Source organism: Artibeus jamaicensis, unplaced genomic scaffold (assembly GCF_021234435.1).
Source record: "Artibeus jamaicensis isolate MK-2021 breed Jamaican fruit bat unplaced genomic scaffold, CSHL_Jam_final contig_793, whole genome shotgun sequence".
NCBI lineage: Eukaryota > Metazoa > Chordata > Mammalia > Chiroptera > Phyllostomidae > Artibeus > Artibeus jamaicensis.
The window spans coordinates 4,241,931-4,472,663 of record NW_026521975.1 but is presented as its reverse complement, the minus strand read 5'-3'; the positions used below and the strand labels follow the sequence as shown (position 1 = coordinate 4,472,663).

The 230,733-nt window shown below is 41.9% G+C and overlaps 1 protein-coding gene across 1 annotated transcript; it reads right to left on the bottom strand.

Moving 5' to 3' along the window:
• Positions 1 to 4,752: 4,752 nt before the first annotated feature.
• Positions 4,753 to 192,950, bottom strand: FLT1 (fms related receptor tyrosine kinase 1). The gene is made up of 30 exons (XM_037166857.2): positions 192,347 to 192,950; positions 164,826 to 164,922; positions 164,220 to 164,446; positions 142,795 to 142,919; positions 137,813 to 137,975; positions 137,572 to 137,708; positions 134,892 to 135,069; positions 133,800 to 133,917; positions 131,591 to 131,760; positions 131,013 to 131,172; positions 111,742 to 111,856; positions 103,623 to 103,731; positions 97,146 to 97,454; positions 92,192 to 92,338; positions 59,343 to 59,474; positions 49,280 to 49,386; positions 45,034 to 45,166; positions 40,146 to 40,250; positions 36,579 to 36,692; positions 34,666 to 34,754; positions 31,000 to 31,156; positions 30,481 to 30,578; positions 29,681 to 29,803; positions 27,997 to 28,108; positions 26,326 to 26,425; positions 19,270 to 19,375; positions 18,872 to 19,014; positions 17,080 to 17,164; positions 14,572 to 14,666; positions 4,753 to 7,657 (listed from the first exon to the last, which is right to left on the bottom strand). Exons 1-30 carry the CDS (start codon positions 192,408 to 192,410, stop codon positions 7,459 to 7,461), a joined length of 4,017 nt encoding a protein of 1,338 aa, XP_037022752.2. The 5' UTR covers positions 192,411 to 192,950; the 3' UTR covers positions 4,753 to 7,458.
• Between the last annotated feature and the right edge of the window lie 37,783 nt (positions 192,951 to 230,733).

Here is a 230,733-nt window from a genome sequence, read left to right as displayed (position 1 = left end):
GAGATACAAAGACTTTATTGTTTTCATCTTCTGTGAAACCAGTGGTTTTTTTCCTTCCACCTTTAGCAAGTAGACGGTTAGGGACACATCCATAAAATATCCTTCTATGTAAATGCAGTGGGAGGAGAGGTGAGGAAAGAGAATCAAAAATTGCATGTCCTTAATGACTTCAAACAGTATGCATAGTGGTTAAGAAACAGGCTTGTGAGAACAAGATACCTGAGTTCAACTGTTGGCTGTATCACCTCGAGCTGTGTGCACTTGGCCACTTGCCCACTCAGTGCCCCAGTTTGGTGAGTTGAGATTCACTCATTCATGAAATATTTGTTGAGTGCTTATTATATGTCAGGCATTGTTCTAGAAACCCACCAAACAGCTTTGACTACTGCAGACAAAACTTGCTACTTTTGCAGAACTTTTACTCTAGCAGGAAGAAGACAAAATATATAGTACATTAAGAGGAACTAATGGTTACAGAAAGAAAAAGTAAAGGATGTGGACGGGGGTGCCTGATTTATAGCAAATATAAATATAGAAACCAAAGTTGAGTTTGAGTGTTAGATAAACAATTTTTTTTAGCATAATTATGTCTCGTATATTGCATGGGACATAGTTATGTTAAAAACTGGTCATCCTGTGTTTAATCTTGCAACTCCAGATGCAGGGAATGTGGTGGTGGTGATAGAATTTCAAGTGGGAGGGCTTATGTGGTAGGCTCACTGAGAAGGACTTGAAGCAGACGAGCCAGCAGTCATGCAGGTGTCAGAGGGGAGAGTCCCAGGTCCGGAGGTGCGCCAGGAGTATTTGAAGGGTGGCGGGGGAGTCCATGTGGCTGGAGTCCAGTGAGTCAGAAATGAAGACAGAGGTGATGCAGGTAGTGCCTTGTAGATGATTTTAAGACCATTTTGTCTTTTACTCCCAGGGAAAGGGGAGGCTGCAGGAGGATTTGGAGCAGAATAAATAGTGTGATAGATAGGACTTTGGCTTCTGGTTAGGAAGCTCTTGCGTTATTCCAAGTGGAAGATGGTGGGGATTTGGGTACGGCATCAGCAGCAGAAGTGATGTGAAGTGAGTGGATTCTGATTATATGTAGAGCCCACGGGATATCCTGATTTATTGGATGTGGAGGAAGAAAGGAAGAAGAAAGTCAAAATGACAAGATTTTGGTTCACAACTGACAGGATGGAGGATCGTACTGAGTTGATAGAGACGGTTGTAGAAACAAGGTTTATGGGGAGTGAAGAAAGACAATTAGGAGTCTGGTCTGGGGCCTGTTAAGTTTGAGATGTTTAGTACACATTTGTTCTGGTTTGGTAATAAGCAACTCCAAATTTAATGGCAAAAAACCAACCATTTTATTAAGTTTCAGGGATTCTGTGGGTCAGCAGGTTGGGCAGGGCACAGCTGGATGGCTTCTCTATTTTACTATGTTTGGGACCTCAGCTGGGAAATCATCTGATCTAGCACCTGAACTGAATTCCTTGAACGCCGGTCCAGCTGGGGGCTGTCAGTGGAAGCATCTACTGTGGCCTCTTCATGTGGCGTGGGCTCATCCACACCTGGGCACTGGGTCTTTCTACTGGGAGCTCTCAGAGGATGAGTATACCAAAAGACTGTGGAAAAGGCATGTTTTTTTTTTACCCTAACCCGAGGACATCCTTACTGATTTTAGAGAGAGAAGGGAGGGAGGGAAACATCAATTGCTTACCTGTATGCACCCCAAGCAGGACCAAACCTGCAACCTACATATGTTCCTTGAGCGGGAATTGAAACCACAAGCTTTTGGTTAATGACACTCCAACCAACTGAGCCATACCTTCCAGGGCACGTGATTTTTTTTTTTTTTTTTTTGACTAGGCTTCTGAGTCGTGTAGTGTCCCTTCTGCCACATTCTGTTGATTACAAGTGAGTCACAAAGCCAGGTCTGATTCTGGGGGAAAGGAGCTGAACAGAGAAGTGGCAAGCGCATGTTACTGAAGGTCATGTGTTGTTGCAGATCTTCGGGAAAACAGAGCCTGCCACAGCATCCAGAAGAGATGTCAGTTTAGCACTTGCACACACATGACTTTGGAGTTTAGAGCTGAGACCGAGCTCATGCATGTGATTTGTAAGTCACGGTCATGCTGGTGGAGGTGCTGGAAGGAGTTAGTGTAGACCAAGAAAAGGTCCATGGGCAGAGCTCTGGGGTAACTGGAGCAGTGTTCAAAGGTCAGAGAAGAGGAAACCAGTAAGAGACATCAGTGACCAGTGAGTTAGGCCAAACCCCACCCCCAAGGGAAAAAAAAGTGTGATGTCTTGGGAACAAAATAAAAAGGTGTCAGGTTGTTTATGGGTCAAGAAAGACTGGCTGAAAATGGGCTGTTAGGTTGAGCAATCTGGAGGCCACCAGTAACCTGGTGGAGCAGTTTCAGTGAGTGTAACAGCTAACACTGGTCTCAGGGAGGTTCAAAGTGCCTGGGGACAGGGAATAGAAAAAAAGGAGTATAACCAGTTTTTTCGAGGAGTATTGCTGTGAAAAGGAATAGAGAAATGAGGTGGCTGCTGGAAGGGAAAGCATAGATGTACAGTTTTTGTTCTGAAGATAAGGGATGATTCAGTGGAAAAGGGAAACATGGAGGGGGTAAGGGTGGTGAATTGCCGGGGCAGTGCCAGTGTATAGATGAGAGTAAGGGGCCAGGTGCCCCAGTAGGCGTTTTGCCTTGGCCATCCCAGTGGGAAGGCAGAGTAGAGTGTGAGCACAGATGCTGTACGAGGGTAGATGTGATGGTACGATTTGGAAGTTCTCCTTTGATTAGTTCAATTTTCCCATTGACATGAAGGCTTTGCTAACCCAAGGGGGACCCCAAAATGGATTTTATTTATAAAAAATTGTGTACTTATTTATTGTTACATGTTCAAACTTCGGTCACCCTCAAAGTACTCTCCATTTGATATAATTCACCTATCGAGACATTTTTTTGCACTGCTCAGAACAGTTTTTGAATGCATCGATTTTGATGCCTTTAAGTGCTTCTGCTGTTTTTTGTTTCACCTCTTCCACATCAGCAAAACATTTCCTTTTGAGGACTCTTTTCATCCGGGAAAACAAAGTTGCACGCGGTACAAGATCGGGTGAATAGAGAAAGGGTAGGGCACAGGGGTTGTGCTGTCTTTGGTCAAAAACTGCTGAGCACGCAGTATGATGTGGGCAGGTGCGCTTGTAAATCACCAATAAAATGGGCAAACGTGTTGAAAAAGTCTCCAAAAATAAAATTCACTGAAGCCAAATGCAGCCTCTCACAACAACACCAGCTGGTACATGGATACAGGTGGGTTCCCAGAGCACTCACCTAGTAGGAAAGCCTGTACTATCAAGGGGCCCACCTTCCAGAAGATAATTGTTTTTTTTATGGACCCCCCCCCCCATTCCCCGGCCCTTTATAGTACCTGTTACATTGGATGGCATTGAAAATTAAGGGTTTTTTTTCCCCTAAAGCACTTAGGATAGTTGCTGGCACATAAAGTTAATATTTTTTAGTCTGAGATTAAGCTCTACTCCTTTTAAAATGGGATTCTTAAGATAACCTTTAGTTGAAGAATAGCATACACAAATTTGCAAATAAGCATATAGCTCAATTATGACAAAGTAAACACACTCAGCTCAAGAAATAGAACGTTAGTGGCATCTGCTTGGTTTTTGGTTTGTTTTGCTTTTTTCTTTCGTAAATGTCTTCAGCTCAAAAAAATAGAAAGCTAGTCATCCTTGTGTTGGAACCCAAGATATTTTTTAAAAATTTCCTGGCCTGTGAAATCCCAAAGTCTGGTAACATATTTAACACCAGAGACTCCAGTAAACCTTACCAGGCCATCCATCTGCTGGAGAAAGTTTAAAAAAATCAATTCCCAAATGAACTGTTAAGTTTCCAGAGTCATGAGAAAATTTCTGAACTATGATATGAGACCCATTCCTTGAACATTCTTCAAATGACTTGCCTAGATGAGTGACTTTACTCTTAGGTTATGAAAGCCACTGATATTTTTAAAGACTTTGATTTTTGAGGATAAAATGCCTCTTGCCCTCTTTATTTAACCACATATTTACTTTATAGTTTTTACCTTTGTCCCAAAGAAAGCAGGTCTGTTTTCCCTTACAGCACCTCTCCAAAGCAGTCTCCTGTGTGTTAGGAAGGTGGCGGTTATGAGCAATCCCTAAGGCAGTGTATCAGTCACTTTTTTCAGTGTTGACAGCGATTGTCTGAATTATTTCTTGTACTAGATTTCACCCACAGAACAAAGTTGAGGAATACTTAGCTGGTGTACTTTCTTTGCCCCAAATACCATTATTTTGTTTGGTTTCCTGCACATGACCTCTAATACAATACACACCCGTGTGCAGGCATGCACATGTACACCCTGTAATTACGGTAATTGTTTATTGAACGTCTGGAAAAGCCTGCCTCTTTTTAAGTTGAGGGCACTTTCATCTGCAGGCAGCACTCAGCCTGTATATTTTAATTGCGGTCTTACTCATTCTAGTGTTTCCTGGGCAATCTGCCTGGTTCGATTTGATTTGATTGTTAAGAACAGCCGTTGTGCGGTGTTGAGAGAAGGCTCTTCACCCTGTGTTGTAGCAGTGCTCACGTTGCGTCTCTCCTGTGTGTTCGGTGATTGGTATTTAAGGAGGTCCTCCTGAACCTCAGTTCCCCGTCCCTGGGGAAACCTGTGGCTCCTGTTGTTCTCTTTTCTAAGCAAATCAGGAAGAAAATACACAGATGTTTTTGGGAGTTAACTTTATTATACGAAGATAGTATACAAAATACATTCATAGTGACTAGAGAGATAGGACCAAATCATGTATCTATCTGCAGCATAATTATTGGTTTGTATAAAAGTAACTTTAAAATTCCAGTTTCCTTAAATCCTTAAATAGTTATGCACAAAACACACACATACACACACACACATACATTTAATTACTACCATAGCAGTCAAAAAACGCGTTCATCCTTTAATCAACTAAAAGGGGCTGGCAAATATTTATTTTATGCTTGACATTCTTACAGGCTGGGGAACAAGGCAGAGCCAGAAGGAACATTTTCCGGGACTTGGACAAATATGTTTGTTACATGGGCTCCAACTAAGGTCTGAGCATCATTTCTTAGACTAACTAGGTCGGCACTTCCACGAGGTTTGCCCCCTTCCACCCGAGCCGCTACACACACGGTCACAAATCCTGCAAGAAGTGCTGCTGTGTCCTGTCAGTGCCGACCCTATCATAGTGACAAATGACTTTCGTAACGCCATCAGTTGGTTAGTGCTTTAGTTTCCAGTGCCATTTCAGTGAACTTGTCTGTGGCAAGCACTGTGCAGCTACAGACGGTACACACTACTGTGAGCTGCCATTTTCCTTCCTCTGTCCAGACTCCAGATGGGAACTGTTTTTGACGGATGGATTCGTAGGCTACAAACTCAAGTCTTTCAAGAAACTGAATTAACATATCATACATTGTCTTCTATTGGTAAGATGGTATTACTAAGGTCTCCGTGATTAAAAATGAGATTGAAATTAGGACCTCATATATAGCTAAGGTTTTTTTTTTGGTTTTCACTATCTGCTGGATCCTCATCTGATTTGAAAAAAGTAGAGAATTGATTGAGGTCTTTTATCTTCCCCATGTTTAACCTCCTTTCGGTTCCTTGGGATGCACCGGCACCAGTTGTCACAGGTGCTTTTGTGCAGGTGATGTGTGGACTCGGCTCTTGGTGGAGAGGGCAGCCCAGCCCACTGCTGTGCTGGCCGGAGGCTCCTGCGGCCAAGCTACCGTGGGAGCAGCCACTGTCTCACTGGGGATGTGACGAATGCTGTCTCTTCATACAAAGAAACTTGAGACCAGACTGACACAGGAAGGATTCTTCCACTACTTACATTTCGGGTTCCAGAGTTAAGTTACATGAATCAAGGGAACCACATCTTCTCTACTGGAAGCAGCACCTCACTGTTGCCTCTCCAACTCTGGCTGGCTCCAAACGCCCTGAATCCTGAGCATCAAACCGAACCTTCGAGAGGCCAGGGGCCTCAGACCATGGAAGAGTAGGCACCCAGTGTACCCTGCTCCCCACTGCCATCCTCCTCAGACCAAGGCGGGGTCCAAAGCAGATGAAGAGAGGCTTTTCTCCTATTGATGGCTGATTAATATCTTGAGTCCTGATTCTAGAAATATCTTACATAGCGCCTCTTTTCTCAAGGAGCATAAAGTGCTTAATAAACCTTGGTTAATGCTCTAACACATCTTCCCAGGAGAAAAACTGGACAGTGGAATCCCGTTAAATTTACAAACAAAAACAAAACCATGACTGACTTCTATCCCTCAGGTCCCAGTTGTTTCTGTGAGTTGGTTGGGTTGGTGGGGAGAGGGGCTTTCACTCTGCCTTGTCTTTTTCATTCCCTCCATCCTAGTTTTGATGAGAATGCCTTGTAGAGAATGCTTCTACAAGACTGCATTTCCATTCTCCTCAGCTTCCTTTTATAACTGACTGTAACAGGTTAATACAAAACACTGAGGTAAGTGCCTTGACTATACATTAAGACTCATGATAGACTCTGACATTATCCTTTAAAATAGGGCCTTCAGCCCTCCAACCGGAGACGTTCCCTAACAGAGAGAGATGTTCCTGTGAGGTTGCTACGAGCTGCATGCTACATGCCCTGAACTAACATGCCAACTGAGCTCAGTGTGTCTTCCTGGAGGGTAGTATGGGCTCAGCTCTGTACCACCTTCAGTGCTAGATACAAAAAATGTGCCATATACAGGAACGGACAAAGAACCAGTCCTCTAGCTGATGTTATAAAATTTGCTTTCTTGTCCCCCCAAATGTTTGCTCTTTCCCTGTCTCCCAGAATCAGGAAAGGCCCCCTGTTTCTGCAAACCCCAGGCTGGACTCTCACATGGGGCAGGTCGGGTCAGGGCTTTGGAAACCACTGGAGTGGCCTTGCAGGAAGCCCTCTCCTGCTCTTTCCATGTGGTCCAGCTCAAACTCTCCTTCCTCACACCCCGTCCTCTGTTTCTCCTTCTTTTCTCCCTTCCTCCTCCCCTTTGCACGGCAAGTCTGCTGAAGGGCCCCAGGGGCACTGCTCCGGCCAGCTTGGTTCCAGGGCTGCAGCAGCCGGCTGGCCTCCCGAGTCACCCATGCCTTCCTGCCCTGCGGGAGGAGCAGGGACTCCGCTTAAACAGTTTTTTCAAACACACTGAGTAATGTGAGGGTGTAGCAGTAGTGGCCTTCACTTGTCACCATTACTCTCTTTATCTGGGGTTATATGCTTGTTAGTCAGAAAAAAGCACTATTAAAAATCACAAAAAGTGTGTGGTCCCCGGGGAAAGGTAGAGGTGTACATGTATATACGTATAATACTGGCAAAAGCTTGTTTTCTCGGGGCATAAATATACATGTGGCTGTGGAAATCAGGCTGTGCGTCGCACTTCAGACAGGTGGGGTGGAGTACAGGACCACCGAGTTGTAGTCAGGGGGAGGGGAGCAGCACAAGACCTTGTCCAGCTCGGAGTCATCAGAGGTAAATCTGCGCAGGCCTTTGCCGATGCGCCCGCAGCCCGCATTGCAGACAGTAGGCCTGGTGAGGTCAGAAAGCCCGGACTCCTTACTCTTGCTGGTTACTCTCACGCTAAAGAAAAAAAGAAAACCATCAAATGTACAAATTCAGTTTCTTGAAATCACACTGAAGTCGTCTCTTAAGATGTGTCATTTGCTCAAATTGTCCTAGAATTGATGGCTATTGAATCCCATTTTAGGCTCGGGTCAGAGTCTCTGTTCTGGAGGGCACACCACTTCTCTACGACCAGCTGTGTGTCACCAGGCAGAAGGATGCGGTCTGCTGGCTGGGGGTTGCAATGTGTGATCAGATCATGCAAAACTATAAATCCAGCAGGAAAGTAACACCCAGGACTGTGGATAGCTCTCCTCCACTCTTGGTTCCATTAGCTTCTGTGGTAGGCTGAAAAATGCTCCCCAAAATACTGATGCCACATCCCTGGGATCTGATGTGACTAAGCTGCGAATCTTCAGAGGAGGGGCTTATCTTGGATTACCTAGGTGGGCCCTAGATACAATCACCTGCATCCTTATAAAAGAGGCAGGGAGGGAGATTTACAACCAGACTGGAGGAGGTGATGTGGGGGTGAAGGTGGAGCAGAGAAACACGGCCACAAGCCAAAGACTGCTGGGGGCCCCCAGGAGCTGGGGGAGGCAAGGAATGGATTCTCACCCAGAGCCTCCAATGCCTTGATCTGCAAGAGAACATATTTCTCACCTTCAGCCACCATGCTGGTGGTAATTTGTTACCGTAGTCTCAAGAAACTAATAGAGCTTCATACAAAAACATTAGTGCAGCTGCCTCCCTGCCACGTTTGCATTCTAGAAAACCGCGTGTCACTGACAAGGCTTGATGCTGACAGACTTGCTTCTGGGTTCTACATGTTACATCGGCTTAAGCAGATACGCAGGAAGAAAAGCTCTGCTTTCCTTCCGTGTTTGGTCAGCGGTTTTCTCTCTCAGCTGGGATGAGGACAGAGGACCTGTGCTCCTGCCACTCGGTTGGGCGAGCTCTGGACTAGCACACCCAGCGTTTGCCCTGTGTTCCATATTTTTAGTCTTAGAGTAGAGGATGCAGTTAATGGGGTTCCTTCCATTACGAAGATCTAGATAAACGTGGCCACACATTTGCTACTGTTCCAAAGTAGTAGACAACAGACCACGGCACCCTGTACTTCCCCCCACTCCTCGTGGCTGCCCCCAATCTGTGGTCCTCTGAGGATGCCAAGGCCACTCAACTCTGGTGCCATTACCGTGCTCAGGAGGAGCAAACAGATGCACAGAGGTTTGCCTGCACGTGCTCCTCTCCAACAGAGCTGTTGGCCCGTGAACTCTGCTGACTACGTCACTTGGAGGGAGGCCTTAGTTGCCCTCCTTTGATTTAGATCAGGACCGGCAAACACACCTGTTTGTTTGTGGGCCAACCCCCCCGTTTGGTTTTGCTTTTGTTTTAAATGACAGCTTTGTCGATATATGATTGACATACTATACAATCCCCTATTTAAAGTGTACAGTGGTTTCTAGTATATTCACAGATGGCACAACCGTAAGTACACTCAGTCTTAGAAGATTTTCATCATCCGCCCCAAACCCGTACAGACCCGGAGGTGCGCCCTCCCCCTGCAGCCCAGACCTCCACTGAGCTGCTTCCCATCTTGATAGAGTTGCCCCTCCTGGGCATTTCCTATGAACGGACTCATTCAATAGGTGGTATTCTATGACTGGCTTCTTTCACTTAACAATGTTTTCGGGGTTCATCTATGTTGTAGCATGTATCATTGCTTCATATTTTAAAACATTGTATTCTTTGTGCTATTACAGTTGTCTCAATCTTTCCCCTTTTGTCCCCCTCCATCCAGCACCCCCCACAGTACTTCATACTTTGTATTGTCAAATAATATTCTGCTGTGTGGACATGCTGCATTTCATTTGTTCATTCATGAGTTGATGGACATCCAGGTGGTTTCCACTTCTGGTTATTATGAGAAACACTGCTACAAACGCTTGTGTACATGGCTTTCATTTATCTTGGGTGGGGGAGTGGAATGGCCGGGTCACAGAGTGACTCTACTGAACATTTTGAGACTGCTTTCCGCAATGGCTGTACCATTTACATTCCCACCGACACTGCACAAGGGTTCCCATTTCTCCACATCCTCTCCAAGAGACTTTTTGACTCTAGCTGTCCTAGTGGTGTGAAGTGCTATCTCATCGAGGATTCGATTTGCATGCTCCTGATGACTACTGATGCTAAGCATCTTTCTTTTTCCCACTGAAGCTTTTACATATTTATTTTAAATTATAAATTCTGATTATGTTAATATATGGGACAGTTCTTTATCTGGTTCTTTTTTTAAAATATAGTTTATTGATGATGCTATTATAATTTCTCATTTCCCCCCTTCACTTCCCTCCACCCTGCACACCCTCTCCCATCCACATTCCTCCCTTTAGTTCGTGTTTATGTGTCATACTTATAACTTCTTTAGCTTCTACATTTCCTATACATTTCTTACCCTCCTGCTGTGTATTTTCTACCTACCATCTATGCTACTTATTCTCTGTACCTTCTCCCCTATTCTCCTCCTCGCACTCCTCTGTTGCTAACCCTTCATGTGATCTCCATTTCTGTGGTTCTGTTTCTATTCTAATTTGCATAGTTTGTTTTTGTTTTTGTTTTAGGTGTGGTTGTTAATAATTGTGAGTTTGCTGTCATTTTACTGTACATGTTTTTTATCTTCTTTTTCTTAGATAAGTCCCTTTAACATTTCATATAATAAGTTTAATGATGATGAACTCCTTTAACTTGACTTTATCTGAGAAGCACTATATCTACCCTTCCATTCTAAATGAGAGCTTTGCTGGATTGAGCAATCTTGGATGTCTTTGCCTTTCATAATTTGGAATATTTCTTTCCAGCCCCTTCTTGCCTGCAAGGTTTCTTTGGAGAAATCAGCTGACAGTCTGATGGGAACTCCTTTGTAGGTGACTGTCCCCTTATCTCTTGCTGCTTCTAGGATTCTCTCCTTCATTTTAATCTTGGGTAATGTAGTTATGATGTGCCTTGGTGTGTTCCTTCTTGGGTCCAATTTCTCTGGGAGTCTCTGAGCTTCCTGGATTTCCTGGAAGTCTATTGCCTTTGCCAGATTGGGGAAGTTCTCCTTCATTATTTTTCAAATAATTTTTCTAGTTGTTGCTCTGCTACAACTAGTTGTTGTTCTGCTTCTGGTACCCCTATAATTTGGATGTTGGAATGTTTAAAGATGTCCTGGAGGTTCCTAAGCTTCTCCTGACTTTTTTGAATTCTTGTTTCTTCATTCTTTTTTTTTAATTTTTTAAATTTATTTTTTATTGATTATGCCGTTACAGTTGTTCTATTCCCCCCTCATTCCCCTCCACCCTACCCCCCCGTCTCCATCATTACCCCCCTTTAGTTTATGACCATGTATCTCAAGTTCTTTGGATTCTATATTTCCCATACTATTCTTGCCCCCCCATCTATTTTCTATCTACTGTCTATGCTACTTATTTTCTGTCCCTTCTCCTCCCTTCTCCTCCTCCCACTCCCCTGTTACTAACCCTCCTTGAGATCTTCATTTCTATGTTTCCACTCCTGATCTAGCTGTCCTTTTAGTTTGCTTTTGTTTTAGGTGTGGTTCTTAATAACCGTGAGTTTGTTGTCCTTTCACTGTTCATGTTTTTTTTAACTTCTTTTTCTTAGATAAGTCCCTTTAACATTTCATATAATAAGGGCTTGGTGATGATGAACTCCTTGAATTTGATCTTATCTGAGAAGCACTTTATCTGTCCTTCCATTCTAAATGAAAGTTTTGCTGGATAGAGCAATCTTGGTTGTAGGTCTTTGGATTTCATGACTTGGAATACCTCTTTCCAGCCCCTTCTTGCCTGTAAGGTCTCTTTTGAGAAATCAGCTGACAGTCTGATGGGGACTCCTTTGTAGGTGACTGTCCCCTTAGCTCTTGCTGCTTCTAGGATTCTCTCCTTCATTTTAATCTTGGCTAATGTAATGATGATGTGCCTTGGTGTGTTTCTTCTTGGGTCCAACTTCTTTGGGACTCTCTGAGCTTCCTGGATTTCCTGGAAGTCTATTTCCTCTGCCAGATTGGGGAAATTCTCCTTTATTATTTGTTCAAATAAGTTTTCCACTGGTGGCTGTGCCTTTCCCCCTTCTGGTACCCCTATAATTCGGATGTTGGAGCGTTTAAAGATGTCCTGGAGGTTCCTAAGACTCTCCTCATTTTTTTGAATTCTTGCTTCTTCACTCTTTTCCCTTTGGCCATTATTTGCTTTCTTCTGGTCCACTCCATTGATTTGAGTCCCAGTTTCCTTTTCACCGCTATTGGTTTCCTGTGCAATTCCATTCATTTCAATTAGTTTCACCTTCATATGTTTGTCTAATTTGTGGCTATAATCAACCAGTTCTGTGAGGATCCTGATCACCAGTGTTTTAAACTGTGCGTCTGAGAGTTTTGCTATTTCTTCATCGCTTAGATTTATAGGTTCCGGGGCTTTGAGCTCTTCTTGAGCTTCTTGAGCTTTGGTCTGTTCGTGCCCTTTAAGTGTGAGGAATGGAGCCTTGGACTTCCAGGTTGCTGGGTTGTGACGCTGTATGTGGAGGGGGGGTCAGAGCGGGGAAATGGCGGCGCCCTCCGCCGTAGTTCGCCACTGGGGCTGCTGGCTCTTGCCCAATCGCCCACTCTTTCGGTTGTCTATCCACACACGAATGCGCGACCACAGTCAACCCGCAGCCCTGCTCCCTCGCTGTTTCCCCACGATTGCTTGCTGAGTTGCTCACCAGGTTCAACCCTGCGCCTGGATTCCATGCGCCTGAGTCCGTCTGACCGAGTTTTCCTGTGCAACCCCGCTCCGCCAGCTGCTGGTTTCGCCCTTCTTACCGGTCAGGCTGAAGAATTTGTTGTTATCAGACTTCTGAAAAGTTCAATTTTCTGTGTTCTGGCTGTGTTTTCTGTTGCTATTATTTAATTGTCTCTAAACTTGGTTGTGTGAGGAAGCACGGCGTCTCCACCTATGCCTCAATCTTGGCAAAAGTACTCTTCATTCTTTTCTGTTTGGTCATTTCTTTCTTCCTTCTGGTCCACTCCATTAATTTGAGTCCCAGTTTCCTTCCCATCTCTATTGGTTCCCTGTACATTTTCCTTTATTTCACTTAGCATAGCCTTCATTTTTTTATCTAATTTGCAGCCAAATTCAACCAAATCTGTGAGCATCCTGATCACCAGTGCTTTGAACTTTGCATCTGATAGGTTGGCTATCTCTTCGTCACTTAGTTGTATTTTTTCTGGAGCTTTGATCTGTTCTTTCATTTGGGCCATTATTTTTTCCTTGCTGTGCCGGTTATATAGTGAGGGGCAGAGCCTTAGGTGTTCACCAGGGTGGGGCAGCCCAGTCGCTGGGTTGTGACACTGTCTGTGGGGCAGGGGTCTGAGAGGGAACAGTGGTGCTTGCTCTGCTCTCTGCTGGATTTCAGTCACTTCCCCCACTTCCCACAAGCAAACTGGGCCCTTCTAGTGCTGATTCCAGTGTGGGTGGGTTTGTGTATGTTCTAGGACCCTGGGGGTCTCTCCAACGAACTCTCCTATGAGGCTGGAAGTTTCTCCCAGCACCTCAGCCTCCACAGGTGGTTTCAGTCAGAGGTTTGAGGCTTTATTTCCCTGTGCTGGAACACTGGGTTGCATGGTCTCACTCCCCAGTTGGTGGGACTGTCTGGTCTTCCAGCCACCTTGTGCATCATGCCCCTCCACAATCGCCACCTTACTGGGTCTGCCCACTGCTGCCTTGCACAGCGTGCATCCACCAGCCACTGCTTTGCTGTGAGCACTCTGCCCGGCCTTGTGACTCCACCCCTCCTACTGGTCTAGATGAATGTTTCTTTTTTAACTCCTTGGTTGTCGGATTTCCATACAGTTCAGTTTTCTGTCAGTAGTGGTTGTTTTTTTTATTTCTAAATTTTTGTTGTCCTTATTTTGGTTGTGTGAGGAGGCACAGTGTGTCTACCTATGCCTCCATCTTGGCTGGAAGTCCTGTATCTGCTAAGCATCTTTTCACGTGCTCATTGGCCAGTGTCTCCTGCCTGTTTTTGAAGGTTATCAGAATATAGCCACACCTCCTTGCTTATATATTGTCAGAGCTGCTTTTACACCAAGGGTGGCAGAGTGGAGTTTTTGTTTACTCTCTGGCCCTTGAGAAAGAGTCTGTTGACCCCTGACTTTGATGAAAGAGGAGCAGGTTCTGCCTGTGGGTGAGATGGGCAGGCCCTGAAACCAGGAAAGGATGGAATGCCTGACAGGCCCAGCCTTCCCTGCCCAGCACTCTTCCCAGGTAGAGGCCAGCACAGAGAAGCTGAAGTGGCCCGGGGCCAGTGGAGTACAAAGCAAGGGCTGACGTAATGCTGAGAGTATGTAAGGCCCCAGTATGTAAGGAGGAATGCCAGGGTCAAACAGGAAGCAAGTCCTTTTTTGAAGGGTTGGATTTTCAGGATGGCCTGTGTTAGGATTGGGAAACAGCATTGTGACCCTGCTTGTACAAATGCTCCTGGCCTTGGGTGTAACAATGGGTGTGAATTCTCTCCCTGCCCCATAGCATATCTGATGCTTGCTCTGTTCACAGTTGGACAGATTGGGCTCCTTTCACCTGAAGCACTGTGTTTTGTGTGTTTGGACTGCACTGTCTTTTGTGTGTTTGGACTGCCAGTCTTTGCTGGAAATGTCTGCATATTTTCTCTTCTTAAGCCACTGGTTTTCTTTCCAGAGCTTAGTGCTCATATGTCTGATTTTATGTGCTCCTTCTTGCCCTTCTGAGGGAAGAAAGCACACTTTTCTGTAGTGCCTGAATGCTATGGTTCAGGAGGACAAGTGGCTCTCAAATATCCCCATTAAACCATTTTCCCAGCAGCTTTCTTCACCACCCCCATCAACTGATCATAGGAAAGACACCCAGCTTCCTTACTCAGTCTTCAGCGAGGCCTTGGGTTTGCTCTCAGTCCAGGTGAAGCGTTTCAGCAAAGGGGAGTCCAGCAGAGTGCTGCCATGCACCTGGCAATCCTGGTAGGAAGAAGGACAGAGGTTCTGTAACACGGTGCAGCCAACGGGGCAGGGCAAATAGGGATTTGTAATGGGGTCCAGAACTCAAGGTGTCCGGGAAATATTAGAAACATAAATATATAGGATGTCCTCACCCCCACAGATCTGAACTGCGGGAAGGGACAAATGGAGCAGGGCCATTGGGCGCTGTTTTGCATACCAACAGTTTTGGAGATAACCTCTGGCATGGTCATTTAACATATCTATAATGTTTAACTGGTTTCATAGATATGTTAAACGGCTGTGGCCATGTTTTGGGCCAGGGAGATGGGAGTGACTTCAACCCATGATGCAACTGGGAGGCAACTCCCCCTGGTTAAAGCGCCTGTGTGAGAGCTTGGAGATGACACCTGTTGAGTGAGCATGTGTACTGTGTGGCTGTCACATTTAAAATGACTGAGTGAGTAGAGCAACAAGTCTGCATGAAATTTTGCATTAAGCTTGAACATTCCTCCATGGAAACTACTTGAATGATTCAGAAGGCCACCGGTATGGACAACTGGTGACTGGCAGCTTCATCATGACAACAGGCCCGCTCATGCATCACGTCTCTTGAAGAGTCTTTTGGCAAAACGTCAAATCACCCAGGTGACTCAGCCCCCTACAGTCCGGATTTGGTAAAATCACCTTTGAAAAGGAGGAGATTTCAGACCATTGATGAGATTCAGGAAAATATGCCAGGGCAGCTGCCAGTAACTGGAAGAACGGTGTGAGGTCCCAAGGTGCCTACTTTGAAGGGGACTGAGGTGTCATTGTCCTGTGTACAATGTTTCTTGTATCTTCTTCAATGAATGTCTCTATTTTTTATAGCGCGTGGCTGGATACTTTCTGGACAGACTCATATTAAAACTGATTCTGGTAGATGAACATCGACTGTAAGAATGCTGTTATTTGGTGACCATGATATGCAGAAATTCCAGGAGATTATAAAGACAGGTTATTTTTTTTCTTGAAGACCCTGGAACATTCAGGCCCTTCTTGGCCATGGTTTCCAACAATTGTATTTTCTCATTGGTTCATCTTTAGCATCGAGTGTATGCGGACTCGTTACTCTGTTAATACACCATTTCCAGTAAGTAGATTCCATACTTTCTCCTGCCACCCTCTGTACATGTTGCTGGGCTGTGTTCATGTCCTTGATGGTCAGCAAACAGGCCTGAGCCAGCACAGAAGCTGCTGCAGTTCCCACTGGATGAGGGCGGGGAGGGTAAGATGGAGAGAAACCCTCTGTGTTTGCTCAGCATCGTTTCCCTGCACCTAAGACCTATGTACTAAGCAGCAAAACGAGATTTCCAGCTACTTTACCTTGGTATCGTGGGCTTATTCATAATGTTTTTTAAATGTTTAAATCATCTTTTCCTCTTTACTTGGTGTGTTTGAAGCAGTTTTGCTATTTTTGTTTGTTTGTTGTTTATTGTTGTTCAAGTACAGTTGCCTCTATTTTCCCCTTGCCACTCCCTGCCACCCCAGCCGTCCCCACTTCCCTTCCCTGTCTTTGTTTGTCTGTTTATGGAGACTATGCTCTGTCTCAAGGCCACACTGTGGTCATTTCCTGCCTACTATAGCTGGTTTTCTAGGTCCTCTGTGGGGCATGGTCATCATGAGCACTTCTCAAACCTGAATGTGCGTGCCAGTCCCCTGGGGATCCAGTGACAGTGCAGAGGTGGGCTTGGTGGGTGTGGCTGGTCCTGAGAGCCAGCCGTGGTGGCCCACTTAGTGGCAGCAGTGTGTTCCCAGGGTCACGCCGTGAGGCTGAGGCTCTGTGACGCCACAGTGACGCGCTCGCCCAGCATTCCCTCTCCTCCCGTATCTCCTCAACCCCGGGCCCCAGAGCTTTAAAGAGACAAGCTGTTGAGCTCCCCCAGGTACCAGATGGCGTGGATTGCTCCTCCCAGTATCTGGCTGGCAACACAGCTGTTCAGCCTCTGGAACTTAAGTGGGAAGGAGAATAGGCCCAGATAGACTTTTTCCAGAGTCTTGGGTTATTCTTATGAGAAAGTTCTCATGAGGCCCGGCCACTCAGTGCTTCTGATTTTGAGTGCTTCTGTTCCTCTGAAAGTAGGGTTCCTTTGCTCGTAGCCAAGAAGCTTACAAACACACAATGAAGTTTCCTAAGGGACTTAATTATGATGAAGCAAAGACTTGGATCCTGGAACGAATTCTGGGTCATCTTCAAACTATGGCATTACCTGCTTTCAAATGAGCTCTGTGTGATTGTGTGGTTGTCAACCCCCCTGAAACTGCCATTTCAGCCACCACTCATTACTGGCCTGAATTGACGGAGAGCCACCAGACTACTGGAGTTCGTGTTCAGGTGGAGTCTGGCAAAAGGTTTTCCAGGGTGCATTTTGAGTAGGCTAATTCCATTACTTACATCAAGCATGGAGATGACTTTTGGTGAAAGCTCTTCAAATGTTTTGATTCTTTCCAGGCTTATGAGATTGAAAGCATTTACATATCTAATGAAGAAACAAAAAGAACAATCAAGATAGGGAAATGCATCCAGCTTTGATCAGTCGGGAGACCGTGGGCACCACATCCCAGCAAAGAGGAACCAAAATACCGGAAGAAGTCACCTAACTCCCAAGACTGAAGTTCCCCTCGAGGTCCTGACACTTCCTCCCAGTACTGGGTAGGCCTCTGGCCCCTCATGGAATCAGAAAATGGGGGGCCTAGAAGAGACCTGAGTTATTAATCTTATCACCTCACTTTAGAAAGGAGATGAAATAATGCCCAGAGAAGTGACGTGACTTTATCACGTAGCTGCCTACTTCTAAGAGAACATGAGGGAATAAATGAAATGAACTGTTAAGGTCAAACGGCTGATTTCACGGCAGAGTTGAGTACTAGAGCTAGTCTTGTATATTCTGTTCTGTTACAGATTGGCAGAAATGAGTAATATTTGTGTGATTCTCCCATAAATACCTCCTGGCCTTTTATTGGTGATCCATTAGGGAAGACGGTCAGCTATCTACCATATGGCTACGCATAAGAGAAATGGTCAGCCTGATAGCCTGTCTCCATGTGCAGCGCCCAGTTTCTCAGGTAAGCTCTTTATTGGGCCTAAGGCTGAGCAATATACCGCAAGGGCCCCAGTAACTTTGACGCTCCCTTCCCCCATCTCTGACTCAATCAGACCCTGCCAATTTATTTAATCCGAGCTAGTTTTCTCATCTTAAAAAAATAGACGACCCATCTGTCTCAGCTTCTTGGGCTGATTCTGAAATATGAGCAGTGCCTCTGACCTATTCCACATTATCACAAATCTAGGCTGGCCTCGGCTTCTCATCTGTCAGTCTTTGCAGACCATGCAGCTCTTCCCTGGTCCCCTGCCAAGTTTGGCTGAACTGAGAGCAGAGTCTCAGGATTTTGTCAGTTGCAGAGAAAGATGCTAGAAGGCCCACAGGATAGTCAAAGTCCTAAAAAGTGTTCTGATCGCATGGGAAGGGAAGGGAAGGGAATGTCAGGGGAGGGTTAGAAACTCTTGTGCCCTCTTCAAAGCACACACTTTTGGGAAGTTATTCTCCCTGGAGGCTTAATGTCCCCAGCTATATAACATAAATAAGAATATTTCCTCCACAGGATTATTTTGAGCATGGGAGGAGTTGCTGTATGCAAAAAGCCTGGCCCAGTGCCCGTCCGCACACAGCATGTGTCTGTGTGACCCTTCGTATACAGAATGTGCATGACACATGTATACCCATTAGTACAGAGTGTCATACATGTGCAACTTAGTGCTAAATGTGTGGGATACACATGAAAAAAGTCAATGTCATTGAAACAAAGATTGAGGAATTATTCTAGAATAAAAGACTAAAGAAACTGAAGAAAATAGGTGTAAAAGACATTTGGGGAAACCTGAATATTTAACAATATTAAAGTATTATCTGCTTCTTCGCTGTGATCGTTTTGGTGTGGTTACACAGGAGAATGTCCTTCTCACAAGATGTATGCCAGAGCAGTTAGGGACCAAGTGTCATGGTGGCTTAGGCCTCCTTTCAAATGCTTCAGCAAAAAGAAAAATACACACACAGAGACTGTGTATAAATACATTGATATAGACATAAACAAAAGAGGGCTGTTAACTATAGTTAAATTTAGGAGGTTCAAGGTTTTTTTGTATGTGCTTGAAAACATTACAAAGTTTGGGGGGGAAGAAATCTTACCTGACATTGTCAGAACTTCCTGAAGTAAGCCTTGGAACTGCAATGTCTTCCTTGAAGAAGTCCTCAGGAAAGGCAGGAGTAGAGTATGTGAACCCACTATTTCCTGTGAGTACGGCATTTAGCGGAATATAGTCTTTACCATCCTAAAATACCAAAGATTGAGCTCTAAGTGCAGAAATTTCTACTTCAACTTGTTTCTGTGAAACATTACGTCAGCTTTAACTATGTCATTTTCACAATCTTAGCTTGGTTTGGAAAGAAAATTCTGTGAAAGATAACTATGTGCGTGTACACACATCCACTTTTCTTTCAACTGCTGATCTCAGCTATGAAAACACCCCCTTTATTTACACTCAGAGGCGCCTGGCTGCGGATACTCTAGGTAAGTTTGCCTTTACCTGCTGTACATTTGCTTGAAGCAGATCGCCGAGTTTTTCCACAAGTTCTGCAAACCTCGGCCTTTCTCTGGGGTCCCTGTGCCAGCAGTCCAGCATGATCTGGTAGCTGTTGGGTGGGAGCAGCAGGGTCATTACATAGATCGCCCTCCATGTCACGTCAGCAAAGTGACAGGTATTGTCACGCATTTAGAGGCTTCGCTTGGCACATGGTATCTGCCTGTATTTGTAGATTTGCAAATGCAGCACCAGCACATAAGTGGCTGTCTGGGTCCGGTCCCGCCAGTAGTGGGAGATATGTCTACAAGGGCAGACTAATGAACCCCCCTCCAGAGCCCATCCCGGACCCCGAGTTATTTGGAAAGGAAAAACCACTTTTCACTTGCAGTCAGATCTGAAATGTAGCACTTCTCTCCTCACCGCCGAAAGACAATGTCCTTACAGATAAAAAGTTAACACAGACACAAATAGCAGTGGGTGCATAGTCTGAAGCACTGAGTACGTTCTTGGGCTGTAGCAGAGGTTGACAGGTGGCATTTCCAGATCCTCACAGTTCCACAGTTCCTGAGCTCAGCTGTGGAGACTGACGGGAAAGCCCCATGTACGGGACTCACACCACCTTGAGTGTCTGTGTTTCCCTGGGCTGTGTGCAAGGTTCTTGCATGTGGCCAATTTTCCCTCCAGCGTTTCAAAGCTGCCATTATAAATTGGCTTCCTACCACTTAAGGCAAAAAGTACAGGCTGGGCTTCTGGACCTGAAAATGTTTGTCTTAATATTACAGAAGCTGAATCTTGTACTAAGATTTCAATGCCAGCATGTTGCTTTGTGATTATTCTCCTTCAGCATCTAAGAAGTGGAGGTATTGGGCCCCTCTGCATCTGCAGGGAGTATAGACCTCTACCTGCCCCTCTCGACAAAACACACCACAGCAGTCTGCATGCACACTGGCTTAAGGCTTTATTCTCTTTGGGCTCTTTGCTCAGCTCAACAGAGGCTTATTGTTAGTAATCTCTTCTCTCAGTAGATATCTGGACTACAGAAGACTCTGACTGAGTAGGATCAAAATCTGAATGGGGAGACTTTTGGTCAAGAAGGAGGTGTAGGTAAACATGGCTCGCCTCCCTGCACAACCATCGCAAAAATTACAACCAGACTGCAAAACAAGTATCACGCAGAATCATCAGAAAATCGAGCTGTGTGGAAGTCTGACAATCAAGCAATTAAAGAAACTGCTTTCATCCAGATGGGTAGGAGGAGCGGAGAGGCAGAGAAGCAACGAGAGGCATGGAGGTGGGGAGGTGCAGAATGGGTGGTCCCACTCCCCCATGTGATAGATAAAAATCAGGAGGGACACCTCAGGAGCGAGGGGTCTCAGCCCCTCACCAGACCACACAGCCCAGAGTTCCAGTGCCAGGAATATAAGTCCCCCTAATTTCTGCCCGTAAAAACAGTGGAGTTGGGGTGGCAGAAGAAACTATGGGATTCCCAGGAGTCTCCTCTGAAAGGGCCGGCCATGCATGGACTTAGGACTTAAGTCCTAAGAATCAAATCAATGATTTGGAACATGACGGGGGAGAAAATTCAATCAGAATGGCAAGTAGAAAATAGAATTAAAAAAATAAGGATACATTAAGGAGCCTCTGGGACAGCTTCAAATATACCAACATTCAAATCAGGGATACCAGAAGGAGAAGAGAAAGAGCAAGAAATTGAAAAGCTACTTGAAAAAATAATGACAGGAAACTTCCCTGATTTAGTGAAGGAAATAGACATACAAGTCCAAGAAACACAGAGAATCTGAAACAAGATGGACCCAAAGAGGACACACCAAGACACACCATAATTAAAATGTCAAAGATTAAAGATGAAGAGAGAATCTTAAAAGCAGGAAAAAAAGCATACAGTTACCTACAAAGGAGTTCCCATAAGACTGTCAGCTGATTTCTCAAAAGAAACTTTGCAGGCAAGATAGGACTGACAAGAAGTATTCAAAGTGATGAAAACCTAGATTACTCCATCCAGCAAAACTATCATTTAGAATCAAAGGGCAGACAGTGTGCTTCCCAGACAAGATAAAGCTAAAGGAGTCCATCATCACCAAGCCCTTATTATATGAAATGTTAAAGGGAATTATTTAGGAAAAAGAAGATCAAAGCGATGAACAATTAAAATGGCAATAAATTCACAACTATCAACAATTGAATCTAAAAAACAAACTAAGCAAACAAGCAGAACAGAAACAGAATCATAGATATGGAGATCATTTGGAGGGTTGGGAGGGGCATCAGTTGGGAGGGGGAAGGGGAAGAGGGGGGGAAAGGTTCAGGGATTGAGAAGTACAAATAGGCAGGTACAGAATAAACAGGAGGTGTTAAGAACAGTATAGGAGATGGAGAAGCCAAAGAACTTATATGCATGACCCATGGACATGAACTATGTGGGTGAGACTGCCAGAGGGAGGGAATGGGGCGTACTGGGTGGAGGAGGGCAAAAGGGGAAAAATTGGGACAAATGTAATAGTATAGCCAATAAAATATATTTTTATTTTTATTATATTTTTATAAAATCTGAATGGGCTCAGAATTTGGAACTAGGTGGGGACCTTATGGCCATGCTCCTTTCCCAGCTCAGGGCCTGGCTCCAAGCTAAAGGAGGTCAGACTGTTCTCAGGGAGGGGAGGGCACCTGAGAAACCAGTGCCCTCTGACCTCTGCCGCTTCCCTGCTGCGTGATTTCAGGTTGTCTCCTAAGAATATCCCTATTAGGTTTCAAAGCATATGAAGTGGCTAGTAAAGACAGTAAGAATGTAGGAAGATTTTAAAAAGAGAGAAGGAGAATATCAGGGGGAAGGTAAAATAGAGATTAAAAGGGTGGAAATACAAAGTTAATATGCAAAGTTTATTTCATGATTCCCAGGCAGCCGGCAAAAAGAAGGCACAATCAATTACTTGACATACCTGAGCCACAAGCTCAAAACAAATCAGTTAGTTAACTTGGAAGAAGAGTGGCCATGTCCAGAACTGAAATCTGAAAGGAGGCCCTCCAGATGCCTTTCAACATCATTTCTATCTGGGTGATAATGATTTTTTTTTGGGGGGGGGGCAGTGATAATGATTTTGTGGGAGTGTCTCATACATAGTCTTTTAATGTGGCCAAAGCCTTCGTAGCAAAAAAACATCATTCGGTAAAAACAATTCTGACGACAGAACAGTGTGGTCCAGGTGATGTGTCCTAAGGTTCTCCCCTAAGGTTAACATGGGGATGAACTTGTAGGTGCCCAGGGGAGTGGTGCACCATGTGGCCCTCAGACATCCTTCCTGGGCACTAGTCTTGACAAGCGAGCTGTCCTAACAGTTTGGTCTTGAGGTTCTGCTTTCTGACAAGTACCCAGCAAGCAGATGTCTGAAGCCTTTGACTGGCAACAGGAGCTCATGAAGATCTCTTGTCTGCATCACAAATTCTCCTCCTCTTCTTGGAAGGTGATTCTAGTTCCCTCCCACCCCTGTGTTTCACCCTGTACCTATTCTGCCTCACTCCCAAGGAGTGTGGAGTGGGCCGACCAGTTCCGAGAGCTGTGAGGGGCGTCTGGTGAGTGTGACGTGTGGGCCGACATTGAGAACACTGCACTGGACTCAGTGATAGAGGAAACTGGGAACGAGGATGGGGACTCTAACTCTGGTCCTTGTTCTCTGGGAGACATAGGCCAGGGCTGCAGTACCTCCTGTCCCTAACAGTCCCTGGCCGGCAGTGCCTCGGAGTGAAGGCTTCAGGCACTTGTTCAGGCCACCTGGGCCAGCCTGCTCTGAACTAGCTAGCATAAGACAGACAGTCTGCACAATCCTATGTGAATCTCATTTTAAGGTAAGTTTACACATTTTACTAATGTTAAAATAGGTGCAAGAATGTATTTACCACAGAGGCAGGTGGTCACTAGAGAACTAAGTCAGATCCCTCACCCCAAGGTGCATGGGCTGTGGCAGATGCTGGCCTGTTCCCACCAGACCACATTGCAGCCTAACAGGCCACGGCTCCTGTATCTTTAGAAATAAACAGATTCTCTAAGGCCACTAGAAGAACATGAACCATAGAAGTCGATGACCTATAAAAGGAAGCCAAAGCAAGAAAGGTTTGAGCTAGGAAAACAAAAAGCGACCCTGAGGCAGGAGCACTGGTAAGAGGCCCCAGCTTATCTCAGGCAACACCATTTCACACCGCAAGCCACTGGGGGATGTGACTGTGAGCAGAGTCCTTCCGGTTTCCAGTGGTGAAACTAGCAAGACAGGCCACTGACAGCTATTGCTATTCTGCATTTTGATTCTTGGTTTCTGATTTCCAATTTCCATTTCTCCTGACTAAAATTTAATGCAAATTATCTTCGCAAACATCAAAGGAAAAGGAAAAAAAACCATTAACTCCTTATTCCCATATTGAAAGACAACTGATTAAACCGGCTCTGGGCAGAAAATCTACAGCTGAGCATTAAACAGTTTTACATCACTGAGTAAACAAGTTTAATACAGTAAAAGGACACCAGTTGCATCCAATTTAACAGTCCTCCCAAGAAGCGAGGAGCCTATGGGAAGAGCTGCCTGTGGGAGCTGTCGCCCGAGCTCCCCAGTGCACGCCACTTCAGGCCACTTCAGGCCACTTCAGGGCACAGATTCCTGGTTCTGAGAACTCTAATTCATCCTCACCCCTCAGCTTCCAAATGCTTGAGAATGGCTCAAAGTTTGAATTCTGGCCTTCTGAGCCAACATTTCAAAACAGCTGCTTCTTACTTTCTGTCATTTCTGAAACAAACCCCTAGAACTAAGAAACAATCCTTTCTGAGGGTTGTGTGGGGGCACCAAGGCGACCTTGGAGAGGTTTATGTGAAGACTTGAAGGTTTGGTGAAGTCCAAGGGAGCTGTTAGTTCAAAGTTGATATGACTCTGTAGCTCTCCAGTTATTGTGGACCAGGAGCTGGGTAAGAATTGGCAATACACCCTGCAGGTGTGTAGCATAGTCACGTGGACTTGGGACTCAGACTGGGTTTGCTGAACTTACTAGCGATGTGGCAAATCGCTTAGATGTTCTATGTTCCTTGGCCTTCTCATCTGTAAAATGGAGATAATAACAGAACCTGCTTTATAGGATTGTTACGAGCGTTAGGAAAATTGACATATGTTAAAAGTGCTAAAAACAGTGCCTGACACTTTATAAGCACTAAATAAGTATTAAGCATTGTTTAATAATGACTATAATTATTACTATTACTGTTAGTAATTAAGAACTCACTCATGATTTCCACACTATGTGAAAAGTTGAAGGAACTATTTAATTCTGAGCATGAGTGAACATATAAGAAAAACATCTTTTCTACGGCACATGGGGTGTATTCCTAATCTAACCGTCCTGGGGTGCAAGGAGACCAGCCCAAGGGACTGGCTTTGAAATTTGCCTCCACTCCTACTTGGCCGATGGTGGACAAACCACCTCTCTTCACAGAGGCTTAGTTTCATCACTTATCAAAGTCACGTTATATATCTGCCTGCCTGCTCCTCAAGGTTGCTGGGAGCGTTACAGGAGACGGTATGGAGGAAAACACTTAGGAAATGGAAAATGTAAAGTAATCTCATTTTAAACCAGATCTCCTAGTGTTTGCCTCTCTCCACCAAGTAAAAGGAAGCAAGTAATTAAAAACTCTTGATGCGCCCTGACTGGTGTGGCTCAGGGGATTGAGTGCCGGCCTGATAAGCAAGGGGTTCGCCAGTTCGATTCCCAGTCAGGGCACAGGCCTGGACTGCAGGCCAGATCTCCAGTAGGGGGCACACGAGAGGCAACTACACACGGATGTTTCTCTCCCTCTCTTTCTTCCTCCCTTCCTCTCTAAAAATAAATAAATAAAAGATCTCTCGATGCCTTCGAAACCACCACCATTACCACCCCACTGCTGCCCAAGGGCTGATGCTTTGTCCCCAGTTTGCCCCAAGTCCCCTGCATGTTCCCAATGAAGGACACCATCGCGGAAGACTGACAAGAACAGGTCTGCTCTGTCCCCTCTTTCCTCTCTGCACTAAGGCCGCTCCCCTAACTCAGCCTTCGCAGGCCTGAGTCCCCTGTCCTCACCCTGCAGCTGACCCAGCCCTGTCTCCAGGGAGGAAAGAGACCTCGACCTTGCTCGTCGGCCAAGCCCACACTTCCTTCGTTCTCTCTGACTCCTCCTCAAAGGCCACCCCAGGGCCTCTGACAGGACCCACTGTGTGGGTGGGGTGAGGAGGGCCGCCTGTCAGTTCAGGAAAGGTGGTGCCGCCCTGGGCAGGCCCGTGTCCTTGTCAGCAGCTCAGCAAAACTGCAAATGTCAGCACATTCCTGCTCAGGACTCAAAGTGCAAAGCATCTACAAAGCTACAGGAAAAAAGAGCATCCCAGGGAGGCAAGCGAGCACTGAACAATGGAGAAACCCTCACACAGAGCCCGGCATCTTCCCGGAACCCCAGGGCTGCACAGCAGGAAGCCCCGGCAGGCAGCAGCTCCGGATGGCTGCCCAGCCGATTCCTGCACTGGGTCTAAAGCAGTTTTATTGCACCAGCAGCCCCTGGGGAGCACGGTCACTAATTCCACGAGGAAGGTCCCCTCTTCCTTTCCTATACCTCTTCCACTGCATTCCAGACCAAACCCCCTCCCCTCACGGGTCTTTAGTGCGGACAGAGGACCCGGACTTGGTGGCTTCTAGCCCTTCATCCCTGTGGCTGCTTAGCACATTTATTTGGCTTCCACTTTGTGCTCCAGGACAAGGTCTTGCATTCAGTTCCTGAGTGGTCTGTTGGTTTTGCCTGGACTCAGAGACCAGCACTGAATTTCTGACTTCAGTTCCCAGCCAGAGGTCTTGAAAAGTCATGCCCAGGATCAAGAGAAGAAACAGATAAGGCTGGAGTGGACAACGTGCCTCACGTCTGGAAAATACGGCCCGCACAGCTGGGCCCGATCGAGGCTAAAACCCAACAGAACATCCCCTTTCTGAGGTGTCCTGTAGGGACAAGAGCTGTCAGGGTGGGAAAAGAGGAGACGGAGGGCTCACATTTCCGGGGTGGCGTACTCAGGAGCCCGCATCCTCATGCCCTCCTTCAGGCGACTGCAGAAGTCCTCATCCATTTGCACTCCTGGATATGGAGACCCACCTGCATGAGGCAATGGGGAAAGCACAGGGCACATGATGGCTTCCGAGTACAAAAGACCACGAGGGGTAATTCAGTGTCTGTTTCCTCCCTTTAAAGTGATGGTTTAGTAAGAAGTTCCAAGGGATTGCAATGGATCTCCAGACACAGCATAGTTCATACTGAGGCTCAGCAAATCCTCGCTAGCCACACACCTGTGGTTGGTTGGCCCCATAGTGCTGGCTGTCTAATGCCCCCAGGTCATTCCTGTGGCTACTCCTGTCTGTTTGGTCAGGAGAGAGGATGTCATCTAAAGGGTCCCTTCTCTCTCCCCATGAGGAAATCTAAAGAAATCCCACCTGGAGAGTCTCATTCCCTGGGTTAATGACCTTATTTTTAAAAGACAAAGGGACTTGGAATGGGTTAGTTGTGGATTACTCACACCTCAGTGAGAATGATTTTAATTCACTACTTTCTTGTAAACTTGGGATCTAGGAAGCCTAGCTGCTATGATGGCCCTAAGGAAAAGGGGGGGTCTTGAGCTCCAGGTGTAGGCTGAATGCAGGGGTTGCCTGTGGACAGGAGTGTGTGGACCAGAGCGTCCCAGAGGGGTCCAGACTTTGCTTTTTGCTCGTTTTACTGTTCAGGATGCCCGTGTAACCTTTCCTTTTAGGGACAGTCTTGGCTGCAGGTAGTGGTGAACCAGGCCTCCCGGTCTGCTCTGTTTCAGACCTCGGACCTCATCTATCTCAGCATGTGTTTGTCTGCGCTTTCTAGTGATCAAGTGCTGGTAGGAAGCAGCTGGGAGGCGTGCAGTGCTGGCGCTGTGTCACTTCGGGGCCATTGTGGCCGCCAAGCTGCTTTCAAAGACTGGAAGCAACAGGTGCCTGTCATCGAAAGCAGGGGAATGATTTTCACACATTACAGGAAACCAGGGATGTTACTGTGTGATTTTTATTTGCTCGGAAAGGCACATTTTTGGCAAAGTCCAAAAGACTCTTGGCCAGACCCCACACTTGGGAGGCTTCAGAGCGGCGGTGTGTGTCCGCGAGCAGATGTGGGCTGTGCGCACATCTCTGTGCTCCGGGCCTTGCACGCGGTTTCCAGCCACCCACAGTGAATGTTGCTGGAAGCATAATAAACACAAGCAGTATGCCTGTGCTTTCATCCCCCACAGACTGGTGTCCAGGACCGGCCAAGTTCATGCGAGTGGCACTAGAAAGGCCTCCTGTTCCTAACACTGTGGGACGTGTGTTTGTTGGGGCCTTTTCTAGAAAATTCTGAGAAGAGGCATGATGCAGAGAGTGGGGAGGGAAGGGCATTAGGATCTGGGTGTTTGAGGAGTTAGGAGCAGTGGGCAAAGGACAGAAAAAGGAGTAGCCAGACTGGCTGAATGTGTGCCTGACTTCAGATTTCATACTGTCTGACTGCGTTCGTGTACAGCAGTGTTACTGCACGGGAGACACATGCGTGCACCTTTCTGCACGGGCCCGTGCCTCTGAGGGAATTCGGTTCTTTCAGTTGCTGGCCGAAAGGTTCTACCCAGCAGACATTTGGTTTGGGTCTGTTTGATTTTTTCCTTCCCCCAACTTTACCTAAGGAGAAGATTTCCCACAGCAGTACTCCGTAAGACCACACGTCACTCTTGGTGCTGTAGATTTTGTCAAAGATGGATTCAGGAGCCATCCATTTCAGAGGAAGCCGAGTCTGGAAGAGGGCAAGGGGGCCTTGAGCAGAAGAACATGCAAACACAGCACATTCAACCCACGCGTCCCTAGGGTCACCTCCCAGATAACACTTGGCCCAGAAGTCATTTCCTACAGCAGTTGCAGTTTTCAAACACACAGAAAACTCTTGCAACGTGCAGGATTATACTAAAAGAGAGAGCTGTGTGCTATACCGATTCCTAGGAAGATGATACATGTTCCGTAAGCCCCTCCTATGTGTCCCACATGTCCTAGCTCTACGACTCTGTAAAAAGCATTTCCCCTGAAAATTTGCACTCCACAGCCACCTGGAAAAGAGTGCTCTGAATTAGAAGACATCCTGAAAATCCATAAATTCCAGGAATTTTTCTGAGGAAGGAGGATTTTGAAAGGCATTCTCATGCAAAAACACAGAATTTTAAAAGTCATTGCAGGGGGGAGTGGGCAAAGCACATTGGGAAGAAAGAAGGCGAGAGGCAGTGTTTAGGAGACCATGTGGCTGATTTTCAAGTGTGCAGACAAATTTTTGTTCTCTTCTGGGCAGCGGGAATCCCAGTGAGTTAGGCCTTGCCCCTCGGATGGACATTGACTGGACGTATGGGACAACGGAGAGACAGAGAACAGTGCAAGAGCAGGGTCAGGGAGAGAGAGGCTGAGAGAGATTCGGATGAACAGGAGAGACACATAGGCCGCTGCCACCTCTGCACACGAGGTCTCCCCAGGAAAGCATGTGGATTTATTTGTTCTTTTATAAAAAGAGACATGAAGCAGTGGTTCTCCAAGTAGAGCGTCCTGGGGGCCAACTGTGTCAGCAGCATCTGAATATTTTTAGAAAGGCAGATTCACAGGTCCCACCCAAGGCTTCCTAAATGAGAAGTCCTGGGGCTGGGGCCCAGCAAAAACGTAGTTCCATAGCCCCTCAGGGGGTCAGTGTGCTCACTGAAGTCTGAGAAGCACCACTGCAGAGTGACCGGCAGAGCCCAGACGCAGCCTTAAACTCTCCGGCACAGGCAAAGGAGAGAGGACACAGGAGGTCATTTACAAAAGTGAAACATAAACACTGTGTCCACAAACAAGCAGGGAAGCCAGTGTGAGCCAGCAGGGGGATGCTGGGGTGGAAGGCAGGGGCGGGGGCGGGATGGGACACATGGCTTCCTCCACAGCAAGATAATACCAGTACCTCCCCCACCCTTTCCTGAGGTGCATACACCTGCTGAATCAATCACCCGGGTTTATTTCAGGGAAAGAGTCCGACCTGTTCTTTCCAGTGGTTCCAAAAACTCCCACAGGAGTCAAAGGGAGGAGCCCAGGGCCCTGCTAAACACTTCTCAGGTTAGCATGCCTGGGCAGCACTGCCCGGAGGACAGGGGCCAAGCAGGGGTCAGGAGGAGCAGGACCGGAGATGGCGGTCTCTCCGGGACACGGCCCATCTGAACTGCTTGTCTCCCTGGGAAGCACACGATGGCTTTCAGGGACCACTGTCGAGGAAGTGTGAACACTTACCAAGGGCTTTGGTCAGTGGTTTAAAAACGATAGGGTATAAAAGAGTCAAATAAACATCAAACTGACTTACATCTCCTTTTCTCACATAATCGGGGTTCTTATAAATATCCCGGGCAAGGCCAAAATCACAAATCTTCACCACGTTGTTCTCAGATAAAAGAATATTTCGCGCTGCCAGGTCCCGATGAATGCACTATAATGAAGCAGTTGCATAATCAATTCGCTTCCTCAGGCTAACTAATTTCCTGCAGCCTCTCGGTGTCATTCTTCTTCTCCTTTTGAGGATCTGCGACATGCTGGAAGCAACCCCTAGGGGGCATGGTGTCACCCTAAGCATGGAGGGCCTCTTTACAAATAGTGGCCCCCCCGGAGACCTCAAGATCAAGGCAAGGCCTGAATCTGCTTTGCTACTGTTTAGCAGCACAGCATCTCGGTCAATGCAGTCGCAACCGCATTCTCCCAGTGAGCAAAGCGTCCCCCAACCTTTGAACCTGAGCTGCAGCCATCAGACAGTGATCCAGCCGCAGAGCCGGTCAGACTCAAGGGATCCTCCTGGGAAGTGGTGTGTGCCGAGACTCTGGCCTGTGTTGCAAAGATGCTGGAGGGCAATGTAGAGAACGGAGGCCAAGATTGTCTGGTGAGATTTTTCCCTGGAGTTAAGTTCTACCCCTTGGTATCTAAGACTCAATGTTCTCAGAATCCCTCACTCCTATCAGGACAAACTCAGGCATTTGTCATGCTGTCTACTTTTTAAGGACATAAGCATAAGCGAATACTAAGAGAAGTGAATTTATAGCAAATGCATGTTTGTCCATGTGAGTGTCCACGTATCCAGGCCTGGCAAGAACAACAGGGAAGCGCAAGACTGACCTTTCTTGAAGACAAAAACTCCATGCCTCTAGCCACTTGGAAACTGTAAGAAATCAGGTCTTCCATGGTTATAGGCTGCTTGTAGAAACCGTCGGAATCTGGAAGGCATTAAAACCGCAGCAGTCTGCAATGGTGCTTGCTATTCCGCCAAATCCCAGCTCATTGAAACAATGTTAGTAAAACATAAAACAAACCAACAAGTGGATCAGAGTTCATTTTCCAGAGCATTTGAGTTTCGGTACAAATAGAGATTTTTCCAGGCCTCCGGCCCATTTTACCAAAGCGTGGGGGTCTGTTAAGACAGAAAGGCTTGAGGGGAAACAATTTTACAGAGTTCCCTGTCCAAATTAGTAACTTTGTAAATAATCTTAATTCAAATCTTATCTCCTCAAGACATTACCCTGCAAGTCTCCCACGGATGTTTATTAAGGTGATAAATAAGAAAAAAATTTCAGAGATGCGCAGTATGTTGTAAAAATATCTCAGACTGTAGGACAGGAAGGAATTATTAATACCTACCCTCCTCTTCCTCAACATCACTTAGACTTTTATCCTCTTGAAACCCGGAGCTCGCGAAGCTCTCGCTGCTGGCAACACTATCTAGTCTCTGTTTCTTGCCTTGCTCCGAGTCTGGCTCCATTCTTTCTTTTTTGGGTTCCACGTGTAATGCTGCATCCTTTGCACAGAATGAGAAGGACACAGATGAGAGAGAGCTCCAGACTGAAATGGGGAAGACAGTCCGTCAGGGTGGCCACTGCCTGGGTTGGGAGAAGGTCACTCCGTACAAGGAGAGTAAGTAAGCAGCAGGGGCCCTGTGGCGACCAGGCACACGCCTGCTCCTGGGGCCGTGGAGTCTATGCTGCCCTTGACCGGGCTTCTAGACGGCATCTTAGGTAGGATTAAGGAGTAGTAATATCAGCTGGAACTCACTGAGAACTTACTCAGTGTGAGACAGAATATTAAGAATTTTAGGTATATGTTCTCACTTAATTTTTCCAACAATTCTGTGAGATAGTTCTTGCTTATACACAAAAAAATAGGTTCAGAGAAGTCAAGCAACCAAAGTCATATGCAGCTAGTAAATGGCAAAGCTTGAACTCAGGTTCAGCCATCTGTCGCCTGTACCCTTAACCACATTTCCCTACTACGCACCATCTTGTTAAAGATGATTTGGATGGTAGGAAAGGGTCCCCAGTGGATCTGGGGCTTTGCTTTGTAATCCCTGTGAGGAGGAATGGGAGAGGGCTGTCGTGACCAGTTTCTCTGCTTTCCTTAGGAAAGGAGGGCATATGAACTTCTTTCCCCGCCAATGAGAACAAAGATACAGTTTGATCCCAGCAGCGGTAGAAGAGGCCCTTCCTCCTGGACTGAGCATCCAAGCCCTGGTGTATGATCTGACTCTGCCATTCATCATGTGGTCTGGGGCAAATCACCTTACTTTTCTGGGTTTCATTTGCCTCATCTGAAAAGCCCTATCATGCCATTATGTTTTGACTCAGAAAAGGAGCTGTTGCTCTGGGTGTTTCTTTGGGACCAGAGAAGATTTTTACCACATTCAGTAATTCATCTAGCAACTGCGACAACAGAAATTTAGCACTCCCGGTGGCCTCGTGATGGGACCATGCACCTAAGCTCAGTTCTGCTAGTTGGCCAAACTGAAATAGGGGCCTAGCAGGACTGACTGGGGTTCCGCGGTGTGCCACGATCCCCCAGTGCCATGTGGCAGTGCCAGGTTCAGCAGGCTTCCCGTCCTTACTTGGCTTTTCCTGGAAATGTTACAAAGTAGGAGTAATCCCTCCACTAGAGGGCGCAGCGGGAGCAAGCAGAGGACAGAGGAGGGAGCTTCAGAACGGTGGCGATGGAGGGAGGGGGTGGGTATCGGGCGCCTTCCCCTGAACAGAGACCTTCAAGTGCTGAAGGAGGGGAGGCGGGTCTCGAGTGAACACCCACCGCCACCCCAGGTGACCCACTGAGAGCTGGTAAAGAACATAAGCCTTCTGTCCTGAGGCAGTTAGATTTGATTCCGCTCAGCTGGGGACTGGAATTTTATTTTTTATGAATCCCCCCTCAGGACAGAGGGCAGCGGAGGAAGAGCGCTGGGAAGGGTGTGGGGGAGGAGCGCGCTCAGCGGGCCCAGGCTGCGAGCACTCTCCTGGCCGCGTTCTCCTGCACTTTCCCAGGAGTCTCAGCCGGGGCCTGTCTCCAAGCCCATAACGCAAGTCCCTCGCCCTCTCCCTGACTCCCAGTCAATGGTATATTCAACTTTGCTTATTAGTAACCATTTCTGTTAAATAAAGGTTGATTTACTGAACTTTCGGGACTCTGTCAGAATACAGTGATTTTGTGGAAAATAAAATATCCCATTTCTATTTTGCCTTTTGGTTTTTCCTTCACCTTCTCTTTATATTCCTTTAGGTTCCAAATATGAAACACAGCCATGTGTTTTCCACGAAAACACTAGGCTCCACCAACAGGGTGGTGAATCATTAAATATAGCCAGAGAAGGAAGCAAACTCTTCAAAACAAAGGATGCATGAACCCAAACGTTCCATCCTGCCCTGATCCCTGGGGTATTCTGCTGGCTTAGTTCTTCCTGCAGCCAGTCCAGCATTTCAGGGACTGAGGGGAGTCTGCACTGCTCCTAGCCCAGGGCACCCCTTTCCCCTCCTTCCTATGTATTCCTTTCCTTGTGCACCATCATGCACAGAAGAGGCACTGGAAGGGGAGACAAGAGAGCCGGGTTCTTCCTCCTCGACTTCATCACTTGGTAGGTATCTGTTCCTAAGTCAATCACTTGACTTTTCTGGGCACATCTATAATGTAAGAGCGTGAACTAGCTGCTCACAAAGATCCCTTTCAGCTTTAACATTCTAATTATGAGAGGCCATGGTTTAAAACGTGAGAAAATATGTTTTTGCATATATGCTGCCAGTCAAGTAGAACACCCGAATCTCTGGCTGGAGCAGAGTTTGGGAGATGAGAGACTGGGCCAGTGGTTCTTGTGTGTACGCCACCTCACGCCTCTGGCCCGTGTGCCAGGGCCGGGCACCATTTACGGATGTTAGACACTTAATCTGTAATACAAATCATCCAGACCAGTGGCATTCAGTCGGACCCACCCAATCTTTCCAGCTCAGTGGGTCAGTGATGATGACGACGATAATTAACATTCACTGAGCACTTAACTGTATTCAATTCTCTCAATGATCCAATGAGCTGGGTTTTGTCATTAACTCCATTTAGTAAGCGAGAAACTGAAACTTAGAGAGACTGAGGAACTTGCTCAAGGTCCCAGATCTTAGGAATGGTAGAAAGAGGATTTAAACACAGACAGTCCGACTCTAGAGTCCGGGCACCCGGCCACCACACTACATGGACTCAGCACCTATATCGCTCATTATCAGTTCATAGCGTTGACCCAGGGTCTCCAGAGCAGAGGAGGGCGGACGTTGGTGGGGTGGGTCACGCAGGCGCACTGTTACCGCACTCTTTTCTTCTCCACTCAGCAATCTCTTTTAAACTTGGTTTGCCTTCAGGTACGGCCCCGAGTGCTTCTTTTATTACAGAGCTTTGTTTTAGTGGATGAGGCTGGTCGCGCGCGTGTGCGTGTGTGTGTGTGTGTGTGTGTGTGTGTGTGTGTGTGTGTGTAGGGGTGAGAAGGGCGGCAGGGGGTGGGGAAGCGGGAGAAAGGGGAGCAGGAAGAAAAGAACGTGTTTCCTCGGGACTCCCCGTTGGTCTATCGTAGACTGTCGAGTCACTCAGCTGATTGAGTCCTTAATTTCTCTAGTCTAATAAACTGAGACAATTATACTCATTGTCATCTTTTAAAAACCAAGGGACTGAGTGGTTTGTGTTTGCCTGTGTGTATCTGGGGAGGGAGAGGAAGAGGGAGAAGAAGAAGAGAGAGAAAGTTATCAAGATGACTTCATAGGTATTTAGCTAGATGGCTCATAAATTTTAACCCCAAATTACCACCGCACACTGGGACCAAATATTCTCTGCGCTGCCCACCAAAACGCTGTGATGTGTTAGGGTGGGAGGAATATTTGGAAAAGGAGGAAAAAACAGACACTGAATTTTAAATGTAGTCATTAATGGAAAAATACAGGCTTCTCTCGCTTTACGCTGTTACAACCTAAATGGAAAGTCATTGCTATTTGAACCTCCAACCTCTAAATTCCTTACCTTGTTGAGAAAGAATAAGTCTCGTTTGTTCTTGAGGTAGTTGGATAGATTTCCATACTTGCAATACTCAACAATCACCATCAGAGGGCCTGCAACCGAAACCACACAAGCTCAGCCACACCAACCCCGTCAACTGTTTGCCAGCCTTCAGTGGGCCTGAGAAACCTCAGACCAACCAACTTGCTTTTATATTAGTGGGGTCTAGAGATGCACTTGGGGTGGGAAATTTTTTTCACTTAAAAATTACCAAAAGGGTGAAAGGAGGGTGTAGGACGGAGGGAAATAAAGGGGAAGAAAAAAAAAGGGACAACTATAATAGCAGAATCAATAAAATATCGTTAAAAAAATGCAAAAGGAATAGGAGTCAATTGGGGGTTGAGGCCAGGGGAGAAACAGAAAAAAAAAAAAAAGAGGAAAAAGAAGGAACTTTGAGGAGGGAAGGTCCAAAACCAGGGCTCTACCTGTAATAGCCAGCTACCTCCTCTGCTTGTTTGCAGGACCCCAGCAGGTACAGGGGCCTCAGACACGGTCGCACCAACCCCAGGACTGTCAAGCAGCCCCTTCCTTCCCTTGTGAAAACAGGCCGGTGCTGCCTGCCCTGTCTGTCCCGCTGGCACAGCTGCCGGGGGTGTCTGCGCAGCCTCTGCCTTGGGGCTCGTAAGAAAGGCGGAAGCGGGGGCCGTCAAACGTTTTTGTAAAGGACCAGACAGTAAATATTTTAGGCTTTGTAGGCTATAAACCTCCTCAGTTCTGCCTCTGTAGTGTGAAAGCAGCCATAGCCAACAATACTACCAAATGAAAGACTGTGCTTCAATAAAATTTTACGAACACACGAACTTGAATTTCACATAATTCTCACATCACAAAATATTACTCTTTTGAGTTTTCTCCTCAACCATTTAAAACAGTCAAATTAAGCTCACAGGCTGGACCCACGGTTTGCCGACGACTCCTGGTTAAAAGAAAGCAAGAGAGTCACCAGGACTGTGCTGGTTTAAAAGTGCACGTGAGAAATCCTGATAGGACCTCCTCTTCCCTCCGGTTACAGAACCAGAAGTTGCTTCCACAGGTTGTACGTCTCCCACCACCTGGGAGAATTCTCCACATCTGGGCTGCCTGCCAGGGGTCCAGCAATCCTTGCCCTCAGGAGGGGCTTCCATCCTGAAGCAGGCTACCTGGAGCTCAGGGACACAGGTGGAGGCGAGTTCTCTGCTTAGCCCTGGTCGGCTTTGATGATGACTCTGAAGGAGGGTGACCAGAGCCAGGGTAAACGCAGAGAAAGAGCTTATAACTCGTCAATACTCCAGGATGACAGAGAAGCAGGTAGGCTGTGTTTGTGTCCCTGGGACTCTCTCTAGTTCTGGCCTCCCCAGTGCGTAGCTTCTCTCTCCACCCACTGCGATTCCAGCCGATAGGTCTTTCGCAGCTGTCCTTCATCTCTACTGCCTTTGTCGAGCTTGGAAAACATTTATATGCACAGGTACCCTACACCTTTCCTTCTGGCTGAAGCAGCGATCATAGCCCAGCAGTAGCCTTGCCATAAAGGAAGATAGAAAGGTGTTCAAGAACGTTCATTCCTTTAGGTGAAGTTTTAAGGAGTGCGAGACCTTCTACACATTGACTTTAGCTCTGGTCACTCTCCTTCAAAGTCACCATCAAGTTAAAAATGCCCTCCACTTGACCCTGAGCCTGTGGAAGGTGATCTACAAGACAGTCCTCTTCAGGACCTTTAAATTAACTGTACGGCGAAGACATTTCCATGAAGGGGCCCCCTTTTATAAGTGACAGGCTCTTTCCTCTGGACCTATTGAAAGGCCATTTTCCAGCAGGTGAGGCGGGACAGGGGTGGGCAGAGAGAGCTGCATGTTGGAGAACTCTATCTTAGCATGTGACTGGGGAGGTGGCGCATTTACCTCCTTGCTTGGTACAGGCTCCCAGCAGGTTGACTACATTCAGGTGGTGGCCAATGTGAGTCAGGATCTTGAGCTCAGTCATCAGAGCTTTGTACTCGCTGGCTGTGGCCCCCTCTGTGTGAGAAGCGAGGAAGAGTTAACAGGGCAGGACAAAGGGGCTCTTTCCGCAGGAGGCAGCATCCTGCCCTCGCGTTTGTCAGTGCTCTGGCTGTTGCTTCGTTAACTCCCCCACATTCCGCAGAAAGGCGAAGTCCCAGGACTGCTTTCCCTACTCCTACCCCCCTGAGCCAACATCCTTTGCTGCAGTAAGGCCCAGAGCAGTGGTGGGGTAGTCACTGCACATTTCCTCTTTGTGGACCCAGTCCTGCTCAGGAATGCGCTGACTCAGGGCAGGGAGCCTGCTGGGAGCGCCCTCCAGGCTACCCTCCTTCCGAACCTTCAGGGAAGGGGCGTGGCCACAGCTCACCTCCCGTTCTCAATTTTCCCTGGTTTGAGGAATTACAGAGAGAGTCCACAAGAACCTGCAACAGCAGGATGGCCATTTCTGCAAACACCTTTTCAATGTGTTTTCTCCCTCTCTATAACTGTTTCCGCTCCGGAGTCCACAGGGCTGTCTCCATAAGCATCTGACTTTAGTTTCATTCCAGAGGTAAAGAGCATCAGTTGAAGAATTAGCAGAGTCTAAAGTTTAAATTCTGTCTGTTTTTATTGGTTAATTTCTAAGGTGTTGAAATATTTTAAGTTATTTTTAGAAATAAAAAGTCATATAATCTTACTCTAAAATATTTCAATGGTATGATGTATATAGAGTAAAACATGAAAGCTGGTCCAGCCCATTTAACTTTTTAAAAGTAACCACTGTTCATCTTTTGGGATTTCAGACCTTTGTATGCTTTTATAAATCTATCTATCTATCTATTCATCTACCCAATCAAAGGTCTTTTTTATTTACATGAATGGGATTATATATATATTTAAATATGTATATTTAAAACTTGCCTTCCCTCCTTCTTAATATATCAGAGGTTCTTTCCACTTTTTAAAATTGGTTTATGACATTCCGAACATTTAGACTATCCACAGTTTGGGGTGGTTTTTTTTTTTTTTTTTGCTATTAGAAATAATGCTGCAATGGACAGACTGTGTGTAGTCTTCGCACATGCGTGCATTTCTGTAAGATGGAGCTGGAATAGGTCAAAGGGTATGCATTTGACACTGTGGTAGATACTGATGTGGTATTTCATGAACACAAATCATTTTTCATAATAATTAGATAAACTTTGGAAGCCTTCCAGTGAAGTTGGGATTGACTCACAGAAAATGCTCAACAAATATTTATTAGATAAATAAACAACGTGGTCACTCTTCTCATTTCAGACATGGGCACAATGCCCCACAAGGTTAAAAGTTTTGCTCAAGGACATTTTGAAAGAGCTTCTGACTTGTGGCCTTTGTTGGACATTCTGCCTTGTCAGTTTCTCCTAGACACAGATGGTCAACCAATTTAAAAATAAGAGAGCTGAATGAAAATAGTTTTTAGGAATTTTATATAGTGGATGATTGGGCAATCTTTTTCAACCAAAGCTGATGGCTTAAAAAAAGAAAAGCATTTATAAAGATATTACATGTACTGTTTCTGTATTATATAGAGTAGATTCTTTGGGCCTTTAAAAAAGAGTCTCACGTCAGAATTTCCCTCCTCAAACTCATCAGTCCCTCTGCCTAAAGGCGTTTATTTGTACCCCTTTAGCACAGCCTACCAACTCTCTCAGATTCAGAGGGTGGGAGTGAGCAGGGAAATGGGACCAGCCGAGGGAGCAGACGCTTCCAGATTAAGTTGCAGTGTATTTCAGGGTTGAATACTAGAATGCCTCCAGAACAGGTAGGATCATTTTCAGGGTTTTGGAGCAACAGGCATTTCCAGGAAGCACCGCTCTCAAAGCTGAAAGACTTGCACTAGAGCCCTTACTTTTACACTGGGGCACTGCGTGGCCTTGCAGAGACTATCTAACCTTCATCTGCAGACCAGGACAGTGATATCTACCTCACAAGGCTGTAGAGGGAAAATTAAGAAAATGGTGATTTCAAGTGGCTCACTCTAATATACTAAAGTACCTAGTCTGGTGGTTTCTCACATAGAAAACATGTTGATGCCTCTTCTCTTCAGAATCTGAGGTGGGGGTATATCGGGTGGGGTGCTGGAATGTAGGTGTTCTCACAGAAATCCTTCCATTGCCTGGGTTCTTCCTTAAACGAAAAGTCCTGACTTGTGGATGCAAAACCTCTTTCCTGGCTGCTTTCAGAGTAGAACTGTCAGGTTCTTTGTATAGTTGTTTTTTTTTTAATATTGATACTTTTTTTTACAGGATTCTATTTATTTATTTTTAGAGGGGAAGGGAAGGAGAGAGGGAGAGAAACACTAATGTATGGTTGCCTCTGGTGTGTCCCCCACGGGGAACTGGCCCGAAACCCAGGCACGTGCCCTGACTGGGAATAGAACTGTGGTTGTTTGGTTCACAGGCCTGCGCTCAATCCACTGAGCTACACCAGCCAGGGCTCTTTGTATAGTTTTAACAAAGCTTTCCTTCCAAAAGGACAGCCTTTTGAGGTGGAATGTGTATCATTACATGATACTGTGGTGGTGTTGGTGTCAGGGCAGGAAGAAGATGAAGAAGAGCCTCGAGGTGCCCCTAAGCAAATGGCCCTTTTCTCCTGGAGGCTTTTGCTGGGAACCTGCTTAGCTGATGGGTGCATGGCTTCCAGGGCCTTGGAATCCCCCGGAAATATCTTGGAGACTTTGGAAAGCTGAAAACTGCCCTTTGGGTTTCCAGTCCCATTTCTTTGGTTTGGGGACTTTAAAATGCACTGAAGTAACATGAAAATTCCGTCGTAAATAAGGAAGCGAATATTTTCTAATCTTCAAAGGACCCATGAGTCTTCGATTGGTTTGGTCTATACAATTTTCACTTTTGATATGCCTTGTGCTGGTGGTCATGTCTCTATGGATTTGGCTCTGCCTCCCAGCACTTCACAGAGTGGTGTATCTTTCAACACTAGAAAGATAATTAGTTTTTGTTGTTAATTTCTAAAGAGAAGATGTTTTATGATTGGGACTTGACAGTATAAAGTAGTTTAGGGTTTTGATCATTTCAGATGTTTTAGTTTCATCGTTTTACTTTATAATTAGGCTAAGCCATTGGGATTTATGATGGACAGTTAAGTTTCCCTTATAATGTCATAGTGGGTCATTTCAAAATTTTGAACCTGTGGTTACCATGGGCTTAAGTCCCTGATAGTCTAGAACCCGAGATATGTTAGAATAACTATCTTCAAGGTGACAGAAATCATTTTCCCATAGATCATACTGATTGTCTCATTAAAAAGGTTTATTTTAAACTCTCACTGGCCTAATCTTAGACTTCCGAAGTAAAGGGGGTCCCAGCAGTAGAAAAAAGTTATGTGGCCAGAGAAGAAGTAGCTTGGATCTGTTTCTAGGTTACATCCAACTTATCTCAACATGTAGGAGATGCAATGGGTCAGTTGAAAGCCAAACTGCAGTATCCTTACCTTTCAGCATTTTTACAGCCACAGTCCGGCATGTGGGTGATTTCTTGATGCCAAAGGCAGATGCTTGTACCACTTTTCCAAAAGCCCCTCTTCCAAGTGATTTTCCTACAAAAAAAGTAATACACTGATTTGTATGCCAAGAAAGCAGGGTAAGTTCAAGTCTTTTTTCAGGAAGGAAGTGCCATTTTTTCCTAAGTGTGTATGTGAGGCATGTAGTTTTGAATGGGATCTCCAATGAACTGACCCCAAAAGAGTCAAAGTAAAGGACACATTTCTGAAGTATCTTCTCTCGAACTCTTCACTGTGTATGTACGATGCCCTCATTCTTCACAGCTGTGCTGCACCCCTAGCAGGCCTTTGGTGCATGTGGACAGCCATTTCCCTTTCACAAAATCCTCCTGGAAGGGAGAGGCCTCCAAATCCTCGGGAGTCTCGTCCATTGCTTAATAACATTATTAACAAGAATATTTCCCTATGTTTAATACAGGCCCATTTTCTTGCCAGTTAAGGTCATTTCTTTTGATCTGTTTTCGGCAGAAAGTAAGAAATTGAGAATGTTAGTTATTGCTTTTGGTTATAATAATGCTTCATAAATTAAAAATAATAATAATAACCACGAACTCATTTCTCTGGCTTCCTTGCCAAGCAAAATAGTCTCAGTATTTCTGCCATGTCTTCACATGATGATTATAAATCTTCATGGTCTAGCACATCAGTCTATCAGCCAGTGGTACTAATTGTTTCAACTGCAGAGAGGTGGTTGCCATGCCGTAACAAAGCAAGGTTTCTTTCATGGTGCCCGTTATGTAACACTACAACTATTCGCAGGTTTCTTTCCTCATGCTTGCAGGAGACAACTTGACTGAGAGGAGCAATGATCATATCTGAATCTTCCCAGAACCTAGCCCAGTACCTGGTGCATGGAAGGGCCCATGAGACAGAGACCTTGAGAGTGATGCTCTGTGAGGAGGACATCTGCCGGGCAGCCTTGGCTGGTAGCTAAGGCTAAAGGAAGTCCCCTGGGACTTCCTTTGGGCTCACCAGGAAATAGGGAGCTAAGTAGAACCTAGAGCAATATTTCAAGCACAATATGGCAAAAGGAGTGAGCCAAGAAGTCACTCCTCTTGGTTTTTCTGAGGAAAAAAAGCCAACAAAATGCCTCTGGTCAAAAGTTAAGTCCCGGTGGTTATGGGTGTTGATTTAACACCACACCTGCTCTCCCAAGCAAGTCCTCTTTCTCAAACTGTTCTGGTAAGGCCTCAGTTAGTTAGCCGTCCTTCCTCTCTCCCTTCCTCTGTCCCTTCTGTCCTTCCTGGGCCCCTCATACTCCAATCCCTTCCCCCAACAGACACTGTTTTTTAAGATTTTTTAAGGTCTATAATGAAGCTTTTCTGCCGCTTCATCATGTTAGACTCTTTATACTTTTATTGCACAATGTCTCAGTAACAAAGATGCCTTTACCCTGCCTCTGCCTGGTGTCCCCACTACCAACCACCCTAGGCGTCCAGATAGGACATACGAAGAGCTACCAAGGCAATCATATGAGCCTCTTTTTAGCAGTCTCTGCATCTGCCTCACCGGGACACACCCTGCCTGAGGAAGGGTGGGATCACACGCTTTTCCTCTGGGCACACACACACCTGCAGTGACTGACAAAGATCACTGCTCTCAGAGCACACGCCATGGGCTGCGATGTAGTCAGTGCTTCCTTCTTCAGATAACATTGTCCGAGATACAGACCAACAGGGGGGACTATTAGTTTACACAGAAGAACCTCTAGATGTAGAGACCATGTACAGGCTGGGAAGAGCACTGACAGATCCCTTCTTCAGACTCATAAAAATGGCTGCATTTGGTCTCAGACTTATTCCTGTTTGGGGGGAGGGGGGTTAAAAAAATAACATTTTCTTTTTGAAGTGCCTCCTTCTACCATCTAATGGGAAAAGTGTTCTGAGTCTGAGAAATAGCAAGACAATCTCTGTTTCAGGGCTCCTCCCCATACGCCGCAAAGACCCTTGCCAGTTTGGGGCAGATGGAGTCCTTTTCTTTCCACACTCCAGCACCCATGCATTCCCTCTGTAGCCACAAGACCTTTGTTTTAACCAGTACTTGGGGACTTTGTTTCTGTCAGTGAGAATCAACTCATTTTCACTTGGCTTCCTTCAGTCTCTCCCTTTATTCTCTTGGAAGCCGACTGCTGCCTCCCAGAACAGCGTGAAGCTATTGTGGGCTCTGGAATCTGCTGGAATTCTTCGGCCCTGGAGTCCTTCCGCAGACCCACAGTTCCAGTTCCAATGGACTCAAACTACCTGATCCTCCTTTTCATTTAAAGTCTTCGTTGGTGTTACAGAAATGCCACTAACTAGTTTGGAAAAGGGCTAGGTCATTTTCATACAATGAAACAAGATTGGAATTTCTTCCAAGAATGACTGGCCAAGGGTCCCTGGGAAGGTCTGGGGACCCAGTGTGGCAGCATGAGGCCCGGCCCCTCTCTGGCATCCAGGGCCGGTCTTACAAGAGGCAGCATCGGCCCAGGCACCATCCACCTGCCAAATTCCAGACTCTCTGTGTTGTTTCCAGTATTTGCTAATTCTGACTTTATTTTCCAGTAGAATGGGGCAGTGTCAGACGTTTATAAATTTATAGGAAGGGAATTTTCTCTGAGGTTTAGTGAGGAATCACTAACAAAATAGATTTCTTTTGTTACTGGGCTTCTTCAGGAATTTCAATGGTAGCAACACCTTTGACTCAAGCTCCAACTGTATCTAGCTATCAGGTACTGTAAATTCCCACTTCTCTCCCCAGGGCTGACAGTAACCCACAGAGTGCAGACAGCTGAGATTAGAAGCAGCTTGGTCTGTGCATTTCTTTACATTTACAACCCCGCTGTACACTGTCCATCAAACCTGCCTTTTCTTCCCATCGGTCCAGACGTAATCTTGGTTACTTTTACTTGCCAGACTGCTTCAGATTTCTTTGTCATTTTTTGGCTTAAACCAAATAAATCTTGGGCCTCTTTGCTCCCAAGTTAGTTAGAGGAGAATTTCTCTGGTCCTTGCAGACACACTCTGCATTGAAAGACTGTTAGCCGACTTGCTCTACTCCTCTCACTCATCAAAGACACTCACATGCACATTAGCCAAATCATAGCTTCTGACAAGTCTGGGAAGAACCATGAGAAAGCTCTTCAACGAGGAGAATCTCCTAAAATGGGATTATCTAAAGCCACAGCGCCCAGGGGAATTCTGGTAGAAGGATTAGCAATCTTCCTGGATGTGTTCTGGATCACAGTGACGCTAGGCCAAGGCATGAAGGAATGAAGAAGTGGAATGGAAAGCTCACGTGTCCTGCACTGGAAGGAGCATATTTGATTGTGACTAATAACTCTGGAAAGCAACGTGGCCTGAGAATGGCTCATGGTTGTGGGAAAATTACCCCATGTTCTGTGCCAAGGTCACTGACGGGGCTTGGCTAGCTGCCATATAATTTAGACTTGCAGAAGGAACTCATCTAGTTGCCACCTGCCCTGAACTACTCTAAATTTGGTTGATTTCCTGTCAGCAGCCATTAATGTGTTTTGTCTGTCTCTCCAGCTTTTTTTTTTTTTTACTGATTTCTAATTTTCGTCTTCAAGCCAAACAGAACATACTCTTGGGGCCAAGTACTCTTTCTCACGTAGGAGGAAACCTAAGTGGAATTGTTTCAAGGCCCAAGAGAAGGAGAAGAGCTACTTCTTCCCGTCCCCTCACACCTCCACTTCCATGAAGTCTTTGTGTGGGAGGGAGAAAGGAAGGGGGCCATTGCCTCTGAATTTGGACCAGCAGGCCCTTTACACTGAGTGACAAGTTCTGGGGACACTGGATGTGTGATCTCTTTTCTTAGATCCAGCTGTTGATGACCCTGGCATGCATGGGAGGCAGTGGAAAACCTTCAGAGCCACAATCCAAATATTTTAAGCAAGAGTTATTGAGGGACCCATTGTTTTGTAACAGCCGTGCTGGGGATTGATTTGCTCAAGCTGGAGTAACTTAGGGGTAAACTGAGAGAAAGCAGATTTGCCTGGTGTTTACAGCATCTGTGTTACCTGGAATACAACAGTCTTTGCTTTTCAAAAGAGAAACTTGGCCCTGACCAGGTGGCTCAGTTGGTTGGGGTGTTGTCCTGGGCACCAAAATGTTTTGGGTTTGACCCCTGGTCAGGGCATGTGGGGAAGGCAACTGATTGATGTTTCTCTCCCTCAAATCAATAAAAATACATTCTCAGATGAGGATTCAAAAAAAAAAAAAAAGAGTGGCCTTGACACATATTCAAACTGAGGGATGGGAGGGTGGTTTTTATTTTTTTAAAGAAACTTAAATTATCTCCTAGGACTTGCACACTGTATAAGAGTGCAGGTTTGTGCAGAGCGGTTTTGGATCCACAGCCTTGAAGAGAGCCGACTCTTTCCCCTAGTGTTTGATTTTGTTGCTCCTCATCATCCCGAACAGCGTTCCAGGTCCTAAGTTTCCGACTCCTCAGAACTGTCATCATTTGAGAGTGTCTGTACTTGTTAGGCTCCCGATGGAACTAGCCTCCCCTCCTTTCCTTTCACTTGTCTACTTTTATGGTGATCTCCTTAGAAAGAAGAGATTCAAACACCTTTGTGTTTGCTGCTCGGAGAAGGTGCTTGGTAACGGCTGAAAGAGCGCGCAGGTGCTCCCTGTCCCCTGCCTGTCCTCTCATCATTCTCATGGAATCACGTGCCTCCGTGTCCATCTCCCCTGCTGGGTCGTGAACAGCCAGGGGGGAGAATCCCAAGTCTAGTCTACTTTTGCGTCCCTCAACGCAGCCTTTTGCATGTCGTAGGTGCTCAGGGTGGGTTTAGGAAACTGTTGAACAAATATATTACCCAGTTTAAGTCTCTCCCGGGCAAACTCCCACTTGCTGGCATCATACGGGAGCCGCTCACACTGCTCATCCAGGGGAACTTCGTCTGGGTCCATTATAATTGACAGGTAGTCCGTCTTTATTTCAGAAGAAGACTGAAAAATGAAAAGATCTCAAGGTCATCAACAAGGAAACAACTTTGAAATCCCCTGATATCCAATTTAAAACAATCCTTGGCAATATCTGTTGCTATTTTGGCTCATTATGTTAAAAGCACATGGTCGGGTACAGAAAGTACCCCTTGGCGTACATATGCACGTCACACCTGAGCAGGTGATGTCCATTAAACAGCCCTCACTGCCCCACCCTGTATTTCTGCAGCACCATCTCAGACAGAATGCACTCAGCTTCTCTAGCAGTCTTATTGCTTGTTCTCAAATAATTAGCATATGGTTAACATAGTCCTCTAATAAGTGCAAAGCATGTTATAAAATCATTCCAAACAATGACTAAAAGTGACTTTCCATGGCCATTCTGTGTAAGCAGGAATACACACACACACACACACACACACACACACACACACACACATCACAGCTGGGCTGACAGTGGGGTTCATGATTGTGGCTTCTCTACACTTGCAAGAAAGGCCAAAGGTGGCAAAGTAAGCCCAGGGTCCTTTCCTGGGACAGTCTAGGGGCAGATTTCAAATGAAGTGTTTATAAATATACTCATAAGGCCTGGCCCTTGGTTACTGTAGCTGCCTGTAAAGACTGTAAGGTCCATTAGTAAGATTAGACTAAGATTTAGCGTCAGTAAGAAATTGGAATTGATTATTTCAAATACCAAGGAGCAAAACTTATACACATCAACATTCATCCAAGTTCCTTTGACCATTGGTAGGACGTCAAGTGACCAAGGTGGACATCTGGCTTCACTCACTTGTTCTATCTTGGTAATGCAAATCAAGCCCAGAAAACACCCTTTATTTCAGATCATAAATAACTGGTTTTACATTCAGTGTCTTAGATTCATATCCATGGGTGTGTATTTCCTTTTAGTGAATTGTAGAATTGACTGCATTTCTGTGGGCAGTGCCAAAAGGAAGTATGATTGCCCATATAAGGTGGGTTTTGATAACTCTTTCCAGAGTTATCTAAACTCCATTTAAATGAGTTTCAGGGCCCTTCCTTTCAGGGTCTCTCTCTCTCAAGAGATGGGAGTTTGGTAGGGAAGACAACCTCTCCATACACACCATTTCCCTCCCGCCCACATTCTTCAGTCCTTACTCACCCTGTTCTGGGCTGTCACAGCTCACCTCATCCATCACTTGCAATCAGTCTCTTTCTCACAAAAATTATCACTAAGATGTGTGACAAATAGCTCAAGGCAGAAAGATTTGCCCGGCCTCCACAAAGAATGGATAAACAGAGAAAGATCTGGAGCACGTTTGTCACAAACTACATTTGCCACAAGGGTTTGACTGCAAGGGCCCAGCCTGTCAGACACAGTGCACGTCTGCAAGCTGGGAGAGGAGTTTAAGCCCCTGGGCCAGGGCATGGGGGTGACGGAACTTCTCAATGTCCAATATAGCCGGGGCCCTGAGAGGCAGTCTCCAGTCTCCTGAGAGCAGAGGGTTGCCGAGCCTGGCAAGGACATCTGGGACTCTGCAGGATGCGAGGGGAGGTTGGCAGTGGTGTGGACAGGGCCAGAGAGCAGGCAATGGAAGACAATCTCCACATGTGGCACCTTTGGAATTTTACCGTGTATCTCAATAAGGCAGATGAGAGGAAACGCCAAAAAAAAAGTCAGGGCTTTGAGGAGAGTTGGTAGTAGAATCTCAGTTGTCACATATTTACTCTTTTAATTGCCATTAACACTGAACAAACGCTAGGTGCTTGGCATGAAAATTGCTCATCTCAGCTTGTCAGTGCCCAGGCCTTGAGGCTGGCTGCCCGGGTTTGAATCACAGCTCAACTTCTGACCAGCACAGAACACGGGGCAAATTGCTTAACCTTTCTAAGCCCAGCACCTTATCTTTAAAGTAGTGATAAAGATGGTGCTTATCTCATAGGGTTGTTGTGAATATCAAATGAAATAATCCATGTAAAGCTGTTAAGCATCAATAAATGTTGGATTATAATTATAACACTGGCTCCTACAGGGTGGGGATGAAAAGATAAAGTAGTCTTTATCAGTGATGAATTTACCTTGTGCTTAGAGAAACCACCTGGAGATCGTTTTTGATGCCTTTTTCTTCTTTGCCTCCCACAACCAATCGCTTGTCAGATTTTAATAGGCATTCCAGCACTTGTTCTTACCCTTTCTTATTGACACCAAAATGACATAGAGTTTTAGAAATATAAGAGACCCATTCAGTTTAGTCCCAGGTTGCCTCTCCAGTTTTATTTCCCTCTGCTCCTATAGGCAGCCACCAGACTCCCTCCCTAACCTGGGGACTGGGGAGAAGGAGGGCTGTGTTTCTGCTTCTTTCCTTCCAGCGACAGCCTTCAAAGTCTGTCTCTAAACTGCTTTCTCTGAAGTTTTTTCTCCTGCTCTCCTACTTTGAACTCCTATAGTCTTTGTACCTCCTCTACAGATTTGGCAAGATTTTTTTGTTAGATATCTTCCCCTATATGGTGTATCTCCCCTTTCAAATGCTATTGTTTGACCAGTTTCCTTCTAAAGTAGTGTTCTGAATTGTCCTGTCTCAAAACCAGTCACTCCACGTAGCAAAAGCCTAATGTTACGTATTCGACGTAGAAGATGGCTGCTGGCCTTGCTTCTCATACTGACACTGTAAAGTTCTGAATATCCAGTCTAAGGTCAAACAACTAGGCCTCGATACTCAGCTCCAATTCTAATTAGCGGTGTGACTTCGGAGAAGTTGCTTTGATTCCCGGAGCCTCTGTGTCCCTCACTACAAAGTAGTAATAATAATATCTTTACCTCTGCATTATTTGAATGATTAACTGAGATACTACATAAAAAGCTTCCCACAGGCTTGGTACATTAATAAGGGCTGATAAATTTTTAGACATTGAGTAGGCCTCTTTGACATTCTTTAGGTTTTCTTAATTTTACCTCCTAAATATCTCCCAGCTCTAATCATTTAGACCAAGCTGCCACCATCTGCTACTCAGATGTAAAGTTTTCCACTAGGTGCCTCTCGATTCGCTCTCGCCCCTCTGGTCCATTCACCTCACAGCAGCCAAAGTCATTACTGCCGACACAAATTTCTCACACTTAGAATTACGTACCTTTGCTTCACAACCTTCCTCCCAACTCCTAGGCTTCCTATTATCTTCTAGAATACAGACTAGATTCCTTCCTATAGCCTAAAGCCCTGCCTGATCAAGCATGGCTTCTCTTGCCACACAAGAAGCCTCTCTTTGCCACACACTTCATGCCTTGTTTCCACCACTGTGACCACACTGGCCTCCTGTCAGCCACTCACTGTCATGGCGCCCCTCTGCCCTGCCCCTGCTTCATGCACACTCCTCTCTGTAACACTTTCCCTCCTTCTTTACCTGACCACCGCCCCTCCCCTCCACCCCAGGATATCTTCTAGTCAACCTCCTGTGGTTACACTTTGCATTTGTCTGTGTACTTGATTAAAGCCCCAGACTGTACACTGTAGCATTTTCTCTCCATTGTCATCAGAGAGCTTCACGGGGCCTGGCACTCTGCAGAGAGCAGGCTCACAGTTAATATTTGAGGCATCAGTGAGAGAATTAGCATTGACTCTTCCCCACTGAACTTCAGAGGAGCTCTCAAGTCGTGCTATAGGCCAAATTATAGAAATCTGATGTCTTGAATTCCAAACTGAACCTCACACTCCAAAGAATGGAATTTTATCACAGCAGTGCACATCTCTGTGTTTCTGTGCTATGAGGGACAAGTCAGAGTGGTGTCTTAGTTTAGTTTTCTTTTTTTTTGTTTCTCAGCAGGGAATAAGGTTAAAAAAATTAAGGCTTCATAGGTCTTATGCTAAATTTAACTTAAATACTTTACTACATATTTTTGTATCAAAAATATCCTTCCTGTCCCTAGGAAATATTCACCTGTCCATTGCTCTAGCATTTCCTTTTGAATACCCCACTTCATGGTTGGAAGACCTTTTTGTGATTCATTTTCCAGTGTTCGCCAGCTCGGAGGTAAAGGGAAGAAAAGGGTCTAACCTTTATTCAGTGCCTGTCCCAGACATCAGGTGAGCGTTTTAGAATATCATGTAAAAAGGAGCACAGAACTTATCTGAATGTCCTTACCCTCTTCAGTTTTCGGATAAAGAGAGTTAGTAGGAGCCAGAAGAGGGTTGCAGCCACACAGGTGCACGTCAGAGTGATTAGCTCCAGATTTGACTTGTCCGAGGTTCCTGGAAAGACAAAAACACCCACATGGTGCTAAACACCAACTCTCGAGCACAGAGCCTTCGTGACTTTATAAAAGAGTTCCATTGCCCCTGAAAGGTCCATCATGGTGGACACAGTCTGCTGGTGCAAGAATTAGTGTCTGGGATAGATCTTCTCTTTCTGATTCGGGCCAGGGTCCATGAATGATATTATCATAATAAACTCACAAATCAATTCAAAGTGTTTCCAGAAGTGTAGCTATTGAAATCATAAACTTCATAATCCCCAAAATAGCTAATTAAAAATCAGAGGAGAAATTAAAAATGAGGGAAAATTATGGCAGGAACAAAAGCCCATTAAAGTGCTAAATCTGGGTTATGTTAAATCTCCCTAATGGGCTGTAGAGGAAATTCTAAAGAAAAAGAAAAAATATTATATAAAAGAGTTCCCCCGGGACTCACAAAATTCTTCAAAGTAGTTTTAAAAATAAAACGAAAGCTCAAGGCCTATCCCAGTGACCCACTCACTGCTTTAGGAAGACCCGGGCCGGCTTGCTCACCTCCCCCGCCCACGGCTGGGGCTGTCTCTGACCTTCCCCGGAGTCCGCCTGCAGGGCCTGAGGTGAGAGGAAGTGACTGCCTGAGTGCGATTCTTCCCCATCACCTCATTTCCCAGAGTCACAGAGATAAAAAGCTGAGCATTGCTCCCTCATGACCACAAAAGAAAAGACCCGAGCTATTCACCAGAAGCCTCCAGAGAAGGAACTCTGGGATTTGTAAAGGAAGGCCCAGGGGCCAGAATAGTGGTTCCCTCCTTATTGCCGCCAGTGGACAATTTCCCAAGAATTTCTAAAGTAGTACCTGTATCCTTCAACTGCATTAAAAGGAGACAGAGGCTTAGTATAAAGTTAAGCCAAGGCTAAGTGAAACGTACTCTTTTTAGAAATGATGGTGTAGATGGTAGCATTTATTGAGCCACACCCTCCCATCACCCTGTGGAGTAGGTGGCAGTAACATCCCCATTTCCTAGATGAGTATGTCCTCTTATTGGCTCTTTGTTTCAGGCCAACAAGGTTCCAGGCTGGAGGACACAGGATGATAAAGAAGGGTAAGCCATCCCTTTCAAAGCACTCTCTCACAAAATGAACCCAGAGACTTAAGGCAAATGCAAAGGAATTAGATAGAAAGAGTATCTGAGGTTGAGGGAATCTAACACTGTTTGGAAGAGGTGACATCTGAAACGAACTTGATCTAAGGAGATCCAGACAGGAGAGGGCATTACAAGGCAGAGGGAACGGTCTGAGTTAGGACCCAGAATTCAGAAATGATGAGGACGGATGGCAGGATAAGGTAAGACCTAGGACAGGACCAGACCACAGGCGATCTGAGATCTGTGTGAAGGTTCTCTGCCCTGCATAATGGCAAATACACAAGCTAGTATTCCTTCTTCCCTCTTAGACATTCAGCCGCCGAGGACATCTGCTCTCTGTAGGCCGTGGTCCCTGCAGTGTATCCTTTAGTCTGCAGGGGAAACTGACATTTTCTCTCCATCCAGTCCATCACAAGGTTCGGCTCATGAAGTTATCACCTCCTGTTCTTCCTCACAATCACTGACTAAATCAAGGCTTCATGGGCTCTTACCTGGACACCTTCATCAGCTTCTTAATGACTTGACTCCCCCCAGTCTCTCCTCCACTCTGTAGCTAGGGTGATCTTCCCAAATCACCAATTTAATCCTGTTACTCCTCTATCTAAATTCCATCTTTGCCTACCCTGCCCTGCATCACTGTCAGGATAAAAAAAACCTTTCACTCCTATATGCCCAACCTATTCTATCACTTCAGCTTCATCACTTGCTATCCTTCCACTTGCTCTAATCTCATCAAAATACTTGTAGTTTTTAAAAATATGCCAGCCCTTCCGTGCTGCTATCCTTTGGCCTTTGCTGTTTCTCTACCAGACTGTAAGCTTCCCAGAAGCTGAGGCCTCATCTTATTCATCTTTATATCCCCACTCATCGGACTGGGTGAACTAGTGGATATATAATGTTTTGCTTTGTCTCCAAAGAGTTTCATGAAGCTTTCAAAGCATCCAGGGTCAAATTCTTATCCACCTGTGTTAATCCAGTAAATATAGGAAGGTGACCTATATTCCAGGTTCTGTTCTGGGTGCTGGTATACAGTGGTAAATGAAAGGGCATAGTCTGGAGCTCACAGTCTGGCACTCATATCTGAACTGATGACTATGTTCAGAGTTCAGGGTGAAGCAGCAGAAGCAGACTGTAGGAGCGTGGTCCTCTAGTTCACTGCTACCTCTCAGTATTAAGAATTGAGTTCCTGGCAAGCAGCAGGCATCTTGCAAATATTGGTTAAGTGAATAAATGAATTTGGCTCCCTTTGCTGCCTAGTCAGCTTCGGGTTAAGTTTTCCTGAGCTTCATGAGATTGATTGAGAACGGCCTCCTCAAAGTACTTTCAAAGTATGATCACCTTTTTTCTCAGTATTTTTCTTTCCATGGGGATATGGGAAGCTCAAGTTAATATAAGTTTGAATTTCAGCCCCAACAGTGAGAGGTCTGATGCCGCTTTGCTGTACACACATGCACACACACGCAGAGAAATGCACACACACTTCTTTGCGTAGGATGCAAGTAAGTTTTGTGGAATCTGATTGGGACCTGCTGAGGGCACAATGACCTTTGGCCTTTGGAGAGGCAGATAGCATCTTGAGTCTTGGCCTGTCTGCTTAAAACCTCTGCAGAAGCCTCCTGCATGCAGTGCCCTGAGAGAGGTTCCCTCCCATTGTGGGAACGTTCCTGCTGCATTCCACGGGGCAGGACGCTGACCCCCAGAGTAATTCCATAGTCCTTACTCAGACGAAATTCCGCATGTGTTTGTGTGCACTTACACATTTAAAGAATCAACTCATTAAAAACGTCTTCAAGAAGAACATTTATTAAAAGGGAAAGATCTATTTCATCTATTCCTGCTTACTGAACACTAAAATAAGAATTTTATAAGATGTAATATGTACACTCTTTCTCATTGGATAGCTCAGTCTCTGTCTTTATTTGGAAAGTAACCATCAGGATGACCTTAGGCTAGGTAGACTGGCTAAGATCAGCAACATCTCTTCCTATACAGCTCTTGGATGTTTGCTCAGAGGTCAAGCATCCACACACTAGCCTGACTAGCGCCAGCTTCAACTTGCTGGTGACAGCTGATGCGTTCAGCACATGAAATGGCCCAGCTGCACGTGGCAGGGGAAGGAGGCCAGCGGAAGCGTGGGTGGGATTTAACAGTGACGAGGAGGAGTTTGCTTAGGCTCTCAGCGACATCAGGCCTGTATGATATGTGGTCCTGGGTTGGTGTAATTTTTCTAAGGCTTATTAGAATATTAAAATTGGCCTTCATACTTTTTTTGAAGCTTTATAGGAATCTATGTACACCAATTTGGAACCGCTATTAAGGAGAAGTATGTATGGAGATACTGTATTAGGATTAAATTTGAAGTACATTTTCAAGAGTAATTTTATTTATTTTTATTTTTTAAAAAAGCTTTTATTTATTTGTTTTAGAGCAGAAGGGGGGAGAGTTAAGAGAGGGAGAGGAACAGCAATGTGTGGTTGCTTCTCATGCACCCCCTACTGGGGACTTGACCTGCAACCCAGGCATGTGCCCTCACTGGGAATCAAACCAGCAACCCTTTCGTTCGCAGGCCAGTGCTCAATCCACTGAGCCACAGCAGCCAGGGCTCAAGAGTAATTTTAAGTAAAGAGCAATATTTAAAATTGCTCTTATGTGCCATCGGTTCTATATCACACTTTTATTGAAGCAAGTTAAATCCTTAGGTCAAATAGGAATTTTGTGGTTTGGAACACCATTTTGGTGACTCACTGGTTAAGTCTGGAAAAACTATAGTATAAAGGTTTTATTGAAATGGGATTTGGGTATCATATTAAAAATGTTAATTAATATTTCAAAAGCTTCTATTGTATGCCAGATAGTGTTTTAAATGTGCTCATCCTTACCACAACCCTGTAAGCTGGAGTACCATTGCTAACATACATTTTGTAGATGAGCATACTGAAGCACCAGGAAGGTATTGTATTTTTCAGACTATAAGATGCACTTTTTTTCCTCCCTCTCACCCCCAAACTTGGGAGGAATAATGGTTGTTAATGCTCCCGTTGAGTTCTGTTTATATTTGCCTTGGTGAAATATTATGTTATTTATGTTGTTAAATATTTCACCACATTTTTTACTTCAATTTTTCCCTATTTTCCTCCTCTAAAACCTAGGTGCATCTTATGGTCCAAAAAAATATGGTAAGTAACTGGTCCAGGGGGTTACACAGCTCATGAGAGAGACACACCTCCCTCGCTGTGGAGTGGGTCCTCCCCCGGACTGGGCTCTCCTGCCTTAGGGCTGAGAAGCAATAGTACAGAAAGGTTAAACATGGATCCAGCTCTCAGCTCTGCCACTCCCCAGCTGAGGAACTCTAGACAAAGTTCTAAACCCCTCTGAGCCTCAGAGTCTCACTTGTAAATGGAAAAAATCCTCATTGGATTTCTGCAAAAGTTAAAGAGGCTAATGCATGTTATGTGCTTTAAAAAGTGCACTACACATTCCATAAACATAACATATTATAACTGAATTAATTCCATCGCCACTTTTTGCATTCTTGTTCAAGTCCAGCTTTATGTCATTGAGGATTTGTGCCCAAAGGCAGCCCTATCCTGTCCCCTGGCCCTCCTGTGTAAAATAGTGGGCAGCCAATTCAGCTTCTCTGCTTTAAGCACTAGCCTCTCCTTGGGAAACCCTTTTGAATTGCCAACACCCATGAGAGGAGTAATATCAGTCACCAACATCATCGCCCAGATTAGTTTATCACATCCTTCCTAGTGCCAGGAGAGCCATGGGGGTGGATTCGGGGGCACAATTCAGAAAGAAAGGGGCTGAAGCAGAGGACAGTCAGGAATTGGAGGAGAAATGAAAACTGAAAGCTGGCCGGGGTGAGATTAAAGAGTTTTGTTTTGATTTTTTTCTATTCTTTACTCTTGGAATTTTACGAAAGAACATAGTGTGTACTTTCTCCCGTAGGAGTCCTTTTCTGAAATGTGTTGATGTGTAGTCACTGTGGCACACAATTTATAAATCACCCCTTTAATGCCGTTTCAAGCAGGGAGACCTGCTGGGCCCTGAGGTAGTCACCCTTTTGTATCCATCAGTCGCCCTCAAAAAATGTTTAAAAGACTAGTTCTTCAAGTTGTTTTCTCCCATCTAATTATAAATGCTATTGAAATAGTATTGCAATAGCAAGGTCTAAATCTGTTACAGGAATGCATCTATACATATTGTGATTATTACTTCCCATAATAATTATAAAATAGAATTTTATCTTAAGTCCTTGGATGCAAATGGTCCACACTCTCATCGCAACAGTCCATTTAGCTCCATCGGCTATTTAATGCCGTGTTAAGTTCAGAAATTGTTTTGGTTAGTAACAGTTTTGCTGTTGTTGTTTTTAACATCAGAACCTCCCCTGTGAGCGCCCCATGTGTGCTCTCTCGTTCACTCTTGTCCTGGTGTGCGGTCCAAGCCAAACAAGAGTCGTGATTATTTAAAGAAGCTCCTTGGACTCCACAGTCCACTCATCCTTTTCAGATACAAAAATAACACATTGTTTTATCTCTGAGTATAAGAATCATGTTTCAAAGGAAATAAAAAGAGCAGACAGTTTCCTTCCTGGCTACTTCACGAACCTCTTTAAATCTGTTAAACATAACCACAGACACAACCTATTCTCCTGGTTTCATTTCCTAAACTCAACCTGACAAGACAGGTCAGTGGGAAGTGTCAATTTGCATATATTAGGAAATTAGTCTAAAGCCAGGGAACGTTTTGCAGCCACTGATGTGAGGAAAATAGTGCTTTAAGCTCTAGGGCAGGAATCTAATTTCAGTGATAAAGTTAGTAAGCAGGTACTGCATTCTATTGTTCTGAACAGTGTCCAAAGATTAAATTTTTATTCCGTGAACCCAAAGTATTTTAATTTAAGATGGCATCTAACTCATAAGAATCATATACTATCAACTTTTAAAAAGTTTTCCTACTGAAAATGATAGTTATCCTTAAATGGAGCTGAAATCTGCCTCCTTGAAACTTCACCACCATCTCCCTCCTTGGTTTCTCCTTCTCTGTGTCAAAGAACAAGTTAAATGTCTTCTCAGTCTGAAAGCTCCTTAAATATTTGAAGAAAACAATCAGCTTAAGTTGTCTCATTTTTAGAGAAAACATTCTTATTTCCTTGTACTGTTGTATCATTGTCGTATTAGGACTATAGTACCACTCATTTATGCTTCTGTTGTAGATGGATGTAATGTCTCGGGAGAGATGATTGCAGAGCAGGTCAACTGTCTTCTCAGCTAACTGCAACAGTTGAACAGAGAGTTTGGATATAGCCATCGCTCTCAAAGTTTAAAAAAATTACAAAAGAGAGCAAGTGAGAAGGCAGAAACACTATGAAAAGCAGATACGAGAACTGAAAACATGGTAGCTGGGCAGCAGCCAGTAAAAGGAAGGGCGTATGGAGCATCCATGGCTGTGCTGCAAACTTCATCATTTCTCCGAGTTGACCGTAGGAGTTGATGCGCATGAGGGAAAAAAGGTCATGGATCAAAAACACAGATTCCTCATGAAGTTCAATGCGAATGTTTAGAATTATTTAGACTCTATAATTACCAAAGAAGATATCAATGTAGAAAGTCCAAAGTTGCTTCATAGCTTGCTGCCTTCCTCCTGACTCATTCACCTTGCCGATCCAAGATCCTACAAGGCCGCCTAACAGATCAAGTCACCATGCCCTTTTTTGCCTCTATGAACATCTTGAGCCCTTATTACCAACATTAGGTAGTCTGTTTCATACAGACTAGTATTTCTACTTTACCTTTAAGAAGGAATCAAAGTGTTTATTGAACTGGTTCTAATTGTTTCACATGCATCTTACTCTCCTTCCAACTAGGTCTTCAAAGACCATTGAAGTTAGTTGATCATTGCTTATACTTCCACATCCTGCATAATCCTGGGCAAATGAATGTGTTGAGTTAACAACAAACTGAATTTGGCTTGTCTCTATTGCCCTAAACAATATATTGGTGTATTTCTTTTCTTTAGATATTCAGTGGTGGTTTTCTAAATAGGTAAATCCAACAAATATTTATCAAGTGCTCTGGGATAGCAAAGTGAATAATAGTCAATGATAAGCATTGCATTAAACATGCATGTCAAGTGCCATGGGAGCATGGAAGGGCAAAGGATGGTGCAGTGGGTAGTCAGGTGTAGAGAAAGTGAATTTTGAAGGGTGAGTGGGATTGTCTGGGGCAGGGGGAAGATGGGAAGGAAGCCTCTCAGACAAAAGAAAAATGGCGTGTAAAGGCAGAAGACTAGAAGGAGCACAGTGTGCGTGCTGAATCACAAGTAGTGTAGTCCAGCTGCAGTGCTGAGTGTGGGAGGGATATCGGATGAGGATGGAGAGGAGACTATGGAGGACCTGTGTGCCTGGATGAGGGGAACAGGTGTTTGGGAACACCTGCAAGTTTTGAAGCAGGGAAGTAACGTCATAGACTACTCATTCAAAATGATCACTCTAGATGTGGGAGTGCGTTGAGGGTAAGAGGGGTAGATAGGCTGTTTGGGAAGCTAAGAGATGATGTCAAGAGATGATAGGGGATCAGAATATCTGCAATGGCAGCTGATGTGGGCAATTCAAGTGACGATTATCCCCCCTTTTCTCAAGTTAAAATGATATGGGCTGATAGAAACTGTCAGGACTTACCAGTGACAGCAGTTATGCCTGTCTGACTTTTCAGGAAAGCATAACACTAGTGTGAAAAGGAATCAGTGCAGGAAATCTAAGAGCAGGTAGAAAGAAGACAAAATAATAGGGTAACTGAGTCTAAAAACTCAGTTTTATGCTAAGGCCCTGCAGACAATTTCCAAGACACCTCAGGAATGAGAAGAATAGAGGAAGGATGGAAACTGAGAGTTTCCAAAGACGTGAGCTCAAGTCTTAGCCTCACTACCTATTCTTTGTGCAGCTTTGGGAAAGTAACTTAACCTCTTTGAGTCTCCGTCTTCCTATCTGTAGACTGGAGATAATACGATAATACTTCTTTGGACTGAATAAATACTAGTCTCTTGCTGAGTGCTGGATATGGGTATGGGATACAACAATATGTGAGACACAGTTCATTATTCAGTAGGAAAGAAAAGCATATCAATAATTAAATAATCACAGAATGCAGAATAAAATGAGTCTGACTAAAGACCTAGGAACCATGGTGTGGGAGAGCAGAGAAGAGAATGAGCAGAGAACATCTCACTCAGCTGCTCATCCCGGAGGACGTTACCAGGTAGAATGCACATAACCATCCTGGAGGGTAAGGAAGATGTCCGTGAAACAGGGAGGGGCCTGTACAAAAAACTTTGTAGGCTGTGTTCATGGCCATTTTTTACCCACATTCAGACAGAAGTGGGTACAGATACCTGGGAAGGGACAGCAGCTATGTGGTGGGTTGGAGTGAGTCACAGCCCATTCACCATTCCTGGCTATAGGATTAAGTTAACCACGTCATTCCTGTATGGGTTTATAAGAACTGCTCCAAATATCTTGCAGGGTTGTTGTGAGGATACGGGGGAAAATGCCTTCTGGACTGAGCATTAGGAGTCTTCCTTGCTACCCCTCTCTCAGGTGCAGGTCCCTCTCTGCCCAATGCAACTCCTCTCTGAGAGTCACATCTGGGGTCCTTGTTAAGAGATAAATTAACAGTTCTTTGAAGAAGGAGGCATTAAAGAGAGATTCACACTTAATAAACCATTTTCTCCCTATATAGGCAGAAAAGTTGGAACAATACTTTCAAACAATGGTTATCTGGGAAACAAATAGGACCATCACTAAAAGTATTTGGGAATGCTACCTCAGCTTCTTCTGAAAGCCTAAATTTGTGGGAGAGTACTTTCAGATCTGTTAGGAGACCCTCTAAAACCATTTCCTTGTGAAAGTGTGGGGATGCTGTTCTCTTTTAAAGGAGTCTGAATTCTCAGAGTTACCACCTTGAAGCACTGGAAATTTCCCGGGCAGAGGAACGGGTGCATATTGCCTTCTCCTTACATAGTCCTAAGTCTACTAGGGAGTATTTGGAAATAGGCTACTGAAAAAATTCTGTCTTTTCATATACAACTTCAATGTGCCCTAGATACTGACATCTAAGAGCTGCCAATTTAATATTTTATGGTGATCTAACTGTTATGTTTTGGGTGATTCTTGGCACTGGAAAATTAAAACTGAGGTCTAAACTATTTTCTGAATGGAAGCCACATGGCAACAGCCCCGGGTGGGATGAGGCCCCTTTGGATTTTGCTGCTCAACAAACTATCTGAAGCCCACAAAGAAGAAGCACTTGGAATATTTTTTTAAAGGTGGTCTGTTTATTGTGTTGCTTCTCTCTGATAATATTTTGCCACCTACTTCATGTTAAAAACCATCTTGTGAAAAATTTGGAAGGTATGTCTAACTCATGGAAATTAGAAATGGGAAAAATGTGAACAATTTTCAGTGTGTTGTGTTTCTTTCCCCAGCTACAACCATCTTCCTTTTTGGATCTCTTTCTCACAGGTGTGGCTACTCAGTCATTCTCTGTGGGTCAATGTCATCACACTGGCAGCAGCTGGTTTTCTTCTGGGAGCTGCTCCCCTCATGGAGACTGTTCAGATGGGGGCTCTCTAGGCCGGCTGGTGTCTTCACCTTCTGTCTTGCCAAGTGGAGCCAGACGGGCTCTTCCCAGAGGGATGGGGGAAGGGCAGGAGGTCAGGGAAAGGCACAGACGGGAGGGGCAACAGGAGACTGGGAGGTGAAAAGTTAAACAAACAGGGAAATAGATGTCTGAACAGTTTCTGGTTGCTCTCTAAAGCGGCTGTTTACCTTGAACAGTGAGGTATGCTGAACTTTCCACGGACCCCCTCTGGTTGGTGGCTTTGCAGTGATAGAAGCCTTCATCCTCTTCTGTGACTCTTTCAATAAACAGCGTGCTGCTTCCTGGTCCTAAAATAATTCCTAAAGAGTGAGAGATGTTTAGATTAGTGGGCCGGGATGACAAACAAACAGTTCCTTTTGTAACACAACCCCCTTCCTATCATCATGCATTCAGACAAGGAAATCCAAGCTTGGGAGAACCTGGGGAAGGACTGCGTATTTGTTTTCTCTGATCCAGGCTCTCTAATAGCACCTTCACCACCCAGCAGCACTCTGACCCCCAGCTTGGGGGATGCATCTGACCAAGGCCTTTTGCTGTGTGGAAGAAATGAGATGCGGTGGCCATACCCAACTTTGAAGAGCAAATGTCAAGGAGGTAGCATATCTGATAATGATAACTACCATTCACTCAGTGTCTGCTACATTCTGGGCATTATGCGAGACACTGTCTTGGGTTTAGAACCATCTGTGAGGTATGGTCTCCATTTTATGAGCGTTGAAACTGAGGTTTGGTGAGTTAAGCAACTTGACCAAGAGCATGCAGCTGGACTGAAATCATATTTGTGGCATTTGAGTCAAAGGAAGTCAGGTTTCATTTGTCATGGGGGTAGAGAGCTTGGGCCATGTCTAATCTAGGCCTTACTGCTTCAAGCTTTGTCACTTTCAGCAAGTTACTTAGCCTTTCTAGATTTCAGTCACCTCAGTCTTAAGATGAATATGAAAGCAGTTCCTACTCGATAAATGGGAAAATGAAGGCAACTGTACGGCACATAGTAAGTAAATATAAGCTTAAGTATCACTACAGAGCATGGTGTTATGAAAGGAGCATTGGGAGTTTTCAGATCCTGGCTTGAGACCCAGTACTTTCAACACTAAGTGCTATCATCATGTATTTATTGAGTGCTTACTTTGTCATTAGCCCATGGTAGAAACTGGAGGTGGGGGGAGAGAAGAGAGAGAGGCAGCTCCAGCATTCCCCCTCTTAGTTCATGTTCATGGGATGTACATATAAGTTCTTTGGCTTCTCCATTTCCTATACTATTCTTAAACTCCCCCTGTCTGTTTTGTGCCTACCAATTATGCTTTTTATTTCCTGTAGCTTTTCCCCATTCTCACCCCACCCCCTCCCCAATGATAACCCTCTATGTGGTCTATATGTCTGTGATTCTGTTCTTATTCCAGTTGTTTGCTTAGTTTGTTTTTCTTTTATAGGTCCAGTTGCTGATAGTTGTGAGTTTGTTGTCATTCTACTGTTCATACTCTTGATCTTCTTTTTCTTAGATAAGTCCCTTTAACATTTCACATAATAAGGGTTTGGTGATGATGAAATCCTTTAATTTGACCTTATCTGGGAAGCACTTTATCAGTCCTTCCATTCTAAATGAAAGCTTTGCTGGATAGAGTCATCTTGGATGTAGGTCCTTGCCTTTCATAACTTGGAATACTTCTTTCCAGCCACTTCTTGCCTGTAAGGTCTCTTTTGAGAGGCTTAGGAACCTCTGGAATAACTTCAAACGTTCCAACATCCAAATCATAGGGGTACCAGAAGGAGAAGAGGAAGAGCAAGTAATTGTAAACTTATTTGAAAAAATAATGAAGGAAAACTTCCTCAGTCTGGCAAAGGAAATAGACGTATAAGTCCAGGAAGCTCAGAGAGTCCCAAAGAAGTTGGACCCAAAGAGGAATACACCAAAACACATCATAATTAAATTATGCAAGATTAAAGATAAGGAGAGAATCTTAAAAGCAGCAAGAGGAAAGAAGAGAGTTATCTACAAAGGAGTTACTATAAGACAGAGTGCATTTTTAACTGTGTTGTATTCCATTGTATAAGGAAGCCACAGAGTTGTTTTTTTTAATCCACTTCTTTACTGTAGGATAGATAGGTAGTTTTGACTGTGTTTGCTACTATAAAGAAGGCTACAATGCACATCTGACACAGCTGTGTGTACATAGTTGTATACATTTCCTGGGTATACAAGGTATACTCATTGCTGGGTTACAAGGTAATCCCAGTTTAAACTCTACCAAGTATTGCAAAATTGTTTTCCAAAAGATACCAGTTTATACTTTATACTTTAACCAGCAATGAGTAAGAGCTCATGTTTCCTCACATACTTACCAATACTTGACATTATCAGATTTTTTTAAAACACTAATATTTACATGAATAACATTTTTATAATTGTACAAATATATGTAAGTAAATTATAATGAATTTCTTTATAATTAACAATATATCTTGGAGCTGTCCCTTGTATGTTTATTTTTTATTTATTTCAATTGTATTTTTCAGTTACAGTTGACATTCAATATTATTTCCTATTAGTTTCAGGTGAATAGCATAGCGGTTAGACAGTTATATAATTTACAAAGAGATCCTCCCAATAATTCTAGTACACACAAGGCACTATGCATAGTTAATACAATATTATTGACTATATTATTTATGCTATACTTTACATCCCCATGATTATTTTGTAACTAACAGTTTGTACTTTTTAATCCCTTTACCTTTTTTACCCACTCCCCCAACCTTTCCCACCTAGCAACCCTCAGTTTGTTCTTGTATCCATGAGCCTATTTCTGTTTTGTTGGTTCATTTATTTTGTTCTTTAGATTTCACATATAAGTGAAATCAGTGATATTTGTCTGACTGAATTCACTTAGCATAATACCCTCTAGGTCCATCCATGTTGTTGCAAATGGTAAGGTTTTATTCATTTTTATGGCCAAGTAATATTCCATTGGATTTATGTACCACATCTCCTTTATTCATTCATCTATTGGTGGGCACTAGGGTTGCTTCCATATCTTGGCTATTGTAAACAACACTACAACAAACATAAATGTGCATATATCTTTTTGAATTAGTGGTTTGGGTTTCTTTGAATATATACCCAGGAGTGCGATTGCTGAGTCACAGATAGTTCTATTTTTAATTTTTTGAGAAACCTCCATACTGTTTTCCATAGTGGCTGCACCAGGTTACAATCCTACCAACAGCGGGAGTTCCCTTATTTCCACATTCTTGCCAACACTGGTTGTTTGTCGATTTATTGATGATAGCCATTCTGACAGGTGTGAGATGATATTTTATTATGGTTTTAATTTGCATTTCTCTTATGATTAGGGACATTGAGCATCTTTTCATATGTCTATTGGCCATCTGGATGTCCTTTTTGGAGATGTGTCTATTCAGGTCCTCTGCCCATATTTTAATTGAATTTTTTTGGTGTTGAGTTGTATGAGTTCTTTTGTTTCTTTTGAGATTTTATTTACTTATTTTTAGAGACGAGAAGGGAGAGAAACATCAACGTGTGGTGTCCTCTCGAGTGCCCCCTACTGGGGAACTGTCCCATAACCCAGGCATGTGCCCTGACTGGGAATTGAATTGGTGACCCTTTGGTTCCCAGGCCAGTGCTCAATCCACTGAGCCACAGCAGCCAGGGTGAGTTGTATGAGTTCTTTATAAATTTTGGATATTAACCCTCCACCAGATGTTTCATTGGCAATTATCTTCTGCCATTTAGTAGGCTGTCTTTTAATTTGTTGATGGTTTCCTTTGCTCTACAAAACCTTTTTAGTTTGATGTAGTCCCATTTGTTTATTTTCTTGTCTGAGGAAGTATATCAGAAGAAATATTACTAAGAGAAATGTCAGAGATTTTACTGTGTTTTCTTCTAGGAGTTTATGGTTTTGAGCCTTACACTTAAGTCTTAACCCATTTTGATTTATTCTTGTATATGGTGTAAGAAGGGATTGTAGTTTCTTTTTTTTTTTTGCATGTATTTTTCCAATTTTCCCAGGACCATTTGTTGAATAGAATGTCATTCTCCTATTGTAGATTCTTGCCTCCTTTACCATATATTAATTGACAATATAGACATTGATTTATTTCTGGCCTCTCTATTTTGTTCCATTGATCTATATGTCTTCTTTTGTGCAAATACCATGCTGTTTTGATTACCACGGCCTTGTAGTATAGTTTGATATCAAGTAGTGTGATACCTCCAACTTTGTTTTTCTTCCTCAAGATTGCTGTGGGTATTCAAGGTATTTTGTAGTGCCACATAAATTTTAGGGTTATTTGTCCTAACCCTGTGAAAATACCATTGACATTTTTTTAATTTAATTAATTTATTTATTTTAGGTTTTTATTTATTTATTTTTAGAAGGGGAGGGAAGGAGAGAGGGAGAGAAACAGCAATGTATGGTTGCCTCTCGAGTGCCCCCCACTGGGGAACTGTCCATAACCCAGGCATGTGCCCTGACTGGGAATGGAATTGTCATCCTTTGGTTCACAGGCCCATGCTCAATCCACTGAGCTACACCAGCCAGGGCCTACCATTGATATTTTGATAGGGATTACATTGGGTCTATAGATTGCATTGGGTAGTATGGACATTTTAATGATGTTAATTCTTCTTATCCGTGAGCATGGTATATGTTTCCATTTATTTGTATCTTCTTCAAGTTTTTTCTCCAGTGTCTTATACTTTTCCAAATACAGGTCTTTTACCTACTTTGTAAATATTTTCTAGGTATTTTTCTGATACAATTGTAAATGGGATTATTTTCTTAATTTTTCTTTCTGATAGTTTGGTATTCGTATGGCAATTCAAATGCCATCAATTTCTGAATATTAACTTTGTATCCTGCTAGTTTACATTTATCAGTTCCAGTAGTTTTTAAATGGACTCTTTAGGGTTTTCTGTATGCAGTATCATGTCATTTGCAAATAATGACAGTTTTATTTCTTCACTTGCAATTTGGATGTTTTATTTTTTTTCTTGTCTGATTTCTGTGGTAGGACTTCTAATACTGTTGAATAAAAGTGGTAAAAGTGGATAACCTTGTTATGTGTCTTTAAAAAAACACTCTTAGCTTTTTCCCATTGAGTATGTTAGTGTGGGTTTATCATATGTAGCTTTAATTATCTGAGGTACAATCCCTCTGTTCTCATTTTGTTGAGAATTTTTATCACAAATGGGTTTTTATCTATGATTAAAACTCATTTAAGATGAAGCCCATTAAAAACCCCATTTGACTGGGTTTTGATATAAATTGGTTTTTATTCTTCATTTTGTTTACATGGTGTATCACATTAAGTGCAATTGCTGAGTTGCAAATCATTGAGTGATTTGTAGACCTTGGACTTAACTCGCATTCCAGGAATACATCCCACTTGATCATGGTGCATGATCTTTTTAAGATATTGCTGCATCTGGTTTGCTAATATTTTGCTGAGGACCTTTACATCTATGTTCGCCTGGTATATTGGCCTATAATTTTCTTTTCTTTTCTTTTCTTCTTTCTTTTTTTTTAAAACTTTTTTATTGATTATGCCATTACATTTGTTCTATTCCCCCCCTCCATTCCCCTCCACCCTGCATACCCCTCCCCCACCATTTCCCCCTTTAGTTCATGAACACGTGTCTCAAATTCTTTAGATTCTGTATTTCCCCTACTATTCTTACCCTCCCCCCTATCTATTTTCTATCTACTATCTATGCTACTTATTTTCTGTACCTTCTCCCCCCTTCTCCTCCTCCCACTCCCCTGTTGCTAACCCTCCATGTGATCTTAATTTCTTTGGTTCTGCTCCTGATCTAGCTGTCCTCTTAGTTTGCTTTTGTTTTAGGTGTGGTTGTTACTAACTGTGAGTTTGCTGTCCTTTCACTGTTCATCTTTTTTATCTTCTTTTTCTTAGGTAAGTCCCTTTAACGTTTCATATAATAAGGGCTTGGTGATGATGAACTCCTTGAATTTGGTCTTATCTGAGAAGCACTTTATCTGTCCTTCCATTCTAAATGAAAACTTTGCTGGGTAGAGCAATCTTGGTTGTAGGTCTTTGGATTTCATGACTTGGAATACCTCTTTCCAGCCCCTTCTTGCCTGTAAGGTCTCTTTTGAGAAATCAGCTGACAGTGTGATGGGAACTCCTTTGTAGGTGACTGTCCCCTTAGCTCTTGCTGCTTCTAGGATTCTCTCCTTCATTTTAATCTTGGCTAATGTAATGATGATGCACCTTGGTGTGTTCCTTCTTGGGTCCAACTTCTTTGGGACTCTCTGAGCTTCCTGGATTTCCTGGAAGTCTATTTCCTTTGCCAGATTGGGGAAATTCTCCTTTATTATTTGTTCAAATAAGTTTTCCACTGGTGGCCATGCCTTTCCCCCTTCTGGTACCCCTATAATTCGGATGTTGGAATGTTTAAAGATGTCCTGGAGGTTCCTAAGCTTCTCCTCATTTTTCTGAATTCTTTTCCTTTCCAAAGGAAATGGAATTTCCTTTCCATTACTATTGGTTTCCTTTGTATTACCATTCATTTCAATTAGTTTAGCTTCCATATGTTTCTCTAATTTGTGACTAAAATCAACCAGTTCTGTAAGGATCCTGATAACCAGTGTTTTGAACTGTGCATCTGAAAGACTGGCTATTTCTTCATTGCTTAGATCTATCGGTTCTGGGGCTCTGAGTTGTCCTAGGGCCATTTTTGGTCTATTCGTGCCGTTAAGTAAGTAGAGCGAAGCCTTAGTTGTTTACCAGGACGGGGCGACCCAGGTGGATGGTTTGTGACGCTGTGTGTGGGGGCGTGGTCAGAGAGGGAGTGACTGCGGTCCTCTCCGCTAGCCCAGCCCATCCAGTCACACCACTTGCCCGGGGCCTGTTTATCCTATCGGAATTGTGCGAGCCTGCTGCCCCGCGCAGGCTTCCCTTCTCACTGGTTTATCCGCACGCAGATGCGCGACCGATGGACTGCAGACAGCCCGCCGCGCCTCTTCCCTGTGTGCTCCTGTAGCTAGCCCGTGATCAGCGCCTTCGGCTGCTTGCACACCGCGCACCACCCGGGGATTTTTTTCTTGCCAACCTGCTCCGCTGCTGGCTTCGCTTCTGTTACCGGTTTAGCTGAGCATTTAGTTGTCTTTGGACTCCGTATTGTCGATTTTCTGTGTGGCTTGGTTGTGTTTATTGTTGTTAAAAATAGTTGTCCTTAGATTTGGTTGTGCACAGAGGCAAGGTGGTTCCACCTACGTCTCCATCTTGGCAGAAGTCCTCTTTCTTTCTTTCTTTCTTTCTTTCTTTCTCTCTCTCTCTCTCTCTCTCTCTCTCCCTCCCTCCCTCCCTCTTTCTTTCTTTCCTTCCTTCCTTCCTTCCTTCCTTCCTTCCTTCCTTCCTTCCTTCCTTCCTTCCTTCCTTCCTTCCTTCCTTCCTTCCTTCCTTCCTTCCTTCTTTCTCCTTCTTTCTTTCTTTCTTTCTTTCTTTCTTTCTTTCTTTCTTTCTTTCTTTCTTTCTTTCTTTCTTTCTTTCTTTCTTTCTTTCTTTCTTTCTTTCTTTCTTTCTTTCTTTCTGTCTTTCTTTCTGTCTTTTTCTGGTTTTGGAATCAGGATAATGGTAGCCTCATAAAATGAGCTTGGGAACCTTATCTCCATTTGAATATTTTAGGATAGTTAGAGAAGGATAGGTGTTAATTCTTCTTTGAATGCTTGGTAAAATTCTCCTGTGAAGCCATTTGGCCCAGAATTTTTTTTTTGTTTGAAGTTGTTTTGATTACTGATTTGATTTTCTCTATAGTAATCCATCCAGATTTCCTGTTTCTTCTTGATTCAGTTTTAGAAGATTGTATGTTTAGAAGATTGTGTTTCTAGAAATTTATTAATTTCTTCCAGATTGTCTAATTTGCTGGCATATAATTGTTTGTAGCACTTAAAAAAATCCTTTGTATTTCTGTGGTTTTGGTTATTGTTGTTTTTCATTTCTGACTTTACTTATTTAGGTCCTCTCTCTTTTTTCTTGAGGAGTCCAGTTAAAGGAATATCAATCTTGTTTATCTTTTCAAAGAACCAGCTCTTAGCCCTGGTCAGTGTGGCTTAGTTGGTTGGAGTGTCATCCTGTAAACCAGAAGGTTGCTGGTTTGGTCCCCAGTCAGGGCATGTACAAGAGGCAACCAGTTGGTGTTTCTCTCTCATATTGGTGTTTCTCTCCTTCTCTCTCTCCTTCCCTTCACCTCTCTCTAAAATCAGTAAGCATGTCCTCAGGTGAAGGTAAAAAAAAATTAAATCAGCTTTTGGTTTCATTAACGTTTTGTATTTTTAGACTTTTTAAAAAATTTCTGCTCTGATCCTTATTATTTTCTTCTTTTTCCTTATTTTGGTATTTGTTCATTGTTTTTTTCCTAGTCTCTTCAGGTGTAAGGTTAGATTGTTTATTTGAGACTTTTCTTGTTTCTTGAGGTAGCCTTGTATTGCTATGAATTTTCCTCTTTGGACTGCTTTTGCTGTGTCACATAGATTTTTGGATCACTGTGTTTTAATTCGCATTTGATTTCTTCCTTGATTTCACTATGGGTTTATCAGTTTGGCTTGTAATTAATTTTTAGTTTTATATCACTGAAGTAAAAGAAGATGCTTGAGACAATTTCAATATTCTTAAATTTATTGAGACTTGTTTTGTGGCCTAACATGTGGTCTATCCCAGAAAAATATTCTATGTGCACTTGAAAAGAATATATATTCTAATGCTTTGGGGTGAAATGCTCTGAAAATATTAATTAATTCTGTCTGGTTTAATGTGCCATTTAAGGCTACTGTTTGTTAATTTTCTGTCTGAAAGATCAACCCATTGATGTCAAAGGAATGTTAAGAGTCCCCTACTATGACTATATTCTGTCAATCTTTCTTTTTATGTCCATCAATATTTGTTTTATATATTTAAGTGCTCAAATATTTACAATTGTTATATCCTCTTGTTGGATTGATCCATTTATCATTATGTAATGTCCTTCTTCATCTTTGTTTTAAAGTTTATTTTTGTTTGATGTAAGGATTGCTATCTCTGCTATTTTTTTATTTCCACTTGCATGAAATATGTTCTTCCATCTCCTTACTTTTAGTCTGTATGAGTATTTTAATCTGAAGTGGGTCTGTTGTAGACAGTATATGTATGGGTTTTGTTTTTTATCCATTCAGTTACCCTGCTCAGAGCATTTAATCCATTCACATTTAAAGTGATTATTGAAGGGGGGAGAATTTGATTCTCTCCCTCTCTCCTTCCCTTCCCCTCTAAAGAATTAATCTTATAGTGATTTTGTATGTATGTAGTTATTGCCATTTTATTATTCATATTTACATTTTTCCTTCTTCTTTTTTAAGAAGTCCCTTTAACATTTCTTATAATACTGGTTTGGTGATGATGAATTCCTTTAACGTCCTGCTGCTTAGGAAGCTTTATATCTCTCCTTCAAATTTAAATGAATAACCTTGGCACATAGAATAGTCTTGGCTGTAGGTCTTTGCTTTTCATTACTGAATATTTTGTGTCAGTCCCTTCTGACCTACAAAGTTTCTGTTGAAAACTTAGCTGACAGTCTTATGGGAGCTCTCTTATAGGTAACTGTTTTTTTCTTGCTGCTTTTAAGATTCTTTGTCCTTCACCTTTACAATTTTAATAATGATGTGTCTTTGTGTGGATCTCCTTGGGTTAATCTTGTTTGGGACTCTCTGTGCTTCTCAGACTTGTATATCTTTATCCCTTGCTAAGCAAAGGAAGTTTTCAGTCATTTTCTTTAAATTGGTTCTCAATCCCTTGCTCTCTCTTTTTTCTTTCTGGTACCCCTATGATATCAATGTTGTTACACTTGATGATATCCCAGAAGTCCCTTAGATTATCCTCACTTTTTTAATTCCTTTTTTCTTTTGGGTGTTCTGATTGGGTGTGTTCTGCTACTTTGTGCTCCAAATCACTGACTTGATCCTCTGCTTCATCTAATCTGCTATTGATTCTTTCTAGTGTATTCCTCATTTCAGCTATTTTATTCTTCATTTCTGACTTTTTTTCTTATGGTATATCTTTCTTATGTTTGCTATCTCTTTTTTGAAGTTTTCACTGATTTTATTTTTTCTTTTAGGTTCTTTGAGTATCCTTTTAAAGCAGTGTTTTGAACTCTGTCTGGTACATTACTTATTTCTATGTCACTTAGTTCTTTTTCTGGAGATTTCTCCTCTTCTTTTTTAAAAAAAAATTTAAAGATTTTATTTATTTATCTTTAGAAGAGACAGGAAGGAGAGAGGGAGATAAATATCAATGTATGGTTGCCTCTTGTGCATCCCCTGCTGGGAACTGGCCTGCAATCCAGGCATGTGTGCTGACTGGGAATCGAACCTCAATTCTTTGGTTCATAGGCTCACGCTCAATCCACTGAGCTACACCAGCCAGGGGTCTCCTGTTTTTTTCTATAGAACACGTGTCTTTATTTTCCCATTTTAGCTGCCTCCTTGTGTTTGTTTCTATATATTAAGTAGATATGTGATATCTCATAGTCTTGGCAGGGTAACCTTATATAGTAGGTGTCCTGTGGGCCCAGTGGCACAGTCTCCATGAGTACCTGAGCTGGGTGCTCCAGAAGGATCCTTTGTCTGTGATGTGTGTGTCCTCCTGTTGTAGTTGAGCTTGATCTCTGTTGGTACATCAGTTTATGGAATTAACCCTCAGGCTGGCTGATTGTGAGGATTGGCCATAACCATAATGTACAAGCTGAGGACTTAGGCTGACTCCACCAAGAAAGATTCACCCCAGCAGGGCCTGGTGCCTTCTGAGATCTCCCTTTGGCTGTGCTGTTTATAGAGCTAATTGGGTGGTGCTCTATTTTGGTCTGAAGCTGGCAACTGTGTACGGTGGTTCTAGGGACTCTTATGAGGGACTCTGGGGCAAGTCGATGTCAGATACTGCCTGTAACAGGCCTGGGACCAGCCATTAGTAGCTACGAACTGATCCATGGTTGGTAGCTGGGTCTGGATGTGTGTGGGAGGGGCCACACTGTGATCTGACACTGGCTGCCACCAGAACAGGGCCTGGGACAAGTCAGCAAAAGACACAAGGCACACTGAGACCTGCCACTGGCTGTTGACTGTCCATAAGGCTCTGTTGTTGAAAGACCCTAGGGCTGGATAAGGGAGGGTCTCAGGGAATCCCCAGGGTGGGGTGAGTGGTGTTCACCAGTAACAAAGTTCAGATTTGGCACTAGTGCTGAGCCTGAGGATAATCAGTAAAAGTCTCAGGGAACACCAAGACCAGCTGCCATGACCTAGGGCTCTCAGGGAGTCATCAGGGTAGAGGTAGTGGAGATCACTAGGTTAATGCAGATTCAGATTTGGTCATGTGGAGAGAGGGCTCAACACAGGGACAAAGACAGCTGTCCCTCCAGTCTTTGCCCCAACACCACACAACTCAGTTTTCCTGTTTGTCTCTGGGACCCCTCAAGCTGCTGTCATTTACATGATTTTTATCATATAAATAGCCAATTATCCCAGTATCATTTACTCAGTAATCTCCTCTGTTCCCATTGAGTTGTGGTGTCAGTTCTGTCAGGTGATAAGTTTCCATATATTTGTATGGTTCTATTTTTAGGTTCTCCATTTGTTCATCATGATCTATTTATTTATCTAACACAAGTTATGATTGCTTGGTAATACATTTTGATATTTGGTATGGCATGATCCCTTCTTCTTCAAAATTGTCTTTATCCTCTATCACTCCAATATGAATTTCAGGTTTTGCTTATTGAATTCTACAAAAAGCACTGTTCACATGTTGATGGCAGTTCCACTGAATTTATATAACAATTGGGGGAAATTGTTATATTTATTTCTAGGTTGAAACCAATGAAATTGCCAATATTTTGACCTAAAAATATTTCAACCTAAATAATTATTCTCATTCAAGAATATCAAATATCTTTAAGTTATTTAAGTCTTCATTTATATCATTAAAAGTTTTATGATTTTCTCTGTAAATATTGTGCTTTTCAGTTATATTTATTCCTAGGTATGTTACAATTTTTATTATGCAAAATTTTATTTTCTCTTTCCCCTTTGAGTGTCAGTCATCAGCTCTAACAAGTAGAATTCACTTAGAAATGTGATGCTCTGTTTTATGTTGCTGACATAATTTAATTGTAAGCCAGCTTGCTTCTAGAGGGATAGCTTAAGTAATTTCCAACCACTAAAGGCATAACAATTCCCATAGAAATTTACAATTTATTTTCCTTTACTATAAGAAGCTGTATCAAATTGTATGAACAGGACAGAGAGCAGGATTTGTAAATGTGGATGTCTTCAGGGGCCAGGCACATAACACAAATGAATAGGGGATGAGATCATGGGAGAGGAACTGTGTATGGAGCATAGAAGGCCTTTCTCCCATCTACAGGCAGAAGCATTAGCTCTAATCAATTGGAATTTAGAAAATTGGGTCCAGAATTATCTTCTGAGTTTTAAAGAGAAGACAGAAATCTGGATTTTTCACAATAAAGCTCATGATTTTTAAGTGTTGGCAATCAAATCAACTTATTTCAATTTGCTGTGAGGACCAGTATAACTTGTATGCTAGGTAGATTAGACACAACTTCGACCTAGAGGATGTACATGGGAAAACACTGCTACATTTTTATTAAGGAAAGACCTCTATGATCAGGCTGTGTGCCTAGCTTTCCAGTTTCTGTCCTGTTATATCCCTAAATGCATCCCTGGTGTGAATCATACTGATCTAGTGACAATTCCTGATAAGGTGCAGGAACGTTGCACATTACTACTTTCCTTAACTGGCCACTTGACTGGCATTTGCTTGTTATTAACATTTAGTACAAGGATTAGCTTCTCTGAGAAGCATTTTCTGATGCTCTTGGACCTGTACTTTATTACTCTTGAACCACCTTGTCTGTGCCTCTGCTCTGGCACTTTCCACTTTGTAGTGAATGTGCTGATTTTCTCACTTGCTCTTAGAAAGCAGTAACTGTGCCATCTGTACTCATTAATGAGTCCTCAGCGTCTAGAGCTATACCAATAGACAGCAGACACTCAGTAACTGTGCAAATGTCCAAATAAACCAAGACAATAGCAAAGGGAATTTAGGGGTGAGGAAAGGAGTGAGCATTGCAATGTTTTTGGTTATGAAGCTAAGGTAGCAGAAAATGCTGACTCCCTATTTAGTATTGACTTATGATTCGCTGAATGCCCAGCTCTCCTTAGTCTGTAAAATTGTATGTCAGTTAATATTTTTGTCTTACAATTGATTCAAAGAGCTCCAGTTTCTAGAGGTTAGAAATGCAGACTCAGGTAGTTCCATAGTTCTGCTAGAACATTAGCCCTAAAGGGTCAAGTAAAATTTTACACTGAGTTATTTTTTGCAGGAACTTGTGATGTACTCCAAGAAATCAGATGATGAAACTCAGTGTCAGGACTTGCACTATCTCTTGTGTTGGATGCTAATGGGGGTTGTGGAGCAGTTTGTGATGATGTTGGTCTACATATTTATCCATGGGATACAGTCTAAATTTTAAACACATGTCCACTTCCTCAGTTTTTAGTATTTTCAAGGGATTTTTCAATCTTGCCATTTATATATAAGCATTTTTTTTTGTCCAGGGAAGAGCATGGAATAGAACTTTAATTCAACTCACCACTGAGTAAATAAGACTGCAGATTTTGGATTCACACATTTGATGAAATAAGGGCACATTTGTTTGCTTTCTGTTTCTTACACAAAAATTTGACTTGTTGCTGTCCTAAATTGGCTAATAAACTGACCAGTGACTCCCATTTTGTTGTTCTACTGAGCATTTGTACTTCTGACTTCAAGAATATGTCCATCCAATGTTGCCAAATTGTCATAATCAAAACTCTCTTCATCTATCAGAGTCTGATTCAAATGACATCTCCTTCATGAAGCCTACCCTGAGCACCTCAATCAGAGGTGCTAATTTATATTCAGTAGCATTCATACCATTCATGTTGCATATTTATGAATCACCTTTGTACCTATTATGTGTAAGTTTCTCAAGGTAAGGACTAAGTTTGCTCTTTTTCATTTTCTCTAGAATATAACAAAATGTCTAGCTCATGGTAGGTAATTAATATATGTTTGTTATTTTAATGAAGTAAAAAGTAAATTTTGTTTGTTATTATTATGATAGGCTCTCCAACTAAATGATAAATATTCTGAAGTTGGCACATGATATACTTTCAATAAATGTAAACTGTTGTGATGGTGATGTGTACAGTTCCAGGTACATAGTACATAATCATACCTTTAGATTGCTGGCTCTTTTTTTTACAATTGGTTTAATTATTTTTTTCAGCAGGAGAAAAAAGAATAAAGCTACAAGATTCTTTTAGTATTTTTACAATGTGGACTTCCAGCCAAGATGGAGATATAGGTAGACATACTGTGCCTCCTCGCACAACCAAAAGAAGGACAACAACAAATTTAAAAACAAAACACAACCAGAACTGACAGAATATTGAACTGTATAGAAGTCTGACAACCAAGGAGTTAAAGAAAAAAACATTCATCCAGACTTGCAAGAGGGGCGGAGACAGGCAGTCAGATGGAGAGGACTCCTGGTTGCTGGACAACCGGGCGGTCCCACATTAGCATGTAGATAAACCAGAAGGAACCAGTGGGGAGCGAGACCGACTGCACAACCCAGGCTTCCAGTACCAGGAAATAAAGCCTCAAAGCCTCTGACTGAAAACACCTGTGGGAGTTGAGGTGGCAGCAGGAGAAACTCCCAGACTCAAAGAAGAGTTCATTGGAGGGACCCGCAGGGTCCTAGAATGTACACAAACTCACCCACTTGGGAATCAGCACCTGAAGGGCCCAATTTGATTGTGGGTAGCAGGGGAAGTCACTGAAAACTGGCAGAGAGTGGAGCAGGAGGCACTGCTTCCTCTCGGACCCCTCCCCTCCTCCATAGACAGCATCACAAAGCAGCAACGTGGGTTGCCCCACCCTGGTGAACACCTAAGGCTCCGTCCAGTACTACATAACAGTCACAGTGAAACAAACAAAAAAAGGCCCAAATGACAGAACAGATCAAAGCTCCAGAAAAAATACAACTAAGTGATGACAAGATAGCCAATGTATCAGACACACAGTTCAAAACAGTGGTAATCAGAATGCTCACAGAATTGGTTGACTATGGTTGAAAAATAGAAGAAAAAATGAAGGCTATAAAAAGTGAAATAAGGGAAAATGTACAGGGAACCAAAAGTGACAGGAAGGAAACTGGGACTCAAATCAATGGATTGGAGCAGAAGGGAGAAAAAAACATTCAACCAGAACAGAATGAGGAAATAAGAATTTCAAAAAGTGAGGAGAGATTTTTTTTATTGGGACTTCCGGCCAAGATGGAGGCATAGGTGGAAACACTGTACCTCCTCGCACAACCAAGTTTATGAACAACAAATATTTAAAAATCAGAACTCAAGCAAAACAGAGAGAAAATTAAACTGTACCAAACTCTGACAACCATGAACCATTCAGCCAGACTGGTAAGAGGGGTGGAGTCAGCGACTGGTGGAGAGGGGTTGCACGGGAAAAAGTGGCCAGACTGACCCAGGTGCACAGGCAGTGGTAAGCAGATCCCAGGCGTGGGGTGGCAACTGGTGGACTCAGTGAGGGTGCAAGGCAGCTGGCTGACTGTGGTCACACATTTGCGCGTAGATAAACCAGGCAAAGGAGCGAGCAGTGAGGCAGACCACGCAAACCAGGGCCCCAGCGCCAGGAAATAAAGCCTAAAAGAACCAATTGGAAAAACTTTCAGGGGGTGAGGTGCCGGGAGAGGCTCCCAGACTCACAGAGAGTTCGTTGGAGAGACCCACAGGGTTCTAGAGGGTGCACAGGCCCACACATCTGGAAACTAGCACCAGAAGGGCCCGATTTGCTTGTGCGAAGCAGCAAAGGGGACTGAAATCTAAGAGCAGAAAAAAAAATGCCATTGCTTCTCTCTGACCCCTCCCCCACATACAGTGTCACAACCCAGCGACCTGGGTTGCCCTACCCTGGTGAACACCTAAGGCTCTGCACCTCATATGAAACAAGCGCAAACACACCAAAACATTATGGCTCAAGAAGAACAGCTCAAGGCCTCAGAGCCAATGCTTCTAAGGGACCAAGAGATAGCCAACCTATTGGATGCACAGTCCAAAACATGTGATCAGGATGCTCACAAAACTGTTTGATTTCACAAATTAGATGAAAAACTAAGGCTTCACTAAGTGAAATGAAGCAAAATGCACAGGGAACCAATAGTGATGGGAAGGAAACTGGGACTCAAATCAATTGAGTAGACCAGAAGGGAGAAAAAAATGACCAAACAGAACAGAATAAAGAAACAAGAATTCAAAAAAAAATGAGGAGAGGCTTAGGAACCTTCAGAACATCTTTAAACATTCCAACATCCGAATTATAGGGGTACCAGAAGGGGAAGAGGAACAGCAACAAGAGAAAAATTTATTTGAACAAATAATAAAGGAGAACTTTCCCAATCTGGAAAAGGATACAGACTTCCAGAAAGTCTAGGAAGCTCAGAGAATCCCAAAGAAGTTGGACCCAAAGAGGAACACACCAAGGCACATCATAATTACATTAGCCAAGATTAAAATGAGGGAGAGAATCCTAGAAGCAGCAAGAGATAAGGGGACAGTCACCTACAAAGGACTTCCCATCACACTGTCAGCTGATTTCTCAAAAGAGACCTTATGGGCAAGAAGGGGCTGGAAAGAACTATTCCAAGTCATGAAATCCAAAGACCTACATCCAAGATTGCTCTATCCAGCAAAACTTTCATCTAGAATGGAAGGGCAGATAAAGTGCTTTTCAGAGAAGGTCAAGTTAAAGGAGTTCATCATCACCAAGCCCTTATTATATGAAATGTTAAAGGGACTTATCTAAGAAAAAGAAGATAAAAAATATGAACAGTGAAAGGACAGCAAACTCACAGTTAGTAACAACCACACCTAAAACAAAAGCAAACTAAGAGAACAGCTAGATCAGGAGCAGAACCAAAGAAATGAAGATCACATGGAGGGTTAGCAACAGGGGAGTGGGAGGAAGAGGGGGGAGAAGGTATAGAGACTAAGTAGCATAGACTGTAGGTAGGAAATAGACAGGGGGAGGGCAAGAATAGTATGGGAAATATAGAATCTAAAGAACTTGTGATACATGAACATGAACTAAAAGGGAGGAATGAGGGGAGTGGGTGTGCAGGGTGGAGGGGAATGAAGGGGGGGAAAATGGGACAACTATAATGGCATAATCAATAAAACATTTTTTAAAAAGTGAGGAGAGGCTTAGGAACCTCCAGGACATCTTTAAACATTCCAACATCCAAATCATAGGGGCGCCAGAAGTAGAAGAACAAGAGCAAGTAATTGAAACTTATTTGAACAAATAATGAAGGATAACTTCCCCAATCTGGTGAAGGAAATAGACTTTCAGGAAGTCCAGGAATCCCAGAGAGTCTGGGACAAGTTGGACCCAAGAAAGCACACACCGAGGCACATTATAATTACATTACCCAAGATTAAAGATAAAGAGAGAATCTTAAAAGCAGAAAAAGAAAAGGAGAGTTACCTACAAAGGAGTTCCCATTAGACTATCAGCTGATTTCTTAAAAGAAACCTTTCAGGCAAGAAGGGGCTGGAAAGAAGTATTTGAAGTCATGAAAAGCAAGGATTTACATCCGATATGTCTCTATCCAGCACAGCTATCATTTAGAATGGAAGGACAGATAAAGTGCTTCCCAGGTAAGGTCAAGTTAAAAGAGTTCATCATTACTAAGCCCTTATTATATGAAATGTTAAAGAGACTTACCTAAGAAAAAAAAGATAAAAAATATGAACAGTAAAATGACAACAAACTCACAGCTATTAACAACCAAAACAAATACAACAATAACAAACTAAGCAAACAACTAGAACAGGCAGAGAATCACAGAAATGGAAATCACATGGAGGGTTATCAGTGGGAGAGTTGGAGCGGGAGAGAGGGGGGAAAGGTACAGAGAATAAATAGCATAAATGGTAGGTAGAAAATAGACAGGGGGAGGTTAAGAATAGTATGGGAAATGGAGAAGCCAAAGAACTTATATGTACATCCCATGGACATGAACTAAAGGGGCAGAATGCAGGTGTGCAGGGTGGAGGGGAATAAAGGGGGTAAAATGGACAATTGTGATCGCATAATCAATAAAATATATTAAAATATTTCTACAATGTTAAAACTAAAACTGATGGTTGTTCTAGGCTATGTGTGTAAGTAAATCTAGAATGCAAAAGGGTTAAATAAGATTTTCTCTTTTAAAGATACAAAAATTTAAGCTTTTATTGTATTTATTTACTTCCCTTTTTAAAATTATGTTATTGAATATGCTATTTCAGTTGTCCTGATTTTTTACCCATGCTCCCCTCCATCCTGCATCCCCCACTCCCTCAGGAAATCCCCACACTATTGTTCACCTCTGTAGGTCATGTGTCTAAGTTCTTTGGCTACTCCCTTTCCTGTATGTACTTTACATCGCATGGTTAGTCTGCAACTACGTATTTATACTTCTTAATTCCCTCACCTCTTGCCTATTCTCCTACACCCCCTCTCCCATCTCTTTGTCTTTAGCCTTTGGCATTTTAACTATGATGTGTCTTGAAGTGGGCCTCCTTGTGTCCATCTTGTTTGGGATTCTCTTTGCTTCTTGGACTTGCACATTTATTTCCTTCACCAAATTAGGGAAGTTTTCTTTTATTATTTTTTCAAATAGATTTTCCAATTTCTTGCTCTTTCTTTTCTCCTTCTGACACCCCTATGAAGCAAATGTTGGATTGCTTAAAGTTGTCCCACAGCTTGCTTACACTATCCTCATTTTTTGTATTCTCTTTTCTTTTTGTTCTGCAGTTGTTTTTTGCTTCCTTATGTTCCCAATCATTGATTTGATTCTTGGCTTTGTCCACTCCACTGTTGTTCCCTGTAAATTGTTCTTGATTTCAGTTAGTGTATTTTTTGTTTTAGGCTGGATCTTCTTTATGCAGTTAAGATCCTTACTTAGTTCCTTGAACATCCTTATAAACAGTGTTTTGAACTCTGCATATGATAGATAAATTATCTCCATTTCATTTAGCTCTTCTTCTGGAGTTTTGATCTATCCTTTCATTTGGGCCATATTTCTTTGTCTCCCCATTTTTGAAGCCTTCCTGTGTTTGTTTCTATGTATTAGGTAGAGGTGCTTTGACTCTAATGTAGTAGGTGTCTTATAGGGCCCAGTGGCACAGCCTCCCCTATCACTCAAGCTGGGTGCTCAAGGTGTACCCTTCCTTTGGGTTGAGTACACTCTCTTCTTATAGTTGAGCCTTGGCTGCTGTTGGCAGGTCAATGGGAGGGATTTACCCAGGCCAGTCAGCTACAAGGTTTGACTGTGACCACCAAGCACCAACCTCCACCCTGCACGGAGGATCAGCTGTGCAGGGCAGGGTTGTTGTGTTCTGACGTGGTCTGTAGCTGTCCACTGGGTGTGCTGGCCTTGATGATTCCCCTATGGTGCAGGCCAAGATCAGCCCCTATCTGTGTTTAGACTGGGGCCACCCTGCCTGAGTTATAAAACAATCTGAGATGGCTGCTACTTGTGCTAGGCTTGGAGATTTCCAGGGGAAGCCAAGTTGCGCCTCTAGGCTGCTAGCCTGGGGCTCACTGAGGCCAGCTGCTGCTTGTTTGAGAAGATTTAGGAAGTCGTGAAGCAAGAGCCAAGACCAGATATTCATATGGAAAACCAGTTTGGGTGCAACCATAAGTTAGATGTGGTGGAGTCTTGGGGATCTCCAAGGCAGGTCAAACAGTGTTAGCCAGGTTGATGGAATCTTGGATATGGCACCAGTCTGCTGGCTCTGTGGGAGAAAAGCCCAAAAAATGGACAATGGCCTCTGCTTGCCTCAATGCCAAACACCTCAGCCTCTCTCTACATGCCACTGGTGCCCCTCAAGCCATCTGACCTCTCCTGTGCCAGAGCCCAGAGGGAGTGAGTCTGAGTAGGTGAGTACATGTATGGGTTCTTTAAGAGGAGCTGCTTGGGGGTCCAGAGGTTTCTTCCACTGACTCAATCTCTGCTGGTTTTTGCAGCCAGAAGTTGTGAGGACTTATCTTCCTTCCTGGGCTAGGGGGTCTGGTGTTGGCCTGGGACTCCTTGTTCTTGAGATACCCCTTCTGGATTTTTATTTACCACATGTGGATGTGGGGTTAGCCCATTCCTTGCCCATGCCCCTCCTACCAGTCTGGATGGATGTGGTTTCTTTAATTCCATAGTTGTCAGACTTCCATTCAACTTGATTTTGGTTGGTTCTGGAATGATGGTTGTTCTATATTTTAGTTGCAATTTTGTTGTGGTTGTGCGAAGAGGTGAGCCATGTCTGCTTACACTGCCATCTTGATCAGAAGTCTCTAAGCTTTCCTTACATTTAACAAACTTCATAGAACAGATACTGCAGGGGAATAAGCCCCTCCCCCACCAGCTCTACCTTCAGGAAGTGAACATGGGCAGCCAGCCCTGTGTTCAGTGTTCCCCAAAGAGTGTCCTTTCTATTGCTGCCTCCAAGCAGCAGCTGGTTGGTAGTTCTTAAAGGCACTGATTAGCTAAGAGCTGTATTTGACCTAAGGACCAAAAGAACCAAAACATAGTTTCAGGATGGCTAAAGGTAACTCAACAAAATTAGAGAGAGGATGTCTGATTGACTTCCCACAAAGAATACAAAGGCGATTTCATATATCCAGTCTTTGAAAGTTTGGAAAACTGTGTCTGGGGAAAAGAAATCCAAGTTTAGTAAACTATATAGGCTGACAGCATTGGGAAGTGAAGGATGATGGACACATTAAATGGCACTAAATTATAAATGACTCCAGTGTTTTCAAGTGGTTACCATGTGGCCTCTCTCTTGTCTATGGAGAATTTTACCCTAAGATCAAACCTCATGGCAAAGCCTTTGTAGATGTAAGGAAAAAAAAGTTGGTGAAGGGTGGAATAATCTGAGACATAGTGACAAGCAGCCTTATGATGTGTTAAGTAGGAAGAGAATTATGAGATGTTAAAAACATGTGGTCTAAAGGGAATCTGATGGGAATGTAATCCCTGATGAGACAACTTACTCTTTAGCCGTGGAAAAGACAGAGAAAAAAGAGGAGCTCTTAGATAAGAATAGGACTGATGACAGTGGTGAAAAAAATATATAATATTCTTCTCCATGTAATAAAGAAAAAGCCATAAACCAAGGTGCTTTCATTGAGGATAATGTCTAGCTCTTTGCTAATTTAACTTACAAAATTAGGTTATGATAATAGAAGAGTTTCCAAAAGCTTTCAAGAAGTTATAGACTGGTTGACTTGAAGGGGTTATAGTGGAAGTGAGCACCTTGAAACTGTGCCAAAAACACATGTATTTTTAAACATTTAAAAATGAAAAGCATTTTTGTGTCTATCCCCTGTGAACTTTGCTGTTGTTCTAATGAAGCACTTCAAAATAATTCAGGCATGTCAAATGGTCTTGAAAATGTGTCAAGCGGTGCTAACTCTATGATTATTAGCTATAAAGCCTTACTTATCAACTATGTATATCTACAAATTATGAAATGAGCACATGCACACATACATGCACTCATCCCTGCCGAGACAAGTTCTTGTGGTGTGTTCATATTTGCCACAGCTCCTCCAAGAGGTTAGATGCATTTATATAGCAGGATATAGCCATCCATCTAAATGGCCTTTCTGTATGTAGTGAAGCAGTGTTTTTATGACCATTTTAATAGTATTGCACTGCATATGAGGTTAAAGTTAATAAAGTCTTTCTCCATCAGAAGAAGAATAGCTAAATAAATGATGGGAATACATAGTATATTATAGTGCATAGCCGCTAAAGTGAATGAGCTAGAATAATATGTACTGACACAGGGAGAACTCCAAGACAAATTGTGATAAAAGCCAGTCATAAAACAAAACAGCATGGTCTCAGCTCCCATTTATCTTACAGATGCTGGCTTTCCCACTGAACCCTGCTATTGGCCCCTCACTATAATCCATGATCTTATTTTGTTCGTCATAGCAATTATTACAATCTCACTGTATGCTATATGCTTATAGTGTTGTTTGTTTACAAAATTTATTATCTGTAATTTTCCATTAGAATGTAAATTCAAGGTTCCTGCCTTGTCCCCAGCACCAGTGTATCTCTGACACAGAGCTGGCTCTCAGTGAATAGCTGTTGAAGCAATGAATGACCGAATCCTGTTTATTATTTGTCCCACTCTTGCCTCACATTTGAATATATGCACATATATATGTAAAAAACAGAACTGACAACATACACATTATACAGTTATTATGCGTTAATTCTTCATAAGGAAAATGTTAATAATTTTTTCTATTTTAGCCCTATGTAACCTTTTACCATAAAATATATTTATGTATTGCCTATTTAATCAAAATAAATATTGGTAGTTTTAAAAATGATATTGTAGGCATCTTTATCATCAGCTAAGAGCCATTGAACTGAAGTTTAAAAGCTATATAAATCCAAATACTTAAAACACTTGCAAAACTTTATAATACTGATTATAAAGGAACAATGAAATATTTTTGGAGCAAGAAAAACATTTGCACTTCACAAGAATTTACAAATTTAGATTAAAGCAATAAAAAAGCAAATCAAAACCCATTCCATCAATTGGCCTCTATAAAGTGTGTGCGTGTCAGGGGAAAGCATGGCATATAGTATATTTTTTTAAATTTTATTTCATTTGTCAGCAATGTTCAGTTTAATTATGACCAAGTTAAATGAGATGGCTCCATAAGCAAATATACAAATTCATTGTTTAAGACTCCTTAGCAGCAGAGGTTATGTGAAAATCAAGTTTATCACTTGGATGTGGGGTACAGCAGGAACAGACTTTCTTTAGCCATGAATATACTTTCTTTTTAAGTATATTTTATTGATTATGCTACAGTTTTCCCATTTATCCTCCTCTTTATCCCCCCTCTGCCCTGCACCCCTCAACCCTCCAGCATTACCCCCTTATTTCATGTCAATGGATTGATTGTACATGTATCTGTTTCCTATACCATTCTTAACCTCCCCCCATCTATTTTATATCTGCCACTTACGCTTCTTATTCCCTGTACCTTCCTCCTCCTTCCCGTTCCCCACCCTGCTGAAAACCCTCCATAGATCTCCATTTCTCTGGTTCTGTTCCTGTTCTAGTTGTTTGCTTCATTTTTGTTTTTGTTTTTTAGATTCAGTTGTTGGTAGTTGTGAGCTTGTTATCATTTTACTGTTCATAGCCTTTGATCTTAAATTTCTTAGATTGGTCCCTTTAACATTTCATATGATAAGGGCTTGGTGATGATGAACTCCTTTAACTTGACCTTATCTGGGAAGCACTTCATCTGCCCATCCATTCTAAATGAAAGCTTTGCTGGGTAGAATTATCTTAAATATAGGTCCTTGCCTTTGATTACTTGAAATACTTCTTTCCAGACCCTTCTTGCCTGTAAGGTTTCTTTTGAGAAATCAGCTGATAGCCTTATGGAAACTCCTTTGTGGGTAACTCTCACTTTTCCTCTTGCTGCTTTTAAGATTCTCTCTTTATCTTTAATCTTGGGTAACTTAATGATGATGTGCCTTGTCATGTTCCTCCTTGGGTCCAACTTGTTTGGGACTCTGTGGGCTTCTTGGACTTCCTGAAAGTCCATTTCTTCTGCCAGGTTGGGGAAGTTTTCTTTCATTATTTGTTCAAATAGGTTTTCAACTTCTTGCTCTTGTTCTTCACCTTCTGGCACCCCTAAGATTCTGATATTGGAATGTTTAAAGTTGTCCCAGAACTTTCTAAGCCTCTCCTCTTTTTTTTGAATTCTTGTTTCTTCATTCTGTTCTGGTTGGATGTTTATTTCTTTTCTTCCAAGTTGCTGATTTGAGTCCTGACTTCCTTAACTTTGCTGTTGGTTCCCTGTATATTTTGCTTTATTTCACTTTGGGTAGCCTTCATTTCTTCCTTCATTTTGGAACTGATCTCGACCAATTCTGTGAGCATCCTGATTATCAATCAGTGTTTTGAACTCTGCATCAGATGGGTTGGCTATCTTCGCATCACTTGGCTCTTTTTTTTGAGCTTTGATTTTCTTTCATTTGGGTCGTGTTTCTCTGTTTCAGTGCACCTGTTTTGTTATAATGGGGCAGGGCCTTAGGTATCGACCAGAGCTGAGCAACCCATGTTTCTGTGCTGTGCTACTATCTGTGGGGGAGGGATCAGAGAGGGAACAATACCACTCGCTTGCTCTGCTCCAGCCCCACCTTCCAATGAACTCTCTCCTGTGAGACAGGAAGTTTCTCCCTCCATTGCAACCCCTGCAGTAGTTTACAGCTAGCTTTGAGTCTTTATTTTCCCATTCAGCCAGCCCCACACTTCCACTGCCTTGCTGAGTGTCCTCTCCACTCAGCTGCCAGTCTCTGGTCTCCGGCCCTCCTACTGGTCTGGGTGAATGTTTCTTTAACTCCTTGGTTGTCAGAGTTCCATGCAGTTTGATTTTCTGGCACTTCTGGTTGTTTATTGTTTTTAGATTGGTTGTTATCTTTCTTCTGGTTGTGTGAAGAAGCAAAGCATTTGTCCCTATGCCTTCATCTTGGCCAGAACGCAGGAATAGATTTTATTGATTTGACTTTTTCAGCGATTCAGAGTCATGTGAGTGATAGGCTGAGTTCACTGAATAAATTATCTGAGAATATATTTGTGTACTTATTTTCCTTAATTGAATCAAGCATAGTGATGAGCCCAGCTGCATTGCTGTGTCACTTTCGGTTCTGGCTACACTGTTTCAAGTTTGTACTTGGGTACAGGAGGGGTTTCCATGGTTATTTGTAGACATGTGTAACAAAAAAACCTCATCTAATTTTTTTGCTAAGAGATAGAGAAGACTTATCTAAGGTACTGTGAGAGTTTTCCTTCTTTAGTCTCCCAGTTTTCAGTGTAGATTAGACATTGAGACTCCTCCTATTCTGAGAGCCCAAACAGAGACGTTAGTCTGGGGGTTAGTGACTTTGGATGGGGTATACTCCCTGAAATCTCTGGGTTGACTGCTGGGTGTCTCTTCTCCCTTGTCCCCCATCATATTTCTATGTTTCCTTATTTTGCTCTTCTTTGTTTTTTTTTGTTCCCCATTTCTTTTTCTCTGCTACTGGTCCTGCAAATATCAACTGCTCTTCAGACAAAACAAGCTCCTGATGTTGGCCATGTTACACTACAGTTACATGTGTTGCATAAGAGGCCACAGAAAGAATTAAAAGAGGAGGCTGATTCACAGTCAAAAGGGAGAAGCTTTAATGGGTATGAGGTTTCCATTTGAGATGATGAAAAAGTCCTGCAACTAGATAGTGGGGATGGTTACACAGCATTGTGGACATACTTCATGTTACTGAATCATACACTTCAAAGTGGTTAGAATGGTAAAATTTATGTTATGTGTATTTTGCCACAATAAGAAAAAAAGGGAGAGGCTTTTCCCAAAGTGATGGCCACATTTTTGGGTTCTCTCCCATTTTGAGTTCTCTCCTAAATTTTTCATTTGAAAATTCTAGGACTTTAAAAAAAGCACACAGTGGGGGTGGGGAGATCATGGAGACAACTGTACTTGAACAACAATTTAAAAATGTGGAAAAATATATAAAAAGCACACAGTCACTTAACCAGCTGGCAAGGTCCCTGCCATCGATGAGAATGAATTTGCGCCACCTAATGTGTGGTCCCTCGGGTGGGTCTTGCTGTGAGGCATTTCTGGGCTGAATGGGGATGAGAATGATATGCTGGAAAATGCATCCAAGAAATTGGGGGGGCAAAGCATTATGATATAATATAATGCTGTGTGTATGTATGTGCAAGACCTAAAAAAGCTGGAACGTGACAATAAAGAGGTAATTGGAGGGTGCTGAGATCAATTCTCTACAAATAACTTTTGATTTCCAATACAAAATGGGACTGTACTCTTGGGCTACTTTATTTCCTGGATGTAAATCGTAGAAATCTACAGCTGTTCCCATCAGTCTCCTTGAACTAGTCAGACATTAACAAGTCATTGTAGAATTTCTGGAAGTGAATAAAGTAATATTCTCCATTTTCACCATGTTAGGACTATGGTTCAAGTCAGAGTTCCTTTTTTGGGGGGTGGGTTGGGCTTGTAGCCAACCAACTCTATGTCTTCCCTGTTATTACCCTACTCCACTCCTTAGTTTTACTCCTTTCTCTTCACCTTCTAAATGGAAGCTTATCCGTAGGAAAGAATCAAACCTTGGTTCTGCAACATGTTCAGGATGTCCCTTATGCTTATATTTTTGTCAGAGGTACACCTGAACGTAAGAACTTGTTTGAAGATTTTGGCAGGGGAGAAGAGCTACTGGCATATCTGCTAGAGAAGCTGGGCCCTTCTTGGTCTGCGTACATGACACACTGAAGAGAAAGGAATGGTAGGAACGGCTGCTTAGCCAATCACATCAACAGACTGGCTGGCTCCGTGGGGGTCCATACATGGAGCAGCCAGCTCCCCTTCCATGCATGGCCCTCGTGGACCTGGGAATCTTGTACACATTTCTTTTCTGCAATATTTCTTAATTCACTATGCACAAGAAGGGTGGACTTCATGAGTAAGAAAAGGCAGTTACGACTCAAGTTTTACAAAAGATAATTGACATTTCCGAATTTTATTTTTACTAAGAAATCAAGCTGCTAATTCAAATAGCCTGAGGGTGACAGTGGGCCGTCCCCAGGTATTAATATTTCCATTCATCTCTTTCCTCTCCTTTTCCTTAAGCTCTCTCCTAGATCTGTGAAAAGCAGTTTAAACTTCAGATATAATTCTATTTTCCCAGGTACTATGATAGGTCACCTTGGTCTGAAAATGCATTTACAGGTGCAGATATTTGGTGTCAGTGATGTAGTGGTGACAGGAAGGCACTCCCTGTTAAGTCACTAAATAGTCCTGGAGACGGAGGTTCCCGGGTCACTAATGCATCATGAATATCATTCATCAGTGGGTTAGAATCTCCTCCAACTTCAGTCTATTTAAGACAGAACTTACTCTTTCTAAACTCTTTGTTGTTCCAATCTTACTGCTTTAATCTTAAAGTATTCTGAAAATATTTTGCTGTTATAGAAATTTAGTGTAAATAATAGTTGGATGATGGTTTTTTAGGTTCAGGCAGGCCTGACTAAAAACATCTCAGGTCAATATTGCCTTCTGTTTTCTTAAATATTTTCAGAGAACGAGAGTTTTTTACTTTGTTTAGCATTCTAATGACTTTGTCAAATACCCCAATTTTCTATGCACAGTTGTTTGTGTGATGATTTGTTCTCGTGTCGGTATAAAACCAGGCTAGATAGGCCTTTTGCCATATCTGTTTTGATCTTGAATCCTCACAGTGCCAATTCTGAAGGACGTTGCCAACAGCACTCTTTGTTTACACAATATGTCCTTTAAAAATACTTAGGGCCTCTTTGGAGGATCTGTGAAGTGTGAGGTAGAAAGGTAACTGTTGATCATTTTGAAGGAACTGCTGGTCCCTTGGCCAGGTGGCTGGAGAAGTAGTGAAGACACTCCAGGGAGTCAAGGTGATCTCTTTCCATTATCCCCAGTCTGGATGCAAACCATTTACACTTTTAGCCCAATAGGAATGAATGTTTCCTAAAAGAGCTTTGCTGTCTCTGTACCTCTAAGACTTGAACAGTACTCAAAGCAGCCACTGTCACACAGAATTTGTCTCCAATGAGAACTCTTGCATGGTGCTTTTTGGTATGGGTCCTTTCAAATTATGGTTTGTTTTTTTATTTGTGGTATGCCCAGTCCATTCTCTTTTCCAGGGTCTCTTCAAAGTAAATACGTCTCAAATTACCTCCCTCTTTCAACTCTTTGCACCCCATTAGTCCCTCCTAATAGTTACGATTCTTTCTTTGCTCAAGTCTAATGTGAATGTTCTGCGGCCCTCATTGCTTCTCACATATTTTCTCTTTATCTCTCATCCATTCTCTGCATTTTAATCGTTATTGAGCCATACTATTTTCTACTTGTTCCATTTATTAATTCATCTTATCTCATTTTTAGACCCATTAAATCTGGTTAATAGAAATGATGATAGTGAGTAAGTTAGGACACACATGGTTGCTGCTTGAAGAAGCTGTATTTATTTAAACACAGGAATATAATTACACTAGATATTTGGTTATTCCAATTTTAGTTTTCTTGTTTACTGCTGTATTCACCAAGCCAAGAATAGCACCAGACACAAAGGTGTGTCTTGCTAATGTTTGCTGAGTGAGTAAAAGTGTGTTGGGCTGATATGCAATGCATTCTAGAACTTTAAAAACTAAAGAGTAACTTGATTTGGGTTCAGAATAATTTTTAACTTTATATATGGCATGTCTGCTTTTTAAAAGTGTTTTAAATCTTTTTATTCTGCTTTAAAATTTTTAAATAAGTACATTAAAACATAAACTGTAGTCTTTAGGAAGCTTCCTCCTTAAGGGTTGGAAATGAGAAAATATTCGTTGTTTAAATACATGTTTGTTAATGGCCATGAGGTTATTTAAGACTAGTACCTCTTTGTTCTTTTGTGAGTAATGTGTACTGATGCATAGCCCCACCTTCTCAGGTGCAGAGCACAGGCCTGTGGTCACTTCTGGTCTGAGCTGTGGTCACGCCCCCACTCACTCCATGACCTGGGGCCAGCTAGCACTCCTCTCTGGCTCCACTTCCTCATCCTTTGATCTATGATCCAGGCATAACAATTTAGCAGATTTCACAGAATTGTTTTGAGGAACAGATAAGTTAATATTAATAAAGTGCTTAGAACAGCACAGGGTGCCTAACAAGTGCCTGCTAAAAGAGACTGAAATCAATCTAATAACATTACCTACCTCAGATGACAGCTGTGAAGGGTAAATGAGATATCTGTAAAACTCCTCATGAAGTGCCTTGGTACCTGGTGAATGCTCAGTCTTTATTATTTTTTTAATAAAGAAGACATATTAAGATTAGATCTATCTACAGAGGTTTTAAAAATAAGATACATAAAACAAGGGAACAAGTGAGTGATGTTCTCTGTGACGGGAACTGAAACTAAAGCCAGACATCAGAGAAAAGGAGTGTGAGAGAAGGACCCCTGCTGAGGGCAGCCCCTGGGGCCCAGAGGCTGAGGGGGAGAGGAAAGAGGAGACACTCTGGGAGTGCTAGGGGTGCTGGGGGTGCCGAGGGTGCTGGGGGTGAGTCATAATTAGTAGTGTGGGCCATGTCATGGAGGCCCTGGAAGGCCTGGGCTTGTGCTGGAGTTGGAGGCTGGTGGCAGGACACCCTCTCCATGGGGTGTCAGGTAGCATGGTCTCCAGGGTGCCTGGTTTCTTCTCACTTGGGTTGCCCTGGTGGAATCGCTTCATATCTCCTGCACACATGCTTTCCTGGGTCTGTGTGCTGAGGGTCCCTTTTGTTCTTGCTTGATACCCAAGACTTTAGTACTCAGCTTTCATAACACTTTCTTGAAATTTCGTTTCTTTTATAGAATGGCTGTGCCCCACTGAAAGGTTTTCCTGAAAGGAAATGCGCAGGGCGGGAAAATGTCCTAGTCCCCTAAGTCCTTGCAACAGGTATTTTGTGGCCACTTGTTCTAGTGAGCTCTCACATGCATCCTGCTTCCTCTCTCCTATTTTCTTTGGAATAGAGTAAGTCGTCATTTAACAAATAACAATGATAATGGGCCAGATCTTATCAGTGATCCAAGGTCACTAAAGTGCTGTCAGTGTATAAATTCTTCCTGACTTGCCAGTCTTCATGTAAAAGATGCCTCTCAAGTCTCTAAAGAATGTAATTTATCCTCAGGGCTTTTACTCTCAGTCCAGCTTTCCAGAGGCTTAGTATATTGTGAATCAGTTTTCAGTCAAAATCTCAATGTTTTTCCATTTTTGCTTTGAAACCACCGGTGAGCCAAAGAGTATCACTTTGGTTACCTGTAATCTCTACCCGGAGGTTTGTAAAAAGACATCGCTGTGAAAGAACTGGTATTTGGGAAGACATCTACATGCATGAGCATGAGGGCCATAGTCACAGAGCATGTTGCATTGGCTGCTGAATTCACTGCCTCAGATAGAAATTTTACATAAGAAATTTTATAAATACTATATGCATGTAAAAGAGCTTCTCCAGAAAATGAAGAAATTCTTTTCAAAAGGCTGTAGTAGTTTCAAGGAGTAAAAAAATGGAAGAGAGATAAAACTGACAACCTAAAAGAGTTGAACTCAATAAATCCTAAGGGTAGCATATTAGAATAATATTCGGAAAAGATTTTATATAACAATTTATAAGATTCTGTAGATACTCTTCTTTTGGCCTTCAGAAGATCAAAGAGAGCTGAGAGGAAGATACTTTTATTGGATTTAGAGTTGTCGGTCACTTGACCGGACAATTCTAATGAATTCTGATAACTCATTGGCCAATTTCTATCTAAATGAAGTGGGTCAGAAGGTCTTATTTACTAAGTCAGTCATGATTATGTGCCAACTTATAGTAACTCATTTAAACCTCACCACATGCCTGTGAAGTCAGTATTATCCCAATTTTATAAACAAGGAAACTGAGGCTCAGAGAGTAAGGGGTGAGGTGCCCAAATCCTCTGGCCAGTGAGGACAATGCTAGTACTCAGACTCTCCCTGACACCTCATAATCTTTCTCCATTTGTAGTAACTGCCTTGCAACATTCTCTTGCGTGTTTATCTTCTAGGCCCAGAATGATTCTGAGCTTTCAAGACTGGTTCGACTATAATTCTTTAATCTCAATCCAAAGTATGAAAAGTGAACTTAAGTAAAATTTACCTTTCAAAGAATGACTCAACATCTTACATTAACATTTCATAAAAAGTATTTTTGTGTCCAAGAAAGTTGAGGGAATACAGAACTTGAAATCATGGTGTACCTGGTTTCTTCAGTACAGGACTTTGGGTGCTTAATATACCGGTGTGAACTCTGAATCTCTAACAGGAGGACATTTTACTAGTAGGTATAGTTTCACAAGCTATTTATTCATTCTTTCATTTTGGTAGACTATGTCAGGGGATTAGTTTTCTATGAAACTACATGTCTTAATTATGTATAATTTTCAACAAGATTATGTATGTTAATTATGTATCATCACTTCACTTTTTTGGACCTAAATTTTCTATTTTATAAATGGGGCTAAAGATATTCCAAAGGTTCCTTTAGCTTTAAAAATTCTGTGGCATAGCCCCTGTCTCCCCACCAAGTTTAAGCATTTGTGCTAACAAGTGCATTTGCTAAGGATAGAAAAAGATTTTCTAAAGATCATTTATTCATAAAACATTTATTGATTGCCAAGCCCTGTGCCAGGTTCTGAGGATAAAAAAACAAATAAGACGCAAATAGGCCTACGCTCCACTGTCTGCCCTCAGGGTGAGGGTGTGAAGTGCCGATGCACAGATAGTAAGAGAGCATGCACAGGAAAGATGAACAACATAGTCAGAGGGCAATGTGAACTGATGATCATAAAACAACTCAGGAAGAGAGAATAGAAACATTCATAAATCATAAAGACTCCAGGAGGATGTGCCACCTCTTTGCAGGAGTTCAGCAAGGCTCTCTGGAGAGCGAACACCCAATCTGGGTCTAAGGAATGGGTAGGTGTTAGGGGAAGGGAAGGTAGACACTCAAGGCAGAAGTGCCATGGGAACAGCAAAGGCACAGGGGACTGGAGCAGCACACCATGTGCACAGTGTGCAGTGGTCTCTGAGAGTGCACAGAGAGCTCGGGGCGTTTGGCAATTGCTAGAATGTAAAGTGTAAGGAGAGTACAGAGTTGTAGGAGTAGGGAGGGCCAGTTGTTGAGGGCCTGCTCTATCAGATGGTTGAACTTGGTCCTGTGACAAAGAGCCAATGGAACACATGCAACAGGGGAGTGACATGTTCCCAGTTACATTTTGTACAGCTGTGTGGAAAATAGATACAAAGGGAGAAAAGAGAGCTGGGGAGACCAGTTAGGACATCACTGCAGATGTTCAGGGGACAGATAATGGGCACCTGAACCTAGAGAGTAACAGTAGGAAAGCAGAAGAAAGAATGGATTTGAGAATATTTAGTATTTAGTAAGTTTAACCCGCTCAGCTTGGTGATTAATTAGGGGAGTGGGCTGAAGGAGAGATTATTATACCACAACCCTTTCCATACATTAAATTGAAAGGGAGACTTTGTGTAGAGGACTCACATTTAGGGGCTGCTTCATATTGCCCATGATTTGATTTGGGTTGTTGGGTTATTGCAAATAAATGGCAATCTTATTTTTAATATAAATGCAATTATTAATCAAAATTATAAATAAGTTTATCTTAAACTTATTTAACCAGAGAATTACAAGGCAAGCAATAGATAGTGTTTATGCTTAGTAATTTTAGTCTAGCTGTTTTTAAATACATTTTCTGTTGAAGGAAAATAAACACATGATTATTAGTTTAGATTTACCAGTATTATAAAATATCAATTAAAATATTCCTTTTACCAAACCATTAAAACTGATACAGGTGAATATAAAAGGTTATAAATCTACTCTGAACTTCATCTATGCCAAGTGTTCAAAGCTCTGCTGTCCCACAAGCCAAGGAACTAATCCTGGCAACATTCTCCTTGTTGTCAAGGTGAACCGACACCTTTCCTGCATGGCTCTTACCATTTCTTTATGAGTGCACTGTTTAAAGCAGATGCTGTAGGGTTAGAAACATGGTCTGCATAAGACCTGGCCCAAATACTCCTCACTTGAAGTTGATGTAAGTATGAACCAGAGCCCAACTTTTTATAGCTTTATTAGCAAGTGATTCTAGATGTATTGGCTGGAGGGGTAGGAATGTTGAGGGAAGAAGGGGACAATGAGGAAGAGTAAACACAGAGAAAACATCTCTTACCAGGTTCTTGTTGTATTTGGCGGTTGTTTTTAAACCAGGTGATCTCAGGCTCAGGGACACCGTTGGCATGACAGTCTAGAGTAGTGGAGCTACTGACAGCCACCGTGTGGTCACTGAGGTTTCGCAGGAGGTGTGGTGCTTCCTGATCTAATGAATGAAGAAAGAGAATTGTTATTACTAGTCATTTCTTTTTTGTGTATGTATCTCGACATTTGGAACACAGAATCAGCAAAACTCAACTGTAAGGTTTTATTTGTATTTTCTTCCCTAAATGTCTCTTCTATGATTAACCTACTGGTTCTTCTTTATTAAGCTGGTACAATATATTGAAATTCATTAGAACTCAGAGTAAGATCAAGAACTAAATTCTTTGTTTTTAGATTTCAATATCAAGATTTTTTTGCCTGGCCAATTAGTTTTCCTTCCTTCCTTCCTTCCTTCCTTCCTTCCTTCCTTCCTTCCTTCCTTCCTTCCTTCCTTCCTTCCTTCCTTCCTTCCTTCCTTCCTTCCTTCCTTCCTTCCTTCCTTCCTTCCTCTTTCTTTCTTTCTTTCTTTCTTTCTCTTTCTTTCTTTCTTTCTTTCTTTCTTTCTTTCTTTCTTTCTTTCTTTCTTTCTTTCTTTCTCTCTTTCTCTCTCTCTCTCTCTCTCTCTTTCTTTTCTTAAGCTTTTCTAAAACCTAAGGATTTTGCATAATAGTTTAGGAACGAGAAAGGAAAAACAAAATTTTGAATACAGGTTTGTAATGACTTTTTACATAAAAATACAGCATGGTGGTGATGAGCTAATATAATTTTGTAGGCACTTGTATAGCTGTGTTTGTGAGGGCATGTCTGTGTTTCTCAGCTATCAGTAACCTGGGTTGTAAGGCAGCAGACCAAACAGCAGAATTTCTTGAACTTTGAAAGCTTTATTGATTATTTCCTTCCTCCATTCCCTTCCCAAATGCAAGCCAACAAAGGATTCATTCAAGAGGCAGAGGCACAGATTTGTGGGTTTTGCACTATATAATAGTACAATATTGTATTTTATATTATTTTCTCTTAAAACATACAAATATGATACAATACAATTTATTTTAATAAAATGCCAACCAATATAGTACAACAAAATGAACTTAATACATTAGGATGAAATACATTACAACAGTAAAACCCCACACAGGAACAGCAGTACCCCCGAGGCCCCAGTGAGTACAGTGTCTATTTAATGAAGTAGCCAGTCAGTCCTGCTGATGTGTGTACATTCTAGTGAAGCAGGTGCTCAAGCTTCCACTGTAAAAGGGTAAAAACAACTCCTGATGTCTTCCCCACCCGCCCAAATCACCCATTTCCCCCTTGGTAGCAAATTTCGGAACAGAAATCAAAAGAATTTTGGCATAACTTACACATTCTGCATCACTGGTTTCAATTACACAGTATGAGCTTTCTCTGACCATTTCTGATTTTCTCATCTTATTGTACTAAACTGTGAAAGCAGCTTAGGAGGGACTGCAATGCTATGAGAGATGATACATTGCCATGGCTTTGGCTCCATGTCCCTGCGGTTCTGCCGAGGCCCCAAACCTTTCTCTTATTCCTGTGGGGAAACTCTCAGGATTAGCATTCGTTGAAGCAATTTAGAAATCTCAGGTTAAAAGTGTATTATCATGTAACTTTTAAACATGTTGACATAGTATAAGATGGCAGGGTTACTATGTTAGAACAAACAGATTTCCAGTTAAGTTTTGATTTCCATAGTTTATCATTAGCCTTTTCTCATTTTATACAAGATGAAATATGAAGGGAAATAAGAATGCTGAAGGAAATGCTCTGATTTATAAATGCTTCCCCCATCCTTTCACCAGCGTCTGTGTGTCTTTCCTGGTCTCTCTTGCCCCAGACAGAACCATTTGAGCAGTTCTGTGTCTGTGTTCTGTGCAATCCGTCAAATAGCTTTACTAACTGAAAATGTAGCCATCTATCAAAATCTGGCCAGTTTGACAGTTTCACGTGAGAAAGACCCCAGACAGGTCAGTGAAACATGGAAGATGATGAAGAACAGTGTCATTTACTATCTAGTACCTTTTATGGTAGGAAGCCAACTGTGATGTATCTCATTAAAATTCAGACCCAGTTCACTAAGTTAGACTTTTAATAGTTTCTCTGAGCTCATTTGCTATTTCCCATGTACTAAAAAGCTCAAATAACCGACCACTGTCCAAAGGCCTTATAAAAAGAATATCTGAACATAGGGCCTGCAGCACCCAGATAACTTTCATAGCTACCAACTGTAACATCATCAACACAGGCAGGATTTGGCTTTCCCGGCAGGTGTACTAGAAAGCAATGCTTTATGTGGATGAGAAGCCTTGCTTTTAACAAAAATGTCATGAAGAACTCCCAAAGGCTGTATCTGCCCTACACAAACTTCAGATGAGAAACAAAAGAAAAGCTTCAGAACAAACATAGGACTTTCAATTAAACACAAAGTTTACATAAACATGTCTGAAACTTACAGTAGTATGATTTTTTTCTTTGTACCCATTTCTGAAAAAAACGTTCTCCTATAAGCAAATTCTCATTTTGGGCTAGTTTCTAAGTGACCAATCAATCAAGGGATCATTTTATCAATTTCTACTTTATGGTTATCTATTTTGACATTTTGAATAAGAAAGTTACATCCAACAGGTATTTTTAAAACTAAGTTATTAGATGAAAATAGGTAGCTGCTTCCCAAAAGTTAACAAAGTAGAGCTGATCCCTTCAAACTGAGAAAATCAGAACTAACAGAATATTCCTGCTGGTTATCAATAGCCAAAGAGAGCTTCCACCAGCTCTTCCATCTCATGCCATTGTGTCTGCGCCAGAGACGCCCCAGGCCCCACGAACACAGAGCGTCATTCGGCGGGGGATGGGGGCTGAGGAGCCAGCCTCTTGCCCTCCACTCCCTCAATCTTCTCCACAGTGGCTCTTTTTTCTCTCTCTTTTTCCTGTTACCACCCCTTCCTCCAAACTCAAAAGTGACTAATAAAAAAACTGTTTTTCTTTTTGAAACTCTCTGGAAGGATTAATTACACAATGAACAATTAATTACAGAATTCTTAAAGTCATCTCTTGGAAGTACTTAAAATCATGTCCTGTGAATACAAAGACCCTTCCCTTCCCCATGAAAATTGCGGTTGCAATTTTAAGGGGCAGGAAATGATGGACTCTGCATGTCCAATGCACCACACTTTCCAGAGCACTCACTCCCCCACAGTTCCATTTGCTCTAAAAATCAGGCTCACAAGGTCTGTGGGTCTAAGGTATTGTTTCCTGAAGAAACACACTGACTTATAATGAACAAAGACACCAGGCACAAGAGCCATAGGTAAAATCTCAACATACAATTGATTATTCTTTCCTTTGGGCTGACAACTTCCAGGTTACTGATTGTTTTCAGAGTATTCCGGGCTCCGTAAAACTGGCATTCTGGGGAAATGGTATTGTTTACTCTTTCACACTTGACAAAAGCAATTCCCACGTGAAAGACAAGTTTAGCCGTGGGACAGCGACTGCTACCTAAAGTCGGAAACACCCCAGGGAGTTCCCAAGCCTGAATGGCAGTCACACTGTCAGCTCCCACTGGCCACCGCATTCCCAGCCTTGGCTGTTCTGGTCATTATGGTTTGTTTTCCAATAGTTCATGCCAGTCACATATGATGATCAATCATAAATGAAAACAATAGAACAGTGAATATTAATCTAGTCAAAAAAAATCACTTTCCCCTCAAATGCAAGCTTAAAACAAGAGATTATAATCTCTCTTGATTTAAAAATAATGTGTATTTTTCAATGACTCTGAATTCTGCTTCTGTAGTTTTGCCATTTCTTAATCCCCATAAAAACCCTACTGATTTAGGTATGTGGGGAAGTAGACTTTTTTTAATGGGCAAATTTTAGATTTACATTTAAAAGACTGCATTAAACCTCTGGTCACAATGGTCTTTATTTGCTTAATAATGGACTGTGGTGCACCTTCCAATGCCATCAGTTAAACAGGACAAAGCTCTTTTAAAGAATAACCTGGAAACAAAAATAGTTAAAACAAACGTGTGATCCACTTTGTTTCAGGTGCTGTCAAGTAGCTGTTCAGTCCACTCAGAAGCAGAGAGGAGAAACTGGCCTCTGGACTGGTGGATCAGCTACCCAGAGTCGCACGAGATAGAAGTCGTCTTGACTGGGGTGAGTTTTCCGGATTCCTGCTGTTATAAACCTTCAATACCTCTGACTCATACCAACACTTGCACCCGTGGGACCCATTTTAGAAGCTCCAGTTTAAGATTAATGTGCTTAGTGTAAAAAAAAGCATTTTCAAATAAATAAGCATTATAATAACTTGGTATTTAGGTGCTATTTACAAATGAAGAATAGATAAAATAATACAAAATAAAACCAGGCAGAGGTCCGACAGAGTCTCAAATTCAACTGTACTCATTCTCAGCTGGAAAATTAAGTTATTCATGTCCGTCTTTGGCAGAAACCAGCATTTCAGTTCGTGCAGCTTTGAAACTCAAAAATACAAAGAGGCTGGCATCAAAGTGGAAGGAAGGGGTCAGTTCCCAGTTGTTGTTTACCAGGCAGGAGAACACAGCAAAGAGCAAAAGCACAGAGTGTGCCTGCGGGGATCCTCCAAATCCAAACGCGCACCAGGTCACTGGGTAGGCCCGAGGGAGGCCCCTCAGCCTGATGGGGAGCCCAGTGCAGGCCTTGGGGGCTCATTACTACTCCCATCATCTCCAAACTCATTTTGGGAGGAGCATCTCCTCTGAGCCAGAAAGTTAGCAACAGTGACAATAAATCAAGATGATATGAGACAACTGTTACTTTTGAATGAGTCCTTTAATGTTTTACATTACTTTGTGTGGTACAATCATTCCTCGTGCTTTTAAATTTGGAGATCCGAGAGAAAACAGCCTTTTTGTTGCAGTGCTCACCTCTAATTATAACTTCTTTCTTCTGAAGGACGTCTTCCCCTGTGTATATGTTCCTGGCTCTGCAGGCATAGGTGCCTGAGTCTTCCAGGGAAGCATTCTTGATGACGAGGTGAAGCGTCACGGAGTGCTCCTTGGTGATGCTCATTTTTTGCCTGCTAATACCATGGTGCGTGGTTCGGTTCTTAGCTGTCCGCAGCAGAATCCAAGTAACGTCTCTGTACAAGAACTTGCTAACTGTGCAAGACAGTTTCAGGTCCTCTCCTTCAGTAGGCATTTTTTCCAAGTTAACATGGAATCCATTTGGCACATCTATAAAATAAGAATAAAGAACTTTTGGTGCACAGAAAAGCCAGTGTATCACACAGAGGCAGCATCTCATCAGGAGATATTCAAAGATCTGAAGAATTGTGCCTACCGATCCTGTCAGCATCAGCATTAAAAGGATGATTATCTGTTTATTCTAGGGGCACTGATCAAATATAGCAGGTGGGAACCAACTGAGTTCAACCATCTGAAGTAGGAAACGCCCAACAGAATGCTTGGTAGGATGGGACATTTTCCCTCCTCGCCCAAATAGGCTCTTCAAAGTGCAATTATTTTTTACAGTTTGGGATAATAACCATGTTTTCCATTTCTGTATCATGAACAGAACTACTGGTAAATGGACAAAACAGTAAAGTAATAACAGCAATTTGTACTAAAAACCAAAGGTGCTTTTTCAGTCAGACTTATCAAAGTAAGCTGTGAAAAATGAGACTAGAAGTCCCAGGTACCTGGTAGAAGAAAGACCTAGTCATGCCAGTCAACACCACTTCAACCCTAAATGTTCCAGCGAAAGAACACTGCTGCCCCAAGTTTCCTATGATGGGGTCGCCAGCACCCTCCCCCTGCTGCCATCCACGACTCTGCCCGCTCTTTGCTGGCACAGTGGGCTCAGTGGCCGGGTAGAGCCAGCACACTTGCTCAGGTCCCCTCAATGGTGAGTGTTCCCCTCAGACATAAAAGAGCAAAAATTTCTCCTGAAGATGTAGACAATTAGTCTGAAAGTGTTGCCAGATAATTTTAAAACTCAAATTTGCTCTCAAAAGCTTACTAAGCATTTTCTGGAAGTATCTGTGTCATCTAAAGCCATTCTCTCCAGTGCCCATTTCTGGCTAACCTTCACGGCCATCATCTAAGTGCCCCTGGTGGCACCTCATGAGCTCTCCTCTCCAGAGTTCTCACCCTGGACCACCATTAGCTTTTGCACTGAGAGGTCCCCAGTCTCATTTTGGACCATTTCACTAGAGGATTTTAAAAGACCATTGGCTACTGGCCCTGAACTGATCTGCTCTCAAAACCCTTGCATTGCTTGTTACTAGTGGCGTATCTGTACTTGAGCAAAGAATTTGGGCCAACATTTTACAAAGTACTTTGAAGATGAAAAGCTCTATGTTATGCTATTATTATTATTATCCTTTGCACACAAAGCTATAAAGAAACCTTTAAACCTTAAAGAGACAATAGTCCAAAATTAGATATCATATCAACTCTTTCCTAAATCTCACTTTGCTTGTTTTTCTGATTTTTCTGGGCTTTGGCTTTATTATAAAGTGTCACGTCTGAAGAAATGCCAAGGCATTCATTTGAAGCCCGGGAGCGGGAGTAACAGGGGCTTATGAAGCTATCAGTGGTTGGAGAGAGAGGAGACCAGGGGAGGTTTTCCTGCTTTGAAAATTAAAATCTAAGAATGTGCCAGAAGATGCAGAGGCAGCTGACAGTCATTTCTAACATAACAATAAGGTGTCCTAAATAGCCCCTGTAATTCAGCAGCTTTCTATATTTGGGACATTTTCCAAGTATAAGAATCAAAACACCAGCCACCCGCGTTTACGCATACACTAGAGCAGAAGTCTCAAGCACCGAGTGCAATCAGATAATTTCTCTAAAGACCACAGACTCCATTTATGAGGTCACATCTGGTCCTGGAACCTAAGTGAGCCCAAGTAACACCACTGAGACCAAGTAGAGAGTTTCTATTTACTTCAGTGGTTTGAAACTTCCTGTGGAAATTAGCTCACAGGTTTCCTGATGGAAGATTTTGTTTATCTTTGCCAAGCACCACCAGGAATCTCAAAATAAAATGCATTTAGTGACATTGGGAAACCAGGGAGATAAGGCAGTGCTGTTCCTGTTTCACACTCAGTGATTGCTAACACACCCACAGTCATGCCGAGTGCCAGCAAAACGGCAAAAACACACACACGGGAAAAGAAAAGAACCCAATGGGCTCTGAGGTCCATTTCTCATGCAGGGGACACTGTCAGCGAAGCTACTTTGGTGTACGTTATCAGACCGCCTCTCAGAAGTGATTCTCTATACCTCAGTATCACCCCTTTGGTATTCTCTTTTGATCCCTGGAAGACGATAAATAAAATGTCCCAAAACTAATTAATGAATCCAGAGGGATTTTTCTCCTTAATCCATGTTGATTTTTTTTCTCTTTGCCTAAGTACAAAAACAGACCCAAGAAAGAATTGCCTTCTAACTCTCAGAGTAAAAGCAAGAAATCTTCCCACACTTAAGTGTCTGTTAAAGATTCAGCACAAGCAGCGTCAGCACCCGCTAACACTCGTCTAACAGGTGTCACACCTGTGGCGGCTCAGGAGGTGTCGAGGAGAAGAATTGATGCCTGCTCAGAAGAGACACTCAACCCAGGGTTAGGTGAAAGAGTCAACTATGCATGAAGTGGGTAGACATTTTGACCAGATTGGTCAAACATGTGAACTGGGTTCATGAAGGAGACAATTAAAAGGATGAAAGAAATCAAAAGGTGGGAAGGTGTCTCGAAGAAGGCTTCTCTTCTACTGAAGAACAGAAATAACATTCTCTAAAAAGAAAGCGAGTAGTTACGAGAAAGTTTTGCTTTTTCAAGTTGCTGCTACATGTATGTAATGGCCCAGTTCAGGGTCGAAGCAGTGGAGTGTTCTAATGGCTACAGGTGATCACTTTTCGTTGACTTAGAAGGCAACGCTAAGTTATCATTAGACAGGGTCTGGCACAAATAACATCCCTTTTTGTTACAAAATCTTTTATTACAAAATTATAAGCATGCAATTCTGTCACATAATAATATTACACTCAAGCACACCATGTGACATTTTAGGTGAAATGTTCAAATTGCTATCATCTTATGCACGACATTCACGTAGCCTAGCAACCACACTTGAGCAAGCCTTACTTCTGCCAGACCCTATATTTTAAGGAGAAACGTGATTGAAATGAGGCTCAGCAAAGAACCAAACCCAGATCTAGATTTAAAGCAGTTAAAGTTTAGACAGATTTTTGAAAGCATTATGTGCAGCAGGTCCAAGCACAGACACACAAAATAGACACGTAAGGTGCAACATTCCTAAGAGTATTTAGTCTCCTCTCTAGTGAGAGTAAATCTGGCAACAAAGATTTGAGTAAGAAAAAGATAATAATTAGTTTTAAAATAATGAATGTAAGCAAAATGAATCCACTCCCACCAATCAAGACTAGAACTTCTCATGACTGGTAGAGAGGAGTTCGGAAAATTCTATTTCAGGCAATATGAATTTGGTTGAATTTGTGGTTCATTTTAAGATTAAGATTCTTGACTTTCTGGAGGAAAAATGGTGACAGTTTCAAGAAGGTATGTTTGAATTGAATTCTCATCACTCCTTTCTGTGGACAAGCCTTGGCATCTAGAAAAGGTCTCAGTCACTCCACGGTTATTAACTGAATCAAATGGTGGGAGGTGAGAGGGAATTTCTTTCTGAATTCAGCTGATCACCTTGATCAGCTTCACCGGCTGGGACACTATCGGCAACAACACTGTGTGTGGGTCTATGATGCAGCAAGGAGGAACTTGGTGGGACAGGCAGGCGAGACGTGGGCGCTGCAGTTCATGCTGGGCATCCGCGCACTTTTCCTGGAGATGCTGAATAACAAGGAAATGAGCGCGCCGGTCCCTCCACAATGTGTACATCCTCTTCCAACATTGCTCCAGATTCAGGCAAGAGGGGTCCCTGTCCTAGGCCTTTGGGTGGCTCTGTCTGGCTGTACATTCTTCACAATTGAAAGAGTCCATGGGCCGAGTGAGCATGCCCACTCAGAGCCTGTGTTAGGCCCACTTCTAGATCCTTGTTGGGGGAGAAGATGCCCAGAATCCTATAATTCCCTATAAAGATGATCTCAAGTCTGTTTCCAGACTGTCCCAGGTCTCTTTCCTCTCCTCCAGATCTGTCCTCCTGAAGTCAGACTGCTTGTCACTGAGCACACTTCAAGGTCCCAGGGAAGCCTGTTCAGGAGAGGTGTGGAAGGAGTTTGCATTTGCGGGCTGGGGAGCCCGTATGCATGGGTGCATGGCCCCTCACCATGTGGGGCAGAGACAGGAGTGGAAAGAGAAGAAGGGAGTCAGGAGCAGCTCCGTTCTACACCGCTAGGTGCTGCCACACTCTGCTGCGGAACTCGGAGCAGTCCCAGAACTTAAAATTTAGACCTGATCTCTCAGGTCCTCAGTGATGGCAAGTGCATCCCCAGAGGCTGAAACATTTAACAGCTATGTGCTTGAACTAGAACCTGTATGTGTGTAGATGTATTTTTTGTGGTACTCTTGCCTTGACTCTGAAAATGCCAGGACAGCACTGTACTCTTTTTTCTACGTGTCCAGATTCTAATTCTGCTCAGCGGCACCTCCAATCCAGGACCGTCTCAAGTCCTGCCTCCTTCTCTGAGGCTTCAAGTTACACTGTACAACACAGAACCGAGAGCCCCGTGTGGCTAGTGAGCATTTACAGTGTAGACAGGGTGATGAAAGAACTGAGTTTTATTCAATTCTTTACTTCAGTTAATTTAAACTTTAAAAACTGAAGCAGTGCAATGTTTTTTAAAAAGTCAAGGACAGGTTGATAATATTTTGAATATATTGGTTTAATAAAATTAATTTCACTTCTTTCCTTTCACCGTTTAAAAATCTGGATACTAGAAAATTTTAAATGACATATGCAGCTTGTGTTTCTGTTGGACAGTGTTGGCTCAACACTGGCAAATCCATCTGTCACGTTACCTCTGCACATACCTTTTGATACTAGGATATATATAATTCAACATTTCTTCTTTGTTTCCTTGGCGTTGAAACTATCTTTCCTAGACAGACAGGGCACCACTGATATTTCTACAAGTGCTCTGTAAGAGTTAAACTGTGTTATCGAATAGCCAGTGCAATTAACTTGTACAAACTTGCCAATTGTTTGAAACAGGAGTTGCTTAGGCTTTTGATCTAAAAAGTGGCTAAATCACATGTATAGTGGCTATTGATTTGGATGGTAACTTGTTTCCAACCAAATGCACAGGACAATGTAAACCTTTGTACTTAATTAGTCGAAATCGTCTGAGATTGGATCTGTGTGAAACTGGTATCTGAGTCCTTATCAATGTAAAGGATTTCCCTACTTGGAATGAATGCAAAGATGACTGCGTTTCCACTTCTCACATCTGAGAAGACAGGGACTGGTCTAGTCTAGAGTGGTCCTGCTGTCTAGACCCGATTTCTGCATGTCCAGAACACGGGGCTCAAAGGTCTCTTCCAGCTCTGACACTCCGCAGCAACCTGCTCAGGGTGTCTCCTAGGGCGGCTTCTCGGGTCGCCTTCCTTGCCAGAAGGCTGGCTCCCTATGATCTGACAGCCCACACGTCTCAGGACACTGGACCTACCTTTCTTTCTGTAGAACTTAGGCCACCACCGCAGCCTGCCTCATGCAGTGTCAAGTTTCCAAAGAGTTGGCACACTGCCTAGGTTTCCTCAGAAATTGGGGGAGTGTGGAGCCAGGCGATTGTTTTTATACTTTGAGCTACTTCTTCCTTCCTGTACCCGTGCAGGGACACAGGGAGTGCTATGCGTGTACCTTGGAAGTTTTAAGATGTGCAGAGATGGTCCTATTTAAGGCCAAACGTTCTTAAATGCTACCAAAAAAATAGTGCATTAATTATCGTCATCAAAACTCAGTTTCAGATTTCCTTCTATAGGAGAAACTCATTTCTCAAAAAGTTGATATTAAGTGTGGAACAATTAGCTTTTTGGTTAAATTATATTATATTGTATTATAATGCATTACAACTGGTTTCCTTGCTTGTTCCTGAACAACTGCTGTGTGCCAGACCTGGGGCCGGGTTCTGAAAAGAGTTAGAAAATCAACAGGACAAGATCCCAAGTTCACAATCCAGCCTGGAAGCCAGACATACACAGATAGCTCTGAAAGAGAATCCAGGGAAATTACTCTTTAGAAGATTCAGTGATGCTGTAGAATACGGTTCCTAAGGGCAAGGATGAAGGCCCTCAAACTTTAACAATTCTATGGAATGTTTTCTTTAAATAAAGATCACTCAGTCTGTGAGTGCTCTAACAGCAAACAAGGTCTGAAGAGCAAGGGCAGTCACCAGGCTGCCTTTTGGAGAATAGGGTGCGTGGCTTACCTGTGATGTAAAAGTTTATGTTTCTCTCCACAGTCCCAGCTTTATTAGAAGCCATGCAGCTGTAGGACCCAGAAATTCTAGAGTCAGCCACAACCAAGGTGCTAGCAGTCTACAAAAGAAAAGGAAATTTTAGCTTGTGATAGGACAAAGCACCGTTTGAACATCTGTCAGCTACTTTTGCGGACTGAAATGATTCAGCTATTTCATTCATTCAACAAAGACAGAAATTGCACGCACAAGTGGTGGTTACCAGAAGACTCTCCCCTTTCCGAGCCCCGGTGAGAATGGAAAAATAACAGGAAAGCAGGTCCTCAGTAGACCGGAGCCAATGACGTCCGCCCCGTACGAGGGTTTCAGGGTTATTTATCTCGTGCTGCTGGTGCAACAATTAAAAGACCTGAAGCCGAGATGCGGGACTGCACGTCCTACTCCCCGAGGTGGTCAGTTCCACGTCAATGAGAGCAACAGGTGAGGCTGAGGCCTTCCTTCATTTGGATGGCCTGAGATTGTGGGCGCTCTTTGGGAACAGGAACCTTAGCTGTTAAGTGAGCAGGGACAGAAGAAATAGGTTGGCTGAACCATTTTTTTTTTTATGTGCTCAAGGACTGTGGCATTGTAACCCGATGGTGCTGGAGGAGAGGAAGGAGAGCTCATTGAGATTATTGCCTGTGTTTGTCAATGACTCAATTTCCCAGTCTGCCAATTCCTCATCTAGAACATGAAGATACAAGTTATGAATTAATTCCATGATTATTTCACTAGATTTTAGTGCTGCTATTTGACAAATCAGCCCCTGTTATAAAAGAACTAGGAGTCAAATTTGTATAAACTTGAAAGCACTTTAGAAATTTCATGTCTCAAAAAGTAGTGAAACACAAATTTATACAGCATAAAGACTTGCACTGCTATCTTCTTTTAAAAAGGAAAATGAATAACATGAAAAAATTGTTGAGTTTTAAAATCCAACCCAACCTTGCAAAAAAGTAATGCATACTATATGAAAATAATGAAAAAGCAAATTTTTTATATTTAAATTTATTTTTAAAATGTTGACCCAGTTACTTATAAATTGTTGCAGCCTACCTCCTCGGACACACATAACTGGCTTTGAAGTTGTGCAGGCTGCGCTGATGCGTCCAGATTAACGGTGTGTGCTAGCTGGAGTATAATGGCCGAGTGGCTTCCAGGCTAAAGTGACATACAGGCTGAAATGTGACCATGGACTTTCTAAAGTGGTCAACACAAATTGTAGAAAAAGCCTTACATTTTTTTCTGAGTTGCCAAGTAATGTGCTAGGCACTTTACATGTTCTCATATCCCACTCAATAAATTAAGCTATTTCTGTCTTTATTCTACAGATCAGGAGGACTAAAAGTATACTCCTTATCTTTAGTCAAGTCCATCGCTCCACATTCTCTGTAATTTTCACTACATTATAGTGAGTATTACATGATGGTTCCTCTTCTGTCTGTGGGATATGTTTAATTACATATACCTAGATATCCTTTTTGTATTATCAAGATTATTAGAAATAATAATAAAAGTATTTACAACCTGTGGCATTTTTCATTCAATTTAGCAAACACTGACTGAGCTTTTCCTGGGCATTGCCCAGATGTTTTAAGGGAGATGGGAGGTGAATATGACCCTCTTCTTTGAAACCTTGAAGGACCACTTTAAGATTATAAAAAAGAATGTCCTGACTTCAAAATCCAGTATCTTCTCTCTCTTTTGCAGAGGAACACTCACACAAAGACAGAGAAGCAGTGAAGTGAATGGAAGAGAGCTCAGGTGTCTCCCTTTTGATTATTAATCTGTAAGAGGTAGGGAATAAAAAGAAATTCTGGATAGCCATTTCCTTTTAATTATTGCACCTACCACTTAAGAGTCATGGAAGAAAATGAAAGCAGTTAGGAGAGAAGGTTGTAGGGGCCATATGAAATTAAGTGTTAGCTGGTGGCAGTTGGAAGGACATGTCTCAGCAAACCCAGGCTCAGACGCCTGAAGCAGTGTGCCACACTGAGTTCAGGTGCAAGGACACAGTCTGGGGCCTCGCAGACCCCCCCCCACTGCTTGACTCTCCCCTAAGTACTGCTTTCTTACGGAGTTAGCTCTCTAGTGTTTTCCTTAATGGGCCTCAGCAGAACTTTATTTAGAGTCTCAGATTTGTTATTTCTCAATAAATAGCTGAAAAACTCATTTTTATTTGGCTTGAGAATATCTGATATTATGGACAGCAATGACCTGAATCTGAAAGTTATATTTGGGTTTCTATTAAAAATTATGATTTCACTGACAAAGCAACTAAGAACAAGAAGCGGGTTCCATGACAAAGGAGAATCATCGGATGTACCCATTTGCCATATTTAAGACCCGTGCAGGCAATCTGGGGATGGCCATCTTACAAGACTCCAGCACAGTCAGATAGCTCAGAAGTTTTGTATAATCAATGAAAGTGAGGCACCTAGAAGTGAAATGAATCCAGGTTTCATGGTAAAACATGGAGATACTAATGCATTCGAGTCTCTCTTATTTTGCCCGAATGGACCCTTCTAAAATAGACACCTTATTTTTAGTGAAGTGTGCCACAGAACTCACCTCTCGAGACAAAGTTTCCATTGAAATTGAACTAGAAAATGACATTGATGGGAGTTTTCATTATTTCTTTGGTTCTAGGTACCTTTATGTAGCCCTCGCTGTGTGCCAGATAGTGTACAAAGCATTATCTCATTTACCTCTCCCTCTGGCCCTAAAAGGGGTGTATTACCCTCTTCTGCACAAGAAGCAACTGAGGTCATAGGAGGTTAAGTGATTCACTCAAAGATATACAGTAGCACAGGCAGACCTAGGCAGAACTGATACACAAACCTACTTCTTACCCTAAAACTATTTAAACTGATAGTACAGATCTATTGTAGAGCTCTGTCCTTCTTTTGAATTGGATTTATTCCCCAAGAATACTTCCTTTAGCCAGCAGAGACAGGTCACATAAGCTAAATGCTACTCTGTACAGGAATACTAGTTTCTTTCTGAGTATTTTACATAAGCTGCGAACTATTTTTTCAGTGGATATTGTGTTACATGGTTTGAGAATGTGAGTGATGAATGAAAAATCTATAATTAAAGAAAACTTAAAAAATAAGATGAAACTTGTATCCCATGATCAACTTTGTTAAAAACTTTCTGATTTCAAGGGTATTTCTCTTTTTTCAGAGAACATATATTGTCAATTTAAACATATTTTCATGAAAAATGAAACTTTTTGACAACTGAAGTATAGACTTTACAGGGTCAGGAAAAAAAAGCTTAAGTATGAATTGCATCAATTGTCTGGACTGAAGAAACAGTAAGTCTCAATGCAAAAGTCTTCTGTGTTAAAGGGTCAAACTCATTCATTGGTTCTCATAACCAAATACTATTGTTTCAAGGAGAAAAGATACACATGGAGGAACAGTTGGAACCCAAGTACCAACTCAATACTTTAAAAGAGAAAGTGCCAAGAATTTGAGTTGTAGCATGTGTTTAAAATAATAATAATTATTTACAAGGCAGACCAAAAGAAATTCTCCAAGATTTATGATTGTATTATTACTATAATTAGTTTTCATTTGCAACAATATTTTTGGCTCTGAACCCTCACTTTGGGGGTGCCTCTACTTGCCCTGTGGGGACCTCAAACATTTAGATATTAGAAGCAGACCCTTTAAGACCATTCTCTGGTTCCCTGGTGTGACTCAGGAACACTGATGAAAACCCTCATCACGTACTGGAAGTCCAGAAGTTATTCTTATTCCCTCTTCCCTTTTGCTAAGTATTAGTAATTCACCACTACAATATGGTTTGAATCTCACAGAATAGAATGGATGGGATAATGTGTAATTCAGCCTAATCTCTGGCATAATTTTTTTTTAAAACTCTGTATATAGAACAGAGATTTTAATCTCAGAATGTTTCTAATATAGTTTCCTCCTAAGTGTCTCAGGGAGACATAAAAGTAGACTTGGAGAAAGGTCATGGAAAAATCTAAAATTAACCCGGGCTGGTGGCGCATTTGAGCCAAGTGATGGAAGAATAGAACATGAATGAAATTAGGAAAACTGGGTTGTGTGCGGGCAATGCAACCTAAACCGGGATTCTGCGATTCAGTGCTGATGCTTCTGTCCCGGACTGTGGCTCGAGAACACGCACTTCCCACTCTCCCCTCAAACAACTTCGGTGGGAATGGAGCTGACGCCTTCGTGTTGCCACAGCTCCCCAGCCTCACAGAAGTCATGGTGATACGTGTTTCCTGTGCGTTTTTTCTGCCCCAGGGCTCTTTCTACTTCCTACTCTGCATCTACGGACCTCGCAGCCTGGCTGCCCCTTTAAACAATACAGAACTCCACGTTGGGACTAGCAAGTCCACTGATGACTCACTTTTCACAAATCTAGGCCAAAACCTGCCAGTAAGGAACTGAACTTTACTGTCCCCTGCACCCTTGCTTGAATTACATGAAAACAAAACAAAACAAAGGGAAAAAATGCAAGTCCCCGAAATCCAACAGGCGCACTGGCAGACCCGCTGTCCACGACCTGCGGGGTGGGGGCTGCTGCGGGGTGGGGGCTGCTGCGGGGCGCGCCAACACTCCGCTCGGGGAGTCGAAGCTGGGACTGCGCTTTCTTAAAATGTACAGAAAATAAAGGCGGCTTTCATTGTAAAGGGAAGACCAGTACAAATCATTCTGAAATAGCAAAACTTCCACTTGTTATCATCATATGAAAGATAGTTTTTCACACATGAAGATAGATTAATAGAAAAAGTAAGAAATTCTTTAAAATTTAGAACCTAAGATTAATAATTTACTTAAGGTCTAATGTGTTATAGCTACTAAAAGGATATTTTATATATACAGATATACATATATATCAACTTTGTTTAGAAAGAATATTAACTGTTATTTGCATTGCAAATAACTGCTTAACAAATAGTTTTCAATATATATGATCCCAATCAATTTGGGAATTGCATCAGGGTCTATATGACAACCACCTTTTCTTTTTTTCATCTTCACCTGAGGACATGCTTATTGATTTTTATAGAGAGAGAATATAAGAGAGAAAAATTGATCAGCTGCTTCTTGTTAGGTACCCCAACTGGGTACTGAACCTGCAGCCTAGGTGTGTGCCCTGACCAGGAATCAGGCCCACGGGCCTTTGGATTACAGGACAATGTTCCAACCAACTGAGCCACACCAGCCAGAGCTATGACAACCACCTTTATAACAACAAGCAAATTAGGAAGGGCAAATATTACTAGTCCTGTTTTCTGGGGGAGAGAACTCCGGTTCAGGGAAGTGAACTGATTTGCACATGGTTCTACAAGACAGAAAGTGGCAGAGTCTGACTGCACCTGGGAAGGCACAGGGGCCCACCTGGAGGTTGATATTTAACACCTCTACATAACCACAAAGTTACGTGTAAATCAGGGAAGTTCCTTTCCCTAGCTCCCACCGTTTTGCTACTATTCCCTAAGGAGTCAGGTAGCCACTTCATGGTTCTGGCTACTCAGAAACCTCACCTCACTTTCTCATGTTCCATTTTATTTTCTATAGCATATTTTTGTGAATTTAACTTTCAAGTTTATAGATTTTCCTGTTTCCTAGTATTTCATTAAAATGCTCTCTCATCGACAGCTACATATCATGGAATGTTTTAAACTGCTGTTCATTTTCCTCATCAGAGGAAAAAGAAGCCCTATAAACCACCTACAACTGCTGGTAGTTATAAAAACATTTCCTAAATCCTTGACAAGCGACTGCTGATAGTCTCCTGGCAGTCATCCCCATTTTAACTGATTTCTGTATTGGCTTAAGTTTGCAGAATACTGGGTTTTGGAACAGGAAGACTTTGGTTTGAGCTCTTCATTTTCCACTTTTAAGCTGTGTGGCTTTGACTTGATGATCTTATCATCTAGTTTTTCTTATCTTTAAAATGGAGATAACCTCGTTAGCCAGCCAAAGAATGACATTGACATTAGCATATGTCCAAAAGTTTCACACAATGAAGAATTCAGATGTTATTTGTTGTTACTGCTATTGTTAAATCCTACACAGACAATGATGCCATCTATTTGTCACCTTCAAATGCATACAGCTGAATAAATAGGCAACAGGCATAAACACACTCAAGCAGACGCCATCCACATTAACAGATGAGTCCAAGTCAAGACATGCAAGTACAAATAGACATTTCAGCAAGGGGTTGTTTGATATATATTTCTTCCTTTTCAAAACATCACTATTCCATGCCTTTAATGGCAGATTTTTACATGTTCTTTTCACTAATTCAACAGAAAAAGATCCAGCAGGTCTCAGGTCCACTGAGATTTGCCTGGTTTGGGGAGCACAGAACAGATAGCACAGGAGTGGCCGAAGAGATGCCTGCTGGACCCTGATGAGACTGGATATTTTTTGTGCGGGGGGGGGGGGGGGGGCAGTTGTTCCTCTCTTATAATGAGATTAGTTTCAGAGGTACAATATAATGATTTGGTATTTGAATATATTGCAAAATGATCACCATGATAACTCTAGTTAATACCCTTCACCATGTATAATTACAATTTTTTTCTTGTGAGAACTTTTAAGATCATTTTCTTAGCAACTTAAAAAAATATTTTATTTATTTATTCCTAGAGAAAGAGAAAGGGAGGGAGAAAGAGAGGCTGAGAAACATCAATCTGTGAAAGAAAAATTGATAGGCTGCCTCTCACATGCTCCCCAACTGGGGACTGAGTCTGCAATCCAGGCAAATGCCCTGATGGGGAATTGAGCCAGTAAATTTTTGCTTTGTGAGATAACACTCAACCAACTGAGCCGTACTGCTCAGGGCTCCTATCAACTTCTACGTGTGCAATATAGTATTACTACTATAGCTACTATGCTGTACATTAAACTCCCATGACTTGCTTATTTTTAACTGGAAGTTTGTATCTTTTGACCCCCTTTACCTTATTTGCCCACCCCCACCCTCTGCCTCTGGCAACCACCAATCTGTTCTCTGTATCTATGAGCTTGATGTTGTTATTTGTTTTGTTTTAGATTGCACATATAAATGAGGTATTCGTTTTCCTCTGACTTATTTCACTTAACATAGTGCCCTCAAGGTATATTCATGTTGTCACAAATAGCAAGATTTCATTCTTTATTGTAGCTGAATAATATTCTGTTGTGTATACACACTGAATTTTCTTTATTCTCAAGTCCATTGGTGAACACTCAGGTTGTTATCATTTCTTGGATATTTTGAGTAATGCTGTAATGAACATGGAGGTGCATTTATCTCACGGAGTTAGTATTTTCATTTTCTTCAACTCTATACCTATAATTGGGATCGCTGGATCATATGATAGTTACTGTTTTTCTTTGAGGAAACCCCATACTGTTTTCCACTGTGGCTGCACCAATTTACATTCTCACCTACAGTGCAGAGGTTCCCTTTTCTCCACATCCTGGCCAACAGTTGTTACCTCTTATCTTTTTGATGATGGCCATTTTTACAGGTGTGAGGTAGTATGTCATTGTGGTTTTGATTTACTTATCTCAAGACAGAAAATCTTGACACTGTGTGTTTGTATACCCCAACACAGTCGGGCTTTGCCCTTGCAAAGACAACGGGAAAAACAAGATATTTTGTGAAAAGGGAACATGACGTTTTATCTTTTTCTTGTCATCACCCCACTTTATTTATGAGAATCCAGTGATTCTCAGTACTGGTCACTCTCCAGGGAGCTTTTATGAATCCCGGGCTCCGCCCCAGAGATTCAAATGTAATAATTGGGAGAGTATTCTAATATGCCCCCAAAGCATGTTAGAGAAGTACTGATGTGGGCAACTCTGATGTTTAGGAGGCAGTTTCACCTCCTCTGTTAGGACTGCATCCTCAGTGCGTTGGAACTGTTGGTCAGTGGGAGAAGGCTGCAATTTGAGCAGTGCCTCCCTCAAGAAGACATATCTCAATGCTTTCTTCTCTCTAAATTTTTGTTCAGCATTTTAATTACATCAGGTTCTAAGAAACCCAGACCTGGGAACTGAGCATGTGTTTTTAGAATAAATACTCCAATGCTTATTTTTCCAAAGAATACCTTATTCTTTCCTTCTACTACTGCCGTACGCTGAGTGATGCTCTCGATTCTGTTTCCTATGTTGCTGTCAGGATCCAGGATAAAGGACTCTTCACTATTGGAGCAAAAGTCATACCTATTTAAAAGAAAATAAGTCATTACTGTGTTGCTTTGCAGCATGGTCAAGCCCAAGGCTTTAGGTGAAATGGGAATCATTGGATAACAACACAAACAAACAAATAAACAAGTAAATAAAGTCATTGGATGAGTATTTGGGTAACAAAAATCACATTTTCCCCTTTTCCTTAGATTTCCCCCAATATCTGTCCTCAAATTTAAAAATAGCAAGTATATTTTCTGTGATCTGAAAAACCCATACCAATGTATCTCCATACAGCCTTCTGGTTTTAAATGTTAATTATGAAATAAAAATGCCTAAATTAGAAAGTTTAATATCTAGATTTTAATTAGTTTGTGGTGGAGGAAACATACAAACATAGAAAAAATGAAGTTATGTTAATGAATGAAAATCTCAAATAATAGCATTTCACCTCCACAAAAGGCTGGCTTTTTTGTGTGTGTGTGTGTGTTCATAGTTTATTTTATTTAAAATTTTTTTTATTGATTATGCTGTTACAGTTGTTCTATTCCCCCTTTCATTCCCCTCCACCCTATCCCCCCATCCCCACCATTACCCCCCCTTTAGTTTATGACCATGTGTCTCAAGTCCTTTAGATTCTATATTTCCCATGCTATTCTTGCACCCCCCATCTATTTTCTGTCTACTGTCTATGCTACTTATTTTCTGTACCTTCTCCCCCCTTCTCCTCCTCCCACTCCCCTGTTGCTAACCCTCCTTGAGATCTTCATTTCTATGTTTCCACTCCTGATCTAGCTGTCCTTTTAGTTTGCTTTCGTTAAAGGCTGGCTTTTAATCATAACATTCCATTACGCAGGTAATTTTTTCCAGGGCTAATTAGGTGCATATGGAAACACATTATGGAACAGTTATTATGTTCGGTCTATTTCTTTTCAAGTTTGGGGTTATCATGGCAAGCTCTTTAATTTCTCAGGCCTCGAGTGTTTAATGACAAAATAAGGATATTGAAGTTGTTTATCTTTAAGATCTTTTTTGGTTTTAAAAGTCCATGGGATCTCTCTTATTATTTCAAACTAGTTACTGGAGACATTTCGATCTGGATCTGGAAGTCATCATGTTCTCTCAGAGACGTTATTATCAGTAAGCTTCTGTTTTCATGCAGTTTCATTGGTCTAAATATTTATTGATCATTTATTACACTTTATGCATCCTACATTCTACATGAATAAAATGCCCAAACAACAAGAAAGACATTCAAGCCCATCCTGACCTGGACAGTGAACTAGTATCTGAACTACCTTTGCCAGCCCTGGCTTTTCCCTCTCTGACATCCCCCAAACTGCTGCCAGACCAAACCCTGAATGCTCTGGTTTTTAGGGGAATCCTTTTGCTCCTATCCTGTAGAAAGCCGAGGCTTCCTTGTCTGATGGTCAAGGCCATCCACAGTCCATTACCTATGTGCTTTTCCAACCTGAACCCTACAGAAGCTCTTTCTTCTAGTCAAATTGTGTTTTGGTTTTGTTAGTTCAGAGTCCTGGACCCAGACTCACAGGGCTTCTAAATCCTAGTCCCAACCCACATGACAAGTCTTCTCTTAAAAAAAAAGAAAGAATAAAAATAAACCTGCCTTGTTAATCTCACAGAATTGTATAAGCATTACATGACTTAATTTACCTACAGAGGTTTCATAAGTTGAAGACACTGTAGAAAAGAAAATATTCTCACGGTATCATGGGTATGTTATCTCGCCATTTCACTCACTCAGCTACCACTGACTGGACACCCTCTCTTCCCACAACCTGACCTTGTCTAAGAGCTTCTTCTGACCTTGAGACTCCTCACTGCTCTCACGACTGGAACCACTCACTGAATTTATTGCAAGGTCACCTTAAAAAACTCCTTGAAATTTAAATATGGATTTATTTCAGACATAATGCAAATAGAGAGAGATTTCAGGTCCCTCAAACCCACATCTGTGGGCTCCCACGGTTTGCGCTTTGCACTCTTCTGCCAGCCTGGGCAGGGAAGGAGAGACAGGTGCTGGCAGAGCCTGAAGTGAGGACCTCCAGCCACCCGCAGCCAGGTCCTCCGCTTCCCAATGAACTTATGTGTTGGTTTTTCTGTTTTCTTGTACTGTGACCATTTCATTAAAGCATTTTGTATTGCTATGTTTTGGACTAGAATTTGTTGTGAGCAGAAAGTTTGCTGGGGTTTACATGTCTTTGGGCAGATTTTGGAGATATTCAAACCAGGAGGAACTTTTAGAGCCTGATTTCCAGAAAAATTGAGTGGATGATCTTAAGGAGCCAAGGGCAGCTGTGACTATGTGAGGCAAAGGTGAGAGGACAAAGTAGGTGAGAAAAAGGGAAGAGAGACGGGATTGCAATGATCAGCAGGAAGTCCTGCGATAGTCCTCTCTGGGCCCGGAGCTGAAGAAGGCTCCAGAATCTGAAACGATCTAGTCTTCTGGCCGGTCCCCCCTCCTGGGCGTGCTGCCCTGGGGGGTCCTGCCCAGAGAATCCACACTTTCTAAGTTTCCATTTCATGCTTCCCAGGCTCCAGTGGGCCAACAGCTGTAAGGGGACAGGGGCCAAATCAACTTCTTCACCAGGTCCTTATAGTTAAACGAAGGACTAGGAGGCAACTGGTAAACATGTGTAAACACACAAACAGCCATGAGGTACTGATACATTGTTTCTAGTAAGAGGTTTCATTTGTTCTAGTTGTTTATTATTTTCAAACATACTGATAAGTACACATAGTGTAATAAATCATCATATACCCAGCACCCAAATTTAAAAGCTAAGATTTTACATTTGTTTCATCTGTCCCTTATTTCTTTTTACTTTCTATAAGTATTTTAAAGCAAATCTCAGACATAATGTCATTTTGCCTGAGTTTTCCTTATTAGTATTCTTTACTTTCTAGGCTATAACATCCATACCTTGAACTCGTACTTGATCTCACACTTTTCACACATGCTCAGTACATGTATGAGTATATACAATGTATATGTACATTATAGGTATATGGGGTTTATGACACATGTACACCTCTATGAACACGCACACACCTATATTAGACATGTGTGTTTATACAGAGCATCGCAACATCAAACTGCTGAAGTTCTATTGTATCTGGAAGAGAAGCATTTCATTTCATTCTTTTCCCCCCAAAGAAGCAAAAAGGATAAGGGGAGGTCTTAGACAAAGATCATCATTTTATATGCTTGGTCTTCAGGAAACACAAAGAAACGTGAGAGTGAAACCCGTCTGGGTATTTCTGGAGGGAAACGCAGTCTGCTGCCGGAGTGCACCAGGGCCTGTCAACCTCTGCCCCCCGCCCCCAGCCCTAAGTCTGAGGGCAGTTACCACACAAGCCCTGGTGTGGAAACTATAGGCTACACTGTGTGAGGCCCTCCAAACAAAAAGGACAGATTCTGTGGCTGTTTTCTAATTTGGGGGCTATTATTTTTCCCTCTTTGTAATTGGAACCATAAAAATAGAATGTCATTTGGGAGCCTGACTATATAACAGCACTTGAAACGGGATTTAGGGGGAGGGGAGTTTGCCTAAGCCTTAAGAATACATCAAGCTCTTAAGGAAGTAGATTGTGCCATGTTTGAAGATGCAGAGATAATCACTGTGCTGGGAACCGTCTTGAGGGGGGAGGAAGCCGAACAACAAGAGGAAAGCAGCGCTCGCTCCTGATTTCGCACAGGAAGCCCACAGCACCTCCTGCCAAGGGGAGATAAGAAAGCTCCCAGGCACTATTCTGGACAAGGCCACTGTTATCAGCTTCAGCTCCGCCGTCCTCTCTCTGCTCCAAGCCCCTGTCCCTTTCCTAATGAGTTTTAGGGCTCTGACCTCCATTTGCATGCTGCATGCCAAGTACAATAGCGTGGAGGTATTTATAACCATTGAGAGGAAAAAAAAAATTTCCGGGGTAAGAGTGTACTCCATGTCATCTCATCCATTGCCCTGGAGTTGAAACAAATTAGTTACTAGAGATTGATATAAATAAATGAAGAGAAAGCAGCCAATTTCATATCCAGCACAGGGCGCTGGGACCCTACATGTGACATGTCAGTCTGTCTAACTCCAGGCAGGAGCCATCTGTGGGACTCTCCCGTCTGCTTTAAGTTGCCAGCCTTCTTCTCTTAAAATTATTAGGGAAACACCACCCTCCAGAGACGTAGATGACATCACTGACCTGCATGCTTTGGGCTGATTTTCCTGGAGTGGTGATGGATCGCCCTGTTCCCTTCATACTAGTAAGCATTTGGCTCCTCTGCGACCACAGACAGATAAAGGCAGTCTGGGGCCACAGATAAGGGAGGGCAAAGCCAACACTGGCCCCAGGAGGCAACTTAACCAGCCATAGGTTAGAATAATTGTAATACACGCCATGCACGTTACTCTCTACTACAATAAGGATTGTATTTCCTGTGCACTTGGTGGTTCGTCTATACTCTCTCACCAGTCTGTGTATCTTAAAAAGTAGGTACTCTCCATCCCCCATTTAATGGACAAGGAGATTGAAGGTTAGAGAGGTCAAACAAACTAGTAAGTGGCAGAGGCAGAATTCATCATCAGTCCTGGCTTATTTCAGAATCTGTGCACTTAGCCCTTAATCCGTGGGTAACATAACATCCACAGACAACCATCACGTAACAAGAAGTTGCTGTGCTCCAGGGCTTCTCTGTGCATAGGAAGACCAGGCTTCAAATACTTACTACACGAACACCATTAACAGAGTAGGGATTTGAATCTTTTTTAGCCCCTGTTGTATAACACAGTAAGTTTCTTTCCCAAGTTTGGCAAACAATTCTCATCATACACAATTAAAATGTGTTGCGTATCCAATGCGTCTTCGGTCTGCCATCGGCTTATAGTGGAGCTCCCTTTGTTATCCCGCCGTTCTGAACTTAATTCCAAGTCACCTGTGCAAATCCAGCTCAGGAAACACGATGCACAGTGTGCACCCAGCGGGGCCCTTTGGTGTCCCCCGTGATTTTCCTTAGGTGCTGGCTTGGAACAGTTCCAACTTTCAGACCTTCTTCGTTCCTTCTGCCTGCAGTTCTCCGCCCCCACCTAAGTGCGGGCTGGTCCTCTTCTTCCTTTAGAGGGTGGGTCGCTGCATCCGGGGGAATCAGAAGGGACAGTCCAGCTGGGTGAGCTTCAGCCACTGATAGTTAGTATCTGTGTTTTCTTTGAAGTGACTCTTCTGTGAGAAAATGATGGTCTTTGAAGAATGAGGCGAGATGGTTCAGGCCTGCATTTCACCTTTCCGGAGATGGCCCATCTGGTTAGCACCTGTTCTGGTAACCAAGACTCCTGGCATCACAAAATCCTCATTTCATAAATGATTTCTAGCAAGTCTCATGAGCTCTCCAATCCTAGGAAGTTTACAGTCTGAATCTTAAGATAAAAAGATTTTTTTAGAATATCCTTTCTCCCTATGATAAATGATATGAGGCTGACCTTTCTTTCAAAATCTGTTCTCCTAAATTCTGACTCTAATGCTCAGCCCAGGCTAGAAGCTATATACATGCATTTAAGCTCAACAAATTCTAGGTCATGCAGTGAAGCAGGTATTCTGATGCCCAGTTCACAAATCCTTTCACCAATAAGGAAACTCTGAAAAATCAAATGCCTTGCTCAGATTCACAGAGAAAGTAGCAGCCCTGGGATTAGAACCCAGATCTTTCTAACCCTTTCAATCACACCAGCACTCAGTCCATCACACAGGAGGAATTCTGTTCCCAAGTAGCCTGCCCAACCTTTGCCACAGATTCACAGTACAGGGTGAATCTGGTGCAGAATTACCTGGTAGAGGGAAAGCTCAGGGGGAATCTCTGAGTCCCACCGGTACAAAGTTAGGCACCAAGAGACACGAAGCATTAGCTTGCCAAAAGAAGAGGCACCCAGTCCTCTGGTGAAGTGGGACAGGGGAGGAATACTTTATATTTACATTGGGACACAAATTCTGGTTAGTTTTACTCATAAAAATGTTTTGATGTTAAAATCGTAGAAACTCCAGCCTTCTACCGGCTGACAAATTTTGTCATTTAAAAAATTTTGCAACAAAACATAAAATTTAACTTTATCACAATCTTTCTCTTTCCTCGTTAACTTACTTGGTCTGCATGATTCCCGAACATGTTCTGAGGTAAAGCCAGCCTGTTTTATTATGAACTCCAAAGTATTTATAGCAGGCAGCTGACTTTAAAGAGAGCCTCTGGGGTGGGGGTGGGCATGTGCAGTGGTGAGCTGAGCACCTCAATACCCAACAGCTGCCTATTTGAGCCTGAGCCATTGCCTAGGAGTGACTGTATACATTAAATTATAATCACAGCACATCTATTGGGGAGGGGAGGGTGGAAAGAAGCTCTAGAAATCTTGAAAGGGTCCCAAGACAATAATTTCCCTCTTTCTTTTTTGGATAACAAAATCTGAGGACTCTGTGTAGACTCTGCTTATTTGTTTAATGCGATTGGACTGCACCTGCTAACTGTGATTAGAAACTATTCACAAAGAATATTGAATCAAGTCAAGTTAGGAAACAAAGGGGAAGGGCAGCAATAAAGAACAAATTGAGGCTGTAAAATGTCTGTCAAAAAATAGAAAGGAAAGAAAAGACCACCTGGCAGTCTGCCAGAGGGCACGCCGGGGCCGGTCCCCCACGCTGGCAGCGCCCCGCAGAGCGCCTGATGTAAACTTTCCTCTGCCACCGAGGGTGTTGTGTCAAAACATCAGTGATAGTGTGTCTGGGCCATCAGATTAATAGGAGCTGCAAACACTATCTTTTCCCCTCCTCTCACATTCTCTTAAAACAAATAAAACAATGTAGGGGAAAGGATGCTGGCAGAAAAAGGCGTAGAGTTGGAAGGAGTGTTTAGACAGAATGGTTCCTGCTCCTTCAGCTCCAGGAAAAAGCCTGGGCCTTCAGGGTGGCCACAGGGTCAGGCTGAGGGGATTCTGGAGGAGTGGCTTTCTTGTGACGCCTTGGAGCCCATACTGAAAATTACTTCTCATCTGAATGGAGAGGGGAGAGTGGAGAAGACTATTCAGGGATTGAAGGCTTTGGGACAGCTCCTCGGACAATGGTGGAGGTGATCCAGAGTCTTGGCCACCTCTGTTTAGATAAGAGCTTTTCCATGAGCATCTTGGCCTGTCCTGCTTCCTGCTCTCAAGGGCCTCGAGGTCCATTCACACTCAGGACACGGCCCGTCTTTCCAGTCTCCGCTCTCTCTCCTCTTCTCTCCTGCTTGCTTCCCCTGAGAGCTCCAGCAATCCCTGGACCTCTGACTCTGAGTCTCTTACAGAATGTGGGCCAGGACCAAGGCAGCCTTTCCGTCCTCCACTGAGGTGACTGGCAGGCTAAAAGGGTAGGCACTTACTCGGTTACAACCAGATACGGGCCTATGAATGAACAGCACACCTATTCTGTTCATTCATGTTTCTTCTTAGTGGAAGACTGGTCAGCTGAGGAAGAGTGGATTGGTTAAAAGAAATCTTTAGGGAAATGTTAGGAGTGGTTACAAATATATTTTACTCTGACACATGCAAGGAGCCTTAAGGTATTAACTACACCCACTCCGTGAAGAACATTTCAATATTGTTAACAGTTTGTTCTCATGAAAAGGGAGAGAACACATTACTTATCAATAGCAGTCAACACTGAAACATTCAGAAAGCATAGAGGTGGAGTGGGGGTGGTAAGTCACAATGTACCCTAAGGACCATAGATTCTAGACCTAGCCAGACCTGAATTCAAATCATGGTTTCATAACTTTCTAGTTATGTAACCCTGGATAGCAAAAGCCCGGCTCCGAGAATCAAAGTCATAGAAAACTGCTCAGAAGTTTCAATCCTTGAATAGTTATGAAGTTGTTGGATCATATCAGCCCACAAAATCACTTTGAGTAAGTTCTGCTTTAGTGTAACACGCTGGTCGCTACTGAGGAGCATTATCGTTCCCAGTCCTGGGACCTTCCCTCTCGTGGAAACGTGGTTGAGGAGTGTGTCAGATCCACTTCACCCAACAAGAGATGAGAAACAATTTTTCTTGGCTCTCAGTCCCCTGTGAGGTTGTACTTCTCTCAATTTGTTTTTCACTTATGGGCCCCTTATTCTTGAAAATGTCTATTTTATTTCTCTTTTTCTCTGAACAACTCTAGAAAGTAAAGCTTGTGGGCCATAGCTCCATACCCCACAAGTCTTAACCCCATTTTCTCCTTTCATCCAGGTTTGCTCAATTATTTATTGTAATTGTGTGTGTGTGTGTGTGCGTGTGTGTGTGTGTGTGAATCATCTCAAGTCTTTTGGGAATGGACATACTCTTAACATGGCCAACTAAAAAGAAGCTACTTCTGTTACCTTGTCTCAGTAGGTTTATTATGAAGTTGAAAAGCAAACAGAAGGGAAATAACTTAAAGAGACCCTTTTGCATTGGCACGCATTACGGTGATACTAAATGAGTTAATTCGTGTAACAAGCTTAGCACAGTGCCTGGCACACAGCACACAGGTCATTCGTGGTAGCTGAGATTTTTATTGTCTGACCAGAGAAGAGCTACTAAAGACCAGGGACTATGTCTTGCTCATCTTTTTAGTAACCTCAGGGCCTAGCCAACCATCTGGTGAACAGTATACAAGAGCACGTACCTTTTGCTCAGGTGACTGCCTGAGAAGCGTAAATCCTGAAAATGGCCTGACTGGATGTCAACTCAGCCTCACATCAGGTGTCAACCCTGCATCCATCACTTACCTTGAATGTGCTGGAAAAAAAGGGGCATTACTGACCCTCAAGTGACCTCACACATACCGCCTCAACTAAGTACAATGTCACCTCCATCAGTGCCTGTCCAATTGCAAAGAGGAGTATTAATGAAGACAGGGGATCTGACTGGGGCTGGATAAGCTGGTTACAGCAGTAACAACATCTGACAATTTCAGCTTAGGCAAGGATGCTGACATGTGGAGAAGCACCTTCTGGTTTAACAGAATACTAACCAGCAATAGTCTCCTTTTTTTCAAGGGTCGGCAAGAATATTGGCTCATAATGACTAGCACCATGTTAGTCAAATAATTTATACATACATATTCCATTTAAGAAGTAAAATTATGTCTTCTAAAAGAAGTACAAGATTTACTGATAGTGCCTTCTGTTGTAAGGGAACGTATCTGTTTATTGAAGAGATAAGTCAAATACATGCGGAAAGTGTCAGAATATAATTGAGCACAAGCAAGTGAATGTCTGAAGTCCACATGCCACAGGCTGGATAAGACTTGGGTCAATGAGCATTTGGAGAGCTGAGGTAGAATTCACATATGTGAGTAGATCCAGGACATTATAACTCCTCTAACTTCCTAAATAATCTGCAAATTGTACTACTACTGGTCCTATCTTAATTTCCCTGGAGTAAATCACCACAGTCAGAAGACCACTTTAGAAATGCAAGCCTGTTTCCAGGGCGAACATTAGCTTGACGGCAAAGTTCATTTTGTCATATCATCATCAGCTTTCATAGGATACTTAGTACATGTGATACCACCTCAGAGGGAAGTTGCCTTGCAGTGGTTTGCAGAACAACCTAAAAACACTGAACAACTTATGGCAAACAAACTTAGTACTTGCAATGCACCAGCTACTAAGCTAAGAACTTCATATAACATATTATCTCATTTAATTCCCCCAACCAACCTTACATGTCACTGTTATCTCTATTATAAAGATCAGGAAACTCAGACCCAGACAGGAGGTTTATTTTGCACACGATCACACCACTGGTGGTGGTAGTAGGTGCCAGAGCCAGAATTCAGACTCCAGAGGCCATGTCTTTGAATGCTAGACTCTATTGCCTTTCTGCATCTTAACACTTTTAAAATTGGCTTTTAATGTCATAACATAGGCATCTCAAAACACACTTGCCTCCTTATCATGAGATTTTGACCAAAAATTACTCATTTGAATGTCTAAGTAGTTGTTACAGGACCAATCCTAGTAACAATGAATGAAGTACTGGGCAGATGATGTGCTTGAAGGCCACTCATTCATAGTCCCCACATCATTCATAGTCCCCACATCATTCATAGTCCCCACATCATTCATAGTCCCCACATCATTCATAGCCACTCAAACACGTCAGCCAGGAACCCTCTGCGCCTCATCTAGAAGATGGTCACAACCATAGTACCTCCCTGCCTCACAGAAGTTCTGTGATAATTCAATGAGATAATACATACAAACCACATATTAATCATTTAAGACCCTATAGATAAGTGCTTAATAACTATCAGCTATAAAGAAAAAAAAAGGAATTCTGGCCAAGATGAAGGTGGAGGTGGAAACCCTTTGCTTCCTCACACAACCGAAAGGAGGATAACGACACACCTAAAATCAATAAACAACCAGAAGTGCCAGAACTCTGATAACCAAGGAATTAAAGGAAAAATCCATCAGAACAACCAGACTGGTAAGGCAGCTGACCATGCCACGGGCCAGCAGAGAAAAACCGCAGCGAGTTCTTGGACCTCGGGGGTGGGGCTGGCTGTGCAGGAGGGGCTGACTTAAGGGGAAACTGAGACTCAGAGTTAATACAGGGGTTGCTACATTGGGAGAAACTCCCAGTCTCACCCAAGAGTCCGTAGGAAAGTGTGCTAGATGCAAGCAGGCGAGCTGCACTGTTCCCTCTCTGGAGCCTCCCTCACAGGCAGCACCCACAGCGCAGCAAAGAGGGTTGCCCTGCCCAGTTAATTCCTAAGGCCTCGTCTCCTTTCAACTTCTCAGGTGCGCTGAGACAAAGAACTATGGCCCAAATGAAAGAACAGAGCAAAATCTCAGAAACAGAACTAAATGATGAGGACACAGACAACCTATCTGATGGACAATTTAAAGCCCTGGTAATCAAAATGCTATCTGATTGAGCTTGGTCGAAAAATGAAAACAAATGAAAGATACCCCAAATGAAATAAAGCAAAATATTCAGGGAACTAACAGTGATAGGAAGGAAACCAGGACTCAAAGCAATGATTTGGAACAAAAAAAAAAAAAAATAACATCCAACTGGAACAAAATAAAGAAAAAAGTGAAGAGAGTTTTACAAACCTCTGGGATAACCTAAAACACTCCAATATCTGAATTATATGGGTGCCAGAAGAAGAACAACAGCAAGAAATCGAAAACTGATTTGAACAAATAATGAAGGAAAAGTTCCCCAATCTGGTGAAGGAAATAGACTTTCAGAAAGTCCAGGAAGCTCAGAGAGTCTCAAAGAAGTTGGACCCAAAGAGGAACATATCAAGGATCATCATCATTAAGTTACCCAAGGTTAAATATAAAGAGGAAATCCTAAAAGGAGCAAGGGGAAAGGAGACAGTCACCTACAAAGGAGTTCCCATAAGGCTATCAGCTGATTTATCAAAAGAAACCTTTCAGGCAAGGAGGATCTGGAAAGAAGTATTTGAAGTCATTGAAAGGTCCAAGATCACTCTATTTAGCAAAGCTATAATTTAGAATGGAAGGGCAGATAAAGTGCTTCCCAGCTAAGGTCAAGTTAAAGAGTACATCATCACCAAGCCCTTATTATATGAAATGTTAAAAGGAATTATCTGAGAAAAAGAAGATAAAAATATGAACAGTAAAATAACAACAAACTCCCAACTATCAACAAATGAACCTAAAAGAAGAGACAAACAATGAAGACAAAAACTAAGCAAACAACTAGAGCAGGAACAGAATCAGAGAAATGGACATCACATGGAGGGAGTTCAGTGGGGAGGGGGAAGGGAAGAATGGGGGGAAAAGGTACAGGGAAGAAGAAGCATCATTAGTAAGCATAAAATAGATGGGGAGAGATTAAAAATGGTATAGGAAACAGAGGACTCAAAGAACTTATATGTACAAGCCATAGATGTGAACTAAGGTGGGGAATGCTGGAGGGTTGCGGGAACAGGGTGGAGGGGGATAAAGGGAGAAAAAATTGGAAAAAGTGTAATAGCATAATCAATAAAAAATACTTAAAAAATAAAAAAAGAAATCCTAAGTCATATAGACTTCTGAGCCATAATCTTCCATTTGTCTCTGTATAGTCTCTACCCATTTTCCTCTTTCTCACTTTACTTATCCAAAGATTTTTTTCACACAAGCAAGGATTTCTCAATAAGGTGGCAATAAGCAATCATCTTACATAAATTTCAATGATGAGGACAAGGCAGGTAGAACATTAAAGGCCAAAGAAAGTATGATAATATGTGTCCACATAACTTTTTTTTAAAGACTGAGCACAAATTCAAGTTCTTGGATTCCAAGATCTTGATCTTCAGACGTGGAAGGCAGAGTTTCAGAGATACAATGCACATGATCTTCTTAAGATGTTCCATAGGAAAAGACCACCAATGAGTCTGTAAAAGCCCATCGATCTATGGGAATGACAGGGTGGGCATGTGGTAGACAGGCACTAGCCAGGGAAGGTGATCTGAAGTAGAATGACTGACAGGCTCAACTACTCAGCCCCCACTGAAGAAATTCCATGTCGGGTCCAAACTTACTTTTCAACTTTTTTTTTCTCTAAACCCAAATCCAAAACCAGCCAAATTCTTCTTCAACAGTGTCTTTTTCAAACTGTCCACCCATTCCTAGTCCCATGTCATTCTGTCACATCTGTGTTCCTCCCCCTTTCCATCTAATGTCCCAGTGTGCACCCATCAGCTTTAGGAGCCAGATCTGACTTCCTCTGCTGTGCTTCCTCTGAATGGCAGCGCTCTGCACCCACCATTCACTGAAATCAGACTGTCAGCACCTCCCACGGAAAGTCAGTACAATGTTACTGTGGAAATAAGAATAAAGAAAAATAATAAACAGGGCATCAGAGACATGGATCTAGTTCTGGGCTTGCCGTTAACTAGATGAGAGGTGGTGGGTAATTGTTTATCTCTGAGCCTCGGTTTCTCATGTATAAAAAAAGCTTTTTTCAAAAAACCATGAAAACTCCCTAATTCTGAATGAAGGAGTCATTCAGAGTCACTACATGAGGCAATGCCAAGACTGAGACTTACAGCCTCCTTCTCCTCATTTTGTACACTTGTCAACTGGAAACCCTGTGTTTTCCTCTTCATTTTCTTTTACCTTTCCTTCTTCATCTCCTTTCATTATCTCCCACATCTATTGCTTAAACATCCACTGACAGCTGAGTGCTTGCTGACGTTGATCCCCAAAATTAATCCCAAACAACAGATAAGGAAATGGAACTTCACTGCAAAAGATCAAATACCCCCACATGGTGAGAAGGTCACAAAGAGTAGTAACAGGAGAAAGTGCCAGAGAAGAAGTGCCAAATTAACTGTTTGACTTAGGTTACCTGACTGAGGTTGGCCTTATTCAGATCTGCTCGTCTCACTGGGGGTTATCCCTGCTCAAAAGGGTCTACTCCCACCTGTAGGCTTGGGGCCTGGACCAGCTGCAGATCATCAGTGGTTCCCAAAGAAATGGTGAAATTTGAGTTGAAGTCTCCCAACTGCTGCAAGCTTTTCTCTTTTCCTCTCCCACCCTCAGTTCAGCTCTAACTCAACAAATGGATTCTGTGGGATCACTGGTGACGAGACTAAATCCGATAGTTCAGGCTAGTGCTCCCTCAAACCTGTCCCCTCAAGGATTTCTGCTCCTTCCTGTAGCAACTCACAGGGACTGACTTTGCGGGGTCCCATGGAACACCAAGGAAAAGTAATCTTCTGAAACGCCAGTCTACTTAGCTTCTTTCATTCTATGATCTGAAAACACCTGAGAAATACTTTTCTGAGTTTCAGTTTCCTTATGGGGAAATTATATCCATTATGTAAAATTGCTGTACAGATTACGGATAACATATGTAAAAGAACACTGCTTTGACAAACCCTTAATAAGAGCTCCTTCACTGAATTTATCACAGCTATTATCATTAAGTAGATAACTGCATTTAAGGCAACAAAGCATCCTATAAGGCTTTTAGAGAAAGTATGAAACAACAGGATCTAGTGATCTGAAGCTTATTTATAAGGCACTACCTGGGCCATAGTTTAAATTTGCAACACACTTTCCATCTTCTCAATCCACCAGATTCTGCCTCTCACCTAAAAGGGCAGTGAAGTTACACTAAAACCACAGACTACAGTCCATATTCCAAAACAGTCTACCAAATCAATGGAGATAGAACTAAAGTAGATTTCTAAGGACAGGTGCGTGTGTTATGTGTGATTTGTCCTATTTATCTACTACCTAAGGATCTTATTAACAGGATGTTGGTTTCAAGATCCAGTAATGATAGTGCCTATTCAATTTTTGAAAATCTGTAAATGTGGCCAAAGAAAATTCAAGACATTTTGCCAATCATCTTGGGGAATCTTCCCAAATTGTGTGTCACTACCTTTTCGTATTCCTAGTCCTGGGAAACTCCACTGAATTTTGCTCAGAACTTCCCTATAAAAACCACCCAGCATAGCCTTCCTATGACTCAGCCATTTGGTTTAATTTAAACACATAATGAAATGTTTGACAGCAATTACAGGAGACAGTTAATTCATAAGAGACAATTACTCATCAGACTCACTGTATAGCTGTGAAGAGTGGGAAAAAGGAAAATCTCACAAAGCCTAGAAAAGTGGCAAAGAGGCATTTGGCAAAAGAACTGCTGCTCAGTTGTCAGGACTTTGTATGAAATATGAATAAGGGTTGTTGTCTGAACACTCACATGGGGCAGCATGTACCTCCTCAGCCAGTAATTATGTAACGGAAAGCAAGAATTCTCTCATTAGTAGGTGAACATTCACTTTTGGCTTGTGATGAAAGCTTTCTGTACAGGAGGGCCAGATTTATCTGGTTCTTTGTTCAAGCCCAAAGTCCTGCCCTAGAGGTCTTTGGTCACATGGTCTTTAAAGTCCCCATTCTGATTTGTCCAAGGTTGTGGGTGTGGCAAAGGAAAACTCTGCAGCATACCTGGTTTGAGTCTGCCTACCCATATACACACTGCACAGAATATATGTCAAGAGACACCTGGGTACCAACTGTATGCATAGTTAAGAAGAATGTAATAAAGATTAAAACATGGGATATGTAACAACATTTCCAAAAGAAGAGGTCTTCTTTTCAAATTACAGCTTTCCTTAGATATCTGACCTACAGTTAGCCCCCAGGAAATGTTGTCTTTTTTCATGTTTAAATGGTTAAAACTTTTATTTTGTAAGTAGAAAATAGAATATGGGACGTAAAACTGTTTTAGCATAAAAATAATAGCCATTCATGCTGGCAGTCAATTAAATTTGGGTCCTTAAGTACATTCTAATGAACTACTATGAGCAATTGTTCTGTCTTTGTCCTATTAATTTTATATATCCAACTGGTGCACAAAACTATTTTTCTCCCAAATGATCTTCCCCTAACACATCCCTAATGATTCAGGTCTTCCTTTCTTTGCCAATTTGCTGATGTAAACAATAGAGAAATGCAATTAGGCAAGGCCATCTCATAGTTTCTAGATGCCTCTTCCTTCCCCTATTTTGTAGTCCACCCCCAACCCACCCAACCCTCCAAAACTCCAGCAAACCACGCTTAGTCCTGGAGTGAGTGGTGAGCTTTCTCTAGACTCCTCACGGGACTCTACTGCTGGGGCAGGTGAAGAGCATTTCAGAAATGGGACATTAAGTTGTGTGTCAGGGAATATTATGTTCTGTTAAACTTCTAACGTATGTAATTATTTGAGACTCCAGGTATGGCCAACTTTAGAGTTTTAGAAGCAATACCTTGAGATTCTATGGCTGTCTGTTAGGTTTTCCTTAGAAAATCTACCATTTTAGCTTAGAAAGTCAAGAAAGAATACTCTACCCCTTTGCCACATCCCTTGGATTAAGAATCCAATGACATTTTTTTTTTTTTTTTGCATTCTGAAGGGGTTCCTTGGGAAAAGATCAAATAAAGCAAGCAAGGTGTGGAGGCTAACTAGGAAAAGAATGGTGGTGTCTTCATCTGTGTGTCAAAGGTAGGCCAGTTTGGCCCTGAAGAAAATATGGGTTAACATTACTGGTTGAGGAGTGGCTGCATTTTTTCCTCAATGGGTAATTATTGACATTATAATTACAGAGTCAGTTCTGTACCCCGGAATACAGACTTCCACATAAGACTCTTACTGCCATTCTATGAGGGATGACGGAAAATAAACCCAGAATTATCTACTAGCGGGTAAGCCCCTTGTAGTACAGGCTTCCTCCACTAGGTGAGTGTTCTAGGAACCCATCTGTATCACTGTACCAGCTGGCAATGTTGTGAGAGGCTGCGTTTGGCTTCAGTGAATTTTTTCGAAGGCTCTTTGAACATGTTTGCCCATTTCCTGATGGGTGATTTACGAGTGCACCTGCCCACACTGCACTGGGTGTTCAGCAGTTCTTGATCAAAAACAGCGTGACCCCTGTGCCCCACCCTCCCTGTTTATTTACCGGGTCTCACCCTAAGTGACTTTTTGTTTGTTTCTCTGATGAAAAAAGTCCTCAAAGGGAAACATTTTGTTCATGTGGAAGAGGTGAAACAAAAAAATAGCAGAAGCACTAAAAAGTGTCAAAATGGACAAGTGCTTTGGGAAGTGGGAGGGAACTGGAGGACCCAGAGAAAACCCACGTAGATGTGGGGAGAACGGGCAAACTCCACACAGACACTGGCTGGGAACGAGTTTTTTTTCCCCCTCCTCAATTTTATGATGAAACAACATTGAATGAAACAACTATTTGAGGGCCTGCTGTTATATTAATCACTAAATCGCTTTTGATGAGCACCCACAGATACCACTATGCAAATATGTTACTACGTAACTCAAAATAAGTGAGATTTTAAAAATGTATGCAATAGAATATCACTTTACTCAAATGTTACTAAAATTCATGTTTACAATGCAATCTAAGTGTTCATATAAGTATATAAAATATATATAAAGACATATTTTAAAAATTTCAGTAATTGAAGAGAGCTTCACTGATCTGTAACTTTTAGCTTTTCTCTCTCTGACAGGGTGAAATAGAGTTATTCCATTTGTTTGCAAGTGCACAAAGGTCCCATGTATCTTTCTGAAATGCTTCTGAGTTAAATGTGCTACTTAATCGCCAAGCACCACCTCCGGGCCTGACACAGGTGAGCTACTCCATCAGTCTACTGGCTAAAAGAAATGAGAACACTGTATACACATGCACATTTTCAACAGATAATTTCAAGCAACAACATATTCTTTTAAATGAAGCATGTCTTGTGATTGGCAAAAAAAAAAAAAAAGAATACCTTTAACAAAGGATAAATCAAATGGTCAACAAACATTGAAGATTTAAGGCACCGCTTGAGAGAATTCCAAGAGGAATAAGACATCTTCTTGTGCCTTGGCAACCGTACTCCATAACATGAGAGAAGGGTCCCATACCCCACAAAGAAGTTGGAAAAGAGAGCTAAAGTTTCTGAAGTTTCATTTTTGTAGGCCTCATCCCCTAAACTATATTTTATTAGCATTATTTAAACCTAACTATATAATATAATATTCTATTGCTCATAATTGTTATTTTCTAACATAATTACTAGTTCTAATCCTGAATAGAACCAAATTTTTAGATTTTCTATTATCAAAACAAAAATGTAAACTATCTATAGAAGGCTATGTTATTCCATAAAAGTTGAACTCTAAACTTTTACCCACATTTAATAGCTTAAATTATTTAGTTATTTTTATTTATATGTTAGGGTAGCACAAATATCTAGGCTTTAAAGTGATGAGTCTATCCCTGGCTGGTGTGGCTAAGTCCACTGAGTGCTGGCTTGCAAACCAAAGAGTTGGCAGTTCAATTCCCAGTCAGGGCACATGCCTGGGTTTTGGGCCAGGTCCCCAGTAGGGGGCGCACAAGAGGCAATCACACATTGATGCTTCTCTGCTTCTTTCTCCCTCCCTTCACCTGTCTAAAAATAAATAAAATCTTTTAAAAAAGAAAATACTCATTATTATTAAAAAAGGGATGAGGCTATAAGTATGGATGCCTGCCTCCAGACTAGCAAAATAATAGAAAATCTCATATATCTCACTTTCTTTTGAGTTAAATATCCAAGTGACAAACAAGTTATTCAAGGTAAGATCTCCATATTTCAGATGAAAAATCACGTGTATGAAAACAGCTACTTCTCAGAAATTCCATAACTCACCAGTAACTTTCAATGTCAGAACAATATACTTTAAACACAAAATAAGAAAGAGCTGAAATTGCAGGACGAAGCTAGAAAACCAGGTAACCACTTCTATCCATTTATGCTAGAGTTATATCTTGTTTACTTTTAAAGCAAATATTTGGCATGATGACAATTCCTGGGCAACTCATATTGTTTTACCTACAAATTCTAGTCCTATTTGTCAAATTAGCTTCCATTAACATGTATACCATTCCTTTAGACTAGACAGAAATGGAAAAAAGCAAACAGAACTTGGTCATCAACAGAATGCAAGGAAACACAGCACCGTTAGCAGAGGGTGGGGATGTGTCCATTTTTCCAGTACACAGTGAGCATCTGCTATGTACCCGACGCCAAGTGGTCCCTAAAGACACAGAGGTGCTCTCCGTCAGCTCAGAACTGAAGAGCAGACGCATGTATACACACCCGGTGCCATAAAAGTGGGTTACACAAAGTGCTTTCATACTAGGGAGGGAGAGGGGGTCAGAGCCTTGGAGGATAAAGAAGGACTTCTCAGGAAATAGAAAATGGGCAGAAGAGCCTTTTGGACAGATTGAGGGTACAAGCAAAGCTCCTGAAAGCCCTGTGATTATCTGTGTTCATCTGGGAAGATCTCATATCATATCCAATGTGTAGAAGATGAGAAAGGGGAAGACCAGTGGTACAGCCAAAGCCTGGGGGTGCTTAACTGGAAACCAAGAGACTGGAGTTCAACCTGAGTTCTAAATGATGACTCACAGGGTGACCTTAATTATGTCCCTGTGCTCCTAAAGCTATCAACTCCAGAAATCAATCAGAAGTGAGTAGGGAAGAATAGATATTGCCTACCTCTTCCTAAGTCAGGCAAAGTCTTTGCCCCCAACACGCAGCACATCTCTTCCACCAACTCCCACTGGTGTTCATTAAAGAATCTTGAGAGACCAGGTAACAAAAGGTATTTGAAAGTTATTCAAGAAACTACCGGTCCCTACCTTGCTTTCGAATGGTTATGGTTACAGGGATGCCAGAACCACTTGATTGTAGGTTGAGGAACACCGTAAATGGTACAAGTCAGGATTTGTCTGCTGCCCAGTGGGTGAAGAATTGGTTCTGGAAATGATGACACAGCTTTCTCGTAAATCTGGGGTTTCACTGGAAAGAAGATGAAGAACAGGACAGAAGTCAAGGGCTGTTCTAATGACTTGTGTTCCTGGGCCACAGTGGTAAGGACCACATTATCACTGGTTCTGATGTTAGGGAAACACACACATGAACAGAAAACAAATAAGCACTCATACCTGTCATTATAATGGCAATTTTTTAAAAGTAGAAATGTTTGGAGAACATTAAAAATTGATCCTATGGCAGGTTGATTTTAATGATACAAAGCTATGTCATTTATGGAAGATAACAAGTAGACATGAAATACTTATGATGGGACATAAGTGGTTTTTAAAATAATTATTTACAAATTGTTTTCTTTGATATTGTTATACTGATCTTTGATTTAAAATTTTTCATTATTTTTACCTATACCAGAATCGGGAGAAAGCCTGAACAGTCAACTTACCATTGACGAGTAGAGTGGCCGTGAGGTTTTTAACCACATTAGACTGCTTTATGCTCAGCAAAATTGTGTATTTCCCTGCATCTTCGGCAGCTACATCTTTAATAATTAATGAATAGCCACGAACCAAATAGCGTGCAGATTTCTCCGTTACAGGTAACCCATCTTTTAGCCTGTGGTCAAGCACATGGTCAGTAAAGTCACTTCACACTGGCACTTATGTTCATGAGCTCAAATTTACACCTTTTAAGCTTTTGATCCTCAGCATTCATTTACAAAAACTTAGACACTAACTTTTCAGTAAAGCCAGGTGTGAGTTTTAGACTATGGCACGCTTTATAATTCTTGGCAAAAAGGAAGAAGCAAGCTAAAGGGAGACGGAGAGGTGATGGCTCCATGTACCCTTACGTGTTCTGGTCACCACTGTGACTTAAGCCGTGACCCAGAGGCACTGGCTGATTCCCTCCTAGATGTTTTCCAGAGTTTTCCATGAGGCTCCACCAGCAACAGAAGGGCCATTGTAAGTCAGATCAACTAGATCACTTCTCCAGATAAAAATAAAAATAGACTTTCCTATTGTGATCTCATGTGGAGTTCTTATTAGCTATATAAATGGTCACAGCAGTTGTCCCTTTCAAAAACGAGTGAAATCAAGATTATCAAGATTTTTCCCAAGGAAGAATAGTTAAAGCACAAAACTCACAAACAAAAGGTATAAACTTGAAAAAATGTTTTTAACTGTAAATATAGAAATGATGCCTAGATACCACGCAGCTGCTCACAGTACTGAGAATCGATCCGGAGGCCCGAGCGCTGGGCCTGAGTTGGCCACTGCACACTCTGCGCCTCACTTGTCCGTGTGAGCCTCAGTTTCTCCAAGTTTTCTATAAAGTGTTTCAAAGATCTCTTCTGACTTTACAATACTAAAATTTCATCATACTGCACCGTTTTTGAAATGAGCAATTTATACTCTGTTGGGAGTTTACTGTGTTTTGTATAAAGATATATAATATTGACAGTGGTATTACTGCATATGCATGAACTACACCCTCCTGCAACCAAATTCCCATTACTGAGGGGTCTCAGTCCCAAAGCATTTAAACGACAAGTCAGTACTTTGAAAAACAGATTAATATTTGGTTTTATTTTAGGTCTTGCTACTTAGTGACTACAGAAATTACTGCTGTTGAATGGATGGGGATACTCTCAGACTCCGAAAGAGGAATACCTCCCGGAAAGATTAAATGCCTGTTAAGGAATAACGTACGCTGATTATGAAATTCCCCCGAAAATCTCTCTTGTAGTGCAACGGCATGAAGGGGCCTAGCTTACATTTAATTTTCTCTTTAATTACCTATTAACTATTCAAGGAAATGGAAAGCAAGCACAAGGCTCATATGACAGTGGAAGCAAAGTAAGCTCTGGTCCAGGAGATTCTGAAATGGCACCACTTCTATATTGCACAGGTTGTTTTCCTAATCAGCTTTGTGCTAAACTCTTTGTTTAGAATGTAATAGTTAGAGCCAAGGATACTGGCATTCAAAAGCACTTTAAAAATGACTGCAGATTATAAACGGATTACATTGTTTCACATCAGGTGCTGTGCCAGCATAAAAAAACCGCTTAAGGGGTTTCTGAATATGTAAATTTTGAGCCAAGACAAACACATAATTAGTTCAAGTAGGTGCATTTGTCCACCCTTGCAACTGAATTAAGTCTTGTGTTTATTAATGTTTGTTTAATTTTACAACAAGACTGGGACTTTCGTCCCAGTTGAATATAAAAGAATTATTTTCAGATAATAAAAGAATTACTATCCTTGTCACAAGGGCCACTTCTTCAGGGTTAATAGAGCATGTTATTTATTCAGGAGGCTTCCTAGTCATTGCCCAACATGTTCCATTCAGAGGATGCTGAGGTCATAGGAAGGTTTAGAGATGCAGAAATTTCGTCGGAGTTCCTGAATGGCTAGACTGCAATGAGCACTCAAACACCCTGGTCCCCACTCCGCCCTGACACAGTGCTTGCTGCTCCTCCCTGCAGCCCATCCTGCCCACTCCACTCCCAGCCCAGACTCAGTGTGGCTCTTAGCTCTCCACTGCTGTCTGAGAACTTATCTTGATTATCTTCAGGAATTCAAGCCAGTGACCTCCTGCATCTTCAGGTTTACAAAGCTTATCATAAAAGGATAGGACAATAATTTTGATCCTACCATGCCACTTCTGGTGGGGGAAATGCCTTCACTTGCATAGATAGCCGGAAAGACTTCTTGCCAGCTACAGTTTCAAGCACCTGCTGTTTTCGATGATTCACAGTGATGAACGCTTTGTCTTGGAAAGGAGAAGTGATGGATATATTAAAACAAAAACAAAACCCCAACTCTCCCTGTCATTAAAGGAGGGTACAACCAATAAATAAATAAATAAGCAGAGCTGAATTATCAATGAGTCCAAATAGTGATGAATGAGTAAAATAATTTCAAAGTGCCCTAACTGGTGAAAAACCTTCCAATCAAATGGTTGCAAGTCCCAGAAGCACAGAAGCAGTGTGGGCCAACAGAGAGTGAAACACCGTGTCTGCATCACGATAACAAAAAGTAGAGAGACTTCTTAAAAGTCTCTCAGGCTAAATGAGTGTGATGAGAGAACGTTGCTCTGGGCACCCCAAAAACAACTGACTTGATATAAAATCCAACTGGAGAACATCAAAACAGTCTCGAAGGCATTGATAAAATTGTTCTCTGGTTTTTGTTCCTCACGCTGTTTTTCCCTTTTCAACAGTGAAAAGGAGTAAGTAAGGTTTTTGAGGTTTCTAAAGAGGGTTAAGTATTTTCATAACAGAATTTGCCTTTTGGGATTAAGCGCTAATATTAGGATTTTATGAAAGTAAAACCAGTGATAAAAGAGCATCAACTCTAAGTAATTTATCACAGCCAATTTTCATTTCTCTAAATCAGAGTAATACCCTAGAAGTGTTCCCTTGAAAATAAGGGTAAAAATGATCCTATTTTTCTATTTTTTAAATACGAAACACTAAATAAAGGATTTCGTATAGATTTTAATACGACCTGAGTTATTATTAACCACAATAAATTTGTAAGGAAAAGATTCTCTGTTCAATTCTTAAGTATTCAATTTAAAGAGCACTTAATGTGATTTGCTTCTTGGCAGGGGGTGAAAAGGGACAACACTGTCTTCATTCATGCAGTGTCCCTTTGGCCAAAAGAAAGTTTACTTGGTTTACTGAACACCCCCCACCCTTCCCAAGACCACAATGACTATAAAACAGAGCTCGAATTGCTTACCATGTACACGCACTGAGGTGTTAACAGATTTGAAGGATGGGCCACTCTTCACTTTACAGGTGTAAATGCCTCTGTCTTTGCGCTGCACTTGGTTAATAGTAAGAATACTGTAGAATATATTATTGGCATGGGAATTGCTGTGGTCAAATCGTTGCCTTATAGAGGCACTCTTATTTTTCTAGAAAGAAAATACATAAAAAATGTAGAGGTAGTAATTGTTCACAGTTAAAGTGATAAGCACTTCATGGATTATTACTGAGATCTACATTTGATGCTGAGAAGCAAACCCACCTGGAGCAAGAGGTTTGAAAATTCTATCTCTGTCTGGATATTTCAAATACGTGCCATGGTGGTATTTTTGAGCACTTCCTCTTCTTCGGATGGACTTTCACATGCATCGTCTCAGCCATTTCTCACCACTACCCAGTCAGATTGGCAGGATTTTTGTCCTTTTACAGATGGACACTGAAGTTGTCAGAGACACCACCCAAAGCAGGCAAGAAGTGGTCTTTGGAGTAGACATCTAGAGTCTTCTCTCCAGCACACACACTTCTCTAAATAGTAACATGTTTTCTAGGCACACATCTCACACACAAATGCAGGCAAAAATCCTCTTTAACATCCAACTTAATGATAATATTTCTCTTACTAAATCACCATGTGAGTTTTCTTCTGCTTCCTTACTTGAATTGAAGGAAATGGTAGTGAGTCCTGGCCACACCTACCAAGGTATAACACTCCCAGTTTCATTATTTCACCATTGGAGCCATGCTTGCCAATTTCTGCCGAATCATACCAAAGGAATCTGGGGACATGCAAAGCCATCGACATGGTTAGCCGCCACCTTGGGGGTGCTGTCATGTGTTTGCTTCTGGGAAGACCTGGAGCAGGCCTCGAGAGTCTGCCCTGTAAGCTGGCCACAGTGACCACTCCTGGTTTTGAGAAGATGAGGTCACGTTGCCTTTTCTTTTCATTGTCCCTTCCTCTTTTTTTTATTTTTAAGCATTATATTTTATAGCACATAGTATGTTATTTCCTTCTGTCCATTCTTCCTCACATGGAGGCAGGGAAAAACTTTGGAAACTGTCCAGAACTTTGAGTCTTGAACTTCTCTCCTCTGCACCATGTTTAATAACTTCTACCCACCTGTCCTTTTGTTGCCTTGCTGGGACAGACACACGTTTAGGACTTTTTCTTCCTCTCAGTAGTAACCAAGAAGAAAATGTCAGTCTCCACCATTAAAAGTCAGACACTCAGTCCCTTAAAATAACAGACTGAGGGACTTTCAGCAACTTATAGACATGTTACCTCCCCTTCTCCCTTTAAGAATGCTTTCCTTTCCAAGTTTGAGTAACACTGGTATTGTTTCTGCCTTGGAAAACCACTGATCCTGTGTTTTAGCACTGAGTTGTCCAGTACTATAACCACCGGCCACATGTGGCTATTTAAATTAAAAGTAAACAAAGTTAAAAGTTCACTTCCTCAGTCACACTAGCCATGTTCCAAGTGCTCATTAGCCCCATGTGGCTGGAGGTTACTGTATTGGATGGCAGTGATATAGAATAATTCCGTCATAGAAAGTTCTACTGGACAGTGACGTGTTAGAAGGTTATTGGTTTTCAGTAGATGTATTATCATGCTCTTCCCTAGAGTAGCAACATTATTGAAAATAGTACTTATTGAAAATAGTTATTGATTGGAATATTTAATTTCTATCAAAACCCAGAAAATAATTGCCTCAAGTCATAGCATTTCTATTTAAATGAAACAATACCACTTTCTAGAAACTACTTTGACTAATGAGTCCTTAATGTGTCCCACAGGGCACTAGTTACACCTTTTCATTGCCAAGTTATTCAATTTTCATGGCAAGAAATGTTGGTGAAAAACAATAGCTCGGGGCTCATGCTTGAGACTTCCCTACATAATTCAATCATAAGTGAACTTGGTGATTGGGCAATTGGAATGACATGACAGATGACTGTGTTTGGGATGTGTCACATAAATCATACTGACACACAAGAAAAGTGGGGGGGGGGCAGGCACTGTCAAACATTTCCAAACAGTTTATCATAGGTTCCCCATCTACACAGTTTTAAAATAATTATTGTTTGCAAGGATGTTTAATATGTATAAGGGAACCCAAGTCAGTCTTCATTCTTTTTATTTTTCTGAAGGACAGAAATGCTCCTTTGTCACTTAACAAATGGAACACTGGATAACTGGGTTGTAGTATCTTTTCCAAACATGCTCCAAACAGGTGCCTGACTGTCTGCCAGTATCTCAAATTAATGCGCTGACAACAACTTTTTGTTGTTGCTGTTACAAAAGATAGTCCCTGCCCGGCATTAGTGATAAATTTCCCTCATCTCTAAATCCTGGAGAATGGTTTCCAAGGGTGAAACAATCCCTTTTTCCACCCAGAATGATGCAACAGAAATACCAGTCTATATACTTCAAAATGAAACCTCCAGACATTAAAAGATAGTATCTATGTATATCAGACTCATGAAATGCTAAACAAGGAAAGCACCCGAACCAAACCCAAAGGTTCTTCATTGACTCAAACTGCCATAGAAGTCAGAACATTCTCATTTTTCCCACTGCAAAAACACAGTGGCGTTTCATTACTAAGTAGAAATACTATCTTATAGAAGAAATAGAAAAACTGGTCACTCACTTTACCAGGGTAACTCCAGGTCATGTGAACTCTTGTATTCAAGGCAGTGGTGGCAGTGCAGTTGAGGGTGAGAGTATGACCTCTAAGTAACTTGACGGGGCTTGGTGTGCTCATCTGGACATCCAAGATGACATGGGCTACAAGCATAAGAAATAATATTTTTTTAAAATCACGGTTTCATTAAGCAGGTTAGAGCCTTGAGCATTTCGTTTTATGTCCGTGCCTTTGGGATGTCACTTACTTTGTCGATATGTGAGATAGTTTGTCCTGTACAAATGGCCGCCTAGTGTCGTTTCGCAGGTCAGAAGCCCTATTTCTCTGTATGTTGCATTTGCGATGATAAAGCCCTTCCTGCTGTCCCAAGTGATTCTTTTTCCATCAGGGATTAGAGTATCAAATGGAAACTGAAATGGAAGAAACATGCTTTAGCAAAATCATATTAACACTGTGGCAATTAGTTTCATTCATAGTTTGTGAAAACATAATTCCCATCTAAAATAAAAATAGCACAGGTAAAAAGATCTAATTTGTTATAAGTGGCTTTTTAGTTTTCTTTGCATGTAGCAACATATACATTTATCATGATAAATTGGACTAATCATGATAATTGGGTATCGGCCTTAACAACAATCTGCCCCCACCTGGGATGGACCCAGTTGTCATGTCAGACTTCTAGTGGGAGCCCGTGTCTCTTTGGCCTCTGGGCACCTTTGTAATAAACTGGTCTGATGGCCTGATACTCAATAGAGAAGGAGAAAGTTAGTCTTCTCCCCAAGGGGCTGCTAGGCTATCCTCACGAATGTCTTTATCTGGAGTTGTTAACACACCATAACTTGTCTTCCTATTTTGCATGATTCACAAAAGAGGTAGCAGTCTTAAAAGGACTAGAAAGCATTCCAGATCCTGCAAGATTCAGAGCATTCTCTGGGGTGTCATTCTGAGAAGGCTGAGGGTACCGACTGCCTCTGGAGGGAGCACCCTCCCAGCCCGGACCCTGAAGCCGAGGCTGCCGACAGTGGAGACAGCTGCCAACAGATGCCGAGAGCAAAGGCACTGGGGCGGTGGAGTGCTCTCCAAGTCTTCCCAGTATTCCCAAGCACAGCAAGTCCAAACAGAAGAAAAGAATCTAGGATCTAACTCTCCCATTATGCCTTCCTCTAAACCCCAAGGACTTCATTTTTGAAGACTACAGTGTAAACAGTCCCCTGGAACTGGACATAATAAAGGGTCATTGCTGTCCAGAGGTGCCGGGACAAATCCCCCGGATGCCAGGCTGCCAGCCCAGGTTCAGACACACTACCTACCCACCGCCACTAGTGTTTGTCCCAACTCGGAAAAAGAGAAAAATCAGATTACTTTACCATCAGAGACCATAAAGGAAAGGCCAACCTGCGTGAAAAAGTTTAAAATCTTTTCTGTATTCTTTTAAAAAGTATACCTGACATCACTCTATCCATTTATCATTTGTTTACATTGTTTGTTGAAGAAGCTAATCTGGCTGGCATTTGTGGTCCTGGGGCCGAATTTCTATTCCAGCAGTCACCAGTGCCTCTCTCCCAGTGACTATGTGTAAATGGATATGTGACTATGTTATCTGAGTGTTACTCAGGTTGTAATGAATTATGCCCTGTTCACAAAAAACTCAAAGAGACTGAAGGGCATACTTCATGTTTTACAAAATCAGGATTCCACCTGTAAACTTAGGAGTGCTTTGCATTCCGTGAGGAAAAACAACTTTCTCTTCTAACTTAGTGCAAACTATTAAGGGAAAATTTCAGGAAAATTTAAGTCAGGGATTGAAATCATGGTGCTTAAAAAATATATGAAAACAGGTAGACTACGGTGGTTGCTGTGGTAGGGGAAACTCCCAGTCTCACGAGAGTTCGTTGAAATGTCTGTTAGAGACCAGCAGTTCAGCTGTGCTCTGTTCCCTCTCTGGACCCTCCTCCACAGGAAGTGCCCCGGAGCAGCAGGGAAGTTTGCCTGCCAGTACCAAAGGCCACGCCCCCTTACAACTGATCAGGGGCCCGGAGCAAAGAAATAGGGCCAAAATGAAAGAAGAGTGCTAAACCTCAGAAAGAGAACTAAGCAATGAGGATATAGCCAACCTATCTGATGGAGAATTTAAAGCCCTAGTAATCAAAATGCTTGCAGATATGATTGAGCCTGGTTGAAAAATGAAAGAACAAATAATAGATACCCCAAATGAAATAAAGCAAAATATTCAGGGAACCAACAGGGACAGGAAGAAAACCAGGACTCAAAGCAATGATTTGGAACAAAAGGAAAAAATAAACATCCAACCAGAACAGAATGAAGAAACAAGAATAAAAAAAAAAAATGAAGAGAGGCTGAGGAATCTCTGGGACAACCAGAAATGTTACAATATCTAAATCATAGGGGTGACAGAAAGAGAACGACAGCAAGAAATTGAAAACTTATTTGAACAAATAATGAAGGAAAAGTTCTCCAATCTGGCAAAGGAAACAGACTTTCAGGAAGTCCAGGAAGGTCAGAGAGTCCCAAAGAAGTTGGACCCAAAGAGGAACACACCAAGGCACATCATCATTAAGTTACCCAAGAATAAAGACAAAGAGATGATCTTAAAGGCAGCGAGAGGGAAGGAGAGAGTTACCTACACAGGAGTGCCTGTAAGGCTATCAGCTGATTTATGAAAAGAAATCTTACAGGCAAGAAGGGGTTGGAAAGAAGTGTTTGAAGTCATGAAAGGCAAGGACCTACATCCAATATTACTCTATCCAGCAAAGCTATAATTTAGAATGGAAGGGCAGATAAAGTGCTTCCCAGAGAATGTCAAGTTAAAGGAGTTCATCAACACCAAGCCATTATTATATGAAAAGTTAAAGGGACTTATCTAAGAAAAGGAAGATCAAAAATATGAACAGTAAAATGACAGCAAACTCACAACTATCAACAAAGGAACCTAAAAAAGTAAAAGAAAGAAAAAAAACAAAAACTAAGCAAACAACTAGAACAGGAACAGAATCAGAAGAATGTATATCACATGGGGGGTTTTCAGTGGGGAAGGGGAAGGAGGACTAGGGGGGAAAAGGTACAGGGAATAAGAAGCATAATTGGTAGGCATAATATAGACAGGGAGAGGTAAAGATGGTATAGGAAACAGAGAATTCAAAGAACTTATATGTACAACCCATGGACATGAACTAATGGGGGGAGATGCTGGAGGGTTGGGGAGGTGCACGGTGGAGGGAGATAAAAGGGGAAAAATGGGAGAACTGTAACAGCATAAAAAAAGAAAAACAATATGTGAAACAAGCATGTGCTGAATATGACAGACAGGTTTACTGATGGACTTCTACAGCACAGCTTAAAACAGTAAAATTTCCTCTAAAGTGTTTATCATATGCTAATCTATTTATAACTGCTCTGAGTAGGATTTCATTGAGAAGTAACTATTTCTGGCTGACAAGAGCTCAAATAGCGAAAGGCTACAGTGCTCAAAAGCTGTGGCAGTGGCCACCTGCCTCATAAACAGGTGGATGACGGGCACCTTAGAGGAAGCACTGACAGGGAGGCCTGTCTGCAACTGGCGACTGCTCTGAGGAAGCATGTATTGGCGAAGCAGAGGGGGCTGCTGGTAAATTGGAAGATAAGCCCCACTAAGGGAAAGATCTTTTATTAATGTCGATTCACCCTATATGTTATAGGTTAGAGTATTTTCAATATATATGTGCCAAACCAGAATCCCTAATAGAACTTGATTCTCTCTCTCCCTCATTCCATTATAGACCTTTAAAAAATGTTTACACGTGGGAATTTGGGGATGTTCCTTGCAATGAATCTGCATTAGGGAAAATAAGCAAGGGGCGTAAGAGGGGTAACACCATGTTATTGAAAACTAATCAACTGTGAGTATTAAACTGCTAGATTAAGTAATAAAAACACTAACCATTGATTAGGCCCTTCCTTGCATCAGGCATTGTTCTAGCACTTTCCCTAGATCCCCTCACTTCCTAACGTGAGGTGGGCACTGCTATAGTTGCTCCCATCTCCAAAACAAGGAAGGTTGCCAGTTTGCCCAGCAGGTAAGTGTTGGGTGGTAAGAAGTCATGTGGGGGAGCCTGGGCTACCACAGTGGGCTTCCTCCCCTGCAAACTGGACAATGCCAGAAGGGTGGCGGGAGCACCGAAGGAGTGGACAGGACATGGGCCCTTACTCCCTGGGCACCTCAGGTTTTCCTTCCACTCTGTGGAGTAGATGTCCGACTCCTCTGCTGTTTCCACTGGGGCATACAAGGATTTTCTATCTCCTGGCAATGAATGATACACAGATGTAATAGAAGCCCAAACCTGTCTCTGATGGGTTGTGCGGAAGACTTAAATTAACAACATAAAAGAGTGAATGCAAAGGAAGAAGACAGGGAGACACCCCCATCGCATTTCGGTACTCAGGGTAGACAGGTGTTAACTGAAAGTCACTGTAAACTTCCCCCACTGACCGCCACCACCTCTGCACCACACACTTCCTGAGTTGCTGCTGTGTGGCGGGGCAGCCTCAACTTTTCCTCTTAAAACTCTGAGCTCTCAGGATTCAGTAGTTTTTCATTTTAGGAGCTTTTATCCAATCCTTAGTCTTAGTATACTCCTGAACTCCTACTTCTGGTGAATTAGCAGGGCTATACAATTTAGCTTTTGTTTTTATTAAATTCTACCTTAAATCTTTTCCTTCTCTTCATGCACAATTTACAACATAATAGGAAGAAACATCTCATTTATAACATTCTTTCCCTTTTTTCCCTTCTAAGAGGCTAAGTTTGGATGCGCAGCAGGAGAAAAGCTTTTTGTTACCATTGGAGAATCACCCCCCAACCTGTCTGTCTTTAGCAAAAATCTGATTGACCACTCTGCCAAGTTACTAATTTATGTAAGCAGTAGAACTGCTTTTTTCTCACACCTGCAAACACTTGGATATGTGGCAAATACAAAAGCTTTCATGGTTTTAGTCCTTCCATTATTCACATAGATTTATGCCTAAGACATTATCATTTTATTCATTTAGATACATTCCTGGGTATAACTTCTAGCCCTTATGCTTTATACTAAAAGGATGTTATTTTGGGGCTTGCCCACTGGGAAGCCCAAATATCTGTAAAAGAAGTATTCTACAGATATAAAATATCAAAAAATTCATTGTGCTTATTTTCAGTAAAAATCTTCTGAGAATAACGTCGCTCAACTTTACCTTTTTTAAAGTGACAGTGATGTTAGGTGACGTAACTCGGCAGGGAATGACGAGCCCCCGTCCTTCAGTCATATATATCATTTCAGGAATTTCACTGTGCATGTTTAAGAAAGGTCTGCCTGGTTCTGAATGAGAAGAAAATGGAGAAATATACACATATATAAATGATTATACTGCATACATCAGAGCTTGTAGCTGGCGAGGCAATATGGACACAACCATAATACATCATCCCTCTAACGTAACCTGCAAGTTCACATCGTTGTTCCTGAAGCTGGCTCTCCGTAGTTCTGCCCAGAAAAAGAATGCTTCTCTAATAAATTAAATTACTCTTTCAGGTGCTGGCCTTCCATTAGATTGCTTTGATGGCCCGGTATGCAATTGTGATATGAGGAGGGAGGGGGTTGTTTAGACCACTGTGAGAAAAAGCCATAAAAATGCAAGTAAGAGAAAAAGGACACTATTCTGCATAAACTTCTCACCACAGCTATGCTAAGTGCCTCAGGAAGCCCCTCCAGAGCCTTTGTAAGAAGTCAAAGGAAGGTGCAATGATCAGATGTCTTTGGAGCACAGATGACACAGATAGAGGTGATGGGAAGGTGTCAAGTTGAAAAAGGGATTAGCATTTGAATGACCAAAGCTTGACTTCAAGGTTTTCTAAATCTTTCCCTGCTGACTCACAATGAATTCGCAGGTCTGAGCTACTCAGGGGGTGGAGGAGAGGCTGGAGAAGCTGTTGTGAATACTACATTGATTCTACACGTGTAGTAGGTCTTTTTCTTTAGTACGCACCAGTTCTCTACTTGTTGATATTTTCTGTTAGAAAAAAGTGCATGCAAAGAGGTCAGAAAGTCTTTAAATCATCACCCTTTAAAGGATGGCATTTGGCCAGTCTCAGAGGTAATTAGGAGTCAAGACACCTGTTCAGCTTCTCTTTAGTTCCTCTGGGAAAAAAGGATGAGCATCAGGTCTTATTATAAACTTCCTCACATGTACCATGACCTTGCCCTCAGTAATCCATTGACAGTGCTCTCTCAGCAGTTACTATGTTCCCATCTTCTCCTTTTGGTTTCAGCCTGAGATGCCCAGATGGAAAAAAGTCCTATGTTAACTCTCTCCATCTGGACCTGAAAGAACTAATTAGGCCCTCCTCACCTGCTTGCTGGAGTGCAAGAAGCTCATTCTGGATGCTGAGTGGAGAATGAATCAGAGAAATGAGAACAGTGAGCAGACAATGGTTGCCTAGACCCAGTGGTAGCTCCAGAGATTGTTATGTGTTGAACTATGTTCCCTCCCAAAATGATAGTTTTAAGTCCTAACCCCTAGTACTTCACAATGTGACCTCATTTGGGACAAACAGGATTATTTCCTATATAATTACTTCAGTTACATAAGGTGGGCCCCTGGTCCAATATGACTGGTGTCCTAATAAAAAGTTGGCCATTTGAAGACAGACATACAGGGAAGAATGCCATGTGAAGCTTTAGGTCCAGGAATGCCAAGCACAGCCAGTTCCCATCAGAAGTTCTGAAGAGGCAGGAAGGACGCTCCCATTCAGGTTTCAGGGGAACATGCCCCTGCTGACACCTTGATTTCAGACTTCTAGTTGCTAGAATGTGAAACAATAAATTCTGGTAGTTTTAAACCAAAAAAGGAAAAAAGTGCCACTGTGACATTGTTATAGCCGGCTGAGGTACAATGGTTTGAAACACACTAGAGAGGGCCCTTGAGATACCCTCTCACCACAGACCAGCTCATTTGTCCCTACATGCCTACATCATTTGTACTTGTCCTCTGGGAAACCGGGCAGGCCACCCCTTCCTTATACCTTCTCAGCCCCAGCTTGGGGGCTTTCACAACATCCCCAGCCTTCTCCCATCATGACAACACACTGACACTGAATTGGCAGCTCACTTCTATGGCTACATATTGGATGATGAATTCCTAGAGAGGAAATAGAGGACAAACTGCCCCAAAGTGTATTAAATGAATGAAAGTGTGGGCCAATAAGTGAATGAAGGACTGTCCAATGTCATCGTTTTATAGATGAGAAAACAGAGGTGTAAACAGGTGAAATGAGTTGTGAGCAGCGCCAGGGCCTGGAGGCCAGTTTCTCCTTCAGCAGCAATCTCCAGCCTTCTCTCGAGGGAGGGCTCCCCCACGGGAAGGGCTGGAGGTGGCAACTGGTTTTCAGAGATGGGGCTGATTTCCCCACTAACCCTTTCCCCTGAAAGGACACGGCGTGCCATACTATCTAGAGTTAGAGGAATTCTGAGAAGAGGATGATCAGCAGGAGGCAGGGCTGGACCGCAGCTTTGGGACGGGGCCATTCAGAGGTGGAGAGTCAGAGGGAGGCCACAGACCACGTGATGACAAGCACATGCTTTACAGTCTGGCCTGAGCCCTCGCTCTGCCCTTCCTAGTTGTAAGACCTCGAGCAACTCATTTTGCCCTGTGTGCCTCACTCATAAAATCTTCTCCAAAGTGTTATAACGAGGCTTATGTGAATTAATATAGGCAAAGTGCTTAGAATGGTGCCTGGTAGATAGTCAGTACCACATATGTGTTAGCTGTTATTCTTCTTCTTATTATTATGAGAAATTTGAACTTATGGGCAGAGGGGGTTAGAATATATGAAAATCACAAATTATACTCATGCTCTTAACTATTAAAAGTATAAATATGTATTCATATAATGGCACCAAAAAAACCCCAAAATGTACACACTGAAATGTGAATGATTATTTTTGAGTAGTGGCTTCATGGGTTATTTTCTCATTTACCTTCTTTTTTATTTATCAGATTTTCTAGAAATTATGTATTATTTTATAAAAACATTTTTAATGATTGAATTTAAGTCTGAAATTATAAAACACCATCCATTTTTTACTTGAGGAACTCTATAAAATCTGCGTTTGATTTACTTTTGTCTTGTCCAATATAGTAGAATGAGAGACATTGAGTATCATAGTTAACAGTTACATGCCTGTCAGGAAAGCTTAATGTGTGAAGTAGCACATGCAGAGAGGAAAAGTTAACTATACAGGGACAAAAGTTCATTATCAACACAAAATTCCTCCCCTTAACAAAGTTGCTTAGCTAGTCATTTGGGCAGAGAGTGTTGGGATTTGATCGTTCCTTTTCTTCCTCCTGTGAGTTTATTTTGTTGTCTCCTTTGTTAGTCTCAAGGTAAATACAAACACCAGTAAATGGTTTAATTCATGTTACTAAACTGTAAATGAATCACATTTAATTTACTGCCTCCTTGAGCAACCATTTTCCCACCAAGGACACTAAAGATCCTGCAAGAAATAGTAAACATCAGCGTAGTCATTTCCAGGCTAATGAATGCCAATCCCAAATGAAAACAGAAGCAGTTCATTCAATGGGCCTTCGGATTTTTTCTTTCCCTTTGACACTTTGGATCCCCCACACTCTTGAATTTTATTATAGTTATTGGCCTTTAAAAGCCAATACCAATTTCAGCACTGGGCCCACTGTAACTCTGTTCAAAGATGTCAGAACTTCAACGAGCTGTATCCATCTTAATATAATTCAAAACACATAATTTGTATCCTATTTATAGTGGCATTATAAGTGAGTTGCAAGTGAGTTTATAGACACATGTATATACATACTCACAAACCATACTCTCTGGGCTTAATAGTACATTTCCTCTACAGTTTACTTCAAGGGAGGGCTAGGAATGAACGTGCCTGACATATTGAGTACAAACATTTTGTGTTTGCAGGATCACAGACACAGAAGGGGCCACTGTTCCTTTAGTATCACCAGTGAAACCACTTTCTACTCCCACAGGACACAGTTGTCTTTGCCACAAAATTAAAAATTAATTCCAAACCCAGCTACTACTGCAGAGTGGTTTCCTGACACCAAGTTGACTGGTTGTTGAAAGAGAGAAGAAGAGCTGCCCCAAAGACTGCCAGTGTTCCAGTGGTGCAGACACATTGTCACCAGGGACCCATGCCAACACACAGCTAGGGAGAGGCCATGCCGCCCTCCCCTCTCTGAACCCATGGAGCTCAAAAGAGTGACAGAAAACTGACACAGAATATGAGGTTTTCTCATCCAACGGGAGTATCTGGGCTCTCATTCCTCAAAACAAGTGAACTCAGGCCAGGAAAACATCCAACAGGGACCCTTGCTCAGGAGGGCATTACATCTATTTTTTTGATGCTTTCTTTCTTCCTTTTGAAACCTGTAATCACTATGGCACAGGAGGGCACACAGAGGCCCCAGTGTGCCATCCTCATTCTGCTCCATTTCCCATGGGCCTCACCTGGTGGCTCTACTGGGTCAGACCAGGTGAGAAACCAGAGAGTTCAGGGAGCTTTTCTGACTTCAGGGGTTCAAGAGTGAATGTCTTGTTTCCTAGCACTTGTTTATTCCTATGATTTCTTTCTTTTTAAATCTCATTTTCCTTACCTTTAAGTCACTGTCATGAGGACTCCTAGTTATTTTAAAACCTCTTTTGTGACTTAAATTTATTGAGGATGAAATGAAGAGGACAAAGAACTAATTCAATCCCATGAGCAGGGTTCTGTCTATACTCAGGAGTCTTCACATCACGCAGGCCCTTGTGTTGTGAACCATGTCCAGTGCCCCAGGAGAGTCTGCTGACTGGTGAAGTGTTTCATTTGCAATGTGAGCCAAACAAGAGGAAAAGAGGCAATTTCTTCATTGACTTACCCTGTCCCTCAAAACCTTTGAGAATTCAAAACAGAGCTTTGGAGCAACTACAAGAAAGCTGTAGTGGCTACACTAATATTAGAGAAGATAGACTTGAAAAGTAGAAATATTGCTAGATAAAAAGAGGGACATTTTATAATAACAATAGAGTGGATCAACCAGGAAGATATAATTATAAACATATGTTCAGCTAACAACAGATGCCAAAATACATGAAACTAAACTGACGGAAATAGACAATTCAATGATATTAGAAGATTTTAGTCCCACTTTCAGTAATGTCTAAGATATCTACACAGATCGAAATGGAAGTAGAGAACTCCAACAACACTAATAACCACCTAGACCTAACTGACATCATTAGAATGCTCCACCCATCACGGCAGAATATATATCCTTCTCAAGTCCACATGGAACACTCTCTAGGATAAACCATATGCTAGGCCATAATATAAACCTCAATAAATGTAAAGGGCTGGAAATAGTACAAAGTATGTTCTCCAACAGTGAAATAAAATTAGAAATAAATAACAGAAAGAGACCTGGGAAACTCACAAATATGTGCAAATTCAACAACATATTCTTAAATAACTAATGAATAAAAAATAATTAAAAGGAAATTAAAATATGTTGAGATGAATGAAAATGAAGACACAACACACCAAAACTTATAGGATGGAGCTAAAACAATGTTTAGAGGGAAAATTACAGCTGTATACCAAGACTGATAAAGGAGAAAGATCTTATATCAACATCCTAATCTTCCACCTTAGAATTCTATGCAAAGGCCTGGCTGGTGTGGCTCAGTGGGTTGGGTGTCATCTCACAAACCAAAGGGTTGCCAGTTTGATTCCTGGTCAGGGTACATGCCTGGGTTGTGGGCCATGTCCCTGGTTGGGGGCATGTGAGAGGCAACCAATAGATGTCTCTCTCACACATTGATGTTACTCTCCCTCTCTTCCTCCTTTAATCGCTCTCTAAAAATAAATAAAGAAAGAACAACAAATTAAAACTACAGAATGCAGAAGGGGGGAAATAAAAGATCAGAGTGAAAGTCAACAAAATAAAAAACAGAAAAACAATAGAGAAATATTTATGAAACCCAAAGCTAGTTCTTTAAAAAGATAAACACAATTGACAAACCTCTACCCAGGCAATGCAAGGAAAAAAGAAGGAAGACAAATGAATAAAATCAGAAATGAAACAGTAGACATTGCTACTGACATTATTAAAATTAAAAAAACATTATAAAGGAATATTCTAGTTGTGTGCTTTCAAATTAGATAAAAGATGAAATGGGCATGTTTCTAGAGAAACATAAAACTAACTCAACAAGAAACAGACAACCCAACTAGACCTATAAGTAAAGGGATTGAATTAGTAATTAAACTGTCCACCAAGAGTCCATGCCCAGATGCAAATGAATTTTATCAAATGAACTAATACCAATCCTTCACAAACTTTTCTAAAAAACAGAAAGGAAGGAAAAACTTCCTGATTCTTTCTATGAGGTGATTATTACCCTGAGACCAAGAGGAAACTACAGATCACTATCTTTTATGAATATGGATGCAAAAAACTCAACAAAATACTAGAAACTTGAATATATAAAAATAATTATATAACCAAGTGGAATTTGTCCCAGGAATGCAAGAATTGGTTTATCATCTAAAAATTAATCAATGTCACTAATATATTATATCAACAGAATAAAAACCAACACCATATAATTATTTTATTAGATGCAGAAGAAGCATTTGACAACATTCAAACCCACAAGACAAAAAACACTCAACAAACTAGGAGTAAAAAGGAACTTCTTCAATCTGATAAAGGGCTTCTACAAAAAAGAATGAACAGCTAACATCACACTCAATGGTGAAATACTGGATATGTTCCCCCTAAGATTAGGAACAAGATAAGGTTGTCCACTCTTGCTACTTCTTTCAACATCATACTAGAGGTTCAATCACTATTATAAATAACATTGCAATAAATATTCTAGCCAGTGCAATTAGGCAAGAAAAAGAAATGAGGCATTCAGATTTGAAAGAAAGAAAAGAAGTAAAAGATTGTGTCATCTGAAAATCTTCTCTATTTTCAGATGACACAATCTTGCATATAGAAAATCCTAAGGAATCCACTAAGAAGCTATTAGAGCTACTAAACTAGTTCAGCAAAATTGTAGGATCCAAGATCAATGTACAAAATTGAATTCTATTTCTACATACTTGTAATGAATAATCTGAAAATAATTCCATTTACAAATAGCATCAAAAAGAATAAAGTATTTAGGAATATATTTAACAAAAGAAATGTAAAACTGATACTTTGAAAACTAAAAAAATTGTGAAAAGAAACTAAAGATATAAACAAATGAAAAAAATGTTTATAGTTTGGAAGACTTACTAATATTAAGATGATCTATAAATTCCATGCAATTTGATATATAAACTTAATGCCATTTCTATTAGAATCCAAACTGACTTCTTTGTAGAAATTGACAAGCTGATTCTAAAATTCAGAATTGCAAAAAGCCAGAATAGCTAAAACAATCTTGAAATAGAAAAACAGAGTTGGAGGACTTACATTTCTCAATGTCAAAAGTTACTATTAAAACCATAAACAATAGTGATTAATTAAGACAGCGTGGTATTGACATAAAGACAGACATATAGATAAGTGGAGTGGAACTAAGAGTCCAGAAATAAGCCTGTGAGTCTACAATCAGTTGACTTTCAAACAATGAATTTGGACTTCCACACCACACAGAAATATTAACTTAAAATGGATCGAAGATCTAAGTGTAAGCACTAGAACTGTAAAACTCTTAAAAGACACTAAAGAAGTAAATCTTCAGTTCTCAGTTTGGGCATTAGATTCTTATATATGATACAAACAACAAAAGAAAAAATAGATCAGTTGGACTTCACCCATATTTTAAACTTTTGTGCTTTAAAAAATACTAACAAGAAAATGAAAAGAACCTACAGAATGAGAGAAAATGTTTGAAAATTATGTATCTGGTAAGGGACTTGTATCTAGAATATATAAAATATACTTATGCATAGAATACACTAAAACTTAGATATATATGTATATATGTCTATAATATATATTGCACATAAAATATATTTATAATATGATTATATATAATACACTAATACTTAATAGGTGAGATACTGCTTCCTACCCATCAGGAGGGCTAGAAGAGAAAAAGACACAATAACAAATATTGATGAGGATGTGCAGGAATTGGAACCCTCAGTCACTGCTGGCTTGTGCAGAATGGTGCAGCCACTTGGAAAGAGTCTGGCAGTTCTCCAAATGGTTAAGTAGATGACCCAGCAATTCCCTGCCTATGTATCTAACCAAGAGGATGAAAATTCATGGCAGGACTATCCATAATAGCCAAAAGGTACAAACTACTCAAATGTTCATGTACTGATAAACAAATAGCTGAACTGTAGATCCACAGTGGAATATTATCCAGCAATAAAAATACGAACTACTGATAATGGTACAACATGGATGAACCTCAAAACAGTATGCTGAAGGAAAAAAGCTAGCACATATTTATATATTTTATTATTTTATTTGTATGAAAAAACCCAGAAGGGCAGGCAAATCTATAGGGACAGAAAATAGACTGGTGGTGGCTTAGGGCTGGGAGCTATGGTGGGAACAGGGTAACAGCTGAAGTGCAATGGGGCTCCCTCTGAGATATTGAAATGTCCTAAGACTGACTGTGGTGGTGGCTGCAAGTATCTGTCAGTATGCTAAAAACAATTATACCGTATACTTTGAATACATTGTATGGTATGAAAATTATACCTCAAAAATCTTGTATTCGAGCAAAAGAGAAAACTTTGGGCTCTTTCTTAGAAGAGGTGACCCACTTGCTTTTTGAGCTGCAGTAGTTCCTAGAGATCATCCAGTGCAGACTCCTCACCTTACGGGTCTTTTCAACTTTCTCTCCCACTCCCCTCTACATCTGGGTGGGCCACTCACAAAAAAACTGGATCTTCCCCTGTGATAAAGTCATCCTGATTGCAAGTATGTCCTTCCATTCTCCTTGGCAGCCCCAAGTCAGCAAGGAACATAATGAAGTATCTCTGTCTTTCTTTAGATGGGAAGTTACTTGACTGATGTATCTGAGTATTATAGTCCGCACTGAGTATACAATTATTTCTTAGTGAGTTATCATGATTATCCAAATGCATATCATGACACCTCAGCTGTAACTCACCACTAACCCTAAAAATACAGACACTGTCACCATTTGTGGTGAATCAGTATCAGGATTCAAATGTGAATAATCCCACTACAGCTGACACAGGAATGTCAGCTTCCAGCTTCTGCCCTCTGGACACAGAGTTTACACAATATTTCTATTAGAGCAAAGTAAACAGAGAAAGCTCATTATGTTTCAAACTTAGGAGACTATCCTAAACTAAAAAGAATTTAAAAAATGGTATAAAATAAGAAAATCCTCTTTCTAAAAAAGCTGTTTCCTGCCCATCTTCAAAATAGAAACATGTAGTTTTGCCATGAAGGCCCTGGCCCACTTATAACAGTGGATGGGACAGAAAGGTAAGGGGAAAGGACAAGAGTTAGAAAGGAGAGAGGAGAACGGAAACAACAGGCCACCCTCTCTCCTTCCTCCCTCTTGCGTCTTCCACTCCTTGAAATGTGTGTGGCTAGCAGCAGGTGACCAGGGTGATAGGCCAGTCCACTGATGTTCACAGAGAAGATACCCAATGAGGTATAAAGTAAAAAAAAAGGTGAAAGAAAAAGGTGAAATTAGGACATATCATGTACCCAGCATTGTGCATAAAGCATAGTCCACTAACTGAAGGTCTTTACAGCGTAGCTGCATGGTCAGTATACGTACCTCCCACACACATCTGCTTTCATGTTGACTAGAGGAAAAAGTAAGTACTGAATTCCGCCTTGAAGGAGAATAGGGACAGCACTTTTACAAACTTACAGCTAAGATCTGAAGACGTTAGTTGAAGATCTAAATAAGAATACATACTGGGTAGACAGTAAGCTTAGCTAGAAGATCAAGCAAAGAAGATCTCAGACTTTCCAGGCTTTATAGAACTTTGTTCCGTGGGTGTTCACGTAAAGCTGCTTAGTCGATTTCTGTGTTCACCAAGTGAATGACCTCAGTCATATCTTCATCATCTTGAAGATGATGAACTTCGTCTTGATTAAGTAAAGCATCTCAGAAGAAAAGAGGAGAAGAGAAAGAAAGGACAGAGGTAGGTAGGAAGATAGAGAGGGAGGGAGGGAGTAGGGAAGAGAAGATGGAGAGACAGATAGATGGAAGGGAGGGAGGGAGGGAAGGAAGAAGGAAATGAAAGAGAGAGGAAAGGAAAAAGCAAGGAGCTCTGATAAACTACTATAATGTTTTCCTTCCACTGCCAAGGTTTTTGGCCATGTCCCAAGTCCTATTATTCTCAGTTCTACCTCTGAATCATGAAATTTTAAGGGACTTTTAAGATACCCTAACACTGCCTCTTATATTACAGAAGAGGAAGTTGAGGCCTAGAGAGAAGGAGAGGCCTTCCTATAAGCACAGGAATGATTTCAATGGCTGAGCCATAACTGAATTCTGGCTCCCTGATCCTAGACCATTCTCTCTCCACCACACCAAAACCTGGTCTAATCCCCTCAAGGACTTGGGAGTGACAACTTCATCTTCAAATACCCACATCAATGGGAGAACGGGTGGCACAGAGACAGGGTTAACATGGGATCTTCGGACAGAACTTAGAAATATGAAACAACAGACTGATAAAGTAATTCTCACTATTAAGATCAAGCTTGTGTCATTGGGTCCTCTGCTTAGATCTTTAGCTATAAGGTGCTAGGGACTCTTGTGGGGTGGGGGACAGTCTCTGAAAACACCTGAGAACCAAGAGCACTCACACCAGAGAAAGTCCTGTTTTATGGAGACTAGACATAAAATGCCTTCCGAGGGTACAGGGGCTTGGTCAGACCCCTCTCCAGCCAGGACACAGGTTCCCTCGGAGCACAGACTCCACACTTCCCATGAGGAGAACATTTCCACCAGAGTGTGTGCAGTGGGGAGCCAGGAGCCAGGGTCGTGCAGAGGTCAGGACCTGTGGCGCTGACGTCCTGTGCCACCGCGGGACTCTGGCTGGGGCTCAACCTTCCCATCTAGAAAATTAGAGAGGTACTTTCCTACTCCTGAGCTTATGATTGGTAGTGCATTCGCTAAAATGTTCACATAGGTGTGGCACAGTGCCATCCCTCTGGGGGCCCGGCAAGGAGGGCAAACGAGTGGAGCAGCAGGATGCGAGGCAGTTAGGAGTGGTGGCCGTTGGGAATGTGAAGGCCGTGACAAAGGGGCAATCCTTGCTGCAGCCAATTGTTGCCAAGTGGGAATTTGGGCCAATGTAACTAGAGTTTCAAAACTTTAAGACAATAGTTAAATACTGGCAGCCAAAGGCACTATGCCTGCCAATCAAAACATATATTAGCTGAATCTGGCCCAAACAGTTTCAGTTTGCAGCCCTGCATCATGCCCTACCACCCCCTGTTCCATTTTACTCTGCACACAGAGCTTGGACGGAGCTGGGATGGAAGCCCAGGCAAGGCCAGGTTGGGAAGAACAAAAGCTTTGGAGTCAACCTGGGTCCAAAGCTTGACTTGGTCATTGACAAGCACGTAACCTCAGACATGGTATGGAATTTTCCCAAGTTTTCTGTAAAAGATGACTGGTAATAGAATTTCTCTCATTGGTTTGTTTGAATAAAATGAGATGATACACATAATGAACCTGAGTCAGATAGCAACGAATAATAGTGACATACAACAGGCTCACATAGAATCCCAGCAGTAGAAGGGCCTGACCCCACCCAGTGAGCACCTGTCCCGTGCTGCAGTGCCTATGCACACAAGGAGCCCACCGTCTCCCAAGACGGTTCATTCCGCTTTTGGACAGCTTTCCCTGTTAGAAAGCATTTCTTACGTCAAGCTGAAATCTGCCTGTCTTGACTTCTTTCATTCTTAAATAGGAGTTCTGCTATTCGGGATTATAAAGATGAGGCTTAACCTCTTTCTCACCCAAGAAAACTTTGAAGGGGACCATCCCAGTCATGTTTCCGATTTTCCCTCTCAATTCTTACCCTTTTTAAAAATAATGTATTTTATTGATTATGCCATTACAGTTGTCCCCTTCCCCCTTCATTCTTACCCTTTTTAGATTAAACATTTAATTTTCTTTGATTTCCTTGCCAATGAAAATAATAAATCATCAAGTTATTTTATGATCACAAGCCCACGAGGCAGGTACCCATTTTGCAGATGACAAAAATGAAGCTGAGAGGGGTTAATTTGCTTGGAGTTACTGGGTCCAGCATCCCTCCTGAGGTGTGAACTGAGCGGTGAGACTGGCACACCTCAGTAGAAGACCACATATTTGTTAACGCAGTCCACGCCTGTATTAACTTTCTGGGTGAGTACGTAACCCACTAAAGCCTGAGATTGCTCCCGGGAGGCTGTCTCAGCCGCGGCCTCCCTGGTACAGTCAGAGTGAACACTGACACAGCACATACTGCGGGCCACACACTGAAACTCAGGGTTTTATGTACAAGGAGACCAAAAGGATATTATTACTTCAAAGACCTGTGAGAATGAGACTGTTCACATATGCAAAGTGCTTAGAACAGCGTCCAGCACAGAGCAAGACCTGAGTGTTAATCACTGTTCTTAGAAAGGAATTTGTACCAATGCCTCGCATGTGTCGGAACAGGGGTTTGAACCCGATTTCAACCCCAGATCACGCTGTTTCGACTACAGCTTATTAATTGGTATGTAATAAAGGAAGGAAGGGAGGAGTGTTTTTACCTTAGTAGTCACTGGTTTTTGAATAGCACAATGTGTGTGCCAAGGGGACTGTCAGGGTAACCCAGCAAAAATGCCTCAGAGGACAAAACAGCAAAAACTTTAAACAGTGAAGGAGAACTTATTAGTATCTGAACTGTAAGGACCATAAAGACCAAAACAGATCACCTGCTCCTCTCCCCACAGGTGAGGAACTTGCTTATCAGCTTATCATTGTTAGAAAGTTACAAAATGTCCGGAATGGAAAGGCTTTTCAGATGAAGGGGTTTTTTCTGAAAAAGTCCCTTGCTCATTCTGTAAAAAGACTACTTGAAGATTTAAAAAACTCCTTTACACCATAAAGTTTTGATGCACTATTTTCCACACTTCTTGCTTGTAGGGGGAAAATGAGAGGATATTGTCAATTTTATTGCCTGTAGACTTCACTGCCATCTTGAGATTTTGTAATTCTACCACAATCATTAACTTTTCAAAGTTATGTCCAAATGGCTCATTCAAGACTATGTTCTTTCTGATTATTTTTGAGTATTTATGTAGTTGTACTCAGTGTCTGGTTATATACAATTGTGTTTTTGCTAGGGAAACTTAGTGATATGGCTCCAGAGAAATGGCATGCCAGACTTCTCTGGTATGATGCCTAGGAAGGGTCAGGAAATGTTCTCTCTGGAGGAAATGGCCTGGACATGTTGGCAGGTCCCTTCGAGTACTAAGGATGAAATTCCTAGGAATATGCCAGGTGAACACAAGGTCAGGGACAGGGGCTAAGGAAAGAAGATGCAACACTCCTGGCTGCCAACAGAGCCACCAACTTGAGTGGCTCCTATCTCAATCACCTGTGAGTGTTTTCTATAGTCAAAGTCCCTTGGTATCTAATGACAAAAATGTTTCTAGAGAGGAAATGTGGAATGACAGGGCTTAAAGATATCAAGAATGTCTTCCATCAAGTTTTCATGTATCTGGAAAGGAGAATGGATAGGAGTTAAGTTACTCTTGTCTAAACTCTAGCCATGTGGTCCTAATCAGCTGCCCCCAGTGATGGATGGAATGGATAATCTCCTTCATACTTCAGCTCTAGAGGGAACCCAGAGCCAGGCTGTAGAGTGGTCTGCGATTCCAATCAACAATGCCGCAGTGTGTGTTGTAAACCCTAGAAATATTTGTTTTCCCTTTTATACAACTTCACCAAAATGAAAAAGACATTCCAGCAAAACCTGACCTTGTACTAGATTTTTTATGAAGCTGTATGCAGAGACAGGCCAGAAAATTCCTAGGAATTCTTTACAGAGGATCATATGAAGTAAAATTCTGCAAATGCAAGTCAGCCTTGGACTGCTGCCGTTTTAGGAAACCAGCCTGGGTTTCAGACGTGTCTCTCAGTCCGGAGGCTGAGTCCAAATTTCCCAGCTTTGCACATCCCAATGTGTTCATCTGTCTGCTGAACAAATATATCAGGCAATGGCGTGAGAAGAAAAACATGATTATCACTCAGGCTGTCTGCATTCGCTGTTTCCAGGTGGTGCAAGGTGACTGGTAAGTTTTCTCAACAACTATGGGCTCAGGTGGCTACTAGAGTAGGAATCTTAGACAATCCCTGAGACCAAAACTTTGGAAACCAATTCTTACGGATTCCTGCCAGATTAAACACAAGTTTCAGAAATAGGTGGAAAGGACCAGGCATTAGAGACAGAGATGATGTAAGAAAGTTGTGGGCAGCTCTGTGGACGGGCAGGAGAAGGGTAAATGAGCACACGTTGAAAACTGACCTTTAAATCTGGAGAAGAGGGGTGGGGGTAGGAGAAGGTAAAGGGGGATAAAGTGAGGAAGGAAGACTTGATTTGGGATGGTGAACACACAATACAATGTACAGGTGATGTAATATAGAACTGTACACTTGAAACCTATATAACTTTATTAACCAATGCCACTCCAATAAATTCAATTAAAAATATGAGTACGTTTAAAAATAAGAAATAAATTAAATAACCAAGCAATAGTAGCTCATGTCATAAATTTGCTAAGAAATCCAGGACAAGAGAATTCGGCTAATTTTGATGAGTAGAACGAATACTTTCTTTTTAAAGTTTCTCTCACAATAGTATGATTGCGACTCCCCTGAAGTGTTTTCAGAGGCTTTGCTGTCTGTGCTCATCCCAGTGTGACCCGCCCAGTGACAGAGTGTGTGACAGTTGGAAGCAGCAAAACCTTGATTTTCATGTTGGAGGGCTGACGTCCTTTGTGCATCCCCACCTCACGAACATTGCTACTACCCCAGGGGAAACAGTGGTGGTTGAGAGGCTCTGTGAGTAAGGCCGCATGTTGCTACTCTTCACCCACGTCCCTGTTTGTTCTTTTGGTGGGACTTGCCATACCGGTGTGGCACATCAGTCGACAAACACCAGCTGCCAGCCAGTCCTCAGCTAAGCAATGTTGACCAAGTGTCCCGTGTGCTCCCCGGGCATCGAGCTGGGTAGGAATCTGGGGGAAGGCAGTGTTGGAACACGACGTCTGGGCACACAGCACCCCAAAGGGGGGCCTTGTTCATGAATACTGGGGTCCTCTCCACTCCCTGGAAAGACCCACTTTTGAACAATAGCTCTTCTTTATGAAAGTTAAACTTGTGCATTTAAAAATCTATCACAAGTCACGGTCCTAGAAATTGACCAGGGGACTCCAAAATGATAAGACCCTGTATCTTTGCTCTTATGCTGCCCACAGGATAAACAACAGGGCCTCGCATGGAGCAGGTGGGCGAGCCACACAGCCCACAGACTCCACTGCTGACACCCTCCTGGGCCAGACCCGGCAGTGGGACAGCCCAGGTCAGGAATGGAGCAGGTGTGTGCACAGAACCACCTAGCAGTGGTGCAGCCACAGCACCTGGTGGAGAGGGGAATCTTCCATGACCATGCCCTCTGCGGCCTCCGTCCCAGCAGTGGTGTGAGAAAAACACCATGCTACTCACCACTGGCGCTGTTTGTCCAAATAAAAAGTACCCCGTCTAAGCCTGTTAAAACTTCAATGTTTACTTGTTTAAACTTTAAAGAGCAGAAAACTTTTAAACTTATTTATTATACCAAGTTCTACAATAAGAAATACATTTTACATCAAACTCATTAAAAACACACACACTCACAAGTATTTGACATGCATATGGGTATAATATATATGTAAAAGTATGTGCATAAAATGGGAACATTTTTATATTAAAAAAGAATTTTCACTGAACAATACTTACCTTTACCTTTTGTAATATACTTCAACCTTTTCCAGTCTATTCTGTCTTTTTTTTAAAAATGCTGATCACAGCCTATTAACTGGCATTTGCAGCCCATTTAATGGGTTAAGAGGCAGAGTTTTCAAAGCCCTGTCAACTGCCCTGGCTGGTGTGCTTCACTTGGCTGGAGTGTCGTCCTGCAGACTGAAAGGTTGCAGGTTCAGTTCCTGGTCAGGGCTGGGAGTGCGTAAGAGATGGCAACCAATCAATATTTCTCTCTCACAGTGATTTCTCTCTCTCTCTCTCCCAAACCAATGAAAAAATTTCCTTAGGTGAGGATAAATACAGAAAGCCCTGCTCGACTTAGTAAATAGCGTGGTGCCCCTTGCCCATGCTGAGTAAGCGACAATGCGTCAGTGAAACCGTGCGCATGCAGACAGTGCCACACAAGGTCTGTCCCCCTGAGGGGACAAACTCTTTGAGATCCGGATTTGTTTCTCTAAGGCCTATCATTCCAAAAAACAGTCTGAAATTTGAAATGTTAAAAAACTCAATAACTTTATAATCTATATTCTTAAAGATTACAATAACAACTAGTTCATACTTTGAAGTCAATGGCCGAAATTCCAGTGTTCTAGAAATAGCCCTAACCCAGGCAACCTGACCTGGAGCCCCTCCTAGCTTGTCATTTCATTAGCTCTCTTTTTCATGTGCAGGTTGCTGAGGCTGTTTTCTCATATACAAAACGTAAGAAATCATACCAACTTAGCTTATCTCAGAGATAGTTATAGGAAAGCTCTTGGAAAAATCTGAAGTGCTGTACAAACGAGTACATTGAAATCTTTTCGGAATATCCGTGCTGTTATTATTTTTACTAATTCAAGGTCCCATGGCCAGGTAGGACATTTTCCTACTAAGTGTATTTATGTGAAAGCATAATGATTATCCTCTCCCAGAATACCTGGGTAGTTAGAACTTCTACCATTTTTCAATTACATACCCAGTGCGTCTGATCATTTTCCACCCAAAATTAAGCTGTTATGCAAATCTCATCAGTTTTATGCATGTGGGAGAACCAATGGAGGAAAATCTGTTATGATAATGCTCCAACCTATTTGCTTAAATAGACGCAGAGAGAAAAACAATCAAGTGAAGAGAAGCAGAAGAAAAGAGATGAAGTTTCATTAACAGGGAAGAAGCAGAATATATCCATTCAACCACAGCATTTACACCCCATTTTTCCCTTTTCAATTATAATTTTCAAGAGAAGACATTGCATTTAAATAGTCCCGAAAGACTTGGAGGTCTTGGAGAGGTACCAGCTGACTTCATGGCATAGGGAACTCAACACGCCACATTCAAGGTCTTTCTAACTGAATTGGAGACACTGACAAAGTATTTAAAACTTCAGAGATGCCATTAAAAACTTTTCGGGTCAGTTTTCATACTTTACAGTCACAACTCATATGGTACAATAATGATTTCAATGAAATCTTCTAACTTCTAGGAAAAAACGGGCCCAATTTCTCGTGTATACCACAGGGGCAGAAGAGAAATGCAAAAGTGGTCCTTTTTCTCAACGAAGGGGATGAATACCACCCGAAGAGCTCTAACATTACAATTTGTCTAGCAATATTTTAGTTTTGTAATTAGCAAAGCATTAAGGAGTACTTTACAGCCTTTTTTTCTTTATGACTCAGAATTTTGTAGCTGTAGTTTCTGAGGGATTCGATTCATTTTTCAGCTACTCTCATGCAAGAGCCTCGTGGAGATGACGCCGAGGGAGGACCAGCAGAGGAGGGTGGTTGTCTTTGCATTGTGTAATTTAGTGAAACAAAGGTCTGCTTTGCTAGGGGACCTGCAGCAAGTTGCCCAGCTGCCCACCCCCTCAGGAACTCCCAGTGTCATTTTGACTCCTCCCTCTTCTCACCCACCCTTTCCCTCCCGCTCACCAAGGTGAATGGAATCCCTCCAATCCATCACCTCTCTCCTTCATCACAGCTGCTGTGGTGACCTTGGCCAACCTGCTCTTCTGCCTCTCTGGCAGGAGGCCCTACCTAGTCTGCCTGCCTCAGCCTTTGCCCCTCTGATCTCCTTCCACCACTGAGACTCGGAAGAGAAGAACCTGACCATTCACTCTGCAGCTAACACTTTCCCGTCACTCCCCATGTAGCCTGGATGTGAAGTGGATCTCAGGTTCTTCATGTGTAAGATGAAGAGAGACAACTTCATGGATTACTGTGAAATTTAACCAGCACAATGTAAATAAAACCACTTTTTTAAATGAAAGGAAACTAAAAATGTAAGAAGTTATTAAAGGAAGTTTTATCAGACAATTCGGGAACTAAATAAAGTAGTCGAATATAATTACTTGAATAACTAAATGAAGTTAATGAATTATGTCAGAGGTTTTGCAGGTTCATACCAGCTGTCGTGACAAAGTGGTGACATCGACTTTTCTGTACACTGCACAGCAGAGGTTTGTCCAAATTAGTGCTCAGAAGGGAACTGTGCCTGTTACACAGCAGGCAATCACTAATGTCGAAGCAGTGGTGTATTTATCACCCACACACTGAATTTGGCTTTTTGTAGGCAAAGCTATGCAGCCCTGATTTCTTTTTTCTTGGAGCCCTGTCAGACCACAAATCTGTGCCTTTTCAAAAGATGTACCAAATAGTGTTTTTCTTTAGAGAGAAGCAAAATGAAATGGCAACACATATGCAGGTGCTTATCAGGGACAGAAATCTTCCAAACAGAATAATGTGTTCTAAGCGAGGACTTAACAATAATAAATAAGTGATAATGAGTTCCTAACAGCTGTGTACTAGGAATTGGTTGGACTTTTATTAATCCCAGAGACAATCCTGAGTGATCAGAGATGAGTTAAATGCTCCTAAATGAAATGAAACCTGCGATGCAGTAAGGATTCAATAGAAAGAGAAGCCTAAGACCAAATTTTCTCAGAAAGAGAATCAATAAAATATGAAATGCATAAAATGTTAGGATATTTGGAAAAGTTGCCATTGCTTAATGAATTGTTTCACAGCTGCTCTAGACTTCAGTAAAATGCAACTCTGAGACCAGAAAAAGGATAGTACAATTGATGGTAGGATTCACATTGGTACAGGGACGGGCACGTAGCAAGCGTTCCCTATGTTCCCTAAATGTTTGCTAATTAAACTAATTGACAAAGAAGATTTGGGTGCTCTTCTATGGCTACTATTATTAATTCAAAATCTTTTAGTATTAGTGCTATTGAAAGTAATCAGTGTCATAATTTTTTCTAACGAACTCATATAATAGTCAGAGCAGTTATATATGTTCCATAGTGATTTTCTATGATACACAATTTACGCATTTCACATTTTTTCCTTCTCCAAGAACATGGCCTTTGAAATAGACTATTTCCTAATGTCTAACCAGATTGTGCAGGAGTTTTGAGATACCGGGACTCGTAACTTTATGCTAATGTTTGTAGACTGCTATAAGCAAGCAGACATAATAAATCCACGATAAAATGGCCACCACTCTCCCTCCTAATCACATAACAGACATTAATAATTCGTTATGGCACTTCCTACTTAGGCTGGAATTTATCCTCCTTGTCAATTTCAACAGGGTATTATACACAGTCCTGTGAATCCCTTCCTATATTTGTTTAGCAACTGTTACTGAGTTCTTACTATATGCCAGGCACTGGACCAGGGAGACACACTGCAGATTAAAGTCATTTCAACAGACAGGGTTCTTGCCCCCAGGGGGCTTAGGTTAACAACTGATTTGACACCCAAAGTAATGGCTGCTTGCAGGATCTGCTCTGTTGTGTAGCTGAAATGGAAATAGTCCCAAGTAACTAAGTTTCTCCTCTATTATCAAAGGGGAAGAAGATGGGTGCTGCACTCCCTACCTACGGGCTCCAGAAACCCACGCAGTCTGCTGAACACTGTACGAGTTAAAGATGAAAAGAGCTGAACGTTATTTTTCACAGCAAGAAAGAGAAAAAGAGATGGTCTTCTTTGACTTATTTAAGTACTTGATTTGCAAGCTAGATTCTGATTAACCCATAGAAGATAATTTTATGAGAATTTTCACATGAATGAATTTTACAGAACTCCCCTAGAAAGACGGGGATAAAGTGTTTCCTCCTCCACAAGTGCCAGAAAGAGCATAATGAGCCTGCAGAACTATAGAAAGAGAACAGATGTCTGTGTATATACCTTTTCCTACCATTGTGTCTGCTTTCTCCTGGAGCTGCAAAAGTAAATCTCTGAAAGTCTTACCTTTATTGCGAACCTTCCCCGCCCTCCCTGCCTGGCTTCCTGCCTTCCTGCCTGCCACCCACCCTGGCCTCCAGTAGAAGTGGGCTCACTTCCCTCAGCAAAGACCCCCGGCTTCCTTCCTCCTGTTTTTAAGCAAGATGATTGCATCCCTACCATGGCAAACTGCTAGGAAGTTGGTCTCCTCCAGTTACCAACCCACCTAGAAAAGTGCAAAATGTAAAAACAGGACTTTGGATGAGCAGGGACAGAAAAGTGGCTTGGTCTAAATCAGGCTGATAAGAGTTAAAAAGATATTACAGCCAATATACAATGGTTCTACTGTCTCCTAAGGCTAATCCTGAATCTGCTATTTACATAATATGCTCTGTTAAAACATGATCTAGTTGCCTTATTTCAAAAAGTCAAAAAAGATTTCCACTAAAACATAGCTCTATGGTACTGTCTCCAATGCAAGGATCCAGTTCTTTAACTTACCTGGATGTATATACGATATGTATTTAGGCTACTGAGATGTACGGTTGGTTGTTTTTTGTTTTAATTTGCTTCCGTGCCTAAACTGCCTACTAATTTTGCTTTATGTTCTCCAGAACCTCTTTAAAAAAATCCCTTCCAAGGAAGAACAAAATCACAAGCCTTCTTCCTTATTCTTCCTCAGGAATCCATTTCTATCATCAATTTATATTTAAGAAGTTTGCACTTCTTCCCTCTGAATATTAATACATTTTTCATTCTCTAAAGAAAAATAGTACCATAAAAATTATAACTGAAAAATACTACATTTTACCTTTTGCCCTTTTTCCTACTCAATAGCACAGGCCAGCTTTTATATCATTATAATACTTACTTAAGGAATATGAAATCATACAACATTACAGACAGGAACTAATTTTGTAGCCTTGAGAGACAATTAGCAACATTACATTTATGAATTTAGTAGAAAGAACAATATTTTTACAACTCTAATGTATAAAAGAATGCAGTTGTGTTAAAGGACAAAAAATCTTGTATTCTATTCTGAGCTTCTCAGTAGTTAAGAGATAGAACTAAATTCTTGTCATTCATTTATTCTACGTGCTGGACACAATTCTATTTTGCGAACAAAATAGACAATCCTTTAGGGAGCATAGAATTGACTGACTGGTCCATGAAAATTCTAACTGAAATGGACACTCAACAGATGCATTAAAAATGTATTCTAAAAATTTCTACAACCAGGCTAGAAGCTCTTCCCTGGCCCCTTTCTTTCCCATTCCCTGAGATAGCCCCCTGTCCAAGGGGTTAGGGTAGGTTTATGACTCTTTGAGAAGCTATAAAAAACAGAATGTACAAAACAGAAGACTTACCATTAATAAATATATAGATTTTAGATTCTGTTTGCTTGTTCTTTGAAGCAGGAATAGATAGATATTTGCAGCTATAGAAGCCAGTGTGGTTCGCCTGGGCCATGGTCAAGGTCAAAGTGCTGCAGAACAGTTTGTTGTTCCTTCCACAGGCAGATTTTGTTATGTTCAGCCTTTTCTTATCCTTACTCACTGTTTCAGGCAAAGACCATGAGTGGTCTGCTTTCCCTCTGCAATCACCAAAAAGCAAAGAAAACACCATTAGGGCTGCGGCCAGCTCCCAGCCGCTCATCTTATTGGGAAGCACTATTCTGAGGTACTGTTGTAAGTGCAGTCATCTTCACAGAAAAGTGATGCTAAATGTAGAACAGCTGTTAAACAACTCAGACTAAAGGTGCAAAAATGTTCAGGGCTTCGCTTCCCTTGTTTCCCCTTGACTGAGTCCCTTCAAGAGGTGAATTACCTTCGTGTGAAGCAGGACACTTGTGGTTTGCACTTTGTGAATCGCTAGACACCACTGAAGCCCCTACCTTTCTGCTCTGAGAGGTGGCCTTGCTACTCTGCCTTAGGAAGGGCAGCCGGGTAATCCCAAAGCTGACAGTCACTTACCTGCATTTGATATATAGTGTCTTGCCTGCTTGCATGACGTGCTGGGTGCCTTTTAAACTCAGTTCAGGACCTTTGAATTTTGAAGCCGAACTAGATCCTGGAAAATAAATTTTTGAAATGTGTTATTTACAAATTGCCCTCTCATGTTTTTTTTAAAGTGATATCTTTCCAAAAAGGTAACTTTTTACATTTAACTTATTTTAAAAAATATTCTATTTATTTATTTTTAGAGGTGGAAGGGAAGGAGAAAGAGTGGAAGAGAAACATCAATGTGTGGTTGCCTCTCATGTGTCCCCCACTGGGGACCTGGCCCCCAACCAAGGCACGTGCCCTGACTGGGATTCGAACCAGCGACCTTTTGCTTCACAGACCTGCACTCAATCCATTGAGCTATACCAGCCAGGGCTACCTTTAACTTATTTTCACATGCAGACAGATACAGCTTAAACAACTTTCTCTCCATTCACTAATTTTTTTTCAAGTACCAAGTCTTACTCATAAATATTATGTATCCTTTTATGTCAAGTGATCTAAATAACGTCCAAAAGACCATTAATTTAGAACATTAGTAGATTGATATGTGGTTCAAAATGCAACTGCATTAAGACTATACATAATGTGGACGAAAAGGGGGCTGCACACTGACGCTGACAAGCTCGGCGGGGGGCGGGGGGGGGGGGGCTGCGAGGCAGCCGTACAGACTCAGAGCCTGAAAGTGATCACGTAGGATGGTCTGGGCGTCAGAATTCCAAACGAAAAGTGGGTCATGGCAGGTAGTCACGTCCTTGGCTGGTATCTTCCTTGATAAACATCAGTCTTAACCTTAAGTGAGCCAGTCCATTGTCATTTCGCAATTAACAGCATACCTTTGAAATGTCAGAATAGTTTCCTTTTCCAGACCCCTCAGGGCACAACCTCTGCACTAGAATAGAGACCACAGAACACTCCGCCCGTGGTTACCTTATTCCCCACATACCATCCACATGTGCTGTAAATGTTAACTATTAACCTTCTTGTACCCACCTATGTGAAAGAGGCACGTGTCTCTGTTTTACTTTTTATCCAGTCCCAGAGATTTCCCAGCTTTGCTTTCTCCTACCCCTTAATCTACCACCAATGGATTTCATGGAATCCCTCTTGCATCTCTTCCTTTGATTCTAATGTATAAAATATGCTGCAAAACTACCATTCTCTGGAGCATTTTCTCAATCCATTGAGGTTTTGCCTCCTGGAAGTTGTCAGTTTGGCTCAAATAAACTCATATAAATTCTCTGTAGGTTTGGATGTTTCTTACGTCAACAGTAGTAACTTATTAAAAATTCTCAGGATAAAATATCAATGTCATCCAAAATATAATTCTATTACCAATGTAGGTCAAATGTATAAATGGCCTGTGTGATCTATCTTTCTGAATACAAAGCATACAAAATTTCCTGGGTTCTAGACATAGCTCAGTCGCTAGTTAAGCCATAATATTTTAGGCAAGTCATTTTCTTTCTGAACTAGTTTCCTCATATGGAAAACTAATTCTAGAACCAAAATCAGTTTTAGAAGCCACTTGGTTTGTCTTACATAATCTCCAAGTTCCTTCTGCTGTGGTACAGAAAAATGGGAACTGTTCATGTACCTACGTGACATTTGACAGGCATATTTCATGATTGTTGTAAGACAATAAAATAGGCTCTGCAAAAGTGCCTTAAAATCTATACATCTCTATACTACACAATAATAACACCCATCCTATTGACTGGCTGTGTGAGCCTGGACAAGTTCATCCTCTCTTCACTACTCACTTCTCTTATCCGGAAAATGAGGCCCTGGACTGCATAACCTTGGGTCTCTGACTTCCAGTTACTGGGCCCAGTTTCGAGGCTCTTTGAGCCATTGGTACTTTCAAGGTTGATTCTCTCTTGAAGCTCTCACTGACTAGTCAGGATGGATCTCAGTAAAGACCTCTCCACCTCCTTCTTGGCTCCCCCACTGCCCCTTCCTTTCACATTCCTCCTCCTCTTCCTGCTGAGGCAGCTGCAAGGCCCAGTAATACAAACCCCGAGATTAGCAGGGATAATGGTTGAGGGAAGGAAGGAAGATATTCTGGGAGGGAGGAAAGTTCAGGATTTAGAGCCAATCTTAGGGAATACTTTTTACTTAAAAATTGGTTTATGCCATGAATTTCAAAGTGGGAGGTTGAGCTGGACAACCCTCCAGGTTTTAATGTTAGATCGCAGAGCTGAGAGATGAGACACACATGTCTGATTCCACAGTTACGTCTAGCAGTGCTCTCTAGTGTTTCTCATGGGTCCTGATATATTTTTAAAAAATGAAGAACTAGAGTCAGTTAAAGATCTGAATTTGAAGCTTAGTTTCTCCATTTACTCACTGTATGGCTTTTGGCATTATTATTTGTAAAACTGGGAAGCCCAGGGTCTCTCTCACAGGTAGTGTGTGTGGATTCAGTGCTGTGTCATCCAGGCGGTGGCCATGCTGCCTGGCATGTGGCAGACACCCACTGTCACTGACCTACAGGGGAATTGCTCCCCTCCCCTGTCAGGGAATACTTTGCTGGGTATGTAATTGCAAAGATATGAAATGAATGTTTTCTGCTCTTCTAGTGTTGCTGGTGATATATATTAATATTTTAAAAGTACCTTTTATATATACTAGGTCCTGGTATCAAAATACTACTAGAAAAACAGGGTTCAATATTAACTAATTTAAATTAAAATCACTGTTTCATATGAATGCAACTGGTATACTGAGTAACAAGTCAACCCATTCAGGCAACTAGGAAAGCCTTTTGTTTGTCACTCATATTTATGGGTTCCCTGAGGCAACATTGAGCTCAAAACCAGTGATCCATGGAAACACTAGGTTTCTATAAAGCCACAGGCTAAAACTGATAACGTTTGCCCTGAGAAATGTCCAGGCCGAAAACTTTCTGCTCCTCTTTATAGCATGTAACTTTGGGGATTTAGTTGGATAATTGTTCGTGTTTGGAAAAGATTCAGCACAGCTTCCTGAGGAAAATTCTGGCATTGCTTACAGGTGATCTGTGTGTTTTCTTTGGGGACCAGGAGCTTTCTCATCTAGGAGGGGCTGTGGGGGAGAGGCCTCCCTTTCCAAGGTTTGGGTCATTCCCACTGCTGCTTCGGTTTCCAAAGTGTATGAATCTTTCTTTATCAGCAACTTAGAACACCAGGAATCCTAAGCCTAAACACAGAGAAACTTTGACCTCGAAGGACCACCCGAATGCCAGCAGAGAGAAGACTCCTTGGAGAACGTGCCATCTGGGCGTTCCTTTCTTCACTCCAGTTCCAGCCTCCAACTGAGAGAGGATACACAGCTGAGTGGCTAAATAAGACACTGAGACAAAAATAGGGTTGTTGGAAAATTTAGGGGAAAAGGCTAAGAAACCTGTTTTGCTATATAATTTTTCTCCACTGACATCAATTAATGTTGCACTTAGAATAAGGAAGCTAGACAAAAGCTTGATGAAAACAAAGGAGAAGTGTAAGGAAACTGTATTTCCAAGAAACTGGAGCCTGAGCACATCACCATTCCTCAGTTAATAGGAAACTAGTCTCGTAAAGATTAATGGAGGTGCCAAGATACAGTTTAACAGGAAAACTAATAAGGAAAAAGGAAAGTGAAATATTTATTCTTCAGATGCTAGGAAATGACATTAGGTCTTAAAACATTTCTTTGAGGCACTTTAAAGTCCACCTACTGGAGTAATGAAGACTTAACATGTTTTTAGTACCTACTGCATCTCAGATGCATTCTCCTTAGGAGTGATATTTTCATAATGTAAAGATATAAATATGTACATGTCCACATACATGTCCAGTTCACACCGTGTGCAACTTCGTTTGCTCTTCTCAGCAAGCAGCTTGGAGTCACACTGCCCATTCAGAAACAAATCCACAGACTGCCTCACTCCCAAGGGTGGAGTGCCACAATTTTACAATGACTCTCCCATTGTGAAGCTCAGATGGGAATCAAAACTGTCCCTTTGGCCATGGTAGCCTAGAAGTCTCATTTAAAAGAACTGTTGTCTACTCAGTGAACTAGTGAGAGGTCTGTGAACTATTGTTTTCACCCAAGTCAACTACAGTATAATCATTAGGGGCAAAGAGATTTCCTTATATCAGGAGACTGAGGCTCTTTCTTCAAAGCTACAGTGCTGGGTCTGAAAAGAGTGAACTACCACTATAGGCCATAAGGAACTGCACACAGGTCATCATTTTAAAGCTGAGAGAAGACTCTTAGTAAAGTCTGACTGAAATGACACAAAGAGACCTGACTGGTGTGGCTCAATTGGTTGGGCATCATCTCACAAAACAAAAGGTTGCCAGTTCGATTCCTCATCAGGGCACACAGGGCACATATGAGAGGCAGCTGATCATTGTTTCCCTCTCAAACATCAATCATTTTTAGTTGAATGGCACTTCAAGACAAGCACCTAAGCTCCATTTCATCCAGATGCTGCCTCTTGTCTCTGCTAATTGAAAGGAGCCTTATTCAGAAACAAATCACAAAATGTCCGTGCTTCCATTTTTTATTTAGTAATTAATCTCCCCAGGTTTGCTGCTAACTAGCTCTGTTGTGACCATGGACATGTCACCTTAAGCCTCAGATTCTTCATTTGCCAACAGATGGGGCTGGACTTAGATTCTTGCAGTCCCTTCCAGACTAAAAATTCTGTGATTCTCAAATCACAGGAATGGGTACCAAATGTACAAGTTAGAAATCTCATTCTAGAGATACTTATCACTAATAAAAAGACAAATAACTCAATTTCGAACATGGGCAAGAGATCTCAACAGATATTTTCCCAATGAAGATACATAAATGGCCAATAAGCACAGGCAAAAATACTGGATGCCACTAGTCATCAGGAAAATGCAAATCAAAACCACAGTGAGAGAGAGCCCTGGCTGGTGTGACTCAGTGGACTGAGTGCCAGACTGTGAACCAAAGGGTCGCCAGTTCGGGTTTCAGTCAGGGCACAGGCCTGGGTTTCGGGCCAGGTCCCCAGTGCAGGGTGCTTGAGAAGCAACCACACACTGATATTTCTCTTCTCTGTCTCCCTTCCTTCCTCTTTCTAGAAAGAAATAAGTAAAACATTAAAAAACAAAACCACAATGAGATATCACTTTACATCCACTAGGACAGCTTAAATAAAAGAAACAGACGATAACAAGTGTTCGTGAGGGTTTGGAGAAATCGGAGCCCTCGCATATTCCTGGTAGGATTGTAAAATGAAGCAATCACTTTGGAAAGGAGCATGACAATTTCTCAACTGGTTAAACATATGACCCAGGACCTCCGCTTTTAAGTGTCTACCTAAGAGAATCAAATACGTATGTCCATATAAAACCTTGCCCACCACAATATTACTCATGATAGCCAAAAAGTGGAAACAGCCCATGTGTCCACCAGTGATAAAAGGGTCAACAAAAGGGAGGACAGCCATACAGCGAAACACTGCTTGGTAATAATGGAAATGTGGTGCTGACACGTGCTACAGAGCGGACGATTCCTAAAAACATTATTCTAGTGCACTCAGAGGAAAGGCCACCTGAGGCCGCAGTGAGAAGGCTGTTGTCTACAATTAGAAGAGAGAGGCCTCAGGTGAAATCCAACCTCCTTATACCTTAGGATGTCCAGTTTCCGGAACTGTGAAAAAATAGGTCTTTCTTGTTTGAAAAACAAAAACATTATGCTTAGTAAAAGAAACCAGTCACAAAAGGCTACCAAATATATGGTTCCATTTATATGAAATGTTCAGAATGGGCAATTCCACAGGATGGAAAGCAGATTGGTGCTGGGGAAAGAGGGGAGCGAATGGAAAGTGACTGCCAGTAGGCATGGAGTTTTTTTCAGGGTGACGAAAATGTTCTGAAATCAGATAGTGGTAAGGGATGCATAAGTCAGTGAATACCCAATTTTTCAGACTGTAAGACATGCCGAGGTTTTAGAGGAGGAAAATAATTTTGAAGCAAAAAAATGTGGTAAAATATTTAGTAACATAAATAACACAGGCTGCTGCACCCCTCCCCCCATACACACACAGCGAGTCGGGTAAGTGACATTCGGACTATAAGACGCACCCCCCTTTCCTCCCAAATCTGGCGGGGAGAGGTGTGTCTTGTAGTACGAAAAATATGGTATATTAAAACCCACCAAAGTATACAATTTAAAACAGTGAGTTTTATAGAACGTAAATTTTTCCTCAATAAAGCTGTTATTGAAAAAGAAAACAGAAAACCTCGGGACTAAAGTAATCACAGAGTTAAGGTGAAGGCTTAGAACGTCAAGGTATTTTGAACTTTGTTGCCACATGTGACCCCATCAGTGTTAGATTCTATGCTATTTTTCCAGCTCAAAGCTTTATAAGCCTGATTTTAGAGGAATAATGTTTCCTTCGTGATAGATAACATTACTATTTTCATATTACAAGCTTTACTGCTACACTGCAAAAATTTAATATTTCCCTAAATCACAATATTTTTATAAATTTAGTTGAATGTTAATTTTAATCACTCCTAATTGTATATTCTGAATTTGTATATAACAAATTTTTATTGAAATTGGAATTTTAACAAACTTAGTCACATTAAAAATTATGCCATGAGAGCTCTCTGAATAAACTGGCTGGTGTTCCCTTTATATTAAAATCAGTGATTTCTAACTTATTTGTTTTTTAACAAAGCTTCATACATTAAATTCATTTCAAATAAGCTGCATCTGTCTTTGATTTAACACATCATGTTTGCAACAGTGCATAATCCTATGTGATAAATGACCTCTTTATCTACATATAAATCCCCAAGTATCGTGTTTCTAAAACTTGATTTTAAGATCATGAGCCTCTACCAAGGTTGGATGAGGTTAATTAGACCTAAATTCATGATAAAAGATATTCTTTCTTCAAGATGTAGCATATTAAAAGCTTAAGTTTCAGACTAAATCTCGTAGAATCTTTTTGGTTGGTGACATCGGGGGAAGAAAGGCTAAGAATGCAATTGCAGGTAAACCAAATTTCCAGAAACTACTAAATTTTTTGTTTGGGCTGCTAATTCTTACAGGGCTCCAGAACTTAATAAAAAGTTACATCTTGGTCATAATTTCCATGTCACACCTTTATTAAAGTATTGATCAGGTAAGGTGAAGTGGACATGGGAACTGAATGTATTAATTAGCAAGAGGGCCTCAAGTAAAGGAAGACTTTATACGTGTATTTTTCTTTTACTGATGGGATGATGGGGAAAAAACCCCAGGGATCATATTCCATCTGCCAACAGGCTAAATCGAAGATGGGACAGGCATGGGAATTGCCACGGCAGCATCGTAACTTGAGTGCCACGAGGAACCACAACGCCTGTTTGTAGGATGTTACTTTTCCCCCCTAATCAACTGGCCTTAAATCAAGGAAGCACCTACAGAAATGAAAGAATGTTTACACAGAAACATGCACACATAAGTACCTACCTACCAGTATGCACACTTTTCTCTTCGTGAAAACATCAAGTTTGTTTTGGGTGTGGTGGGGAGGTAGACATAGAAATGAAAGAGGTATTTGGTGTGTGAGTCTTACTCACATTCTTCATTCTTTTAGGCACAGAAAAAGCTCCTAGGCTGGGAGTTAGAAATGGACTTGTATCCGACAATAGTAAGAAGCTCTGACTCACTGCTGACTAATCCCTCATGTCGATAAGAGTATTTGTGACTTTTAGGTGGACAAAAAGGACATTTTAGGGGAGAGTAATTGTGTTACTGATCTTCCGGGTTGCCCTGCCACTCAGTGTTTAGGTGGCTGCTGTCCAGCAACAATACAGGGTGGGGCAGAAGTCAATTTACAGTTGTTCCAATAGAAAATAACATAATAATTAATAAATAATAATACAGGAATAAACCCTGTTTGTGTACTCACAATTGTAAACCTAGTTTTGCCCCACCCTGTACATTTAATCTGTAGAAAGTTGCTAATGCCAGGGGCTTGCTATTTTCCTTGACATCTTTGCATTATGTTAAACTCACTATTTTACCACAAGGACCCACAAGAAGAATTCATTGGCTTCTTGCTTTAGTTTTTGTTATTGTAAGTGACCCCCCCCCAAAAAAATGCAGACTTGAAAGGTGAAGTGTGCGGTTTCCATGCCTTAGTAGAAAATTTAAATCAGTCATTTATTATAACATTTATGTCTTAAATTCAAGTGTAAAAGAAAATAAGTGAAAATTATTTTAAATGTTTAATTTCAGCAGTTAGCATTGCCACTACTCTGTAGATGTGTTCAGGTAAATAATTCTGCCATGGTTCGTGGGCAGAGGCTGTTTTACAACTCATGGTTTAATTGCCAGCCAGCAAGACCCATGAATAGCTTTTGCAGCACATGGCACGAAGGACAATCCACAATGAACCAGTAAAGTGGGCAACATCTAAAAAAATCAGAACTTGGACAGTATTCATTCCATCCCTGGGTTATTGACTTTACTCATTGTTCCTTAAACTTTATAAAAGTTATTTAAAAGAAAAAATTCTGTGTGGTTTGAGATGTTTGCCAACAGAAAAATACTCTAAATAACATCGACATTCCTACTGTCACTGTTTACAAGGAGGGTAGCTTCAGTATACCTCTTTGAGCCTTTTCCTTGACACTGGCTTCTCAGAGGGTCACGGTTTAAAAGAGCACGTCCATCTATCATGAGGCCTGTCGCCAGGCTACCATCAGGAGCCTACCCTCCCAATGACCTGTACCCATGCACAGCTGCTTTTCATGTGACATCAGAGTTAATTAAGGTCAGTCAGTGAGAAATCTCCTGCCAGCCATGGAGTTACGTTTTCCCAAAAAATGCTCTCCTCCTACGCCACTGTTCTTTTATTGAATAGGTTCAAAAAATACCTCCGTAGAGCCGTCTAACAACATGTCATTTCAGTTTGCCAGATGATGTCATGAATGTTATCTGAGCTGCCTGGAGCAGGGGTCAAGATCTGGTTGACAGTGAGTGAGACACAGCTTGGAACGAATTTCAGGAGAGAAGTCTGGTACACCTTCATCTGGTTACGCAAAGGGAGACGAACAGAGCAAATGGTCTTTGTACCCCCCAATGCTGGGAGAATGGTTTTGTCTGTTAGGCAGGGCTTAGATACATCTCCATTTCTCCACCAATGGTAGGAAATGGATTATACTTGAAGCATATTCCCTCCTGGCCTACCATTCCGAGGACTGTGGGGAAGCTGGGCCTGATGTCATCTCATATAGAATGGATCCTATCCACCAGTATTATTATGCTATGTACTGTTCATTTTGATTTCAGGCCAGTGTATATTAACTTTAAGGTTATGAACACCAGAAAAAAAGATTGTTCAACAGAGGTGCAATTTCAATGAACACATGCAATATATGTAAGACTCAATATATAACAATTGGCTTAATGGAAGTACCGGGTGTTTTTGTTAATATTTCTTCAATTGGTGCATTCTCTTTAGAATCATAGCACTATAAAACAATTCAGCATCAAGTCAGTGACAAAGTGCTTATCACTAAAACAGCATTCAGATAGAGGTGCATTAGGAATAGCATTAATATTAATAAAATGCTTGAACTTAGAGTTATTCACTTGGTAGCATCATACTCTATGTATGTGGGTCACAATTTGAAATTGAAAGTCTTCCTTATCCTACATGGCATTGGAATTACAGTGAGGCCTACCAGCCAACATTTCACCAATTACTCTGTGTTCATTACTGTTCAGTGCAAGGCCTCAAACATCTGTGGTGATGAGGACAGCAGGTTTTTGAATTTCGTGGACATGTTACTTTCATGGGCCCCCGTGGGTTCCCTTAGGAAGGAAAGCATCAGGGAAGATCTGGGAAATATTTTTTCAATTCAGTGTAGGAGCTGCCATATAATAGTTAGAGCATATGAACTAGAACTGGAACTTTTACATTTTGGTTTAGCTGTTGCACAGATAACCTTCAGATTCACACAGTTCTTTCTGGGGGGGAAAAACATCCAGAGCTGTATGTTGTGATGCTATTAACCAGAAAAAAAAATGGGTCATGCTAAAGTTTTCATTTTGAATCTAAAATAATGCCTTCAAAATTGTGAACTATAAATTTCAGTCTTTTCTTCTTCTTCTTAAAAAAAAGCTTTAACAGTTCATATAACACTGGTTTGGTGGTGATGCACTCCTTTAACTTTTTCTTCTTTAAGAAGAAAAAGATAAAAAACTATGAACAATCAAGTTGCAATAAATACATATCTATAACAATTGAATCTACAAAACAAAACAAATGAACAAGCAGAACATAAGCAGATTCATAGATACAGAGAAGATTTTGACTACTGCCAGATGGGGGGGGCGGTTGGAGGGACGGATGGAAAAGGTGGAGGGATTAAGAAGTACAATACAAACTGGCTGTTGCAGAATAGTCATGGGGATATAAAGGACAGCAGAAGAAATATAGTCAATAATATTCTAATAACTGTGTGTGGTGTCAGATGGGTGTGACATTTATCAGGAGGATCACTTAGTAAATTATGTACTGTCACCCTGGCTCTGGTGTGGCTCAGTGGATTGAGTGCCAGCCTGTGAACCAAAGTGTCACTAGTTTGATTCCCACTCAGGGCACATGCCTGGGTTACGGGTCAGGTCCCTGGTGGGGAATGCAGGGGAGGCAACCACACATTGATGCTTCTCTCCCTCCCTTTCTCCCTCCCTTCTACTTTCTCTAAAAAGAAATACAGAAAATCTTAAAAAACCAAAATAGGGTAATGTCTAATCACTGGAGTGCACACCTGAAACTAATATAATAATGTACTTCAGCTGTAATTGAAAGTAAAAAAATGATTTAAAAATTTTGTATAATAAAATGAAGAAAGGGTAACATGCATGCAGGCTATTTATTTATGCAAGAAAAAACAAAAATGTTATTATAGATAACCCAATGATTGGTCTATTCTTTTCATACAGTCTTTAACTTTATAATCTATTACAAAGAAAGAGAGAATACCAATTGTTTTGCATATAAAAATAGAGGAGAAATAAAGGGAATTGGAAGGCTGAGTGTGATAAAGTTCTGACATAAATTTTAAGCTTACTTGGACAGTTCATACAGTACTAATTATATATTTATTAATTATATATTTATTACAGTACTAATTATACTTTTCTGAAATACTTTAGACTGTCTATAAAGAAGGCGCTTTATTAAATTCACTAAGAGGAAAGTTGAGATATCTCTGTATTTATAACCAATAATATACACAAAACCCTCTTACCCTTGAGATTTAAATGACTAAGAGTGTGTAATAAAGTGACCCATCATAGGGAAAATGAATTTTTGAAAGCTACAAGCATACTTTCTAAGGTTCATTAAACACTATCTTAACCATTGTGTTTCTATTGTCAAAATCACTTCACTTCTAAATTAAAGTATTTGAAATATTATTGCTTTTCACTGGGCATATTTTGGAAACTACTCCTGCTTAGACAATGGGATAGGCATGTTGACTTAACTACTCTTTTTTAAAATTCTGAGTTCCTTTAATTTTCATGTTTTCATACAACCTGTTAAATTTACACAGCAAATATTTGTAATAGCTCTGCCTTCTTAAGATTTTATAAGCTTTAAAAAATCTTATCTTAGAAGGAATTAGTAAAAGCAGTATGCTTCTACCAGCAGTATCTCAACTTAAAAAAAATAATTTAGTGAATGATTTTCACTCATTTCAGTATGTGATTTAAAGGCTTTCCTGACAAACATCCACAGGAGATTTTAAGTCATTTGTACCCCACACCTGGAGAACACTGTTTTTAATTCTTGGGACATTTTTACTCTTATATTTCCATTAATCTATCTAGAACTTTGTTTCTAGAATTGGTCTTTTTTATATCATCCGAGATATCACATCTCCTCTAAAAAACAAAACAAAACACCAATTTCTATTACAAGTTGGCCATCAACCTAACAAGCTTTAAAATGACTTGTGAATCAGCTCATTCTGGAGGACAGGACCAGAAACAATCAGTAGAAGTTCTATAAAGCCAGAAGGAAGAACTCTGTGGTGAAGTAAAAAGGTCCCTAATACCAGAGCTGTTTCCACAACTTAAACTACTCAACCTCCAGAAAGAGACCTATGATTCTAGGAATCGGGGAACTCCTCCCTTATTTGTCTATTACATGCCCGTACGACCCCTTCCTCACACCCCCTCACCATGTTGATTTCTCCAGTCTTTAGCCTCAGCATTTATTTTTCCACTTACTATTTTAAACATATACTAAGTGAAGGGTATAATAATTAGACAAGATTGTTTTCTTTAAGTTTCTAAGTTAGGATGGATGATAGAAAAACAAGTAAATAGAGATGTATGTAATTTCATACTTATAAACTCCCTTTTATATAAAAATAAAATTACATTTGCAAGTTATCAGAGGGCACTGCCAGCTGTGGAGGCAGCTAACCCAGCCCAGGGAGAGGGGGACTTCTCTCAGAAGAAGGATTTGAAGGTAAGGCCTGAAAAACTGAGTGTCTGTATGTTTACTAAAGGAACCAGTGAGTCTTTCTTTCTTCTTTAAAGACTTGCCAATTTTCAAACCCTCTAAGCTCATCTTTACCTTTTAAGCAACTGTTACCAGCTGCCTTTGAATTTCTGGCTTCTACAGTTCTGCTTTCCTTGATCTCGCTGCTAAGAGGAGAAAGGCCTATTGTCTTCTAGATAAATAAACAGATAGTGAGAAATAGAGATAGACAGACAGATGATAGATAGATAGATAATTTAGAGTCTACCTGACTTTACTTGCCACTAGAAAAATGGCCAAAAGTGAACATTTGCTAGAATATATTGAATGTATGCGTAGTTTCACATTGTACTTTTTGAAACTAAGGAAGAGGTCTGGGAAGAAAATGCAGCAATGTGGGTCATAAAGGAAAAACCATGGTGTATGATACATTAGCCAGGATGTAACTTGTCTCCTCTTTTCACTGCTCTTCCTAGGCTACACCATGGATAGTCTGGAGCCGAGGGGAAATAGTTTTCAACCCATATGTTCTTATCCAAGATGGAAAAACAATGGCAACAACAGTAACATTATCCAGTTACTGTTACTGTTTGGCTGTGTTGGTGTTCCTAGAAATTGAAGTTCCCCATAAACAGTCCCTCTTCTGTGCTGTCTGGAAACCTTGCCCAGCTTAGAGTATCCCAGCGTGAGGATTCATGAGAGAAAATATCTCCGGGAACCATTTCTCCAGTGTCTGGGCAGCTTAGTTTCTCACTCTGAATCCTGAACCTAGATTCAATTCTGGAGAATCTGGCAAGCTCAGCCAAAGACAAGAAAGGGGTCACTGGAACCAGAGGGTGGTCCAAATGGAAGAAACAGAACATTTCAGATACGCGGGGGAATTATCACCAGCTCTTGGACATGTCTGCCAACCCCTTCTACCCACCTGTACACTCACACATAGATTCTTAGAAGGAGAACTAATATGGAATCCTGATTCCTTCAAAGGCCTCTGAGGCCCAGTGGAATGGTTAGGATACAGTTACAGTCGGTTTAGTCAGCGTTTATTGAGTGACTACTATATACCAGGCACTGTACTGAATTCACAGCTGGAAGGTGAATCAGAACAAGCCCTTCCTCTTGAAGGCCTTTCAACCCATAGGTCTCTTAGGATATGAGTCATCTAGAAATAGATTAGATGAATTCCAAGAAATGTAGAAGACTTAAGTCAACAAATAGGAGATCACCTCAAAGCTATGTATGCTGAGTATTTAAGAGACCTATTTTTGAGTATAAGGAGTCACAACTTCTTTGCTAGCCTAAGTGACTCATTTCAGTAAAATTCACAGTTAATGTCACAAAATAAGGACACGAAATACCACCATGTTTATATCTTGAAATAAAAAATAACGTGTTAATTGATGATTGCTTAAGTACCTTTTGAGTGAATGTTGAAATGTTCTAAAATAAGAATCTTCTATTCCTACCTGAACTCACCCTAGAAGTTGGACATAAACCTAGAATGATGACTGCTTACTAACTGGCATCAGCAGAATTAGAGTTGATATGATCCACAATTTCCCTCATGAAATCATACCAGAAAATATAGCACTCCAAAACATTATTAAAAATATATTTCTTTTCAGACATATCCCCCTAGGTCTTTACTTAACATTCTTCCAAAATGGTGAATGAATTGTCCTAGGGAGGCAACCCCATGCCCTTCTGCACATTTAAAATAAAAAAAAAAAACATTCTCTCTCCTAAGGCCCCACCCCCTTACAACTTAACAGGTGCACCAAGACAAAGAAATATGGCACAAATGAAAGAACAGAGCAAAACCTCAGAAAGAGAGCTAAGCAATGAGGAGATAGCCAACCTACCTGATGGAGAATTTAAAGCCCTGGTAATCAAAATACTCATAGATCTGATTGAGCTTGGTTGCAAATGTGAAAGAATAAATGAAGGATACCCAAAGTGAAATAAAGCAAATATTCAGGGAACCAAGAGTGACAGAAAGGAAACCAGGAGTTAAAGCAACAATTTGGAATGAAAGGAAGAAATAAACATCCAACCAGAACAGAATGAAGAAACAAGAATCCAAAAAAATGAAGAGAGCCTTAGGAAACTCTGGGACAATTTTAAATATTCCAATATCTGAATTATAGGGGTGCCAGAAGGAGAAGAACAACAGCAAGAAATTGAAAACTTATCTGAACAAATAATGAAAGAAAACGTCCCCAATCTGTTGAAGGAAATAGACTTTTAGGAAGTCCAGGAAGCCCAGAGAGTCCCAAAGAAGTTGGACCCAAAGAGGAACACATCAAGGATCATCATCATTAAGTTATCCAAGATTAAAGACAAAGAGAAAATCTTAAAAGCAGCAAGAGAAAAGGAGAGAGTTACCTACAAAGGAGTTCCCATAAAACTATCAGCTGATTTCTCAAAAGTAACCTTGCAGGCAAGAAGGGGCTGGAAAGAAATATTCAAAGTCATGAAAGGCAAGGATCTACATACAAGATGACTCTATCCAGCAAAGCTATCCTTTAGAATGGAAGGGCAGATAAAGTTCTTTCCCAGATAAGGTAAAGCTAAAGGAGTTCATCGTCACCAAGCCCTTATTATATGAAATCTTAAAGGGACTAATCTTAGAAATTGAAGAAGATAAAAAACTATGAACAATAAAATGACAAAAAACTCCAAACTATCAACCAATGAACCTAAAAGAAAAGACAAACAACAAAAACAAAAACTAAGCAAACAATAGAGCAGGAACAGAATCACAGAAATGGAGATCACATGGAGAGATTTCAGTGGGGAGCAGGAGGGGAGGAATGGAGGTGAAAAGGTACAGGGAATGAGAAGCATTATTGGTAGGCATAACATAGACAGGGAGAGGTCAAGAATGGTATAGGAAAAAGAATTCAAAGAACTTATATGTACAACCCATGGACATGACCTAAGTGGGGGGAATGCTGGGGGATTGGGCGGTGCAGGGTGGAGGGGAGATAAGGGGTGGGGAGAGTTGGGAAAACTGTTAAAAAAAAAGAAAAGAAAAAACAACTCTATTTCTACATTTTAGAATTTTACTATTCCGAAAAAGAGATATACTTGGATATAATATCACTAAGTTTAACGTCCAGTCGAAACAGGCTAAAGTGAAATAGAAATCTCTGAAAATGAACATCCATGTTAATTTCCTGAATGCTAAATGACTTTGTGTGGCAAACACTTGTGTGTGGTGTTTTCCATTTACGAATTTTGAGGTCAGGGAGCGGGGGTGCGTGGCAGGACCACTTTTCATCTGTGCATCAACGATGTGTGTCAGAGATCCCCTAGCACTCAAGAAGCGGTAGGTACACAAAGTCCATTTTAGGGCAATAATGGAGAATAATAAAAAATTAATAATCAATAGGGGAATTATTCAGTCCCTAAGGGTTTTTTCCCTCTGGTTTTAGCAGAATTCTCTATGCAGAAGATTTCAAAACTATAAACATTTCCAAATAACAACAGAGAACAAAAATCTGATCCAGCAGTAGACATTAAGTAGGAGAGTTAAACAGTATTTTCCAAAATGAAAACAATACAATTAATCATAGTCAAAATGCTGTAATAAGGGTTTACATAGCCTTTTAACATTGTTTGCAATCCCCTATAATAGATCCCTGCCTTTCCATTTGTTTACATATATTTTTGGTTTCTCTAATGCCAACTTAGAAAAAGAAAACAAACACTAAAATCAAATAGTATATGTCTCTCTCTTTACAATTTTTATCCAAAGCATATTTCTATTTGATCACTCTCCACTGTTCTCTTAGAATGAAAGAAGAAAAAAAACTCCTTAATAGGTGGCAGGATATGATTTTTTGCAGATTGGATAAATGTGGCCATATCCCAAAAAATGTCCCTCTTCAAGTAATAAACCAAGAAATAAGTAAAATGCTTTTTTCCTCTTCACTGCTTGCAGGTTTGAATACCTGAAAGGAATAATCTGAGGAAGAATAAGAGACCCAAGGAGCAACTACGGGGCCCAAAGAATCATTTCCATTTCTGACAATAGTACCAGGGCTGCCAATCAAACGGAGAGACGGAGGCTGTGGCTGTGGCCATTCCAGACAGAAAGGAACATCTGCAGGCAAATGCTGGAACAGCTAGCTGTCTTTTTCTCAGACACAACAGCTTGTTATTCTAAACCCTGAAAACCAAAGTGATTTTCTTTAATTCATAGATTTTAACATTCAAGGTATGTTGGGGTATATTTTCCACCAACTGGTGGAAAGGGCACTGATTTTAAAATCAAAAACACCTAGATTTGAATCCTAGTCTGATCACTCCATTAAGAGTATGGCCATCCACAAATCATCAAGCTTCCCTAGCTTCCAGGTTTCAGTGCTAGGAAAGCAAAGTTAAAAGTGCACATGCTCATGGCCTGGCCATGTGGCTCAGTTGGTTGGAGCATCATTCAATAATCCAAAAGGTCACAGGTTCAATTCCAGGTCAAGGCACATGCCTGGGTTGCAGGGTCAGTCTCCAGTCAGGGCTTATGCAATGCTGTTATTCTCTCACATCGATGCCTCCCTCCCTCCCTCCCTCCCTCTCTATTTCCCTCTCTCTAACATCAATGAGCATGTCCTCGGGTGAGAATTAGAAAAAACAAAGTGCACGTGCCCAGGAGATGTTTGCTCCACGTTTGTTCCATGCATTCCTCCACCTTCCCCTGGCGTCATGTTTAGTCTGCTCCTGCCCCAATCCAGGCAGCAACTGCCTTCAGGGTCCAGCAACACTTCAGGGTCCTTCCCTGTACTCCAGTTCCACTGAGAAAAGCTCCAGGTCTTTTGGAGATGTGAAAGGTGTGGTAGACACTGGCCTCATAGAAGCAATCTGGTAGCAGGCAGCCCAGCTTTTGAGAGGACCTGTGTGATAAGGCCTTTCTCAGAATCAAAGCACTGCCTGGCCTCTTGTCCCTCTGCTTGAGTTTCAAGTCACTTCTAGGAGAGCAGCGTGGAAGGCCATATCAAATCACATTCTTAGTGCCTTTGGAGATCCTTTTTGACTTGAGTTTTTGGAACAGTCCTTGAATGCCCCCATAAGAAAACCCACATGGTTAACATTGTCTTTATGGAGACTTGACTAGTGTCTGCCACAAGCAGGAGTGGAATCTCCCAAGGCCACTTGAAGCTGGAGCAGCAGTGCTCCTCACATTCTTTGGAGGTGACAAAAGTCCAAGGATAGAATGGTTTGGAATGAGGGAAAACCAGCACACTCTCATCCGTGATCATTTCTTTCTGCCCTTTTCACTTAAGCTGGAAGGTGGGGTGAGAGCAGTGAGGTTTGGAGTCTGACTCAATGGGGACTGAAACAATTTCAGCCTCACTTACCACTTCCGTGATCTAGGAAAAGTATTTCATTGACCTCAGCCTCAGTTTTTTCATACTGAAGAGTACTGTGCTATCTCTTGGGATTGAGTAAGGTAACAAATGTAAATCTAAGTGCCCGACAATCTATCTCCCTTCTTTCTCACCTACAGCATGCAGCCTCACCACATTGTCCAGAAGGTGCTCAACCAGGGGTCCTACGATATAAACCCCAAGAGGTATCTATACTCAGAATCTGAGAGTCAGGGTATGAATAGCCTGACTTATGAATACCATGATACCTCCTCTGCCGGTGTCATGGTATTCATAAGAGGCTAGCCGTGCCAACCTGGCATGGACCTTAATCAAAAGATCTCTGAATGGGAAGCTTTTTCCATTAGACCAGTTGTCTCACTCAAAGGTTCTATGTAGAAGGGCCAAGGCATTATTGACTATTAATATCTTGGCCAAATTCCAACCTAATATCTAGATGGAAAAGAAAGGGCTAAGTACCAAACAGTGGTGTATTAAACATGGCCACGATATTGTGCAGTTCCCCCTCATCAAGAGAGGAACCTATTTCCCCAATCCTTAACTCTGGGTTAGGACCAATCAAATGTGGCAGGAGGGGTGTGGCAGTGGCTCCAAAGTCCAGCCCTCAAAAGGCCTTGAAGATTCCACGGTTGTCCTCTTGGACTGCTCCTGCCTCCACGCAGGCAAAAGACTACATGCAGAGGGAGGCCCAGTGACAGCACACATCAAGGTCCCAGTTGAAATGCCTGGTGACTGCAGCTGCACGAGTGACTTGGGCAAGGCCAGAAGAAAGACCACCCAGCTGGGCGCAGCCCCAAATTTCTAAACCACAGACTCATTCGACAGAGTAAATTCTTCTTTTGGGCACCTGAGTTTGGGGGCAACCTGTTGGGCAGCAATAGAAGACAGACACAAGTGCTGCCATCACTGAGCCCTGCAGAAACAGTGATTCTGTAGTGCATAATGCATATGCCTTTTCCACATTTGAAAATATTAGTGTCCACATGGAACTCACACAGTAAGGGGCCTTCAATGCCCTATAGTGACCCCAGATGTTCTCAGAGAAGGAGAAGCAGCTTGAATGCTTCACGATTCGCAAAAAGTGTCCCAGCGCCATGGTTCTGTACAGAGGCAGCCTAGTTTTGTCTCCGACCAGGCAGTGACTTTTCTCACCAATGGAGACAGAGCACTGGCATATCACAAAAGCCAGTACAACCATACTGCTCCAATAGGTAGAATTCAGCCACCCAAGTCAGGAGAAAAATCCCAGCAAAGGAAATCTCAGCAGAGGCTCAGAGTCAAAGCACTGTGAGGTTTCAGACAGCACTGTGCTGTGGAGGGAGGCAGGGCTGGACCAGGGCATGTGGGTGCCTGGGACATGTCAATATATGGCACCTTTCAAAAAAAAAAAACTTACAAATGTTTTCCAGTATTTATAAAAAGGGAAGGCTGAATGTTCTGTGGTGTAAAAGCAGAGAAAGAGGGCTAATGTCTAGATCAGCAATTCACTTCTGGCTCCTAACTCACACACCCACTGTGCAGTACAGACCCCCTTTCCCCAGAAGGCAATTCTACCACATCTACTGACAGCATGTCCCAAGCACTTTATCCTTGTATCCCTTCAACACACCACTAACACACACTTTTCCTGGCAGAAATTCTTGTAAATATAACAGTTTCCTCAACCTTGTTACAGGTCTACTGATGATTCAGTGCATTTTACAGATTGGCACAGGGCAGGTCCCTGCCAAGCAGCCCTAGGGCAGGGCATCCCAAAGTGTGGTCTCCGGGGCAGATGCATCAGCACTACTTGGGAAGTTGTTAGAAAGGCTAATCCTTGGCCCCACCCCAGACCCACTGAATCGGAAACTCTGGGGTGGGGCCTGCACTCTAGTGTAACAAAGTTTTCCCAGTAATTGGGATGCCTGATAAAACAGGGATTTCTTAACCTCAACCATCCACTGAAATCACCAGGGAGCTTTAAAATCACTGATGTTTTGGTCCCACTTGACCAATTGTGATTCAATTGGTCAGGAGTATGGCAGGGCAAGAAGAGCTTTAAAAAAAAAGCTCTCCAGATGACTCTAATGCAGGGCCAGACTGGAGACCATGGACCTAGATGAGAAGCAAAGGGTTTTATAGACCCTAATGGGCAGAGTAGGTACTAATCAGGGTTTTGTTAAAGGTGGCCTTGAGTTTAACTGGTTTCATGTTTTTATATAATGAAAGCCAAGGCTATTTATTTATATAAGTTTCACTTTACCCCTCTTTTAACAAAAGAATCTGATCATTGCTATAGCTTGGCTTGTGGAAACCACATGATGGGTGGTTTGAAAAGAAATCTATTCATCCTCTACCTTTTAAATAGAAAAATGGAAGACTAAGCTGAGAAAAATGCCCATGAGCACTGCAATAATCTGTGAAAAGATAAAAGCATTTTCCATGATTCGTAATAATGAGACAAGGAAGAATGCAAGTGACAAACACATGAAATTTCAAGCCAGTAAGAAGCACAAAAAGTTTGTTATCAACTACAGCACGACACCATGAGACAGCGATACCCCTTGACAACAAAGATTCTGGAGGAGACACTGGCTAGTTTTTACCACAAAGCAATTTTGTTTTGGAAGCAAATATCTCATAGAATTTTTATTTATGGTTAAAACCTATTTAATTTCATTTTTACTATTTTACACCAAGTCTGTATTTTGTAAAGCCTTAATCTTGCACCCAGGATTTGGTTAACCGTGGTATCTTCAAGACCACACCAATTTGTTTTGATTACAGGTACAAGCTGAGTCTAAGATTGTGTAAAAAGAGTCCAGAAGTAGTACACAGGTGCCATAGCAGACAGCAGGGCACAAGAACAATGTGGGAGCCAGAAGGGGCTTCTGGTTGACCCAGGTCTAGTCCCTTGGTCACACAGATCAACAGTCATCAAAAGATAATGGTGAAGAGGATTTAGACTGTGACATTAGAGCTAAAAATCCCTTAGGGCTTCTCAATTTTAAAAAAATTACTACATTTTTTTGTGGTGACATTGGTTAACAAAATTACATAGGTTTCAAGTATATAGTTTTATAATACATGATCTCTATGTTGCACTGTGTGTTCACCAACAAAAATCAAGTTTTTTTCTGTTACCATGTATTTGACCCCTTCTATCCTTTTCTGCTCCCCTACCCTTTTTTCCCTCTGGTAACCACGGTACTGTTGTCTGTGTGAGTTTTTGTTGGTTTTTCTTATTTGTTCATTTGTTGCTTTCTGTTTTATATCCCATACACAAGGAAAATCATATGGTTGGGTCTTAACATTTTTCCATTGACTCATTTCACTAAGCATGATGTTCTCAAGATCTATCCATGTTGTTGGCATCATTTCATCTCTTCTTAGGGCCGAGCAGTATTCCACTGTGTATATGGACCTCGTCTTTTTTATCCAACCATCTATCAAAGATCACTAAGGTTGTTCCCATGTGTTGGCCAAGTGCTTCTCAATATTTAATGAGCGAACAAAACATCTGGGGACTTTATTAAAATATAGGCTCTGATTCATTAATTTCTCAGTGGATGCTAGACCACAGATCACACTTTGAGAAGCACGTTTTAGAGTATGTTGTAGACACGTGTAAGTGTGGGGCTGGTGGGGGAGGGGGGTGACGGGAGACACCAACCTGAGCCCCAACCATAGGATTCAGATTTTTCAGATCCATGTTTCACACCTACCTAGTAGGATGGTCCTGCCAGGAGCCTGTTTGCATGAATGGTTGAGAAGAACTCATTCTGAGGAAAGAGGAAATCAGGCAGACTAGCCTGGTCTACTGCCTTGAAATCAAAGGCTGCTATTAAAGCAGAGCATTGATACTAAGTGTGGACAGGTCTCTGTTCTTCAAGTTCTGTATCAAAGCCTAGCACCCAAGGACTCAGGGTTGGGTGAGTTCTTCTTGGGTGACTCATAGACTTTACTCAGTCTATGAGAGGATGAGTAAGTCAAAGCATAAAAATCTAAGAGAACTCCTGTCTCTAAAAATTGGGTCAGACACTGCAGAGTAAAGCTAAGTGTTTGGCATCTCACCAATACAGGCTAAGATAGAACTTCTGTATAGACTGAAACCCAGCTCTGGGGGCTCATAGGTCCCAGTGAAGTATGACAAAAAAAGAAGGGATTACAGGAGATAATTATCTCAGGGAGTTGAAGTTCACAGCCAATTTCCTATATCTTAGTCACTCACTGTTGAGGATAAGCATTATTTATTAAGAACAGTTCCTCTAAAGAATCCACTGTAACTGAGGCCAAATGGATAAGCAGAAGCACATTTATATACTGAAATAAATTTATATCTGGCCATGGGAGATTTATTCTTTGAAATGATAGTATGGTTACATCATTCATTCACTCACTCATTCATTCGAACATTTCCTGAGAACATCCATGCCAGGCATCACACTAGGTGCCAGAAACTGAAGGACAGTTAAGACAGGTTTCTCCTCCTCAAAGAGTGAGGGCACAGCCATATTAAGTAGAATGCTAACAATGCAGGTGGGAACTGGAAAAGGGGCGCAGGGAGGGGCTATATATAGGAGGGTGGAGAAACCATTCATTATGTCTGGGGCTATAATGAGGTGCTCATGGAGATGGTTTCTGAGCTGGAATTTGAAGGCCAGGGGAGGAGGAGAGGCACAGGGGGAAGAAGAATCTAGCAGACAAAACTGCATGAACATGGAGCAATGAACATGCAAGGATCATCTAAAAAAAGGGTGAGTAATTCCTTGGACTGGGGTACAGTTTGTATAGCATTGCCCACAAGGAAAAGTAATCTCTGGACCACATCTCTCAGGGTACTACTGGTTAGCCATAATTCTGGTATTCTTAATTCAAACCTCTATGGGCTTTTAAAAAAATGATGAATATTTCATATTAAAAAACAATTCTAGGGTTTAAAAAGAAATTTTAGCACTGTAATAATTTCATTCAACAAGTATTTGAATACCCCTACTCTGCCTGGGGTAGAAGAAATATAAAAATGAAGAAAAATGTTATCTGCAGTACGAACATTGGGTTCTGTTCCTGCATCTGCCATTAGCCAGCTGTTGACCTTGTTTAGCACGGTAATAATTTAATTCAGCAAATATTTGAACATCTCTTCTCTGCCTAGGGTAGAGGGAAAACAAAAATGAAGAAGAAATGTTATCTGTAGTATGAACACTGGGTTCTGTTCCTGCATCTGCCATTAGCCAGCTGTTGAAAAAAAAAAACACTCAACTGCTCCTGGTGGATTTCCTTCTCTCTGAAGTGAGTAGATTCCATCTATGAGGTTCTATCTATCCCACTCTCCCAATGTATGTGTTTATGAAACAAGATCAAATCTCTCAAAAACATCAAGGAGAGGAGCAATAATCAGAAATGGCTTCACCAAGACTGATGGGAAATCCCCAGGAATTCTTGACATCCCCCCACATCCGCCCCAGCAGCAATGCAGGAAATCTAGTCCACTGTCTCCAGCAGACTCAATGGAACCATTTCCTTAATGAAACCCCCCGGTAGTCCCAGATGCTACGCCAGAGACTTTCCTTTCAAGTCCTTCCTCAATTACCCCATTCCTCCCATTTCCTTCCCCTCCATCAATCTGGTATAAAGTCCAGTAATTTAATCAGTAGCATGCACTTTCTAAGCACCCCAGTGTCTGTGGAACCATCAATAATCCTGAAAAACATGTGGCAGGAGATCTTGTCTTTTCCAATCAGCTCACCAGTATGCTAAGGCCAATGGAACAGAATGGATTCCTTCATTTTAATAGATTGGTTAAACCTATGCAACAGATGCTTTAAACCATTCCTAATAATGTATTTTACTTTAAATATATATTTCTAAATATATATATGATGTTGGGTGTTATTTCAGATGTCCTTTCTCCCCTATCCACAATGACGAAGTACATGTTCTGAAAAATTATAGCATGTATTTGCTATCCAACAAACTCCTGACCCAACTGAACCAAGAATCTAACTTCTGCAAGCTTTGCATTTCATACCCAAGTGCTGAGAGCTTCCCTCACTTTCTCTCCATTCTTATGCCCACTCACATTGAACTCTCACCTTAAAGCAGCACCACAGAAGCTACTGCTCTGTTATTTGTTCTTACTTTGCAGAACTTCCCTGTGCAGAGTTAATACCAGCCATAACTTTGCAATAGGCTGGATAACCTTCCTCAAAGATATGCCATTTTTTTGGTCAATAGAAAACCACTTTTTTTTTTTTTACAACATACCATTTTCAACTTCTATAGTCTGTATATTCAAAGTAGATTTAGAATGACTCAATAGTTTTTGGCAAGGAGAACAAAGTGATTATTTTGTTTGTTCTAAAAAATCATGTAAAATAGAGGCTTAGTATCCTCATTGAATTTTAAACTTCTTTTAGAATAAAGTGAGCATTAATAATAATAATAAAAAATGCATATGGGTTTAAAATGACTGGCATCCTTAGCACAGATAATGTAACTAGAGTTATAAAGTAAAGTCTACTTTCTAGAGTTACACATTCTGCTAGAAAAAAACAGAAAGCCCAAGATAATGATTACTACTGGTTTGGGCATACTCTAACAGCTTAGCTCTTGCAGCCCACTAAAGACCAAGTTAATTGGTTGGTCAGGTGCATTCACTAGGGAAAAAGACAATACAGCGTGATTATTGATAACAGGGAAAGCCCTGTTCATCCTCCCAGCCTCAACTCTGGCATCAAAGCATTTACTATCCATCCTACATGCAAATGTAGGTAAGGGAAGAAGAATAAGACACATTGCGCTCAGCCTATTTCTCGGAGTCACTCATTAAATTTTAGAGTTGGGAAAGGGTCTTAGAAAAAATCATCTAACTTCCAAATTTTACATATGAAAATAGAAAAGCCACTTAGATTACACTAGAAAAGAAACTGGATAGCCTTTTATAGAATTTTCAAGAGAGAAATAAACACTTCAATAATTATAAACAAATAAGGTAAAAATATTCAAGAACTAGAGTGGGTGACTACCTACAATTCACCTGCAACATGATCTATCAGTTGGAAAACTAAGTGAATCACCAAACGTGCTATAAATAATTAACATTTTCAATATGCAATTTAGAAAAACACATCAAAAAAGGAACAACTGCATAAACCTTGGGGAAACAACAAAAATAGTTATGTCAAATTAGCTTTATTATGAGATTTATTACATTCAATTTGGAAATGTGTATTGTTTTCATGTACATTTTGATTTAACTTTGTTATTAATGTAGACTTCCCTCACAAAATCCACAAGGGAAGAATTTCCAGTTAGTTACAGCAAATTGTAAGTGTTAGCTGCTCAAAAACTCAAGAAGAACGGGGCCATAAAAAAAATAGTCTGTTGCTTTAATCAAGGGTGTGGTGACTTAAAAGTAAGAAAATAGCACATTGAGTGGAGTTAAAGGAAGACTGGTATCCCTTTTAAGAAAAAGACATTGCAATACTGAGGACTTGAAAATATCTGAATTCTTGGCATCTTTTTATTTTCCAGGATATTTGGAAGAAGGTAAATACACTCTGGGGGGAAATGCATTACCTTTCTGTACTGCCGAGCCTCTGGTTATTTTACCCTCCAGGTGCCTCTGCACATCGCTCACAAACAGTGATAATAACTGATAAGTGCACAAAGGCTCTAGAGTACCGGAAGGGGTGCAGACCAGGCCCACGAGGGGTGCAAGTAGACTCCTGATAAACACATCTGTCAGAAACTGGGTCCCTACAGGACCCTCTCCCAAGAGCTGCAGCCCTTCAGTTCAGTCTGAAAATCCTGATTTGGTTCAGAAAGCCCGTAGGAACGATTCCACTCTGAGATGTCTGTTAGCCAGACAGAGAAGCCTGTAGTCTGGGAAGGCAGGCTTCGCAAATACAAACCCCAAAGGCTGACAGAACATCCCTTAAAGAACCCCAGCAGATAAAGGGGTTCTCACTCCTTTACATATGTAAATTATTTAACCACAAAAGAGTTCCAAGATTCTTGCCCCGTTTAAGTAAAATCAAATCTAAGAGGAATCACAAGGGGATCTCACAGGTTTCTGAAAACCTCCACTGATCTAAGTGGCTCCTAATCAGGAAGAGAACTACGCTTCACTAGTCAACCACAGTTTCGAAACAAAGATAAAGATATAACTGTGGGAAGCAGAAATCCCAATACAAGATACACTCTTCCCTCCAATTTTTGGATTCACAATGATTACCTTGATTTACCTTTACATAATAGACAGACGAACGTCATCAAGTTATTTAGATGCTCCAAGCAATTGCTTCAAAATAAATCACTTTTCGAAACTAAAGAAATGTGTTTTTGAATTAGAACAGCAATATTTCAAATTCATACAGTTATTTGGCAACTTTTTCCAAGTTACAGCGCGGTTCTCAGACATTATTACTGCGCCTTGCCTCTCGGGTCAATGGTTTCACCAATCTAATTGGAACTATTGGCTTGTTATTTAAAAACTGACGGTCTAATTAGTCTTCCCACTGAGAAAGAATATTTAACTGTTACAGCCTTTGGGGTTCAACAAGCATTTTTTAAAAATAAGCTGAACTCTGCTGACTTTACTCGAATAATTGCTGTCGCTTATTTGATGTGACTGCCTTCTGCCCGGAGGGACTGAACCCAGGGCTGGGCCGCCCGGCCGCACTGCGCAGACTCCGGATCCCAGCCCCTACATCCCCCGAGGCTCTGACACCTGGCTGGGGCGGCCTGCACCCCGACAGAGGTGTGACCTCCTGGCCTCCACGCTTCCACCGCCAGTTTCCCTAACCCCCCGCAAAGGGGTAGTTCTCGCCCGTTGCTCAAATCGCATCTTTTGGTCCAAACGGTCCGCCCTTTCTTCTCTAGGAATTTAAAGGCTAGGCTTACAATTCCGAAACTTAACGGTATTTGGGTTCTGGACTGCCCTAGTCAGTCAGGTTCACTCAAGTGGCCGACCTGAGCGGACTCGGGCTGGACTGGTGGAAAGGGTCCCACCAGTCCGGGTGGCTGTGCGCAGCGCGCTCCGGCCTCGTGCTCGGCAACCGGCGGGAGGAGTGGACACTTGCAGAACGTTCCGTGCACAGTCGGGCTCAGGGGGGCCCACGTGGGTTAGAGGGCACCAGCTCTCGCCATCTCCGGAGATCTGTCTGCTCCCGGCAAGCACACCACCGCCTCCGAAAGCCCTCCTCTCCTAGAGGCGCGACGTCGTGGCCCGTGCCAACCTCGCCGCCGTCGGGCTTCAGCGCAGCCCCCGGGCGGCCTCGCGGGCGTTCTGGGAGCCGCGGCGCGGGGCTCTAGAGGGTCCTGCGCACCGGCCGCCAGCGAGGTCTGGGTGCGTGGCGCTCCCAGAGCCCGGAACCAGGTGGAGAGGATGAGCGACTCCAGCGGCCAAGGAACAGCTCCGGTGCCATCCAGGGTGGCGATGCCCTCGGGCCCGCCAGCTGCATTCCGAGGCGAGCCTGGACCGCCCCGCGGAGGAGAAAGGCGCCACGACCCCAGGCGTGCGCAGGGAGACTCGGGTCCCAGGTTCCCACCGAGGCTCGCGTGCCCTGGGCCCCCCACACTGTGCCCCCTGCCTGCCTATCGCGGCACCGGCCGCGCCTCACCTGAGAGAAGCAGACCGCCGAGCAGCACGTACAGCAGGACTCCGGTGTCCCAGCAGTTGACCATGGTGAGCGCGACGCGGCCTGTCTGCCTGGTGTCCGCGCTCCCGGCGGCCGCCCGGGCTTGTCTGCACCCACTCCGCCGCCGACCGCGCACTCCGGCCCCGCGTCTCAGCGCCCCTCTCCGCGGTTCCAGCCAGGCAGGCAGCCACTTGACGGGTAATCCTCGCAGCCCAGCGTCCTTGCCACTGCGCTTCAGTCCCAGAGCCGGCTCTCGGCCGCCGCCGCCGCCGCCGCCGGGGAGGAGTCGCGAGAAGTGTCTGCCCGGCGCGCTCCCAGCGTCTTAGCGGACCGCGATGAAGAGGAGCGGAGGGCGGGGGCCATTTATAACCTTTCCCCTGCCCACTTCCTACCCCGGCACCTCCTTCCAGTGACGTCAAGGGGTCCCCCACCCCTTATCCGCCTCCCCACCTACCCTCTTCCTCCGGGACCTGATTCCCTACCGCTGCGAAGAGGGGCGGGGGCCGCCAGGCGTGGGGGAACGGGGCCGAGCGCGCGCGTGGGGAGGCGCCGACGGCTTGGCCCGGGAGCACGGCCGGGGCAGGTTCTGGGTCCTCGTTCCGGACCCTATAGTCCGCGTGCCCTACTGTCTTCAGAGCTCTGGAAATCTTGGCAGGCTCCTTCCGTCCGGCTTACTCAGTCCTGGGTGCCGCCAGCAGCTGGTCAGGGTGCAGGAATGGAGCTCCACCGCCCGCCCCCGGGGCGGAAAGTCCGATCCACGGGAAGCTGGCCGTGGTGTCCTTGGCACCAAAGAGTAAGGCGCAGTCCGGCTCCCCCCTCCCTTCCTTACTCTTTTTCTTGTCCAGCCACCCCTCCACCCCCGAACCCCCTGACTGTCCCCAGATGTCGGAAGGCGCCGGAAACCTTCGGCACCTGACAGTGGGTTGGGAGAACCGGAGAGCACCGGACGCTTGCCTGGCACCTTCGGGAAGACAGTGGACCCGCTCCGGTCCCTAGAGAGTGCAGTGCGTCTGTCTTTTTCGGTCGCAGATGCAGCAGCCCAAGTCAAGTCCTAAGTCGCTTCCTAGAAGCAAAACAAGAAATAGCATCAAGATACCTTTTTCAAAGCTGAGGCGTGAAACTGCTCCTGCAAGTTGTAAGGGCCGGGCACTTGAACTTTATTTCCTAAATTCTCGGAAAAGAAAAAAAAAATCCTTCTGATAGCAGCTAGCTACTTAAGATAAGTGAGTGACTTTGCTGGTCTTCGAACAAAACGCGGTGAAATTAACTTGAGGCACTAGATCGTTTGCTATGTGGCACGGATTCCTCAATTTCGTCTCCATTGCCTCAAAGGCTGAAAGCGTCCTGGGCTGCACGGAGCAGTGCAACCATGTCCCTGTAAACACCGCCGCTTTGGAAAATTGCTCTTCTGGAACCTGCCAGATGGTCCTGATAAAAGGAACTGTGATTGCCCCTGAACCGGGCCGGCGGCACCTCCTGAGGGCCGGGACTACCACCCCGCCTGGGAAAGGTGGGCAACCCGAACTTGCCACGCCTCTGGGCGGTGGAGCAAGCACCGGTCTCTGTCACCAGCCGACGGACGCAGGAAGCGCTCGTCGGAGCACCTGGCGCCGACCGAGCCACAGTCCCTTTTGCTTCAAAGGGAAGCAAGACAGCGCGCAGCCATCGCTCGCCCGCCGGCTTCACCATCCTTTCCCAGTGCTCCTCGCCACACTCTCCCAAGCCTGGTTCCTTCCAAAACCACAGGCTCACTCAGCGTACAGTTGTCAAACACAGATCGCTGGGCTGGAAGCTGACAGCGGACCCTTCTTGCAACTGGTCCGACACGGTCTGGAACACACCCGGAGAGCCGAACTTTAGAGCTATTTGTCAGTTTCCACTTTCTCCCACAGGCAGTCCGTCAGCATTGCCCTTCTGCCACTTCACGGGGACCAGGCACTGTGTTTGAGCCAAAGACGCTGTGACGGGAAGGGCTCATCTCCGTCTTCTAAGGGGTTTAGGATCCGCAAAGGGGCGGGGGCCACACAGTGCTAAGATCATATAGGGCTGAGCTGGCTTGGGTTTGCCACCCGCACAGAGAAGAGGTGGTCTGTCCCAAGGACTCAGGGAAGGCACTTAGCTGACTCTGGGGGAAAGTGGTCTATAGGACGACCTACCAAAGTTTAGTACAACTTTTCAAAGCAATTTGATTTTTTTTTTTAACTAAAAAAATCAAACACGCAGGGAGAAAACTCTCGAAATAGCTGCTGTCAGAAATGAATCTGCGCGGACTTTCTTTGTAAAGCCAGGACAGCTGAAAGAGCCTTCCTAATGCAACAGGTCGATTGGTCAGCAATGCTAATATATTGCTTACTTATTTAAGGTTAAGAGTCATGGTTGAGTCTCACTTTTTTTACACCCAAATCATTCTGCATTGAATGGTCGGTTCTCCACAAATTCCCCAACTATTCTTTGGAAATGTAGCAGGCTTTTAATGAGAGCCAGCAATTTCTTAACTCTTTCTTCTTTTGTTAGTCACTTAAGGTTCCTCATGAAGAATTCAGGATGCTACAGGTTGTCACAAGGCTTTGTTCGTGATTTTATTTTATGCTTAGATGAATTTTAGCATTGAGATAAATGACTATCTAAGCTGAAATGATGAGAAATTAAGGTATAGCTCTCAGCTCTTCCCCCAAAGAGACATAATATTTGAATGAGAATGGGCTACAGTCCTTCCCAACTAACTCACTAAGGAAGAGGTTTTATAGATAATAGTGATGGAAAAGATCAATTTCAACATGCCTGGTGGGTATAAAAAGCTATTGAAGTGGACTATCTGCTTACTTCCTGCTCAAGTACAAAAGAACATTTCATCTCCTGCAAAACCAGACACTCTCTCTTGTTATCAGGTATAAACATTCTCTTGAGGATTCTTTCTAGTCCCCATTCAGAGGCATGCCAACGGCTTTAAAGTCCAAGACTGAAAAACAGCGTGAAAGCATCAGGGTGGGAGACAGGAGGAAACCCAGGCCCTCATCTTCCTGTTGCAGACCAAGGGTGGAGCGGGCTCAGCTTGCAGTTGCTGGGGCTCAGTCAGGAATCTCATCCCCCATGGGCTAGGTAGCTCCAGACCAAAGGAAAAAAACCACATTCTGTGGCTACACACTACATAGCATAAATATGTATGGTTGACCACAAGGACCAAATGATCTTATAAAACCTGTTTTGTTGTGAAAAATACCTCACGGTATGTATCCACTTGACAGTTCAGGCTCCTTGGTCTAAGAAGAACACTCACAAACCTTAGGTTGCTAGTTCTACTGATAGAGTTCCTTAGGGGCCATCTCCTTTAGGCTCCAGAAGCCCCATTCTGTTTCTGACTACCTGCTCCTCACGTAGATTAGTGCTGCTGCTACTTATCTCATTTCGATTTATGCAGGGTTTCAGCTTCTTTTTGAGTCTGTGTGTCCCAGCTCAGGACTGATCCCTGTATCTCCTGATACTCCCCAGGGGCTGTGGCATAGTTATAATACTTCTGCAACCTAAGCTCAAAGGGAACTTTCCTGTTGGCTAATTCAGTCGCTGTATTCTTAGGAGAACGTACTCCAGGTAACACCCATGAGGCTGTTTCACAAGGGCTGTGATCTGGCTATGGTTGCACAGCCCTAGCTTGGGCAATTCAAACTGCAGACCCTTATACACACTCTTATTTAACTTCTTATTTAACTTAGTCCATCTTGCTGGCATGCTGAAATCTTTCCGCTCTCCAGTCCTGCCACCCAGTGCATTTCCTGTATCTTCTGCTTCAAATCATCAACAAATAGGATGAACGTGCCTTCTGGATCATCACCAAAATGCTTAATGAGGCCAGAGCTGAATGAATGAATGAATGGACTTGAACAGGTTGAATAAACCAAAGTACTTGTATCGTTATCTCTAGGTGTATGTCAATCGAAGCTTCATGTTAACTTGTTACTATTTAGGATTGACAGTATTCAGGAATACTTGATGGTCTGAGCAAGAGGTAGTAAGACAGATAAGTTTTAGTCAAGTTATCCGAAGAAATTTTTTTAAAAGTCCGGAATCAAGTCATTAGAGAAGATTGGGTCAGGAGAAAGGCAAAACAGAGAGGGGACTAAATACTAAAGAAAAAGTAGTTGGCTAAGGAAACATATATATGGGTCACCTAATCATTATAATTAACAATTTTGCCAAAGGTTAATTTTATCTTAGCATGTAACTATTAGCTATTGACTTTTTATCTTATTTAAAAATATTATATTATTTTAATTAGAAAACATTTAGACAGATGAGAAGGTAGAGAGAAGGCTGGAGGATGTAATAATTGAATCATTTTGATATAATTACCATGATCACTTTGGTATGTTTCATGATAGTCTTCTTCACAAAGAATACTCTTATTTTTCCATGTTTCTATGTAGCTTTCATAATTATTATATTTAATAGCTGCAAAATATTATCATACTGCTGGGCATTTCAATTTTATCCTTACAAATAATTCCAAAATTAATTGAATTTGATGCTGGAATGCTTTTTAGTCAGTTAGTTACACATACTTTTATTCCCCTCCTCCCTCCCAAGCCTCTTTCATCCATATACATACACACATATATGCACACATCAATGTTCTTGCTTCACTTGAACCCTTAACCTGTTTTGTCAAACAGAGACCTGGCTGAACAATCAGAAGGAAAAGGATCTTGTCATGGTGCACAATCCAGAAAATGTATTCTTTCTGTTGGTTAAGATTTTTATGCACAGATCCCTTACACAATCATGGGCCACTCTTGTTGAAAATAGTAGCATGAAAGACATGATTACTGTCCTAGAAGGCCTTCCAGTTTATTTGAGATGGCCAGGTTTACATAAAACCTTGGGAAATGATTCTACTGCAATTAAAAGCAACAAGACACAGTTATGAGTATAAAATTATTAATTACTAAACTTATAAATGATTTTGAGGTTAGCAACAGATTAATATCAGCAGAGGAGAGAGAATTCTGAAAAGAAGGCAAAAATAGTAAAACCAGTGAGGGCAGGGAAGTGTGAGAGTTGGGGCCAGTAGAGGAGGCAGGTGACAGGGAACAGGAGGGTTAAATTCAAATAGGCAAGGGCCCTTGAGGGCCCTTGAAGACTTGGTAGATAAAGTTAGTGTGCTTAATCTAGCTAGTATTAGTAAGGGATGGTTTAAAGTGGCTAGAGTAACATATGGGGGATTAAAGACGAGTGAGACTGAAAGGAAAATAATAAATCATTAAGTAAATCTATGAAGAAACAAACTATTAGGAGGAGAGAGGATAGAGCTGGAACAGTGATGAGAAGGAGCTCTGGTTAGTAGTTCAGAGAAGGGATGGAGAGAGAGATTCACTTGGAGGTCCAGTGAGGGAGAAGGAGCCAGATTATATATATATATATAATATATAATAATATATAATAATATATAATAATATATATTATATAATAGTATAATACATTATATAATATATAATATATATTATATAATATATAATAGTATAATATATATTATATTATATATAATATATATAATATATATAAAATCTGAGTTCTGTATAATGGTTTGGCTATTACTAGGGAGCTTATTAAAAGCCATGAATTTAATTCCCACATCTGAGTGAGTAGGGGTGCCCAGTGGAGTCCTCCTTCTTCAGCCTTCCTTCTTCAGAATTTCCCCTGAATGCAGACACAGCCCCAGGGCAGGTCTCCTGGCAGTTTCAATGGAAGACCATCCCTTTCCTTCCTGCACCTCTTCCAGGCTCCTCCCAGATGTACTTTTCAAGTGTATCAGCAACAGCAGAAGTTGGAGAAGGCCAGCAACTGTCTGTCTCCAACTGCAGACCAGTCTGAGTCAGAAAATAGATGTGTGGACCTGGAACTTTCTAAGTCACCATCAGATGCAAAATCTGGCAAAAAGGGCATTTATATGACAGTTAGGTCCCCAAGCTCACCTAACTTTACCACGGATGGAAGAACTGAGTATCAGTGGCCTTAGGTTTACTCTGTTGAAAAAATAGTGCATAAAATCAAGTTCTAGCTAAATGGAGAGCATTGCTTCTAATTATGACTTGAAAGGCAAAACATCATAAGATGTTTTCTCCTCATTTTTGGACTGCTAAGTCATTTTGTTTCTATAATTTTATAATAAAAATTTCATCAGAACACTTGTATAAAAAGTCACAATCACTATTTCTGAATTTGGGGGTACAACTATTAATCCACATTAGAGAAAACAAGTTAATGTCAAGATATGACAAATTTTATTTCTGAAGCACCAAGTCAAACATTACTATGGTTTTCCTTGCTGAAATTTAAAACCCAGCCAAATAATAGTTGATTATTTATGTAAAATTCCCTTTCTTCACATCCTGAAGGAGGCATAGGTAAAGTGACAAAATGCCTGAGATTTGCTTCAAAAGTGTACAAAAGGAGTAAAGTTGAGACAAGATATGTCATAAGTCATAATGGTGAAGCTGGATCATGGGTATATTATACACACACATGCACACACATGGTCTTATGTGTAGGTTTAAAATGTTTTCTTGCTAAAACATGCTTTTCTTTTCTAGTCGGAAGTTGAAAATGCAAAACTATCAGCCCAAAGTAAATTTTAGGATCTGAGCCTAGAAAAAAATACATCTGGAGAGAAAAGGGGGACAGTGATCATACCTGGTGACCAGAGCTTTGGCTCTGAATGATGGTCGTGAGGACACATGTCCTTCCCACAAGTTTGCAGCAAATCCACAGTGGGTTGATGAAGAAGTATGAATAGGTACTAAAGCAACTGCACAGAGAAGCAACTTATGGTTTGAAAAGTCCACTTCATTTGACAAGTACTGCCGTGCTAAGATATAACACAGATGTGTAGAGATAAAATCAAGAAGAAAAAAGAAGAAAACGGAAGAAAAAAATAGGAGAGCTTTTTAAAAGGAGAATCAAGAAAAATACATCTCTGCAAAGAGGGGGAAGTATGCAAGCTTTGAAAGTTGTTTTTTCTCTCCATCATATTTATTTAAAAATTGTGGGTGGTGATCATTGTGTAAAGGATATAAAACAGGTAAAAGGATAGAAACCCATGCTTAATTATCTAGTGATATTATTTTTAAAGGATTTTAAAAACCATGTTTGTTAAGGAAAAAAAACCAAGATTTGTTGGCAAGCATCCTAAGCAATTTTAAGAACAGGAAGAGGATATTGCAAGACAATTGGCCATTTTTTCCTACTACTTATGAAGAAGAAAAGTTCCAATGGTTGGGAAAAGAAAGATTCCAGAAGACTATGAACATAAAACATAAAATCATAAAATATGAGTTAAAGATGAACCGCATAGAAAACCTAGTGCAGCCACCTGATCTTACTGTAAGGAAACAGGCAGAGAGGTGATGTGCTTGCCCATAATGAATCTGAATCGAAATGGCCTCTTGGGTGTACAGCTTGGACTCTGCTGGGTAGTCCTTCAGGCCTTCAGATCTCTTAATACTAAGCATATTGATGGAGAAGGAGAGAAATTTTTCCCAAAGACCCATTGTTTCATCCACTGAATCAGTGGGGGATGATTTGATAAGTTTATAGAAGGAAGGAAGAATTTGTATGCAAGTCAGCTCAGATCTCATTCAGGTGAAGATCACTGCTTTTGGACAGAGAATCACCCGTATCCCAAAAACAAAATAAAATGAAGCAAAGAACAAAGAGCTTCTGCTAGTAGGCTGGGTAGTGTAAGCTGGGTAGGGTCAGCTTGCCAGGGATTCTCAGCTTCCTGTTAGTAATCATTGTTACCCCAATAAGTTTAGTTTTAAAAAAATGCTTAAGTGGTGATGGAGGAGGGAAAAGTAGGAACTATTATTTCAATGTCTAGAAAAAGCAGCAATTATAATTTAAAAAAACATAGGATTTCAGTTTAGAAAAGTCCCATTGACTCATCCCTTATAAATGAAGAAAATGAAGTTCCCAAATAATAAATGGTGTAATCAACCAGGGCCACATAATTAAATTAGTGCCTGTTCAACTGACCTCACAAAACTGGATCTGCCTTTAATTGGTGCAAATTAACTTAACCTCTCTGGGCTTCAGTTTAATACTTTGTAAAATGGGGATAATCACACTATAATATATACCTCCTTGTGAGGATTATATGTGGCAATAAGCAAAGTGAATGACACATGGTAAGTACTCAGTAAATGTTAACTATTATGATCACCATCTTCGTTGTTGACCTTATTGTTTTAATTGTAACATGTAATTCATGGTCCTCCCCAAAGACCTCCATAATGATCTTGCGCTCCACAATATCTACCTACCTGAGAACTGCCGTTTAAAGGATTCAGCTCCCTGGAGAAAGAGGCTCTGGACTCCTTGTCAGCTTTACTCCTGAATTATGAATACTTAAGGTAATCTGGGGTAATTGCCATTAACATGGTGGAGAACTACTTTGAATCTTTGAGGTCAAGGTCTAAGAAAATAAAAATTTCATGGTAGTATTTTTGGATATAATTGTCTTAAATATTTTCTAACTACGTGAATCTAGAGAAGAGGTAGCATTTTTCAACACAGGCTTTTTTTTGCATATTACATGCAATTATTTTGTAACATATTTATCATTCTCCAATGGCAAGAGTGTGTTTTATTAAGACTGTTCAATTGTGGTTTAATAATTAAAGGAATAAAGTGGTGCCATTTTAGTGCTCTTGAGATAATTTTCCAAAGACACTCAGAGTGAAGTGGGGGTGAATGTCCAGCCATCAGAGGGCAGAAGAAGGCAATCAGATCAAGTTTTAGAGGCAAAGTAAAAAAACAGGAGCTTGATATGAAGAGACTCCTTTGCTGATTTGAAAACTCAAGTCAAGGAACATGTATAAAGGATGCATGAACAAAGACAATGGGTGTGAGGGGAGGATTGAATGTAGGAGAAGGGAGAGGGCAGGGCAGGGAAGAGCAGCAATGGGGGAAAAATGGGGACAAATGTAATTGAACAATACATTTTTTAAAGTCAACTTTTACTAAGTGAAAGAAGTCAATATGAACAGGCTATACTATACTGTATGGTTCCAACTACATGACATTCTGGAAAAGGTAAAACTATGGAGACAGTAAAAAGGTCAGTGGTTATTAGGATTGTATAGAAGAGGGAGAAATGAATAGCAGAGCACAGAGTGTTTTTAGGGCAGTGAAAATACTCTGTATGACACTACAGTGGTAGATACATGTCATTCTATATGTGCTCAAACCATAGAATGTACAACATCAATAGTAAACCCCAAGGTAAACTATGGACTTTGGGTGATTAAGATGTGTCAGTGTAGGTTCACTGCGTAACAAATGTGCCAGTGTCATAGGAGACATTGATAGTAGGAGGGCTGTGTGTGTGCATGTGTTGGGGGAGGGTATCAGGGCGTGAATGAGAACTCTTTAATTTCTGCTCTATTTTGCTATGAACATAAAACTGATCTAAAATATGAAGTCTATTTTTAAAAAATGTAAACCTATTAAAGAAGAGTAAAACTTCAGCTTCTTGATTGACTAATGTGTACATATTGTAAGCTTCCCTCTTCACTATTTTTAGCATTCACAGAAATGTGAAGCCTAATTTTGTTTTGCTAAAGAGGAACAACTAAATATTATTACCATAAAATGAAGTTACAAAATGTTACCATGTGTTAAAATAGAAAAACTAGAGGGCATATGTGGTAAATACAGAAATGAAAAGAGGAAAACATTAACTTAAAAGAAGTGAGTAATTTGGCAATTAAAGGAAAACAACTACTCCATAGATACAGTTTCTCTATTTCTGGACTATACTTACTGTAACTTTGAAGTAATCCTGATTCATAATCTTTTTCGTACCAACTCCATTGTGTTAGCAACAGTTAGTCATTTCATTAATCTTGAGAATTTTCTCCACCGAGCATCCTTTATTTCCTAAGCTCCTTTCCTAAGTTTGCCTTCATGTTTTCATCAATAAAGTCAGGAAAAGGTAAAAGGATACTCAGTTCCTCGGACACAGAGTAGGCCTCAGATTCCCCAAAATAGCTCTGCAGGGTTCTTAGAACCAGCAGGAGACCCAAACAACTTGGTCAGCTTTAAAAAGTGGCAGAGAATTGGAGTACTAGGGATTTAGATCCCTGGCGGGTCCAAGAGAAGCTGAACCATTGGCTTTAGAAAGGGTGGCCTCTCTTGCCCTCCAGGAAATGAGGACGCTTTGGATCTCCCTTCTGATCTGAGCAGCATGTGGTCTAACTTCCCTGTCCTTCAGTGTCCTTATTTGTGGAACTGGGAGAATACCAGTGCATGCCTCACAGGGCTGTGTAAAGGAAAAGGCATGCAGGTGCTCATACCACACACTCATCCCACTCTAACTGCTCAGTACAGCTTCCCCATTAAAATGACCCACTTGCCAATTCCTTCATGAATTTTCAAGAGATTGAGTCCTACCACCTCAGTGAAGCCTGTGGATTGTTTTGCCCTGGTGGGGGATGACAACAGGTGTGTGTTCATATGTGTGCCTATGTGTGAGCACATGCCTATGTGCCTGTACACACACAAGTGGAGAGATGTGCCAGCATATCCGATGCCCAACATGGACTCTGTGGCAAAGGGCCTACCTAAGGAAGGAGGCCACATGTAAAATCTTCCAGTTAGAGGGAAGATAGCCATGGTGCTTCTGGTGCTGAGCACCATGCCACCCACTTGTTTTTCTTCATTCAGGCCTATGGGAGGGAAACAGAGGACAAGAGAGATAGGGGAGTCATTTTTATTCTTTTTGAAAAAAGCTCCATGTATATTGGTGACAGACAACCTTCCTGTCAGTATGAACCCAGAGTGAATGCAGGAAAGAGGCCTGTGTGAGTGAGTGGTAGACATAGGGCCAGGAGGTTTGAGATGAGTTAACTCGGCATTGTCAACTCAAATACCTGCGTTGGACCAGAGACTGAACAGAGGCGAAGATGGGTGATGAAGTCACTGAGTTTTATTTATTATCATCTTGTAACCATACATTTTACTTAATTAAGTCATGCTTTAAGTAATAAAATAAGTTTAAATTTACTTACTTATCCTAAACTACTTAGGACAAGGTAGAGCTGTTTAGAATTTAAATCTTAAGATACTATAAACCATTGTCAACATAGGAGACACTACATAGTGTCAACACTATAGGAGGTCAACATATTGTTCTTTAATATTCATGTTTAGGATTTTCAAAGAATGTTTTCTATACCAGTAGTGTCTATAACAAAGGCTTCTTCTTTTATATGTGTAATTTTTTAAAGCCATGCTATATTCTTGCACTTAGTGATTCTTCCTTGTGAAAGAATCCAGCCATTTGAAAATCTGAGGCACCACTGCTCACTCTTTAGCAATGTGTTTAAAATGTGAGCAGAAAAACCCAAAAGAAAATAAACACGTTTGGAATCTGGCTAGCCTTGCAGACCCAAACCCACAAGGTGACTGTAGACCTCACTGAACATTTCAAATCTTGCTGTGAGTAACATGTTTCTTTTTTTTAGGTGCCACAACTATAATTCTCTATTGATTAAAAAAGTAAACCTGCCTCTTTTCAGAAAATGAGCAGTCGTTGGGCCCAGTGGGGATGAGGGGAGTAGTTAGGCGATAAGCTGAAGCAAGAGAAGAGTAAGGTGCTAGAAAGGAGAAGAACAGAGGCCAGGGGAGTTGGCCTTGCACAGGATGTTCATGCCCACTGATTATCATCATCTTGAGTCTAAGTCCAGGAAGTTAATCAGCAATGAAGAAAGAAGCCTAAGATGAAGCAAAGTGATACCGGAAAATGTAGACAGAGTTAGACAGTAAGAAATTAGGGTGGGCACGTTTCCTAGGAAGGTAGTAGGCAAGGGGTGTCTGATAGGGCTCCCAACTAGGGCCCAAACTCAGGACCAGAGTTCTGAAAAAGGGACCTGGCTATAGTCCTACAAGGAGAAGATTATAGACAGAAAACAAGGGTAAGAAATTAGGAGGGAAGGAAAGACCAGATCAGAAGCCCAGGAACAGAGCAGGGAATGGAGGGCAAAAAAGTGGGATGCCTGATGTAGTAAGAGAGGGCTTGTTGTTAAGTCTCTGAACTCATATCTTTCCTATAGATGTCTACCTGATGGAGCCAAGGAACAGCCAAACTGCTATGCATCAGTTCAATCTGAAAAGAAAATAAAAGATTCATCTGTAGTAACCAACAAAAATTTAGCGAACACAAATATAGTCCTGCACGTGACTGAGATGTGACCATTCTGCATCTGTTGGTCCTGATATTATCCTAGCTGAAGGTTATCTAAGAAGCTACACAACTCAATAAGCCCTTGACTTGTTCAACTTAAATTCATGCTAATCATTTTGAGAGAAGACTGTGGGGAATAATCTGTGTGTCTGCTAGCAGCAATAAAGTGAGGTGGACACATAGAGCCTTAAGGATCTGGAACTATGGCTATAGACAACTATTTTTATGGAAGAGGACAGAGCATTAAAACCTTCCATCATTTTTGCATAACTCTGAGCATTTTTAGGGAAAGTTTTCTTTTCCTTCTAGTTCATAGAGTATAGAGCATGTTCAGAAAGGTTTTTAAAAAGGGTTAATGATGGGGACAGTTCAGTCTTCAGTATTTTCTCCATTAACAGGCTTGGGATACCAATCTGGGCTTGCTTGTTGTCATTCTTCAGAGATGAAGGTTTGCAAAATTGTCTTGAGCAGCTGGACTTCAAATATAAAATCTCTGTCAGTAGAAGATCCTCCAAGGATCCCTTGAAGCACATCCATAATGCCATTGGAAAACTGCCACTGGAGGGCATTAGCATCATTTAATGTTCTAAGTGATGACTTCTGAACCCTGCATTCATTTCACATAGGTCACCCATTATCATCATCAGATATTTATTCATCTGTTTCTAGGTGTAGGAAACAGTGAGAGGCCTGCAGATTCAAGATAATCCTCAAAGGGGCTCACACATATAAAAATAGATAAATAACAACTACAGTAGGTTCAAATCAGAGTTGCACATCCTAGAAAGATCCACGGTGAGAAGGCTCTCAGTATTTTGCAAAAGCAACAAAGACCGTCCAAAGAAGTAAAACTCACAGTACCTTAGGGTTTGCACACTTTGCTGCCACAAGTCTCACCTCATCTTTTTCTTTTTAATTCTCACCTGAAGATATGTTTATTGATTTGATAGAGAGAGGGAGGGAGGGGAGAGAAAGAGAAACATCTGTGTGAAAGAGAAACATTTATCTGTTGCCTCCCACATGTGCCCTGACCAGGGATTGAACCTGTACCATGGGGAGACACTCCACCAACTGGGCTACCCAGTCAGAGCAAGTCTCATCTTGGCAAACCATAGCAGCGAGCCAAGTTTTTCATTATTAAAAAATATTTGTTGAGCAATTAGTATGCACCCAATTTATACCTCTTAGCAACTATGTTACCTCTTTCTTCTCAAATTTATTTTTACAGACCACAAGCTATAATCTATTTTGTAAGATTATAAATAAAATAACATGTAAACAAAAAATAGAATACAATCGATCATTCATTCATTCAAGACCATTAAGCAGACTTGGCTCTTACCCTTGGCTCCACTCAACTGAGTTTAGCAGATGATCTTAAAGACTGAAGTAACTGGAAGTAAACCAATTAGGGGATGATTTTCACATTAGAAAGAGTCCCAAAGCTTTCCTTTCAGCATTTACCTAGAGGACTTAAATATTTGAATATTGTTTTACAGACCATTAACTCTTGCGCTGGAGGAGAAGGAAGGGGTGGATATAGTTGGTCAAGAAAATGCAGATTACAACTTGAAGTGTTAGAAGCCATTGCCAACAGTAGATCAATAATTCCAATAATTCTTATTTATATCCTACTCATAGAGGGTAGAGAGTCCTCAAAGCATTTTCTCAGCATTCTCTATTTTGATCTTAACATTAATTAGGCATAATGATAAACTCAAAAATTGAGGGTTTAGAGGGATGAATTGATGGAAACACAGAGGATTTTTAGGGCTCCTACTCTATATGAGACTATAATGGTAGGTGTGTTAGTGGCAGCAAAAAGGACACCAGGTGTTAGACCAGTGGAGTTAGGCTGGTAGAGTCACGCTGGACCTCCATTTGGCAACCTTCATACTTGAGTTCTGACTAAGAAGGAATTAAGTGCCAAGACTCAGAGTATAAGAGAAAATTTGTTTAGAAAGTCACAGAGGAAAGTGAAGTAAGCTGTAGAAGAAATAGGCTCAGGAAAAAAGTTAGAGGCAAAAGAAGGGCCCTTGGGACTTAGAAGAAAGAGGGAGGCAGGAAAATGTGCCTGGGGGAGTGAGTAGGGGTAGATGTGGGTGTGCTCCAGACAAAGAGTGGCACTAGGTCTTCTGTCTTGAGGATATTTATCTGGAGCTCTCAGAGGAGGATTCCAATAAAATATTAATTAACTTTCTAGGTGTGTCATTTCAGGGTCATGGTTTTCACTGATTGATCATCACTGGGGCAGGAGTCCATTAGTCAAAGCAGTTGGTCCTGATGTCAGCCATAGCATCACTTGTCTGGTTTTGCTGCTTTTCTGTGCCTGGAGCTGAAACACAACTGAAGCAGAGATGAATTTGATGCGGGTCAGAACCTCATCGTTCTGGGGGTTTAATGTTAAGGGCTATTGTCCAGCCCCATGTTGCTAAGTGAATCTAACCTGATGACCAGCCACGTGTCAGGAGAGAAAAGGTGAGGGGAAGGTCTGAACTGCATGATCAAGGATTTGAAAAGTCAGAAGTTCTAGATCCCATGACCAGCAATATGTTAGGGGAGCAAAGGTTGCCTTAGGGGTCCTAATGCCTTAGGACATTGTTTTTTCAGTTTTGCCTGTTGCTGGGCACCTGGGGCTCTCTGCCCTTGTGCCCTTCTGTACCTAGCCTATCATCCTCGCTCTGCTCATACCTATCTAACTGCCTATCACATTGCCCTCTCAAAAATCCTTTTTTCTGAATTCTTTAAGGGAAAATGAGCTCAGGGTGTTTTCTGTAGCTGCTTCCTGCTGAAGAGTGATGTTTTCCTTCAGAGCCTTGCTCCATGTCAGAGGGATAATGAGGGTTGGCATGGAAGGAGGTTTTGATGGTGTCTAGGGGTGGAATTCTCTGAGTTTGAGTAGGGCTTGCAACCTGGTAGAGGCAAACTGTGTTATACATCTCAATATTATTAGGGCAAAAGCTAGAACAACGAGTAGTATGACAAATGGTCGAATGGAAGGAAAAAAGTTTTAGTTCTCAATAATTCCAAGTGAAAGGACGGGAGAAAAATGGAACATTTATTTAGAGAGTTGTAGCCAAATATTTAAGAAAACTAGAAAAATTCGGAATCCAGTTCAGTTTATAGGCAAAAACCCAAAACTTCAGACAATTGAACTAGAGTTAAATCCACAACTGTGTATCATAGAGTCTATTGAAATACCCATCTTCCCTAACAATCACCCTCATTTTTATCAAAGAGCAAAATTAAGACCAACCTATTTACTGCATTAAGTCCAGTTTCAACTTGGCCTGATTATTTGTATAAACACAACAAGAATAGCAATTGGTCATATAGGCTTTCTTAAACCTGCTTTGCTGAAATCTCATCAAGAATCTCCAGACTGAGCTTTAATTAGCTTCTTAGGACAAAGAAGCCAAGCCACACAGTTATCACCTGGCTTTGCCTGCAATAGCTATGGGTTTGGGTGAATTGCTCAAGTTCTCAAGGTCCCCAAAATGTCTTGAAGTTCTTCTTGCTGTCTCCCAGGAAAGCAACCTTTGTTCCTTACCTGGAAAAACTTCCATGAACCATGTGAATAAGCAAAGCACCAGGCTATTTCTCCAAGGGGCTTTTATCATCTTTCAAAATCAATCTTTATTCCTTAAAGCTTTCTCATGACGTCAGACTCCACACATGTCTCTCTCAAACGTGACATTGCAGTCAAAGTCCTGATTAATAAAACTACAGTTGGAAATTGGCTTTATGTATTTTATTATAAAGAAAAATTCTTATTAGATTCATATATGCAAATCTATTGCCATGAAAATAATACTGATTTAAATTTTCCAAATTCTGGAGGGATCAGATAGATAGTGAGAAAATATATATATAACTTACCAAATTGCTTTAAAAAATAAGTTTTCTTATATCTGGAAAGAGAAAAATCCTTGGTTTTTTTCTCCCTCCTGTCACCTCTCTTTTAAAAAATATTTTATTGATTATGCCATTACAGTTGTTCTATTCCCCCTTTCATTCCCCTCCACCCTGCACACCCCCTCCCCCACCATTCCCCCCTTCAGTTTATGACCATGTGTCTCAAGTTCTTTAGATTCTATATTTCCCCTACTATCCTTGCCCTCCCCCTACCTATTTTCTACCTACGGTCTATGCTACTTATTTTCTGTACCTTCTCCCCCTTCTCCTTCTCCCACTTCCCTGTTGCTAACCCTCCATGTGATCTCCATTTCTATGGTTCTGCTCCTGATCGAGCTGTCCTCTTGGTTTGCTTTTGTTTTATGTGTGGTTCTTAATAATTGTAAATTTGCTGTCCTTTCACTGTTCATCTTTTTAATCTTCTTTTTCTTAGATAAGTCCCTTTAACATTTCATATAAGGGCTTGGTGATGATGAACTGCTTGAATTTGATCTTATCTGAGAAGCACTTTATCTGCCCTTCCATTATAAATGAAAGCTTTGCTGGATAGATCAATCTTGGATGTAGGTCTTTGGATTTCATGACTTGGAATACTTCTTTCCAGCCCCTTCTTGCCTGCAAGGTCTCTTTTGAGAAATCTGCTGACAGTCTGATGGGAACTCCTTTGTAGGTGACTGTCCCCTTATCTCTTGCTGCTTCTAGGATTCTCTCCTTCATTTTAATCTTGGCTAATGTAATGATGATGTGCCTTGGTGTGTTCCTTCTTGAGTCCAACTTCTTTGGGACTCTCTGAGCTTCCTGGATTTCCTGGAAGTCTATTTCCTTTGCCAGATTGGGGAAGTTCTCCTTTGTTATTTGTTCAAATAAGTTTTGCACTTGTGGTTGTTCCTCTTCCCCTTCTGGTACCCCTATAATTCAGATGTTGGAGCGTTTAAAGATGTCCTGAAGGTTCCTAAGCCTCTCCTCATTTTTTTGAATTCTTGTTTCTTCATCCTTTTCTGTTTGGTCATTTTTTTCTTCCTTCTGGTCCACTCCTTTGATTTGAGACCTAGTTTTCTTTCCATTACTAGTGATTTCCTGTACATTTCCTTTCATTTCAATTAGTTTAGCCTTCATATGTTCCTCTAATTTGTGACTAAAATCAACCAGCTCTGTGAGCATCCTGATCACCTGTGTTTTGAACTGTGCATCTGAAAGCTTGGCTATTTCTTCGTCACTTAGATTTATTGGCTCTGGGGCTCTAAGTTGTTCTTGAGCCATGTTTTGATCTGTTCATGCCTGTTATGTATGAGGAGTGGAGCCTTAGGTGTTCACCAGAGCGGAGCCACCCAGGTCAGTGGTTTGTGATGCTGTTTGTGGGGGCAGGGTCAGAGAGGGACAATAGCGGTGGGACAGGCCCTCTGCCGCTTCCCACCGCTGGGGCCTGCATGGTCTGTCTCACTGCTCGCTCCTTCACTGGTTTATCTGTGCTCGAATGTGTGACCGTGGTCAGCCCTCAGTGGGTCCGCCCACTACTCCACACCTGGGATCCGCCCATGGCTGCCGGCACACCTGGGCTGTGCGCCCAAGTAGGTTGGTGGATTTTTCCTGCCTGACCTGCTCTGCTGCTGGCGCTGCCCCTCTTACCAGTTTGGCTGAAGGGCTTGTTGTTTTCAGACTTCCATATATTTCAATTTTCTGTGGTTTGGCTGCGCTTTTGTTGCTAAAACTTTGTTGTTCTTAAACTTGGTTGTGCAAGAAGGCACAGTGTGTCCACCTATTCCTCCATCTTGGTGGAAGTCTCCTTGTTTTGTTTTTTTTTTTTAACAGGGTGGAAAAGAACAAAACTCCAACTCTGTATTAGCTTATGTTTGATCTTTAAATTCACTTACTTAATTAAATTTATTATTCAGTTTAATCATGTAATTTTCTCTCAAGATTTCTTTTCACAAGCTTTCTGCAACTTTCCTAGTCCCTTTTAGTTTATTTCTTCTTAACTCATTCAGAAACAATCAACTTTAGAATAACTTACTTTCTTCCTTCCCGTTCCTTCATTATTTCCATACCGTATACCTTCTGTTGCCAAAACCATATAATTTATTACCAAGTTAATTAGAATTCTTTATCTTGTTTTAAACATATATATAATCTTTGTAGAAAGTTTAGAAAATAAAGTACATAAAATTTTAAATCACCTATATACTCACCCCAATAAATAGTTATTATTTTGATGTAATTTTTTCCAGTCTATTTCTTATACACACAGTAGAAATTACTATACATAAACTTTTGTGTCCTTTTTTCACTTAATATTATATCATATGTCACTAGTTATTACAGATACTTTGTGAATATAATTTTAAATGTCTTGTTTCAAAAATATTTTATTGTTTATGCTATTACAGTTGTCCCAATTTTTCTCCCTTTATCTCTCTCCACCCAGCCCACTCTTATTCCCACGGTCAGCCCCCATACCATTGTCCATGTCCACGGGTCATCCATATACGTTCTTTGACTAATCCCTTCACCTTCTTTCAACCAGCCCCCACCTCCTTCCTCCCCTAGGTGTGACACTTTGGTATAGACTGAAAGTGTCCCCTCAAATTTATTTGTTGAAATCATAACCCCTAAAGTGATTGAATATGCAGGAGGGGTGTTTGGGAGGTAATTAGGCCATGATAGTGTTGCCCTTATGAATGGGATTAGTGCCCTTTATAAACGCAATCCCACAGAGCTCCCCTAACTGCTTCTACCATGTGAAAATATAAGGAGAAATCTATAAGTTGGGAGAGAGCCTGTGCTTCACCATACTTGGCACCCTGATCTTGGGCTTTCAGCCTCTAGTACTGTAAGGAATAAATTTCAATAATTTATTTAAAACTCTTAACTTTTAGAAATCTCAATTTTTAGTCACAACTAAAAAGCAATTAGAATTCTTTAGATTGGAAAATACATATAATAACTTCTAGAAACATAGGCTCTCCAATGGCAAACATACTCACACTTCTAGGAGACATACTTCTAATAAAATATAAGACAGTCATTAATAGCTTCAAATGTGTTTTTAGCTTTTCTGTACTAAAAAACAAAAGTAGGTGAACTTAAAACTTGTCTAGCAATCAATGTTTCAGTATTTTGTGTTATGTTAAAATAACTAGATATTTAATACTGTCTATCAAAACATTAATTTAGAAAGGAACAGCTGAAATAAGTTAAAGTGATCTGCTCAGAAAGCTAAAGTTTCTTTTTCTTTCAATGAGAATACCTCCCAGAAACTTGCATTTTAAAAGATGGTCTAGATGAGAGTTCTTGAAGAAGACTAGATATTTCCATCTCAAAAGTATTTGAAGGAAGAGAAATATAAGCTACTCTTAAAAGGATTTTGGTTTTATAAAGTCAGTTATTTATAAGACTTTTGAGATGAATAGTGAAGATTTGGGAAAGCTAGAAGGAATTGGTGGGCTTTGAGTTGTTTCTGAAGCCACACCTCTGGCTCTGTAAAGATCTCATTTGTAAAACAAGGACAGTTGTTTTTAATACTTCAGGGACTGGGTTGCCACTCAGATGTTGGAAAAGGACTGACAAATTCATTCACCATTTGAAATTTTTTCCCGTTTGGGTATATTTTTTCTTCCAGGTTCTGTAACAATTACAGAGAGATTTAGTTTACAAGTAGTACGTAGCTTAAGGTCATTCTTGAGAGCCATAAAGGCTTGAATTATATGGAACCTCCATTATTTTCTTGGGACTGGGGAAAGAAAAAGGTCAAGCTTCAGGATGATATTGAAATTAATGGAGTTATTAAGTATTAAGTGGCCAAACCTCTCCATTGCCCACTTTATATTAGGGCCAGACCATGCTGCAAACAAAGATTAGCCTTTTTTTTTTTAGGGATTCAGAGTTAAATCTCTCCTAATATGTGAATATGTACCTGCAAAGGAATATCTTGGGGCACTGTGGACTGGTTCTGCATCTATAGAGATACAGAAAAGTACTGAGCTGAGAGTTAGAGGCGTCCCTTCTAGCCTAGTCTGTGGGCTGTTTTGGGCTGTCCTGTGGTCTAAGAGCTACAGTTGAGCAGGCACCCTATCACCTGGAAACCTCTGGGGGTGTGGAGTGCATACCTCATGCCTGGAAGGTAGACTTACCACCAGTCACTGTGATAGCCAGCCACAGGGAGAAATGGATTCATTCCACTCAGGTAGGTGGACTTCATTCTGCAGGGATACCTTGTCATTTGGGTGTCACCTGGAGTGTAGAATGCTACCCTATATTCCAAGGGCAGACTTAACCAATGGTCACAGTGATGGCTGGGCACTGCCTAGCTGGATTTACTTCACTCATACAGGCAGACTCCACTTTACATGAAGCCCATCACAAGTAAGGCTTCCCTGCTTGCTGGCCTCCAGCCTTCGATAGACTTAGTGGGTCATCGTGCCTGTTTGTAAAAGGTTTGCTTAATATCTCTGTCACCTCAGATGGAAAACTCTTGTCTCTGGTCATTGAGTTAGTGATCTGTTGCCCAGGTCTAGTGACCTGTTGCCCTGCCTTTCATGTCCCAAGATCCCTGGTCCTTTAGGAGGCCTAGGAGAGAGAGAGAGAGCAGCCACCACACGAAGGGAAAGGAGAGTCCCTATTAAGCCATCCCTGAGGCTGTCGTGGAAATTAATAATGAAGAAAAGATTGTTTGCAAATGTTTCATCAGTCTCAAGATTAGTTTTCTCTAGTTCATTTAGTTTAAATACATTCTACCTTTCTGGAAAAAGGATAAGTGGGCATCACTGATTTCAAGAAAACCTTGCCCTATCAGGGGGACTTGAGCAGATTAATTAGCAAAAATATGTATATTGTCCCACAATATTCCCTAGTTGGAAGGGAACAGGTTCTGATTTCAAAACAAACATTGGACAATGATAAAACAAAGAAAATAAATAAAAACAAACATCGGTTGATTACATATCCTGATCATTTGTGCAGAAGCTTTACTCTGAGGGAGAAGGCGACCTAGTTGGGTGTGCTTAGGAGCAGATAAAGTAGCCCCAGTATCTGTTAAGAGCCTTAGTGGCTTCTCCTGCCATGACGATCTCAACAGGTCCTAAACTATCAGTAAGAAGAAAAGGACATACCCTCTCACAGTCCTTGGAGCAACCCTATGCTTGTTTCTGTTCCTTTTCTTTTTCTAAATTCCATTTTGGTTTTCTACAACCCTACTTAAGATGACCTGGCTCTCTACAATAAAAGCAGACTCCACTACAGGAGTTTCCCAGCAGACCCTACTTAGTTCTTTTGTTCCAAGAAACCAGTAGGTATATTAATTAGAATAGGTCAGAATAGCCAGGATCATGTTTTTTAACAGTTAAATTCAATTTTTTTGTTGAACCCACCAGGGTTCTGGAGAAAGTCAGGGATATCTTTATGTAGATTCTTTAATTCTGTTCTAGTCCAAGGAATGTATACAATCGTTGTTTCCCTTCTGCCTGAGACCAGCTTTTCTATTTTGAGTGTAATTTACCTGTGCTCCTCCTAGAAGCTTCTAATTTCCAATCAAGATAAGCTTCCCATTCATGCAGTTTAAGAGCTGGCTTTTTCTAATTTTACATCCAAAAATTGAATTAGGCATCAAAAGAGCTACATTTTGTCCGTGTTAGGTTTATATCACTTCTAGTTAATTCTTCCCTTTTCTGTAAATACTTGCAAGTAAAGTCTTCCTATTAATTGTATATCTGCAGGAGCATTAATGGGGGTTGGGGTTTGGGAGTTTTCAGCCTTGGAAGCATGATTTCCCACATTAATCTGAGTTTTATCTTGAGATCTGTAGCCTGAACAAGTTTCTAGGGATACTGTGTAGTGCGTTGAAGTGTGCAGCTTGCTTGTGAGTTGAGCTCCAAGGGGCTGTCACCTCTCAAGTCATCTCAAACCCTCTATGTGTCTTGATTTCTCTCCCTGGCTGTCTAATACAGCAATGAGGACTCTAAGTACTAGGTAACCAGCCTTTATGTGTGCTTCCCAAGATGAATCAATTATTTAATTACAGTTGGAATTCCCTATGGGACTTCTGCATGTCGTGGGGGATACTTCTGACACCTTAACAGAGGTTTTTAGTCACTTATGAATACCTGAGATTCAAGCTGGAGGGCGGAAGTGCCCCTTATCTTCAGAAGTGGATGAGTTCAGGCTCTCATTTATCCAGCAAAAGGTTTTGGTCAGCTCCTCAGAAAGCCACCCATTTTTTTCCTCCTCTTGTCCTGAATTATCTCAACCCTTAATCTTTAGTGCTACCTCAAGAATTAAAAAGGAAAAAAAAGCAGTTCTAAGAAAGTCAAGGCCTCTTACCTTAAAATAGGGAGGTGCAGATTTCCAAAGAAAATTCATCCAAGTCCACCCAAAGCAAAGAGAGGAGCTGGTGGGGCACGATGGACCCCTGTTGGTACCTAGCATGTGGTCCAAGTCTTCAAAGTGGACATGGGTGGGCTTCTCCAGATATCTGCCATACTGTGCCATGATAGGATGATCCAAATCACAGTACCGTACATTGGCAGTGGCAAAAATGGCACCAGGTATTTGACTGGTACAGTCAGCCTAGATTTCCGTTCAGTAGCCTTGATAACTGGAGTTCTGGCTAAGAAAAAATTCAGAGCCAAGACTCAAAGGAGAAGAAAAAGTTTGTTTAGAAAGTCACAGAGGTAGAAGAAGTGAGTTGTAGAATAAATGAGCTGAGAAAACAAGTTACAGGAGCAAAAGAAGGGCCCTTGGAGCTTAGGAAGAGAGACAAGGAAAACACGCCTTGGGGAGGGTATGAGAGTAGGCCCAAGTGAGCTCCATAGAGAGGGCCACACTGGTCCTCTGTCCTGAAGGTACTTACCTAGACATCTCAGGGGAAGATCCCAATGAATATTCATCAGCTTTGCAGGTGTGTCCTTTGAGGGTTGTGGTCTCAACTGATTGGCCAGTGCCAGGGCAGGGGGTCATTAGTCCTGATGTCAGCCATGGCATCACTTGTCTGGTTTTGCTGCTTTTGGGGGCCTGGAGCTGCAACACACCTGAGGCCTAGATATATTATCCCTAAAGGTTATTATTTAAGAGAGTGGTCACACAAGGGCTGGCATGGGAGTCACATTAAGCCACTCTTTGTCCCCTTGTCCCCTTGTTCCTCATCCAAGGGTGCCTATCACAGTACTAGTGATTTGGGAGGGGAGGAAATGTCAGGAGAGTGTCCGAACTGCATGAGCAGTGACATGAAAGGTCAGAAGGTCTAAACCACATGACCTGTGACGTCCTAGGGGAGGCATGAGGTTCTAGGGGTGAGGTCCTAATTTTCAAGTTTTGCCCATTGCTAGGCACCTGGAGCTTTCCACCCTGGTGACCTTCTGCACCTGGCCCGTCGTCCTTGTCCTGCTCATGTCTGTCCAATTGCCTACCACAGATGCACATCATGTGTGTTTATCCAACCCATAGAATGTACAATACCACCAACGAACCCTAATGTAAACTATGGGCTTTGGGTAGTGAAAATGTACAAATGTAGATTCATCGATTATACCAAATGTGCCACTCTGGGGAGGGATCTTGATAAATGGGAGAGGTTATGTATGTGCGGGGTGTGGGGGGATATGGGAAATCTCTGTGCCTTCCACTCATTCTGGCCGTGGACCTCATACTGCTCTAAAAAGTAAAGTCTATAAAAAATCGAGGCTTTAAAATTTGACAGGAAACAGCATTTTCAAAAATTAATTTATATAAAATGTTTGAATAGCAGCTTTCAAAAGAAGGTTAGTGAGGAGAGGTACTCCTACAATAGATTCAAAATGGAGTTTCTACTTTTTTCTCTCCAGCTGACCATGAAGGGCAGGGAAAGAGAGAGGATGGTAATGGTATCACGGCTACTGAACACACAGTGTAGAAATGTTGTGTGAGAGTGTGTTCGCAAATGTGTGATGTATAGAAAAGAGTATGTCTATTATATACACATAAATCCTATGTGTATACAATGGTCAGTAGTCAGCTGTTCATCCTAGCCCACAAATGGAATGATAAGAGATGGTAGTAGAGGCAACTAAGATATCTATATAAGATAAGAGAGGTAGTAGAGGCAGCACATATCTATATAATTAACGAACATTTGTAGTGGTAAGTGCAGAGAAGATCCTTCCCTGACTCCAGGATTTTGCAATCCAGTGTTATTTCAAAAGACTGGCAACACTACATAATTCAGGGCAAAGTAAGATGAGTACCCCAAAAGAAGTACCAAGTGGCAAAGGATAATGCGAACTAGTAATTTGTGATCTTAGCAATGTTCCAAATTCTAAGTTTTGGGACGACCTAAGCAACTGTCCCATTGCCCAAGCTTGGTCCCTTGGAGCAGCCCTCGGGTACTTCCAGAAGTGGGGGTCCTTCGGCAGTGGGGAGCTCCCTTCTGCCAAGTTCCCCTTCCAACTAGAGGGCCGCGCGAGGGCCCCGAGGCTTGGCACCGGCGGCGTGACAGCCCCAGTGGGAGGGTCACTGCCGAGACACCAGGCCATCTCATTGTTTAGCACGGCGAGTTTCCTCCTTTGGCAGGAGGGAGCCGGAGCCGAGCGGGAAGGGGACGGCCAGGGCAGGACGCTGGGATGTCTATTGCGGCCGCTCCTTCCCCTCTCCGGGAGCTCGGGTTTCCCGGGGTGTGTGCGGATTCTTAATAAAAAGGGAAAAGCACGATCCAAGTTAATTTTCCAGCACCGGGAGGAAATGCTGTTTCCTGCATCGTACAAAACTGGTGCCAACAAGACTGACACAGGAGCCCATTGTCCCGCTAACAATGTGGTGATGGGGAACGGGCGGACGCCTGAGAAAACAGACCTCGGGCCGCCGAGAGCGTTTGATCTTCCCCGTAAGTGTGAGTGTGTGCGCGCGTGTGAGCCGGGGTGTGGGCCCGCCGGGCTGGCAGAGCCCGGGCGCCGCCCCTTTCCGTCCTGCTCCGGGCGCGCCCCTGAGGCGGACTGGAGAGACCTCACCCGCTGAAACTTCCCAAGGCGGAGAGGAAGAGGAAGGACAGGGAAGAGGAGCAAAAGAAGGGCCCTTGGAGAAATGTAGAGAAAGGAAAGGAGAGGAAAAGGGAAAAGAAAAGACTCACTCCGAAGTCATCCAATGGGCGAATTTCCAGTCCCCCACGGCCAGGGCCTTACTCAGCATGGAAAGCCTCCCGCTGTGCGCCCCGTGCCGGCCCCGCAACCCTGTGACCCCGGGCGAGGGTGGCTTCCGGCGGTGCCAGGGCCTGGGGCTCTGGCTGGACTCGTGGGAGCGCACCCCGCACGTCGGGGCCAAGGCCAAGTGCCAGCCTCTTCGGTAGAATCTCCTGCGGGTGACTCAGTACAGCGAGCGCCTGGTCCGCGCCTGACCTTGGCGGCGCTGGGTCAAGGTGGGACAGGTTGGGGGGCACTACTACTCGGGGTCACCCCCTCCCACCCGCCAGGAAGACCATGGGAGCTGGTGGCTCTCGAAGGTGACTTCCCGGAGCAGGCTAATGTCAACTGGACCCTCGGGGTCAGACCTTCCGCCTGAGAACACGCCGCTCAGGCTCCAGGGGACTCGGGTTCACCCCTGAGCCCAGAGTGACCTCCCGCCCTTCGCTTGCTCACGTAGTCGGTTTTCGGAACGTGAAGTGCCGGCAAGGAGGCTGCTCGGGCCACCGCAGGGGCTGGGCGATAAACAATCTCACAGGATACACAACACCCTGAGCTGTCACAAGTGCTTCTCGGGAAAAGATAAATAACATGCCAGGAGCTCCGGTGCAGCTTGCTGGGCTGAACAAAAACTCGGGGACGAGAAGTAAACAACAGAACCCCAAAGCGCTCACGGAGACCCTGCTTCAGGGAAAGTCAAAGGCAGTGCTTTCTTTTGCTGGTGAGGGGTGGGGGACAGTGCGGCTGGGGACGTTCTTCCAGGGAAAATGAGGAAATTAAAAAAAAAAAAAAAAGCCCCACACGCAGTTCAAACTTTGTCCTTTACACCGATTGGCAACTGTCACATTCTGGGTAAGAAGCCTGCTTCCGGGGGCAATGCAGGAAACCTTTCTGGAGCAGGGGTTGAGATGAGGGGTTTTCTGGAAGGGGAGGCTGAGAAAGAATTTCCTGAGGAAGCAACTCCTTCCCAAAGGTTTGCTCCTTGGGATCCTAGCTGTCAGCAGCTGAACCCTCCTTCCCATTGGTGATGGCATATTGATTTCCTAAGGTAAAAGAGTAAAAATCTCACCATCACCTATGTGAACACTTTGCCAGATCAGAGGGGAGCAACCTTCCAAGTGGAGAACTTCAAGTGCTGAGTACACAATAAAGTGCCTGTTGAGAATGTGTACCTAAGGGCTGTGCATTTCTCTCACCTGGACTTTGAGAACCAAAGTAGTCTTTTGCCTTCCGTGAGGGAGACTGGCCCAAGCCTCTTGGGAGTCAGTGCTGAGGACCTTTCTAAGTCTCTATTCTTCTCTCCTTCCCCTGCAAAACTCAGCTAGAAACTAGACTGCCAGGCTCCATGGCTTAAAAGGACCTCTTAAGGTCCAGCCACGAGCCTGTATTTCCAGCAGCCTCTTAGACACTGCCCAAAGTGCTCTGCATGAGATTTATTACTTTCGAACAAGGCTTAGACCTTAAAATACAATTTGCTGCTAAAGGTGTTTATCCATGACTTATCCACTTATTATTTACCTGTTTGTATAAGCTAGGTCACTCCAGGAACTCATTGTCTACTTCATTCTATTTGACCTTGTCAGTTATCTTTACCTGCATGCGAATAAGTTCAAGTAATGTCTTTGAGATTCGAGAACGTGAGGCAAGGACAATGGGGATGTGGTCAGAGTGTGGGCTGGCCACTTACTAAATACAATTTAGAACAGACTGATGTCCTTGTTCCTCTCAATACTCTGACACCTAGCTCTGCAGTGGTGCATAGACATAGCATATGTATAGATTTCTAGATGGTCTTCAAGCTTTCTCATGCTAGCCATGTGGGCAAAATGGAGGCATCCTGGTCCAATGCCAGTGCAGGTAGATGGGTTAATGACTGGTTAGAAGATAGAACCCACAGGGTTCTGATGTCTACACTAATGAAATCCTATAGGAAGCTTTCACTTGATGTAAACCAAACAGTCCTCTGTGTGAAAGGCGAGCTCCTCTAGAGACTGTCCTCATCTGAGTCATTTTTATGTTATTCCCAGCTCCTGGTAAAGTGCATAGAACATAGAACATTGCTGAACAAAGATATCGTAGACCTGTTTATCCACTTTACTGGTGACGCAAAGTTGAGATAGTGAACATAATTGATTATAAAACCGGAGTCAGCCAAAGTCTAGCAAGTTGGAGCAGCAGTTAAATCTGTGATGAGAACATTTAAGGTCTTTCTCTTGAGTCACCCAACATTTGTGCAAATACAGACTGGGGAAGATATGGGTAGCCAGCCTCACAGGTCATAGCTGATGGTAAATTCAGTGTGAGGCACCAGAGACCTCTGCCCAAAACATGAATGTGACCTTAGGGAAGATTAAAAGTAGAGGCCCTGGATGAGAATCTGCTCCATGCTAGACATATCTAGGTGTGGGCTCAGTCCTGAGCTCCCCATTTTGGCAGATATTTGATATAGCCATATCCTTTGAGAGGAGAGGGACAGGATGGAGAAGAACCTGTTGATCATGTTTAAGGGCGGTCAGAGGAACTAGAGATGTTTGGTCTGGAAGAGAGAAGAAACTTTACAGGACATGAGAGCTGTTTTCAAGTGTCTGCAGAGATGTCAGATAAAAATAGGATTTGGAGTTATGCCAGCTTCCATAACCCAAATGAAGACCAGTGAGCCAAAGCAGCCTGAAGCAAGTGACTGTCCACAGCTGACACAATTCCTGGTGACTGTATCATTTGGTAACAGACAGACTCCTGATTAACACAGTGCCCAGCAGGAAGTGAGATCCCCAACAGAGGCCTGATTGGGGCAGAACCTGGGTGACCCCTTGCCAGAAACAGAGTAAGACAGGATTCAAGCATCCCATGGTAGAGAAGCCCTTTGTACATCCCCTCTGACACTGAGCATGTATTATTCTGTTAATGTCTACTTCCATCTGGCTAAGGACTAACTATGCCTTGTCATAATTCCTTAAACTCAATAAGATCATAAAGGCACTTTTATATGATTGTTTTGTAAGGAAAAGTATGCACTGTGGAAGGAACCAGGCAGTATACATTTATGATCCCAGCTTATTGCGTGGGAAGTTTAGAGATATGGCCACACATTGCTGAAAATATAGCAATCATGATTATTGCAAGTTTGAAATAATTAAGATGCTGATGTTTACAAAAAGCTTTGTCTGGCTGACAAGGATGCAGAACACCAGGCACTGGCATATATGGCTGGAAGGAATGCACAGGGTACAGCCATTTGAGAAGACAGTTGGGCAGTTTCTTATTAATGTAAACATACATTTTCCAGGTGACTCAGCAGTCCTCCTCCTAGGTATTAACTCAGGAGAAATGAAAACATATCACACAAAGACCCATATGCAAATGTTTATAACGGCTTTATATATAATGCTGAAAATTGGGAACAATGCAAACGTTGATCAGCTAGTGACTAGATAAATAAATAGTTGTATGTCTATACCACTATTTAGTAATATGGAATGGTATACTATTTAGTAATATAAAGGAATAGATTACTGATACATGCAACGAGGTGGATGAATCTCCAAAGCCAGACAAAATGCTACATTCTATGTGACTTCATTTACTTGACATTTGGCAAAGGCAGAACCATAGGGACAGTAATCAGGTTAGTGGTTGCCAGGGGAGGGGTGAGGGGAGGACCTGACTACAAAGGGGCACAAGAGAACTTTTGGGGGTGATAGAAATAGTCTATTTCTTGATTGTGATTGTGGTCATCGGATACATATTCACGTCATAGAACTGCATGCTTAGAAGGGTGAATTTTACTGTATGTAAGTTATACCTTAATATGAGGGACTTAGAAAAAGCTCTGTCCCCAGTTTTAATGGTTGTCTTCTGGTGACCTGCATAATGCTAGTATTCAATAAATATTTGTTGAGTGCATGAAGCCACCTGTATGGAAGTTTTGCTTTTTAATGACATTGAATTGGATGGACATGAAACTGAGAAAGAGTAAGTGCTCTGGTTGTCGGGAAGGTGCTCGGCTCTTTATTTGAGGAATCCGCCCTTCCATGATCTCGAATCCCAGAGGCAGTGTGAAAGGGTGTGCTCTCTGGCAGGAGGAAGCCATGCTCCTGGGACCCCTAGAGTTGGATTTCTGAGGAAGTCTTATTCATCTGGAAGTGGGCACTTTATACAAGAAACACCCTCTCACCAACTCAGTATTGAAACACACAAACACTGTCTGGAGGGCTTGCATGGCCAGGCCTGCTGGGACCACCACATGAAGGAGAAAAGACCCTCTCAGGGCAGCAGAGGGTTCTGGAGATGAAAGTGCCACAGGATTGGTAAGTTTGTCCAAGTTTCTAATTCAGCATTTGTCTTTTAAAATGTTTTAAAAGAACAAATAGATCTTAAAATGACCCTCCCCACTTAAATAATAGACTACCACTAATTAATATAAGAGTATAACTGGCTTTAGGAAAGTTGGAAAATATGCCAATTTGTGTTTATGTACACAAGTTGTTTAATTTTTCAACTTTTTTCTCTATGAATATCCTAGAATTTTTAAAATTATTTAAACCATTTTAAGCGTACAGCTCAGTAGTGTTATGTAGGTTCACATTGTTATACAACTGATCTCCAGAACTCTATTCATCTTGCAAAACTGAAATTTTGTCTCCATTAAGCAACTCCTATTCTCCCTGCCCCAAGTTCCAGATAATCATGAATCTACCTTCTGTTTCTATGAATTTGACTATTCTATTATAGATACTGCATATAAGTGTGATCATACAATATTTGTCCCTTTGTGCTTGGCTTGTATCACTGAGCATAATGTCCTCAAGAGTCATCCACATGAGCTATCTAGAATAGTCGGGTTCATAGAGACAGAAAGTAGAACTGTCCCCAAGATTTATCCACATTCTATACATCTGAAACTAATAAAAGATTGAGTGTCAACAGTAATTGAAAAATAAAAATTAAGAATAAATAGATAAAGAAATCTCAAAGAGATCCATTTATGTTATAATGTGTCAAAATTTCTTTTCCCTTTAAGGCTTAATAATTTATTTTGTATACATATCACATTTTGCTTATCCACTCATCCATTGATGGGCACTTGAGTTTTTCAATCTTTAGATTATTGTGAATAATGCTGCTATGAACATGGATGTATAAATGTCACTGAGAGCCTGCTACCAATTCTATTGGAAATCTCTATGTCATATCATCTTATCTTATCCTATCTATCGATCCATTCATACTTATAAATGGAATTACTAGGTCATATGGCAATACTATTACTAATTTTCTGAGGAAACTCCATCTGGTTTTCCACAATGGCTGCAACATTTTACAATGACACCAACAATGCATAAGGATTCCAATTTTCCAATTTCTATATCCTCACCAACATGTTTATTTATTTATTTATTTTTTAGTTAGTTATGTTTCAAGTACAGTTTTCTGTCTATTTCTCCCATATTTATTTATTAATAGTAGACATCCTAATGAGTGTGAATTGGTATCGTATTGTGGTTTTGATTTGCATTTCCCTAAGGATTAGTGACGTTGACCATCTTTCATGTGCTTATTGGCCATTTGTATATCTCTTTTGGACAAATGTCTATTTAAGTCCTTTGTTCATTTAAAAAAACAGGTTTTTTTTTTCATTATGATGTGGCTTGGTTTGAGTCTTTTTTGGTTCATCTGCTTTTGGATTCTCTGCACTTCCTGGACTTGTATGTTTATTTCCTTTACCAAGTTAGGGACATTTTCTGTCATTGTTTTTTTCAAAAAGGTTTTCAATTTCTTGCTCTCTCTCTTCTCCTTCTGGTACTCCAATGATGCAAATGTTGGTATGCTTGAAGTTGTCCCAAAGGTTTCTTACACTATCCTCATTTTTTTAGATTATTTTTTCTTTGCTGTTGTGATTGGTTGTTTTTTGCTTCCTTATATTCCAAATCACTGATTTGATTCTTGGCTTTATCAACTCTGCTGTTGATTTTCTGTAAATTGTTCTTTATTTTAATTAGTGTATCCTTCATTTCTAACTGGATTTTTTATGCTATTGGCTTCCTTACTAAATTCCTTGAGCATCCTTGTAACGTGATTTGAACTCTGCATCTAGTAGATTGCTTGTGTCCATTTTGTTTAGTTCTTTTTTCTGGAGTTTTATTCTGTTCTTTCATTTTTAATTGAAAATTAAATAATTTAAAATTATTTAATAATTAAGATTAAATTAAGGGCCATCATAATTAAAATGCTAAAGGTTAAAGACAAAGTATCTTAAAATCCACAAGAGAAAAGTAGTTAGTTACCTACAAGGGAACTCCCATAAGACTGTGAGCTGATTTCTGAACAGAACCTCTGTAGACCCAAGGGACTGGCAAGAAGTATTCAAAGTGATAAAAAGCAAGGATCTACAATCCAGAAAAGCTATAATTTAGAATTGAAGGACAAATAAAGACCTTCTCAGGCAATAAAAAGTTAAAGAAGTTCATCACCGCCAAACCAGTATTATATAAGATGTTAAAAGGTCTTCTTTAAGAAGAAGAATATCAAAAATATAAACAATAAAATGGCAATAAATAAATATTTATGAACAATTGGATCTAAAAAACAAAATAAGCAAACAAGCAGAACAGAAACAGAATCATAGATACAAAGAATGTTTTGATATTGCCAGATGAGAGAGGGGTCAGGGGGATGGGTGAAAAAGGTGAAGGTTTTAAGTACAGATTGGTAGTTACAGGATAGTCATGGGGATGTAAAGTGCAGTATAGGGAGTAGAGTAGCCAAAAACATACATACATGACCCATGGACATGGACAATGGTGTGGGGTTTGCTTGAGGGAGTGAGGGGATGGATAGAGGAGGGCAAAGGAGGAAAAACTGGGACAATTATAATAGCATAAACAATAAAATATAATTAAAAAATAAAATAAAAATCAGGTTCTTTAGTGGGTTCTGGTGTTGTGGTTGAGCCATAGAAGTTCTTTATATATATTACATATATTAAATACTTATCAGAATATGACTTGTAAATATTTTCTCTTATTCTGTGGATTGCATTGTGGGATTTTCTTTTTTTTTAACTTTATTGATTATGCCATTACATTTGTTCCATTCCCCCCCTCCACCCTGCATGCCCCTCCCCCACCATTTCCCCCTTTAGTTCATGAACCCGTGTCTCAAATTCTTTAGATTCTGTATTTCCCCTACTATTCTTACCCTCCCCCTATCTATTTTCTATCTACTGTCTATGCTACTTATTTTCTGTACCTTCTCCCCGCTTCTCCTTCTCTCACTCCCCTGTTGCTAATCCTCCACGTGATCTTCATTTCTATGATTCGCATTGTGGGATTTTCTAACCAACAGCATCCTCTGTGTGCAAGCAGCCTCAGCACATCAAATTCAACATGGCCAAATTTTACCTGGCCCTTCTTCCTCCAAACTTGCTCTCCTTGTATTTGCCAAAGCCAGAAACCTGGCAGTCAGCCTCTCCTTTAACTCCAATGTTCACTCAGTCATGTAACTCTGTTAATGTTCTTTGTTTAATAGCTATCAAATTAATTGACTTTTTTTTCTTCATTCTGGTTTGACCCAGTCTTAGTTTAGCAAGTCATATTCAGAGAAGTTTAGGCTCCCCATTACACACATGTGCACACTCATATACACACTCAAACATAATGAAATGTGTGTGTAGGGTACTACACAACCTTGTGAATAAGCTGGGAGCTCCCTCTCTGGATTGGCTGAGGACACCACAGAAGAGTTGGATGGCTGGGGAGAGGAGGACAATTTTGCCTCGCAGGCGTTGTTTGGGAATGTAGAGATGGAGGCGTGGGTGCACTACTGGCACCTAATGGGTGAGACCAGGGATTCTGGTAAGCATTCTACAGTGCATAGGACAGCTCCCACAACAAAGAATTACCCAGCCCCAAATGTGAATGGTGCCAAGGCTGAGAAATCCTGCCCTAAGATGACCCTGAGTTTTTGGTTCCACACCCAGATCCATTTTGCCTAGAGGATGCATCAGACTGTGCAGACAAGAGCCACCTAACGTCTATGAGGTTACCTGTACCCCCACCACTGAGGTGCCCTCAGCCAAGGACCAGTGAATAGAGAGGGAGACAAAAGTCCAGAGTCTCTGCTTTAAAGAAGGACAGGTGTGTTGTGCCATTCATGCTGCAGATGTCACTTTCGGGCTGAGGTTAGACTGCAGCAGAAAACTCATCTTTTCTTGGCTGCTCTCTTCCCCTTCCCTGCTTCCCTCGCCTCCCTCCAGATTCCTTCTCTCAGCCTTCTGCCAATATCCCCTTTGTACAAGAGTCCCATCTCAGCTCTGCCTCTGGAAATCCTAACCTAAGGCACAGGGCATGACTGATATTTGTCAATGGGAGAAGGGAGAACATGAGCAGACCAACCAAATGCCACCAAGGGCCTGGCGGCTGAAGGACCCAAGTGGACTCCATAGAGTTTCTCTGCCAATTACAACTGGCCCCAGGGTGCTCAGCCCAACACTGGCCAGTGAAAGTCACCTCTCAAACAGTTGATAAATACATAACAAATACCAACCAGACAGTAAGTTTAAGATATTTATTTACTTAGACATTAGGTAATTTAGGACATTTTATTTAAAGCAAGATGATTTGCTGACTGTCTAACCTGACCATGTTCCTCCACCAGACCCTCTGCCTGCAGGGATGGTATCTCAGATAAGCCATGAAAGGCGAGGTGAGGTCAACAGCAACTGGGAAGGAAGGTACCCCTGAACAGGGGGAAGGGATTGTGCAAAGGCTCAGAGGCAAAAACCAAAAAACTCCCTTAGCACCCTGCCAAACAGGAAAGTAGAGAGTTTCTCAGGCACCAAAAGGAAGCCGGTGTACCTGGTGCTGTGGAGCCAGAGAAACAAGAGGGATGGATAAAGCTGAGAGAAAGGTAAAGTCAAGCCACACAGGGCCTTGCAGAAAAGGCATGTGGATCTTATCTGAGATGTGCTGGGAAGGAAGGTGTTAGGCAGTGTGATAACACAAACTGCTGTCTGTTTTTAAAAGAGTACCTGACTCTGGAGTCTTTCAAGTCAATAGGGAAACTCCTTTAAGTCCACAAGAAAAATTATTGACAGTTTCAAGGGCAAGAGAATTACTTTTCTATATATCCTTGAAATTGTTAAAAGTCATCTTAATTTCTAGGATAGTACAGGAAGGGTTAAGGATTGAGAATTTGTTTTAAAAAGTAAATTGACAAAGACCATAGGTATATGAAAGCTTCATAAGATTTTAACTTTCTTCTTATACCAGAACAAAGGATGCAGATTAGTTGAGTGCTTTCTATGTGATTAGATCATTCCAGGCGACTCTTACATTTAGTTTTATTTTGATAGCATATATACAAAAAGCTTTGGTAACCATTTGCAAAGATATTGTTAAACCTTGACTTTTAAAATTCTGCTTGCATGTATCACTGCTTTTATAATGAAAGCTACTACTTCAATACCTAAATTAAGGGAATGGAAATAATTTCTTTAAACTAAAGGGGAAAAAATGATGCCTATGCAAATTCTATCAATTTAAAAGATGAATAATTTCTATTGAACTGATTCATCAAAAGATGAATAATTTCCATTGAACTAATTTCCATCATATTTTTTCTGTTACACCTTCTCGCTTGAAATCATATATAAAAGCATTCATTTCTATGCAATTAAAATATCATTTTATTGGTAGTTTATTTTATACACATTCTTGCAATTGGCCATCCTAATAATGAAATAATTATTTTTCTGTGTATCCTTAAAGTTAAAAGCCATTTTAATGTCCAGGATTTTTTTTCTTAAATGTTGAGTCTGGCTGTTTGGTAGAGAATATGCTAAGCAGGGACAGTGGTGGAAATGAGACAGTCCATCGGAGGTCACTGGGCGAACACAGGTGTGAGGTGAGGGTGGCTTTGAAGATAGTGTAGTATGGGCCCTAGAGAGAGGCAGGGGCATCGAGATGTATTTGTTGTACCCAGGAGGTAAAAATGATAGGCTTTGGAAGTAGGGGGTAAAGATGAGGAGGAATCCTGGATGGTGGCTACGTTTCCAGCTTAAGCAAATGGCTGAACCAGTTACTGAGATGGGGAAACTGGGAAGAGGAGCTGGCTTTCTGGGTAGTGAAGGAATCAAGAGTTCCACATAGGACATGTTACTGTGAAAGCAAAGAATGCCTCCAAGTGGAGTTTTCAGCTAGGCAGTTAGATGGAGAATCGGGAGGCTGGAGAGGTTGGAGGTGCCTTTTAGGACTCCTTTGCATGTAAAGTCCTGAGACAGGATGAGATCACCTGGGGAGAAAATATACAGAAACCTATGACTGCCCCTCAGGAAGCCAACATTTAGAAGTTGTATGTGTGTGTATGTGCGCACATGTGAGAGAGGCAGAGAGAAGCCTGCAACGGATTCTTAAAAAAATAGAAGGAGAAGCAGTAGGAAAGGTGTAGATTCTGGGGAATTGGAGCAAGAAAGTTTTAAGAATGAGAAGTGGGTAAGTTGAATGCAAAGGTCAAGTAAGATAAAAACAGAAATGGTGTTATTGGGATTGGCAATATGGACATGCTAAGTGGCTTGACAAGTACAGAAGCTAGATTGGAGTGGATCTAGGGAATGAATGCACCTGAGGAAGCCCACACTGTGGACAACTATTAAGAAGTTTTGCTTAAACAGGGGCAAAGGTAGGAGGAATCACAGGGAAACACATTTTAGCCACAGGAGGGTGTGGGATAAAGCAGTGATATGCTAGTAAATGTGTTGTAGTGGCCTCTGTTTGGAAAACCAAAACCCTCCTTTCTAGTGGTATTACATTCTCCAAGCATGGCCAATTTCAAGTTACCAATGTAATATCACATTGCTTGCAAAATAGCTGAAAAATTTACAAGCTCTTAGGAGCCAGTGTGACCAGCTCCAGCATGTCAGTGCATCAGGGGAAAGTTCTTTCCCAGAGGGGTAGTAGATACTAAAACATGTTGGCAAGCTGTTGGAAACAGTCCCAAAGGGAAAGAGAGAGCATGATTTCAGGTATAAACACAGGAGGTGACACCAGGGGGAACAAGGTGAAAGGTGCAAGGCACTGTAGGTTTGCCAGTATGGGGGTGGGAAGAGGAGGGAGACCCTTTCCAGACTCCTATTCTCTCAGCGAAATAGGAGACAAGGCCATCAGCAGAGAATGAGTGGTCAGGGGACTATGGTGCTGGTGGAGTTGAAGGATTGTGTGGAGGAAGTATTTGAACAGGAGCAGAATGATAGGAAGGGCGGTGGGTGAAAGAAATGTCAGGATTAGAGACTGGGGAAAATGATGACCTAAGCCAGGGTGTGACCTGCTTGTGGGTGGCTGTTCTAGAGACTACGGAATAGCCAAGGGCCCCAGAGGTCAGTGTGGTGGATGTGTCATCTCTATGTACATTGAAGTGGCCAAAAATGTGGCAGGAATTGGGTGGAAAGTAAATCAGGCAGCTGAGAGCTAAAGCTTCCAGTGTATGAAGAGTGTGTGTGTGTGTGTGTGTGTGTGTGTGTGTGTGTGTGTGTGGTTGGGGAAAGTTCTAGAAGACAGTGCATGACAGCTATCAAGAATAGATGACATCTGAGTGGAGTGAGTCCCAAAAAGCAGGGGTTTGTGCAACAAAGAGAGAGAGGGAAAGACCACAGTCTGCCTGTGGCAATGGTGACCCAGGATAACACAGCTTTGCCTCTGGTCCTGAGATCTAAGGCATGCATGAGAGAGAAACAGCTCCAACTGCTCCTACCTCAGTGCAACTTTCTCAGGGTGAGCCAGGTGCTCCTGAAGAAATGGAGGGGGAGATGGAGGGGTTTGCTGATTGCAAAGTGTGGGTTCTTCAGAGGGTAGTAGAGGGTTGGAAAGGGAGGTTGGGCTGGGGATTGTGTCTGATTGGAGATGAATGAAGCAGTATGAGATGAGCAGAGAGGGCTGGATTTCTGACAGCAACTGTGGTCAGAATGGGTTTGAGCATGTAACCTTGTTTGGGCACAACACATTCCATGCGGCTATGCCTCCAAAATTCTCAACAAGATGCCAGACTTAAGATTCTATGAGATTCTAAGATTACTTGAAATTCTATCAAGCATCATTTGCCATCCTGCTGCCCCTGAGTCCTTCATGCCTTCAATTAGGACCTTCTGGGTTCTTACTCAGATTTCTGGCCTTCAATTGAAATTGCAGGCCTAAGACATTCTAGCCTTAGAGAGTTTCTCCTCTGAAATATAATTTCAATATCTTTTGTGTCCTCTTTTGTTTTCTCCTAAAACTGATCATTTGTGATCTGTAAAACTTTTTCTTTAATAGGATTCAGTTTCTCTTAGGTGTTAGGTAGACTCAAAGCAAATACTTTCAAGGTCATTTTCTTTGATTATTCAAACTTCTCTCCTGAACAAGAGGGAGGTCAGAAAACATTGAGTGTAGACTAACTAATCTCCATGACTCATGTACTGACAGTAGTATTAGTAGTAGTAGTGCTTCCTTCTGTAGTCTTTTGTTCCAGTGGGAATACAGTGATCACAAATACTTTTCTGCAGAACTCAGAAGATTCTTAATGCCAAATACAATAATGCAGTCTGTTTGTTGCATTAATATTGGCAATATAAAAGCTGCCCAATCCCATTTCAGAGAGAAAAAAAAACCACCAATTACGCAGATGACAGGATTTCAAATGCTTAATTTTATACCTCGGAAATTCCATCTTTAGAACTTAGCCTCTGCGAACAAGAGAAATGCTGTCTTGGTTTCTGTTTTTCAGTATGGTGGCTTTCAGTGTAGTAATAGTAGAAATGAGAAATTTAGTAAGGTTACAGGAAATGCTGATAGAAAATATGAGTCACAGTCAATTTGGTTAGTTCTATGTTCCTTAAAGCCAGTCACTGATGAAATTCTTCATGTGCTTATAATTGGAAAAAATCAGTCCCCCAATTATTCTGTAAAAGGTGTCAAATAGTTGGAGCTTAATAATCATTTAAATAAAGTGTCCATTGACATGGCTGCTGCCTGACCCCACTTACTATACTCAGAGAAGTAGACAAAGATTCCCTCACTTTGATACTGTTTGAGGTCCTTAGTCTAAGCTTGTTT

What these genes read in the sequence shown, in the direction of transcription:
- FLT1 (XM_037166857.2), bottom strand. Translation starts at nt 192,410, where the DNA reads ATGGTCAACTGCTGGGACACCGGAGTCCTGCTGTACGTGCTGCTCGGC. An exon ending in GGCTGTAAAAATGCTGAAAG is followed by an intron (nt 36,693 to 40,145) that starts GTAAGGATACTG and finishes CTTCTCACACAG; the next exon opens with AGGGGGCCACAGCCAGCGAG. An exon ending in ACTTATTCTTTCTCAACAAG is followed by an intron (nt 31,157 to 34,665) that starts GTAAGGAATTTA and finishes TTCTGTGCAAAG; the next exon opens with GATGCAGCATTACACGTGGA.